Source organism: Podarcis filfolensis, assembly GCF_964270895.1.
Source record: "Podarcis filfolensis genome assembly, chromosome: 5".
Classification (NCBI taxonomy): domain Eukaryota; kingdom Metazoa; phylum Chordata; class Lepidosauria; order Squamata; family Lacertidae; genus Podarcis; species Podarcis filfolensis.
The window spans coordinates 97,802,194-98,005,886 of NC_139608.1; the positions used below are offsets into that span (position 1 = coordinate 97,802,194).

At 42.3% G+C, this 203,693-nt stretch overlaps 2 protein-coding genes across 5 annotated transcripts; both read left to right on the forward strand.

Annotated features, from left to right (window-relative positions):
- Positions 1-16,773: 16,773 nt before the first annotated feature.
- FBLN1 (fibulin 1) lies at positions 16,774-73,376 on the forward strand. 2 transcript variants are annotated; one of them, XM_083615629.1, is made up of 17 exons: positions 16,774-17,555; positions 26,775-26,874; positions 29,819-29,951; positions 31,530-31,698; positions 33,532-33,591; positions 34,407-34,508; positions 37,290-37,421; positions 37,955-38,092; positions 38,319-38,462; positions 39,918-40,046; positions 40,945-41,070; positions 41,892-42,011; positions 42,704-42,835; positions 43,724-43,847; positions 56,420-56,562; positions 57,611-57,742; positions 71,332-73,376. In XM_083615629.1, exons 1-17 carry the CDS (start codon positions 17,489-17,491, stop codon positions 71,469-71,471), a joined length of 2,091 nt encoding a protein of 696 aa, XP_083471755.1. In that variant the 5' UTR covers positions 16,774-17,488; the 3' UTR covers positions 71,472-73,376. The 2 variants fall into 2 exon arrangements, with proteins under 2 accessions (XP_083471755.1, XP_083471756.1); XM_083615630.1 differs by lacking the exons at positions 56,420-56,562; positions 57,611-57,742; positions 71,332-73,376 and adding an exon at positions 49,422-49,886 and having other exon boundaries at positions 16,795-17,555.
- A 16,460-nt stretch (positions 73,377-89,836) lies between these two features.
- Positions 89,837-154,308, forward strand: ATXN10 (ataxin 10). Of its 3 annotated transcripts, none has more exons than XR_014548634.1 (13): positions 89,837-90,038; positions 92,594-92,785; positions 94,134-94,216; positions 110,869-110,965; positions 112,678-112,842; positions 121,733-121,813; positions 124,637-124,784; positions 126,673-126,781; positions 127,873-128,036; positions 140,643-142,155; positions 152,835-152,946; positions 153,212-153,307; positions 153,944-154,308. XR_014548634.1 is itself a non-coding variant. In XM_083615816.1 (11 exons), exons 1-11 carry the CDS (start codon positions 89,869-89,871, stop codon positions 154,132-154,134), a joined length of 1,464 nt encoding a protein of 487 aa, XP_083471942.1. In that variant the 5' UTR covers positions 89,837-89,868; the 3' UTR covers positions 154,135-154,308. The 3 variants fall into 3 exon arrangements, 1 of the variants encoding a protein (XP_083471942.1); XR_014548635.1 differs by having other exon boundaries at positions 152,902-152,946; XM_083615816.1 differs by lacking the exons at positions 152,835-152,946; positions 153,212-153,307 and having other exon boundaries at positions 140,643-140,706.
- The last annotated feature ends 49,385 nt before the right edge of the window (positions 154,309-203,693 follow it).

Consider the following 203,693-nt stretch of genomic DNA (forward strand, 5'->3'; position numbering starts at 1 on the left):
GCACCACTTCAGACGGCAGGTGGAGTGGGAATCACAGTTTTGAATGCTGCTCCTCTACACAAAAAACCACCAAAGAACCCAAACATCTCCCTGAAACCAGGAAACTGACATGGCAGGGGGTGGCTTGCTTAGAACTTGTCTCTTGAGAAGTGAAAAGTTTTGTTTGCCGGGAGCTTTTAATGTGGGAAACATTAAAAATGACATTTCCTACCTTTAGTATGCAATAGTATTGTCATCTTTATTACCCCATTTTGCTCCATGTGTACACCAAGTCACAGTCTCTCAAAGCTATATGATGATGTCGCACAAGATTCAGAGATACATTTCAATGCTGTGGGAAGGAAGTCAGCAAATACGACTCATTAAATATTGGCTTGCATTTGTATTTTGCGGATCTTCAGTCAGTGTTCTTGCTGCCAAAGAGAAGGTTGGATGCATAGATAAGAACAAACAGGCAAACAAAGATAGCAAAAAGGAGCAGGTATGTTATCAACAGAATATATAAGCAATTTACAATGACAATGTCCCGTGGCGGCATCATACACTTTGTAGGGTACAATACTTAGATAATGTTACTGGTGTCTTCACTCTACAAAAAAACAAAAACAAAAAAAAATGCATTTATTAATTTGTTGTGGAAAAGGAACAAAGAGAAGTTTGAGTTAGGAGGACAAAAATAGAAAGTTGAGTTTTGGAGTCTAAGCTAGCAACAATTTTGTGGGGGTGTCCGCCTCTCTCTGGGGATCAAATATGAGGTAGTAGAGCTTTCTGTTGGAGTTTTTGAACTGAGTGCCTCTATCAAAACTCAACTTGTATATTTGTAAATAAATTCAGATTACAAAATACCATAAGTGATTTTCTCAACAAAATCAAGCACAGGCAAGTGTGGCAATCCTGAGCTTCTCACTCACAACAGAAGTCAGAGCAAATGTACAATAACCTCACATCACAAAAGTTTTTCATTTAAATATATGGTATTAAGCCTACCAAATTCAATTATTCAAAAGCAAAAACATTTTCATCCTTTTTCTCCTTCCCTAACAAATGATAGTTTTCCTGTTATACATAGAATCAGAATGGTAGAGCAGGACGGGACCCTGAGGGTCATCTAGTCCAACCCCCTGCACTGCAGGAATCTTGCCCAATGTGGGGCTCAAACCCACAGCCCTGAGATTAAGAGTTTCACGCTCTACTTTTTAGTAAATAGTTGGTATTTCTTCATGTATGTTAGTAGGTTTCCTTTCAATTAAAAAAACTGGTTCCAGAATTAAAACATACACTTATTCTATAATTTGTGGCACAATTGTATGCATATTTGGCTTCTTTCAAAAGCTAGAACACCTATTTGAGCATATTTTCACAGGAGTAATAGAAAATACTCTCTACTCCTGAACTACAAGTGGTATATTAAAATGTGGAATCTCCTGAAATATAGAACTTCTGACTCTGCCTTATGCTGGGTGATGCCATTTGGCTGCAGTTCTCCCAAGGTCTTTCCTAGCTCTGCTACCCAAAATAATCCTTTGAACTGGAGATGCTTGGAATCAAACCTGACATATTTTGCATGTGAGGTATGTGTTACAGTACTGAGCCCAATTGGCCATTTAAAAAAAAATAATGAATTTTTTTATCAGTGCCTCAGCATTGTGACTTACCTTATGCTGTTCACTGGGAAATTTCCATAATCACCTATGATTTTATTTCAGATCTGAAGCCAGCAGCTGGTAGATACTACCATCTCTTTTTCTTCTGTAACTAAACAGATGAAGCTGGAATCAGTGACAGATGTATAAGCCTCACTATTTCACATCCCTTTCATGCTTAGGAGCCTCATTTCCCAAGAGAAAATAAGATTAGTGACTCAGTTCAGAATCCTCCTTTTGTATTAACACTTTGAAAAGGAGGCAAGATGAACTACTTGCCGTTAATTTTTACAGAAGTCCATTATTCTTTTATTCATTGATGTCTCCTCCATGCATTGAGAGGGAGATACAGTTGTTTGGAACAGGGGTGTGAAACCTTCGCCTCTCCAGATTGTCATTGGGCTACAACTCCCATCATCCCTGACCATTGGGCTGGCTGGGACTTCTGGGAGGTGGACATACAACAATAACAACAATAACAACAGGAGAGCCACAGGTTGTCTACCCCAACTTTGGGAGCACTGTAAAATGTCAGAAGCTGAAATCCATTCTTTCCTAATGGAGTGGCACACATTGTTGGCATCTGTCAGTCTTGAGAGACAGTGGGGGTGAAGTCAAGCTGTTGTGTTAGCATCACTGAAGTGCCTTCCCTGGGGCACAAGTCTGGGCAGTGTGTAAGGAGGTCCTGGGCTTCCCAGACGACAAGACCTCATGGCCTCACTGAAGTGGTCCAAAAGAAAGAAGAGCAAGACGTTTGGCACCAGCTGGGCTGCAGGAGTTGCCGGAAGGAGGCAGACAAGGCACCATCCAACCATCTTGAGGACTCAACTCCAGATTTGTGTAGAGTTTAATCCTTAGCCTTTTCTTCTCCTGAAGATATTCCTCAAGACAGCAGAGATTTAGGATGATAGTTTTCCTTCTAGATGGGCTACCTTCCCAGGTGGATGAGTGCTATCTGCCTCTCACTTCCCTCTACAGCACATGCAGAAACTGCCTTCTTGACTTTTGGATCCACTATTGGTCCCATCTGCTCAATCCTCTGGAGGTGTCTTCACATGCAGGGGAAGTCCCTAACTCACCGAGGGTTTGAGACCCATCAGCTACCCTCACCTGCTTTACTTGGCCAGCCAAAGCCATTTGTAGGCTGTGACCGCTGTCGCATGCTGACAGCTTCTAGGAGCTACAGGTGAGAGCCGACTGCAGGGTGGGGACCAAAGGTGGACAAACTATCCCAGAAGGAACAGCACGTGTCACCCACCAGGACTACTGTTGTTGTTGTTTAGTCATTTAGTCGTGTCCGACTCTTCGTGAGCCCATGGACCAGAGCAGGCCAGGCACTCCTGTCTCCCACTGCCTCCCGCAGTTTGGTCAGACTCATGTTTGTGGCTTCGAGAACACTGTCCAACCATCTCGTCCTCTGTCGTCCCCTTCTCCTTGTGCCCTCCATCTTTCCCAGCATCAGGGTCTTTTCCAGGGAGGACTACTCCAGGGAGGGCTACTGCCCCTCCCTTAATACCCCATAGACCCCAGAGGCACATATATATATAATAAGTAACCACACAAAATCTAGAGGTTTGAAACATCATGGCTTGAAAGCTCTGTTAAAGAAAAAAGAAAAAAAAGTCAACCACTCTTAAGTGTAGGAATCTGCACATTGTGATCTAGACAACACTACATAGTGTAGCATGAAATAATGCAAGTGAGTAATAGGCTTGAGAAATCTATTTCCTGAGCCTTATTAGTAATCCAGCCTTTTCACAAAAGGCACCGCAAAAATCCTTCCATATAAAAAACCACAAGAAAATAAGCAGTCTTACATTGTCAGTTTGTAACCCTTTAAAAAATGGCATATCACAAAATTCTGGGTTGATTCACTACCCTTTTTTCCTAGCTTTATCTGCGTTTGGACAGGAAAAGAATGCTCACAAGTAGCTCTGTTTTAGTATCAAAGCAAGGTCTAATTTGATTACCCCATTCTTCTGGGATACGAAAATGCAAAAGAGGATTAAACACATTTTAATCAGCTGGGGGGGGGGCTTTTTCAGCTTGGCCGCATTTCCTAATAGGCAACTTTGAGAGAACAGGGTTACAGCCAAAAGCAGGCGGCGCAACAGATGTGGCTTACTTTTCCATCGTAGGCCACATTCCAGAAACATAAAATCCAGAAGTTTCCACACACCTTTCTCCGCCATCCAGGCAAGAAAGAGGCATTATTATCTGAGTTCAGGAACACATTCCAGACAGAAAGAGGTACTTGAGAAGAGCCTGGAGTCCGGTCTGGTGAAGGATGTGACCTGGGAAGGGTGCTGAGGGCCAGAAAGGCCTGGAGGGCCACATTTGGCCTGGGGGCTAGAGATTCCCCACCCTTGCTCTATGCATGAACATAGGGCCAAAAGAGAAGTTTTGAGGGAAATAGGTTTCCCAACATCATGTTTTCCTTGTAATACTAATATGGGACAGAAGCCAGGGAGATTTGCAGTGGAGACTCAGGGAAAAGATGGGTTGGGGGGAATTGTAGCCTTTCCCGCACTCACCCATTTTCTACAAAAAAAAAAAAAAAAAAAAAAACACAGCCAAAACATCATTTCCAGAGAAGCAAGGGAGACTAAGCACTTCTGTCTCCCTACCTTCCCCACCACCATCACATTCCCAGTTACCTTGGGAAGCATGGGGATGGGACTGTATCATTGTTCAATCTGGCCCAAAGAAGATCCCTTTCTGTGATTTGCTTACCAGGGCACTAAAAGGTTAAGCAATACTGGTTGTACTTTCCATACATTGAGAGTTTGACCATATAGGATGACTGTCTCTCCATAAATACAATTTAAAGCCTAATCCAATGAGTTCTAACACAGGAGTTGAAATCACAGAAAGCATAGTGACATACAGACACATACATGTGCTGCTTCACATTCTGGGTTCATTTTTTGGGGGTGGGGATAACCTCTTTATGTGGTAGAAATGTAATAATTAGTAATGTAGCCTTTTCACTATCTTTTGAATCCCCAAATATCTACCTGTGTTCTTCTTGCTTCTACATGGAATAACATATGAATCTGGCCTTTTGAGTTTGTAAGTAAGGCATTTTAACTTTCTAAATGGTGTGGTCTGTTCATTGCAAGAGGGGAAGAGACGGGAAGCACTGTAAGTGGCTAGAGAATGATATTTAAACAGTCTAACAGTCCCATGATTCTGTGATTTTTAACTGATATGGTCTCTCTCTTGCTAGAGAGTATGTTTAGCCCCATGTTTTAGATCTAGGGATCCAGCCAATTAAGTAATTGATTGATTACTTCACATGAGTGATCTATCTTTATCATTGGATCATTGGCTAGCATTGTCAGTGGCAATAGAGGCAGTTGGGAAGCCCAGAGTGCTGAAGCCCCTCCATCACCACCAGCAGAGCTGAGAGAGGGTCACTTCTGCCTAATTCTAACTCACTGTGGGAGAGCAGATCAGGAGTTCATTTCTCTGTAACATTTTAGGATCACCTTATAGGACAAAGTGCTCTCGGAGGAGCTAAAAATGAGCATCATAGTCTTGCTCCTGCAGAGTTTCCATAGCACTATAACACCTGTCAACTCTGTCACCAGAAATGGAGGTGGAATATAGGAAAAGAAATCCACATGCTACCATCAGTCCTTTGCTAATTTATTTCTGCAGTCCAATTTCCACTTCTTCTTTTCTTTACCAAAAATACAATGGCTTACCATTTCAGTACAGATGACACAAATTAGATAAAGAATACAAAGCAGCAGCAGGCTAAAAGCAAATTAATAGAGACAATATAATATGAAGAGAGGCAAACTAAAACTTTATTCAATGCCTGCCTAGAAGTAGACAACTGTATTGTCTGCCCCCAGCTTCCAGTCAGTGAAACCTAGTCATCATATAGCATTCACATTTTTAAAGTAAATGGTAAAATCATTTAATGCATTAGCACTGACGTAACATAGTTTGCAATCCCAAACGGTGCTCTCATTCTTGGCAAGTTTAATGAAATACTGTTTGGTTTCCATAAACTGCTTGGATTCAGAAGAACTGGGGCTTAGAAAAACAGGATTATGATGTTGTGTCTAGGAGGTGCTATTTATCCCTGAAATGGAGCCACTCTAATGATTTGAATATGCTCTGCTGTCAGGTATCCCATCAGATTAAATCCTGATTATCCCCACTGATGGGAGAACCATGCTGCTATTTTTTTGTATGAGAAGTCCAAGGAACTAATGCAGTGGCTCCATTCTAGTTAAACTTTGCTGCATGCGGCAATTAGTGGCCTCAGAATTCAGTGAGAACCAGATATAATTGCAGTGCATGACATCAGTTAAGTGGATGGATCTAATTTGCTGGATTGGGACCAGAATATATCAATTCAGCCATTTTTTATTTCTGCAGTTGATGCTAAAACTAACTGTTTATGTATATAAAGAGGGTGTCTGTGGTTTTGCTGAACTAAATGTTTCCACTCCAACAGTTTCACATATTTTCCAAACCTATGTTGCAGTCCAACTATTCTCCTCATTCCAAACTTCTGATAACAGAGAGATTTTTTCCCTAGATTAAAATTGAAGCATACTCTTAATACCTGGGGGGGGGGGGGGGGAGCCCAGAGCAGGCTCCTAGGAGAGAGCAAGTAATTCTACTACATATCTGCAACCAATGCAGAAAAGGGGCAGAATTACCTGCTCCCAGCAGGGATTAACTGAGGTGGAGGAGAGAAAGGTTGGAGCAGGGAGTCATGCAGAGATGTAGCAGGAAGCCTCCATCATAGGTGGGTACTTCGGGCTCACAGAGTTCAAATGCACACAACATACACAATGGAAATAACTGTGCTATTGTCAATTCTCGTTCCATTCAACATACAATGTTGATGTATGTAAATAGCATCGCTTTATCTCAGATATGAGTTTAAAATTGTAAGGAAGAGTTGGAGGGTGAAGAGAAAAACAGCAGAAAAATATACTGGAGAATTTCTGCCCCCTTTCTAACAGTGCTTTTAATGCTGATATATGCAAAGCTGCAGCTGTTTGTTGTTAATGTATTTATTTCTACCCCACCTTTTTCCCTGGTTGGACTCAAGGTGGCTTATAGATAATAAAAAACGTTGCAAAAACATAGAAGAAACAACAATTAAAAAACAATTAAACATTGATAGAATTAAAACTACTGTATATACATATAAGTACTTAATTCGTTTCAGAGGTCCGTTCTTAACCTGAAACTGTTCTTAACCTGAAGCACCACTTTAGCTAATGGGGCCTCCTGCTGCTGGCGCGCCGCCGGAGCACGATTTCTGTTCTCATCCTGAAGCAAAGTTCTTAAGCTGAAGCACTATTTCTGGGTTAGCGGAGTCTGTAACCTGAAGCGTATGTAACCTGAGGTACCACTGTAAGTTTAAAACATACAAATAATTACAATAAAAACAGCACGGCACCTGCCCTTTCATTAAAAGCAGTCAGTTCCCCAAAACCTGCTTCAGACCACTGTTTGCAATGCAGTTCATAGTAGCTGGAAGCTAGGAAGAGCAGACAAGCCCGTATTTCTCTTGATGATGTAGATAGGAATCCTTCCAGCCTCCGCACAGGGAGGGCCTCTAAGACTTTTTGGCTCAGTCCTTTAAGAATGTTCTGGCCAGCTGAGTTCTTCTCATATTAACATAACCTTGAAAATTCCATGGCTTTTAGGAAGCAACTGGTCAAATTCTATTGACTACAAATTATAACCAGGGGCAAATATTTCCAGACAGCTTTCTGATGTAGTGCCCTGTCAGCTTGCATATGCACCTCTCTCCTACTTTCCGAGATTTAACTTCTAGGGAACCAGGGGAAGGAAAGGAATTAAAACTGTAGCGATTTACAGTAACATGTTTTTAGAAAACCAATTTTCTCAAAACCCACCTGAAAGACAAAACAGGGATAGTGGTCTACCAGGGATAGGTTTAAGAAATTTGGAACTGAGGAACCAGTGCAGAGTATGCCATTACCCTTCTCAAAATGTCCAAGATTTTCTTCAGAGATCTTTGCAACCAGCTCCGTTTGGAGGTATTTGGCATCAGTACGTTTTTATGTTTCTAGAACTGTACCTTGTGCTGCCTTGTGTTGAAAATAATGCTATCCTATTGTATGGTGTAGTGGATTGTAGATGTTCCCTGCTTAAGCTTCCTAGAACTTAATGAGGAAAAAACCCCGACATAGCGTAGATGCAAGAACCAATGCTTATTAAGGGAATGGCATCACTAGTGGAAAGGGATTAAGAGATGGATTAAGAGATGTAAAACACTGTTTAAAAATGAAGATGATCATCTGGGATAGGGATGCAGCACATATAGAATTCTACATCCACACAACTTAGTTCTTTCTCTTTCAGCAAGAGGTAATATTTATTTATTTAAATTTTTATCCACCTTTCATCCCAAGGCCCCAGGGCGGGTGACAGTCATTTAAAATTCTGTATTAAAAACAGTTAAAATGAATGGCAGTCACAGGGATTTATTACACATGCTTAATAAGGCTCTGCCTGGAAGATAAAAAGAAGGGTTGTGTGGAGGCTTAACCAGATGCACCCCTATTTTTCTTTTCCATACAGGGCTGTGCACACTGCAGAGAGGAAGGATGTCACCCAATAACTAAGCTTCTTGTGCCAAGTCCTTGTTTAGGTGGCAAACCTGTGACTGAGCTGTACCACTTCAGACACCAACTAGGGTCTCACATGACTGAATGTTCCTTCATAATAAAAATAAATAAATCCCTGCACATAGAAAAGTAGTTTGTCAGCAGACAAGCGTCTTTCCCCTGATATCGTGTTCTCTGCATGGGGAGAATAGTTTATAGAAAGAAGCGTTCAGTCTTGTGGGCTCCCACCAGACGTCTGGGTTGCCTTCCTCAATAAGAAGCAGCCAGCCTCCTTGAAGCAGGTCAGGGTTGTTTTTCTATAATCTCACCTTTAGCTCCATAGTTATGCCATTGTGTTTAGTATATAACATGTGTATCTGGATTTATATCATATTGGCATATTATTTAAAGGGAAGAGGAATTTAAGTTCTCCCTGAATAATCTTAAACTAGTGCTCCAAAGCAGCATGCATCTCCCCAGCATATTATCCTAGCTTCTTGTTGCCATGCTTTTCAACCCATATCCTGACTAACAAAACATATGGTGAGGATGCTGTAATTGCAACATGCTCCCTCCTTGCCTGGAGTCATTTTTGCAGCAGTGTTTCAAAAGCCTTTGTGAAGGATACCATATGGTTTTCCACACTTCCACGCTGCCTGAAATCTGGCTCTTTTACAACAGACCTGCCAACTAATGTCTATTATTCATGCCTCTGATGAAGTGGAGTTCGTCCACTTATGCCGTAATAAAATAGTTTTTAAGGTGTTGCAAGACTCCTTATTGTTTTTAATAGACATAAAGAAACTCTCAGCAGATTGCATTATTTGGATCTTTTTCAGAGATGGTTGCACATTTAGCAACTTTCCTTCCTGGATCCATTGTGCTGGGTACTCTACCTTCGTCTTCTTCTGGTCACTTATAAGCCTTGCACCTGGGGGACATGTGAATACTCCTAAAACTCTTGGGCATATTTCCTTGTTCAGGCCATGGAGTTTAAGAAGGGTCTGACTTCCTTAGTTCCCATTCCCAAATGCAGAGAGGAAATGCAGTCCTAAGGCTGAAGGGAGCGGGATTAGAAGTCTTTCATTTATAGGTGGATATGTATTGCAATAAAGACAGCCTACTGTGTTAAGCCGTCCCGGTCCCTCCCCCCCCCCCCCGGTCATCCTCATGTCTCTCTGTCCCATATTTGCACTAGTCATGATTACATAAATACATTGGGGTTCTCCCTGCCTGAGCCTGAGCCCCAGGAGCAGGAGGACGAGACAGAATGAGCAGGAAGGTCCCATAGCACAGCAGCATTGGATGAACACATTTTGAACTTGGATAATGGATAAGACCATTAAGTTCAGAGTCTAAAATTACCTAACCATCATTGTATATGTGTAACAAGCAAGTACCTCTGACAGAATGCAGTCTTGTATTTGATATTTATGTATCTATGGTAAAGTTGTGTTGTGTGAATTAACGCGATATTGACTGTAAAAGTGCTTCCATACCCTCCAGTCCTATACAGTGGTACCTCGGGTTACAGACACTTCAGGTTACATACGCTTCAGGTTACAGACTCCGCTAACCCAGAAATAGTACCTCGGGTTAAGAACTTTGCTTCAGGATGAGAACAGAAATCACGTGGCGGCAGCGGGAGGCCCCGTTAGCTAAAATGGTACCTCAGGTTAAGAACAGTTTCAGGTTAAGAACTGACCACCAGAACGAATTAAGATCTTAACCCGAGGCACCACTGTAAATGCATTAATTTAAAAGGCAAAAATTAATTTACATATATTTATTTATTCACTCACTCACTTATGTACAGTACTCCAAAATGGCTTGCAAGCTAACATGCAGACTGGCCTAGTCTTATTTCCAGGGTTGGATGTGTGCTGTGATTCTGAGAGAGTACAGAAAAAGTGCACAGAAATTTGGTATTCTTTGTTATTTTTCCTTGGTTAGGTAATCCTTAATGTCATTTGTATGTATTTAATTCACTTCTCAATCCAAAGTATAAAACACACAGGGTGTTCTTTATATATATTCTTTTCAGCTAAATCAAACGTTAATGTTTTGTCAATCCAGATAATACAAAGGAAACAAGACATAAAATTTACTTGGACATGCAAAATAAAAAATAACAGATGTCTCCGAAAGCCTCAGTAACAAATGCTTTCAGAATGGTGCATGTCTGAGGAATTCTTATGGCACTTTGGATAGTCTTTTTTGTTTTTGCACGCCCCCTCCCCCCGCTTATGCGGTTATCTTTTGATAATAAGAACCAAATGTTGTCTGTGGAAGTGACTGGAAATGACAATCATGATCAGCAGGCCTGGTTCTCCACCCTCTCCTTTGAAAAGCAAATGTACAGGGCATAATTTAAATTGTTTCAAAATGCAGCAACCCTTGCATGTGCTTGCCTCTTTAATCTCTGCAGACAGTGCCGGAGAGGGAACCCCAAACAATGATTTGAATAATGACTGGTTCCCTGTGTCTTGGCCTGAGGGGAAAGGGGGCTGCGTCAGCCATGTTCAAGGCTGAAAGGCCTGTCCGAGAGACTGTGTTAATTTGTGTAATGATTTCTTACTACGTTTGTACCCCAGCTTTCAGACTGATACAGGCTCACATGCAACATGTTTAATGTGATTATTAAGAATTTCCTTGTTGATGTGATGCTTATGTGGAAAGGAAATGGTTTCCAGCTTGAGGGAAAGTGCCGTGTGTGGAGAGGGAGGCGTGAGGGGTGGGCCAGAAATTCCAGGTTTCAGGAAGAAGAGCTGAGGGACTTAAGGGGAAGCAAAGAAGAAGAAGAAGAAGAAGAAGAGGAGGAGGAAAGATGCATGTGTGGATCTACAACACAAGCACAATTTCTCAGGAGACTTCCTGCCGAAGTTGTGATACAATTTCCCCGAACACAGCCAACTTGACTGGCTGAAATGGAGGGCCAGAGAGCACCTCAGTCCCCTTTGGGCTGAGCGCCTCAGCGCCACCACCTGCTCAGCATCCTCATGTTCATGCGCTGCTTCTTGGTTGAACTGAAACTGCCCTGCAGGAGAGCCAGAGAAATGTGGGGGGCGGGGGAGCGCTGAAGGGAATTAGAAAGAGAGATGAATGGTTCATATCTCTTAAAATAATAAAGTGGGAAGAGAAAGGAACAGGATAAGAGAGGGAAACTAGTGGTTGTTTTGCAGGGGGAATGGATTTAAAAGGAGGGATTAAATAAAGTTTGAGGGTGGAAGTTAAGTGTGAAAGAAGACAGAAGAAATGGCAGAAGAGGAGCAAAAACAGCTTGAGAGACGTGGGGGAAGGGAAAGATATAAAATGAAAAGCTGTATTCTTTTGAGGCTCTGGAGCAGCAAATTCCTCTTAAAATGGAGAGCTGAGTCACAGGGCTTCCAGAGTGAATATATGTATTTAACTTGGAGAAAGCTGAGCTGCAGAACTCCTCGCTACAAGAAAACTGCTCTGGCAAATAATTTAGCAATTTCAAAAGAGGAAATCTAATTTCCAAACTAGCTTCATTTGGCTCAGTATAGGCAGGCTGTGCGAACTAGGACTTGTAACTTCCATTAAGAATTCTTTTTTTAATCTGTGCCTTCTGCCCCTGAGAGGAACACCAAGTCTTTTGAATGCCCCACTGTGCCCCCAACATAGCAGTGCATCACTGGTGCTGGGGAAGAATTAAAAAGAAGGCCCAATCATTTGTTTGCTAGAAACGGGGGGGGGGGGGGGACCCTGAAAGGATTCCCTTCAGCCCCGTGGGGGGGGTCCCAGTAAGGGCTCTGGGCTGTAACGTGCTCACGCAGGGCCTTCTAGCCAGGCCTCCCTAAATGGTAGGTTATCATATCCTAAATTACATATTTTAACATTAAACTTCTTCTTTTTAAGCCTCTCTCCTCACGTGTTCCCAATTATAGACTGTTCTGCTTTTCATATATTTACAGCAGCATTTATTAAGTCTTTTTTCCTCCAAAAAACGTCTGGGAAATGTATTAACAGAAGAAATCCAACTGCTGTATTAGGTTTTAAGCTGGTGTCAATAATTCATAGTGTAACAGCTGAAAAGCAGATCTTTTCTCAATGTGAAGTATTTTAAAAGCCTATTTATAGCGTGATTGAACTCAAGTCTATTTTTAAAAACGCTGTTTTTCAAAGCAAATTATTAAGTTGTGTGTGTATACAAAATGACATAAATATTCTTATTTCAAGGATCATATGTCCTTTAAATAGAGGGAGATTGGGCGGCTACCCCGCACTCATTCTGGCTCACTCTCAGAATGAACGCTCAGTTTTCCTTGCACCCAGAAACAGGAGGATGAGGAGATACTGCCCTTCCCAGCCTTCTACCCAGCTTGGCACGGCCTTGGATTTGGCAGTTCCACCTATTTGAAATGCCCTGCAATTCTGCATAAATTTGCATACAAATTAAGCATTAGTTCTGATTTAAATACATACTTATTTTGGATGATGCATGCACACATCACAGTAGGCACCATCTTAGAAAAGGCATTCTCTGTTGTGTGATGAGAGATAATGCATCTTTCAAGACGTTTTGTTTTGAACTAAAAATTATTTATATTTTTTTATTTTTAAAAATATAAATACTCAGTAATTAATCAGCAGCTCCTTTTCTGTTGACCAATTTTTAAATCAATTTTTCTTTATATCTTTTTTTCTCTATGGTTTTCAAACTCTGTTCTTTTTCGTTAGCTCTTTCTACATTTATGTTCTGTGACGGATGGAAGATGAAAGGCCCTCCGTGAGAGGCAGAGAGGATCCCCAGGGTGGGAGGCTGGGGGAAGAGGGAGAAGCCCCCAGGTGAGAGCTGGGTTGGCTTACGCACTTCCCTTTGTGTGGACTAAGAGTAGAGAGAGAGGGCTTTGTATTTCCTCCTTTCCTTCCTTCCTTCCTTCTTTCCTTCTTTCCTTTCTTTCTTTCTTTCTCTCTCTCTTCTTCATCTTATTCCTCATTTTCTTTTCTTTTTATGCTCTTCCTTTTCCCCCACCTGTTTTACTTTTATTGTATTCTAAAACTTTTAATAAAAATTGATTATAAAAATATCAATCAATATCAACCTAATTTATTGACCTAATAAGAATATTTCCTGGCTGCCTATAAAAGTAAAAGGTAAGGTACCCCGGATGGTTAAGTCCAGTCAAACTTGACTATGGAGTGCAGTGCTCATCTCGCTTTCACGCCAAGGGAGCCAGCATTTGTCTGCAGACAGCTTTCTGGGTCATGTGGCCAGCAGGACAAAACTACTTCTGGTGCAGTGGGACACTGTGAAGGAAGCCAGAGCTCACGGAAACTCCATTTACCTTCCCACCACAGTGCTACCTGTTTATCTACTTGCACTTTGTGCTTTCGAACTGCTAGGTTGGCAGGACCTGGGACAGAGCAACAGGAGCTCACTCCGCCACACAGATTTGAACTGGCAACCTTATAGTTGGCAAGCCCGAGAGGCTCGTGATTTAGACCACAGCGCCACCCACGTCCCATTGGCTGCCTATATGTCCCTGTATTCGCTGAACTGGACCTGTACAAATGGGAAATCAGTGTATTTGCCGAAAAATAAGAAGGGTAGACGTTGCAATCATTGGCGGATTACAGTGGTAGCTCGGGTTATGAAGCGTTTGTAACCCGAGGTACCACTGTACTGTCTCAGGCCAGTCCCCTGTAGATAAGTCCTGCACTGGATTTTATTATATTTTTTAGTTGTATCCAGAGCAATCTTATTTTTATTGTTAGCACTCAGGTGCCTGGAACCAGAATGGAATAAGACTAAATATAAACAAAAGTGATCAGTGACCAGAAGTATGAGGCTACCAGCTCCCCGGTGGTAGGTTTATCTGGGAAATTATTCACTGCAAATTCCTTACACAGATACTTACTGGAAATGACGCCTGACTCCCACCTCAAACAATTGCACTCCATATTTCCTGTAGTGTATAAGTTCCCAATTACGAGATAAATCAGCCAATCAAATGTGGATGGAAGGAAAAATGGTTTTAATCATACGCTTGAAAAAGTGTAGTCTCCCTTTATGGTTGTCAAATCTCAATAGCATCAGACCCTGGTACTCAAAGTGAAGGCATCTGGGTAACAGGAGGTGGTTGCCGGCAGATGGTGGGCCTAGGGACAGCTGGGCCTAGGGTTGGAGCCAAGGGACAGCTGGAAGAGGCCCGGGATGCCACCTGCAGATCAGAGGTCAGAGCCTGGCTATGCTTGGTGGCTTAGCAGAAGAACCAAACCAAGCAGAACTGTCTGACTTTGCGTTCTGGCACATCACCCCAAGGTTTTACACTTCATTTTTGAGACCTGCAAAAGAAGGCTTAAGCCCTAAAACTGTGCACTACATGCAGTAGTAATCAATAAAATCATTTCAAAACATTTTCTTTCACAACACATGCAAAAAGTTATTAGAAGCTCTTTATGAAGAGAGCTTTCATACAAAACATTGCAATATATAGCACATACTCTAAGTTGCACATGAAGCAAAGGTGCTAATATTGGAAGCAAACAGAGTAAAGGCAACAGGGAACGAATTTCCATTATGTCACCATCCTGACTGCAGGTTTGTTTTAGTTTTGCTCTGCGACAGTTCAATTTTACCTCCAAATAGTTTGGCTTCAGATAAAGCCAGCAACCGCCTGGAGTACAGATGCTCTGTGAAGATTTGGGTTGAGATGGGAAGAAGCATATTTGTTTTGCTCCTTAGTTAAAAAACCCCGAAATACTCACTTTTGTACTATTTTTATTTGTGAAGTGTGGCACCAGACAAACAAACTCCCAAGACTTGGGTTTGCTTGGACTGGAAATGTCAGAGGTTTGGCTTGCTTCTCAGGATTTCCAGGGCAAGGCGTTAAATTTCAGGATGCGCAGAGGACTATTTTCAGAAGTCTCATTTGCAGACTATCCTAAAAGTTAGCCTCCTTCCCTTTTCTCGTCGTATTGTTCCAGTCTCACTTGCCTTTTCTCTTAGAGGAAATTGAGACAGATGCCAATAAGGTCTAATAAATATATTTTGAAAACTTGTGAGAAGGAGGGCAAGAATCCTGTTCTGAAGACAGCAAGTCGTCAAGAGATGACTGGCTCCATTCGTTTTGTCTGGCATTGCCCTTGAGTTTTCAAGCTCTGCTCCTTGAGCCTCAGGAACCTGGCATTGAGGAAATATGCAAATGTGTATGCAGATATGCCAATGCATGTGTGCATCATCCAAGCTGCCCAAAAAGGCACAGTGGCCAGGGTAACGGGGGCGGGGGGCGGGTGGGCTGGAGCCTACACCATGAGAAGGAGGGCAGACAAGTGAAACAGCTAGCTTAGCACCTCCTTCCTTGGTCCTCACTACTGCTACCAAGTGGGTATCTCTGTATTTCCTTTCTGCCTCCACTAAATAACCCTTTAACCCAGGGGTAGGCAACCTAAGGCCCGTGGGCCAGATGCGGCCCAATTGCCTTCTAAATCTGGCCCATGGACGGTCTGGGAATCAGCGTGTTTTTACATGAGTAGAATGTGTGCTTTTATTTAAAATACATCTCTGGGTTATTTGTCAGCCTGCCTGGTGTTTTTACATGAGTAGAATGTGTGCTTTTATTTAAAATGCATCTCTGGGTTATTTGTGGGGCATAGGAATTCATTCATTCCCCCCCCCCCAATATAGTCCGGCCCACCACATGGTCTGAGGGATGGTGGACCCGCCCATGGCTGAAAACGGTTGCTGACCCCTGGTTTAACCTTTGGAACTCATTTCCTGTCCCAGGCAACTCTCTATGCTGTGCAATGTGGTAAGCCAGTGCCAGATTTAGAAGGCACCAAGCCGAGGGGGTGCAATATTGAGAAGATCCATACTTGTGAAGATCTATTTGGGGGCACCTTGCGCAAGGTGTCATTTTACAAAAAATTACCAGATTCCACTCCTGTGATAATGAAATAATAATAGGGGGGAAACAATAGAAGGCAGTTATCAGTTGCTAACAGCACCCATATTAATTGGACTGTCCATGGACCAGCAGAGGCAGGTGGTCCCCTCCAGGCATTGCTTGGAATCAGCCCACAGCTGGACACAGAATGCTGGGCGAGATGGTCTGATCAGATGGCAGTTCATAGAGCCTGAACAAACCATCCAGATGGGCAGGGTGTAAGTAATGAGGATAATAATCATATCTTAGAGTTCCAACTAAACCATTAAACGAATTAACTACAATACTTTGGGGCTCACTGGCTGAAGATTAAATGTGGATGTAGAACAGTCCAGTTTTGTAAGTCATTGCCTGCTGGTCACCTGGGATGATTGCTAGAGTTCTGTGTAAATGGCACTCTTAGAGGAATGGGGTGGGGGTGACCTGCAAGCCTAGGAAGCAACTCCTCTCTTCAAAGAGGACCGAGCACTATCTGCTCTTATTGAAATAACATTTGACCCTCAGTTAATCTAATCCCCACACAAACAGCGCAGCCGGAGGGAGGCTGACGGGCTCCGGGCAGATCCTCCTTTGGACCAAAGATCACTCTGCATCTTGTTTGGATAAGATAAAAACGAGATACCATTTAAACGAGTGTGCTGCAATTGGAGAATTTTTGCATTGCTTCCTTTGCCTCCTTTTTTCAGCTCCAGATTTTCTCTCAGTCATTAAGACATATACATTCAGGACAGTCTGTAGAAAGAACGGAGACTTTTAAACTTTCCACTGAGCGGCCAGGAAGCGGCCTTGACTTTTTCCGGCATCCCACTTTTTTGTTTATGTGGGATTTTGCTTGCGCTGAAGGTATTTCGAGAATTCCCTTTCTGTTTGGAGGAGGAAACCTGAACCAAACAGTCTTGGCCACGAGGTTGTTTCCCAAAGTTCCTAAGTTGGTGGAGAGAGAGACTCTGTAATAAGAAGAAAACCGGGGGGGCGGGGGGGGGGAGAAGGACCACCCCTGGGTCCAGCAGAGGACTTTTAAAAGGCCCCGCCTCCAGGCTGTGTTTCGCCTTAAACGTCTGCAAGCGGGATAATTGAAAGGAAGGCAGGAAGGCGGCAAATTAGCTCCTCACGCAGTTACTTTGTGGCGGGTAATCCTCGCAGGCTCCTTCCTTCTCGACCCGCCCTGAGTGGCGAGGAGGACTTTAGCCGAGCTAGGAGCAAGACAGTCAACTCAAACTCAAACAGAGGGCGAGGGAGGGAGCGAGCCAGAGTGAAGCCCCTGCCTGCGGCTGCTGCGCTCTCCTTCCCGGGACCCTTCCTGCCGCTTCCGCGCCGCGCACTGATGGAGAATCTGCGCAGGATCCGGCTGCTCCTTGTTCTGGCTTCGGTGCCTTTGTGCGGCGCGCAAGGTAAGCAAACAGCTGCAATGCTGCAAAATGTTTGAATTGCAGGGCGAGGACGAGGAGGAGAAGACCGGCTGCCTCCCCCCTCGCCCGCCACGGGCTGGGAAAGCCAAGATTTGACCCGGGGCAAAAGAGTCTCGTGGAAAGTGTGTGTGTGTTTTGGGGGTGTCTTCTACTCTTTGAGCCTGGCTGGGGACTGAAGCCCCTCGAGTTGGCGTGCAGGTTACTCGTTTCTTGCAACTAAACTAAAGCGCCCTAATCTGCCCCATTCTGAGTGTAGTTGATTTCGACGAGACTGAAGTTACTTTTCCTTGAGCTTATTTTACGATACCCAATACTTGGAAATTTCGACATTCAGAAACATTTTCACGAAAGGAGAAAGGAGGAGACAAATTCATTTCGGAAGCCAGCTCTTGCTCACTTATGTGGTGCCGCTTACTTCCGAGTAAATAGGCATATCGATAAATGATAAATCTGTAAGGTGTAACATTATTTATAAGTTAAGCATAAGAGATGCTTTTGCCTTTGCCTTTCTGGTCAAACCATCCATGCTCCGAGTGTGGATGTGAGCAGGGCTTTTTTTCAAGCCAGAACTCTCTGGAACTCAGGTCCTGCCCCCTCAGGTGGGCATTCAGGGTGAGTTCTGGCACCTCTTTTTCTTGAAAAATAGCACTGGATGTGACCCTAGTGTAAACCAGAGATTCCTCATAAATGCCCTGTTAAACAGATACCCAGTTTACGCCATCAGGGCATGGTGCACATTCAGTGTTATCTGTGTGGTGGAAGAAGGAAGAGTCTGGCCCTGTTAAATGTATGAAGGTTTAGATGTTGATCTGTATGCTCTGCCTTGGGGAAACCTGTGGCCCTCCAGATGCTCCTCTCATCCCATGTCATTCGCCCTGCTGGCTGAGGAGAGCTGGAGTCCAGCAGCATCTGAGGAGCCACAGGTTCTCAATCCCTTCTGATGTGTAAGGGGGGAAGCATTTTTCTGGAGGAAACTGTGATTCCGTTAAGATTAAAAACACGAGTAGATTCTCAAGGGGGCTTGCAGCAGGTTATAACAACTCAGAAAAAACCCTCCGCATGTACATGCGACACATACGTGGCCCAGCACCCAAATTCTTCTGGCTGATGTTTGTGGCTAGAGAATGTCTCCCTCTGCATTCCCAGAGCTATGGGCAGGTGGAGCTGTGTGCTCTGTCTGACAGGGCTGGGGAGGCAAAGTTCCTTGCAGCTGCTCTCCCCTGGTTGATGGCTGGGAACAGGCTGGTCTTCCCTTTGCCAGAATGTTCTTCCTGGGAGGCCTGGGCTGCCAGCCTACCAGGGCCTCTTGAGCCACTGTTGGATCATTAGAATATTTTAATTTAATGAGATTAAAATGACCCTTTATTAGGACCAACCCCCCAAAAATTCTGGTGTGGGGTGTAAGCTTCCAAGTTCACCAGGTCGATTTTCAAGTTAGATGTTGCCATAGTGTCTGCACATAGGAGAGGAAATGTGGGGTGGCCACTTTGGCCAGGCGTACCACTCGTGTGCAATCCTCAGTGTGGACCCAAATGCCACCCCTGAGCCAGACTAGGATAATAGAACTGTAGAGTCAGAAGGGACCCTGAGGGTCATCTAGTCCAACCCCCTGCACTACACTGCAGTGTGTAGTGTAGTTGGGTATTAGAGTTGGCCTCTGGGAGGTCTACATTCACATTTGAAGCTAACTGGCTGGTCTTGGGCAATCAGTCTAATCCACAGAGGTGTTGTGAAGATAACCTAGGAAGGACCCAGGTAAGATTAATGCTACTTACTGTTTATGTTATTATGCACCTGAAAGGCTCAAATAAGTTTCTTTTTCAGTAATCCTTACTCTTGTGAGGTGGGCCAGCGCTATTTTCCCTGTGTTTCCAGTGCAGTGGTTGAGAGATAGCAAAGTCACCTTGCAAGTTCATGACTGAGATGACATTTCAACTTAAGACTTTCAGGTCACATTGCTAACTAATGACTAGATATCTAGCAGTTCGAAAGCAGACCAGCGAGAGTAGAAAAATAAGTAGCACTGTGGCAGGAAGGTAGATGGCATTTCCATGCGCTCTGGCTTCCGTCACGGTGTCCCGTTGCACCAGAAGCGGTTTAGTCATGCTGGCTACATGACCTGGAAAGCTGTCTGCAGACAAATGCCTGCTCCCTCGGCCTGAAAGCAGAGATGAGGGCCACACCCCATATTCAAAGCATTTACAAAGCACCTTTGTCGTTTGAGGAATTCCAAAGTTATCATCATCTTGTTCTTTTTTTTTTAATAATTTTTATTAACTGGCCAATCACATCAGATTAAATCACATCACATAAATTCCGAATTACAAAGCCAAATTTTAAATTTTGTTGGGGGGACCCATACTTCAAGATCCGAAGGGGAATTCTGATCATCTTCTTAATACTGCGTTAATGTCCAAATCAGTCCAGACAAAGTTCATAATTCTATCCCATCTTATCTTGCTGTTTCCACATCACATCTTGTTCATATAATTTCTCTTTTTTTCTTTATGATCTCTTCTGATAGTCTCCTTAAGCCGATAAACACCAATAGTAATAATAATCCTGTGTGAATTTTCCATTCTTCCAATCCTCAAATCAAGATGGTTTCCATATATCATCTCCTTCATAGATAACATCGCTCTTTCCATCATAATCTTGCAAAACTGTCGCTCTTAAGTCCCACTGAGGAGTTTAATCCACAATATATAAACAGCTTGTTTCTCTCTTTCTCCTCCCAGACTCAAGACCTCTGACAGAGCTTCCCAATATGGCGATGGCGTTTTTAACTGTGTTATTTCAAAGCTCTTATACCTTCCAGGCTCTTCTTGGAACATGCTTTGGTTCGAAAGTTTATCTCCACACAGCCTTAAATCCACAGCTTAAGTCCTTAAAACGACATTTCTGACTCTTAAGGGGAGGGGATTCTTGTTTAATCACATAAGAAAAGAAAGGAAAGTTTTTCCCCCCCTCCCCCATCAGTCATTTGCCGTACTGTGTCTTAGCGTATCTTCTCATGTTTTATTCTTGTCTTGTTTTATCAGAGATCTCTTCTGTTAGCAGTCTTTACTCCCCCTTCTTCCTTGAAGTATGTGCAATTCGTCTTGTCCAAATTGTTTCTTTTGAAGTTCTTGCAACTAGTGGCGCGAATCAGGGACGGCGTCCAGGAGTGCCGAAATCCCACAGGAGGGCTTTGTGCCTAGTGCCCCCATCCCCACAAATTTGGGGGTGGTATAGGGCACAGCAGGCAAGGGCCGTCCCTCCCACCATCCTGGGGGGGGGTTAAGGAGGCTAATTACCCCCATCATAGCCTCCAAATTACCTCGTGTGGGTCGGAGAGATGTTATTGTCAGCCATCTTCCGATGCGCCCCCTAGTGGCCCCCTTATCATCATCTTGTTCTGACAACCCTGGCAGATAGGTTAATAATTCCAACTTTACAAGCGGACCCCTGAGACTGATCATGAGGGTTTCAGTCAAGAGTGAATCATCCAGTACGTAAAACAGCCAGCTTAGTAATATAGCCAAGTAACCATCTGGAAATGTGTGCAGTGGGGTTAATGGGTGAGCTTATGGTTTGTAACAGGAAAAAGATCACAGCAACCTTGTGCAGTTGTGTTTTTGGAGGCTATGATTTGTTCCTGCTTTTGGGTTGGAGCTCATAAAGGCCTTTCCCATCCTGCCAGTCTAAACATTTTTTTTAAAGAAGATATTTATTAAGATTTTCCATTTTATACAAACAAAGAAAAAAAGGAAAAAATTAAAAAGAAAAAATATTAAAAACACATAAATTTCATAACTTATTTTTCAATAACATATTTCCCTGACCTCCTCATGCCTCCCCTTCTTGTATTCCAGTTCAAATTGTTCATCCAGCAAATCCTTATCTCATAGCATTACAGATAAAAGCCTTGATTTCTATCCATCTTCTTAAATTATTGTAACTTATACTTTTACTTATATACAAAAAAAAAACTATTTTTTCATATTCTTTTATACCATTTCAGCTGATAACCCCTTAATTTCGATCCAACATCACTCAATATTCCTTAATATTACAATATTTTTGCAAATAGTCTTTAAATTTCTTCCATTCTTCTTCTGCCGATTCTTCTCCCTGGTCACGGATTCTGCCAGTCAATTCTGCCAATCCCATAAAGTCAATCAATTTCGTCTGCCATTCTTCCAGAGTGGGTAGATCTTGCGTCTTCCAATACTTTGCGATGAGTATTCTTGCTGCTGTTGTAGCATACATAAAGAAAGTTCTATCCTTTTTTAACACCAATTGGCCGACCATGCCCAAGAGAAAGGCCTCTGGTTTCTTCACAAAGGTATATTTAAATACCTTTTTCAATTCATTATAAATCATTTCCCAGAAAGCCTTAATCCTAGGGCACGTCCACCAAAGGTGAAAAAATGTACCTTCATTTTCTTTACATTTCCAACATTTATTATCGGGCAAATATTGGGAGATTTTGGAACAAGAAGGTGACAAATTGAAATTGCAGAGTTTTGAGAAACTAAAAGATAAAGTGCGAGACTGGCTTCATTATTTTCAGATAATGGAGGCTTACAATTTGGACAAGAAAATTGGCTTCCAGGTGGAAAAATCCAAACTAGAAACAGAACTTTTAGAACCCAAAACTAAGATACTATCAAGAATGTATAACTTGCTGTTGAAATGGAATACCCAGGATGAAACGGTTAAATCTGCTATGATTAAATGGGCACAAGATGTTGGACATAACATTACGTTTGCTGACTGGGAACAGTTGTGGACCACAGGTATGAAATTTATGGCATGTAATGCCTTAAGAGAAAATATTATGAAAATGAAATATAGGTGGTACATGACCCCAGTCAAGCTTGCAAAAATTTACCATTTGCCCGATAATAAATGTTGGAAATGCAGTCTAAACATTTTTAGACCTTGTCTCTCTTCCAGCTCTACAAGTCTGTGATTCTCTAGATATAGATCTCCATACATATAGTACTCTGAAGGAGAAAAGGAACTGTCTCAACAGGGATGTGCCCACCCACTCCTAACTTCTGTGCCCTCAGAAGTTTGAAGGGGCAGCTGATGGGTAGACTCTCCATGCAATCGGGAACCCTGAGGGTTATAGGCATACATTTGTATGACTGTAGGCTTTCATTTCAGGCATTGTGCTGTGTGCATAGCTGTTGAGGCTGCTCCGGTGGGTGTTGTCCTGCTTCCACGCACTTGCTATCTCTGTGTGCTGGTGAGGTGAAGTGTGGGGGCAGGATGAGTAAATGGCGCTAATGTAATCCCAGGTTTTCTTCTCCGCTGGTACTGTCAAATGGCACAGTCCATTAGGGCATATCATTTTAGGGGGTAAAATTTATTTTTTGCAAATTTATTCAGTGAGGGGGTATTTAAAATATGTTTTGAGTGTGAGGAATTCAAATCCAATATTATTTTTGTGATTGGACAATATTTAGCTTGGTAAGTCTGAATTTGATGAAGAAACATATAAACTGCTTTTGGAAAACCAACTAATATTAATTTTACCTTCTGAAAATGTTAAAAAGTAAAGGGTAAATGGACCCCTGACCATTAGGTCCAGTCGTGGCCGACTCTGGGGTTGCGGCGCTCATCTCGCTTTATTGGCCGAGGGAGCTGCTCTACAGCTTCCGGGTCATGTGGCCAGCATGACTAAGCCGCTTTTGGCAAACCAGAGCAGCGCACGGAAACGCCATTTACCTTCCTGCCGGAGCAGTACCTATTTATCTACTTGCACTTTGACGTGCTTTCAAACTGCTAGGTTGGCAGGAGCAGGAACTGAACAACGGGAGCTCACCCCGTCACAGGGATTCAAACCGCTGAACTTCTGATCGGCAAGTCCTAGGCTCTGTGGTTTAACCCACAGCGCCACCTGCATCTCTCTGAAAATGTTAGGTGATGCTTAATAATAATAATAATAATAATAATAATAATATACAAGAACTTGGCAATCATTTTAAATGATTTCTGTGCAATTTTATGTATATTTTACTTACAAAACAAAGTTATATTAATTTAACCAAAATATCTTTTGCATTCCCAAGCCGTTACAACTTTTTAGCATCCCTCAATTTTCAGAATTTGAAAGTTGAAGAGTTCATCACACCGTGTGACAGTTTAATTTGCAATTTTTAAATTGAAGGGACTAGTATTGAGGATGTCATAGTAACTACCACATATAAGCCAACAAGTTCATGGATCTAATAAAGGCATTACTTTCTCACCTGAAGATGGTTTAATAATGTGTGGGGTGTGTGGTAGGTGGGCAAACCACAGATTTGCTCATCTGATGGAGCATCACCTTCCTCATTTGCTACATTTACATTGTGCTTCTCAGGTGGTCAGGAAATGTCAGCAGAGAAGCACAAGACTAGGGGCGAATTGCCCACCACTAAGCAGATTATGTTCTGAATGTTTTGGAAGTTCACTGTCATGGACTGGCTGGATGCTGAGGAGTGGTGGGAGGCGACAGCTGAGGAACCTCCAGGAGAATTCCCACGAGATGAAGGCTCAAGGTCTGGGGATTGGTAGTAGTAGGATGATGAATGGTGAGAGGGAGAAGACTGGGAGGAGAAGGTATCAGAAGGTGAAAAGGTAACAGGGTTTAGTGAGCAGGAAGAGTCTGTGGCAGAGAGCAGTCCAGAATCGGAGGCAGAATCAGAGGCTCAAGAGGAGAGGGGCCAAGAGGCAGAGATGAGTCTGGCTGGTGAAGAAGCCAGGGGGTCTCCCCCTCCTGCTGTGACCTGACCTCCTCCCACCTGGTCTCTCAGAACCAGAAGGGGTATGAAGAGGGTGAAGCAAAAACAAACAAGGCGGCAAAGTCTCAGGTTGCTTGGGAAGGACCCGGGGGAGGAGAAGACTTAGGGAACTGTGGGAAGGTGGGGACCTTCAGTCCCCACAACGGCTCATAGGGGCACAATCTACTGGGATGAGTTGCTGTGCTCACTAGGCCTGGCCTCCTGAGTTGACCATGTTTCTTTGACTAAAGAGTTAACTTGTGATTTATTGCCAACCTGCTCCTGACATTCAGCATGAAATAGATGTGTTATCTGCATGCTTGCTCTCTGTTCAGTGCACTCAGTATGGCAGTAGATGCTTGGGTTGCTGTATTTTGAAGACACATTTGCCGACTTCTTTTAACTATGGATCACTATGATGACTCTCATTTTACATATCCATGAAAAAGAGGATGTGTCCTGGAAAAAGAGGACATATGGCAACCCTACTAGATGCAAGATTGTATCATGCACTATTGGGGGTCATTGCAACCACAAATTTTATCTGGCGACCCAGGCTGGCTCAAGTATGTGAACCCCGGTAGCATGAGAAAGGCCCCCAGTTTGTTTGATATATATTTATAATATATGGGGCTTTGTTGGATATGTCTACAGTGGTACCTCGGTTTAAGAACAGTCCTGTTTACAAACGATTCAGTTTACAAACTCCTCAAAACTGGAAGTAGTGTCCTGGTTTGTGAACTTTACCTCGGTCTAAGAACGAAAGCTGAACGGTGGAAGGGCACCGGCGGCGGGAGGCCTCATTAGGGAAAGTGTGCCTCGGTTTAAGAACGGTTTCGGTTTAAGAACGGACTTCCGGAACCGATTAAGTTTGTAAACCGAGGTACCACTGTATATGATAAGGGGCTAATTCTTCTGCAGTATTAGTGTCTGCTTTTTTCTTAAGGCTAGACTTTTCTCTCAGCCAAGATTGTAAATTCAGGTCATCTGATCAGTTTCAACATTTTACACACAACAAAAACTGTCAAGCGCAGCTTGACATAAGATTTGCACCAGAATATTCATAATTTTGGAATGGGATGAAAGAAGGAAGACGGCTGTTGCAATGCCTACTTACTGACACACCTTGCGTACTGCACACTTTGGAGTTACTTGAAGCTCCAATCCAGGCATGTCCAAAGTCTGTTTTGGGGGCCTAATCCAGCTCGCCAGTCGGTTTAATCTGTTAAAATCCTAAAAACAACTGTCAACAACTTTGGTTGGTCCTCATGGCCCTTCACTTCATCAAATCTGGCCCTGTTTGAAAAATGTTTGGACACCACTGTGTCTAATCCAATGTCATTGAAATTCTTTCAGCTGGAGTTTTGGCCAGCCTAGACAGTGATTTGAACCAGTTGTAAGACTGCAATAATTTTTTAAAAATAACAATTAGAGTGACTCGTTTATTAGTTCTAATGTTCCTGCTGTGTAGTGAACTTTTGTGCATGAAATATTAAGTATGTCTGTAATCCTGTTGCTCATTAACTGTGTTTATTTTGCTAAACCTGGCCGTTGTCCACAAATAATCTGAAGTCCAAATAACTAAGATTGCAATGTGCGCACAGTTAGGCTGCTTAAATGTCACAGTGTTCAGGATTGCAGTCTGTTCAGTTTAGTTCTTTTTGGTATTCTTTTTCCTTTTGATGTATTTGTCAGCTGTATAGTTAATTTCTTTTTCTTTGTAATTTTAAATTCCTTAATTTCCCACATGTGTTCTGTCTTTTCACTTCTGCATTTTTCATTTAAAAATAGTTTTTAATTCATCTTGATTTCATAAGATTTTACTGTTGTGTTAGGGTGCTTCTTCCACATCCTTACTCCAACTGGATTATTTCAATCTAAGAGCAGTAACAGCATTTTTATGATTATATCTCAGATATACAGTTGAAAGCAGTTTAAAAGAGGATCACTGAGACATTTTTCTTCATTCATTAGGTCACTCAAGAAAGCTGGTTGGCAGTAGGTTCAGGTTTGGCTCCCTGGTATACTCCAGAGTTTAGGGCAAGGAAACAAGCTGGGAGAGAACTTAAATGCAAGTGGGAGAAAGGTCTGGCTGAATGCAACCGAACACTGGCGAGGGCTCATCGTCGAACCTTCGTAGTGTCAGTGAAGGCAGCAAAGGTGGCATACTTTGCTGCCTCCATTGCACCCTCATTATGTCATCCGGCGGAGGAAGTGGGGTGCGGTGGCTGCGGTCCGCCCCAGGCATCATCCTTGAGGGGGGGTTGACATCGCAGCTCCGCCCCCCCGGGATGCTCACCACTCGCCCCGCCCCTGGGTGCACAGCATGTGTGCCACTCTGGGTGCCAGAGCAGCTAGCTCCGCCTCTGCAGGGAGGGTGGACAGATGATTCCTCAATGTCATTTCCTGAGTGCTTCTAAAACACAATTGTTTTTTCTTTCTGCAGAAACTTCAGTGGAGAGCTGCTGCTCACAGGGATATGAATGGGCAAGTCAGAAGAGAGACTGTAGTTCTCTGCCATCACATCCTGATTCCAAAGATTGCAGGTATTCTTCAAAGCAGCTTGCTTGCTTGTTGTTATAGCAAGAGATAGACTACTCCTCTGGGATAAAGCATTGGCCTTGAAAGCCCAGTGTCCTAAGTTTTCTCTTCACTGCTACTGTAGGGTCCCATTTCGAACACTGACCTGGGACTTCTTCCCATGATAGTAGTCTTTAGTGGAAAAATGGGGGCCTCCTGCCCAATCTATAAACAGCACTCTGAAAAGAACCTTTTTGGGGAAAATATTTGTTGTCTTGCTTTTCAGATTTGTAATTGTAGATGTCCTGGCTTGATTTCTTTTTAAGAATGGAAAGAATGTGTTTTGCAATCCTGTCTGCTAGTACTTGGTGAATTTTTGCATTTATATTGGCATTGAATACGGCCTCCTACACAAAGTGGTTGACAGATAAAACTTAACTTGATTTGAAGTTGCTTGAATAACAATAAAAATTTAAAAAGATGAAACATACACAGGGGTCAGGAAAAGGGGAAATCCTGTTGAGAAATCAAATTGAGGAATGCAGCCTGGCTCCTCTTGCTGCCTCAAGTCACATGGCCCTGGCACCATATGGATGGCATTGCAGTATTTTGTCCCCTGGTGGGTAGTCATACTTCGTTAAATATTATTATTACTTGAACTGTGTTTTATATTTTTAAGATTTTTTACTTTTTAAGGTCACTTTGTACATAGTCAACATGGTGTATAACTGTTTTAACTAAGAATGTGTGATCTTGGGGCTGCATGGACCCTCATTTTCAGGATCTTTCAGCCTAAAAATCACGCAAACCCAGTTGCTGTGCCTTTGGGCTCTGCATTCAGGGCTCCATGTCACTCATGTATTTTGATGTAATGTGGAGGGAGTTCACTCCTCCACTCCACATATGAGATTGCCACCAGCACACGGGTTTCGCCTGGGCCTAGGTCATTACAACTGCTACTCCTTTAACGTCACATAATGGGTATGTTTGTTGCCAGAGCCGTAGCTGAGTGATCTTGCGCCCCTGGCAGAACTGTCCAGATTGCACCCCCTTGCCATGGACAAATTAGCTCTTCTTTCCGCCTCTCCTCCAACCCCCCCATTCAATTCACCCTCTATTTAAAACCATTTCTTATGAGGCAATAATCAATATTTATGGACATATTTTTAAGCCAATTTTGCCCCCCCCCATTGCCTGTGCCCCTGGCAGGGGCCCACCTCACCACCCCCTAGCCGAGGTGGTATATTTGTGACTTGACTGTACCACTTGTACAAATTGAAGCTGAGGTCCACTGAGAATGCGTGTTCCTCTGTGCAACCTGCCCCCCCCCCATTAAAATCCCTCTGGGGATGAAAAATTGGCACGTCAGAGAGAAACTTGAGCTAGAATAGGTTTACTGCCTTACACAGAATTAGGCTGATATTGCTTACACGTACCCTGTAAACACCCTGTTCAAATTGATTTCCATAAATGAGTTTGTTGAAAAGAGCAGCAGGTCCCTCCTTTTGTATTTAATGTTGAAATGCTAAATACCAGCTTAGCAAGTTCCTTATTTAACCACAATGTTCTCTGGAAAATGATGGAAGTGAGAAGGTGAGGGACTCCCCTCCCAAGCACTTGAAACTAGATTGGTGCTAGAAGAATTCCCCCCCCCCCCTTAAGTTATAGCCTGCACTTTGAATGGTTTTTATGGAAATGAATGAAAGGGAAATAAGAGCAGTCCTGATGCAGTTAGGAAATTCATGCTGTTTTTAAGCACTCACCCTCTGGAGGGGATAGCAGAAGACATGAAAGAGTTCTGGAGCTACAGTTCATTTAATGAACAGGAACTCAGGCTTTCTCTGCTAATTGTAAATCTGATGAAGAGGTGAAGTAAAAGCCCACAATTCTGTTTCTTTAAAGATCTCTTGATTGGCTTTATTCATTGGACAAAGTCTTACTTTTTTAAAAAAGTATGTTGTTAGTATTGAGAGGGTTGGGAAAGAGAGGTATGCCCTGTCCAAGAATTGTACCCAACTAAGCTGTACTCTGAGTAGACCAATGCACTTAGTTTGTCAAGTCATTGCTTTCAGTAGGTCTGTTCTACATGTGACTTAGCTGGATATAATACATAATATTTAACTACAGATTATGTTGCTTGGTGTTATGTATGTATCTAAACCAGGAAGAGCCAATGTGAAGTTCTTCAGGTGTTGTTGGACTACAATTCCCATCATCCATAGCTAGCATAGCCAATGGTCATGGATGATCAAAGCTGTAGTCCAAGAACATTTGGAGGGTGTCACACCGGCTAATCTTAATTAAACTAAAACCAAACTTTATCGACAAACCAGGTTGTGTAGCTGGTTTGGTGCAGATGTATGGTTTCCTGAGCTCTTAACCAAGATTAAGAAATCAGGACACGACTCAGGCTCATGTATCCTTCTGCCCTGCTCTCTTGTGAACCCCCACTCCCCACTTCTCTTGCCCACACTAAGCTGCCCTAAGTGGAATACTAACCATACTTGGCTGAAAGCAGATGTCAAATTCTAATTTAGAACTATGGTTTTTTCATCAACAACATCTTCAGGGCAGTTTCCCTACCTTTCCATACTTTGCTTTTAAACTCTCAGTAAAGCCTAACTAAATATAGATTTCACTGGCCCAGTTCACACGTAACACCAAGCCAAACCACAATTTAGCAACCTCTTCAAGCGGAAATCATGACCACTTTGTTCTTCCTCTGGTCTTGCTATTGTTGTGATGCTGCAAGCTAAACTATGGTTTGGGCTTAGTGCGTTGTCTGAACTTGGACTCGTGGTTTGTCTCCTCCAGACAAACCATAAGCCATTAGAAAGAAGCCTTGGCTACAGCTTGTGGAGATGCTGAGATTTTGGCTTGAGACAAATATTACCATACAAGCCTTTATGTGCTTGGCCTCAGACACACCCACCTCCCCCCCCCCCCCCCATTCTTGTTACTTACTTGTAGCATAGCTCAGGAACAATGCTGCCTCAATCAACTGGAAGAGCTGCATTGCACAGCAGGAATAGCGATTGCCAGCAAGCATGAAGACTGTGATTCCAATGAAGGCAATACTACCTGTGAAGACAAAGTCATTAAGGTGAGATTTCAGAGTTGCCATTATTTGATATCAACCGTTTGCCTTGAATTAAGGCTCAGAATTTAACCTCTTAGGCACAGCATTGTATTCAAGCCTCCTGGAGTCTAGATTTCCACAGAGTTTCTGGAACATGGCATTCTGGGAATCATATCAGCTCTCAGTAAGAAGACTGGTAGGAGGAGGCAGCTTGCCCTTTATTATATTATACCTATATTATATTATATTATGTTTAATATATTATTATTTATATTTATTCCCCTATAGTGTGTAGCATCTAGGTTGGGTGTGCCCTAAGGCACCCGGCCAGTACCCCACATTAGATGAATGGTGTGTTCTAAAACATTGTAATTCTTAAGTTTTCCTATATACTTCCGCCTACAACATTGTTTAAGTCAACAAGCAAGAGCCCTCTTGTGGCAACTCCTTAACGTACCGTTAGCACAATGTTTGCTTCTCAACACTGCTGGTGTTTGCTAATTGTCAATATCACCCGTTGTTGAGATTACAAAGCTTTATGCTGCTCTTTCTTATACTGGAACTAAATATTATGGCTGATGTGTGGCAGCTACCCAAAATAACCTTCCCTGTGTCTCCTCTGTCCCAGAATTGGTTCTAGGATGTGAAATAGATTAATGCACCAACCTGGGTGAAACTAAGCAGGTCTGAATCTGGTCAGGAGCCAGATGGGAGACTACTTTGGTGCCCATCACAGAACAAAGGCAAGATTTAAATGTAATAAATGAAAATAATTGGGATCCTCAGCACATCGAGAGTTTCCCCTGTAGTGAGACGCACCAGCTGGTGGTGAAGGTGGGGAAAATCTCGTTGCATTGACATCTCAGCATGAGTTGAGTATCCATGGATGTTGAGGGAGGTTACAGGAGTGGTAAAGGGCTGCTGTTATTTCAGTGCTTCGTCCGAGCCTAACCTACAACTTGTCCACCAGCCACAGCCATCTTTGGGGGTGGGGATAGCACAGCTGGATACAGCCGACAGGCATACTAGTCATTTATATTATTTATCTCTACTGTCCATCAAAATGGGATTTGCCATTTCTCCCCTATTGTGTTTATATGAAGATTTATTTTTTTTAAGTCATAGTTAAGATCTGTTCTTGTATATGTATTAAGTGGGCATCAAAGAAGCAAAAATAATGTATGGAGTATGAGAGCAAAAATATTCTGGAGGGAACCACTGGACTGAGAGCAACATATAGGTCTTTGGTAATGTATGTAATATGCCACAGGTTGACTTTTGGTTGTTTGTGAAATATATGTTGGGAAATGTAATACAAATTATTCTTATTATATTACATTACATAACAGCTCCTTTCAATTTCCCCAAAGACCCCCCAAAATACATTATGAGAACTTATATCCATATAGAAATATTTTAAAAATAAATACATGATGTGATGAACACCAGGGGAGGGGAGGAGGACTGAGGGAAAGAGGAGAGGACATGGTTTAGAGTAGCATCCAACCTGAGGGGCCACTGTGCTGCAAAAAGGAACCTGAATGTGGCTGCTAATACAATACTATAAAGCTCATTGATAATGTCTATATTGCGTTTTGGCAGAAATGTTGTTATTGCTGCTTTATGGGGAAGGTGGCCCAAAAGCAAGGGAACAGCTGTGAGCAGAGCCTCCTGATGGGATACCAGTGTGGTTTGGTCTTCCGAGCCTGCTGTGTTGAGGGGCAAGAAAACTCTGACACATTAATTGTTGATGATCCTAACAAAGAACTAGGTAAGTTACACACCCCCCCCAGCACAACTTTATTTTTGAAATACGTAGAGGGGAATTGTTTCAGATTTAGTTCAGTTTAGAACTAATGAGATTTAATGAGATTGTGGTAGGAATTCACCATGTGCAGAAATGGTTGATGTCTCAGAGCTGGGGTTTTGAAGTTGTCTACCTTCAGGGAACACCTTCCAAATCAGCTTGTCTTGCTTGGGCATTTCCACATATCCTCTGTGCATTGCAAGGGTTTTAGGGGCAGATCCTGGTCTAGTTTACACACCTGAGTATATACTTAGCTCACGTGAAGGAGTGGCCAGTTATGAGGCTTCATCATTGCCTCACTTTCTGCTGATGCACACACCAAAGAGAAGATGGTGTTGGGGGCTCCAGCATCACCCCTGAACAGTGCATTGAAAGCTACTGCCCTAGAAGAGCCATTCTTGTAAAACTCAGTGCAATGCGCAATGGACCTTATGAGGGAGGTATGTATCCATAGCTACCCAATGACATTGTGGATGGGTACATACCAAGACCACAGTCACCACTTCCTTCTTCATGGATAACCTCACCAAGGGAAGGGCTTTCACATGCATGCCAAGTAAGCACATCACCCTTGTGAACACATCTAGAATCAATTAGCTTGAAAGCAGCATGTTGAAAATGAGCACGAATGATTCTGGGTTAAGAAAAAATACATTTTCTGCAAACAGGTTCATGTCGACACAGCCTTAGTGGGCAGCAAACTGCCACTTCTGTGGTTGCTCTATGAAATATCTGTGTGTCCCTAAACAACACCTTCAAAAGTTGCTTGATCAGGTTGCTGCTGTTGGTGTGGTTCACAACTGCACAAGGCATCGGTCAGTGTTTTGTTTCTCTCTCTGCCAATAGCTGGAGTTTCAGTGTGCTACAGCGATGCTGAAAGAAGTAAAAAAAGCTCCCCTTTTATCTAAATCTTTAACAACTCCATGTTCTAGGTAATCCTTAACCATTATGAGGCTTGCATTGCCATGTGGCATCCCAATCTCCTGCCCTTAAATCTCATGGAATGCCAGAGAAACAAAAAGAACATGAAGTGCTAGTGGTCAAAGTTACCTCACAAAATATTGTTTTTGTTACTGTTTTGTTACTCTCCTTGCCTGGCCTACAGACACTTAATTCAGAACCGTTCTGTCCATTTGTGAGAAAGGAGCATACAGAGTGGAAAAAACAAAACAAAACAAATCTATTTTTTAAACATTATAACTCAAATAACTCTGTTACCAAATAACTCTGTTGATGTTCAACAATACTTACTGGGTCTGCTTTTGGAGTCATTTTAACTTCAGTTGCATCTGCAAATATTTAGAAGCAACCTGTGTGGCTGAGGTTCATGGCAATTCTCAGTCAAGGACCTGTTAGATGACCCCTTGTCCTTGTTTAATTCTCAGTCAAAGACCTTTAGACAACGCCTTTCCTGAGACGGCATGTAATGAGTTAGCCTCAGCATCTAAAAATCTAGGCCAGACAGCAGTTGAGGAACTAACAACCACGTTTACAAAACTCTGGATGGAATAGGACTATAGATAACATTCTCACTCTGAGGCAGATTTGGCCTAAATCCAACTATCTTGGGAGGTACCCTTGAAAAGCATCTCTACGAGAAAATGTCTGGCAGGAGTCACTGTGTGGTAATTGACCTGTTACAAATGGTCATATAAACCTCAGATTTAAAACAGAGTCATAAACAAGACTTCGTACATCAAGATCCATTCTAAATAACAGGACAAAGGGCCATTTTATTTTAGCAGGCTTGACCTTTCTGTCTCACTCTCCTAATGTTTGGCTTTTTTCTCCCTCGAGATGCAGCATCACCAGTGGAAGTTGATAATGAGGATCATTACCTTAATGACCGCTGCAGAGGTAATTTACTAATTTGGGGGCAGGGCTGAGAGAGAGAAGCTGTTTGTCAGACCAGCTTGTGAGTTTGTGACTGAATCTGTTCAGGGGCCTCCTGGCTCACTGAGAAACCACTACAATCATAGAATTGTAGAGTTGAAGGGACCACAAGGGTCATCTAGTCTAACCCCTGCAATGCAGAAATCTTTTGCCCAACATGGGGCCCGAACCCATGAGCCTGAGATTAGGGGTGTCTTGCTTTATTGACTGAGCCACCCCAGCTCTACTGCATTTGTCCATATTGCACAGTTTGCTCCTAATACTAATGTCACTCTTAAGCCTTTAGTCAGGCACCCTGTAAAATTAATATTGTCTACCATTTTTTGGTTGAGTGGGCTGTGTAGAAGGCACATTACAAGTCCTCCACAGCAGCTTAGCTCTGTTTTGTTGGCAATGCATGCAGACTGCTAGCTATAGTCAGTGTTGCCATTTCATGTGCACTGCATTGCAGGGGTTGGACTAGATGATCCTTGGTGTCCCAACTCTACAATTCTATGAATTCATGAATGATGGCAACCATCCCATTCACAGATCCCTCTTTCCATTTTGGGCTTACCTTGACTGAACAATGCAAATTTAGGATACACATAATAGTGGAAACAAAAGAGTATTCTGTTCTGGTTTTGAACCACTAATTTGTAGTTAATTGTTTGTTTTCTCCAAAAGAAATTAAGGAAGATACAATACTGTTAAAGGGCAAATGCTTGACGCTGGTCTTTGGGTTTCTTAATGATGAACTTTAAAAAGAACTAGCTGTCTTCTGCTGTTGTCCTTCTCAGGAGGCGGCCCTTGCACCCAGCAATGCAGGGACTCCGGCTCCAGTGTTCTCTGCTCTTGCTTCATGGGCTACCAGCTTCAGCCTGATGGCTTCACTTGCGAAGGTAAAGAAAGGTTGCCGTTTGCTTTTCTTTTATAGTTTTGTCCTTTATTTAGAGAAATAACTCTGGCTATGTGTGTCCTGCTGCTCAAGTACTCAAAGTAAGCTTGCGGAGTAAATCAAGAGAGGAACAGAACATAAGAGTGAGTTTGTGCACACATCATATCCCTGTGTTTAGGGCAGCACTAAAGCCTTGTTCCTGGTGAAGCAGAAAGCCTGTATATCTCAGCGATACCACTTCAGTATGCAGGTGTGCACTTGCTCCACTGAGTGCTCCTTCATAAAAGAGCAATCGTGCACACTCTTGCACATAGAAAACTTGCTGGGAAAGTGATGCTGCAACACTTCTTCCTGCCATTTAGTTTTCTATATGCAGCAGTGTGTGTGTGTGTGTGTGTGTGTGTGTGTGTCATGCAAAATACTCTCCTACTGCCTGTTCATCCCAGCTACAGGTTATTAGATCAGTAAGAGTACGGCCCACGAAGGGCTTTAGATGTTGCAGGGAAGAACAGACAGTGCAGTTGCCTTATGCATCCTCTCTCTCCCTAAAGCCATTAGGTTTGAAGTCATGGCTTTAGAGAGAGAGTTTGGAGCTGCACAGGGACCTCCTGTTACTTCAAGGAGGATTCTTTCCATGCTGCATTTCTTGCAGCCCAGCTTCCTCCAAGGAACTTGGTTTTTTGAAAATAGGGAACCAGTGACTGGTCCAAGGTAGCTCAGTAATAGTCGTAGCTGAGTAAGGATTTTTTTTTTTAATAATAGTATTTATTGAAGTTTTAAGTTTACAAAAAGAAAAAAGAGGAAACACCAAATTAAACAATAGCAAAACAACACATCACAATAAAAAACAGAAAAATAGAAACAATTAAGAAAAAAAGAAAAAAACCCAAATCGAACCTTCCCATAACTTGTCTTTCATTTGCTTGTTTCCCTGACCTCCTCACACCTCCCTTTTTTGTATTCTAAGTCAATTATCCATTTCAGCAAATCCTTTCCCTCTCTTCAAATTTTTATCCTGAAAATTTATCTTGATCTTAATATAAGTTTACTTTCCCTCCTTTCACCAATTAACAGTCTATTTTTCTTAAATCTTTGTTACATTTTTGCTAAAATCACATAGATTCATTCCAACATCATTCTAACATTCATTAATTTTACAGTGTTTCTGTAAATAGTCTTTAAATTTCTTCCAACCTTCCTCCACCGACTCTTCTCCCTGGTCTCGGATTCTGCCAGTCATTTCCGCCAGTTCCATATAGTCTATCACCTTCATCTGCCATTCTTCCAGAGTGGGTAGATCTTGTGTCTTCCAATACTTTGCAATAAGTATTCTTGCTGCTGTTGTGGCATACATAAAGTTCTGTCCTTCTTTGGCACCAATTGGCCGACCATGCCCAGGAGAAAGGCCTCTGGTTTCTTCAGAAAGGTATATTTAAATACCTTTTTCATTTCATTATAGATCATCTCCCAGAAAGCCTTAATCCTTGGGCATGTCAACCAAAGGTACCAAGGATTTGAACCCAGGTCTCCTAAATTTCCACCTATTACACTAAGAAGTGGAGAATACTGCCCAGGATAGGAATGACGTGCACACACACAACACATACAGTGAAGAATCAGCTACTGGCCCCTTTTCTTCATCCCTTATTTGTCTCGCCTTATATCTCTGTGTAGAAGCTAATTTCCCCTGCTCCTTTCGGTGTCATGCAGCTTTCTCTGGCTGCGGCTGCAGCTGCAGGAGCTTTCAGAATTTCTCATGGCTTGCCTGCTCTCACGTGGCAAATGTAACATGTGACCAAGCTGCTAAATCCCTGAAAGCTAACATGGCATAGGATTAGCTGAATAGGAGGCTATTATATGCACTGGGGGTGCAGGGTGTCAGGACTGCAGCAAACATGAATTGAAATGGATCAGAAAAATCTTTGGCACTAGGGACAGAAAGAATATTACATCATCATCATCATCATCATCCCATCTTTTCCCTAGACCCGGGACTCAAGGCATCTTACAAAAACTGAATCAACATGGATAAAACACCAAAAGCTAAAAACATATATAAGATAATTGTTTAAGAGCTAATTAAACTATTATTACATACTGGGTGTAACTGAGTTCTGTTATATGCACTGGGTCTTTTGCAGTTGACTAATGAGATGCAGATTTTTCAACTGAATAGGAGGAAATAGGCAACCTGCACATTTATGAAATGATAAGAGGGATAAAAGAATAAACTTTTAGTTAAGATTGAGTTCAGAAAAACTGTGGCTCAGTTATTTGTTGGTTAGCTTTCTTAGCTCTGGGAAAGCAGAAATCATTATGCTGTGCATTTTCTTGCTCCGACCGCTGCCACCAGCGCCACCAGCGCCACCAGCAGCAGCCAGGGCTGTGCAGCGCATGCAGGCAGCAGGGAATCCACAGGATGGGATGTTGTGGCATGAGGTGTATTTTGCTGAGGATTAGCAGCAGTGCGTGGAATTTGATTCTTTTCCTCTGAAGAAACTGCCATGAGATTGGCAGGAGGTCAGCAGAGCTGGGGAAACTGGAGGGACATAAAGTGTATCTAACCAAAAAGGAGAAGAATGACTCTCTTCGTCAAGTTTAGTTTTGCTTTCCTTCCCTCTTTCTTTTATGAATATTACATGAGAAATAAGTTTTTGTTACTTTGAGAGTCTAAGGATACACACTGCTTACTTCCTGAACACCAGCGAGCATTCTCTGACTTCCTGATGGTCGTATGGTATGGCAAAGTTGCCGTTTCACATATTTCCCCCTTGATTATTTCTAGATATGAATGAATGCCTTACCAACCCTTGTGCCATTGGACAAATTTGTATCAATACAGCAGGATCTTTCCGCTGTCAGCGGGAGACCAGCTGTGGGACTGGTTATGAACTGACGGAGAACAACCTTTGCAAAGGTATGTTTCAGACTTCTCACAAGAGAGATAGATGGTTGCTGTAGTTCTTAGCCGCTCCTAATGTATCCTGTTCTCTTGAAATTTGCTGTGTTAGGTCCAGTTCACACATAATGCAGGAAGCTTGTTTGCCAAATGTACACTAGTGTTTGCTGTAGTGTGTGCTACAAAGTGGGACACCTTTTCTCATGCTGGGCTCTGAAATTAGAAGCCCACCCAGCTGAGGTGAAAATGAATTTGGGGAGCATTTTCAGAGTAGCGTAGGCAGGATAAGCCCTCCCACTGTTAGACCTTATAAGTGTAGCCCTTTGCCAGCTTGATTCCTGTTATAGTGACTAATGCGGCTTTGGCACCACATGTTTGCTGCTATAGCACCTAGTTCTACCTTAATCCTGCAGTGTGGTTATACCTTTAGAATAATAATTAAAAAACCCACATTTGGTCTGATTTGCTTAAATGTTGCTTGTGTCTGAAGCATGACAAGATGGCTCTGCAAGACCTTACGCTAACAAATTCTTTCTTTTGTGATGTACCAGATATTGACGAGTGTGAGACTGATACTCATAACTGCCTCCCCGATTTTATCTGTCAGAATACTCCAGGATCCTTCCGTTGCCGACCCAAGCAACAGTGCAGGAGCGGCTTTATACAAGATGCACTGGGCAATTGTATTGGTAAGGCATGTTGCGCCTGAAAGCCAGTACCATTGAACTGGGTGTCATTCCTGAGAGGCTAGCTGCTGTTACAGCTGCCCCACTATTGCCACTGGGAAATTTCCTCCGTTTATGCTGCCCCTGCCTATGCTTTGCCTTTTCAAGGGAGCATGCTCAGTTAAGCTTTTAAGGTTGGTGTTCTGCTCTTAAAAGTTTCCCTTTTAATTTAATGTTTGTACTGTTGTAGATATCAATGAATGCTTGAGTGCGAATGCACCTTGTCCTGCTGGACAGACTTGCATCAACACGGATGGGTCTTACGCTTGCCAGAGGAATGTGCCAAACTGTGGGCGAGGCTACCATCTAAACGAAGAAGGCACAAGATGTGTAGGTTGGTACAAAGGGTCCATTTAATCCTGCATCCTTCCTCCTGGAGAGATGCCCCTGGAGAGGTCAGGCATGGTGACAGCCACCCCTGCCGTTGGTGCTCCCGGGTATATTGCCTCTGGACACAGAAGCTCAGGTCCGCTGTTGATGGACCTGTTCACAAACAGCAACCTAAGCCAGAAGCCACTACTGCAACCTGTGGGTGTTGCATGAAAAAGTACCTAAATGTCCATTACATGAAGAAGTGATGTTCACACCCTCCTTTTTGTTTTGTTTCCTTTTAAAAATTGCCGTATTTTAGAATAGAGCTGAGCCACAACAAGTCTTTTTAATGTCATTTTCACTTCTGCTATTTTCCAAGAGATTTTTTTGCTAAAAAATCTTGAGTGCTATATAACATTCCTAAATAAATATTTAGGACCCCAAAGGCAGTTTTTTAAAACTCTAAGGAGCTGTGTAATACTTACCCGAGTGATTGCCCCACAGGGCAGAGCTCAAAGAAGCTTCGGAACCATGGGAGCAAAAGTGCTGTGAAATACAGGGCCACCCAGACAGAGCAGGGCTCCATGGCATGTGCTGTCTCTCTCAGCCCAAGTGTTATTAGTGGCCGTGCACCGATCCCCAGCCCTGCCTACAATTATTAGGCTGGAAGCGCTGCCTAAGCTTTGGTTCTGTTTTCTTGGAGAGTTTCCAGCCCAAGGATTGCATAGTCCCCCTTGATCCTCAGGTTTCTCTGAGCAGTACTCAGTGGACCCATGGATCAGGTATTAGACAGATCTTTGGAGTCTTGAAAATCTGGAATCTTAAGAATAAGCTTTTTCATTGCAGTTTGCATGGCCTTGTCTGCCTGTAGTGCCCAGGACTTGGACAAAACGCAGAGAAAGGCTTTGAATTTTTTTACAGGTTTGCTTGACTGTTCAACAAAAGCTTCTTGGGTGTACTCACTTCAACATAAATGGAAATTTTGCTGGAGTCTGCTGCATTATAGAATGTTTCCTTGGGTGTGTAATCAACATTAATATTTGCAAAGGAATCAACACAGTAAAGCAATAAAATCTCAAGTTACGATAGCTCACAACAGATCAAGAACAGTCCCAAAATCTAAAAGTTATTTCTAGCAGCCGCTTAACATTCCAAAGACCAAAAGACCTCCATGTGTTTTTGCAGATCATTTTAAAAAGGATAGAGAACTGGTCAAGGCAGCATTTGTCAGCAAAGATTCCCCTAGGTGGCATGGCAGCATCAAGAATGCCCTAGGCCACATAAACACCCACTGTGCTCCAAGGACACTCTTGCCATGACTGGTCTATGTACGGTTGTGAGATGAGTTGGGAAACCCATGCACTCCATGTGCAAACCTGTGTGTAGGTTCTCTGAACCAGAGCCCTTTGGTTTTTTCTTACTTTGTCATGTTATGCTTTCACCTCCAATTGTTTTTCTAACCCTTCTGTATTACAAGATGTGGACGAGTGTTTGCCCCCGAATCAGCCTTGTGGAGAGGGCCACACTTGTGCCAATTCCCCTGGAAGCTACCGCTGTGAATGCCGAGCTGGCTACTATTTTGAGGGAATCAGTAGAACCTGCGCTGGTAAGTGACAGGACATGCATCGGCTCACGCCCTTCCTTTAGTTCAGCCATCTAACCCTTAAAAAAAAAGATAAATCAGTAGTATTTTGCTTTATTTGGGTATTCCTATGCCACACTTCACCACGAAGTCACAGGAAGGCATACACCACATTAAAACACACCACTACATGTTTCTAAGAACAGTTGAAATAGCATTACAAAGTAAACAACAGCATAAACAAAAATAACAGAAATAACATAGAATAGCAATGGAGACAACGCCATCACCATCAACAACGACAATACATTTTATTATTTATACCCCACCCATCTGGCTGGGTTTCCTCAGCCACTCTGGGCAGCTTACAGCACATATAAAACATAGTAAAACATCAAACATTAAAAACCTCCTGATGCAGGGCTGCCTTCAGATGTCTTCTAATAGTTGTGTAGCTCTTTATGTCCTTGACATCTGATGGGAGGGTGTTCCACAGGGAGGACGCCACACTGCCGAGAAGGCCCTCTGCCTGGTTCCTTGTAACTTCACTTCTCGCAGTGAGGGAACCAGCAGAAGACGCTTGGAGCTAGATCTCTGTGTTCAGTGGGGGTGGAGACGCTCCTTCAGGTATACTGGGCTGAGGCTGTTTAGGGCTTCAAAGGTCAGCACCAATGCTTTGAAATGTGCTCGGAAACATACTGGGAGCCAGTGAGGATCCTGGCTCTGATATTAGGATACAACTTTTCAGCAGCTACCACGCTGACTTGCTACAATATGAATTGGGTCTAAGATAGAATAATGTGCTCAAGCCAAAGTTATAGTGAAGTGTGAATCATTCAGAAATTGACCAAAATGTTTTTGAGAACTCTCTGATTTATATGCTTTTCTTGAAATCTTCAGAATGACATGTTTATTTCTGTAGATATAAATGAATGCCGACGATACCCTGGTCACCTATGTGCTCACAAATGTGAAAACACTGCTGGCTCTTATTACTGCAGCTGCACGATGGGCTTCAAACTTTCAACTGACGGGCGGTCATGTGAAGGTAACATTGACAGTGCAATCGTATCCTTGCCTACCCCAAAGCACATTCCACTGGGTTCAGTAGAGCTTACTCCTGGGCATGCGTACAGCAGGGTTTCCCAAATGTCTGAGTTTATTGGTCTCTTCATGAGGTTATCAGCAACCCCAATCCAAATTCTTAGGAATGTAGATAAAGTTAAGTCAAGAAATATTGATATATAATCAACATTTATTATTAGTCAGTCACCATTACTAGGAATCATAAAATACAAAATGTAAGGGATACTGTTGGATTGTGGAATAACCTTATTAAATACAGAAGTTCCTCACTGTTAAAGGATGCGCACTCTGTACATGCCCACGCCCTTTATTTCTGAGGCTCATAGTTTCTAATTAATTTTATCACACTGTATCTTGTAAGCTACTTTTCCCACCCTTTCCTCCCTTTTGACCCCTAACTCTTTATTCACCCCCCTGCACAGCCTCATTGACCTCAGGGGATTAATACTGACCACCTTGGGAAATTCTGGTGTGGTGTATAGAATTGCAGCCCTATAGCGTGAGTGTGAAGGAATGGTTAGACTATCAGGCCAGGACTGGAGAGACCTGGATTCAAGCAATGAATCTCGCTTAGCCATGAAGCTCACTGGATGACCTTGGGCCAATCACTGGATCTCAGACTAGCCTACCTCCCAGGTTTGTTGTGAGGATAAAAATGGATGAGCCATTTTGTGGTGTCTTGAACTCCTTGGATGAAAGCCAGGATATGAAAGGACAAATAAGGTTGCTGACAAATAAGGTAAAAAATATTGCTTTGCATTAATGTATTTTTGTTGGTTTCAGACTTGAATGAGTGTGAAAGTAATCCCTGCAGCCAGGAGTGTGCTAATGTATATGGTTCTTATCAGTGCTACTGTCGTCGGGGCTACCAGCTGAGTGACATAGATGGCATCACCTGTGAAGGTGGGTAGCAATCATTATGCACACGGCTCATATTAACTTATGGAAGCTGCACTGTTCTAATGAAGACCATTGGTCCATCTATCCCAATGAGACTGGCAGCAGCTCCCCAAGGGTTCAGGCAGGGGAGTCTTCTGTGGAGGCCTCACTCCCTCACGTGGGCACTTGAAGAACATAGGAAGAGTCATGCTGGATCAGGCCATAGGCCCCTCTAGTCCAACATCCTGCTGTCATAGTGACCAGCCAGATGCCATGGGAAGCCTGCAAGCAGGTCTACAAGACCAGAACATCCCTCTCCCGAATTTGGGATACTCAGCAGCTGGTACTGAGAGGCATACTGCCTCTGACACGGGAGAGAGAACCTATCTGCCAGGGCCAGTAGTCATGGATTTGTCTGATTCTCTTTTAAAGCCATCCAGTAATGGGAGTGAATTCCAGTTTCTGCTATTCTTCCAGAAGCGTTCTCCTAGAAACTGCTGAAGCTTGCTGAATTGATTACCTTGGAATTTTGAGGGGAGCGGGGATCAGGACTGTTTCCATGGAAGTCTAAGATCCAATTTACCCATCATTTAGTTAGGTGAAATGTAATGTGTACTCAAGCGTTATATCATCCATTCTGTAGAGGCGTAAGAGTTGAGCAACAAGGCAGTAAACAGTCTCTCGTGTACTTGCTAATTGGTGAATATGCTTTTCAGATATTGATGAATGTGCCTTGCCCACTGGAGGACATATCTGTGCCTATCGATGCATTAATGTTCCGGGGAGTTTTCAGTGTACTTGCCCCTCCTCCGGTTACAAAGTGGCCCCCAATGCACGAAACTGTCAAGGTATGTTTAAAGCATAATGATGTGCAAGTGTGACATTCATAGGAAAGAAGCTTGTGGTCTAGAGAAGGCAGAATTCTTTTGTCATGTTCTGTTACAAAGAAAGAACTTCTTGATTGAATGCATTTGACAACGCATTTGACAAATCATTCCCAAAGTTCATTCTCTAAATGCTTCTTCACTGGCCTTCTGAATTCAGAAATTTCTTGTCTTCTTCTTAAGGGTATATCAAAACTGGCAGGGTTTTTTTGTGTATGACTAATGCACAATGTTGTTATAACGATGAGAAGCCTGGTGCAGTTCAGCTTGAGATCTGTCCCTCTTTGGAGGGAGCGGGTTACAGATGTTAAATAGCACAACAAATCTAAGATGTTTGTATTATCCCTGTTGTGTAGGGTTTCCATATCCAGACAGAAAAGTTGTTGAGGGGGGAAAATGCTGTTTTTGAGCTATTTTTAAGGAAAAGCGGCACTGTTGACATAGGCTGCCATACGTTCAGATTTCCCCCAACATTTCCCCGATTTCCTCCTGGATGCTGCTACTAGCTGCAGTATTCCACATATGTCTGGGGAAATCTGTATGACGTAGGGCAACCCTACCGTTGTGGATGATCACTGCAGAATAATTTCAGACTGCTGACCACCCTGCTTGTATTTCTTTTTCTTTCCCCCTCCACACTCACCTATATTTAAACTGGCAACTAAAGAGAGCCTTTCATGCATCTAGTCTATGGAAGTTTATGCCCTATCTCTCCGATAGGCTAGCTTTCTAGGTGGAGGGTTGTCCAATCTTGTGTGAAGTAGTCCAGCTGAGGCACAGAGCAAACTTCATCATTGCCAAATCTATACTCCCACAATAAGCATCCTCTGTCCTCCTCTCCTGCTTTTACAGATATTGATGAGTGTGTTACAGAAACACATAGTTGCTCATACAATGAGACCTGCTTTAATATTCAGGGTGGTTTTCGCTGCCTTTCCCTGGAATGCCCAGAAAATTATCGCAAATCTGGAGATACGTAAGTACATTTCTTTCTTTCATTAGGCAGCCTGTACTAGTACCCAGCCGCCACCACCGCCACCACCATCATCATCAAAGTGAGGAAAGAAAGAAAAGAAAAAATGCAAATAAAACTAAAAATACAATAAGAAAAAAGATATAATGTAATACACTGAATATAAACAATTACACTTCCATACATAATTATATAGATACATAAGTAATGTTATTGTCCTAAAATATATATGATTATTAATCATCTACTATATTCTGTATAAACTCATTCCAAATATCAATATATTCATCCAAACAAAGTCTGCATCTATAAGCAATCTGTTCATATGTTGTGAGTGTTGTCATGTTGTCAGTCCTTTGGATAAGGGGATCATATCGCTATTCTTCCAGGCACTTCTACATGGCAGTTTATCTGCTCATACATGGCTAATTTTGCACAACACCCACATGGCACAGTCCACATCAAAATGATATACCATATTATTGGCCATAGTTAGGGCACGTAGAATCCATTTTCATTGTCTGATTGTTACAATACAATAGGCATCTCATTCAGAAAAATGCACGAGGAGGCTGAATTCTATATGTATACTGCTTTAAGAAATAAATTACATGTATCAGATGCAGCCCAACAGCAATATCTGCAGCTACAATGTCTTGTAATAGCCTTGTTTGGACCGGTGGCTTTCTCAGCTTCTGAGACACCAGAGATATTTGAACAATTGAACAAACTTTTTGAAACTAAAAAACAGTGATCACTGGAACAGAAATTTGTTACTAACAAATAAGTTTGATATGAAGACTTTAAGAAATGATTAGAATAACGAATTGGGTTTTCCAATATTACCTAGACAATGTGAAAGTGTTTTAGCTTCTGTAGCAAAGGTATTGATGGATCTTAAATTACGACTTATACAACAGTGCTAGTACCAAACCTGACCAACTAAGCCACACAATGAGCACCCTCCCTTTATGTTCCCATCGATGAATGACACTCTGTCGTGGTAGTGAATTCTGTAGCTTAACAACATGCTTCTTAAATTGAGATAAAATTGCAATCCTGGGTCATAGACTGGCATGAGAAACAATGGATATGAAGATGACATATGTAGTCCATCTGTTATACCCACCGAAGTAAGCTTTTGCCAGTATAATATACTTGTCTGGTTGTAGCTGCCTGCTTCTAAACATTTAATTCAAAAGCTGTTTGCTAAGAAAAGGTTAACAATGATGGGTATTGAGAGAGTTTAAAGTAAGCAAGGCATGGGAGTGATACACAAACCCTTCATTTCTTGCCCACTAGGAAAACCCTGGGACTGGATATGTATAGAATGCACTCAGATTTATTCAATGAGCTCTGCCAGTTGTGTGGTGCAGTTCACTGAGTGAAGGCGTGCAGCAAGTTGAGGTGGAATGCCCAATGTCAAGCAAATAACTAGAAAGTTACTGCACTGCACAAAGCCCTAAACCACTGGATCCAAAGTCCCCGTGGATCCCCTGAGGGGCCTGATCCATGTGCCTGATCCATGTGCCTTTCACCTAAGCCAACCTGGAGCTGGCATAGTGAAAGCAATGCAAACTAAGGTTACCAGACGTCCCTGTTTCCTGGGGACAGTCCCTGGATTTACAAATCAGTCCCCTGACAAAATCCATGGATTTAGTAGGAAGTAAAGTGTCCCCGGATTCATTGAAAAAAAATCTGGTAACCTTAATGCAAACGCATGTTCTAATCTTCCACCCTGGCTAATGCAAGCCTGCAGGGCTTTCAGGGGGGCTCCGTATTCACCCCTCTCTCACCTGAATTTCATAGGCTTTGCCTAGGCTCTCAGTGCAGAGACGCCAGCTGGCGAGGACAACTGGGGGCAAGGCCTGAGGCGGAGCTGAATGGAGAGGCTGCGCAGCTTCAATGGCCAGCAGCAGCTCCTCCTCTGCCTCCTGGAGCCCCCACTGGGGGGAGGCTGCTTTGACCCTCCTGCCCCTCCACAGTAGGGGGGGAGGAGCTGGCCTCTGGAGCCGCACTGTGCTTCGCGTCTGCATTTTTGGACATAGGCCCCCCGACCCCACCTCCAAAATATTTGGGGGACCCAAAAGGGCTCTGCCCCCAGGAGCTAGCGCCCCTGCTCCAGTAACTTACTCACACACCTCAGTGTGACTGGCCAAGTCATGCCATGGTTGAGGGGAAGAAGGCATTCAGTTTGAGACAAGAAAGACACTGAGAGCAGCAGCAGTCAGGGATGCTGAGAGGCCAATTACGAATGCTGTAGGAATGCCTGACCAAAGGAGGGCAGCCCTTGATGTGTGCGTGTGACTGGAGCAGGGGGCAGCAGCACTAATACTTTTGCTTCCTTCTGCACCACCTAAAATGTCAGGAGAAGCATGTGGGGGTTTGGGTGTGTGTGTGGAAAATTTGTGGAACTTGCCTGCCATTTCCGATTACTATGGTTGTAGGGAGACAAATGAGGTAAGTTTATTTAAAGATGACTTTGGCACTGTGGTCTAAACCACTGAGCCTCTTGGGCTTGCCGATCAGAAGGTCAGCGGTTTGAATCCTCGCTAAGGGGTGGGTGAGCTCCCATTGCTCGGTCCCTGCTCCTGCCCACCTAGCAGTTCGAAAGCACGTCAAAGTGCAAGCAGATAAATAGGTACTGCTCTGGTGGGAAGGTAAACGGCGTTTCCGTGCGCTCTGGTTTCTGTCACGGTGTCCCGCAGCACCAGAAGCAGTTTAGTCATGCTGGCCACACAACCTGGAAAGCTGTCTGTGGACAAACGCCGTCTCCCTCGGCCTGAAAGTGAGATGAGCACTGCAACCCCAGTCGCCTTTGACTGGACTTAACCATCCAGGGGTCTCTTATCTTTACCTTACCTTTTATACTATTTTCTGTTCCTCATAAGACTTCAAGGTACTTAAAACACCAGGCTCTCAGTGGATTGCCATTCAAACACTGACACAGCTCACAAACGATAAACTTCAACAGTGCTAAATTTGTGCTCTCTCCAAAGAACAAGGAATTTTGCATTTTTGGTTAATTTTTGTTCTTTATAAATGACCCAATATTTAACATTAAAAAAAAAGAACATTCATGCTCTGTGGCTTGGAATCAAGCCAAGTATAGTCATTGATTGTGCGGTGGGGGGGAGGGAGTGTTTTTGTGTTTTTTTAAACCAACCCCAAATGGTAAGCTAAATGATCAGAAATGAAACCCAAGAGTTTTTTTTTTTTTTGCACTAACATTTATTTTTCAGGTTTCTGTGACTAACACTACAACTCAAGGCTGACGAGGTTGCAAAGAGCTCTTTAGAGCTATTCATAGCTGTCAACGTTTCCCTTTTTTAAAGGAAAATTCCCTTATTCTGAATAGGATTCCTCGCAAGAAAAGGGAAAAGTTGACAGCTATGGAATTACAGTGGTACCTCGGGTTACATATGCTTCAGGTTACAGACTCTGCTAACCCAGAAATATTACCTCGGGTTAAGAACTTTGCTTCAGGATGAGAACAGAAATTGTGCTCCGGCGGTGTGGCAGCAGCAGGAGGCCCCATTAGCTAAAGTGGTGCTTCAGGTTAAGAACAGTTTCAGGTTAAGAATGGACCTCCAGAATGAATTAAGTACTTAACCCGAGGTACCACTGTATTGTGATGCATGAAATCCTATCCTGCCTTTTTAGCTCAGCATTTGTTTCCCCCTCTTGGAAAACATCTAGTGACACCTACAGACAACCCATGGAATAGCAGCATGCTAGCAGCATCCCTAGGAGAATGTTGTGGGTTTGGACTCACCTCAGGCGCTTTAGTGTGCTGGGCCCCCCAGTATTGAGGTTACATGTCCCCACGGCACACTTCACCTCTGCCCATGCAAGCCAGAGGCCAGATTGGTCTTTCAGTGCTAGCTGCTTATAGTCATTATGGTGGACGACCTAGGCCTGAACTTTGGTCTTTGAAACCAGCAGTATCTGCCAGATCTCTTTGTGGCTACAGGATGGAACCATTAGCACACATTTAAGTAAACCCACAATGAAGTGTGTGGTGAATATACGGGGAACCAAACAATAAGATAAGGAGATTGATGATTTCTAAACAATTCTAATTCGCCACAGGCAAATCTGCTTCCAACAATATATTTCAGAATCAGCAGAATTTCATTCTACATTTCCCACTATTTTTGCTTTCCAGCATTATTCTAAATCACAGGAAAAGGACAGCATGGGGCGTATTTAGAAATATGGTATGGGGATTCCCAGAAGCATCTGCATTGCATGGTCCCATCACCAAAGTCTGACTACACGGGCAAAGGAAGAGAGGAGATTTGTTTAAAAGCAGAATCATTTGAGCTATTTCACAGTTGCAGTGAGGATTACTGCCCATTACTCTGGGAGTTAATCACTATATACGGGGGGGGGGGGGTAGGGGGTGGGGGGGGGAGAGGTGGACAGAAGCTGCCCCATAAGCTATACATTTTATAGTTGTGTTTTTAAAAATTGTATCATGTTCTCGCAATGCTGTCAAGGCAGTTTTATTTTCCCAAAAATATTGCCCAATCTTAGGCCTCCATAAGCAGTACACCATTTGACCTGGAAGAAAGCCCTCTCTTTCATTCTATGGCCTGATTCTCATTGGAGTGGCAAACAGGATTTGTGGCCATACAGCTTCAGAATGCACGACTGAATGTTCCTGTATGCAGAAAAAAAGAGAAATTCCTTCACATACAAATCTAGCATGTGAGGGGGGATGATAGATAGCCTATAACACTAAGCTTTGGTGTCTAGCTTTATATGCAGATTGATTTGTTATTTTTTTATTGGGAAGCTGAGATTCAAGTATGTCTGACATGCTACACCCCAGACCCAGGTTGATTCCCGCAAGTAGAATTAAGTGCGTAGGGCTAGTCAGCAGTTGCTCTGTGGTGAGGAAAAGACATCAGTCTTCCAGGTAATTCACTATGTAATATAATATTTGTATCTGTTTCCTGAAAGTGAGAGTGTGGCTGCAGATGTGGGGAGACCTGCACCCATGCTTCATCCTTGGGGGCATGGGCATAGCCAAGGGGGGGGCAGGAAGGGGCAGCTGCCCCCCCAAATTAATTAAAATATATAGCTAACTGAAGTTCTGCACCCCTAACAAAAGGTCTGCTCCCCCCAACAAAAGGCCTGCCCCCCCTAACAAAAATCCTGGCTACGCCCATGCTTGGGGGTTTCCCGGACTGAAGACTCTTTTGCTTTTTTCCAAATACCTGATAAGACATACTCTCGATTTACCTGTGGAATGAAGGAAAGGGGGCTGCAGTCAAGGAACATGGAACACCCCACTTCAGAACACATTGAGATGGGAGGGGTTCTGCATACCCCAACGAGGGATTTTCAAAGTTAGCCTGGAGCCAATGGACTTTGGCTCGCTCTGCCCTGCTTATTAGGCTGTGCCAGCTCTGCTGCGTAAAACTCTGCCACTGAGCTATGATTCCTCCTTCGTTTCATGGGCCAGTAGGTTACAAGTCAAGATACGCTTGGCTTCTCTGCTTTCCTTTCCTTTCCTCCTTATGGAATGGTTGCTAATCCTCCTCCCTTGTCTTTTCACTTTTCTTGCAGTCGTTGCGACCGCTTGCCTTGTCACGAAAATATGGAATGCCAGAGCCTGCCCTTGAGAATAACTTCTTATCACCTCTCTTTTCCTACCAACATTCAAGTTCCCATTGACATTTTCCGCATGGGCCCCACCAGTGCTGTCCCGGGGGATAAAATTCAGCTCTCCATCATCAGCGGGAATGAGGAGGGCTTTTTCACCACAAAAAAAGTCAGCAGCCACAGCCACGTGGTGTCAATGCAGAAGCCGATCACAGAGCCCAGAGATCTTCTTCTGACGATTCAGATGCAGCTCTTCCGCCACGGAACTGTCACCACCTTCATAGCCAAGCTGTTTGTCTTTGTCTCTGCGCAGCTTTGATTCCTTGCATGCTGGCACCCCTTGCAGTTTCTCCCCCGCTCCCTTTCTCTCTTTTTTGACACTGGTTCCCTTCTTACCATTTAAAAAAATAAAGTTTGAGTGGTAAATCACTTCCTGCATGCTGTGCATTTGCATTTTATTTGTCACCACTCATTTTGCCATAGCATTTTAAACATTCCAGTTTTCCTGTTTACTTCTCATTTTGATGAGCTCTGCCTATACGTCAGCTTTTGCTGATAGATGCTGAAGACAGGGATAGGCAGCAAGCAGTTGGGGTGGCGTCAGGGGTGGGGGGCAGATCCTGCGTGCCCAACTCCCTGCACATCCCCTTTTAGTGGGGCACTTTAGCTGCTTTCTGCTGTAACAGCCAAGCCACAAGCAAAGGGCTATTTCATTCTCCACCAGCAGCGTAGTCTGGTTTTCTGGCACATGTGTGCCAGGGGGGTGGGGCAGGGGGTATGGGTGGGTGAACGGAGTCCGCCACGCCGGGTGAGGCAAAGCGAGGGTGAGACCAGGACTGAACTGTGCATGACTTGCATCCTTCTCACACTGCCCTGCCAGCCCTGCACCGCTTTGGGAGGCTGGGATCGCAGTCATTCGGATCAGATTCCAGCCTTGCAAAGCGCTGCAGGGCTGGCAGGATGGCAAGAGGAGCCAAATGCGCAGTGCCCCCTTAAAAAGGTGCCTGGGTCCATTGCCCTGGCAGCCCCCCCACTTTGCCCCTGTTCTCCATGCCCCCATGGGAAAAGCAACTATTCTCTTGTATTTAACCACTTCAGCACCAACGAAGACATAGGCAAAGAGCTCTTAGCCACCCTGTTCCTCAGCCAGTTTCCCAAGAGACAGACAAAGGAGATTGAGTAGCTAGGGCATGGGGGGGCTTGCATGCTCTCTTTCTCTCTCTGTGTGTGTAAACTTTACCAGTGTCTCATCCTGGGTGGGAGGATGCCAGTTGGCAAATCCAGCATTGCTGACCTTTCAGTCTTTACTAAGCTGAAAATGAGTTGTTGACTTTGACTGTAAGTCAGGACTGGAGAAGTTCAGAAGTGTGTGTCATTTCTAGATTGAGTGGACTTGTTAAGCGCACCCCATAAATAACAATTAGGGATCTATTTTCACAGAAAGAATCAGGTGTGGGAACTATAGTTAAAATGCCGTAGGGCAATCCAGAGTTCATCATGGCTCATACAGGAGTGTTAAAGGCTTCCACGGACTTTTGTTCTGTATGAAGTAACTGGGCTTTCTCTGCTGCCCCAGTTACACTCTTGGGGGCAGCCGATGAGCCTGATCTTCACAGAGACTATTCGGGTGCTTGGTGAACTCTCCCAAAGTAGTCAAAATCTGTTCCTGAATTTTTTTAAGTCCCCTTTAAATCCTATGGCTGACATTGCCTAAGGTGAAATGCTAAAGTCTGATTGGAATCCACCTTCAAGCAGAACATATCGTTTCCTATTTATAATTACCACAACATAAGGAAAAAACTATGCAGAAGCTTTGTTGGAATCAAAGTGATTCATGCAGGGCACAGGTGTGACGGTAAACTTTCCTGAATATTCTGCACATTTCTTAAGAGAACTTTTTTGCCAGGGATAACGCACCCAGCTTTTATCATTTATGCATAATATTTAACTTACTGGCAATTCTTGGACCTTTTGCACACCTCGCTATGCCCCATCAAATGTAACCATTCATCTAGCAAGTGCTTCAAAGCATGTCCAATGGGTTGGCACTGTTCGATTTATGTCTGCACACATCCAAATCCACTAATGTTTTAGGACTTGTAGTAGTATTTGCATGGCATTCTGTTAAGGAGGTCTGATGTACAGAGCACAAGTTCTTGGCACATCCTTAAAGGGGGATGTTTTCCATATTTCCACAGGCTAGATCCTACAAAATTATGTGCACTATGGTCAGGATATCCCATGTGCCAAAGAAATCAAAGCTATATAGTGAGAGAGAACATCATGTAGTTCAATGACATATACTCTTTGAATGATGTTAACTGGACTGCAGTTTTTGAGTTTTCACCATACTGCCCTGAAAACCTTTCAGTTATAAATGCTATTGTTAAACAATTCCCATTAACTTTAGTACATCCTGTATGTATCTCCAGGCTGCTTTGACAGAGCCATGTAGATGTCTCAGCTAAATTCAAACACTTCTGTTACTTGGGCCAAATCAGGACCGTACATTAAACTGGACATCTTCAGTGTGGACCAAGAGGACTACTTCGGCCAAAGTTCGGAAGAAAAGTTCTATCAAAGTATCCTGAAAAGTATTGAAAAGCATAAGAGAATGAAGTTGGATGTACATCTCTGTGAAGTGCATCCACAATTCAGAGGAGAGCAGACCTCTCAGCACAATTCAGAGGAGAGCAGAAATGACCACTTTGCAAATGCTACATAATGTTTATTCTCCACTTAATCCTTCAGTGTGGCGGCACCTGCACTGTGAAACTCTCTGCTAATTGATCTTAAGCAGGTGCCTTCACTGTATTTCCCCGCCCCCCCCCAGCACTTGGCAGAATTTTTGTTTGTTTAGGCAAGTCTACCCAGACATGCAAATTTGGCATGTATTTTAATGTGTAGTTTTTTTTCCATAATTTTATTTTTTACTTCTATATTTTGAAATATTTTAGGTCAGCTTGTTTTCAACATATGAGTTGACTGATAATTTTTAAGTATATTTCATATAAACTGCTTAGAGGTTTTGATGATTAAGTAGCATATAAATCCTGTTAAATAAATATTACATATCTATGTGCATCACAGAGACTCTGCCCTCTGATCCCGTGAGCAGCCAGAAACATGCCAGGGAGGTAAACTGCTGCCTCAGCACCAGCCTGGCTGCTTCTGTTTCTCTTCTGTTCCAGCTCCCACCTTGCTGGCAACGGTCCAGAGAGCGGCTGCGAATCATAGACAGGATTGCAAGCCAAAGAGTTTGGGTGGAAGAAAAAAGAGGGGGGCTTGCCTGGCCTCGTTCTTGTGCTGCTTCTGCTTCACTGTTGCTGCCTGCTGCCCTTTGCTTCCCACCATATTTATGGGATTTCATGGGATGCATATGTTGTATGATGCCAGATAATCCTCAGGCACATGGCACCACATCTCACAAACTCTCAATATTCTCTCCCTCCTTCCCTTTCCCCCCCTCTCTCACACACCCTAAATAATTCCTCTCCGCCTACTTTTTTAGTTGTATGCATAAACATTTTTAGCCATTGCAACAGATGCATCTGCAAACATGTCTAGCATACTTGTCAGGCAGCCAGAGCTGGCCAAAGCTCATTGGTGACTGCACAGTCCTTTGCAAATACAGGCCCTTTAGCTCCAAGGACAATGTGCATCCATGGATATGTGGTCACAGGTTCATTGCGCGGTCAACTGTACACGATGCCTCAGCAAGCCAGTAGCAAAAACTAAAGCTTAGATTGGCTTCAAAATCTTTAAACGAAGCCTTATTTGAGCTACAAAATGAGGAACGCAAGACTTTGGCCCAGTGCCTTGCAAAATTCTGCTGCATTCTAGTATATTACTGAGTGCATATATTAATCTAGTTGCCTTTAAAAACATACTGCAGTCCAGATTAAATCATATTAGATGGATAATTCTATGTTGCATCTAACTGGAACATTTAAATAGACATAATTATATAGCACCATTGGGGGGCCTGTCTGGATGAGAATGAAAACATGATTCCTTGCTTGAAAGATTTAACAAATTAAATGGAAAAGATACCCCCCCCCAAAGTAGCAAGCAGAAGTTTAGAACAGGAAAGAAAAATATTGGAATGTGCCATGTTCCAAAATAGAAAATATTAAAATCAAGATTGGACCATGCTTTAGAGGAAGAAGCACAAGGCCCATTTGTACATTGCTGGAGTAGAAGAAGAAGCCTGTCTGCATAACTGGATCTCATCTGTAAGGAGGTGCCAAGTGGCTGAGGTGTGTGAAGTGGTTCCTTATTATTTTAATTGTCATTTTGCAGTTTGTTTTAAAATGCTTTCATGCCATATTCCACTTGGGGAAGGCAGCATAGAAGTCTCTTAAGCAATCCTCACGGGGAGAATCTTTTCTCCTTCTCTAAAAATAGCAGGTAATCCAAAGAAGCTGAATATATAGGAAAAATCAAGGCAAACAAAGGGAGCCCCCCCCTGCCCAGTGCATGGACTGGAATGTGCTGCCACTGATTTAAAAGGGAGGGAGACAGAAGCATGGAGTAAAGCCTATCTGCGGCTGCGCTGGAGGCAGGGGGCCTCCAATTGGTGTGGAACATGTGAGGACATTCATGTACAGTGAATGTTATGAACTTAATTTGTTCTGGAGGTCCGTTCTTAACCTGAAACTGTTCTTAATGAGAGGTGTGCTTTTGCTAATGGGGCCTCTTGCTGCTGCTGCTGCGCCACTGGCACATGATTTCCGTTCTCATCCTGGGGCAAAGTTCTCACCTTGAGGTAACTCTTCCAGATTAGCGGAGTTTGTAACGTGAAGTGTTTGTAACCTGAGGCGTTTGTAACTCGAGGTACCACTGTATTGCAAATGGGTTTTGCACAGGCATCTGGCTTGGCCGCTGTGAGACCAGGATGCCGGACTAAAGGGGCCATTGCCTGATCCAGCAGCCAGGCTCTTACGTTCTTACGTGCTTACACCAGGCCTGGCCAGCGCAGAGGCTGAAGATTGCCTGCATACAGGGGCTGATGTGGCATATCCTTTTCCCTTTCTGGTCCAAAAGGAAGGGCTAAAGTTAGCAGCCTCATACGCTACACCATTTCACTAGCTTGGGCTCTGGCTTCTCCACACGAGGCTCCCTCAACCCTTGTTTCTTCCATATAGTGATGCTGCATACCCTCCAACACTCCTCAGATGAAAAGAGGGACATTTCTCCCTCCCTCCCTCCCACTGACCCGCCTCAACCCCCCCATTGTTTGTGCCCCCCTGCAGAGCATTTCCACCACCACTACGGCAACGGTTTTATTTTATTCTTTGGTAAATTTACAAAAAAGAAAAACACACACTAATAAATACATTTTAGAAAGGGGCAAAATTAGGTGCAGATGCACAAAGCATTTTTTTAAGCAAGACTCCTTGTGCTCTGCTCCCCCTTACTCCCTGCCCTCTGCCTGCAGCAGCTTCTCCCGTCCTCCTCTCCCGCTTTCCAGCAGATGCCCAAGGGAGAGGAAACAGTCACATCCTGGGATTAAATCAAAAGCCAGGATGGCTTTTGTAATTCCAGAACACTTGGAGGGTATGGTACTGCCACCTTCTATTTGTTTCTTGCAAACCCAGTTCAAGCTATACTGGATTTATTTATTTTTGGCTGCCAACTGGATTTGGCTTGTTCAGATCTGAGCAAGTGTTGAGCAGTTGACTGCAAAACTTGCTCAATATAGCATAAAACCGTTGGGGGGGTTGGGAGTGGATGTGCCTTGAATTCAGTTTAAAAATTGTTAATGAGAATCCACCCTAAGTAGTTTTTTGGACAAATTGGCTTTAGGTTATGGATGAATAATGCTGGCAACATTTAAAAAAAGATCTGTTCTGATGGTGCGGGTGTGGGAATGGAAATTTAAATGAAATGGTTGCATATTAGTCATGCAGCCAATCCATTCTTCTTGGCTCCCTGCTAACACCTGCTCAGTTGTAATATTCTTATGCTACCCACAACATTACCTGGAAAGAGTTCAACTTGTATACAAAGGAGTTAGATAAAATCTGCAACTAAAACCCCAGAGCAACCTCAGAAGCCCCCACCCCTTCCCGGTAAAAGCACAATTTCATTTCACATCTTCAGCTTGTTTCCAACTCCAACCTTTCCCCCAAACTTTAGTTATGGATCCTTTGAAGAAATTATTGCTTCCTGCTGGTATTCAGCCATGACCATTTTTTTCAGCTTCAATAAATAACAAGATGCTATCTTACTCTCATCTTGCCCCTGGTCCAAGGATGACTGTTGCCAAGTCCAAAACACTGAAACTGTTCTGAGCAGAAAAAGTAGGAAAATTGTTTCAGTCGATTTTTGTTTTTGTTCCATAATTAGACAGTTCTATACATAGCTTTATTCTATTTATATTTTATAGTTCACCTTCTCCCAAGGGATCAGGGAGTTATGATAGCATAAAGTGTCAAAAGAGTTCCCAGTCCAAAAACTCATTACTTGAACATAGCAAAGCCGATCACCTCTCCCTTGGTCTTCACCAAACTGCAGATCTTCATAAACCGTCCAGTCCTACTGGTGGAAGTTGCCAACTTCAGATTTCAAAAATTCTGCTACGCAGGCAGGACAAAGGTGGGGCCCACATCAGGTCAAAGCCTGGATTCTGGTGCAGGGTGAAGCTGTCCAGGTGGTCATTGGACTTGACTGTCCAGGGCAATTTCTTTAAACAATTTTTGTGACTTGTAGCTTTTCTGACCCAGTGGTAGTTGGATCTACCCAAGTTGCCTTTAGAATTAGTCCAGTGTAAGATGGATGCCCGAAACACAGATCAAACCCCAGAGGCTAGGAAAAATATACATACGCGTAGTATTTCACAGTGAGATCAGGATCTAAAATAAGAATTTCCATCTTTACTGCACCTTGCTTGTTTGATCTTTGCAATGCGACACAACTGAATTTATGTTCCATATTTGTCTTTCCCTTCTCTTCCTCAGAGTCAGACATGAGAAGACAGATACTGTTCGCTGCATTAAGTCCTGCCGACCGAATGACGTCAACTGCATGTTAGATCCAGTTCACACCATTTCCCACACAGTCATTTCACTGCCCACATTCAGGGATTTCACGAGGCCTGAAGGTAAACGCTTTTCCTCACTCTGCAGAAGTAGCCTATGGTATAAACATCCCAGAAGCTCCACCTACAGAAAGAATTGCTAAGAGCCGAACGCATAGCAAGGCTGAGAAGGTCTTGTCATCTGGGCAGCCCAGGACCTCCAGACCCATTGCTAGGTCCCCGTCCCCCCCAATGTCCACGCTGCTGGAACGTAGCACAGCAGTCATATAGCAGGGGACCTATGCCTAAATTGCTTCCTTTTATGGTTTTATTTTATTTCAGGCATTAATATACTGTACTCCTTTTCAGGCCAACTTCAAAAAGCGATTTACATAATATTATTACAATAAGTATCAATGAAATGGAAAAATGTTGTTGTAGTTGTTCAAAAAATGAAGTTGTTGTTTTACAAAAAACACAATAAAATTGAAAAGACAATGAAGAGGCTGTAATGGCTTTTTCTCTCCTCCCCTCAGGGCAAGATGGTTCTGCAGAGTTGCAGATGATGGGAGGGAAGGAATTAATTAACACACCTGTGCAGGTTCTAGGCCAGGGGTAGGCAACCTAAGGCCCGGGGGCCGGATGTGGCCCAATCACCTTCTCAGTCCAGCCCACGGATGGTCCGGGAATCAGCATGTTTTTACATGAGTAGAATGTGTGCTTTTATTTAAAATGCACCTCTGGGTTATTTGTGGGGTGTAGGATTTCGTTCATTCCCCCCCAAAAAATATAGTCCGGCTCCCCTCAAGGTTTGAGGGACGGTGGAGCGACCCACGGCTGAAAAAGGTTGCTGAGCCCTGTTCCAGGCTGCAGGATGAGGGTCTGTCATTCCAGGGTCTTAGTACTCCTCTTGCAGTATTAAGTCACTGGCAAATGGAGCTCCTGCCCTTCCACCCCAGCAAGACTTTTCAGTAAGTCTCATGAAGGAGAAGACAACCTGAAGTATAATCTTGCTTTCTTATTTCTCTGCTTTAACTTTTCTGATTTGCAATTGCTGAACAGGTTGCACTGCACTGATTTAAATGTTTAATTGTTGCCATTTTTAGCTTACTTCCGGTATCTTTCCCCTCAGAGATTATTTTCCTTCGTGCCATCACGCCAGCATACCCAGGCAACCAGGCAGACATCATATTTGACATCACCGAAGGAAATCTGCGGGATTCCTTTGACATCATCAAGCGCTACATGGATGGCATCACTGTGGGTGAGGAAAAAGTTCTCCTATTATTATTGAATTCAAGGAAATAATCAATAAACATTGGCTTATTGCATCCTTTATTAATTTTTATTTATTTATACATTATATACACCTAGCCTTTAGGGTTACAAATCCTACAAGGCATCTTACAAGCAAATTAAAGAAATAAAAATGAAATCACAATATCAAATCAAATGATACTTTTTGCCTCCCCTGTTTGAAAAACAACGATATTTTTCTGTTCAGTGCCACCAAGTGAATGTATGGAGTACACAGGCAAAGCTGAAGAAGCTCAAGCATGTGTATCTCTTTCCTAAATTGTCGTAATATTGTTACCGAACAAAAACAACACAAGAAGCTGCATGTTGATCTGCAATTCTCTAGAGAAGGAAAACCTGTCCTGTGGCTGTCTAGATGTTGCCACGATAAACCTCCAATCACTTCTGTTCATTGGTCATCCAGCCTGAGGATGATGGTGGGGTTAGCTATTGAGAAGCAATTGTATTTTAATTTGTATTTTTATGCTGTGTGTGTATATATATATATATATATATATATATATATATATATATATATGTGTGTGTGTGTGTGTGTGTGTGTATTCTTAATTAATTGTGTATACCACACTTCAGTCATAGATCTCAGGGCGGTCCACAGCATAAAAATACAAGATAAACACACAAAACACACAATAAAGACAAGAACGAGAATGAAACAGTAACCCTCCCTAAGAGGCTTCAGTGTAAGTGATGCACATATCTGCTGAATGTGACTATTCCTACTAACGTTGTCGCTGCTGCTGCTGCTGGTATCTGGGCAGACCAGGCTGCTATTTTGTGCACATTGCAAGAGTTGGACTAGTTATCTTGGTGATGGTCACATAACAAGAGTCCTTCTGTATTTTTGCTTTGAACTTATATGGATAGTAGTTTCTTAAATAAATATTGCTAGAAGCTGCACTGGGGTGAAATAGCTGGCACACACAACATAGACAGGCACCTTTTGTAGCTCAGCCTGAAGGTGGCGCTGTTGGCTTTCCTGTCTTGTAGCAACCCAAATCCTTGTAACATAAATCTAGGTTTATTTCATAATTTATCGAGCAGAAATGTGAGGCTGCATGCCAAGAGGCAACATGTTAATGCAGGCTTATAAGCTCCCACGTCTTAAACAGAGTTTGTTGATGAAAATGACAGTTAAATAACTGGAGGGTTGTTTTGTGTTTACGATGAAGATTATGTAAAAATGGTGGACGGGGTTCTTTGCTTTCCTTGTTTATATGCTACTGGCCTGCTTTTTGCTGTGATGGGTGGGGCTCTTTATTGTATTGTGGTCAATGGAAGGACTTGAGGGTGCTCCTGGAGAAGAAGGTATTTCTCTCTGTGACCTGAACGTTGTCTCTCCTCGCAGCATCTCTGTCAGGCTTCCCTCTCTTCACCAAGAGCACCCACAAGGCCAGGGCCTTAGCTTTCCCCACAGAAGTGAATGGCAACCATTCGCTTAAACAGGATAAAAAGGGCTCCACTCAGATGCCAATCCCTGCGCTTTGCCATCCCAAACCTTTGAAAACCAGGCCTGCTGTTATCTGCATGGCTTTGCAGAGCAGCTGGTGGCCCTCCAGGCTCAGGAACTGGAGCCCAACATCTGGAGGGGCACCAGGTTGGGCAACACTGGGCTACGGCTTGAGACTTTTAGATACTGTTTAAAAATTGCCCCACGTTTCTGTCCAAAATTTGACATCCACAGTAGCTGATAACAAATGGAATAAAGCAGACAGAAAAACTATAGTAAGGATCGAAGGACCAATTTCTCCAAAACTCCCCTGAGCTGCCAGCCAGGAAAAGAAGCAAAGATGTCAGTAGCTGTCCTCCTTCCCTGGGAGGTACAATGGAGGTGCAGCTAGAGACTGAAAAAGCACTTTCACGCATGGCTGTCTGGCAAATTTCAGTCAGCAGCAGGAGAAGATGATCAGATCTCTGATGCTGAGGGCAAGAGAAGCACGTGGCATGGGAAGAGGCAGCTCTTACATCTTGAGTAGTTCTTTTTATCTGCATTAACCACTATAAATGGCACCCAAGGCACCTGCACAAGTTGAAAATAAACAGCTCCTTCAGGTGACCTGTTTACTGAGCCTTTATCCTGATTTTATGCAGCAGTTATACAATGCCTGCTCTTTGTTGAACATCCATTCCAATTGATTTGTTGGGAGATTATACATTTTCCCATCAACCAATCATTTCCCCACACATTTTAATGCATTTCCTCCTCACTTTCCTAACTGTGAAAGGTGGTGGTGTACCCTCCCCCAGTGGATTGCTGCACCAGAGTGCTTTAATCCACTTTAATTGCACAAACTGATATTGTCCAGAATGCAACTGAATCCTTCCTGAAAACCAGTACAGTGGTACCTCAGGTTAAGTACTTAATTCGTTCTGGAGGTCCGTACTTAACCTGAAACTGTTCTTAACCTGAAGCACCACTTTAGCTAATGGGGCCTCCTGCTGCCGTCACGGCACGATTTCTGTTCTCATCCTGAAGCAAAGTTCTTAACCTGAAGCACTATTTCTGGGTTAGCGGAGTCTGTAACCTGAAGTGTATGTAACCCGAGGTACCACTATAACCACCTCCAGGGGAACCTTGTACTTAAGAGTTACTAAAAGCCAACAATAAAAAGCAGCAGCCCGTTGAGTGAAAAATGCCCCACAAGCCAGATCAGTCCACAGGAAACATCCTTAGAACGCAAATGTCTTCGCCTGATGGCAAAATACTGTTCAAGGGCGGCTGCAGGGGAGCAGGAGAGATTGGTTTCCTTGGGGAGTGCATTCCACGATGCGGATGCCACTTTGAAGAATGGCCACTCTGTGCCCTCCTCACGGAGCTCCCCTGGTTGAAAGAGGGGAAACAAAGAGGAGCTTTGTAAGCACAGATGACTATCATACCATTGGTTTACAATATATACCGATATGTAAACAGACATTTCAGGTTCTGTCTCATTGCTTTCTGCTGTATGAGGATCACTCTTTGGTATTTTTGCTTAAATGGCTCAATCTCTTCGCCTGACAAGCTCCCCTTCCCGCTGGGGTTGCCAGGTCTCCCAAGCTCTGATGGTTAAAGTTCTGGAGCCTAACTAGGGAAGAAGGGGGTGCAACACAGCAAATGGCCAGAGATATCGTCTTTGGGATCAGTGGGCAAAACCCCACCACATTTGGGGGCTCAGGGCAGAGCCTGATGGATAGGGAACACCTATACAACTATGGTTGGCAAAATTATCTGTCTGGCCCCCCCCATATTCTAAGCTTTGGCACAGAAAACAGTTTCTGGGGCTGAGCCCTGGTGAATTTTGGCTGTGATTTATCTGTGCCCTCAAAATTTAGCTCACTTTAGCCTAGGCTGGTGATGGTCACAATATACATGCTGTACCAGGCTGGGAAAGAACTAGACATGCAGGATTCTCCTGCTGATTTCTAAGCTTGGGTTCCGAGACCTGGCTGGCCCCTTTGCAAAGAGCCCCAAAGTTTAGCAGTTCATTCTGCAAGATATTCCTTGTAGCCTTAAATCACGGCTGAACTAGGGGAAAGGGTAAACAGAAGTAAAGCCTCAGCTTGTTCTCCTTAAGCCTTTTTACAGACTTTCTGCTACATACCTTTTTGTTTTGTTTAGTTCCGCCCCCCCCCCTCGTACCTTTTAACCAGCTGTCAATGAAGAATTCGTTTTCAGCTTGTACAAAAAGGTCCTATTAAAGCCTGGGGTATTAGAGAGCACTATGCAGCTTTTTCCCTCTGCTCTGTGTTGGGGTTCCGTAATACCACCTGTGTTCAGGCAGGGCATTCAACTGCAGGATGTTTTCTCTCCTTTTCCTCCCCCCCCCCCGGCCCCAACCAGGCACTTACACACTTACGTTTGGTTAATGGAAAATGAAACTTTTGCCCTTGAACATTGCTGTTAGTAGGAAACTTTTTCTGAAACCAACACCGTCAGGATATTATGATGGGGCTCACATTCGAAGACTGGCCCTATAGCAGGCATATGGTTGGGTAATCACAGGCTTTCAATCTACTTTCTGTCTGACGGCATTTAATTTCTAGAAAAAGGAGACGTCAGGTGTGTTTCGGAACCCCTTTTCCCCAGCAATCAAACTCCAGGGCTCTTCCTGCTTCCTCTGATCCTGCCTCTTTTCACTGGGAAAACCTGCTTTTTACCACTGAATTGGATCGACGCTTGCTCCGATTCAGCGGTCAAGTGTGGCCATTCCCAGGGAAAAGAGGTGGAGCAAAAAGGAAAACCACTCTGACCCATGCCTAGAAAGCAGGGGACATAGTGGTAAACCTCTCAAACTTGTGCTTTTTAGTGTAGACAAACAAATCCAAAATTGTATTAGGAGAGCATTTATCGAAAGCAAGAGGAGACAGTGGCGAGTCAATGGTCCTCTGCATCCACGGCCATCTGGTTTTGTGCCTTACTGTTCCAGGGCTCAGTTTAGGCACTAAAAACAGATACTGGAACTGTGCCCTGATGTGCTCTGGCATAAATTAGGCCCTGCAATTAGCCTTATGAAAGCATAGCAAAATAATTATTCCTCTCTTCATCTGCATAGCCAGAACTGTGCGCAGGTATTAATTCTGCAGAGAAGGCACAGAATAGAGAGTGGGATGCTGAATTGAAGCTGAGTCAAAGGGCTTCTTCTCACATAGCAGGCAGAGGAGGCTTGCTTTGTGTCCAAGGGCTTTTCCCCCTTGCCCTGAGCTTTCCCCACAATGCACCACTTTTTACCACCGAATTGGAGCAAATGTCAGTTGAGGATTTCCACAGATTCCCGTTTGCTCTGATTCCGCTTTAAAGACTGGAAAACTCTGGAGCAAAAAAGGGGTGCTTGGAAGGGGAGCTTTAACTAGCAGAGCAGGCCTGGAAAGAGCAGAGCAAAGCTAAGTGTGACTAAGACCAAACTGGGGGCAAGATGATGTAGAAGCCCCCTTTCCTAGTCTTATTCTTGGAATTTGGTCAGGAATTAGAATGCACAGCAGCTGAAAAGGATTCGTTCTTCAGAAATTCTGCTTAAAATAGCAGCTCTCATCTCTAGGTAATGATGGATGGATTGTGCAATGGCTTCTGGGCCCAATCCTCTGAATTAGCCCTTTATTTTCCCTGGTAAATTGAATCACGCAGACGTGGCCTGGTGTGTGCCATGGTGCGGCTTATAGTCAAGAAATGGTCAAGGAGTGGCACTTGCCACAGCCTTGGTGACATGACTATGCTATTCAGTTATGAACAGGATCCTGCTCTCTCTCCCCCTCCACTCCCTCTCTTTGTGTCTCCCCTGAAACTAGAATTTGGGGCTACCCAGCTATATTGATTGGCAGTGGAATTAGGTAAAAATAAGCACTTCTTTACACAACACATGATTAGTTTGGATGGTCCACAGTTGTAAGATGTGGCAGTGGTGATGAGGTTCTTTAAAAAGGATAGGTCTATCAATGGATATTAGCTATGACAGATGAAACCTCCATGTTCAGAGGTAGTAGAGCTGAATACACTGACAAAAAGATGTGGGTGTTGCCTTTATGCCTTTCCTGTAAACTTCTGAAATAGTCAACCTGACCACCGTTCGAAAAACAACACTGGACTAGATGGGCCTTTGGCCAGTCCAGCAGTTTTTATGTTCCCATGTACTTACCAAAGCTGAAATGGCGCTAAATAATGTGCAGCAAGGGTGTGTCCCCATAATTATTTGCAAATTTGCAAATTTGTTTGTCTTTAAGGTGCCACAAGATTCTTTGCAATACGTGCAGTGTGGTTTGAACTCTCCAAATTCCATATTCAGCGTAAGGCTAATGTTCCATCAGCACAAGGGTTTTTCTTGTGCTGTGTAATTTTCTCCCTCTCTCCTCTCCCCACGTGCCCCCTTAATCTGTTCTTGGGGTTCCCCCCACCCTCCAGAGCAGATTTAGAGATGGTGGGGGGGCAGGAGGAGGGGAAGTCCTGTTGCACTAGTGGGAATCCTTGCACTGGCTTCCACTAGCAGTATGATTCAGTTGAATATGGCCCAACACATTTTTATTAAGTATGTCCCAATTAGTGCAACCAAACTAACCAAAGCAAAATATTTCATGGTATGGTGAAGAAAATTAGTAAATCCAGAAAGCTGAGTGAGACATGAATACAAACACAAATGTTGCATTAAGAGCGTTGTCCCATCTAATTGACATGGACTGTGTGTGCTAAGATGTCAGAGTCCACTTTTGGCACAAGAAGGAAACAGGAGTCCGCAACCTCAACTGATGCAATTGGCAGGTAACATTTAGCCTTTTGGTTGGCCAGTCTTTCCAGAATAGGTCCCTGGCTCCTGCTTTTGTATAGTTCAAGTGATCTGCTTGCTTCACTTCAGATCTAGTGGCCTCGGGGATCCTGTGCTGGATTCCAGGTCTAGATTCTGGGACGATGCTCTGCAGCTCCGCATATTGCCAGCTCAGGAGTATTTGCGAGGAATGAGTTAAACAACAGAATGGCTCTTTTAAGTTTAAGATGCAAGGTTATTAGCAAACTGGCTAAGTGATACAAAATACAAGCAGAAACCAGACATGAAGGTGAACTGCCTGAGGGGCTGACATATTTTGAAGGCGGGCAAGAGGGAGGGAAATGTAATTATATCTTACAGCAACATAAATGAGCCAAAAGAATACCTTCAGCATCTGTCTGCAGTACCAGAAATCCCGATGAGGAGAAGCGTTAGAAGACAAACAATGCTAAGTTTAAAACCAGCGCCCTCCTGGCACTTGCAATGAGCAATGTTAGATAATCTCTATATTTTCCCCATTCTTTTTGGAATTTTTGTTTAGATCATCCCCTAATTGTATCTGTCATTTTGGCCAATTCAAGGTAATAAAATAATTTATCTTGCCTCTCTTTTTTTGTTGGTACTATCTCTTTTTTCCAATTAAGATTCTCGCTACTGATGTTGCATACAGGAATATTCTCTTATTTTCACTTGCAATGTTGGAGTCTAATATGCCCAGCGGAAAAGCTTCTGTCTCTCTTTTTTTTATAAAGGTTTGTTTAAATATTTTCTTCCGCTTATCATATACCATATCCCAGAAGCTCTTAATTTTATTACAGGTCCACCACATGTGTAGCAGCGTCCCCTCTGCTTGATTACACCTCCAACACATTTTGGATTTTGTTTTATACATCTTGAATATTTTGCTAGGTGTTATGTACCATCTATAAAACATCTTTAGAAAAATTTCCTTTATGGCTCCTGCTTCCCTTCTTTGCCACCTTCTGCAAGGCCAAATTTTATTTTCTCTTTTTGTGCAAGAGCACAAAAAGAGCTACTTTAAAAATAGAAACATCATGGATGTGCCTCCAGCAACAGCCAGTGAGAAAAGGAAGGCTGTATCCTTTCCCTTTGGCTAATGAAAACCAAATGGAAGTAGTGGTTTCGGTAGCAGGCTGTGTGGCAGGAAAGCATCACCACACATGGAAGAAAACTCCACACCTACACCACATGCAGCGTGCAATTTTGTATTGACTTTTCTGCCCTTATTCAATTATTCACGGATTGGGATAATTCAGATTTATCAGAGAGGAATTGCGGCTGTCACTTGAATGAGGAGGATTTCATGAGAAGGATATTTAAGAATAAGCATAGAAGAGACACAGGAAGCTTCAGCTCCACATTAAACTTCAGTGTGGATGAGCCCAAAGTTATTAGCCAAGAAAACCAACAACCTTTATATCAAGCTCAGCAGAAAATGCCCAGTTCTCTCACTCTCTTGCCTCCCACTTTTGGTTCTGGCCCCTCACTGTGTGACCTGACATGTGTGCCTCACTCCCACAGTCTAGTCCAATCTTTGGGAGAAGTGGGTTTGTTGCACGAGACCTCCCAGTCACCAATTTGTCAGTGTGTGATTGCCTCCACGCAAAGAGAGTGATGGTTTGGAAGGGCCTTGTGACTGACCTCAGACCAGAAGTGTGGCAGAGTGAGCCTTCAAACTGTGAGCCCTGGTCTCCCCTGTTTATCGAATATTTTTGCCAGGGTTGGTTCTTGAAGACCAGGTCATTCTCCAGGCACTAGGATGATGGTGTTTGTCATGCTTGCCTTGAAGAGAGTCTTACAAGCCCTTGAGATTCACATGACTGTATCAGGAAATCTTGGCACCTTCACGAAGCAAGAGTTACTCACTGAGCTTTGTAACATTTGTATACCAGAGTTCCAGTGCAGTGTTGTCAAGTTCCACTGATGTGCCTCCTCAGATGAGGCTGCATGCTGGGCCCAAGGGCCTTTGCCTTGCCCTGTTGCAGGTAGAGTGGCAGGCTGTGTCTGAATAAAGGCAGGTCTGATCCTGCTGCTCTCTCAGCATGGTTGACAGATGCAGCATCCCAGCCTGGAATGTACCTGTTGACAGGAGAGCGATGTTGTCCTTCTTGCTTTGACACAGCAACTGACATAGCACAGAAAGTGAAACTTCAGTGCATGTAACTGTAGTTGTTATTTTAGCCTTAGTTCTTGCATTTCCCCCGCTCCCAGGATGGCTAGCTACCCATAAAACACAACAGTTAAAACGGTGCTGAAAATCGCAACAAAAACCCAACATTTTCACCCCCCCAAAATGGGACTTCAGTGCTCATCAGCAGGGTTGTGCCCAAGCACTGGACCTTTGGCACTGGACCTTTGCCAAGTGTCAGAGTGCCGGAATGAAAGGCTTTCTGGCGCTCAGCAGTCGGATGCACCGGAGCTCTGGTGAGACCCTGCTGGCTTGCACCACAACAAAAAACGGGAAATCCCAGGATGCAAACAGAAGCTGGGATTGGCTTCTGTGATTCCCGGATGTCCCCCTTAAAACAGGACAGTTGAGGGGTATGTAATACAGCCCCACACAACACAGTAATCAAAGGCATAAAGTAATCAGTGCTGCAGTTGGCTCAATAGGACAGGGGTGTGGAAGCAAATTGTCTCCCCTATCGCTGTGGGTCAAAACTCAGAGAAGGGTGGGGTTATCCAACTATCAATCACCTGACGGTGATGTCCGGTGACCCTTTTTCACCTCTATGGTTTGAAATCAAACTATGTGGGGAAATGTGCAGCTTGCAAAATGCTTTGAAAGAACCAAGTGCCAGCTGATACTTGGGTCTTGTGGAGCACTTTGCAAGAGGCTTTGCAAGACCCAGTGATCAGGTGAAGGTCAGCTGGGGTGTGGTATGGGCCAAAAATGGCCTTATGGGCCAAATGAGGAGGCCTGAGGGGCTCCATTAGGCCAGAGGTCCCCCCCTTCAGTAAGGCCACTCTATGATCTGAAGGCCTGTGCAAATAAATAGGTTTTTAGCTGTCACTTGAATGAAAATCAGTTTGGGGCCACCAGATCTGTACAGGGAGGGAATTCTGCAGACGGTGCTGCCCCTGAGAATGCCCTACAGGGCTCCCCATCAGATCTGAGAACCTGGGTTGACAGGTGAGAGACGCCACCACATAAAGTACTTTGGGTCTAAGCTCTTCAAGTCATTATGTACCTTGAATTGGGCCTTGATAAAGAGACCAATCTTGTCACTGGAAGTCCATGTGGCCTCACTGGGAGGAGGGCCTATGCCCAGTTTCAGATTTAGATGGAGGTAGCTTGGCTACAGTAATCCAGTCTCTGAGAACTTCCCGGTTGTATTTCTGAGATGCCCTCCACATTGGACTTCTCTTGAAGAGCGCTACAAGGACACTGCCCATTTGCTGCTTGGGGCAGCAAGGTGGCATTGCATGACCCCAATTGGCAGAGTATTGCACTGGCTGCCAGTGGGCTACCAGGACTCTTTAACCTCTTTAACTTGTCCCCAGTGTTGATGCTATAACAGAGGTTCACATCTTCAAAATCTCTGCTGAGCTGAACATTTTGGTACAGAGTTGCTTCTTTCAGTTATTGGAATCCAACAGTGGCATTTAATTTAGAAAGACATGTAGAGTTTAAGGAAAGATTATTTGATATATATTCCATTTCCCAGTTCATACTAGTGGTGGGGTTTTTTTTGGGGGGGGGTGATCTGATTTTTGCTGACCTTTCAGCCTTTGTGTAGTTTCAAACAAAGCCCTGACGAAAAATGAGTTGCTATTCTACTAGGACTCCAAATCTGCATCCAAAATGTATGCTAGGCAGCCATGTCTCTTCCAGCTTGACCCGCCTCCACTCCAGTATCCTGAATATTGCAATAAGCAAGATGTCAGGCAGGAGAGGATAATAGGGTAACAAGAGCAGAGGAGGAATAGACAGGAGAAGCCATGGCTGCTTCATCTCTGACTGGATCAAGGAGGGATCCAACCTTGCCTACTGACCAGGGTATATGCAGAGTGAGAAAGAAATTGTCTGGATTAAATGATTGCATCCTATGGATTCACGTGTCATAGGTTAGAAGCTAATGCCAAAGAGAGAACGCGCTTCCATAGCCAGGGCTGTATTCCAGGGAGATTCCCTAATCCTCCACCCCCATCTCAGTTCCTGCCAATACCAGTCAATTTTATAAGAGAGGGGAATCCGTCCAAGGAAATGAATCTTATGTGTAACATTTTAGGGACTGGGGGGGGGGGGAAGGATGCTTAAAAAGAGAGGTGTGTTTATGGAATATGGCAAGCAAAATGAATGTGGTGAAAAGTCTGCTATTTCTCAGCATGCTGAAGATATTAGTCAGTATTTAAGTAGGACAAAACTCTAAGGTCATCACGGCATTCAGAAAAAAGGGTGCTGACAGCTGGCATAAGCAAACGTTTATCTCTCCCATCAGATCCTAAGCCAATGTGTTCTTAGGGAATTGGTAGGAGACTGCTTCTGGAATGCCATACACGCTGCCGAGCTCTCCACTTTTGAAACATGACCTCAACTAAGATCTAAATGGGACACATATCAAATAATCCTTCCTTAAACTGTACGTTTCCTTCCAAATTAAATGCCACTGTTGGATTCTAATAACTGAAAGAAGCAATTCTATACCAAAATGTTCAGCTCAGCAGGGGTTTTGAATATGTGACCCTTCCTTATTCTGTATTTTGCACTTTCAGAAACTGACAGTGTAGGAGACAGTCAGCCATGTGTTCTGTTCATGGCGGAGGGCAGCAGACTGCAGGGAGAGAAGCAGAAGATGCTGTCAGGCAACCACAGGCCAGAGCCCTGTTAGTATTGGGGGTTTTCATAGCAGAAAGCAGTTTGAAAGGCAGATTATATGCAACTATATATAAAATAGTCACCGAACAATATATATGACCAGCCAGCAATAAATATCCACTGGGCAGCTTACAAACAATATTTAAATTTCTTTTTATTATTAAACTCAACAATCAGTAAGACAGCACCTGCAACCCCCTGTTGCAGCTTCTGGTAAATGGATTTTGTGGGGGGTTTTCTTCTTAAATTATTTCAAAAATCTGTTTATCCCAACTTAACAATGAAAGGAAAGGAACATTGGTGTTCATTGTGGCAATCAAAGCTTCTCTGAAGCTACAGTCTTTTTCCAAGTTTAGTTGCTTGTTTCCATTGTGAACAGTATATTTTCTACAGAGGAAGGCACCAGGGGTGGCCTATCCTGTTTTGGCACCTGAGATCAAATGGTAAGGTGCCCCCACCATGGCGTGCTTACCAGGACTGTGCAGAGGTGGCTTCCAGGTTCTGGAAGTAGGGCTCCCCCCTTGTGTGTGTGTGGGGGGGGAAGAGGCACCCATGCCACTGCCAGAAAAGTGAGATGTGAGAAAAGACAGCAGCAGCAAAATCTTGTGCAGAGTCCTGTGAGATCTCGCAAGAGCTCTTTAGGATCTCATGAGATTTTGCGGGGCTCTTGCAAGATCTTGCCAGAACCTGCTGCTGCTTCTCCAGTGATGGCGGATGGGGGCCTGTTGGGGGTGTGTGCTCCATTGAGATTCTGCTGCCTGAGGGAGGTGCTTCAATCTGCCTCATGGGAGGGCTGGCCTTGAAAAACACAAACCTTGAAATGTGCAACAAGTGGGTGAGGTAAGAGCTTTCCCACTCCAATATCTCTCTGCTCCAGTGGGAAGGTAAACGGCGTTTCCGTGCGCTGCTCTGGTTCGCTGGCCAATAGTATGTCAGCTCCCTCTGCCAATAAAGCAAGATGAGCGCCGCAACCCCAGAGTCATCCCCAACTGGACCTAATGGTCAGGGGTCCCTTTACCTTTAAGAGTTGAGTACCATTAATGCATCTTTCAGATTCACTACAGTTTTCATAATAAATGTTTAAAGATTTATTGATAGCTAGAAATGCCACCCAAGTTTGAGAAAGTGACATACTCTGGAGCCAAGAGGGAAATGGTTTGAGGGCATTACAAGCAAACAAAAATCTTCTGCTACACTGTCCGTGGAACTTTTCATCACTTGTGGTAGTGGAGAGCAAACCTTTTTGTATAAGGAAGAAAACAGAGCCCATCAATGTCCCTATGTGCTTAAGAAAAAAACAAAAACAGTGTCTTTAATACTTTCTCAACCTCTGAGCCGCTCACTTTGTGTTCAGCTTCCATGAGATAGACACGTTTCTGGATTTGGTTAATTTGGTTATTCTGAAACACCATGTATGTAGTATATAAAGGGGAAAATTTTAAATGTTAATGCTTTTTCATTGTTATTTCCATTATTTATATATTGATTTACTGCATGGCGCTTTACAAAGCAAACAAAACAAAGTGAAGTGCAAAAGAGGCCTCTGCCCTGATTAGCCTACAGCCAAAAGTCTGCCACCAGGAGAGTCAGGAAAGGAACTAACCATGCTCTTCAGAAGGTCCCCTGCTCCTGCAGCTACATCTACTTAGGCCTTATTCTGCTGGAGATGAGGACCAGCAAAGCTCGCCCAAAGGCACCATGGAAGAGGAAGGTTTTAGCCTGGGGTGTGAAGGGCGAGAAGCCACCTCCCAGGTGTTCTCAGAGGCATTGTGAACACATCTGCAAATGGCTCTTTGTTTGCAGCATATTCAGTCCACCCTTCTCTTTAGAAACTACATTCATGGTGGCATTTTTCTCCATAGTGTCTTCTAAACTTCCTTGCTGCCACAGCTTCTTGTCTTCACCACCTGGAGCAGGGCATCAATGAATTGATCTTCATAACTGTGTCATTTCATGTGGTTGGGAGCAGTGCTTAAGATCCTCTGGTCCCAAATTACTTTAAAATAAAAGCCAGTCCTCTGAAACAGACTGCTAAAACAGCAGAGCACCTCTCCTGAAGGCCCCATTCTTCCTGTCAACAGCCTGGTAGTCGCATTGTAGGCAAACTGAAGTTTTCAAACTTGCCTCCAAAGGTAGGTTTTTGTACAGAATATTACAGGAATCTAACCTGAAGGGGTTCCTGCACTGCAGGGGATTGGACTAGATGACCCTTGGTGGTCCCTCCCAACACTACTCTTCTATAATTCTGCGACCAGGGCATGCATGATGACTATGGCCTGTTGCACAGCCTGGGAGATAGGCTGGAAGCTTGTGACACTCCATAACCCAAAGGCCACAGAATGGAATAGCCACATCCCCTGTGGGAAATGACCTGACCAGAAGGACTAAGGTCATTACTCAGTATGGCAGAGCTGAGCCCAGTTGTATTTGTGGCACTAATTCTTCTTCCTCCTCCTCAACCCACAGGTGTGGTTCGCCAGGTGAAACCCATCATTGGCCCCTTCCATGCTACCTTGAAGCTGGAGATGAACTACGTCATTGGAGGGGTTGTCTCACACCGCAACGTTGTCAACGTGCACATCTTTGTTTCGGAGTACTGGTTCTGATCCGCCTCACCACCTGGGTGGAAGCAGGAGAGCTCCCAAGTGAAACTCTACCACAAACTCATAGAAATGTTATGCACACCTTTTGGGTCAGGGAGGGGTGAGACAGGGGTTGGGAGTGAGACCAAATAGCTTTCTTTTCAAGTAACATTTCTGGTTTATAGTTTAATTAAAGGACCAATAGCAAACTATCTAAAATAGAAGTAGGATGGAGCAATAACCTTTGAGTCTGATCTAGCTGGATTGTATATACAAATAAATAGTGTGTCCAGCTCCCTGTCCTTCTATGGGGTTTTAAATTCTGTTTTGCTGAGGTCTTTTAGTCAGGGTGCTGCATGCAAGATTTTGCAGGATCAGAGCCTTGCCTGCCCTCACCCTCCCTACTTCCACCTTCTTGAATGCCTTGCCTGGCTATCAAATTAATTTTTTTCATTGTAAAAATCCAGAAATCACCTCTGATGAATTTGGGGCATAACCAGGGCTTTTGTTCAGCTCAGTTCTGGCACCAATGCCGTTATAAGAGAACAAGGGAGGTGCTTTTTGTGAGTTCTGGCACCTCTTCTTTTAGGAAAATAGCACTGGGCATAACTGACCTCAAAAATGACCCCCCACCACACATATTCCACATATATTCTCTTGCAATGAGTGGGGGGTGGGTGGGTGGAGTTCTCTAGTGCTTCAAAATAGGTGTGTATTTTGGGGTTTTTTTATCTGAAAGTTTCATTAAAAGGCATTAGCATCAGGTAGGCCCCAACTAAAGTAAATGGTAGAAAAATAAACACTGTATATGCCAAGGTATTGAGGGGCTAAATGACCCCAGTATTGGGGAAAATGTCACTTAACCTGATGTGAAATCAGCTGCTAAGAGAAGGATGTGCTCATGATTCATTGTCTTGGATCCAAACTCCAAATGGCACTTTGGGTTTCCCCCCAAACAGCAACCTCTCATGTCACAATGCAGTCTGCTTTTTAAACAGAGGAGAGTTTCAAAAGCAGTCTGTGATATGAGAGCCTGCTGCTTAAAGCAAAAAAAGAAGAAGAAGAAGAAGAAGAAGAAGAAGAAGAAGAAGAAGAAGAAGAAGAAAGTGCAACAGGAACAAGCAATAATCTTTTTTGAGCTTGCCTAAGGTAGGGCTGCAGGCCTTTTCTCCATCTTCTTTTAGCTGTGCATCATGAAGGTTTAGAACTGAAGGGGGAAATGTGTGAATTTGGTACTCCTTAATCTGCAAGATCCCCAAAGGCATTAACAACTCAAGGCATTGCAGATCCCAGATACTACTCTAGAGTTACACCTCTTAGGCTAGAAAAGGAGGGGGCCCTTCCAGAGTGGGGGGCCCTGACCGCTGTCCAGGGATGGCAGGTTCTGACTCCCATCCTGTAGACTAAACTACTTTTAGTGGCTTTTGAGATCCCCATTTCTTTGGTGACAAACTAGAATGAAATCAACAGTGCAGTGGAACCAAGTAATTCGAAACCTTTATGCCATGATCCAGCAGCAGAGATATGTACATAGAAACAGTACGTACCTATTGTGGATACATACTAGATTGGGATTGGTGTTTTAGAAGCTAAAATTATTTTTAAAATTAGTCATGGTGAAGGGCCCAATTCAGTTGCAGTGATGGGCTGCAGAACAGCTGGTTGCTCCAGATGTGGGTGGACATCACATTGAGGCACATCCCAAAGAGTCCTCCCACTAGGGCTCAGGTGAGCATGGATTTAGGCCACCATTATGCACACAGGAGGGCTTCTTGCTGGGTTGGAGCAATCGTGTATGAGGCTTCTTATGTATCATACTGAAGTATGACCCAGTAATGTAATGAAACTCAATAAATGAGTGTTGTTTGTATCTATAGTTTCTCTCAACCATGTATCGTTTTTAGGAAAATAAACTTTTTCTTTTTTTAACAGTTGTTCATCCAAGTTCCCTTAATTTTGACAATATAACTGAATATTCACAATGTGCATTATAAGGAATAAGCAGTCAAGAGTTAAGGGGTATGTGTGTGTGTGTGTGTGAGAGAGAGAGAGAGAGAGAGAGAGAGGGAGAGAGAAACAGAAGTGAGGGGGAGAATTAAAATGGAAGTTAGTGTTAAGACTCATTAGTGGAACCTCTGAAGATTGCCATCCATCCATGGTCTATTGGTCTGACCAGGCAGATGTGGAGAAGTAGGTGCAGAGCAGTGTTTCTCAAACTTGGGCCCTTAGCTGTTGTTAGACTACAAATCCCATCATCCCTAGCTAGCAAGTCCAGTAGTCAAGGATGATGGGAGTTGTAGTTCAACAACAGCTGAGGGCCCAAGTTTGAAAAATACTGGTACTAGTGCAGAGAATGTCCTTGGCAGGGAGCAGCCTGAGAGGGAGGATGGGGACCCTACTTCTTTTCCTGTAGATACTAGAGAAGGGGAGGCAGTTCCACTGTTCCCCGTTCTGCCCATTTTGTGGAGTGGAAATATCCCCTAGCAACAGGGGAGGCTGGACAGCTAGAGTAGGAGGAGCCAGCTGGGCTGACCTCCATTCCGTCGCCAAGATGGTACCACCTCTGGTCGTTGGGAACAAACACCCCCCCCCCAAGGCTGCCCCTCCAAGCAAACCAATCTTGTGAGGAGAGTCTTGCAAGTGAGCAAGCCGCATCTTTCTTATAAAAGCTTTAGAGGACACTGAAGCTAGAAGTATATCTTATGACCATGCTGGGACAGTGAGGGTGTACATACAGAGCATTGCTTGCTAGATTGAAGTGTACAGAGCATTATCTGCTTGCATGGAATTTCTGGGGTTCCTGAAGCTCATGTTCACACGTGCCAGAATTTCAAGGCAATGCTTGCTTCTACAGTAGCCAGCTTTTTTTATATATAAAAAAGAAAATACATCCTATGCTCAGGTCACCGGTGAACCAAATGAAGATAATTCCCAGCTACTTGAGATACGTATTAACCTAGATCTACTATTTCTTTAGATTTTATTTAAATTAAAAAAATATTCAAAAGCAAATGAACAGTTTAATGTATAGCAGAAGGGCTGTGCTTATTTTTAATTAACAGGACTTGGAAAACCTTATTCCTGAGATCCTAGAGAGGTCTCTCTCCCCCCCCCCCCAGTATCTTGTTCCATTAGCATTTCTTAATTGCAGTTTACATGCTGACTTATTTATTTTAATATGTGTATTTACTTAATTAGGATAGAGATTTGTAACATTTTGGGATCACTCCCAATCAATTACCGTAATGTACACCATCCTCTCCCACTTCCTTCTTTTCTAACCAAATAATACATAATGGAAAAGGGCCTTGAAAACAGCATGTTCCTGGGAAGTAACATACTTTTAAAAATATTATTTTACAGTTACAAGCAGTTTTGTTCTGATGTCCTAAGAAGATAGGCTGATCTAAATTTTTAAACATTTACTGTACTTGCTTGTGCCCATGTATTGTGCCAGAAAGTAAATTAGATTATTTAAAAATGCTTAGAAGGGTAAAATATTCATCTGTTTTAAGTCCATCTTTGATTTAAAGTACAGTAATGGCAAATTCCCCAAAGATATAATAAGATTATTTGTAGTTGTTATTTATAAATGCCAGTAATTTGAGTGGGTCTAATGGGGGAACTCGTATCCATGAATTTCTCCATGGCATTTAACCCACTATTTTGGTCACTGCAATTTCAGCTTGTTTTTCTGTTAACATGATGCTCTATATTGTTCTGTCAAAATTCTCTGTTGGTCAGGCCTCCTTTAAATGAAGGCACCACAGTAGCACAACCCGAACTACTGGATGCCACAGCATAAAGCAGAAATAGGCAATGCACTAATGCACCTAGTGCAAGATGACTATAATGTCACAACCCTGTTCCAGCTAGGGGCCATAAGAGGACAGACATAAGCATGAAGACATCTGTAGGGCCATAACTGGAAGAGGAATATAGTGGTACCTCGGGTTAAGTACTTAATTCGTTCCGGAGGTCTGTTCTTAACCTGAAACTGTTCTTAACCTGAAGCACCACTTTAGCTAATGGGGCCTCCCATTGTAGTCCAACTCCCTGCAGTGCAGGAATCTCAACACACAGGGCCCCCCCTCTATTCTTGCATTGCAGGGGCTGGACTGCATGACCCCCGGGTCCCTTCCAACTCTAAGATTCTATGATTCTAGATACCTTTGGCTCTTTTCAACAACTCATCTCTACAAATTGGCTACAGCTCACCACTCTTTTAATTTTGTTAGGGGACAGAGAAATGATCTGTAGGAGATTTAGTTTTAAAAAGACCCCAGAAAATTCATTCCGATCTTATTCCATATTGTGAGGAAGTTACCCCATCAGCGACCTTTCAGAGACGTATTGGGGTACTGCATAGCTTGGCAATGACTTTTATCTTCATAGTATCAGGAAACCACTGGGTAAGGGATGGGTGAAAGGTCAGTGGTTAAAGGTAGGACCAGAGGAAGCACATGAGCGCTCTAGCTGCCAGGATCCAGAGGCATGCAAGTTCTAGCCCCACAGGTGTGTTTGTGTGAAACTGAGGGGGAACCTTATCTGAGGACAAAGCCTCCAGCAATCTCTATGTGAGCACAAAGCCTCATCCCCTCATGTGCCAAATGGCGCCACAGAAAAGGAGCATCTTCAGCAGCTGCCCACTTTGGGATGCTTTGTTTCTTAACACATTCGTTGCCCACTTTGTGACATTTAGTGTGTGGTAGTTAAGCAGAAAATGATTAACTTGCATTCGTGGTTCTGATCCTGGTGTCTCTCTCTCTCTCTCTCTCTCTCTCTCACACACACACACACACACACACAGCCTTTATTGAATGGGCACTGAGGTTGTAAAGGTGAGAATTTGCTCCTCATTCCTTTAAGCCTTCTGCACAAGGCACAAACTGGGCTGTGCTAGAAAATTTCTCAGATGGACACCTTAGCCTTTCTTAAGCCGGCTGAAGTTCCCAAGGCCAGATTAAAACCTCTAAGCACTTAAAAGATGTTGGTGCCCCCATATATATCTAATTCAAAATATAAACATTAATAAACCATAAAATCAAATTTTATTTTTTGAAATAAAAAAAAACCTTCAGTAAGATGGAAAATAATGTTTATTTTCCTATACTTCCACTTTATTTATATTTGGATAACAAAAATAAAACAAAGCTAGTATCTAAAAAGAAGAAAAAGGGGGGAAAGGAAAGAGGGAGGGGAGAAACAGCCCCCCAAACCCAAAATTTTATATTCTATCAACCTTCTGTCTTAATCTTCCACATCTTCCCAGCTCCTACCTGGGACAGGCTCCCATCATTCTCAGCCTGAGAAAAAGCACTCTATTCTGTCTCTCACACAGATCTCTCTTATCAATCTTGTCTCTATATGAATCTTCATATCACATCTTTCATATCATACTTATAAGTAATATTATTTATTATTAATTTAGATTTATTTATATCCTGCTTTTTAAACTGCAAAGTCTTTCATCGGATCCTCAAAACGAATCTTACATAACACATTTGTTTCTATATTTAGTAGGGATGAGGCATTCAGCCTGCCTTGTTACATGGTTGTTCTGTTGGGATTTTTAATATACAGTTGTACCCTGGATCTCAAATGTCTTGGCTCCCAAACAAATCGGCTCCTGAATGATTGAAACCCAGAAGTGATTTTCGATCGATTTTTGGAAACCGAATGTCCGGCACAGCTTCCTGCAGCCAATTGGAAGCCGTACTTTGGTTTCTGAACGTTTTGGAAGTCAAACAGACTTTCAGAACGGATTCCGTTTGACTTCCAAAGTATGACTGTACTTCAGTTGAGAAAATGAACACTCAGCTGAGCAATTTGTGACAATTAATGTTAAAAATCTGGCAATTAATTTTTTTTGTGGCACCTCCCCCCTCCCTTATTTTGCTTAGTGGTTAACCCAGCTCTGTGGGAACACCTCTTCTGGATTCCTCTTTCTTTTGTACTTCTGAAGGCCCCAAGAGCTACAAACAACACAGGATATACCTAATCTTAGTCTATCTGAGATTGTGGCCTTCAGATTTGAATCCAGCTCTGTGAAGCCCCCCCCCCCCCCCCCCGTTTGGCCTCCAAAGATTAAGGGTGTCACGGTCCGGTCTACGGGCGATCAAAGTCCCAGCTGAGGACGTCAGGACCGGGGGCAAGATGGCAGGGTGGGAGCAGGAACGAGAGTCCAGAAGCCAGGGATCAAAGGGACAGGAAGCAGGGAGTAACGAAGTCAAGGGTCCGAGGGTCGAGAAGCAAGGAGTCACAAAGCCGAGGTCCGAGGATCAGGAAGCAAGAAGCAAGTCAGGAAACGTGTTGCTGTGGCAAAGAGCCACAGGGAAATGCTGACCTTATATCCCTTCCCAGCTCTTGCCACCAAGTGCAGTGAGTTACCAAGCGGCCTCACCTGTGCAGCCGTGCCTTGCCTCTCCAGAACAAACTCAGGAAGGCCCCAGTTCTGCAAAGCCCTACTGGTCACAGGGCCTGGCTCCTGCACGCACTCCTGACAAAGAGTATTAACTTATCATGGCTGTGTTCCTTCATCTACCAGAAAAGGTCTTTCAGTTTAATCAATGCTGCAGATGCCCTGATAGTTGCTGGTGTCCCACAGCTGGGCGTCCTGGCTTGGGATGTTTCTTTTTGTGAATGACAACACTGCTACTTATGTACTGTAGACAAATGTGTTCCTCACCCTTTCATTCATTGATCCAGCCTATGAGCTATGACTCAAGACATATGATCTCAGAGACTCATCATACTCCATTGGTCAAATGTGGAACAATTGGTAGATTTCCCCGCCCTATCACTGACCTCAGGGCTTATCTGAAAGACCACCCTGTCCTCGGATAAGGGGTGACTTCAAATTACATATTGCAGTTGAATTGTTTTGTGACTGCCAGAGTTTGGGGGCAGAAGCAGAAATAATGATAAAAAGGCATCAGTGTAATGGATATCTTCATAACTCCATAACTGCAGTTTAGGCTTTGGAAATTACCGATATGTGCTTTAAGGAAGGCTAACCAGAAAGTATTAGATGGTGTCTTAACTGTTGCCAGCTGTGTAGCATTTAGAAATTAGAATGGAATGTTTTGCCATTCCTATGTGGCGAAATGCTGGCCCTGAATATTTGATAAGCCCTCCAAATCTACAGTGTCTTTCACTGAATGTGCATAATTTTTGTTCAGGTAAAGATGACAATGGAACTTACAATAATTATTCCTTTCCACTTGATGCTCCAAATGCTTACAGTGAAATGTTAAATATCAGTGAAGGAAGAAACCTAGTGCGCAGAAACAATGGCACTGAAAGGGCAGAAACCAGCAGCTCAGCCTTGGCCCAAAGGTGAAAGTATTCAAGAAATGATGCTCCAGATGAGAAAGCAAATAAAGAAAAGATGGACAATTTTCCGACAGAGAGGAGGGGGAAATGAGGGGCAAGGCTTAATCTCAAGGTTTAAAAGCAACAATAATAGACAAACCAAGGAGAGTCATAAAGATCCTGCCAAATTGTTTTGGAATGAGGAAAGTGAATTCCACATATAAACGACACTCTTCTGCATGTACCACAAATAAGTTCATGTGCAGCAAAGTATGCACAAAACAAGTACAGCCTAGTTTCATGATCCATGCACACTGCACACCTCCCATGGGGCATGTCTGGACTTCTTCAAATTTATTATCGTTATTATTTCAATATAGAATCATAGAGTTGAGTCACCTAGTTCAACTCACTGCAATGCAGGAATCTCAACCTGTGTTGGTCCCCCATCCATATTCCACCCCTCCCGAAGGTGCCAAACTATTACTGTTAAAAACATTTCTGTCTCATATTTATGCTGCCTAGACTAACACTCAAAGTGGCGACCACAAGTTATAAACCAATAAAATCTAGAGCCAGAAGAAAAAAGAGAGATGTTGGGGGACAGCAATCCATCAATCAACTATGACCATGAGTAAATTAACTCCTCCAAATGTTTTAACTAATGGAGGTTCTGGGAGTGAAACTCCAGGTAAACCTTAACTGCAAGGTTTCAAGGTATAACCCACCTACACAGCAGAACCATTAATCAGTACTTTAGTACTGTCACGGACTGCAAAGTAATCACTGCCAATTTATCCTTTCAGCACCAACAAACTGTCATCATCATTTTATATTTTGGGGGCCCTGAGGCATTTGCAACATTGGCCAATAATGACTCATACTGTATCACCACCCCTAGTTACAGTTGTTTATTAGAAACCAATAGGCAGGAATGTACTGTTCAACTATGGAGAGGCCATAGATGGAAAGAAAAGCAAACCTATTTGGGGGATGGAAAAACAAGGATTTGCAGAGTGTGTTTGAGTTATCTAGATTAATGGCAAATGGTGACTGATGTATTGGCCTGTATAGTAACATGTATTCTTTCTTTCAGGTCTCCCACTAATTGCACAAGTTGGTGGATCATTTTGGACAATCCTTCCTGACTTTGGCCTAGAACTAGATTATGGTTTATCTCCCCCACTCCTCAGAGGCTAAGATTGACAGGTGGACAGAGCTGCCCACCTGCCAATCACCAGACGTCAGGTGACCTATTCTGCCTTCAGATGTGGTATCTTGCCCATGGTTTAATAGCTCCATAGAAGAAGACATTTCAGCTGCTGTAGCTTGAATGACAAGCATTAGTGTTTGTGCAGTGTTTTACTGATCTGTAAGTAGTAGTAGTAGTAATGGGATGAGGGTGGCACTGTGGTCTAAACCACCGAGCCTCTTGGGCTTGCTGATCGGCAGGTCGGTGGTTCAAATCCCCTTAACAGGGTGAGCTCCCGTTGCTCTGTCCTAGCTCCTGCCAACCTAGCAGTTTGAAAGCACGTCTGTGTAAGTAGATAAATAGGTACTGCTGTGGTGGGAAGGTAAACAAGCGTTTCTGTGTGCTCTGGTTTCTGTCATGGTGTTCTGTTGCGCCAGAAGCAATTAATCATGCTGGTCACATGACCCAGAAAGCTGTCTGTGGGCAAACGCCAACTCCCTTGGCCTGAAAGCGAGATGAGTGCCACAACCCAATAATCGCCTTGGACTGGACTTAACCATCCACGGGTCCTTTACCTTTACCTTTTACCTAATAATAATAATAATAATAATTTTATTATCTATACCACACGTATCTGGCTAGGTTTCCCTAGCCACTCTGGGTTGCATTAGTGTGGTTGCAATGCACTAATGAAACACTCCAAAAAAAGCACTTTTTTCATATATGCCGGTGCATCAATACGTAGTGCTGCTGCACAAATACATGGGTGCACTGATAAAAATACAGCATGGTAAAAAAATTTCAAGACTATCCCAGTTATGCTGGTATTCATGAGTAGTGGAATTGCTGTTGTACAAAAGGTACAATAAACTGAGTGCAAAGAAGGGAAGATTAGGATCCCTTTCCAAATGTATAGCCATTTTCCCCTCTTGCTTCTGAAAGGGTGAATTAGGTTCACATTTAAAAGCAAATGTCTCTCCAACCCTCAACTAGCTAGTAAGTTTTCAGAAACCACTAGTTTGTTTGGTAGTGTTTTGCTTATCTGCTCCAAAATGACGTGGGGTTGTTTTGAGCCCCAAGAAGGCACTTCTGTGCAAGGACTGAGGTGTATACGAATACTCCAAAGGAAGATTAAGCATGGGAAAATATCTGCAGCCAATGTCAAAAGAGTGACCTGCAAAAGCTGGTTTCTAGCACAAAGATTAGTCCTGCAAGTGAGAATGTATTGCTGCTAAAAAACCAGCTTTATCAGCTTTCTGTCAGCAGCTATCACCAGCGCTTCCTTTCCCAATCAACGTGAGCTGTGACCTCATCATTGCAAAGGTGAAACTGTGACAGGGATTAGAGGCTAATAAAGAGCAACAAGGTAGTGGGACTGAACAAAGATGAGACTGTTGCACAAAACAACTCTTACTCAGAAAGTTACAAGGGAAATGTGAGTAGAAAGGCCATAGGCAACACTGCCCCACCAATGAAACCAAGGTCTCCAATGCATAAAAGCACCCTGCCAACTTTTTTTTTTTAAAGTAGGGTTAGGCTGGCTTTGTGATTTGTGGGTATTCTTCTGGGATTTATTTATTTATTTTATTGTTTATTTTCACCCTGCCTTTCCTACGAAAACCTATAAACAGCAGAGGTTAAACCCACAATCAAAATCAGAAGGCAGTTGAACCAGCTTCCAACAAATTTCCAGTGTTTAACAATAGTAGTCTTCTGAAAAGGAAGAGAAGCCGGGGCAGCTGTTTCAGCAGGGAAGTTTCCTCTCCCCAATCCGCAAACTCCATTGAGCAAGCTGGCTGCTGTGAGTCACACTAAATCAAGCTTCTGGGGGCTCTTCAGTAGAGTTCCATATCAGCAAAAAGAGAGAGATGTTCATTTAAGCTATCGATTTAAATAATTTCCTACTGATTCCTATTTATGCATTTTCTAAACAATGGTGCAAATCTGACCATTAAACAAACTCCTCGCTATACTGCTAAAACTATTTTTCATTTCAGCAAGTAGTCCCAGACTTAGTTATGCATTCTCAGTTTTTTTCATGTTGCTTATTTTATCTGCATATTATTGACTATTATTTTAGAAATGGGGCTAACAGACACAGCAAAGGTGCAGAAACTCTAATAATGGTTGGGCTGTCTTTCCTTATGGTGAAGGAAAAAGGAGAGAGCAGTCAGGGAACCAGCAAAATACACCAGATTTGAGTTTACTGAATGGAAAAAGATGACTCAAAACACTTCCTTGGATACCTACAGCATTCATTATAGTGTTTGGAATGGATTGTTGGTTTAACTTCTTGTGCTGGAAGATTTTCACTCTCGCTGTTATCTTCGGGGGGTTACCCAAACTTATCCACCATCCACAGCTTGTGCGCTATTTTGTTACTTGTAAGGATAATGAGGTACCGCTACAGTAGAGACTTGGCTGTTTTAACTTTTTCCTGATTTTGGTCTCTCCAAGAGGTGGAGCTAGAGGAGTAGATTTCAGCCTCTCCCTAAGGTTCACCCTCCCCCATTTAACACGTTTGCTGTACAGCTTTTAAACCAAGCGGAGATAATCATCAACCCAAAGAGCAATCACTGAAGATAGAAACTTTGTAATTTTGATAAGAGTCATGGTATGCTGCCAGATTTGCACCGATCTTTCTAATAATGCCACACAGCAGCAAATTTTCAAGCCTTTGCAAAATTTGGAGACTTTCTAGTCTGACAGTTTTGGAATTCCTAGAAACAGTTAGTAATTGATTTTCCCATCCCCACAGCTGCACCAAAAACCAGTTTCAGATACACTACTGGGTAGTAATTGATATTGGATTGGAAATATAGGAAAGCCAAAGTAAAAGTAAATTATGCGATCAGATTTCCCTCTCCCTCCAATAAAACTAAAAGTATTGAATCCAGGGGCGGGGGAAAAAGGAAACAGCATTTTGGGAATGGACGGCACAGTTCCCCAGTGTTCTTCATACTCTCCACCTTCTCTTGGGGAGGATCTAGTGTGCGTTCCAGAGCTGGCACAATATCTTTTGGCACCTGAGGTGAAAAACAGAATGGCCCTCTCTTCCTGCTAGGGAAGAAGGGGTGAGTGAAGATCTGCATCAGGAATGGGGGGGGGATAAAGATCTACATTGGGAGCAAGGAGGGGGAGACCAGCAGCACCTCTTATTCACCCTATTCACCTCCTATTCACCCCCTCTTAGAAGGGGCTCTGGGAGGGCTGCCAAGAAGGCGGCAGATCAGACCTCTGTTGTTGCTGCCACCTGGGCAGTGAACATGCATTTCTTGGAGGCTGGATCTGCTGCCCCCGTGGATCCTGACGCCTGAGGCAGTTGCCGCACCTTGCCTCATATGTGCCTCTGTAAGCCAGGGTGTATATAACCACTTGGCAAACTGCTCATGTGTATTATACCATTAAAGGGCAATGAGCACTTTACCTCATGTCAGGAGCAAATGTGTTGTAAAATCATAACCTGTAACCAACCCGGCTGAATGTAAAATTTACATAACTTGGTCTTCTATTGATAATGGAGTTCAGAAGCCAAATGCATTTACATTTTAGCTAGGAGCACTAGCTCATGTATGGCGAATGGTTCTTGGTCCAGGAATTGATCTGGAGAGCCCACCTGTATCTTCACGAACTGCATCTTCACACAGTAATGGAAGAAGCTGCCTGTTACTTCCCAAGACCCTTTCCTCCACACTTGCTGTTAGGCAGAAATTATTAACATTCCCAGGCTTCAACAGACAAGAGAAGTGGATCGCCAACAGGACCCAGGAACAGGGCAGAAGGCGGCACTGACTCCTTCCCCTTCAAACTGGTGCCAGTAGGTTTATTGGACAACATTGTGTTCTGTGCTGTTTCTAAACAAGAAAGGCGCATTTTCTACTCATTTTCGTGTGTACATAAAGTACAAAGTAGTGGAAATAAAAAACAAATCTCTTAAGAGAGTGGAGTACAAACAGCAATCATTTTTTCTAGCTTCACAAAAATTGTCTGTAAGACACTAGGGCTGCAATCCGACACCCACTTATCTAGGAAAAAGCCCCAGAGCCACGGATGCCATTCTAGAGTTTTCTGAAGCATCCAGAAAGCAAGTGTTGGAAGTTAGATATTGTTCAAGGGGGGGGGGAGGAAAAGATCAAAAATGGTCCATTAAAGAGAAGCCAATTCATTATTTCTTCCTTCACAAACAAAGAAAACAAGGAAAAGTGTTCTCAAGAGAAACTGTATGCCTTTCTTTAAGAGGGTGCACTTTAGATCAAGGATAGACTAAAATCTGTATGAAGTTGGAGTTACTAAGGTAACGATGCATTTTTATGAATACCAAAGCAAACAGATGAATAAACCTTGGGTCAATCATTAATTCATATTACTATTTTTTAAACTTTGCTAGAGTGATTTAGGTACCATACTTCCTCTTTATTTGATATTACATATGGTATTATTTGATTTAAAAGCAAACACTTAACACTGACTTTAAATAAACACTGTTGTCTTTCTTCCCATATTACACTTCTTTTGAAATGTTAAGTTACTGATCATAGTGTGTATGTGTTTTAAGCTACAAAAACGGTTTCTGATTCAATAAGGTAAAGAATTGATGATTGAGACGAGGGTTGAAAATGCTAAGCTTTTACCAAAAAAGAAAAGAAAAAGAAAAAAGGCAGTGTATCAAGCACCAGGTCAAAGTAAAAGATTTGGGTAGATAATAATGAAATAGAAAATGCAGAGAATTTGCATTCTTCTGACATTAAATGTGGTTATTAGATCTTTAAAAGCATAATGTGTACTTGGAAAGAAGTTCTTAAGGCTACTATGTTAAGCACATACTTACTGGAGAGTAAGCCCTGTTCAACTCAATAGACTTACTTCTCAGCAAGTTCATATAGGATTGCACTGCATACAACCCTCTCGTGATTTCTAAATACTGTTGGTAAATAACAGATAACTTGAATCTTAACAATTTGTATGTGGTGCATGTTGAAGATCAAAGATATATTCACATGGACCATGATTGTCTTTTGTTAGAGCTGTTAGAATCATTTGTGAATGAGGTGAGGCAGGAAATGTACTAAAGTTACTATGAGAGCGCCATCAAATAGTGGAAAATACAACTTCTTCCTTTTGAGTTTTATTCCACCAAATCCTTTGTTGTTTTGTCTCTACTTATTCACATATTAGCTATGTCTAGTGACTTATTTAAAAGTTCCATAACACCATTTCAGTAAACAGCAAGGCAATGCAAACTCTCAACATTATCATGAACAGTCTTAACAATAAGAACCATTTCCCTACAACTCTGCCTGCCCTCTAACTCAGTTGGTTAGAGTGTGGTGCTGATAACCCCAAGGTTGCAGGTTTGATCCCGTATGGGACAGCTGTATAGCCCTGCATTGCAGGGGGTTGGACTAGATGATCCGCAGGGTCCCTTCCAACTCTACAATTCTATGATTCTAGATCGTTCACAAGAAACACTGATCAAGATCAACCTGGAAGTTGGAGTGAGGTGTTGTTGATATGCTGATGACACCCAACTCTTATCCCTTTCATTAAATTCAGGTGAAGTTATTGACATGGTATTGGTAATGGACTAAATGAATCTTAAATCTGACTGTTGGCGGGTGGTTTGTCTGTCCTGCTTAAAATATAAAAGACAATAGATCCTTAAAAAATAGCGGGATGAGGACAATCGTGTAAAAATACCACAGCTCTATGAAGAAAAGACCTAAAGGGACCTTGGTATCCCCAGTCCTAGTCTAACTCTAATTACTAACACCACACTGGCAGCATTAGCCACTAAAAGCTGGCAGCTGGCAGTCCAGAACAAACCAAATGTTTTTTCCCCCTGAGGTGTGAGGTGAGCATTTCACAACCAGGGTACTGCCAGCTGATTTTAGAAGATTGGATAATTCAGCATCTGAGAAGGTCTGAACCTCCTCAGCAACAAAGACTTACCGCTACAACCAAGAAGACCTGCTGCTTGGCCACTATGTGCTCCTCCTCGGGTGGCAGGAGGGCCCAAAGAGGAAAACCTCAACAATCAGACAGGTTTGTGGGGGCAGGTCCTAAACTGTACAGGGTTTTATGGTTAAAAACATAACTTGAAGTGTGCCCAGAAATAGATGGGAAGATGTTTTAACATTGCTGGGATGTGCTCTGACCAATTCACATGGAGAGAGAATCCATGTTTCAGAGGGGATAATTCTGACCTCCCTCATGTAAAAGCTCCACAATCCTACAGGATATATTTGCCAGTTCCCTGAACAGATTCTTTCAATGAGTAATTAGCTTCAAGCAGCATGAATGGGCTAGTTTTCTATCAAGAGAGTAAATTTTAGCTGACAAATTAGACAGATTCCCTAAGGCAACAGCTATGCATCTTTGCCATCTGCACTTAAAAACATGATTTATAATGGAGTCCTGTTTTCTGGGCACTCCTTTCTTCAGGAATGAAGCCTACACTGCATCTTAGATTTCTAGGTAGGGTGATCATATAATCCTGCATTTTCCATTTCCTTTGGTTTACGCCAGGAGCCAGCAAACTTTTTCAGCAGGGGGCCAGTCCATTGTCCCTCAGACCTTGTGGGGGGCCAGACTATATTTTGAAAAAAGAAAGAAAAAAGGAGTTCCTGTGCCCCACAAATAACCCAGAGATGAATTTTAAATAAAAGCACACATTCTACTCATGTAAAAACATGCTGACCATCCGTGGGCCAGATTTAGAAGGTGATTGGGCCAGACCTGGCCCCCGGGCCTTAGTTTGCCTACTCATGGTTAACACAAAATATAATGGCCACGTTACCCAATTTAACATGCTCTTTTAAGATCCATCAGCATATTCTTGGGGGGGGGATTCCCCCTGCTGATATTTCCTGCTTGTGCATGGATGGTATGGTTTTGGACACAGGAATGTGTCCAACAGAGGGATCACTCAGTTGGTAGAGCATGAGGCTCTTAATCTCAGGGCTGTGGGTTTGAGCCCCATGTTGGGTGAAATATTCCTGCATCGCAGGAGGTTGGACTAGATGATCCTGAGGGTCCCTTCCAACTCTATGATGCTATGTGGAGCCTTGGATATTCCTCTTACCATATATGATGATGAGAAACAGGGTTGGGGGCAAACCTGACTAGAGCTGATGGAAGTCCACAACATCTGGAGGGCTCTGAAGGTGAGGCTGATAGATATGGGAGTGAAGCTAGCATTCAAAAATGCCTGCCTCCCACTCGCCCACCCCATTGCGATCTTGTGTCCTAGAAAAGCAGCCTAGCCTACTTTCTTCTCCCTGTCTCCTTTGCTCAGCACCCTTTCCCTCACTTGCTTGGCATCTAGTTTTGTGTACAACCTTCATTTACTAAAAGAGCAAGATTGTCCTTTTAATTATCTTCTGCGTCCCACTCATGATCTGATCCAGACAGTAACCACAGTCCACAAATTTTCTCCCCTTATTTCCCACTGCAGAGAAACCGCACATCCTACATCCATGCAGCAGCAATCCCATTCTTTTCATACTCACAACACATCAAATCCCACAATAACTCTGCGTCTCACGGCAACTCCTCTTTTTAAAGCCATGCCACAAAAAGAACTGTTTGTGTGTGTTTTGGTAAGAGTGCACTGGGAAGGAGGAATGGGGCTGCTGTCAACTTCTGGGCGTGATCCACTATAAAGTACAGATGGACTAGTTTTCAAATACATTTTATTGTGTAGACGGTTCCCTAATGGAAGTGAAACCCTATCTCCATTGTGAAGATGTACTCTTGCATCAAGCTGGCATGTATGGGGATTAAATGCAGCAAAGTCCCATCCTGGGCCAATGTTTGATCCTTATCGGTCTTTGACAGCAACATGAGCTTTTGGTCTTGTTTACACCTTGGCAACACCTGAATGTCTTCTTGTGTTAATAAAATATGACTGAATTTAATTTTATGGAACGAGTGGGGAGGGCATTTACGATGTGGAAGGGTTTGAGGGAAAGAAGATGGAAAAAGAGCAGGGCGAGGCATGCATATGTGAAAATCCAGTGATGAAGTCATCATGGATTCAAGTTGAAGCAGCAAAGTTATTTTCAGCTTGGGTGCGGGAGCGGCAGCAGTTGTGAAATGTGTAGAATGTAACACACTAGAGAGGTGTGGGTGGGCAGAGCTATGCATAAGAATCGGCAGTACAACCTCATAGCTGTACATGGGGAACTGCCTTATAGTGAGCCACACCGCTGCTCCCCCGGCCCAAGATGGTCCCTGACACTCACCTTTTCCAGCCCTGCTACCCGAAACCATTTTGCCTGGGATGGAACTTGGCACCTTCCTCATCCCAAGTATGTTCTCTGCCATTAAGCTATGCTCCTCTAGGCTGCCCTGTAAGGTAGCGGCTACAAAACCCACAAAGCTCCACACATCTAAAAGGCCAGGGTGGGAGCACAAAGCTCCTCCTGCCATTAGCAGTCCTCACACATCAGGATGATGTATTTCCAGTAATTAAGGCGGCTTAATAGTAAAACACTTTTGGACAAATGCCATATTGACATACTTAGCAAATTTAAGGCTACATCAGTTTTCAAACAGAAAAGAAACAAGTGGCAAACTCAAACAGCTGCCATGGGCGGCAGAATCCCAAGGGGCAACATGGGCCTGCTGGCATTGTGTGGCTGTGGTTTCATGTGAGACCTTGTGAGAGCTCTGACAGATCTCACTGGAAGTCACCGCTGCTGCAAGACTCAGGTAGGCAAGGTTTGGGAGGGGGGCACACTCCCATTTTGTCTCATGCTGCCCCTGACAAGTAGGGCCCTGCAACAAAAAGCTGTCGTGTGGAGGCTCCCAGCCACTCTTCCAATTCAGCTTCCCCCTGGATTTTTGCCCTTTCAAGCCAGTATTTCATGATGAGGATGCTCAGTCTTTAATGGACTCTTTTCTGGGGTTTAAAAAAGAGGGTGGGGTAGGGCGGGCACATATGTGCTCAAGGGTGTTTTAAGAGTGCACAATGAACACTTGTGCTTGAATTGTTTAATTTATCCATTGATGTTCATGGGCAGCCTGGCCTTCCATCCCTCAGTTTCTCAGTGTGAACCACAGTCACCTATGCAGAAGGAGATGGTTCTTTCAAGGTATGTGTGTCCTTCTCTTTGGCCTCTGCATTCAAGCCCATCCTCTACCTATAGGCAGTGTCCTCCCCCCACCTGTAGCCAATACTGTACTCCATTACCCTGAGTTGTTAGAGGGAACTTACAAGGGTTTTCAACCCCATGGCACCTGGTTTCAAAATATATATTTTTTGTGCACCTACAAACCTTAGATTTCAGCAAGACAGCCCATAGCTCATAGGGATGGTGAAGCTCCCTGAGCATAGGAAGAATCAGATTGATATTAGTATTTATGATATCTTACAGTAAATAGTTTTCATAGTTGGGTGGAAATACATGTGCAAATTAAAATAAGCACACCCTGTCATAGGAGAACAGCCACAGAAGGAAATATAAACTGGTTACATGTAAAAACACAGAATACATTTTAAAAACCTTCTTGGCGTTCAAACTCTTGAATTCCTGTTTTTCCTCAGGAGCAGCTATGGAAGAAGGGCTAACTTTGAGAGGAACTCGTCTTCCTCCCTTGCCAGGGAAGTGGCGAGCTGGGCTCCCTCCTGCCCCTTCGGGAGAGTCTCCTGCGGAAGGTCGGGAGCAGGAGGACTGGCGCAGGAGCTGCGCCCCCTTCTCCTTGGGCGCGAGTGGGAGCCGCGTCGCGCGTGTGGAATCAAAAGCTGCGCTGGCTGGGAAGCGAGGCCACGAGGCCCCCGCCTCCCGCGAGAAGCAGGCAGGAAAGGGCGGGGATTCCTCCCTGGCGAGGCCGCGGAGGGCGAGCGGCTCAGGCCCAGGCCTGCCTGGAGCGGCGGCGGCGGCGGGGCGGAGCGAGGCCTCGAGCCGGGCGGCCATGGCGTCTTCGGAGGCGCCGCCCGGGGAAGAAGCAGCAGCAGCGGCGCTGCTGGCCGCCCTGGCCGCGCGGCTGACGGGGAGCGCCGAGCAGGAGGAGCAGGCCGCGGCGCCCGGTCGCCTGGCAACCGTGGGGCAGATCGCGGCCCTCTTTCGCGACCCGGCGGGCAGGTGAGGGCCGCGGGGGGCTGGGGCCGGGCTCCGTCACGTGTGGACGCGCTGCCGCGTGTCTTCCTGCTGGGGCGGGTGTGGTTTTGCCTGCGTCTCGGAGGAGGGACGGGACGAAGCAGGCGTGGGGGGGGCTCGCTTCCTCCTCCTCTAATTCTTCTTGGCGATTTTGTAAGGAAGCCTCCAGAACCTTCAAGTCCCCCGTTTCTCCCTGCAGTTGGGCTTATATCTCTGTCTGTCTAGAAATACAAGGCGTCCAAAGTTCATGCTGCTTCTCTTCGCTCGGCTGGATGCTGTGGCTTTTTGTAGGCGGAAGTTGCTTGGTGGGGTATAAATACTACTACTGCTACCGCTACTAATAACAACAACAGTAGCACTAATATGATTAGTTATACCCCACCCATCTGGCTGCATTCAGCCGCTCTGGGCCGGTTCCAACACGTATGAAAACATAATAAAACGTCAAACATTAATAATAACAATCAGATCCAATACAGAAAAGTCACAATAACTTTAAAATAAGTAACTTATATCAAATAAAGCAATATTCAATAGTCGATTAGAATATAATGGCAAATATTAAAATTAAATATCAGCAAATAATAAACAGTTTCCACTTGGGAATTGCAATAAACAATTACTAAACTGTAATTAATAAAAATCACAATGCATAAAATATCAGAAAACATACAGAACCATGTATTTAAAAATATATCTGAATTTCTTTACAGTGAAAAGTAATAATACGATATAGCTTTATTATTATAATAACAAAGCTACAAATCTTATGTAGAAGATGCTGCTTTTCAGCATCTTGCAGGTTCCGTGTACATTCCTCACCCTAGTTCAGACAGTTTAAGAAGAAGCATACTAAGAACCAGTTCTTTGACTCCAAGCTTTTTCTTTTTTGGTAACATAGTTTTTATTCATTCTCATATTGTAAAGCGTTTAACATTAAAGTGTATGACATGCAACATTTACATAAAATTAAAAATAAAGCAGCAAGAAACACAGAGTTAAATGTTTCTGAGTGTATTAGCAAAATTATGTCAAAGTGTATCTATCAAAATTATTACAATTATTACGGATATGAAATGATGCATAGTAACATGTAATGACCATAACTAACATGTATTTTGTATTAATAACAATTAGAATTTATAGGAAGGGGCAAGGGAGAGGACCAGGGGGAAAAATAAAAGACATGGTAATAAAACTGCTAGCCCATTTGCACATGCCTGCCCAGGTCTTTGGATACTGGGAGCCATGGAAGTGTCCTTACACTGAGGCGGACTGGCTACACGGAGCGGCAGTGGCTCTGCCAGCCCTGCCTGGAGGCTGAACCTGGGACCTTCTGCATGCAGAACAGAAGCTTTGCCCCTGGGCTGTGCCATGCAAGGAGGTGTGTCTGCAGTTCCACTTTAGGAAAATAAGTCTGTGGGAAATACTGAAGTACACATCAGTCCTGGCTTAATCTTTTAAAATTTCACATCTTGTCTTCATTCTGTGGCTCCACAGGAAGGAATGTAGCTCAGTGATAGAGCCAGTTCTGCATGGAACTTCAGTCCTGTTATCTCCAGGTAGTGCTAAGAAAAATTCCTCTCTGAAACGTTGGAGAGTTCCTGTCTTCCCTTGGGTAATCCTGAGCTAGCTGGATCAGTGGTCTGAAGTCAGCTCCTTATATTCCAGTTCAGGCATCCATCGTCCCCAGAGCTGCTGTGTTTCAGCAAGATGGTTTCATCATATCCTAAGGCAAGCGATGCAGCCACCTTGGTGAAGCTAAGCAGGTCTGGGTGTAGTCAAAGCCTGATGGGATACTGCCTAGAAGCTCTACTTAACTTGAAAAGTGGGTGTAATAAACAAACAGAATAATTCACCTTTTGACTTGCCCTGGGAACTTAAGTTCAGAATTTAGAATAACTCGCAATTTTTATGAATTCTCTTCACAATTTTATGAAGCTTGTAGAGGCTGGAGAAAATACCTGAGTTCATGGGTAAAGGTAAAGGTAAAGGGACCCCTGACCATTAGGTCCAGTCGTGGCTGACTCTGGGGTTGCGGCGCTCATCTTGCTTTATTGGCCAAGGGAGCCGGCGTACAGCTTCTGGGTCATGTGGCCAGCATGAATAAGCCGCTTCTGGCAAACCAGAGCAGCGCACGGAAACGCCGTTTACCTTCCTGCCGGAGCGGTACCTATTTATCTACTTGCACTTTGACGTGCTTTCGAACTGCTAGGTTGGCAGGAGCAGGGACCGAGCAACAGGAGCTCACCCCGTCGCGGGGATTCGAACCGCCGACCTTCTGATTGGCAAGTCCTAGGCTCTGTGGTTTAACCCACAGCGCCACCCGTGTTCATGGGTACCTATAGTAAATATTTCAAAGCCAGGGTAACCCTTTATTTGCTATATTTTTTCTATCCCTATCAAGTACAAAATATGCAAAACAGCTTGGATTAGCTTTTTAAAAAAATATTGCATGGTACAAATGATATTCTTCTTTCATGTATATTTTTTTAATGTACTGTTGATGCTGTCTACTTTATATTTATTTTTCTTTCCAGGGAAAAAGCATCAGAAAGCCTATTCCAAGATCTCCTGCAAATTTTGAGGAAGGCATCTTATGAAATTGATGTAACCTACAAGCAAAATAATACACTGGAACACACAGATTCATTGTTCTTGTTGGTATCAGAATGTTTCAGATGCCTTCGGAATGCTTGTGTTCAGTGTACCAAGAATCAGAACGTTATGAGGTATGATTATTGCCCCCATACTTGCATAGTTTTTTAAATGTTAAATTACAGTAACTTGTTTCACCCAACTGAGCTCATAGCCGATTTAACTTTTGAAGCAGGCTCTCTTTGAAATACATTTCACTCCTCACTAGTTCACTTCACTTTGCTGTATACTCTTGGCGTTTGAGTGGAAACCTTGTGAGTGAATTGTCCACATTTGTTAAATTGTGTGGCTCAGGCTAACTGACCAGTGTGTAATCATTATATATCTACATATTCTCTGAAAGTAAATTAATCTGCAAGAGAATCAAGGGTGCATGAACACAAGATTTATTCTGACAACTTTTTTCTTTGATTTGCTCTTTTTAAAATACTCGTGAAGTGAGATTTCATAGACTTTATCTTCACCAAGTCTTGTGATTATTTAAGATCTGATTTTTTTTTGTTAGTCTTGCATCTGGATTACTTAATATTTGTTGGCTGCAAGGATGTGCATTTTATTTGCCCCTGAGGTCGGGTGAATTCTGGGGTGTTCTTCATGGGATTTAAAGTGCACTGCAGCAGGGAGCGTTGTGTATCCATGAAGGTTCCCTGCACAGTTGAAAACCCGGATTTTCTAGAATTGTCAGTTGTGCAGGGAGCATTCATGGCTGGACAAGGATCCTCAGTGCAGAAGTGCACTTTAATCATGTGAGGGGTCAGAACAAGTTGTTAGTTATTTTGAATCTTTATGTGACTCTTTATCTCTTGCCAGCTCCTCACCATGAAACCCCCCTCCTGTCTGTTTTCTCTCCTGGTGTGCCTTGCCACCTTAGGACTTTTTATATTCATTCCTTTTCATAATTGCCCAGTATGACCTCCCTTTCCTAGACTTCTCTGGGCCTGTTGTTTTTTAAGCTACAGTATGTTCTTTCCAAGTATTTTTAAAACCATCTTCCTCCCCTTGGCTTTTCTTCCTACTCAGCCCCTTTCTGTCACTCTTACCTTACTCAGTCACAGATAGGTAGCCGTGTTGGTCTGCCATAGTCAAAACAAAAAAAAATTTTTTCCTTCCAGTAGCACCTTAAAGACCAACTAAGTTAGTTCTTGGTATGAGCTTTCGTGTGCATGCACACGAAAGCTCATACCAAGAACTAACTTAGTTGGTCTTTAAGGTGCTACTGGAAGGAAAAAAATTTTTTTTGTTCTTACTCAGTCAATTACTCCTAGGGGAGTTCACCACCACAGAATTTATTTATTACATTACAATATGTATTACAAATTTAGGACTTTATATTATGATACAGCTTTGTATAAAGCACTGGCTTCTCTGCTTTTTTTTTTAATTTCAGAGAATTTTAAATTTAAAACTGTTCTTTTATAACAGAAACCTGGGGCTAATTGAGGCATCTGTACACTTGATCCAATTACTTCACAAATTAGAAACTAACCTGGAGTCATTATTGACAGGTAAGATATTGCGGGGGCTACGTACATAAGCCCACATAGCTACTAACTTACAGACATGTTTACTTGCCTGTGTGCTCACACATACCTAAGAAAAGACAACCCTATTCCAGCTGAACAAAAAGACTTTACATGTCCAGCCTCCATCTCCATGTTGTAGAACTCTTAGAACTGTGGAACTGTCCTGATTTCCCCCCGATGCTCTGTGGCTTTCTTGTACAGTGATACCTCGGGTTAAGAACTTAATTCATTCTGGAGGTCCGTTCTTAACCTGAAACTGTTCTTAACCTGAAGCACCTCTTTAGCTAACGGGGCCTCCTGCTGCCGCCGCACCGCCAGAGCACAATTTCTGTTCTCATCCTGAAGCAAAGGTGCTATTTCTGGGTTAGCAGAGTCTGTAACCTGAAGCGTCTGTAACCTGAAGCGTATGTAACCCGAGGTACCACTGTAACTTGAAGCCATTGGTTTGCGTCCTACCCTTTGGAGCAGGAGAAAACAAGCTTGCTCCATCTTTCATGTGACAGCCCTTAAGATATCTGAAGATGGCTATCGTATCTCCTCTCAGTAGCCTCTTTTCCAGGCTAACCATACCAACTCCCTCAAGGCTTGGTTACCAGACCTTTGATTATCTTGGTTGCCCTCTGCACACATTCCAGCTTGCCAATGTCTTTAAATTGTGGTACCCAGAACTGGACACATTATTGCAGGTGTAGTCTGGCCAAGGCAGACTAGATGATACTTTTACTTCCTTCACTCTGGAGCAGTATGCTCTTTATGAGAGAGAGAGTTATTTCTTTATTCTGTTACAAAGCCAGAACATCTTGCTAGCTAATTGCCACCGTGGCAGTGTAAGGCCTTGGGGTGCTGTTGCACTCCCTCCAAATGCTGTGGGACTGCTAGTTGCTGCCCTCAGGAACTCTGTACAATGAGATCATGCTCTGGGAGTGCCGGCTGACCTCCAGATTAGCATGTTGTGGCACTTATTAGTGCCAGATGTGCTGATGATGGATACTGTTACAGGTCTCTATACCAGCAGACTAAAATCAAAAGACTTTTCTTTGAGAGCAGGTGTTCTTTAATTTTGCAAGCTTGAAACTGAGCGGTATAGCTCAGTGTTAGATAATGTGTTCTGCATGCAGGCAACCCCAAGTTCAATCCCAGTCAAAAGGATGGGGTTAAGGGAAGACATTAACTGTCAAGGTCCCTCAAAGTTGGAGAAGCTGATTTTGTTGTGGTTGCCATATTTATTATATTAAGTGATCATTTTACCCTGTTCAAGGAGGTGCACATCAGCATTCATTAATGAAATATGAAACCTGAGTAAACAGATAAAACAGCAATGGAATTAAATGATAGGTGAAGATAGAATAATTCCAAACTATTTCTCACCAAGAGTTCATGTAATCAAAACAAGGTTTAACTTGATGTGAAAAGACAAGATTAGGTGCCAAGCCAATTCTCTGGAGAGGACACAACCTGGATGTTGACACAGAAAAGGCTTTGTATCTTAGTAGCCACCTTCTGTTATCAGGTTCATACAGAAGAAAGCACCCTGTTTTACTTAAGTGCTTTAGGGCTTTATAGGCCATCACCAGCACTTAAATGAACTTTTCCACAATATTCTAATTTTTCGAGTTTCACCTGTAATTCAAGCATGTCTGAATGTACTCTACCTATATTTAAGTGGCATAATTTGGGACCTGCATTTCTTCTAACCAGGAATAATAATACCTTTATTGTCATTGTACAACTTGTGTACAATGAAATTAAACGAGCCTCCCCCCCAAACACTTAATCTCATTACACTCTCTGTGCTTATCGAACAACACACCACTTCGCAAGTCAATTGCGCTATGTTATTTTCCGTTCAACAGCCTAACAGCCCACGAATAGAAGCTGTTTTTTAGCCTGTTGGTATGGCTGATTATACTTCTATATCTCCTGCCCGAGGGTAGAAGATTAAAGAGGTGATGGCCAGGGTGTGAGTCATCCCTGAGAATTTTTCTTGCTCTCCTAAGGCAACGATTCCTTGCAATGTCATCTAGTGGACTCAAGGGACAGCCCATGATATCATGTGCTGTATCCACCACCCTCTGTACAGACTTTCTGTCCATGTCTGTCAAGCCAGCATACCACACTGTGATACAATATGAAAGGACACTTTCTATTGTGGACTGGTAAAAGGAGTTCATCAATTGTTGTTTAACATTATTCTTTCGCAAGACTCTGAGGAAATGGAGTCTCTGTTGGGAAAGAATACAGTAAAATCTTTTAAGTTAATTATCTTGATGGCTATGTATTTCTCTCTCATCCAGTAACATCTATTTTAAGTTTTTATTGTGGTGTTCATAATGTGGGTAGGAAAGTCCAGAGTGTCCCAACAGTTTGGAATTGGTAATGCACACACTGAAGTGGTATGCCTTATGTGCCTGGCAGATGCTTTTACCACTGCGGCTGACTTGCGGGGAGGAGTTTATTTTTAACGATGTATTAATGAATAAAGCAGCAGAAAAGGAAATACCGTGCAAAGCGCTGTGACTTAAATAACTGCTGTCTAATATCTGGTTAAGTCAAACTGCAATTTGCAATTTGCCATGAGAGCAAGGCATTTTTATATAAGGGAACAGCCAAGTCCCTGCTCTAAAAGTTTTAACCCATTTTGTTTACTGTTCCTGCTTTCATGTTTACTTAGATCTAGCAATCTTAATTTAGAAGCTGTTCAATTAACAGCTTCTATATTATGACCAATTTGCATACGACCAATATGCAATTATATATAATGAAGTTTAAATCATATTTTTTAATATTGTTCTAGAATATTTATTCAGTTAATGGATTGAGTTAGTATTGTTGACTTTGTGAATTGTATTATCATTCTGTACAATTTAAAACCAAACTGTATGTGATGTAAACTGTATCATTACATCCATTAGGCAGGTTATTTTAAAAAAGAAAATTGCATCAGCTGAGGAGGAAGCTGGTAATTAACCAGTTTGTAGCAAGTATGAAAGGGGAATATAATCGTTTTTCCCCCTGCTGCATTCCTGAGGAAAATCCCTTTTCTAATACAGTGGTACCTCGGGTTAAGTACCGTATTTTTTGCACCACAACACTCACTTTTTTCCTCCTAGAAAGTAAGGGGAAATGTCTGTGTGTGTTATGGAGGGAATGCCTACGGGTGGCATGCCTACGGATTTTCCTCCTCTAAAAATTACGTGCGTGTTATGGTCGGGTGCGTGTTATAGAGCGAAAAATACGGTACTTAATTCGTTCTGGAGGTCTGTTCTTAACCTGAAACTGTTCTTAACCTGAAGCACCACTTTAGCTAATGGGGCCTCCAGCTGCCGCCGCACCGCCGCTGCACGATTTCTGTTCTCACCCTGAAGCAAAGTTCTTAACCCGAGGTACTATTTCTGGGTTAGCGGCATCTGTAACCTGAAGCGTATGTAATCTGAAGCGTATGTAACCCGAGGTACCACTGTACTAATAATTATATTGTGAGAAAATCCCCCATTTGCACCTGTTAAATACCCCAAGATAAATTTCATTTTTTTGCAATTAACGCGGGTGGCGCTGTGGGTAAAACCTCAGCGCCTAGGACTTGCTGATCGTAAGGTCGGCAGTTCGAATCCCCGCGGCGGGGTGAGCTCCCGCCGTTTGGTCCCAGCTCCTGCCCACCTAGCAGTTCGAAAGCACCCCTAAGTGCAAGTAGATAAATAGGGACCGCTACCTAGCGGGAAGGTAAACGGCATTTCCGTGTGCTGCGCTGGTGCTGGCTCCCCAGAGCAGCTTCGTGACGCTGGCCACGTGACCCGGAAGTGTCTTCGGACGGCGCCGGCTCCCGGCCTGTTGAGCGACATGAGCGCGCAACCCTAGAGTCGGTCACGACTGGCCCGTACGGGCAGGGGTACCTTTACCTTTACCTTTTTATTACTCTTTTAATTCTCTTAATTTTTATTTTGAAATTGGGATTTCCTTTTGCAAGTTTCACAATATAGTTAGACTGTAATATTCACAACAGAGTGAATATTCTATTCCACTCACCCAGAAACCTCTGCATTTGGGATCCTAAGGTGTACTGACCACCCTTCAATAGAAAGGCCTCCCTCGGAAGGTGGTGGACTCTCCTTCATTGGAGGTTTTTAAACTGAGGTTGGATGACCACCTGTCAGGGATCATTTAGCTCTGATTGCTATATTGCAGGGGGTTGGACTAGATGACCCTTCCAACTCTACAAGTCTATTACATATCCCTCTAAGACAGCATTGCTGGCCATGCTGGTGGAAGTGGTATTGGCGGAACCCAGGACTTTGGTTCTGTGTGACTTCAGTGTCTATGCCAAGGCCTCTTCCATGACAGCTTTGGAGCTATCACAGCTCATCAGTGGCCCAACCCACAGGGCAGGACAGATTTAGCCTGGGTTGTGTGGCCCTACAATCGATGGGATTCAAACAAGCTAGACCACTTCCTGGTGAGGTTTGGTCTCATGGTGATTATCTCCCCATGCAGGGGTTCAGGACCTATTCAGATGGTCCATCCCAGAGACTTATGGAATCTAATGGAGAGAACTGGCAATGGTACTGAGGCCCTTGTCTTCCCCTATAACAGTGAAATGTGTAGGGCTATCCACACTTTCTCTCCTGAGTGCCCTCTCCACTGTTGTGGAGCTTGAAACACACCTTGGTGCTCTAGGGAGCTATGAGTTATGAAGCAAGATGAACAATGGCTACAGCGCTCTTGGCACAAACCCCATTGCAAAGGTGACCCAACACACCTTAGAGTACACAATAATGCATACTATGTTGCAATGAGGGGCAAAAAAGGGCTATTTTGTCTCTGCCATTGCATCCTGAAATAGACATCCAGTAGATGACATACCGTCTCAACCCTTGCCTCTCATAGCTAATTATAGCTTGTTAGGTGTGCTTGTGTGTGTGATTGGTTATGTACTGTATATGTGTAAAAGTTCTGAACCAGTGCCTGGATGCAGCAATGGGCTTGGTGAGGGCTAATAAACTGAAGCTGAATCCCTGAAAGACTCAAACCCTGTTGGTAAGCATCTGGAAACTTGGGTCAAGTACCATCTCTGGATGGGGTTGATCCATCATTGTCATTGGAAAGCCTAGCATCCTCAGTGGCTAGGAAATTCTTTAACCAGCTTTGCCTTGTGTGCCAGCTGCCTTTCCTGGACTGAGATAATCTGGCCATGGAGCTTTCTGCCCTGGTAACCTCAAGGCTAGACTAATGTGCCAAATGCAGGGCTGTCCTAGAGATTAATCTGGAAGCTGCACTTGGTGGATGTTACGTTGCTCTGTGCAATGACTTAACACCAACAAGCTACACCATTGTTAAACTTTTGCTCTGGTTGCCAATAAGCTACTCAGCTAAGTTTAAGGTTATGGTATTGGCATACGGAGCCCTGAACAGCCCAGAACCTGATTATCTGAGATATACCTGATTATAATATAATATAATATAATATAATATAATATACCTGACTGTCTGCTCTGGTCTGCTGTGTGTGTTTTTTTTAAATACCATGTGCATCAGTGGGCCTGTTGTTTGTTACTCACCACTGAACATTTAGTTGTATAGTCCCCTTTCTGCCCCTTAATATTTTAGACAAACACCAAATTGGTATATTCTTGGACGCTTATTGAACAGATCTTCCCAGACTAAGACTAGACAGTATTTTATCTCCACACAATGTTTTTTCAGTTACATAGTTGTGCTTGTGTTTTGTAGCTGTAATTATATTTTACTGTATTTTGTATAGTTGTTGTTTTAAGGGAATCACTTAGATATTTTGGTTTGAAGTGACAAATAAATAAAACAGTAATGACTATGATGCTAATCTGTGCTGACTTTTCTTTAATTACATAAGAAAAATAGCTCAAAAGCTACTTATTTACATCTTTGCTTTGTCTTTCTGCACTTCCAGGACAGGGAATTGAGGCCAGTATTTTGCTACTGTGGTTGAAGCAGAAGCTGTAATTACATTGTCAGAATAATATTTGTAGCACTGTATTACTTTCTCAAAATAATTGCAGGCATATGACAAATACATTACACTCATCAAAATTTTATGTAAACACATACACAAGTTTTTATTTGACTTATTGATGGTGTGTGTGAGTTTCATGCCTTGCTATCTGTTGACCAGCCAACCAAACAAGCAAAAAGCAATCTTCGTGGCCTTTTAACTGTTAACACTATAAATATCTGCTGTAAAATAAACTGTCACTTCTACTGTGGGCAATATTTGTTCTGTCGTACTTTATGCTATGCAACTCTCATATCATGCTTTGAAGTGAGACATTTAATCTTTTTGTTCCTGGGATGTTATTGGATGAATTTGCTCTTGAAACAATTATTAAATTGACAATTTTTTAAATATGAGAGTTGAAAGTGGTCTTTAGGGCTCATAGGGTCCTAAAAACTTGGTTGTCTTGTAAGCAAATGAACCAACAACAGCAAGAAGACCTGAAAGCAAAAGCAGGCTTTTGCATAAACGATTCATGACAGGTGCACGTGGTTCCCACAGAAATGGCTTGATGTGTCCTTTGATGTCGATAAAGGTAATTTGCAGCTTTAAGCTGATTTCACTTATGCTAAAATAAATAAGTGGAAAGAGCTTTCTGAACTCTTGCTTACTGGCCTTTGGGAAGACCATGTGAGGGCCCTGCGATGCTCCCAGAGCCCTTTCACATCCTTTCCAGAGATTGGTAAGCAGCCCTGTCTGTCTCACTGGGCTTGGGGAGTGTATTCTCAGGTGGAGGCATCATTCTACACAAACCTGGGTGTTGTAGATTTTACCTGTTGGCCTTGAGTGTGAAATTCACTATACGATTCAATTTTTCATTGCAAAATGAATATTTTAGCTGATTTAATTTCTAATTGCCTTATCTTATATAATAAGATGCAACATAAAAAGAGTACTGGTTACATTATAAAACTAATTCAAAATAGATTTTTAAAAATACATTAGTAGTTTTAAAACAGCTAGTAGGGAGGACCACAAACTTTTTTCCTGTTAAGTAAACATTGCTATTTCTGTTTAATTATTCAGAATATTTATATCCCACTTTTCCCTGAATATTGCTCATGCTGGCTAACAATAAAAATGAAATTCATAAACTTAGCAAAAGGACCCCATAGTAATAAGATACATATCGCACAGGCTGGTAGTTTTTTGGTCCAGCTTGCTGGGGTCTGCAGTGTGGCACCCGTAGATATCCTGGCACCCTCAGGTGGTCCCCTGCCCCTCCCAATTTTTAAATTTGACTTAAACAAGCTTTGCAGGTTTGCTTATTTGGTCAGGAGTGCCTGTTTTTATTTGGACAGAGAAGGTGATAAATCACCAGTTTTCCTTCTGAAAAATCAGTATGATATGGTGCTCACAACAATTTCTTCGATTTCCAAATGTGGTCCTGGGCTCAAAAAGATTGGGAACCCTGTTCTAATATTCTCAGTTGTGCTTTCTTCTGTTCAGAGTGCAATACAATAAAATGCAGTATAAGAAATAAAAGAAGCAATAAAGATACGCTAGCTCAGTGGGAGAACACATGCTGTCCATGCAGAAAGTCCAGGTTCAATCCCTGGCACCTCCAGCTGAGAAGCAAAATAAACAAGGAGAAAAGAGCGTTCAGGTAGCAGATGATATGAGACATCCCTGCCTGAGTCAGGAGCAGGGGTGCCAACTTGAATAATTTTTTGGGGTGGGAGCCAAGTAAGCCCTGTCTTGCACACACTGTTTGAATGGCCATGCCCATCAGCTGGGGGGCAGCACCCTCAAATTTTTTTGGGGGGGGCAAATACCCCACGGCCCCTAGGAGTTGGCTCCTTACACCAGAGTAAACAATAAAGGGCTCAATGACGATTAGTCTGACTACGAACTCCTCCTCCGCCTTCCTTCCTGTTGCTTGCTATCCTGTCATGGAAGTGGAGTTCTGGGCCTATTTGTGTCAACAAAACAGCCTGCCTTTTAAAAAGTATAGTTCCCAACTCCAGGGATGCAATCTTGGGGTTTGATAAGCAAAGCTAGGATCCCTCATTTTCACAGAAGACTGACATTCTTTGAAATTAAATGAAGCAGCCGGTCCATCCAGACATCTCTATAAATCTAAGTGTGCAACATCTGCTACATCCTGTGAACTGGCAGGTCATATGGTCATGTAATACAGCAGCTGGACACTATGAATAACTCATGGTGGGTGGCCGGTCAGCCCTGTTCACTCTTTTTCTCGGTTACCGAGTGTGGTTGAAGTTCAGGTTAAGACTCAGACCATTCATTTTCTGCTGATTTTATGCAATTGCTCTTTGAAGGGATACTGTTGCCTGATTATATGCTTAAATGAAGGGCTAATCCCAGGACTGTGTTTGCTATGAGGTATCTGAAATGAGAACACTTGTTCTTTAGCAGAAAGATTAACTGTTGTTCTAATGCATCAGGGACTGGTGAAGCCTAAAGGAACTTCAAGCAATCAATAATGTTTAATTTATTAACTACAATTTAGTCCCTCAGTTCCTCAAAGTAATTATACTTGCAGGCCCTGGGGCACTAAAAAGGAACAGAGGTAAGGAAATTTCTGCATTGGTTTTTAGACCACAGAATGAATCAAACTGCCTTCGGTCCCTGTAAACAGAGGCCTTTAAAAACAAAGGGCCATATCATATGTGACCTTAAATGCAGATTTACATTTAACTTGTAGGTTTAAAATCCAAAAAGTATCAGCTGTTAGCGCCAATAAGAGAATGCAGAAACAACCTTCAGAGGACAAATTTGTCTTAGTAGCTCAGATGGGGAGAAAAGAGTTAACCTCCCACATGCCTGCTGCAACCCTGATAATTATCAGCACACCCCTTACCACTATTTGCATGTTTTAAAACTTGCATTTAACACCAGGTGTCCTACACCCTCTCCAGTTTTTGTATTCTCAGGGGTTGCTGTCATCTCCAAACTGTGGGCTTGGGCTGGCAATATATTCTGCCTTAAATTGGCCCTCTCACAAGTTATCCAACTTCGTAAGAAGGCTGGTGCCATTTTGCATTGTTGCACAGCTCAGAAAAGCATGGCGTACAAGTGTGCAAGTGCATTAAAAATCCAAAATTAAAGTTTACCATTAAATTACGGAATCTCTCTAACAACTTGAAAATACTATTTTATTCTTTGCCTACAGTTTCATTCACAGAAAAAAAGTTTTGTATTACCTTGCTTAAATCCTTGTAGAGTGGGGGGGGGGGGTCATTTAAACCTGAAGAGTAAAATCAACTGTAAATTAGAAATCAGGGATGGACTGAAAAGAAGCTTTTCTCCTTCAAATAGAGGAAACCATCTAGCCTGTGAAAGACTGCTTCCAAGGCTGAGAAGACAGACTTCTGATTCAAATTCCAGAGGAAGTGACATCGTCTGGTGGTCTTCCCATCATTTGTTGTAGACCCAGGGGTAGCTTAACCTGTGGCCCTCTAGATGTTAATGGCCTAAAGCTCCCACCATGGCTGGGCTGATGGAAGTTGGACCCCAACAACCTATGGAGGGTCAAAGGTTGCTCATCCCTGCTTTAAACAAACAAGTGTGATTTCTCTGTGTGCCATGTTCTCCCATGGGAATATGTAGGTCATGTGACTGCCATGACTTGTAGAATTGCAGCCTTTTAAAAAGGTCCAGTGTGATCATGCAGAATTTAGAGGTCATGTGTTTACTTCCTATGTGGAAGAACCAGTTATTACCAGTTACTACCTGGTTTTGTATGCACATCCCTCCCAGGTTGCAAGCCTGCCAGCCGTCAGCTCTATATGATTGCTCTTTGATATTTGGGATCTATAATAGGCATAGGCCTTCTTTTTGTGCAATTCAGATGAAATCTAGCCTTAACTTTTAAGTGGTTTGTGGCTGAATTCAATCAAATTTTGATGTAAGATGAACTTGTGGCCAATGAATATTCCTTTTGCTGTTCAGATGGCCACATAGCCTGATATAAATTGGTGTCCTAAATTGTAGCATATTGTGCTAAAAATCCTTTAAGCCTGAGATCCACTATGACCTAGCATTTGTGAATCTTAAGCTGCAGACTCCTTGATCAGGGTACATATCCTTCTTTGGTAATTTTCTAAGAAAGGAATATAGAGAAAATTATTCTCCTCTTGGAAGCAAAGTGGAAAGCTGAAGTTACTATTCTTCATACTTCACTGGCAATAAAACGGGGGCATGTTCTACGTTTCAGCAAATACAGAACAGTAAGGCCTTTAAATTGTGTGTAAAATGATCTATTGCCGTGGTCGCCAACCTTTCTGAACACATTAGCAATCTGGAGAAACTCTTGTGGTCACCAAGCATATACCACAACCTGTTCTTTGTATTGCCTACAGTAGGATCCTCCTTTCAAGCCCAGTTTCATCAGAGTGAGGGGAGAAGACCCTGTGGTGCCAGGGAAGGCTTCTGCAGGCACCTCCTTGGTAACCTCTATTCTGGTGTTCTAAAACTAAGTTGCAGTGACCATACACATCAAGTACACATTTTGTTCTACCTAGATTACCCTAGACTAGCTATCCCAAGCAAGTTTTGTTTTTGTATTCTTTCTTTGTGGTGAGGTGGAAGCAAACTGGATGGCCAAGAAGATCTGTCCCAATGGATCATCCAGAAATAAGAAATAGCCTTCTGGCACCTTAAAGATTTAACAAAAAATTATTTTAGCATAAGCTTTCATTGTCTGGAGTCCATTTCATTGCATGCAAGTGGACAAAGCTTCTGCCACAATAAATTTGTTAGATTTTAAAGTGCCACAAAACTCTTTGTCAACAGACTAACACAGCTGCACCTCTGGAAATACTCTTAGAAAACCTGAAGTTAGGTTGTGACACATAAGGGCTGGGAATATACTGTATTAAACTGTCTTGAGGTATATATAATTCTTGTTAACGCTATATCTGCATGGGCCAGAATGCCTTTGCTACTCAAAGACCAAGTCACACACAGCTATTGTCTGCTGCTAACAGTTGGATTGCTGGCAAATTAAATATGTATTACCTTGGTAAGACAAACCTGAACATGCTTGCCCTGTGTTTTGCTTTGGGGAATTGAAAACTTCCTCAAGAAATGGCTCAATTTTGGGTAGGTTTTATTAGGAGCAGCTCGTATGGAAGAGTCTGCCATGACATCTTATTCCCTGTGGTGTGTTGCTGCATCACTTTGTGTCCTTGGATATTAGAAAGGGAAGTATTAGAAGGAATGCTCCCTGAGTGCCAGGCTACACATTCTGTAAGGATAGAGATGAACCCTGGTTTCTTAAAGGTAAAGGTAAAGGGACCCCTGACTATTAGGTCTAGTCGTGGCCAACTCTGGGGTTGCGGTGCTCATCTCGCTTTAGTGGCCAAGGGAGCTTCCAGGTCATGCATACAGCTTCTGGGTCATGTGGCCAGCATGACTAAGCCACTTCTGGCGAACCAGAGCAGCGCACGGAAACGCCGTTTACCTTCCCACTGGAGCGGTACCTATTTATCTACTTGCACTTTGACGTGCTTTCGAACTGCTAGGTGCAAGGAACAATTGCTTATTTCTATGGATGTCCTGCAACGAAGTAAGGAATAGCCTGCCATGGTATCTAGTGCCAAGAGTTTAAATTTAGAAACAATGTCTTGCTTTTTATTTATTTTCTTCAGGTCTGGGGGAATTGAAATAGGCTTCTATTATCACACACTGATTCCATTTATATATATATATTTGTTTAAAAGGACTGAAACAGAATGTCAGCCTCTTATGGGAGTTGGCGGGGCAATGCAGCTAGGGATTGTCAATTTCAATTCCTCTCAGGTGAGAGCCTGAGCGGGAGTTTGTGTAGGTAGAGGGTGGGCCCATGAGGAGGAGAGCTGGGAGTGAGAGTTAACGCGGGACACAAGCAGGGGGTGGGGTGGGGCCAGGGGGTGATGTTGTGGTGACGGAAAGGGGTCTGACTTAAAGATTGAAAGGGGGCCAGAGAGCCGGACGTTTCCTTTCCCTCTTGTATTCATTTCCGGTATTGGAGCTCAGCTGGGGAGAAAAAGGAGTCATTTAAGTGTCAGGATCATGTATGAATCAGTCCCAGGGCAAGTTTGCAGGGAGGTAGGATACCGGAGGGATTAAGCTTCAGCACCCATTTGCTTCAAAAATGCTTTATAATTGATTTTAAAAACAAGGATTGCTGCTCACAGCTTGGTTTAGCTGGAGGGATTTGCCGCTAGAGGGGGCTGTAATACATTCTTTGACAACTGGTTAGACAAGATTGTGACCTTTGCCCAGAGATGTCCCCAGAGCCACAACTCGGCCACAGTTTCTTGATGTCTAAACTGGCCAAGCACACATGGGTCTTTAAATCCATTCAGTCTTAAGTTAAAATCGGTGTCTCTCTATCTATATAATGTGAACTGGAGGATTTATTCCCATCCTGCTTCTCCCCCCACCCCAAAAGCTGGAGTGCAAAGCTGTGACTTTTTTTGGCGTTTGAAACATTTGTCTTTCTATGCTTGTTTTATAAGTCAAGAGTAAAAATGATCTTACTGTTGCACTATTTCATGATGCTTTTGACTCATTAGCCAAGTATCTGAAATCCTAGTAATAATTATAGATTCTTAACATCAGTCTTCCATTTGAGATGAATCTTAATTTATATCACAGAATAATAGAATCATCATACCTTTCAAATTTTAAAAGCATGATGGTTATGTTTTGGTGATATTTAACTTCACTTAGAATTTTGGAGTTGATCCATCCACATAATGATTTGATTTTTGTGAAGTTGTAAGCTATTTTGTAAGGGACACGGGTGGCACTGTGGGTTGAACCACAGAGCCTAGGACTTACTGATCAGTAGGTCAGTGGTTCGAATCCCCATGACGGGGTGAGCTCCCGTTGTTTGGTCCCTGCTCCTGCCAACCTAGCAGTTCGAAAGCACATCAAAGTGCAAGTATATCAATAGGTACCGCTCCGGCGGGAAGGTAAACGGCGTTTCCGTGCGCTGCTCTGGTTCGCCAGAAGCGGCTTAGCCATGCTGGCCACATGACCTGGAAGCTGTACGCCGGCTCCCTCGGCCAATAAAGCAAGATAAGCGCCGCAACCCCAGAGTCGGTCACGACTGGACCTAATGATCAGGGGTCCCTTTACCTTTAAGCTATTTTTAAGTATGTGGAATTGCCTAGTTTTTTAGGGTGGGAGGTAAGGGGGTGTTAAAAGAAAAAAAAATGCAGGCTAAAATATGATTGGGAACAAAATACAGTTGAGCAAAGAAGAATAAACAGAACTTTAAGACTTGATTGAGAACTGATAGTTCTTGGTTAAGGATAAAACCGACATAGCAGTTAAATGATGTGCTGTGGACTCTTGGCTCAAGAGACTCTGGATTACTTAATTTTGCTAAAAGTAAGCATAACTTTAGAGAGGGCATAAGTGGGAAAAGTCTAAAGGCAAAACTTACTAATTTCTGCAATGGAACTCGATGCAGACATGTCATTCAAGTTTTTGTTCATACTTGTATCTCTTATCTCTTCCCACTCCCTTTTGTTTCAAAGCACTCAGTAAAATGTACTAATAGGTTATCATAATGCAGCAATAGGCTGTCAGCGTTTAAGATCTATCTCATATAATTTTGATTTCTTATAGTTACGATAATTGTTGTAGATTCCTGCAGGTGTATGTATGTATGTATGTTGTGGTTTCTGTATGTAGAAGCATTTGCTCACATAGGTCTCCTGTTACCTTTGCCTTTCTCTTTCTTCTTATCACTTCTCCTAGCATTGACATTTAAATTGTAAGCTTCTTGAGACGGAGTTGTTTTGATTCTCTTACATGAGTGCTATGTACAGTGTTGGTTCCATGTCCCCTTTTGTATAAAGGTAGGCAACATTATGCTAATTTAAACAGTTTTCCTTAAATCTTTGAGATTTGAAGAAAAATCAGTTTTAAAAAGTTAAGAAAGTAAAAGTCAGAGGTTGCTTTGTGCCTAACCCCAAGTGACCTTACTTCAAGTTCTCTTTCTGTGTGTTCCAAAGGAGCAATGTTCCCAGGCCCTTCTCGCAACTTTGGTTGCCAGCTGGCTCCGTCCCTTTCAAGCGGATACTCCTTTGCTATTTCCAGGGCCTGGCAAAGGACGCTTCCATTTGCAATGGGCTGCCTTTTAGTAATATCTGTTTAACTATAGTTTAATATGTAATAGTATGTTTATAAGCCAGCCTGTAAACAACTGAAGAAATTGAGAACTTGTAAGTCTTGCCCAGAGTGTCCTGTATGCTAATGTTTAGACTTTTATAGACTGGAATTCTTTTATTATTCTTATTTAAATTTACTGGCCACCTTCTTTTGGAGTCCTAGCTACAAACTTGACTAATATTTCATTGAAAATCAATAGTTTTCTTTAACTGAAAATAATCCTGGGGTGAAGATTTACATAGCTTGCATTACTAGCATACTTGATGCATTTACATTAACGTACAAAAATTGGCTTTTACGATATCGCTGCTGAAGCAGACATACGATAAAAGGGAATGGGTGTGAGTGCCTGTGGAATTTGAAGGGAGCGGCTTATATTTGGGTATTGTCTTTTTTTCTCCCCCCCCCTTGAATTTTAAAGGTGTGGCTAATATTCGGGTGCGGCTTATATTCGGGCCAATATGGTAAGAAAGCAAAATACTCTGGCTTCAGTCTTCTGGAAGGGAGATTTTAGGGTGTTGTGTTCCCTGACTGCAAATTGCAGTGGTTTGCCAAGCTGCCTAAAAATAAAGTTAGTAGTGAGTGACTTCAACATTTCCCCTTTGAAATATTGCTATTTTACACCCTACAGCCTGCAATAATATTTTTTCCTCCATTAGATTGTATTTTTGCTCCATAGTCGCTCCTGTTTACTTCTTTGAGTCACTATAAAATGTAACTTTTCTGTTACATGACAGGTTGAAAAATACTTTAAGTACTTGAGGCAAAGCAGACAAAAATAGTGGTAAAAGTTAAAGTACATTGATCCTGATGTTGCCCCTGCAGAACTCCAGGGAAATAATCTTTGCATTTCTACCAGGTTCCTTTCCAGCCAGAGTGCAGTAGCAAGCGAATGTTGTACAGTGAACAAAGTACCGCAACCTGGTTTTGAATTTTGAACAAGATATTTATTAAGGGAAATCTGCAATCATTAGGCATATGCAGAAAATGAAACTGTCTAGTATTATTTTATTTTATAGATGGGAAAAAGGAGTTTCATTTACATGCTCTCAAAGGCTTTGTCTCCGCAGCATGCCTGTAGTGCCACAGGGGCACGCTGGCATGTTAGATTGTTTTGAAGTGTAACAGTTGGATTCATTCTGCAGTGCCAATTAATCCTCCCCCTTTGCCATGCTAAAATTTAAAATGGAGTTGTTTATGCATCAGCTTTATTCTGTATAGAAGACCATATATGTAACAAAGCTCTATTTTTTATTTATTTTTTGAACCCCTTTTCACCCCTCTCTGCAAAGTTCTCCTTCCCTCCCAGTTGCAGTGGGGACAGTCTTGTGACTGCCTTCAGTATCCTCTAGCAGTGGTGGTGAGCCTATGGCACGCGTGCCAGGGATGGCACTCAGAGCGCTCTCTGTGGGCACGCGCACAGTCGCCTCGCTGTGCTGGAGGTGGGAGGAAGAGGAGGGCTCACGCACACGGCCACAGCCTGCAGCCCTAGTGCCGTAGCTTCCGTGCTAGGGGTAGGGGAGGAGTGAGGAGGAGGGAAGGGCTGGGTTAGGGTAAGGAGAGGGGGGTGTCGCCGCTGTGGAAGCAGCGGCCTCCCCTGACAAAGGGAGGTGACTTGAGTGCAAAAAAACTAACAACCCCAAGACAGGAGGGGACCAAGCAGCACTGAGACGGCCATTTTGCACCTGCAAGGCTGCAAAATGCTGCTTGTCCTTCACCCCCCAGAGGTGTGCTCACCTGGCAGGGAATCCACTCCTTTCCCATTTATGCTGTAAGAATTATAAGTCTGTATTCTTGCATTTCGTGTCCCTGTGATATCACTGCTAGTATCTCTCTCTCTCTAACTTTATAGCCATGTGCCCGCCTCCTTCAGATAACATTCCATGCATCTGATTAGGTGGACCTGAGTCCATTAAAGCTTATAAAATGATCAATTTGTTAGTCTTTCAGGTGCCAGAAGACTTTGCTGTAACAGACTAACATAGTCACCATTCTAAATAGGTCATCAGGGGTCAGCAAACTTTTTCAGCAGGGGGCCGGTCCACTGTCCCTCAGACCTTGTGGGGCCGGACTGTATTTTGGGAATTTTTTTTTTTAACGAATTCCTATGCCCCACAAATAACCCAGAGATGCATTTTAAATAAAAGGACTCATTCTGCTCATGCAAAAACACGCTGATTACTGGACCGTCCAGGGGCCGGATTTAGAAGGTGATTGGGCCGGACCAGCCCCATGGTGTAGATCTAGTAATTTGTGAATATGTAGCAAGCTTGTAGATTGTGAAGATGTTAATCCTATACCTTTTTCCTCAGAGTAAGTCTCCTAGATTTAAATTGCAATTAGTTCCAACCACATGTGCATAGCTTTGCAACACTAATGTGCTGCTGGACTAGATTATTGTGGCTTTCTTTGGATAGCTTTGATATGTTGTAAGGCGCTTTGACTGGGTGATTAAATGTTTCTCTCTTTTCCCCTTCAGCTTTTCGCTGTAGCCTCCAGTTTCTTGGAAACATTGCAGCTGGAAACAAAGCTTCTCAGCACAGGATTTGGACTCTTGCTTTCCCTTCGCTTTTCTTGTAAGCATCTTGTCCCGCCCATCAACAAATGAAATATTATATGGTTATATTTTAAGTTACCTTATTTACCATCCCTAAAATGTGTTTTTGGAGAATGAGAGAGTAGTACTTTATTTGTGTATGCTAATCACAGGAATCAGGTTAACTGGAAAAAAACTCTTGTTCTAAATTTGACCATAGATTGGGTTGGTTTTTGACATAGAGCGCAAGATCACCAGTAGGCTTAATATGTTTAACGTTTTGTGCCAAATCATATGCCGGTAGGTACAATGGGTTTTAATTCATTAATGCTTGGCTAAATACAAGTTTATCTTGACCAAAATATCACAGTTTACATACAAAAATTCAGTTATGAATTTAGAACAGGATCTTGAAATTCTTTACAGCTAGGTTTTAATAGGACTGCTATGAATTTCAAGAAAACCTGGTCAGTTGATTAATTGTTGATTAAAGCTGCATAAATTTGGGTATTAATCGCATATGAATAACTCAGTATATAAATAACTTTACTTGCTTTTAGATGATTTACAAATTCCTGATGGCAGCATTTTAGATAACACATTTCCTTTTGCATGTGAGAGAAGAATAAATGGTTATATTAATATTGCACTGGCCAACTCATTTTTTGTCAGTTATAGTATTAAAATGGTTACATTTTTTAAAAAAATTGCTGCCTGATATTAATTTGGGGCCTACTTTTAGTTAATTAATTGGTTGGAGTAACTTTGATTAAATAAATGTTGCAACCCCACTTTTTAGTCTCACGTCACCTCTAAGAGGAAATGCTAAATTCAAATAAATTGTTCCAGACATGTATAGTAGTTTTTGAAACCTTAAACTCCTTTCTCAATGAAAAACTAATGACTTTGTATTACACTGTTTAGAATTCGCAAACTACTTTTTAAATTGCCCATTGCAACATTGTCATGAGGCAACAAAGTTTTTGAACAAAGTTTGACAGAGTTTGGGGGATTTAAATAGAAAAATCTCCATTTAAAAATCTCTACTTGGCCACAACTCTAACCTGCTTCCGAAAACTGTGAGGGCAAGGTAGCAAACAATGAAGTAAAAAACACTGTACACAGCATCACAATTTAAACATTTCTAGTTACCATTCCATTCATATAAACATAAGCGCTTAACTTTGTATGAATTCCCTCTCTGTTTCCAAAGAGTGTCAAAGCAATTGGTGTTAAAAGGATGACATAATAATACAGCTTCAGTGCTTGCTTGCTTCAGTAGCAATTCTTAGATTAGCAGAACCAGACAGGAACCAATCCTGACCTTTCTAGTTTCAGGTAAATTTTTGGATGGATGGATGTGTGGGTGAAAACCCTTCTCTATAAACAGGCCTTTGGCTGATTTACATTCTATGGCTTTTTAAATGTGTTTGTGGGAGTGGGGTTATTGGTTTGTTTTCTTTGTTTTTGTTTTATTAAGTATTTTGTCTTCTTATTTTGTATTTTTATGTTGTGAACCACCCTGTGATATGGTATTTTATTGATTGATTGATTGATTGCATTACACATTGAGGGATTAATTGGGGATATCCATTAGAATAAAATAACCCCCAAATTCCCTTCCAACATTCTTAGATTCAGTAAATACCCATCACCGTTTGAAGAGTTGGGTGCATTACACATTGGCTGTTGGTACATAGCCTAAACAATCCAGAACAATAAATATTCCTGCTTTTCCATTTTGTTTTTGAGGAATTGCTTGAATCATCAAGATGAGAAAACGGTTGCCTATTGCTGTATGGTTCTTTTCACTTGTCTTAACCCTGAGAGGACAAGAGAACTACAGGAAGAAAGCAACTTGAACATTGCCCTTGCTGTTCTGCAGGCATCCAGGAAGTACCCGGAATCGGAATGGACGTCTGTAAAGCTCTCCTTTTTCCCAATACATTGCCTTAAGTCTTTGATAGTTGTCTTTTCTCAGATGAGATGTGCAGCTTGTGTTTAACTTCTTTTAGTAAATACATTGTAATAACTTAATATTGATTTTAATTCTAAGAGAACTTAACAATATGTAAACTTTATATTGGCCCAAAATAAGGCTGGGATTGAAAGAACTGAATGCCCAATGGTGCTCCATAGTCTCTGGTAGAAGTCACATGTTTCTAACAAGCTGGGCCATAATTACAATAATTTCACACTCTTCATCTCTTGCTACAAGTTGTTGTGGGAGGAAGGAGAATGTGATAAACCCTTTTGGATGTGCAGGTTGTTGGGCTTTTTTAAAGAATCATAGAATCATAGAATCATAGAGTTGGAAGAGACCACAAGGGCCATCGAGTCCAACCCCCTGCCAAGCAGGAAACACCATCAGAGCACTCCTGACATATGGTTGTCAAGCCTCTGCTTAAAGACCTCCAAAGAAGGAGACTCCACCACACTCCTTGGCAGCAAATTCCACTGTCGAACAGCTCTTACTGTCAGGAAGTTCTTCCTAATATTTAGGTGGAATCTTCTTTCTTGTAGTTTGGATCCATTGCTCCGTGTCCGCTTCTCTGGAGCAGCAGAAAACAACCTTTCTCCCTCCTCTATGTGACATCCTTTTATATATTTGAACATGGCTATCATATCACCCCTTAACCTCCTCTTCTCCAGGCTAAACATGCCCAGCTCCCTTAGCCGTTCCTCATAAGGCATCGTTTCCAGGCCTTTGACCATTTTGGTTGCCCTCCTCTGGACACGTTCCAGTTTGTCAGTGTCCTTCTTGAACTGTGGTGCCCAGAACTGGACACAGTACTCCAGGTGAGGTCTGACCAGAGCAGAATACAGTGGCACTATTACTTCCCTTGATCTAGATGCTATACTCCTATTGATGCAGCCCAGAATTGCATTGGCTTTTTTTTAGCTGCCGCGTTTTTGCATGTCTGCAGGGCTTTTTGGACTCTAAAATAAATGCCACTTGCAGATAGGGATGGTGAGAAATTTGAAACTCTCTTATTCACACTTTTTGAACTAATACATGAAGTGAAAAACAATTCTCATTTGAATTCACACTTATTTGTGCCTCCTTGAACGACGCAATGAGGAATGAGTATCCAGACTGCTTTCTGTCTGTCAGAAACAATAAAGCGGAAAGTGAGGCGAGTGCTGTGCCCGCCTTGAGCTCCTTGCCGCTTACGGTGTTAGGACCCTGAACACGAGATTCATCACCATCATTCCTTTTGATGAATTTTGTTGTATGTCCAGTTAGTAAACTGCTATAATAAATCCTGTTCAGGGAGAGGAGGACCTAATGGACATTGATCCCAGCTGAGTGATGGAGATGGTTCTGGGAGGAGATGAGGGAAAAAGCAATATCTAAAATGGAAAGTTTATTTTACTCTGTATCTGAAGAAGCCATTACAGAATCAGTAAGATTCCTTAGGGCATTGGAGTTATCCTATTCCAGAGCTTGTATTGTTGGGAAGAATAACAGAGGTAGATTTTCAGCAACTTGACACAAGTGGAGTTTGGTACTGGTTGTGATAGCTAGATTTTGCTGTGAGAAAGAAGCTTTGGAATAATTTTGTAAATAAATGCAAATACTTATATACATATTTTTTAATTTATATGCCACCCCTCTGACTGGGTTTCCCCAGCCACTCTGGGTGGCTCCCAACAGAATATTAAAAACACAATAAAACATCAAACATTAAAAACCTCCCTGTACAGGGCACCAGGCACATTTTGTGCCTAAAGATTCTCCATTTGCGAGCACCTCAAAAAGTCTGGGTGCCATTTTTTGTGTCAGGTTGACACTCAATGACTACTGAAATGTAGGTGCATTGAAGCCTTGTACAGTAGTGTATGTTAAGGATAGACAATATGGTAAGGAGTTTAATAATAAAGAGTAGAGTGTTTTGAAAACTGAAGTATGGTACCAATATTTTTATTGTAAACACCAAATTAACGTAAACATTTATTTATAATTTCTGCTAAAATGTGATATTCACAATGTGTCATTTATGTGAATTGCATATTAGTTCATGTTTATCAAAATGATAAATAAAAAGTGTTGCTGAACCCTCCTGTGGCAACTAGCCATTCTCTTTTGGGGCCCACAACCCAGGTCCCAGAAGCCATTTGGCTCCTAGCTTTTCTACCCCAGTTTCTAACACTGACTGCTTTCAGATGTTATCTAAAAGTCAGGCAGTTGTTTATTTCCTTGACATCTCATGGGAGGGCGCCACTACCGAGAAGGCCCTCTGCCTGGTTCCCTGTAACCTCACTTCTCGCAATGAGGGAGCTGCCAGAAGGCCCTCAGCGCTGGACCTCAATGTCCGGGCAGAACGATGGGGGAGGAGACGCTCCTTCAGATATACTGGACTGACGCCGTTTAGGGCTTTAAAGGTCAGCACCAGCACTTTGAATTGTGCTCAGAAACAGATATTTTGATTATTAAAAAGCCTTCTGTCTCTGAGATTCTTCTCAAAGAATTAGCCATGGTTTTATATATTTAAACGTGAAAGGCAAGATACCATATTTACTTTGATATACTGTGGGGGTTGCCTTAGTTTCAAATTTATTAGCATATTTAGTTGTTGCCCCCCAAAAAACCCCCCCAGTATACTCATTTTTGTTTTCTTAGAGGCATTTCCCTCCCTAAATGATGACTGATATACTCTATATACAGAAATAGTATATGCTGTTGTTTTAAGTGAGGGAATTATTTTTTCTAGCACAGTAGTGGCCTTAAAAAGGGGGGGATGGGACATTTTATTAATGTTGAAGGGGTGTGTGTGTGTGTGTGTATCTAGCTTTCTTCAGTTGTTGTTTTTCATCTAAACCAAGTTGAACCCCCTTCCCATCTACCAGAAATATACACTGCTTAAACTGAGCATCTTGGCCTCACTAGATATGGTAACCTGGATTTCTTCAGGTGCAGAATTGTACTGTCTGAGATAGGTTATACAGGTTCCTTTTTAAACCACAAAGCAATTTAACTTGGTCTCCTTAGAAGTTAGCCTGGCCAAGGGGTCTTGGGACTCAGTAGATCTTTAAGAGTCATACTTGGCAACTCACTGTGGCAGAAATGTGGGCTTAGGGATGTGAGCAAATAGGATGCTGTCCACTTGGCTGTACCCTGTATTATGTGCAACCTGGGGTAGCTTACTTGCAAGTAGATTGGTCAGAGACAAAAGGTTTTCCATATATAAATGTTCCTGAAGCAATTCACAATATATCCGGTTAAAAGGACCTCAGGTATTAGGGGTGGAGAAAGCATCTAGCTGAAATCTTGGATAGCCGCTAGATAGTAAAGGGGATAGTTTTGTGCTAAATACACCAATGGGTGGTTAATTATAAGGCAGCTTGTCTAATCCTTATATTGTAATGATTAGCACAGGCCATAATAATAATAAAAAAATAGAGCAAGGATCTTGTGTGGATGTATTGCATTGCTGACTGAGAGTGTGAGTTCTGTGCAATACATACTGTGCCAAATCGTAGATATATATATATATATATATATAGTGTGTGTGTGTGTGTGTGTGTGTGTGTGTATATATATATATATATATATATATATATATATATATATATCCGTCGTCTTCTACCCTGTTTATTATCCCAGTCCTGTAATCATTATTGTGGTTATCTACTCATATGTTTTCTTGGGTAGAGGGAGAGGAGATAGCAGAAATAAGATGGGAATGTCATGAACTGCAGTGTAAACTGATCCAACTGCTTCTCTGAGTTGCATTTCTTCCTTCCCTCCCCCTCCCCCTTTTACGTATAAAAAAACACTTCTTTACACGCAAGCAGATGAAAAGTCATGCCTTAGGCACTGGAAAATTTAAAAGTCTTCAAGAAGTTAGATAATTTTTTTCTATTTTGGTTTGCTCTAATCAACAGCAGAGAAGAGCCTTGTGTCTTTTGAAAGCTACCGCCTGTAAAAGGGAAAAGAAACAACTTTGGACACCATATGTTATCTATTTTAAACATTGAACCTGCAAACACATACTGTATATCTGGGATAGGGAAAAGTGCTTCAAAGATGCATTATAATTTATCCAGTATATGTTATAAAAGCTAATTTAGAAAAACTATGGATATTCAATTACAGACTAGATTTAAAACAAAAAAAAAATTTTCTTTCCAGTAGCACCTTAAAGACCAACTAAGTTAGTTCTTGGTATGAGCTTTCGTGTGCATGCACACTTCGTCAGATACACACTAGAGACTAGATTTAGGACTGGTGCTCCATTAAGGAAGGGTTCGTCAATGAGCTTCAATCAGCTACATTTGTCATATTAAAATTACTGATTTGAAGAAAAAGCATTATTTGTCTTTAGATAATTTTAGAACAAGCATTCCCTCCTGAGCACCCAAGGAGAGCCTGCTAGATCAAGCCAATGGCCCGCCTGGTCCAGCATCCTGGTCTCACAGGGCCAAGCAGATGCCTGCGCTCTGCCTCTACGCAGGACCTGAGTGTGCCCTCCCTTGTGGTCTTCAGAGGCAGACTGGCTCTGACAAGGGAGGTCCTAGTGCACGGCCCTCATGGCTAGTAGGAGACGCGAAGCCTGCCAGAAGGGCGCTTCCCCACTCGTGATTCCCAGCAATGGTCTTCAGAGGCATCTCACCTCTGATATGGGAAGTACCGTAATACACAACCACTGTAGTGGTAACCACTGATAGCCTAAACCTCCATGAATCTGTCTGACCCCTTTTCAAGCCATGCTGGTTGGGGGCCATCACTACATTTTGTGGCGGCAAATTCCATAGTACAGTGTGTGAAGAAGTGCTTCCCTTTCCCCATTTTGAATCTTCCAACATTCTGTTTCATCGAATGTCCCCAAATTCTAGTATTATAAGAGTGGGAGAAAAGTTTTCTCGGTCTAGTTTCTCCACACCATGCATAATTTCTATCATATCTCTTCTTACTCACCTTCTCTCTCAACCGGTAAGCCCCAACACTGTAACCTTTCCTTGATCATTTTGGTTTACTTTTTCTACATCTTTTCCAGTTTTGAAATACCCCTTTTGAGGTGAGGAAACAAGAACTTTATTCCAAGTGTGTTTATACATGCGAAGTCCAGAAAAAAGCAGAATTCTTTGGGGAGGAACCATTTTTATCTGTTGATATAGTTGTGGTGGAGGAGAGGATAATGGGGGAGAAGAAACTAAACTGTGCCCTTCTTCGTATTTGTTCTTAACTGGAATAAGCATATATATACAGTGGTACCTCGGGATGCGAACGGGATCCGTTCTGGAGCCCCGTTCACATCCCAAACGGAACGTAAGATGCGACAGCACATCTACATGTGCACGGGGTGCGTTTCGCCGCTTCCATGCATGCGCCTGACGTCATTTTGAGCGTCTGCGCATGCTCGAGCGGCAAAACCTGAAAGTAATGCGCTCTGTTACTTCCGGGTTGCTGCGGAGCGCAACCCGAAAGCGCTCAACCTGAAGCACATTCAACTCGAGGTATGACTGTATAGCTGATTCTGTACCTCTCTTCTACAAGTTTAAAGACCAGAAAATAGCGTTATCCTTCCCCACTTCGTAGATACTTCAAGCTTGTGGAGCTAATCATGAATGGAAAGCCAGTAGTTGAGACCAGAAGCTGTGAGGAAGAGTTTGAAAAGGGAGTCATGGAATTGTATAATCATTATGCTAGAATATGTAAAGTATTCTCTAGCTGTGTGTAAAAATATTTTTCAGCCCTCTTACGGGTTGAAAATCCTTCCTTTCTAACTTAGGGATAGTTTTATTTTTTCCTCTACAAAATTGTGAGCTCTCCAAAAGACCAAATTTGTTTTTAATTCCTGGAAAGTTGGAGTTTCCTCATGTTACAGGTTCCAAGTGCAAGTGAGGGTTTGATAGCTATTTCTCACTGGAAAAAATGTTCTTTAATTGTAGCGTTGCAACAGATACTTGACATCTGTAGAAGCAATGCTGGTATTCTACAAGAACTCTTTTAATAGTTTTCTCTCAAAGCCATGACTATATTTGACTTTTGAATGGGAATTGTGACTAATATAATCACAAACACCATGTGGAAATGATTTTTGTGCTGAAGCTGGGCAAAGCACATCTAATGGTCCTATTCTCAGCATTGAAGCTGGGCCACATTGCATAATATAAACACAATGCCTTTGTGGGTGGGGCTACAAGTGGATCTGGCCGTTTGGAGTGTCAGGGGACATACTTTGCACACTATGAGGATGCTGCTGAAAAGGCATATTCCCTTGGTGAATTTGCCTACTCTCATCTGCAATATTTAGGAGCACTTACGCCATGTTGTGAAGTCATTCTGTGAGTTTTCATGTCTCATTCCTTATCATAGGCTGGTGGAGAGAAGAAAAACTCAGAATGCAATGGTGTCATTGCATAGGGCAAGCGTTATGGGCGATGACATTTTTGGTGGTACCCCCATTTTGCATTTAATGTGTAATTTGGTTGTGATTCTGTTTGTTTTCCAACCCCCTTCCTTAATCAGTCAGATTTATTACTTGTAAAAGGTGTAATTTTGCTTCTTAAGGAAATGCAACTATTTTGGTTTGAGATGAAATAATCCTATAATCTGGTAAATCTTCCCTTCTCCTGTTTATAGCAAAATCATAGCACATGACTTGAATGGAGCTCATGCTCATGTAAATATATATAGGATTGCATCCTTAGTGTTCTATCTTTCTCAAAAACCAAGTGCCTAGTTGGTTACCTGGTCACCTAAAATTCACAGTCAGCAGCTAAAAAAAAATTATGATTGTTTTTTCCATCTTTGTCCAAGACTGAATCCTGAAGGTTTCAAATGTTTTTACAACACTCCTTGTTACGCAGCAGTGCATGATCCATTGGACAAAGGGGTGCATGTGGAAAGAACATTAGATTGGGAATCTCCATTTTTGTAGTTTAGGAAAATCTACAGAGGAATTTGCCTACTTCCGTTATCAAAGATGTCCTGGCTTGCGTGGGACAGGGAATTTAATCCAACTATTTGTGTGCATATGAAACTCAGTATCGTAATTGAGTTATCTATTTAGCATGTTTAACCTATTGTCTTCTGGACATTTACAAATGATTGTATTCTTGTTTCTCCCATTTACTTTATATTACGTTTAAGTCTGCCTGAACAATATCCAATTCATTTATTTTATTTTATTTTTTAAAAAATATCACTTACTATTTAATCTTCTTAAACTGGGGTCAAGGCGCAATGGACCAATTTCTGAAGTGTTGCCAGCCAGGACAGAAAGCGGGGCGGGGGGGGGGGAGCATTTGTTATATTTTGCAATGCTACCACTAAGCCAGCATACTTGAGGGGTCTGAGGACTGGGCCACTTGGTGGAATGCATGGTGTTTTGAATCGGACAGAACTGAAGCTTTGGCAACCCATTCCACCTGGATATGCCCTGTTTCAGGACCTTTTGCTCTCTACTGCTGGTGATAGCTTCCACCTGACTGGATGAAGTTGTGCCTCTCCTGTGGCAGCCACCCACCCTAAGCTGGTGAAGATGAGGATGATGATTTTATACCCTGCCCATCTGGCTGGGTTTCCCCAGCCACTCTGGGCGGCTTCCAACACCTATGAAAACAAAATAAAACATCACACATTAAAAACTTCCCGATACAGTGCTGCCTTCAGATATCTTCTAAAAGTTGTGTAGTTCTTTATCTCCTTGACTTTTGATGGGAGGGCGTTCCACAGGGAGGGCACCACTACCGAGAAGGCCCTCTGCCTGGTTCCTTGTAACTTCACTTCTCACAGGGAGGGAACCGCCAGGAGACCCTTGGGGGTGGATGATGGGGGTGAAGACCCTCCTTCAGGTATACTGGGCTGAGGCTGTTAAGGGGTTTAAAGGTCAGCACCAAGACTTTGAATTGTGCTCAGAAATGTCCTGGGAGCCAGTGAATTTCCTTTAGGACCAGTGTTATATGGTCCCGGCAGCCACTTGCAGTCACCAGTTCTGGATTAGTTGTAGTTTCTGAGTCACCTTCAAAGGTAGCCCTATATAGAGCGCATTGCAATAGTCCAAGCAGAAGATAACCAAAACACGTACCACTCTGGTGAGACAGTCTGCAGGCAGGTACGGTCTTAGCCAGATGGAGCTAGTAGACAGCTACCCCGGACACAGAATTGACCTATGCCTTCATGAACAGCTAGGAGTCTAAAATGACTCCCAGGCTGCACACATGGTCCTTCATGAATTTAGAAGGTTAGGGATTGCAGTAGCAATTAGCAAATATATTTATAGGCTAGAATTTATAATGAGATTGCCTGTGACACATGTCCAGGGCTGGATTTAGGTTTGATGAGGCCCTAAGCAACTGAAGGTAATGGGGCCCTTTATATGTCCAGCTGTCCTTTGTCAACAACAAATTTTCACTGTTTTTTGTGTTGAATATATGCTATATGGTAATTTATGGACCTAATAGCTATCTAAAGCCATTTGCATATAACAAAATATGTCTTTTATCAAAGTAATTGTTGAACTTATCTTATATTTTGGAAATGTACATCTAGTTTTCCCCCCTTAAAATTTTTTTGGGGGGCCCAAGAGAGTGGGGTCCTAAGCTACAGCTTGTTTAGCTTATACATAAATCCGGCACTGCACATGTCCATGGTTGCAAAGAAAAAAATAGTTAAATTTGTTGTTTTTTTGTCGTCTTTTTATAGTTTAGCAGGTACTGATAGAAATGTAACTTGATTAGTGACCAACTATTATAAAAGGCCAGTGTGAACTAACTTTGCACAGTGCAAAGTAGCTAACTTTTGCAGTTTTCCTACAACCAACAACAGTTTGTCCTATTGTTTTTCCTCCTCTTTCAGGTTCTTGATTGTTACCAACCATTTGCTGAAGTGCCCCGAGTTGGTCAAAGCCATGTATGCCAAACTGAGCAATCAAGAAAGGTAACCCCAAAAACCAATGTGGGTTTCAGCATTTAGCATTCCATATAGAGTATCCTGTTCACATGATTTGAAAAAAGAAGAAGTGTGGTTTCATAGTTGGCACACAATCTCTAAATACATGTTTCTATGTCAGTAATGGTTTTAAATTGGTTGGTTAACATTACAATTTAGCCACAACTGGCAGGGATTTAGATAGGGGTTGCAGAATCCAGGTTGGCGCCCTTACTCTGTAAGAAATGCACACACAGAAAGAGAAAATGAAGGCAAGATTTCATGCTTATGCCTTGATTTCATAAGTGCACCGCACCCTGTTGTATTTTATGGCTCAACTTATACAGCCATTTAATAGCTATTTGAAAAAAACAGATTTGCACCAAATAACTTTAGATATGCTTCACTACCTTGCAAAGGAAGTGCACAATGAATGCGACAATGCATTTGTGCCGTGTTCTTTTATATCGCAATCTGCACAAACATGCACATGAATTCTGTGTATGGAAAAGAGCAAGTGTGCTACTCTTCAAAAAGGAAATGGGTGGGGTAGAAGTCGCACATTATATAAAGTGAGGTAAGAATCTACAATATACATATTTTTAACACAATCAGGCAGGCCTCATTAAAAAAAACATAAGGAGATGTGGGCCAGCAACTGGCTGCACCACTATTTAGTGAACAGGAACCTGAAAGCCGGTTTAGGTTAGATTAGCACCCTGTGGATGGGATTTTTTTCTGGGGAGTGGACAACGTACGATGATCTATTCTGCATTCCTAACCCCACTTACATGGGAGTTAGCCCTATTGATTAGACATAGTTAGGATTACAGTCTTAAGTGAGTATGTTTTTTACTCAACTAGTTTTTACTGATTTTGAATCTGAAGCAAAAGCTGAGCTTTTAACTTGGCTTGAGGCCTGCCCTTACCATTTAGTTTATATGCTGCACTTAACCTTAAGTCGAACCTGTGGTAAACTTCCAGTGAGGTTTTTAGACGTGTAAGTTACTCTTTAGTTTTAAGATGTCCGTTTCATACCCTAAATTTGAAACTGAACTACGGTTGTAGTTGCGGTTTGCTGCAGTCCCCCAAGGCTGCCCTGCTAGAGTTAGAGCAGGAAAAAAAGGTTCAACAGACTTCTCACCCCTAGGATGCCACTCCTGAGCTATAATTTTTACAGGGTTTAGATTAAGCTCCTGCCGCCCATTGCCTTTCCCCTTATTACAGGGGAACAAGTTGTACTTTAAGAAAATACATGAATAAATGGTTGGTAAACACAGTACTTGCCCTTTCCATCCCCAACCCTCTGACTTGCTTGTTACCTTGACAGCTTGTTCCTGGGCCCTAGACTTCACATCAGCTTCGTAAGGAACAAGCAAAGCTGTCAGTTATCACTTTTCACTGTTGGTGCTAGCAGCAGAACTGTCAGCAATAGCAGGCAAAAGAAATCAAGCAGTGTATACATTTTATGAAACAAACAAACAAACAAATAACAACATAAACAGTTGCCAGGGGGCTCCCTCACACAGAGCGTGCCACTTCTGGCCACAGCCCTAGCAGCCAGAACGCAGTAGAAGGGGCAGTGGAGTGGCCTCCTCCTGCGTTTCTAGCTTGACATTTTCTTTTCTTTTTACTAGTCTGCTTTTTACTCCCAAGAGGGGCTGGCAAAGAAGGGACCAAGTAATCTGTCCAACCTCTAAAAGCCCCTCATATAAGAAATAGCAGAGAATTTCATTTTACAGGCTAGTAAGTTTTAAGACTTGGGATATAGTTTGGGAATCAGGATTCGTCTCAAGGGAGCATCTTATTAATTGAACAATAATTGGACAATTTAAATTGGGCTGGGGGTTGTTAACATTTTGTAACACAAGAATTGGGAAGACTGTAACCTAGGCAGTTGACTCCTTGTGAAGTTAAAGGAGTATATTCATGTATCTTTTCAAACTGTACTGCCTTTTAAATTTGGAAAAAATGAGGGTTATCGTTTGGGGAAAAGATTTTGGAACTTCTTCAGAGAGGTAGGGCCGAAAATATAGGAGCCAAAAAGCACTTTTCTGCCAATACATCATTGAAAGAGACCTAATTTAAGATACTCTAGATAATATGTGACACATCAAAGAATGAATATATGGAATGGATATGTTTGGATGCTTGAAATGCGGAATGGTGGATGCAGACTTATATGTTATGAAGATGACCCACAGTTCAAAATGATTGGGCTCAAGTAATAAGGTTCAGTTTGCAAATTGACATACTAACAATGGTTCTAAATTGTATAATGAATGTACCAAAGAAACCTGATAGTTAATCTTTTGCTAGTGGCCAGCATAATGCTTGTTCAATACTGACAAAAATTGTCAGCTCATTCTACTGGAGCAGCAGACTCCAGCCTGGTGCCCTGTTTTGGAACACAACTTTCATCTGCCCCAGCCAGCATTTCCAGGGGTCAAGGATTATGGGAGTTGTAGTCTTAAACAAGAAAGAAAAACAAAAAATGGGTCATTTCCTGAATTTAATAAAAGAAATGTATCACACATCTGGTATAGACTGAAGGATAAACTGAGTGAATATTACCTCTTACTTCAGTTTAATTGTTGTAAACCACTCTGATTTTTTTAAAAAAAATGAGTAGTGGTATATAAACATTTTTATAACTAGGTAAGTAAAAATCATACTTAAGGTGCGGACTGGAATTTCTTTGGTCAGAGACTCCATGAGGCATCAGGGGATCTGTGGTGGCCTAGCAACTGTGGTCTAATTTAAATATATTGATTGTGCCCTCCATTTGGTATACTTCAATGTAAATAAGCAAGGCTTGCATTTTTATTCTAGGGCTTCATTTTTAGAATTGATACAGTCCGAAATTGGTGAAAACAATGCAGTTATCAGTGCAGAAACAGCCAAATTTCTTGTAAGTTGTTTCAAGGAGAAATGTCAAGCCGTGCTCATATTGGCTTTTGCAGCAAATGATGATGATGAGGTAAGTACATTTTTATCTGATGTTGTAAACCTGATGAAACATGATCTGATCTAGAGCTCTGTGGCTCTCATTTGCATTTACCAGTTCAGCTCACTACAGAGAGTTACTCCGTACATGTCCTCTAAGACATTATTGATAGGAAAGCAGACATTTAAAGATCAAATGTTAATCTGCATCCATGGATTTTTCTGCTGTCTTGAAACAAATAGGGATGTTCTGTGGGTGGGCAAACAGCGCATGAGCCAATTTATGAGATCGTGGTGATTGAGTCTGTAGTATCAAGTGCATGAAATATCAGAGATGTTTGGATATGCATGTCCCAGTAATAACTTGTAATATTGCCACACAGTTGATATATTAGCTGATACAGTTCATCCTAATACTTGTGGCTAGATCACATTGAAAATTACTTGTACTCTCTTAGGCTACAAATGGGGGATTCCTTTGTTTGAATTCTTCCCTGTGGGAAGGAAAATAGCCTTCTGATTTGAACAAAATGTCAAGGAGAAGGCTGGAAACCATATCTCTTTCTGAAATCTAGTTCTTTATAGATATTTGGAAAGGAGGAAAATATACAATCATACCATCTTCTCAAATGGATATAATCCAGGAACAGATTGATCTGCTGTTTCTGTTAACTAGTTTGTTCATGCAGTTTAGAAAATCCTGGATTTATGATGACCTTTATCCAAACATTAACACTTCTCTATCTTATGGACTGGATTTTCAGTTGCAATTCCTGTCTTATTCAGGAAAGCCATAATATAACAGACGGCTCTGCCGCTGTAGCCCATAATTATCGCTTTCTAGTCTTAAATTTTATATAATCTGTTTTCTGCATATGATGATTTGCAATTACCACAGTTGGTACAGATCAATCCAGCTGCAGTTAGACAATTCCAAGCAACAGCTCTCAGGTTGAATAAATAATACACAAATGACAATAATTTCCCTTTCTATCTAATCACAAATACTGCACATTATTTCAAATGAATATTTATTGAACTTTAATGTAAATATAATTACTTTGCCACAAACTATTTAATTCTGTTGCAGAACAATCTTATATTGAAACTAATGTAGCTAGAGACTTTCTATATTTCTTTATTTCAAGTTTGTGTTTAGTTTTTAGAGTATCACCCTTGCAGCAGTATTTCTGTTCTTGATTATGTATTTGTGATTCTGAGGTTGATTGGATATTTGTAGTACAATATGCTCATTTGTATTTGACTATGTTGCAAGGCTTTTGAATTAGAAAAAAATATTGTTTTTGTCTGTTTATGTATTTGTTATATGTTTTGTTGTTGTTATAAAAACCTTTAATAAAAAATCATTAAAAAAAAAAAGAATTAGAAAAAAATCAGTACAGTGGTACCTCGGATTAAGAACTTAATTCGTTCTGGAGGTCTGTTCTTAACCTGAAACTGTTCTTAACTTGAAGCACCACTTTAGCTAATGGGGCCTCCCACTGCCGTGATTTCTGTTCTCATTCTGAAGCAAAGTTCTTAACCCGAGGTAATATTTCTGGGTTAGCGGAGTCTGTAACCTGAAACATATGTAACCTGCAGCGTATATAACCCGAGGCACCACTATACCAAAGAAGGTTGTAAAAAAATCAGCACAAGGGTAATAATATTTCAGTGCCAAAAAAACCTGAATTCTGCAGTCTGTACAAAACATGCAGTTTTGTTTGTTTTGAATAATCATGCATTTATACTACATTGGGACAAGGAACTGTGTTTGCAAGTAAAGCTTACCCCATGACCATGTGCAATATCCTCTAATACCATCTGGCAATTTCAGTAGGCATTTGCTGCCATAGGTGCTAGAAATTTACTTCTTAAGTAGGTGAAAGCTGAGATTTCAAACTGTTGCCTGTTTTTCATAGGAAGCACTAGTCACGATTCGGCTTGTTGATGTTCTTTGTGAAATGACATCAAACTCTGGACATCTGGAATGTCTGCAGGCTTGCCCTGATTTGCTTGAGGTGACTGTCAGTAAGTAAGAAGCACACACATTTTTTAAAATGTAATAATCTAAGGAGTAATGCTTTGTATTCTACTTGAAAGTAGGTTTTATAAGGAACACTTGACAGTTGTGACCAATAACTTAAAAATAGGAAGCAGAAAATTGATAGCATGTCTTCCAATATCTATATTTGGATGAAAAAGGTATTCAAAGGTTTGCTAAAGGATTAGCTAACCATCAGGTAAAACATCAGGTATAAGTTTTGGTGCTATATATGTTTATTCCAAGATATTGTGTATCTTGTATTAAAAAAATTACATATATGAACCAATTTTCACACACTACTTTCTGCATGCCTTTATTCTTCACATTGTACAGAATGTGTGAAACAGAATTGAAACTTGAATGCTCCTGTGAAGTAATTTGGTAGTAAATGTTATAATACCTTGGTGTTATGGCAGCAGTTGGAGCTGGAGAGGAGCACAGCCAGAACTTTTCAGCAGCGTGCACTAGAGTTGGTTCACATTAAATTGTAGTTTGTTTTTAACTCTGATTCTATGTGACATGTGAACTAGGCTTATGAATTAAAGGACTCTGTTTGACTTCTTATCTATTGTACCAGAGCAGAGGACTAAACAATAATTTCTAAAGTTGCACACTGAGCAATATTTGCTACTTTTGGTGCAAAAGAGTTTACCAGTGAGCTTAGAGATCAATAAGTACTTTTATGAATTTTCACCCAAATAGCCCTGCTGACTAATTAAACATAGGATAGCATAGAACACTGAAACCATATGTTAATGTTGAGGGTTCCCGAACATTCTTAGCCAGCAAGTTTTAAAGTATTTATGCAGCATATTTAAATATGCTGCAAAATACATTCAACTTGATGCTTGAAATGTTGGCTAACTTCAGGAAACTGCAGTAATATGACTCATTATACTAGCCTTAATTGAACCAGTGCATTTAGAACATGAGTTAGAATGTCACATACAGGAACCTGATCTTGAACAGGAATATTTTGTCTAATGCATTTACTATGAAGTAAAACAAAACTTAAGTATCATGGGCATTATAAAGATAATTTTTTTAAAAAAAGATAATTATTTTCTCTGTTTAGAAACTTTGCAGCTTACACATCTTGCTGGGAAGCAGAGCACAAACATCTTCACAGTGACTCATTCTGGGCAAGAACAAAGCTGTCATCCAGCTGTGGGGTTTAAGTCGCATCTAATTCGTTTGATTGGAAATTTATGTTACAAGAATAAGGCTAACCAAGACAAGGTAAGAAAAGCTAAAGACTGTAAGCAATTTGTTGTGCAGTTCATAGTACAAAAAGACATTTATATCTTAGAAATTTTGCAAAAAAAAGTCTCAAGTGGGTAATAAATATGGTATGCTGCAAGGGTGCTTTAAGTCAGTTGTAATATTTAAAATCACTTCCATTAATTCCTGGTGTTTCATGTAGGACTGCATGTATATGCTAAAAATACCAAATTTCTACTTATTATAGGGAGGGTAATCGCTCTGACTGTGCCCCCTGCCCCTCTGCTGACTTTTGAGATTTCATGAGGCAGTGTCTGCAAACTTTCAAGCATAGCTTCAGAGCTGTAGGAGCTAATACTTTTGAAAACAAACATTGAAACTAATTTCAAGAAACTAATTCTGCACTAAATATAAGCCACCATTTATTTTTTATTCTCCAAGGCAAATTGGGATGGAGATGATTCATCACATATCTTTTAAAATAGATTTGATCTGTCAGCAAACTCAGCCTCCATTGGGAACAGGGGTAGCATTTAGTGACTCAAATTCCCCATAGTTCAAAGGTGGGTTTATAAGCCACTGACTAGTTGATGCTTGAGAAATCTTCAGCTTGTCCTATCTCAGTTCATTAAGCAAAGAGGTGCACAGACCTTTTGCCCACACACACAGTCCCTTTCCTCTTCCCTTTGTGACTTGCAGCAATTAAACAAGGAAGGCTCTTATTAACATATTTCCTTGTTTCATCTGAATTGGGAAACTGATTACCAGATTTGGAACAAGCCAAGGTGTTACACCACCATTTTTAGAAAGTATTTAATTGTCCCAAACTGGTAGCCAGAGTTTCCTGCTTTAGATAAAATGGGAAACTATAAACTGTATATTTATTTCCTGCTTTAATTGCCTCTTACATGAATAATGGAGTGAAGGGGCTGTTTGTGCAAGAAAAATGATTGTGCATATCCTGGCTTAATAGGCTGAAATATTATCTGACCTGCGGCAGTGTCATTTTCCATTTCACTATATAGAAAAATTATTGCCATTGTGTAGGTGTTACAGCATTTAATACATTTATAGACCAATGAAAATAGCTCACTGAGCTGAAATAAGTGCTTTTTACAATGGTTTTTCACTTCTTGTTGACAACTTGTGTGAGGTTGTTTTTGGTGAGGTTTGTTTCTTCATAGTTTGCCTTGGGGAAGAATAGTCAAGTTTGAAATACTTGGAATTTTGTTTGGCAATAAAAAACAGGTTTTTTTCTTACTGTGAATTTCAGTCCCCATTCCTGATAGGGATGACTCCCCCTACTGGAGACAGGGAATCTTCAGCTTGCAATGTCCCCTCTAGAGGGGAGGTCTCATCCCATCTCTCCAGGCAGAGTAGCAGAGCAGAATAACACCTCAGCCCTCAAGCAGCTGCCCATACGCCAGCCCCACTGCTGGAGCACAGGACACTCAGACACAAAACATGTGGTTAGACAGCAATGCAAAAGTTAATGTCCCAGAACTCCTCCCCATATCAATCTACAAATCAACCACAGCAGCCAATAAAGTCAAAAAATTATGCAATGCGTAGAACCAGAGGAAGATAGAGGAGGGTGGAATGACACCCCCCCAATTACGATATATGTAGGTCTGCCTCTGAAGACAGTTAATTCAATGGCCAGGTTGCTCCCCAGGGCAAGCCAATGGCACAGGGTACCAATTAGTTTCCGGACCCAATTCAAAGTGCTGGTTTTGACCTATAAAGCCTTAAATGGCTCAGGACCACAATACCTTAAGGGGCATGAGGTTCATACCTCTGTATAAACCTACTTGGACCCTTGGATCATCCTCTGAGGCTCTTCTTTGTGTGCCTCCTCTACAGGAGGTCCGAAGCAATCCTGGGAATTTTTTTGAACTAAGGAAGGCCTCAGAATCAGGGGGGTTTCCCCCTTACTCATGCTCACCTGCTCTGGCAAAGAACCTGGAGAATCACCAAAGGCAGCTTGCCCGGAATCTCCAAATGCATAGATCTCCTCTGTGCCAACATCGCAAGGAGAAAGGCTGCCCTGCAGAGGCGCAGTCATCCTGTGCACAGACGCAGAGAAAAGGTGGGGAAAGCAATGCGACTGAGCACACTGCAGCAGCTGCTCAAACTCCCAGTTAGCACTGGGACCCAAAGGTGCAGGGATAATGCAGCCAGTCGAAACTGCTAGACCAACAGGTGCAGCAATCACGTCTCTAGGAGCTGCTGGGGCCATCCCAGAAACGCTGAGTTGCTGAAACAAAATGGCGTTCCTGCTTTTCTTAGAAAGAGGCAGGAAACGCAAGCTCCTGGCCCTGTGTCGCCTCTGTGGACTCCTCCTGTGCCTGCCTGGCAGTCCATTCAGAATCCAGCCGCTCCCTACAGTCTCCCCAGAGAACAGGGTGGGGGAGGAAAACGAAGAGAATGAAGTAGAAATGAATAAGCTGGGGGAGGCAGACAACAGGAAAACAGAGTGAAAAAACTCACTCAGAAAGATGATATAGCAAACAGGACGAAGGAGAGGACTAGACAAAGGGGAAATCCACACAAAACAAGCACTCAGGCAAGTGTTTGTCTTCACACACAGAGAGAGACACAAAGGCCCAGCCATCACTTGAGCAGGCAGGGTCACTGGGAGAGAAGGGGGTTGACTCCTCCCCTCTGGAGAGGACCTTGCAAACTAAATACCCTGCCTGTCTCCAGTAGGGGGAATCCTCCTCTATCAGGAATAGAAGCATCCCCCTCCGTCTGATGAACATTCTTGGCACCTTCTGCCTTACATATATGCTGGCTTTATTCTAAGGTCTTACAAGAAATGGCATGCAGTCAGTGGCTAAGTGGCTGTGCCAAGATATCCCCCTGCCCTGATCCACCATGGGAGTTGCCCGTGTGATGTGCACAAGCCACATTTTCTGTGTTTTTATCCATTGCTGCTATGTGGGAGCAAATCACAAGGAAGCAGTTTTGTGGCAGCATATATAGCAATATTAATGTGTAAATTGGTCCAAAGCTGTGTGTGTTTTAAAAAGTCTGAATACAGAATGGATGTAAGAAAAAAACTTGGATTTTTAACCAACTAATACTTGCTTAAAAGATTCATTTGTAATTGTGAGACTAGAGAATTGGTGAGTTTTAATAAGGACAGATCTTTCGACAACTTTTAATATGTTTGAAGGGGAATCTTGCTGAATTAACAGTGATACTTTGTAGGTGAAGAGGGGATTGCTGTACAATGTCTCCATTCTTATTCAGGAAGATGCAGGGGGTTGTGATGGACACATGGCCAATTGTAAAACAAGCTGTCCAGCTAGATTTCAGTTCTCTTGCCTCATTTAATTTCTGGATGTATAAGTACTGAGGAAACTAAAGGCTGAACAAATGTTGATTTAAATTGAAACTTTTAGAGAGTGGAGTCTCAAAGACATGAAGAAAATGGGCATAATTATACTGATAATGTTGTTATAGGATCTTTTAATTTGCCAGTGGGGTTTGTATTTGCCTGGAGTAATTGTTCTCAAAATCAACCTATGAAAGGGGGGGGGGGGGAGAGGTGAAACTATGAAATCCTCTTGGATTACCTCATACAGTACTAACAATTCTTAAGTGAAAGGTTGAACTGTCAAACACACCCTGTAAATAATTTCTGTAATCACCACCACCACCATCATTATCTTCATCATCATCACAGTAAAATCCACTTCAGCCCTCATTCTGTAAGGGTGACTTATGTGTGTAAGCATACAGATACAAATGTTTATCCCTGGTCCCTTTGCATAGGCTCACCTGGGTCCCTCTGAACAGGTCAGGTGTGCCTTTTTGGAAATACCCATTCCCATCCATGTCCGCTAGTAGCACACAACTGTAGCAGGATCAGGAGTGATTTTCTTTTTTGTTTCTATTGCCTAATTAAGGAATCAGTGAAACCTATCACTGAAGGAACTGCTTCCCCACATGGGGTTTGCTAGCTAATGCTTTGCACGCACAGAATGATATGTTGTGGAGCAACAGGGTCTTCCTCAATGTTCAGAAATGTGTCGAATGATCTTCACCTTGATTTAGATGTCTCATGGCTGGGTGGTGGAGGAAGGCCATGATAGGGACAGCATTGTACATATAAGAAGTGTTTCAGGCAAGGGTTTTTTTTCAACTGGAACTCACTAGAACTCAGTTCCTGCACCTATCAGGTGGGTGCCATTGCCATTCTCAGAGAATGAGGGAGGCATTCATGTTCAGTTCCTCTTTTTCTAGAAAAATAGCACTGATTTCAGGCATATTTCCAGCAAAGATGTGTGCAAGAGGTCACTTGGGCCATAGGGAAGAGGAGGATTGCAGTCCCAGATAAACTGGTGGTTTTTCTTTTGGTCCATTTTTGATTGGCATCCACAAACTGGGTTTAATCAGTAGAGGAGGAGGATGCTGAACGTAGTCTGCAAACACTGTATCCCTCTTGGCACCAGGGCTAGGTAGATCTGGATGTACATCTCTTGTCTCAGATGTTGTGGAGGATGCAGCACACTGCAGTCATGGTAGGGTCTTCCTCTCCTCTTTCAGAACAGGTGACAAGATTTCCATTCCCCCTACCCACCCCCAATCCCTGCTACCACCATCCATAAAGAGCCTTCTGCACCTTTTAAGGGGGAAATGCTGTGCCTCTGATCTCACAATGATCTCAAGCGTAATGGTTTCCAGTGGAATGAGCCCACACATTCTACTGTTAATCATCAAATGTTAAGAAAGAAATGTTTGTATGAACCCATAGGGCCCACATCTTAGGGCAGTATTTTTCTTTTTCTAGACCAACAGTTTGGTGGATGTGGCAGAAAGGAAACACAACCAAAAAGTGAAACGGTTTTTAAGAAGTGAAATATTTTTAAAGGTTTCCATTAAATCAGTTTCTAGATTAGTTAGGGCAAGTAATTGGTAGAAATGTACTGTTTCTTTCTCTGATGTGAAAAATCAGTGCTGTTTCACACACCGCAGGGTTTTATTGTTTTGGTTTTTGCTAGGCTGCCAGGTTTCTAGAGAAAGCAAACACACCATGAAACCTGGGTAGCTTTAACTTTGACATTAAAAAGTGGCATATAATCTAGTGATAGTTTGCTTCATGTGTTGCCCTGTTCAGAAACGCTTGAGGCTCCAGTCATCTCTATACTGTAATGCTTAAGTACTACAACATTGCATACCTTGGTTATTGTATATTCTTTGTTGTAAATATATAGATTTCATAGATGCATAAATCACAAAAGTAAGTTACCGGTTTATACAAAAATATTAAACATATTAAAGCCTGTCCAATATGTATATGCTACTTAAGTAAGATCCATTCAGTTGAACAGCTTGGAGGACCAAGAAGCTATTTCCCTTCATATAGTTCAGGTCTCTCTTTTTTTGGTCCTCCTTTATAAAAACGATGGAAATGTAAAAGCAGTGCAAAAATTACTAAAGTTGCAGTCCATTAGGTTTTTTTATGAAAGGTTAACATCCAGCTGTCAAATAAGAGATATTTTCAGCAATGACACTGCAGTGTGTGTGTGTGTGTGTGTGTGTGGATCACTTGTGGAAACTGTAATAAAGTCCAATCATAATTGCAATAGGATGTAGGGTGTGTCATTCTGGGAAGTTGCCACTACTTGGGTGGTTGTGGTGCTGAGATCTCTGCTTCAGTCTGCAAGTGAATCTTGGGAATTGCAACCTCAGCATGAGATCAGCAGAGAGAGAGAGAGAGAGAGAGAGAAATCTTCTATTACATACACTCCTTACAAAGACCACTTCAACTTTTCTTATCTCAACGCTATTTTAAACAAATTAAGTAAGGTGTCTGTACTGTTGATTGCATAAGTTGACCTGATTCTTATCTAAGGCACTTAAGTACTGTATGTGCTAAACACTAAAATTAAAACTAAAGGGCAGTTGACCCTTCAAAGTTAGACATTCTTTTCTCAAATATTTTATATAGAATTATATTGTTCTGCTTTATAAGTAATGATTTTTCTACATTGGAAATCTTTTTGACTCCGTAGAATAATTATCATGTATAACAGAGAGTTCTTAGAAACTATGCTACTCAAGTTTAGGTTCAGCATAATTCTGCTCTATATTTAAAGAACACTTTAAAGACCCTTCCCCTCTGCAGGGAGGTGGGACCGATTCGGATGGTCCGCCCCCGCCACTTAATGGATCCAAATGGTTTCCAGAGAGTGGTAGGGGATGCTTTATCCCATGTTGATGGCCTTTCAGCTGATTCCCTGGTGGCCCGCTGGAATGTGGAGTTAACCAGGGCCATTGACTGTCTGGCTTCAAAGCGCCCTCTCCGATTGCATGGGGCCCGGCAGCCCCGTGGTTTTCCACGGATCTGAGGGCAATGAAACAATCACTGAGATGGCTAGAGCGTCAGTGGCAGATAACTCATTCTGAAGCTGACCGGACACGGGTTAGAGCTCAATGTCGAGCCTACAAAGTGGCGGTAGCGACAGCGAAAAACACTTTCTTCACCGCCTCTATTGCATCTGCAGAAAACAGCAGCAGGAGATTATTTCAGGTGGTTCACAATTTAGCGGAACCACCTACTACTACATCCTGCAGTGATTTTGAAAAAACTTTTTGCAGATAAAAGTCGCTCAGATTCGGGAAGAGGTAGACTCCACCGTGGGAGCAGGGCTGGGGTGGGAGAGTGCTAGAGTCCTGTCTAGTCAAGTTACGTGGGATCAGTTACAATCTGTTACCTCCAAGGATGTGGACAGGCTGCTTGGACGAGTGAAACCAACCACCTGTCTCCTTGATCCTTGCCCATCCTGGCTAATAAAAGCTAGCCGGGAAGGGCTGGGCAATGAGCTTCGCAGGGTGGTGAATGCTTCTCTCTGTGAGGGAGCCTTCCCAGACCCACTGAAAGCGGCGGTTGTCAAACCGCTTCTTAAAAAACCATCTTTAGATTTGGCCAATATGGCCAACTATCTCCCAGACTCAAATCTTCCATTCTTGGGCAAGGTGATTGAGTGGGTGATTGCTGAACAACTCCAGGCACACCTGGAAGAAGCGGACCATTTGGATCCCTTCCAGTCGGGATTCAGGCCTCATCATGGGACTGAAACTGCCTTGGTCGCACTGGTCGATGATCTCTGGCAGGCTAGGGACAAAGGTGAGAGCTGTTTCCTAGTTCTGCTGGATCTCTCAGCGGCCTTTGACACCATCAACCAAAACATCCTCCTGGACTGTCTTGAGGAGCTGGGAGCTTGGGGCACTGTTATACCGTGGTTCCGCTCCTTCCTCCTGGGCCATGTTCAGAAAGTGGTGGTGGGGGATGAGTGTTCAGACCCCTGGGCTCTCACTTGTGGGGTGCCTCTGTCCTCTCCCCCATGCTTTTCAACATCTATATGCAACCGCTGGGAGAGATCATCAGGGGGTTTGGGCTGGGTGTTAATCAGTATGCGGATGACACCCAGCTCTACCTCTCTTTCAAATCAGAACCAGTGAAGGTGGTGAAGGTCCTGTGTGAGTGTCTGGAGGCGGTTGGAGGATAGATGGCAGCTAACAGATTGAGGTTGAATCCTGACAAACAGAAGTACTGTTTTTGGGGGACAGGAGGCGTGCGGGTGTGGAGGACTCCCTGGTCCTGAATGGGGTAACTGTGCCCCTGAAGGACCAGGTGTGCAGCCTGGGAGTCATTCTGGACTCACAGCTGTCCATGGAGGCGCAGGTCAGTTCTGTGTCCAGGGCAGCTGTTTATCAGCTCCATCTGGTACGCAGGCTGAGACCCTATCTACCCGTGGACTGTCTCGCCAGAGTGGTGCATGCTCTGGTTATCTCTCACTTGGACTACTGCAGTGCGCTCTATGTGGGGCTACCTTTGAAGGTGACCCGGAAACTACAACTAATCCAGAATGCAGCAGCTAGACTGGTGACTAGGAGTGGCTGCCGAGACCACGTAACACCAGTCTTGAAAGACCGACATTGGCTCCCAGTACGTTTCCGAGCACAATTCAAAGTGTTTGTGCTGACCTTTAAAGCCCTAAACAGCCTTGGTCTAGTATATCTGAAGGAGTGTCTCCACCCCCATCATTCTTCCCGGACACTGAGGTCCCGTGCCGAGGGCCTTCTGGCGGTTCCCTCGCTGCGAGAAGCCAAGTTACAGGGAACCAGGCAGAGGGCCTTCTCGGTAGTGGCACCCGCCCTGTGGAACGCCCTCCCACCAGATGTCAAAGAGAAAAACAACTATCTGACTTTTAGAAGACATCTGAAGGCAGCCCTGTTTAGGGAAGCTTTTAATGTTTAATAGACTATTGTATTTTAATATTTTGTTGGAAGCCGCCCAGAGTGTCTGGGGCGGGGTATAAATAATAAATTATTATTATTATTATTATTATTATTATTATTATTATTATTATTAGAATGGTAGATTCTTACATTCTCATTACAAAACATTTGAAGCTGTGTGAAGAGCAAGTTCTTTTTTCAAATACGAAAATTAAATATGAAATGATGTAAACAAAATAATACAAAACTGTAAGGTGCATATAGTTCAAGAGCACATCTTTTTTCCTGTGTTTATGAATGCAGCCTGAGAAGTCACTTCTCCAGTCTCTTATTGCCAACATTACAGATGATAATGCTGACTCCCCCCCAAAAAATTGAAATGTATTTTTAATGCATGAATGTATGTAACTCATTGTATTATTTTTCATAGTATAAGAAATAAGAGTTATTCCACACAGTGAAATATTATTCAGGTAGGTCTAGCTGTAACCAACAGCTGCTTTCCCCAGCTAACAGGACAGTATCTTATCCCTGCTGAACCTCAGTCCTTTAGTGGCTTAGATAACTGGAAGGCCAACACGTGCTTTGTGTCAGGGTTTGCTACCCAGTAAGCTGTGCTGCCCCCCTGATTTCCAGGGTTCATGTTCAGTTACTGTGCTCAGTAATAATGCTCATCACAGTCGTCTCAGATGGGGTTGGTAGTGTTTATGCAGCCAGTAAGCTCAAGCTAGTTTTCTAAATCCACACAAGTAAATTACGCTTTCAAAAATGCTTTTTCAAAGAATGAATGAGAGCAATGCGAGAGCAAGATTAGATGTGATGTTAATTAGGTAAATGCGGTTAACATGCACATTTTCATATGCAATAGTAGCAACCAAAAGGAAGACTAAGCAACCATATAAGCATCCTTGAGCTCCTTGATGAAAGGACAAGCAAGGTAAAAAGAAGAAGAGAGAAATTATGAATTATGCTGAAGTACATGAATAAAAATCAATAAAAATACATAGCTAACTGAGGTTCTCCCCCCCCCACAAAAACAATCCTGGCTATGCCAATGCTGAAGTAGTAGAGGGGAAGATGGGCAGTAGACTGAGATTAAGGAATGGGGGAAGTTAGTAATAAGAAAAAGAAGGGTGTCCTCAATATTCTCAATGAGTGTGAACTCATTTTCTAGCTTTGTTTTGAGTGTATTGAGCTCTGTTTAACTTAATGACATGCGAATATTTTACATAAATACAGTCAGCTTAAATTTCAGTGAGATATCTGATGTAAGACATTAATACAATTGTGTCAGTAGACAGCCACTTTTATTGAATAACACTTTAAATATATATAGACTTCGCAGGGAAAAGGTCAAAATTCTCATTACATTTGCAGGAGGGAAAAAGTTTTCCCCTCATATGTATATATTTAAATGTTTAATAGTGTCAGTAGAGCAACACAATTTTTAAGTATGGTAGAGGCAATGATCATAGTTTTGCTTTCAATGGGTGGGCATGGGGCTTCCTGGTGCGGCTGGGAAAGAATCTCTGCTACTTACGCCATCCATCTCGTATGGGACGTATATGTCACATCAGAGCCTTTGCCATTCCAGCATATGTATGCCCTGGGAAAAAGAGCCACAAGTATTTCAGCAGTTTTGCAGGATGTGGTAGCTTCCAATAATAGACTTGTTTGCCACAAGCCACAGTGCCATATATTATAAGCCAACATGCCTGTACCCTAAGCTCTGAGATATTTAAACAGCAGGGAATAAATGCCCCATCTTTCTTTGGGTTAGACATGAATTTGCACCTTGCCTTTGTGTGGGGACAATATCCCACATATAAAGCTAATAACAGCAGGTTTCCCATCTCTAAAGTCTAACCGGCTGACTGGAAGCTGCTGTGGCTCATTGGACGTCCAGGCTGGTTCACTTGGCATCAAAAACTGGAACTGAAGTTAGAGCAGGGACTTCTGTCTTTGCAAAGTCCCTCCACCCCAAGCCCTCAGTTACAAGATCAGACAACATTTGCAACAGGGATATAGCACAACACCTGTTTGTGGGGTCCTGCTTGTCCATGTGACAGGCTTCAAGAGGGAAGCCACAGTTTATAGTTGTCTTTGTAAACCCAGGGCAGAAATCCTACAATTTTTGTCTCTTAAAGACACTTTTGTTTGTACACAGTTGTGTGCATGTACAAGTGTGCCAACAAAAACAAGGCTTACCATTGCCTTCTTCCTTGTGCAAATGCTAAAAGGGGATTTGTTTTTTAATCAAAAGGAGCAAGGCAGTGTAAGCCCCTGATCCTTTCTCCAAGACACTACTGTCTCTTTGCAGGTGAGCGGTGCTTCATATATGTTGGGTGAGGCAGGTATTTCCCTCTGGCGCCGGGCTTGGGAGGGGGCTGGGCTCCCTCTTGCCCAGGCCTCCTTTCCTCTCTCTCTAGTTTGGCACGATGCGCGACTGACCAAGGCCTGAGTCAAGCAGGGAAGCCCAAGGCTGAGAGAGAGGTGCCTGCAGAAGGTCACCCAGTGAGGGCACGGATGAAGTGAAATTTAATGGAGGATTCTGGATTGGGAACTAATTCTCTAAACCACTGTAATATGTAGTGTGATTGGAAATGGGAATGGGGCGGGGAATAGTAGCTATGAGTGATATGTATATTGTGGGAGGCATTTAATGACAGCCCTGCCCTGCCCCAACCTGTGGTGGGGAGGTATTGTTTTGGTTCATGATTAAGTAATAATAAGGGACGTGGGTGGCGCTGTTTCGAGCTGTTTCGAGCCTACGCAACCAGCAAGCCGCTTGGGGTTGCTGATCGGAAGGTCGGCAGTACGAATCTGTGTGACAGGGTGAGCTCCCGTTGCTCTGCCCCAGCTCCTGCCAACCTAGCAGTTTGAAAGCACACCAGTGCAAGCAGATAAATAAGTACCGTTCCGCGGGAAGGTAAACAGCCTTTCCGTGCGCTGCTCTGGTTCGACCTTCTTTGGAGGTCTTTAAGCAGAGGCTTGACAACCATATGTCAGGAGTGCTCTGATGGTGTTTCCTGCTTGGCAGGGGGTTGGACCCGATGGCCCTTGTGGTCTCTTCCAACTCTATGATTCTATGATTCTATGATTCTACATCACCCAGAAAGGGAAGCGAACAAACGTCGGCTCCGTCTGCCAGTAAAGCGAGATGAGCGCCACAATCCCAGAGTCGTTTGCGTCTGAACTTAACTGTCAGGGGTCCCTTTACCTTTACCTTAAAATAATAATAATGATAATAATAATAATAATAATAATAATAATAATAATAATAATAATAAAGCCATTTCACAGTAGTGAGGGTTGGGAATGGCCTTTGTTTTTTATATTAAAACTGACAGCACTGCAGATCACATGCTGAATCCTTAGACCTGTTATATGTAAATGAAACAAACCCTTGTAGTGTTCACTTATCATTGTTGCCCAACTCTCCATTAGAAATTGACTTACTTCTGATGTATACTTTCTGGAATGAAAACTGTCTGAGTTGGTAATTATTGTGTCAAAGAGAGCTTTGCACCTAGAGTTGGCATGCCTAGGCATATCCAAATGTTGTAAAAGTATATTGCTATACTTTCGTTGTAGGAGACTAGTTTAAATAGTGTATTGTGATGTTTTGGGTAGTTGCAAGTTTGGTTTTAATTGTGCATGCATTGAGATTGTTTAATCTGAAATTGAGTGATTATTTAATTTCTGAATCGCTTAATATATATAAAAAATCTCTTAAGCACTATATAGAGATAAATAAATAGGCTACAATAAAAGAACTGTTGGAATTAAAATATTTTCTAGAGTGTGTATGGCAGGGGTTTGCAACAAATATGATACTTATTCCAATTCAGATTTGGCCATTTCAAAAGCAGCTTGAGTTGGCTTAGAACACTTGAGAGGCCACCACATCAGAACCCCTTCAGAAGGGGTTTGCTTAATACATGCTGTGGTAATTTTGCTATCAACGCAAGGATTTTGGCTTGGCAAACAGAACGACCCTTCTCTCTCCCCCCCGCCTTCTCCTGTGCTCTGTTCTGGGGGTTCTCCAACCTCCCCAAGCCAGGGGAGGAGAGAAACACCATTTTGTTCGTGGAAGTCCTTGCATGGGATTCCACTAACAGAACTCATTAACTGAATCTGGCCTAAAGTATAGATGTAACACCTTGCCAAACCTGCTTCACATCATTAGTTTTAAATATTGGATTGTGGCCAATTATTAGGCATTGTGTTTGAATACATACATCATAGTTAACCATGGTTCTCACTGCATAAATATATACAAAACCTATCCATTTAGGAATGGGTTATGTTTGTGTATTTTTGCCCACCTAGGAGAAATATTTTATAAAATATTTTTTTATTTTCTTACAGGTTTATGATCTAGATGGCATCCCGTTGATCCTGGATAACTGCAGCATTGATGACAATAATCCTTGTATCCTTTCAATAACTTTCTAAATTAATAAATAATTACTCCTTCTGACGTAATTTGAGCTGGAGGTGGGGTTGTAGATGTGGATGCTTTGGGGATAACGTGTGTTGTCCTTGTGCCTCAAAGTATCTTAAAACTCCCGTCTAGAGAAAACATTACTTCAGTTGTAAAGACTTCAGAGAGACATAGCACAGTCCTAGCCCACTTCCCCTCAATTGGTGGCTTGTGGGTCGGTGGTCAGTAAGAAGCAACAGCCAGTTCAATGTAGCATCAAAACAGGGTGTTGCAGAGCACTGGTAGCTTGGGATCCAAAATCCCATAGAAGCGTCCGCTCCTTGGGTCATTCAGCCATTCCCAGAGCTACAAACAAACAAAGAGCAAGGAAACTTCCCTTCAATCCTGGCTGTTGTGAGTTGGCAGGGTTTGGAATGTAGTGGTGTCCCTGCCACTCCAATCCAATGGGACCGTGGCGTAGAATTATTCTGCCCAAAGGGCAATTCTATACATAACAACTCAAAAGAAAGTCCCATTGAATCCAGTGGAACCTTTGTGGGAGTGTATATAGAATAAGCATTGGCCTATTTTAACTTCCTCCGGATTCTATCCCAGGTTGTCAGAGTTGACCGCTGACTCTAGTGTTCTGGTATACTCATTTGTTAACCTTTTACCACCAGTACTAAACCTACATTATAATTTCTACTGCCTATTTTAGGAAAAATTATAGCTTGCCTCAGAAAAGGGTTATTGTCATATTTATTTTAATTTTTAATTTTTAACACAAAAAGAATAATTACACTTTTATTAAAAGGCCATCAGTTTTCATTTTGCATAACATATTTTAAATCTTTTTCTGCGTGTTTTTTGGCTGTCTATGTTGTACTGTATTATGAGATCAGAATATCATAAAATACTATGCAAACAAGTTTGAGGGGGTAAAACACAAAACACTGAGGCTGCTTTTTTTTGACTGGAGTAGCAAATTGACAGAGAGGTTTAAATCTTTTAACTAAATACAAAAATGGCCTCTTTTGAAGTGGAGAAACTACATTATTTTTAGTCTTAAAACAAATGGGCCTGGTTGAACATTATCTCGTGTTCTCTAACTTTCTGAATATCCCAGAATCATTGTTGTCACTTTAGATTACGGATTGTAATGGAATCTAACCAAATTTGGTCATTGTAGCTCGTCTTGAAGCTTTTGCTTCAGCTGACATCTGACCAGTCAGCTGAAATGAACAGGTAGATGAGTTAGTAAGCAGCTCATCAGTTTTACATACCTTATTAAATCTGACCAGTGGAAAAAATATTTTCAACTCGTATATCTGGTATTATCTGATGAAAGAACAATAGATATTTCTGTTGTTAGGACTGGTGGAGAAATTCCAGTGGAACCACCACTAAGAAAGATGGCTGTTGGTTATTAAACTTTGTTAAAGGAGGTTGTTTTTGAAAGTGAGTATGCAGTAAATAATCTGCCTTGTAAATATTGTGTGTAATATTTAATTATTATGACTAGCCAGTAAAGCCCTCAGCCTAGCATCCATTGTATTCTTCAAAATGATATCACAAAAATTTAGGTTTAATCCCAGAATAAAAGGGAAGGGAAAATTAACAGTAAGAGACAATCATGGGCATGAAAGAAATGGAGGAAATAAGCAAAATCATCCTGAGAAATCTCATGAGTCTTATTGACTTCCTTCAGAATTCTTCGGTTGTTCATCTGAATGCTCCACTTGAAATTTATCCCAAATGTTGCTTAAAGTGAAATCCGGGGACTACTCAGAAGTGAGTTTTTTCAAAATTCTTACGCAGTTCCTTGAAAAATCTTCAACTTTTTACATATGAGAGTTCCCAAAATTTGTTTTGGGTTTAGCTCCGGATAGAATTCTTGTGGCAACTTTAGAGAGGTTTAACTGCTCTTCAGATGCTACAAGGATGGAGAATACTTTGTGGTATTGGTTACATAGTGTAGTACTACCAGTATGGCTTGTGAATAAATTCTAATGATGGAATAAAAGGAGAAGCACCATCTTTGTATGAATTAGAATATTATTTCTTATCTTTGCCTTTCTCACACATGCATATACATATACGTATATGTATGCACCCACACACTTTTGTTAATATTTAACATTTCAAACGGATTCATAGTCCTACATCATTGTGAATTCTGTTATTGCAATATATGCTGTAGATACCGAATATTTTTTCTATGGGTAGCTTCTTTCAGATGCCCAACAGGCCTCAGCCAGAAATCCGTCTTTAGTGCAGGCAGCAACCATTTTGCATGCATTCAGTTGGAGGGGTCAGGGTGGAACGGGCTTATGCCTTACCACTGACGTTTGCAATAACCTGGAACGCAGGCCCTTGCAAACGGGGGGTTGCCTGTACCGCCAGTCCCATGCTATGGAACCCTCTTCCAGCAGAGATACGGCAGGCTTTTCTTGACTTCCAGATGTCTCTTGAATCCTTTTTTTTTTCTTCTGACAGGCCTATGCAGTTGTTTAAAACCTTTTGACTAGCCTGTCATTTTATTTCTATTTTTCATGGTTTTTATATTTTATTATACACATATTGTTGTACACCACCTTGATTTTTTGTTGTTGAGAGGGTAGTGTATATAAATGCATTTATAAATAAGTAATGACAAATCTCCCAGCTTTCTACATATGGCAGCAATTGAGGCTAGTGGCTAAACTATCCAACTTTCTGACCAAAGGCACTGAGCTGAATTCAGTTTGGATACTATGAGGGCCACAAATTATATGAATTTGCCTCAGAGTGCAAAGGAAGTTTTCAGTTGAGTTAGAAAGTGAGCCCTACTCTCCTGCAGTGCAGTGTTTATTCCACCAGTTCATCCCAGTCTGTCTGTTAAATGTTGGTAAAACTTTAAATGCAATGCATTTTTAAAAAATTTCATTTATGTTGCAACCAGCTTCCTCCCAAATGGATTACCTCTTCTAAAAAGAAAACTCCCCACATTAGAAGGGAGAAACAGGGGCCATTTACTGTAGAGTAGTCCCATAGGAGTCCCTGGAACGACTTTAGAGCAGATAATTACAGGAGTGTAGTCTGAGTGATCTTGTATTCAGTTCTTGTGTTAGGTAGAGAGAAAAGGTTCTGATGATAATATGCCATTTAACGTTTGATGAAAATAAGTGGCTCTTTGACTCCAAAGACCTTTATAGTGAAGCTTCTGTGTTATGTTAACATCAGCTTGGCAAGTACTCTTGCGACCAAAATGTCGGTAATATTTGAAGAGGAAAAAGCAGGGCTGCCTTTCTGGGTGATCATTCAACTGGCTACTTAGGAGACAAAATTGGCATTGTTTGTGAAAGGAAAACCTGTGGTTTCTCTTATGCTCTCCTATTGCAATGGCGGTGGTTGATCCACACATACAGACCCTTTAGTTTGGATAAAATACTGAAAATATAAATGCGAGCTAATTTTTACATATACCCATTTGAAGAACATTTTCTGTCATTATATTCAGTCTGACAGTCATCTCAGAGGTAGATTCAAAATACTTTTGACCTCATGGCAACGGTTAGTATAATTGTGGTTTATGAAACCTCAGGTTAAATCTAGGAGAAATCAAGTTGCTATGGTCTATAACAATGGCAGTTTGTTTTGTGTCATGCCAGGAAAGACTTTCTTGGGGAAACCGATGAGCATTTCATATTTAAAAGTGTAGCTTGAGACGGGCCTCATGCTGTGAAAACAATCCATGCTGCTGAGGAGAGCAAAAAACAGGGATGTGATTAAGTTCTGAAGGAGTGAACTATAGTAGCTGCCACAAAACAGACAACTAATAGAATACAGTAGCTTTAAAATGGTGATCAAATATGAATTACAAGTACTTTTATTTGACAACAGCTATGTTTTCATAGATTTGTACCCATTGGGGGAAAAATATTCATTTGTTTATATTGTTTCTTACAAATTATAATGTAAATAACAAAAATAATACATTTGATGTAATATAGTGCATCTGCAAGACACAAACTGGCTCTTTGCTGAGGAAGGGAAAATAAATGGGGATAGTTTTAGCTTTCACATTGGGATTTTAAGCCAAGCATGCACAGTTTTCAACTCTCGAAACCAAACATAGTACGCACCAGCCCCACCAGGGGCTTATGAAACCTTTTCTGTTTGCTGCCTATCTGGGATTGCAAAAGCAGCAGTGTTGCTAAGCCCCTGGCAAGCCACAATTCACTTCTATGGGCTGCATTTGGTTTGTGGGTTGGAAACCTAGTAGGCTTGTTCATAACTTAGTTGAGAACCATTCTAGTATTAATTCTTCGAATATTTGAGTACCATTGTGGTTCCCCCACCCAGAAAGTATTTTGCTGCCCCCCCCAGTCCCCCAATAAAAAAATTAATTAAAAATGCTTTTACTGACTGCTCCGATAGATGTCTAACTGAGATACTGTGAAGCCAAAAGCTTTTTGTGCTCCCCCAAATGTGCCCATTCTTTTTAAGAAGTTGTTGTTGTTGTTTTTATTTTTAACAATGTGTAAAAAAAAAAGAAAAAAGAAAAAGCTAATGGTATGCAGCCCCCAGAGAGATAGCTAAGGCCCTTGGCCCAGAAATGGTTGGTCACATATATTTTAAGGAATGTTTTGGCTGGTTAATATTTTTTTTTAACTGCTTGATTCATCAAATACAACTAATTTTATGTAAATGTATGAAATAGCATGCTAATAATTATACATTAACAATATTATTTGAAATTAACTGTGCTTTCACCCAATCTATCTGTAATTAAACAATATCATTTCATTTGTTTTAATAATTAAGGTCAACAAATGCCAGAGGGGCCAATTGATTTACTACTTGCTAATGTTTATTTCTACCTCCAAAACATATATAGATTCACTTCATTCTCTCATTCCATTAAGATATAAACAAACTCTCATTTTAGGTAAAAGTATTAGCACTTTGTCTACCTTTCCCTGGCCCTGATTATGTTTGACATTTCTTTCTTTTTAAAAATATAGTTTTCTTAATTTCCAATACAGTGGTACCTCGGGATGCGAATGGGATCCGTTCCGGAGCCCCGTTCGCATCCCGAATGGAACGCAAGACACGACGGCACGTGCACAGGTCACGTTTTGCTGCTACCACGCATGCACGTGATGTCATTTTGAGCGTCTGCGCATGCGCGAGCAGCAAAACCCAGAAGTAACGCACTCCGTTACTTCCGGGTTGCCACGGAGCGCAACTCGAACGCGCTCAACCCGAAGCGCATTCAACTTGAGGTATGACTGTATATGACAATTACAAAAAAACAAGAAAAAATACAAAAACAAAATTCCAACTCTCCCACCTCCAGGACTGACCAAAGTCCAGTCTGCGATTTGGGTAGCTGCCATTCTTCAGGGTTATCAGTAAAGTATTTTTTAAATGGATGCCGTATTTCAACAAAATCATCTACATCATTTGTATTATACAATGCATGTAATTTCTTTCTTAATTTTTTTCTGATACAGCAGTAGACCATATATTCTGTCTTCAACGAGAGATACACAGATGTTCCAATTCTGTGTCACTAGTAGGCATGCGACAGAAAAATAGTTCTGTAACACAAAGGTCAGATTTCCCTTATTTAAAAAATAGTTAAGAATCCCAAACTTGTGGCACATTTTGTAAACACCCATTATTATAGATTCTTTCCAAGATATCGGGACTGTTGCCATTCTTAGAATGCTGTTAAACAACCTGCCCATATGGGGATCAATGTTTCAGAAAAAAATTCTTATAAAAGATACCTGGCAGAACATCTATACCATGTTTGCCATTTCTTGATATTGAATTACTTGTTATTTTTTATTTGTATATTTGCATACTTTCATAACATTGGTGTGTATTGTAGTGCTAAAATTGAAGGAATTGTGAGAACCTACAATTTATTTTAATAAAACCCTACACTATCATTAAAAGAAAAGCCCTCTTAATATTTTCATTTCTTTTACTATCACCTGCCCTAATGGTAAAGCTGGTGCCCCCACACTCATTGCTTTGGAACCAAAACGGGAGCACTGAGAAGCAAGGTGAGAGCACCAAGATTTTCAGAAATACAAAAAGTGAATCCCCACATCCTGCAACAGCCAAATGTGGACAGAGCCTGCTGGTTGTAACCCTGGCACTTAAGGAATGCTCCATGTTAGTTGGAAAGGGGAAACGGGTGGAGAGGGAATTGATTTGTGTGAATCCCTAACACTGTGGTTCTCAAAAGGTGCACCACCACCGCCACACTGGGGCAACAGGAGAGGATGTGGCAGGAAGATTCAGGGACAATCAAAGAAAAATTAAAGCATTTCAGTGCAGTGTAGTATAGTATTGTATCAAAATGTGTTTTATTTATTTGCGGAGTGTGGATAGATATATTTTCAAAATGAGAGCAAGAGCATGTGCTGTTCTTCTACTGTTCTCCGTGACCTGTTGTTGTGAACAGGAATTGTTCTTAGGTAGCTTCCTAGATGCCCCATGATCATATTCTAAGGCAGCTGTGTTCTGTGTTTTGTTTTCCAATGTATATCTTATCAATTAAAAATTCATTGTGGCACGAGCAGATTTTTATTCTGAAAGTGTGGCCCAAAGGAAAAAGTTTGAAATCCACGGTCCTAACAGGTCACGGCTGGCTGGCTGTAACAGGGAGTGAGGAATCGTCAGCCACGTTTAGCTGTAGGTCCCACTAGAACCGAAATATTGTTTGTTAAGAATTTTTGCACAACTGGCATGTTTATGTAGGTGGTAGAGAGTGTTGATGGCAGATAAATAAATTAAAGTGACATTTCACAACTCTGCATATTTCTGGATAAAGCAACTGAGTGTAAAATGCATTGTTGCATGTTGTATCACATTCAGTTATTCTGATTCCATGGATTTTCATGACAGTGTTTAAACACTGACAATTAATTGCATATGTTCCCATCTGGAGATAGATATATAATAACTCTTAAAACTGAATATCTTAGGCATGGAATGCTTTTGGCTTTACATTGTCCAAGAGTGTGATTTTTTCTTCTTCTCCTTTTTTAAACCCAAAGGATTTTTAGTTGCATATAAATTATAGGTTTCTATTAAAAACGTCACTTAAAAATATGGGCAGCCTCTGTAGCAAGAATGTATGTGCCACATACAAGCTAGCATTATACATTTGAATTTGGTGCCTGCTTTTATTTTACAAAAAGTTTTATTTTCTAAAAGTAGACATTTATAAATTGACAGACTTTCAAAGAAAGCCTAATAGGTGCCTTACTTGTGAGCTTTAAAATACGGTAATTGTCCTAAGGTGTAATAATGAAACTCCTTCCATTTTTTTTTTAAATAATAATCACAAGTCACTGCTTTGAGCTGACATTCTGCTTTTTAAGCACATGATATAAGAGCGCCTGCCTTAGGAGATTGCGCTTCTTAGGCACTGCCTTAGGTGAAGATTAAAAGCCTTAAAAACACTAAGGTGTTCCAAAGCACTTTAAAATGTAATGTGCCCCCCATCTCCAATTGTACCAACTTTCAGGTTGCATTTGTGTCCCCTCCTTTACCTGTTTATATTCAATACACTTGTGGCAGCTCTACATAACTAGGATTCTGCCAAATGCTGTCGTTGTACCCACCTTGTAGTTCGGTGACTCTGTGATTCGAGGCAAAATGGGATTTTTTTTTTGCTGTGGAATAAAAAAAGGAGAGAAAGAACAAGGAAACCAGGGAGGCCAACCTGCTGATTTCTGAGTTTTGGGGAGGTATAAGTTTGGGGTAGTTATTTAGTGGTGAGGCAAAAGCACTCTGTGCACGCTTGGAAGTACTTCTCTCCCTAGGCTGAGTTCTTGTGAGGTCACAACACATAATTAAGTCATAGGGAGGAAAAGACAAAGACTGGAGGGGGGAGTTGTAGCAATAACAGGCACAAGCTTTTATTGGGTGAAAAATTCCTGGAAGACGGAAAATAAATGGGTTATGTGGAGATCTACTCCATGTGCACTTTGGCTGTCATTTGCTTGCAGTGGAGGTCAGTTCAGTGCCTAATTCCTTTATTTTTAAAGAGCTGGGGCTTTAATCTGTGTGGGAGACGGGCATTGCTCTGTCAGCTTTTCTTCTTAATTTTCCATGTCTGGGGAGGGTACATTCTCATTTATCAATATGCCTTCGCACTCTTCAGCCACAAAATGGAGCCCATGTCCTCTAAATAGGGATTGAGCAGTCTAATTCTGCAACAGTTTCGGTTTCACTGGTGCTCAGAGGTCTGTCCTGTTCTCTCTCTCTCTCTCTCTCTCTCTCTCTCTCTCTCTCTCTCTCTGTGTGTGTGTGTGTGTGTGTGTGTGTTTAAAGAACACATTAAAACTCCACCTTCAAATTGTATGGTTTTTATACACATTTTTATATAAAATTTGCATTTTTCGATTATTTTCAATGCATTTCCCCATTAAATTATGCATTTTGTGCATTATGTTTACATAAAATGTGGATTTCTGTACACACTTAGTAAACACTGAAACCACATCACAAAATCTGGCAGACTGCGAAGTTGTATTCTGATCTTTAGGCAAGTTCCGGCTTGTTGCATTGGGCCAGTCTGCAGTTTAAAGCAGGCCTAACTAATTCCTTCTCCCTCCCTCCCTCTAAAGGAGTTGTGGATGTAAGAGTTGTGACTCTGTCCAACTGGCCATGTTGTGTGGCTAAGTCTCAATTCACCTTCATCACCTGTAGCCATTTGCTTGCATAAACTTTCAGTTCCTGTTTCAACAGGAGCATTTATTATTGTTGTTGCCCAGTAGGCCACAGCCATTGGGGTGCTGGACTCTGCCCCTGCCCCACCCACTTATAAAAGTGCCCTGGGGGGTAGGGGATGCCATACACCCCCTCACTGGTGGTGGTATCAGGTGCTGGGTTGAGCTGTTTTTAGGACTTCCTTAACCCTTGCAATATTATGAAGATTTCATTTGCCTTCACAGATGTATGCAATCGGCTCATGTTGACTGGACGTTACATCAGCCCTGCTGAGTGTGAAACTAATGGGCAAATGAATGTCCCCAAATTTGTGCTCGCTAAGGAAAACAGGGCGGGGCAGCATTTGTAGGACAAAATCAGTGGAAGGGCGTGGAAGCTTGATCCTAACGGCACCCACTGGTTCTCCTAGGTTACTTTAAGTCATAGAGCTGGAAGGGACCCCAGGGGTCATCTGGCCCAACCCCCTGCAAGGCAGAAATCTCAATGAGATCATACCTGGCAAGGTGCCCATCCAAGCTGTGCTTCTAAACCGCCAAGGAAGGAGAGCCCACTACTTCTCATGGGAACCTGTGCTACTATCAAGCAGCTATTACTGTCAGAAGGTTCTTCCTGGTTTTTTGTGGAAATCTCCTTTCTTATACAGTGGTACCTTGGGTTAAGAACTTAATTTGTTCTGGAGGTCCGTTCTTAACCTGAATCTGTTCTTAACCTGAAGCACCACTTTAGCTAATGGGGCCTCCTGCTGCCACCGCGCTGCTGGAGCACGAATTCTGTTCTCATCTTGAAGCAAAGTTCTTAACCCGAGGTACTATTTCTGGGTTAGCGGAGTCTGTAACCTTAAGCATATGTAACCTGAAGCGTCTGTAACCCGAGGTACCACTGTAGTTCCATTGGTTCAGGTCCTACACTCTGGAGCAGGAAAAAACGAGCAGTCCTTGGAGTCCAGCTGTGAGAAAAATGATTTGGGGAGCATTTCAAGGGGAACAGCAGGCAATTAACCACCCTCTGCCAGTCTACACTTTTTTACTGGAGCCAAACTGTATCTCACACTTTTTAAATTAAAGGTATAGTTAACACCAGCTCTTATTTTAAAGGAAGAGTGGCCATGTGGGGGCATTGGTTAAGTTTTCCACCAACCCCCTCCCTGGGTGCTATTTGTGCTCTAAGATCCTGCAGTGTGAACATTGAAGAGCACAAAATTTTCAGTGGGAAACTAGCACAAGATCTCAATCTGGATGGGGGAACTGCATGGTTGCCTGATAAGCTGCAGTTCTTTTGGAAAACACAAACACTTGCACGTGCGTGTGCACACAGGAGCTCTCTTTTTTCAACTGAGTGTTTAGGAAAGTGGTATCTTTAGTGCTTTATAGGCTGAGATTGGGAATGCAATGGAAGGGTTGTGCAAAATCTGAGAGAAAATCTAATTGAAATCAGTAAGACTTGGCATCAAGTAAATATTCATAGGATTTTACTGTGAAATATGTAAAATTGTAATTGAAGACACAGAACTGAACTAATTTAGGGGGGGGGCTTTCCTATATTTTTTCATAGGAGATCCTTGTCATATGATTAACAAGATTCTGCATGCTGCAGTGCTATGCATTTGTATGGTTTTCTAGAAATGTAAAGCAAACCTGCAAAATTGGGTTTACTGTGATTGCTGTGTTTTGTTTTATTTTGTGAGGTTTGGCAACAAATGGACTCATGCTCCTATTTGTAGTAACTATGGAAACTTCAGAAGCACTCTCTTTCTAAGGCTGATTATACAATAAAGTGCTTAAAGTGTTGGTCGGATTATGGACTTCAGAATATGTTCAATTTTCTATCTGTCTTTTGGGTAAGAACAAGAGGGTAATGTGAATATTAATTGGGGACTCGCTTTAATCTCTCGTGACACTTAAGTCTGTATAGGTCTGCACCCAGCCATCCAGAAGTCTCAGGCTCACTCAGCATGTTAAGAGCAATCATACATATTCATGACTCTCCATTGCGAGAGTGCACTAGGGAAGGAGAGAGCTGTGAGCAGGCTACAGCACACAAACCTTCCCCCAAGCCGGCAATATACTGGTAGTAGGAAAAGGGGGATATGACAAACACAGAAGCCATGTGACACTTTATAATTTATATCATGGATTTGTTTTGTTTATAGCACTTGTATTGTTCAATCACACTCTACAGCAGTATACTTTAACTGTAATTTAATTTTAAGATCTCTGCCCTTGCAAATGTTTGAAGACTTAATTAGCAGGCCACTTCATGAAGCTGATGTTCTCTACATGGTGGTCTTTTTTAAAAAAATAAAAGTTTATTGGCATAAACACATACAGAATACACTAAACTTGAAAATGCTCTGTTAAAACAATAACCTGCTTTTTCCAACCCTTTGTTTAGTTACTAAGAGCCCCTGTTCAGGGCCCCAATGCACTGACATAGGCATGTCCATCAAGAAGTGCCTCCATGTGTCTGCCATACTGCTGGTGGCATTTCTGCTAGTGTTTCAGGACAGGGCAGAACTGGGCTGGTTAGGGATCTGCTGCCATTGTGATGGCAACAAGTCTGATCCATCCCTTCTTCATGGCTCCTGCCCTTCCACCCCAGCCAATATGTGCGGTGGGACTGTGGATGGGACAGTGGCTCCATCGCTCTATTAAGCCCTGCTGCTGCAAGTCTGGGTCACTCTCTTATAATTAAAACTATAGTATTTGGTACTCATGTTTATATTGTGGGTGCAATAAACCCTTTTGGATTGTCCTAACATGGCAAATATCCTCAATGGTCTAATTTTTCATACTAAAAGCAGTCAATTGTACATTGCAACGAGCTTTTAAAGAAACAACTTCCTAGCATTCTTTCTTCCAGAAAGCTATACTCAAGTCAATCAGATGCTAATAATGTGCTGCTGAGTGTCATGTGACCATAATTAGAATCTGTGACACTTGGAGATCCCATTGATCACTTTCCATTTTTGCCAAGTTGACAATATGGTACAGCTCTCTGAAAAGGTCTTCATGTTCTCTGTGCTAGTAGTGAATAAAATCGGTGGAGCTCTGCTTCAAATCTGTTCTTGGATTAACATATTGCCAAAATAGCATTAGCTTGGGTAAACTAGCACTGTGTTACTTTCCACTGCCAGACTACATGGCTGTCTTTGTTTCCCTCCTCTGCATTATATCCATCTACTTATCTTTCCTCATTTCATTAATTAGGACAAATCTCTGGTCATAAACAGTTGTGTTTCATGCTTTGGTCTGAGGTTGTTAGAGGGAATTCACAATAAAAATTAGTAGTCTAGTATACTCAAAGATCCAACTTCAAACTAGGCTTTTCTTGTTTATTAAATTTACATGGGATACACAGCAGTGGTCCATGTTGACCAATACTCCTCCATACTTTTCTAGTCTTCACTCTTTTGACTGGTATTTTTGCCACACCCAGACTCCAGACAGCTCTGCTTATGCCCTGCAGGTGAATGGCCATGTGGAACTTAGCAAGAAACTATGAAGGATATGAGTAAATTATGCACAGCTTTCTCTTGTATGTGAAGCTACATGTAGCAAATAATTGGTGCCCTGCAGGCATTTTGTTCTTGCATGGAGAGTTGGAATTCCTTGTCTCCTCTGTAGGTGTTTTTGAGAGCAATTACATTTTGTGACATAACACCTTGCTTGCAGCATTTAAGCAAATAGTTTTAATGGAATGCTCAGGATGTAGTTTATTGATGATGATGGAAATTATTAAACCGGGATCTAACATTTGCCTGAAACTTTGCTTGAAGGGAGACCACCATGAAAGAGGAATGGATCATTGCAGGCTATCCTAGCTCTAAGTGTCTTTCCAAAACCAGTAGTTATAGTTTGGTGACTTTAAAAAGGTAATTCGTTTTTCATTTTGCAGAAGCAACACATGTCAAGAAATAACTTAAATATTATAAACAAAGTACAACCAATAATGCTAAAATATAAGTATACATGATAGAACATATTAAAATATGGAAAATATGCTTGCAGGCTTCCCATTGCCATCTTATTCGCCACTGGGAACAGAGTTCCGGACTAGTTGGGCCTTTGGCATGACCTAACAGGCTATGTTTATGTTTATGCTATTAAAAATATAAGGGGGGGGGAGATTTTGGTCTGGATGCATTTTTCTTACACCTAATTTCCTGCATTAAACCTTCTTCCATACTAGGTTCATGTTGAATATTTTGGTCACACATTTGATTTTAACTATAATTCTGTACATAGTCATGAGGGCTTCTACTTTGTCCTTCATAGCAGTGGCATACACGTAGCTGAGTACAGGACCATGGCCTGTTTTTCGGATATCTGTGAACTGACATTCCCTTAACACAGACTTTTGGGTGGTTAAAGTGACTTTTGTAAATGACAATATGGATTTAATCAGTCTGTTTAATTTATTGAAATACAAGTATTTGTAACATGTGCCGCATAATATATACATAAACTGGAAATGAACATGGGATAAATTCCTTAACTCTTTTCAACAGTTGTAAGCCAGTGGGCAGTATATACAATTCGCAACCTCACGGAACAGAATGAAAGAAACCAAGAACTCATTGCACGGATGGAGCAGCAGGGACTGGCTGACAATTCTGTCCTGGAGAAGATGGGATTGAAAGTTGAGAAACAAGATCAGAAGTTGATTTTGAGATCCAGTGGAAAGACACCACATCTATAAGCAACTGCAGTGTGAATGGTTTTCATCTGTTTTGCTCTGGATACGATACCAATGTAGTATAAAATAGACTCTCAACCAGATTGTTGGCATTATTTCTTACCAAAATCAAAGGTTAATTTTAAACCTTCCTAGACTGTATAAAATGTTAGTACCAAATAAACTGCAAATCCCAAATTATGAATACCTGGCTGATAATTTGTTCACTCTTTTGTTCCATTAATTAAAAGTATAATGTATCTACCAAACTAATTCACAGCTGCTAGATGTCTGGAAGCGGTTGGAGGATGGATGGTGGCTAACAGATTGAGGTTGCATCCAGACATGACAGAAGTACTTCTTTGGGGAACATGGTGTGGGTGGGTATGGGGGACTCCCTGCTCATAGCTGTCCATGGAGGTGCAGGTCAATTCTGTGTCCAGGGCAGCTGTCTACCAGCTCCATCTGGTACACAGCCTGAGACCCTACCTGCCTGCAGACTGTCTCACCAGAGTGGTACATGCTCTGGTTATCTCCCGCTTGGACTACTGCAATGTGCTCTACATGGGGCTACCTTTGAAGGTGACCAGGAAACTGCAATTAATCCAGAACGTGGCAGCTAGACTGGTGACTGGGAGTTGCTGCCAAGACCATATAACACCAGTCCTAAAGGATCTTCACTGGCTCCCAGTATGTTTCCGAGCACAATTCAAAGTGTTGGTACTGACCTATAAAGCCCTAAACAGTCTCAGTCCAGTGTACCTGAAGGAGCGTCTCCACCTCCAACATTCAGCCCGGACACTCAGGTCCACTTCCAAGGGTCTTCTGGTGAGAAGTGAAGTTACAAGGAACCAGGCAGAGGGCCTTCTCGGCAGTGTGGCATCCTCCCTGTGAAACGCCTTCCCATCAGATGCCAAGGAGATGAACTACACAACTCGTAGAAGACATCTGAAGGCAGGCTTGTATCAGGAGGTTTTTAAAGTTTGACACCCCCCCCCTATATTTTGCTAGAAGCCACCCAGAGTGTCTGGGGAAATCCCGCCAGATGGGTGGGGTATAAACAATATTATTAGTATTCATATTATTTGTATTAGTATTTTCATCTAAAGCTGCAAAAAAGGAAGCTTACCTCCAAGTGTATGAAAAGGTGGGAGATGAATATGTCTGCCTGCAATAATGCATTTCCCCCCTTGTGTAAACACAACATATCAGACTCTTAATCACTCATGAATTTTCTGTCCTCACTTTCGGTGAACATGAGAAGCCATCTTCTGAGGAATTACTGAAATATGCCCTCATACATTGCAACCATTAGAATTGTTTGTCGCTCTTTTTTATTTATTACAAATATCAATTAATCATTGCAGAAAACTGATACACTACTTACACATCAGAGTTCTTCTGTAATTTACCATTTGCAAAATGAATTAAAAAATGCAGAAGCTGTTGCAGCAGCAGGTGTTAGGTTTAACTGTCACAGGGCTTGTCTCTGTTTCTAGAGAACTGGATGTTTGTTTGAATTTTATTTGTTCCCTTGGTAAGTCAGCCCACTTACCCTTTTATTATTATTTTGCTTCTCATGAGCTTTTTCTAAACTCTGGAAGACTTAAGAGGTAGTTTCTCACTGTGATTAATTCTAGCAATTTCTTTTCACCCCGTGCCTTCCCTAAACATTGACAAAACTCATTTCCAGTTAATTAATTCAAGAGAGGCTGAAGAATGGAAAGCTGCCTTTCTATTTTGGATACCATTCTGTATTGTTGTTGAACTCTGCCACTGTGGAATGTGGCGTGAATGAGATGGGTGGGAGAGAGACAGTGGTCAATTAACTCCCTGTGCCCCAAATTCATTTTCTCAGGTAAAAACAAAAACCAGAACAAATTAATTCTTAATATTTTTAATACGCTTCTTTCAGTTTCCAAACTTTGGGCTGTGTTCCAAAAATGTGTATTATTTTAAGATAAGGTACTGCAGCTTCCCTCACATAATAACGTGGTTTGCCTTAAGTTGGAATAATCAAACACATGTTATTAACACTGACCATCTTCTCTCTCACGCATACCCACCCCAATAAAGCAGAAAAGGAATGTGATTTAATGAATACACAAGCAATATATTCCCTTTTTTAAAATGGAACACATGGGAGAAGGAAGTTCAGCTAAGTATTTGGCATAGATGAAATATTTGAATCACACAATTCCAGGGGTGATTTCCCCCCATGATCAGCAGCACAGCTTCATAGCGGCAGTAACATCTAACTAGGCACAAATCTGTTGACAGGCACTTCTTTCAAGTGATGTGAGCATGCTGGGGGGGGGGGGAATCTGCCATGCATTTAGCATTTCAATTGTGCTTAAACAAAAAACATAATTCCAATGAGAAATTGGACTACTTTTGTATAAACTACTTCCATTTCATTGGGGCATCTCTGTAAGTAATCCATACTTTTGTTGTGGTTGTCATCATGGGAAATAAAAGTACAGCTGTAAGAAAATAAAATCTCAAATTATGCATAAGAACTCGTGCTCTGGTAAAATAAAATTGTTCATAACTTTATTCTTTAATGTTTCTTTTCATCCCTTTAAATATTTATTTTAGTTTTAGTGGAGAATGTGAAAAAAGACAGTATTACAGATTCAACTGGAATTTTGAAACTTCAGCATTGTAATCTTATGTGTACCTGAGGCTATAACTGTGTTGAGACTTACTTCTGAGTAGACAGGCAAAGTGTTGCACTGTAGATATTTGCAACTGATAGTTAATATTTAAAGCATGTTTCTGGAAAATGGTTGCTGGAAGGAAAATGCAGTTTAGAATGACAGTAAAAATTGTGTGCAACAAGTATACCCAGATGGCACGCAATATTTTTAAAAATGCGTTCTGCTTTTCCTCCTTTGTGTCAGTGGCTGCAATTGAAGAGTGTCGACTTGTGGGCTCTGCACATGCCCATAGAATCAGGAAGCATAGAACCTGGAGGAACCCCGGGATTATCTAGTCCATAAATAAGAGGCTAGGAAGAACAAATGGATAGAGAAGCATTTTCTCCTTTGTTTGTTTGTTGAAAATATGTAACGGGTAAAATTTTAGTTCTAAGTAGAAAATGCAAGACTTTTACAGTGGAAAACATGCTGATTACTGTATTGAGGTTGATCAGCTCTTGATTTTTCAGGATGGATTAATTCTTTTGAGCACAACAGCTTCCCTGTCCTCCTTCCGTGGTCTTGTGTTTTCTGAGGGGTGTGCTTTGCAGGCTTGAGGATGCCTTAACAAGATTGAAAGGAAAGAGAGTAGTCAGATCAAGGCTTGTGGCAATCTTGCTAAACAAAAGAGATCAGTTATCTCCCCCTTTTCTTTAAAAGCAAGTGAGGATTTGGGTTTTCATGATAATGGGTAACTGAATCCTAGCAGAAAGTGTGTGCTATCTTTTACAAAAATCAGAAAGGTATGAATCCATTATTTAATTGAATTGTACACTGTGCCTTTTGGTAACTGTTGACTTGCTGTGGGCTTTAAAAAAATGCCATTATAAAGAAATATTTCTAAATTATTTCCCTTCACTAACAATTATTCTTTAAAAGCAAAATCAGTCTGAAGCTGACTGAAAACTGGTTTTGTTTTGTTTTGAAATATATTAAATATTCCTTAAAATGCTTCAGAATGCTTCTAATTTGGTCATTCTGGCATGGTAGGTTCCACAATATAAATGCAACTTACATGAAATTCAATATTTGGATCAAAATGGAAGATTGTAAATTCAGAATTTCATGAAGCACAATAAATGCAAAACATCTTGGGGCAAAATAAGATGAACAGTCTCTGCAGTGCTGTCCAAGGTTCTGATAAAATGCTTCTCTGAAGAGTATTTTTGTCCTTGAAAGGCTTAAAATATTAGAAAATCTTTGGGGAAAACAATGGAGTTTTTTTGTTTGCTTTTTTGCAGTTTCTTCACATTATGACACAATGGTATTGCATATCTGTTTTGGTCAGCACTTTATTGGCATTACCTGTAAAAATTTCTATCAGACATTCAATTTACCAAAGCTTTCTTTAGGTGGCTGCGGCTTTAATTAAAATTGCTTATACAGAAGGATAATTTCCTCTTTTCCCCACATTAAATTTAAAACTAAAAAGAACTTTTGGCCTCCCACCCCCCAAGGTATGAACTTTTAAAAAGTCAAACTCACTTTAGAATGCTGACATGATCTTCAGGGTTTTTCTTTATACTGAGAGTCCAACATTTGTATTGAACTTTTCCACGGATCTTTAGGAACTCTTATCAAAACAAGGTAAAACAACATTTTCAAGTTTACTGACATGCAATATCAGGCAAACGATTGTTAAAGAGGAAATAAAAACAAACACACATTTCCCCCACACTTACTTCTCCTTCCTCTGTTTCTCCTCTGCGAATTTCACGCTGCAAGTTCTTAGGAGCAAGGAGCTGTGCTCTTGTACTCTACAGCACTAGGCACATAGATGACATTGTGTATTTATTATCTCAGTTTCAACTGTGAGCCCAAAGGGACTTTTCAACGCGACAGCAAAAATGCATATCAATATATCAGCATGCTAACAGTCTAATGCTAATTCATTTCAAAGCATAATGCAACAATCCAAATAGTTTATTTTGATAATTGGGTATTTTAACATTTTTAATTCATTATAAAACAAGCGGAATCAAATGTATCAGAGTCCTAGGACAAGGTTGGGTGGTGGTGCAATCATCAAAAATATGTCACCTTGATACTTGAGAGTCTATGGAAACATATATAAATTTGCCTGATGGCATAGGGCAAGTTCTTTTTACCTTTTTATTTTATTGCCAAATATATTACAGATCAGTTCTCTCCATATTTTTCCACGAACAACAAAAGATGTTCCGTGCTCTTAAGCTACAGACATGCATAGAGTTATTTAACCATGAAATCTAGATCATTTCGGTTAAAAAAGTAAACACGTTTGTTCTCTCCATGAAACTCCCCCCCCATCTGTTCTGGGGGTTCCCAACTCTTCAGAGCATATTCAGAGAGCCTGGGGGCACACAGGTAGGGGAGAGGGGGGAAGTCCTGCAAATGTTGGATACAAGCCTGTGGATGGGGAAGTTTAAGTTTTACTCAGAGTAGACCTAGTAAAATGAATGGATCCAACTTAGTTGTGTTTTTTTAATTTCAGTGGGTTGATTCTGAGCAAAATTAGCTGAATAGCACCACTGACTCTTAATTCCATGTTGGGCCAACATGAAACTGTTCTGCCAAATATTCTAATACATTTCCTGATATTTTGTTTTCTGCTCTGCAGCAGATAAAGGACAGCAAAGCTACTTCCATTATTATGAACGCTAAATTGGTGTGCTAAATGAGTCATACCAAACTGGAGTTGGACAACTGTGGCAAAACTTCCTTTTCAGTAGTAGTAATTGGCGTACCAGCCTAACCTGAGGTTACCCCCTCACCACCACAATAAACCTGATCCTTCCACTGAATTAATTAATAAACACTGTTAGTACTAACAGACATTAGCCTCCTAAAGCTAAGCATTCTTAGGTCTCATTGATTTCAGTGGCCAAGGCTTAAGCAAATACTTAACTTCCCATTGGTATCACGAGAATCTGACAAAGCTTGCCTTAGGCTAGATTCCACTCAACCTTTGTGTGGGTCTCTGCCTGATACATATTTATTGCAGATGTGTGTTGTATCCTTTCACTCTAGAGTAGACTTCATGCAGCAGTCCGTGGGTTAAAACTCGTATTTTGACACAAGAACAAGCTCTCATTTAGATATTTTCTCTCTCCCCTCCACCCCCTGTTTGGGATCTTAGGCTTTCTAGTTGAGCTTTTGTGGAGGCTGCAAAACAGGTGCTCGCTCTACAGAGAACCTTATTCTGTAGTTTCGACTGGAGCTAGTGGCCTTCTGAACTCCCCTTTGCTACCTCCTTCCCCCTCAATAATTTTTTATGAATGATAGCTTTTCAACACCCTGGGAAAAGCTTGTTGGGAAAAGCAGCTCTTCACAGGGTGCAGTCAAATCCTACACATTTCATCAAGGGGATCTTATGAAAGGAGTAATACTGTGTGCTTACAGGTATGACGTATTCTTGGGGCCCATCGCCTCCCCCCTCCTCTTCTTCTTTTATGAACACTTCTAAATATGTTCCTTTTTATTATTATTAATTCCAATCGGCTGGCTAGTTCTTTCTGTCTCTGCATGTGCTTCTCAATTAAAGTCTTGTTTGTTTAAAAACTTGAGGCTTGTTTAGCAGATCCCCTGGGGAGATTGCAGGAATAGGTGACAAAATAGAAACCCCAGAATCCAGAGGGCTGCATTGACAAGTCTGTTCTTTGGTTAGCAAAGGGCAGTGACACCTCTGAGAGGAAGTCTGGAATGCTTTGACAAGCCCTGAGCACTCCTGGTTACTGGTCCCAGCCTGTCTTTTCTCTCTCTCTTTGCTGTAGTGGACATGTGTCTCTTTGTCTCTTTTGCCTTGTCCTTAAAAAGAAAAAAGTCGCATCTTAGAACCTTCTTGAATTATGTGTAGCAGAAAAAGACCCAACCCACCATGAAGTGCTGTGGGGGCATTTTGCTTCACAAACTGATCCACTCTCCTCACAAAGAAGTCAGACTTTGTATTAAATATGGTGCCATGAAGCAGTAAGTACTTCAGAATTATGGAACGGAGGCCTTTGGGCCCAAGGTGGAAATTGCACGAAGAAGGGAAATGATGATGATGATTTTATTATATTGAATTTATATACCACTCTTCATCAGAAGATCGCTGGGCGGTTTGCATCAAACAACACAAAAATACATACCATAACAACAAACAAAAGCAATAACACTCCCCCCACAGTTTAAAAGGCCATAGATCATTTAATTAGTCAAAGGCCTGGGAGAAGGGGAATGTTTTTGCCTGGTGCCTAAATATATGTAATGAAGGCACCAGGGGAAATGTTTCAAGAATGTATTTAGTTGTTAATTACAATAATTTGAAACAACAATACCAATTACAAATGATTGAAACTAGCAAAACAGTTAGCCAACGTGAAAACTAAGATTTAGAAGGTATTGGGAAATAGAAATGTCTTCACCTGGTGCAGAAAAACACCATAGTCTCCATTAGGCAAGCCTCTCTGGGGTGACCATTTTAAAGCCTGGGTGCCACAACTGAAAAGACCCTGTGCCTAGGCAATACCTGGTAGGTGAAACCTAGAGATGGGCCTCTAAGGATTATATTAATCCTTAGAGGGAAAGGTTCACATGGGAGAAGGTGGTTCTTTAAAGTCCCAAAATGTTTGGGCATGAAAGGTGAGCTAGTAATTTCAGCTGTGCTCAGAAACTTCTTCGAGACTGGTGAAATGTGTTCCGGTTGACCAGGCCCAGTCAGTATCTACTCAGGGTCCAGATAAATGGTTTTGTGTTGAATCTAGACTCCAGGGCCCCCATTCCTGGCTTACACTTGTAAACAAAGGTGCTTCTTATTACATTGATTCTAATCCACTTTAGAATCTGATTCGGAAGACGATTACTTGGAAGTAAGCCCTGTGGAGGCTTTTCTGAAAGCACCAAGATTATTAGCAATTAGTTCAAATTATAGCTGCTATCTAAGATACTTCCAATGATCAACCTATTGGCACAGAGTACACGGAGTCAAACTTGGATTGGTCAAGGAATGGTTCTGGGTTTGTTCAGTTAAGATATGTTCAAAAATGGAGGAGTACAAAGAAACATATGTAATAGCATAAATACAAACAGCTTGTGTGGCCCCCTCCTCTGATGTTTTGGCCTCATTGCCTTGGCCTGAATAGAACTTGTATGTGTACTTTATGTGTACTTTAAAAGCAACTTCCTCTTTTGAAAAAGACTACATTAGATATCTTGGAATACCCATGTTTGACTATAAGAAAGGTTAACAAATCTTGTTGCCCAAAACTTTGTTAAGGTGCTTCTGATAATTTTTATATTTTATTCTGTTAAATTTATATCCCACCCTTTCTCCAAAAGGGAGACAACAGCAGCAAACACACAATGGGTGAAAAAAAGTAAAACATCTAAAAACAATCTCAGTACAGATGCAAACTGGGAAAGATCTCGACTTAAAAGGCTTGTTGGTAGAGAAAGGTCTTTTGCAAGCAAATAAGCTCCAAACCCCAATAGAGACAATACCTGACTAATATGTATGGTGTATTGGTTCAAGTGTTTGACGAGGGCCTGGGAAACTAGGGTTCAAATTCCCTGGCATGAAACTCACTGGGTGACCTTGGGCAGTCACTGCCTCTCAGCCTAACCATTAGGGAGGAATAGAACCACGTATGTCACCTTGAGTTCCTTTGAGGAAAGGTGATATATACATGCAGTAAATAAACAAGTAAATAAATATCCAAAGGGGGGGGGCGGATTCCAAAGGGTAGTTGCCACAGGTCTAAAGGTCTGATTCCTATATTGTGCAGAATGCACCTCCTGATTAAGATGGTATCTGCCAGAGGCTCTCACCTAAAGATTATTGTGGCTCATTAAGAATATTTTAAAAATATTTTATGGTGAATAGATCTCTAATACAAGATGTTTTTGTTCTGTTTTTAATACCCTGAAGACAATGGGAATACAAATAACACCTTAAAGTATTTGGATGCGCCACAGCATCTGATCTGTGATTGGCACTGATCTGGGGCATGTTAAAAAATAGCTTTAGACCTTTTTAATGGCCATGCTGCTGAAATTCCAGGTTGTCACTGCTCAGACAGTTCAACAATGAGTTAGGCTCAGGAGTTGTACAAAAATCCCTGCTGCTATCTAACCAGCAGCAATCTGCTGTGGTTCACCTTTCTTCTCCTTCGCTGAATAGGTTTACTGTGTTTGGCTGTAGGAACAGAGCTAATAATAAGCTGTAATGGTCCAACTTTGTTTGCTGCACTCATTAAGCTTCTCAGCGAGATCTTGATAATATGTCAGATTTTGTACCACAAAGACAATGTTGATTGTAAGAGCTTTCAATACATTACAAGGCATTTTGCTGCCTATATTCTGCCCTATTTTCCTAATGCTGCAGACTTTGTTGCCAAAATCACCATTCTTTTTTTAAAAGGTGATAGAACAGACTGCAGAAATTGTCGAGGCATCTCTTTATTATTAGCTGCAGCCAGCAAAATTCTTGCAAGGATCTTAGCAAACTGTTTCCTAACTATATCTGAGGCTACCCTTCCTGAATCCCAAAATGGTTTTTGACCTTCTAGGGCGAAAGTGGGTATAATTTTCACTGCTCAACAGCTTCAAGAAAAATGCAGAGAGAGAAACCAACCTCTTTATATGGCATTTATTGACCTGACCAAGGCTCTCAAAACTGTAAATTGCACTGCTCTGCGAACTGTCCTTCTGAAAATTGGCTTCCCAGATAAATTTGTGAACATCCTTTGGCTCCTGCACAATAATATGGCAGTAACAATTGCGGATAACAATGGCTCTCAAAGTGAACCATTCACAATAGGATCAGGCATTAAACAGGGTTGTGTTATCGCTCCAACTCTATGTATTATCTTCATTTCCATGAGCCTACACATTGTTGAAGGGAAACTCCCCACCGGAGTAGAAATCATGTATCGAACAGATGGAAAGCTCTTCAGTCTGAGAAGGCTGAAAGCAAAGAGTAAGGTTACCGTAACTTCCGTCATAGAGCTTCAGTATGCTGATGACAATGTAGTGTGTGCACACTCAAAGGATGACCTCCAAACAATCCTAAACATCTTTGCAGAAGCTTACAAAAATCTTGGCCTATCACTCAACATCCAAAAAACCAAAGTACTGCACCAACAAGCACAAAACAACCCCTCTGTAGCACCACAAATCCAACTTAAAGGTGTACTGGAAAAAGCAAAGATCACCAGTGTCTAAGCAATGATTCTTCACCATCAACTTCATTTGACTGGTCATGGTGTTTGGATGCCTGATTATCGTCTTCCAAAGCAACTACTCTATTCTCAAGAATGCAAAGCGAAATACCGGTGGACAACAAAATAACTTTAAAGATGCTCTCAAGGCAAATCTTTAAAAAATGTAGTAGAAATATTGATAACTTGGAAACACTGGTCTACGAGTGCTCCATTTGGAGAACAGCCTTTACCAAAGGTGTCATGGACTTTGAAGAAGCACAAACTCAGGGCCAAAAGGAGAAATGAGCTCAGAGGAAGGCACATTTGGCAAACCCTCACCATGATCAACTCCTGGCCGGAAACCTATGTCCCCACTGTGGAAGGACGTGTGGATCCAGATTGGCCTCCACTGTCACTTATGGACTCACTGCTAAGACCGTGTTCATGGAAGACAATCTTACTTGGCTATGAGTGATCACCAAAGAAGAAAGAGAAGAAGAGGCAGATGAATTAAATGAAAAAGTGCAAGAGTAGACCTCAGCCCAATTTAAAAGCTTAGCAACTTAAAAACTAGACTGTAAGTTACAAAAAGGTACAAAAAGTCTGCTGAGATCTCCTCTTTCTCCCAGATTTTTTTTGATGAGCTTGTGAAGTTGTTGTGTAAGTTCAATTCCACCCACTTTGAAGACTTCGGCAGGTATCCCATCAGGTTCGCTGGCTTTGTTGTTTTTCATTTGGTTAACAGCTGTACATAACTCTCCCAGATTTAGAGATACTGCAAGCTCACCTCTAATTTGTTTTTGTGGGATTTGTGAGAGGATCTCAGCAGCTATGGGGGAGTTGCAGTTAAGGAGATGCCAGTAATATTCTTTCCAGCAATGCAATAGCTTCTCTATCTTTTACAGTGGTACCTTGGTTCCCAAACTTAATCCATTCCAGAAGTCCATTCCAAAACCAAGGCACGTTTTCCCATAGAAAATAATGCAAAACAGATTCATCCATTCCAGACTTTCAAAAACAACCCCTAAAACAGTAATTTAAAATGAATTTTACTATCTAACAAGACAATTGATCCATAAAATGAAAGGAATAATCAATGTACTGTACTATAAAACAAATAAGACAGTACTGTAGATGATAAAAATTTAACTTAATTTTTTTTTTACCTGCAATGATGATAGTCATTGTTTGGATGGGGGGCTTTTATCCATTTCCACAGACACACAATCAATCAATCAATCAATCAATCAGTAGCTCAGCTGGGTTCCAGTCACGAAAACAAGTCACAAAAATGAAGTCACAAGCCAGAGTCCCATAAAACGAAGAGCAAGCCACAGTCACAAAACCGAAAAAGTCACACAAACAAAAACACAAAAAATAGCAAAGACAAAAGCACCAAATATCACATTAGAACACTGCAATGAAAGCTCAGGAGCACATTTGGTTTCCAAAGCAAAGTTTGCAAACCGGAACACTGACTTCCGGGTTTGCAGTGTTCGATTTCCAAGTTGTTCAGGAACTAAGCTGTTCGAAAACCATGGTACCACTGTAAAAGTGTGGCACTAACTACTGAGCATATGCCATGATTTTTGGCCCATTAATGACATGAGCGTTGGCTAAGTGCTGGATCTCTTGAGCTTTTTTTTTTCTTTTTTATCCCCCAGGAGTTCTTTATTTCTCTGGTTCTTCTTTGAACCTCAGCCTTAGTGTTGGAATAGGTTTTTTTCCTTAGTGGCGCAGTTTCGATCTCTGCCAGATCTGAAAGGCCTTCCTTTTCTTGTCGCTAATGCCTTCAATCTCACTGTATTCTCATCAAACCAGTCCTGGTGCTTCTTGGTTTGGTATCCAGTAGTTTGTTCGGAAGCTGCAATAATGGATGTTTCTAGCTTGGTCCCGTGTTCCTCGATGTTATCAGGGAATTCTAAAAGCAGGTGGTCCTTAAGAGTCACTTGGAAGCAATCCTGCTTTATGGGATCTTGAAGGGCTTGCGTGTTCATTCTGCGCCTTGGTTTCCTTCCTTGAAACCTGTGTTGAGATATAATAATTTATTTAAGGATAACTATGAAAAATGTTGGATGGAAGTGAAAAAGGATTTAGAAATATGGTCAAATCTGAAGTTATCATTGCTAGGCCGAATTGCTGCAATAAAAATGAATGTACTGCCAAGGATGCTGTTTTTGTTTCAAACATTGCAAATTTTGGATAAAATGGATTGCTTCAAGAAGTGGCAGAGAGATATTTCTAGATTTGTCTGGCAGGGCAAGAAGCCTCGAATAAAATTTAAGATATTAACCGATGCTAAAGAAAGAGGTGGATTTGCCCTGCCAGACCTTAAGCTTTATTATGAATCAGCCGCGTTTTGCTGGCTGAGAGAATGGCTGCTTCTTGAAAGCACTGACGTGCTGGACCTAGAAGGTTTTAACAATGTATTTGGGTGGCATGCATATTTGTGGTATGATAAGGTCAAAGCACATAAAGCGTTTTAAAACCATATTGTCAGAAAAGCACTGTTTAATGTCTGGATAAGATATAAGGACTTGCTTGAAAATAAAACCCCAAGGTGGTTGTCACCAATGGAAGCGAAGGCTCAGAAAAAGCTCAATATGGAGGCCAATTGGCCGAAATATTGGGAAATTTTGGAACAAGAGGGAGATAGATTAAAACTGCAGAGTTTTGAAAAACTAAAAAATAGAGTGCGAGATTGGCTCCATTATTACCAAATAATGGAGGCGTATAATTTGGATAAAAAAATTGGCTTCCAGGTGGAAAAATCAAAATTGGAAACAGAACTGTTAGATCCCAAAACTAAGAACTTGTCAAGAATGTATAACTTGCTGTTGAAATGGAACACTCGGGATGAAACGGTGAAATCAACTATGATTAAATGGGCACAAGATGTAGGACATAATATTATGATGGCTGACTGGGAACAGTTATGGACCACAGGTATGAAGTTCACGGCATGTAATGCCTTAAGAGAGAATATAATGAAAATGATTTACAGGTGGTACATGACACCAGTCAAGCTTGCAAAAATTTATCACTTGCCCGATAATAAATGTTGGAAATGTAAAGAGACTGAAGGTACATTTTTTCACCTTTGGTGGACGTGCCCAAGGATTAAGACATTCTGGGAGATGATTTATAATGAAATGAAAAAGGTATTTAAATATACCTTCCTGAAGAAACCAGAGGCCTTTCTCCTGGGCATGGTCGGCCAATTGGTGCCAAAGAAGGATAGAACTTTCTTTATGTATGCTACAACAGCAGCAAGCATACTTATTGCAAAGTACTGGAAGACACAAGATCTACCCACCCGGGAAGAATGGCAGATGAAGGTGATGGACTACATGGAATTGGCAGAAATGACCGGCAGAATCCGAGACCAGGGAGAAGAGTCGGTGGAAGAAGATTGGAAGAAATTTAAAGTTTATTTACAGAAACATTGTAAAATTAAGGAATGTTAGACGGATGTTGGAATGAAGTTATGTGGTTTTAGCAGAAATGTTATAAAGGATTAAGAAAAAACAGACTGTTAATAGGTGAAAAGAGGGAAAGTAAAGTCATATTATATTAAGATAAGGACAAAAATTGGAAAAGATGGAAAGGATTTGCTGAAATAGTTAACTGAACTAGAATACAAAAAAGGGAGGTGTGAGGAGGTCAAGGAAACAAGTGAATGAAAGATAAGTTATGGGAAGGTTTGATGTGTTTTTTTAATTGTGTTTATTTTTCTGTTTGTTTTTTCTTTTTCTTTTTTTTCTCTTTTTTATTATTGTGATATGTTGTTTTGTTTTTGTTTAATATGGTGTTTTTTATTTTTTCCTTTTTGTAACCTTTAAAACTTTAATAAATATTATAAAAAAGAGATATAATATCGATAGCCATCATGTAACGTATTAATTGGTGACCTGTCCAGCAGTCGTTTATGCTCGTCATAGCTCTGCTAAGGAGGACATCATGGCGATGTTTGGCTTGGTTTATTCTTGCACTTTTCTTTTAATTCATCTGCACACTTAAATCAGGATATGCTATTTCCTGTCCTCTCTTTTGTGTTGCATGGGGGACCTGATTCACATACAGTATCCTGGGTCCAGAAAATAATAGAATCATAGAATGTAAGTGACCCTGAGGATCATTTAGTCGAACACCCTACAAGGCAGGAATATGCAGCCATCCCATATGGGGATCAAACCTGTGACCTTGACATTATCAGCACCACGCTCTAACCAACTGAGCTACCCAACTGGTACCATAGTAGAGAATGAATGAACAAGGTATTAGTTAAGGATAAAATTGCACTGAGGAACATTAGTTTGGTTCTGAGCAAAGACAACTGAATTATGTGAAGATTTCTGCTATGATGTCTCACAGTTAATTTGACAGCCATCAAATTGCACCAGGTGGCCAGGATATAAAACGACCATGTCAGAATGGAAGCCCGAATGGAACGCTTCTTTCTGATGTGCAGTTTTCTCACTGACCTCCTTACATGCCTCATGGAATGGCACAGTCCAGCAACAACTGCACTGTATTGCTCTGCTTTTAATGTACCCTGGTGTCCTGAGCACACCCAGCCCCCCAGCCCCAAGGAGGACACAAAATTGGAAGTTTAGTTCTTTGCTGCCAAAGCACTCCATTACACCAGCTCCTGAGGTGCAAGAATCACATGCAACACTCCTGCAAGTGAGCTAGCTGGGCACCTCCTTCTTCAGACTTGTGCTCTGACCCCAGACAGTTGGAGCCAGAGCATGACCACGCCCCTTTCAGCATACTTAAACTCCTTCTGGTGTGGTGCATGCAAGCAACCAGGGACTTTTTCTGTGCAGCATCTCCAGCTGCTCTTGTCACTTTAAGCTCCTCCTTGTTCTTGGAGACAGTGGGAGAGAGGATGGAGGAGATTCTAAAGACTGGACTCTCTCTGGGACTGTCTCTTCCCCGCCTGTGCCTTCCTGCATCTCTTCCTCTGCCTGTTCCCTCATCTCTGACTGCCTGGCCTCTTCCTCTTTCCTCTGCCTCAGGGTGGTCAGAACCCCACAAATCACTGGCCCCAGATCCTCCTCCTGCCCCCTGCCTCCTCTGCCCCCCCGGACTCCTGCCTGTCCCTGACATCTGGTCTTCAGGGTGGGGCTAGCCATGATTACTTCCCAGTGGCATTACATATCCAGTCTCCAAAAATAAATTATTATTTTCAGTCTGGAGGACTGCCTGTCACATGGTTGCTATTGAAAAACATTTTATGACTGCAAAACTTGGTTCCTGGAGAACACATGGCTTTCCTCTGCCAGACGGAAAGTTCCTTCTGGTGGTTACACCAAAGTTGTTTCATACTCCTACGGACACCACAACTTTTTGGGTATGGGAGAAGATGATGGAACCCAGATTGGAGGAGCGAAAGGGATGAGTTTGGACATGTTGGGGGTATTTTTTGGGTGTTTTGTGTCCCTGAATTTCAATGAATGTCTTTAAGACTCAAGACATGTTTCCAATAAAGTGGTTTGGGTATTCTTTTGTTTTTGTTCCACATGTTTGTGTTGTTTAGTTTGTCTTTGTTTATGCTGAAGCTAAGTTAGGGTGACCAGATATTTTTCTTTTCAAAATGCCTTCTGCAATTTCCCTCATGACATTGTGGGGAATGCCAGAAGGCTTTACCAGCTGGAAATGTAGGTCATGCTGGGGACAGGAGTTTCTCAAGGGCGTAGGCAAGTCTGGGTAAAGAGGAGGAGGAAGATGTGGAACCTGCTGTGGAGGCCAGGTTGGAGATGCTGGTTGGTTCACTTTCTGACCTTCCCATGGCCTTTCTTTTGTCTCCCAGACACTGCATTTATTACTTAATTTTGCACATTTACCCTTCTGTTTAAGTCCATGCAAAACAGCAGTAGCAGCAGCAGTGATACATGCCGGTTCTGAATCTATCATGGATGTGGCAGTTTACATACCAAGTCTACAGGAATTCCTAAATGCACTTTCCACATTCATCTGCCATATTGCAAGGGCCTCCCAGAGGCCTGGTGGTGTGGTTACAATCCACACGATCCAGCATTCCCACACTGGAGGAGCATTTCAACATGAAGCCCAAAGCACAGGGCTGCAAATTTCAGTGGCAGCCTTGAAGAAGATAGCTTGTCCACCCAAACAGGGCCAAAGAGCAAATTGCCTGTTGCTACCAAGTGAAAGGAGAGGAGAAATAGAAGTTCAGACCCAAGTTTCCCATCTCCAAAACCAACATCAGGCTGCCTCTGCTCAGCTGTGAAGCTCATGGGATGGCACTGGGCACGTTGCTGTCTCTGTACCTGACACCAGGGTGGCGTAATGGTTTGACTATGACATGGGAGACCAGGATTCAAATCCCCACTGAGCCATGAAACTCAGCTTGGGCAGCCACCATCTCTTCGCCTAACCTACCTCACAGGGTTGTTGTGAGGATGAAATGGGGAGGAGAAGAATCATGTATACTACCTTGTGCTCCCTGGAAGAAAAAGGTGGCATTTTTTCATCTCCGCCAAGCTAAGCAGTTGGCCCTGACCTAGCCACTGTGATCCACGCGACGGTCACCTCCAGACTGGATTATTGTAACTCGCTCTACGTGGGGCTGCCCTTGAGACTGACCCAGAAACTCCAGCGGGTGCAGAATGCCGCAGCGAGACTCCTTACGGGGTCTTCGCTGCGAGATCACATTCATCCGGTGCTATACCAGCTGCACTGGCTCCCGGTGGAGTACAGGATCAGGTTTAAGGTGCTGGTTTTGACCTTTAAAGCCCTATGCGGCCTAGGACCCTCGTACCTACGGGACCGCCTCTCCTGGTATGTCCCACAGAGGAACTTACGGTCTTCAAATAAAAACATCTTGAAGGTCCCAGGCCACAGAGAGGTTAGGCTGGCCTCAACTAGAGCCAGGGCTTTTTCGGCTGCGGCTCCAACCTGGTGGAACGCTCTGTCACAAGAGACAAGGGCCCTGCAGGACTTGACATCTTTCCACAGGGCCTGCAAGACAGAGCTGTTCCACCAGGCCTTTGGTCAGGGCGCAGCCTGACTCCCTCCTTTGGCAATCTTTACAAAACTTTAGTTTATGGTTGTCATCAATTTTGATTTTAATTAATTTTTATAATGTTTTTATAATGTTGCACTATTTTAGTGTTGTTAGCCGCCCTGAGCCCGGCTTCGGCTGGGGAGGGCGGGATATAAATAAAATTTATTATTATTATTATTATTATTATTATTATTATTATTATTATTATTATATAAATGTAACAACAACAACAACAACAACAACAACAACAACAACAACAACTGAATGGTGAAGAGGTATTTCAAACAAAAGATTGGGCTGAGAGTATTGTGTTGGATCCACAGCCAGTTAGCAATTATTTTAAGTTAGCATAACAGTTCTATTGAAATTAATAGCTAGCTTCCCACTGACAAAAATGTAACTAGCTTGCTCTGGCCCCAACTTATTGTTATTCCCCTGGCAAATTGCCATATTGTGGCTAGAGTTTCTATCCCCAGTTTGCTGCCTGCTATTCTAGGATTGGTTTTGTTTGTTTGTTTACATAGAGGAACATTTTTAAAAAAACGATTTCCCTATTTGCAATCTGAAGTGGTAACAATCCATTCTACACACATGGGACCATCTAATTTCCATCTCCTTCTGCTGTTGGAAACTGGAGGTGAGAGCTAACACCTGTGGCAGTTAACAATATGCTATTTGGACACAGTGGGTGGTGTTCAGCTAAGTTTTACTTAGACTAGAGTCATCAAAATTTGTGGACCTAACTTAGGCTAATATAAGTAAGGCACCACCCTTTCTGTCCCACATCAAACAATTTTTAAGTTCCATTTATTATTATCATGAAATATTTTCATGATGTACTTAATCACTGAAATCAAACCAATAAGACTTAAGAATGCTTAGCTTTCACTGGATGATGCCCATAGTTTACTATGGTAGCCTCTAACTATAAAGATACTCATGCAATAGTTTGTAAAAGATATACAACACATTACTTCATCCCAAGCCTTTGTAACGTTCACCCAAGAGGCAATAGGTTTTCATCTGTGAAACTACAAATAATGAAAGTTATAATTCCAACCGATGCATGGGGGCAGAAAATGTGACAAATCTCAGCCCATTGTAGAGTGGGTATCTCAGGATAAACTACATCACATCTTTGGCATGGCAAACACCACAATTACACAGGAATTTGCTGTTATCTTCCATCCAGGTATGCAGAGGGCATAGATTGAAATCTAAGCTCTGCAAAAAGCCTGTCTGAATGGGGGGAAATGTAAGTTCCTTAAGTATTGGGATCTATTGTTCTCCTTTTAAAGCAAGCCATACCATCTGGAGAAATGTGTAGCTTTAATGAAGTTCATAGAATTATATAATTGTATAGTTGGAAGGAATCCAAAGGGATCCAAAGGTCATCTAGTCCACCCACTGCAATGCAGAAATCATAGATTTATATCTATGATTTACTGCATAGAGGGGGTGGGGTGGGGTGGGGGTCGCCCTAGGGCTCAACGGAGCCTTCTGCTGCCTTTCTGTTTCCTTGGTCGGCCAACAGAAGAAGCAGGAAAGCAATGGCTGAAGAGGGAGATGGAAGGAAAGAGTTAGGCTGAATCATGTTTGTTTGTGTGTTTAAAAATCTCACTTGTAAAAGCATTCTGCCCTCACAAACGAGTGTACAAGACTTTAAAACATGAAAATACAATGACAAAACACCTGCACACAACAGCCAAGCAGCAAGTGAATTTTTCCCCAAATACAGCACAATTCAGCCAAATGTAGACTCACATAAACATGTATTAAGAGGGTTTTTTAAGCACCCCGTGCTAATCATTTCCTATATACTCAGTCAGGGGTGCCAACTTGAATTAAATATTGGGGGGACCCTGGTAAGCCCCACCCCACATAATTGTTCACATGACGCAGTGCACACACAACATTAGAAGGGCAATGTCCACCAACTTTTTTGGGGGTAGCCCCTTTTAATATTTTATTGGCGGGGCTGAAGGCCCCTTGGCCCCTGGGAGTTGGCTCCTACGTGCACTGTAGTGCCCACTTGGATCCGGACCAGAACACAGATTGTGCCCCAGTGGCATAGGATGGGTTGCCAGCGTCTAGGGCTGCATGGAGGGGGTGGGTTTGGAGGGAGGGAAATGGACAGAGTATGCATACTACCCCCCCAAAAAACCCTCACAACAATATGTATGGTTAAACCCAATATTTAAGAAATTATGGACCATAGGAACATGCAACTTTGGCCACATCATGCAGCAATTGACATTTTTCTCCCTCAGGAGAAATGCTGAGAGGAGTGTCATCTTTTAGGAGCCCAGCCAGTGCGCCTCAGAGTTATCATTTTTATCATTTGAGGCTGCTGGTTCGTTTCTCCAGATGTGCCATCTGGCACATTAAGCAATTCTTTTCTTAGAAAAAGAACCTACGGTTTTGCCATGTAATGCAAAACACCAATGGAATCACTACACAAGCAAAATGCCAGTAATGGTATAGCGGTTCAGCCACAAACGATGGCATGCTAATTTGTTTGATTTTTTCCCAGTGTGTCATCTGTAGTACTAGATTTTCTACCCAGGTTGTGGAGTTCATCATTTGGCAACAAATCTTAAAAGTACACTTTCCTACTTTTTGCGTTACAGCTAAGGATATTGATAATGATGTGCTAATGATTCAGTTTCAGGATTCTGTCCACAAATAACGGCGACTACAGTGGTACCCCAGGTTACAAACACCTCGGGATACAGACTCCCCTAACCCAGAAGTAGTACCTTGGATTAAGAACTTTACCTCAGGATCAGAACAGAAATCGTGTGGCGGCACGGCGGCAGCGGGAGGCCCCATTAGCTAAAGTTTCAGGTTAAGAACGGACCTCTGGAATGAATTAAGTTTGTAACCAGAGGTACCACTGTACATTTTTCAGATTAGGAATTTGCTTCATTTTGTTTGCTTCCTTAGTGTTTCATCCCAGATGTATCCCTTCCTAGTTTTAGCAAATGCTCTCAGCTGATGTGATGCCATGTAGTGAGACCCAACAGGTCTGGACGATGCCCAACAGGGCCTCACATGATCTGCAAGTGTGCATCTTGGAACAAGATACAGAAACCTACAGCATGTGGAACAGATTTTCAAGCCAATGTGGAAATTGCTGTTGAAAGAAAGTATGGGAAATCAATGTTCTAAAACAGGGGTCGGCAAACTAAGGCCCGCGGGCCGGATCAGGCCCAATTGCCTTCAGGATCCGGCCCGCGGACTGTCTGTGGATCGGTGTGGGGATTCTGTTCGTTTGGGCTGCACCATTCCCCCCCCCGTGCCATTCCATTCCCCCCCCCCACACACCGCAGTGGCGCCTCTTCCCTCCCTCCTCCTGGCTTCTCCCCGCCCTGCCTAGAAGAGGAAGGGGGCTGTGCTGAGCTGGCTGAGCGCCACTTTACACAGCCTCTCTCCGGAGCCGGCACTTTTGCACAGCTCATCTACCCCCCGCCACCCCCCTGGTGCTCCTGTGGGCCAGAGAGTGGAGCAGACGAGCTCACTCTGCCTACCCATGAGAAGCAGCAGCAGCGGTGGTGGTGGCAGCCTCTGGGAAGGTAAGCACAGTGGCTGGGGCTGGGGGGTGGGGGGTGGGGGGTGGGGAGGAGGACTACTTGCCCCTCTCTCCTCTTCTTCCAGGCCCCACCCGGGCTTCTCTGGCCCACCACTTCTTCTTCTTCTTCTTCTTACTCGTAGCCGAGTAAGATTGTCTTCCATAAACACGGTTTAAAAAATGAGTCTGTAAGTGACTGTGGAGGCCAATTCTGGATCCACACATCCTTCCACAGTGGGGACATTGGTTTCCAGGCGGGAGTTGATCACGGTGTGGATTTGCAAGGCGTGCCTCCCTCTTAGCATGTTTCTCCCTTGTGTCCTGAGTTTGAGTGTCTTCAAAGCCCATGACACCTTTGGCAAAGGTTCTTCTCCAATTGGAGCTCTTGCAGGCCACTGTTTCCCAGTTGTCATACTATATTTTTTTAGATTTGCCTTGAGACAATCTTTACACCTCTTTTGTTGACCACCAGCATTATGCTTTCCATTTTTAAGTTCGGAATAGAGTAGTTGCTTTGGAAGACGATAATCAGGCATCTGCACAACATGATCCGTTCAACAAAGTTGATGTTGAAGAATCATTGCTTCAACACTGGTGATCTTTGCTTCTTCCAGTATGCTGATACTAGTTCGCCTGTCTTCCCAAGTGATGTGTAAAACTTTTTGAAGACACCGTTGATGGAATCTTTTGAGGAGTTGGAGATGGCGTTTATAAGTGGTCCATGTTTCACAAGCATATAGTAAATTTGGTAGTACAATAGCTTTGTAAACAAGCAGTTTGGTTTCCCTGTGAATGTCCCACTCCTCAAACACTCTTCAACCGGGAGAAAGCCACATTGCAGAGCTCAAGCGATGCTGGATTTCGGCATCAGTGTTGGCCCTTGTGGAAAGATAACTGCCTAGGTAGGAGAACCGATTGACATTTTCCAGCGTTACACCATTGAGTTGAATTTGTGGCACTGCAGAGGGATTATTTTGCACTTGCTGGTGCAGCACTTTGGTTTTTTGGATGTTGAGTGATAGGCCAAGCTTTTTGTAAGCTTCTGCAAAGATATTTAGGATGGTGTGGAGGTCATCCTCTGAGCGTGCACACACTACGTTGTCATCAGCATACTGAAGCTCTATGACGGAAGTTACGGTAACCTTACTCTTTGCTTTCAGCCTTCTCAGATTGAAGAGCTTTCCATCTGTTCGATATATGAGAGAAGAAAGGGAAGCTCCCCGATGAGGGGCCTGCCCCTGTCTGTGTAAGACAAGGATTAAGATCCACCTTTGAGAGAGGGCTTTGGGTTTTCGTCTCTCTTTCTTTTTTCTCTTTTGTTTTATTTTTATTTAGATGACTTTTTGTTGTATCGCATGATGAAAAGTTTCAATAAAATCTGTTGGGGTTGGGGGAAGAGCTCTTACCAAAAGAAAAAAGGGGGGAAACAAACTAGATGGTGCAATCTGCAAAGCACCTTCATGGAAAACAGGTGTGTAGAAGCCAAAATTTCTGCTTCACTGGTGTATCCATGGCTCCCTCCAGTTTGATTAGCTCTGCTGCTATGTGTTAATAATGCTGGGGTGTGGCAATGAGGTATTTGTATTTATTGAGCTGCTTTCTGTTTTCCCATGAATTAATGGCACACAGAAGGGTGGGAGTGAGCGAGTGTGAACTCTCTCTCAGTCTCCATTATCTCATCCCAAGAGTATGGCTATGCCCATGTCTGAAACCCCAGGAGGTGAGGGACAAACACTTCATTATTTTCTCTTTGGGCCTCAAGGGTTATCAAAAAACACCAAAAAGTTCTGAAAGGAGATTAAGCCCTGTTCTTTTTCAGGCCTCCTCTGTGGAGTGAACCAAAGAGCCACTGCTGTGTCCCTTTTAATAGCAGAGAAATCAAGGACAACAGTGAGAAAATGGGGATTATGGCATACCAGAGTTCCAAGAGGAAAAAGGCACCACCATGATTGCTTACTCCCAAGAATGTAGTTGTCACAGGTCTTGCTATGCTGGTTAGCTTGTGTGGGAACAGTTCTGTTCTGTAAATTGTTAAATTTTACATGTGGACATGCTGGACATTCATTTTATTAATTGACTTTCTACCTGGAACCATTATGCATTAGTTGGCAAGAAATCTGTGCTGGTGGTGGATGGCAAATTGCCCTGTTAACACTGAACACAGAAGAGATACAAATTTATTAAGAATTATGGCTGAGTTGGCCACCCTTTTTGGTTGCCCAGCACTGGTTTTAAATACATAGTACTTAGTTGAAATGAACCTGGTGGTGGTTTCATGAGAAACTTCATCGGAATTCAAGGAGGCTGCATTCACTGACTGAGGGAAGGATTTTGAAAAGACTAAGAAATTATTGTTGTGAATTTATATAGCACAATCAGTGTGCATATTGCTTTATAGAACAGAAGACAACAGGTCTTTGTTCCAAGGAATTTACCATCTAAACCAGGCTTCCTCAACCACGGCCCTCCAGATGTTTTGAGACTACAGTTCCCATCATCCCTGACCACTCGTCCTGCTAGCTAGGGATCATGGAAGTTGTAGGCCAAAACATCTGGAGATCTGAGGTTGAGGATGCCTGGTCTAAACCATGACAAAGGGGAAACAGAGGCAGGGGTAGCAATCTGTTGTTCTTTCAGTTGCATACAGCTAGGTTGTGTTATACACTAAGGCATGGAATGAGGTAGTTGTGCCAAAGGTGATTTTTGAGAAGGGATGAAGTAAGAGAGGTGTCATCATGCTGGGAGGCAGTTCCAAGTATAGAGGAGAGAGTGTGGAGTCTTTTAAGGGAACAGGAGATCTTCCCATAATAGAAGCTGATGGAGGGGAGGAATGAAGAGCTGTGTGGAGAGATGGGGAGGGAAGGCCATGGCCAGGGTTGAAGGTGAGGCTAGGGTTGAAGGTGGCCCTAGGACTCTATAGTGGACAGGAAGTATGGGGATTTTGTGAGGGTGGTGAATCATTTCTGCAGTACAGTGAGGGATAGACATGATGAATCCCAGGTGAGACACTGGAAACTGCAAGAGAAAATTGCAGTTGTCTAAATGAGAGATGCCCAAGGCTTGAAGATGACAGAGAAGAATGGCCATGTGATTTCAGTACTGTAAAAGGAGAAGTAGCATAACCGAATAATAAAAATACATTGACACAACATATCTGCAAAGAAAGTGACCTGTATTTCTATATGTTTCCCCCCTCCAAGGAAAGTGTTTCATTCTGCTGTACATCGTTCTCTCAAATGGCAAGGTCTGGTCGTGCTTCACTCTGCCCGGGATGAGTCTGTGTGTTCAATGAATCTTTAGAGGCTTCAGATGTTACAGCAGAACGTGGACGATGGCTGCGCAGCTGACTTGGGCATTTTCTTCCTCTGTTTCTACTACAGCATATTGTTAAAGGAGGACCGTGCACATCTTTCCTATAGCAGTTGTCTCTCATTTATAAAGTTTTTCTTCCCCTTTATTGTTTAGCAAATGCCTGTGAAAATGTCTCTTGGCATCCCCTTTTGGATCTTTGGGCCAGTTAACTTGAGTAGTTATGAATATTCAGTTCAGCTCTGGTGATGAATGAAACCTCTCAAAGCAAGAATTAAGGTAAAAGACAGTGGGAGAAGACTTGTGAAAAACATCCTAATGAACTGATTTGAGCATGCGGCTAAATTTGATTAGACACTTTTGTCCAAAGACACCCGGAGGTGTGACCTCACTAGATATTGATTCACATAAGCCAACTTGGCTGTCACTGTACAACCTCTTTTGGAATTGCTTTCTGCCTGGGTGAATGGAAACAATGCATATCCACCACAGTAGTTCTACCACAGTCGGTCTCATTTCCTCCACATGATATACAGAGTTGTGTCTCATTTGTTGCCTTTATTTATTAATAAAGGCCAATTGAAATCCATCCAGTTGGGCTGAAACAATCCTCTACTATTTGGCGTGGGGGTGGCAGTTGGCATTTCTACAATCTTAAACTGCTTAGCATTTGATCTCTGTAACAGCGTTTCCTGGAAAACAACATTTCTGCCATGCATCTAGTGCATAAATTGAATTGGGAAGAGGGTTTCTAGGAAACCAAAGCAATTTGGGAAATCATATAAAGTGAGGGAGGTGAGAATAGGCAAAAGGTGGCGGGGGGGGGGGATCCTGATCTCAGGCGAATGTGAAAGCAAGTTGGAGACTTCGTTCTAATAAAAGGTTTGAATAATTCATTTGAAGTTGTGGGCATGTGTTTTGCCTCCTCCATCTGGAGGTTGAGCTTAATGGGACACTTCCTGATTTGCCACACTACTTTGCCATGATATTTGATCTAGCAAACTGTAGTTTGAGCAAACCAAACCAGATTTCCAAACACAATTCCATCCTGGTAAGAAATTTTCATTTGCAGGATTGCTCAAACCACAGTTTAGTGGGGCAGGTGTCATGGAAAGCTGGTTTGACAAACCAGGAAGCAACAAGGGAAGAGCACACACACTCATTCTCCATGCTTTCAACCATGGCTGAGGATAGAACATAGCAGCCACAATACTAACTATATATTGTAAACCTGCTGGTCAGTTTGTAAGCTGGAAAATTGTGAAATTACAATGTATCTACTGGGCAAAATTCTTCAAATTCTACCTTGTAATTCCCTTTGGCTTCCAGTGATTGGATCTAAACAAAATTAGATAGAAGCATGTTGCATGTCACACAGAACTGACATCAGTTTCCTTTCCCAAATTCTCCACAGCAAATTTGGTGTTGAACATTATTCAGATGCTCTCTAAACAAGTATCTTTGCATAATAGTCAGAAAATATTTTATATCTGTCTGAAATATCTTATACTGACTTTTGATACTTGATACTTGGCAGTATTTGATAGCTGGCATGGAATGATATTTGATTTACAGCATTTGTCATGCAATGATATTTAGCATCTTACGGCTTGCATCATAATGATGATTGCTTTGGCTATCACAAAATGCTGGCAAGTCTAGAGGCCAGAAAATGAGATTTCTGAGGGAAAGTTTCATATAGCTTGGCAACATGTAGAAATTGCCTGCCCATTGACAGTGTTTACAAATACTAATTTAATTTCCAACAGCAAAGGTTTCCCCCCTCAAAATATAATTTACTTCTCTCTTCGTCCATCCCTTCTCCATTTTTGTGGCAGGGAATTTCAGAAAACACTAAACCAATCTAGACTGCTCTTTCCCAAATGGTCACAAGGTGGTTGACATATTTGAAGAAGTCATAAATACATGATATGAAACACTGAAACAGCAAGTGCTAAAGGAATAATGATATAAGCAAACTGGCCATGGTTCCAGCAATTGCATCCTTCCATGATGCCTGTGTTCCATATCACAGGTCCTTTACAGGAAAACCCCAGCAGAAGAGGCATTCCTTTGCCAGTCTTCTAAAGGAAGGCAATAGAAGAGCAAGATATTACTTTATTTAGAGAGATCCATGCATCAAACCTGGTGGAGGGGAATTCAATTTTTTTTTTTTTAAATTGTTCTTAACTTTCAGCTCATTGAATCTCTAAAAAGCAAGTAACCTTAGGCTGCAATCCTATGCACACTAAACTAGGAATATGTACCACTGAACTTCTGAGTAAATATGAATAATGATTGGGTTGCCAATCTCTAAAGCCCCTTCCCATGCATCTTGCATGTGTAAAGAAGAATGAAGATGCCTGGAGATTCTCATAGCTGCGACTTGTAAATGCCACCCCCCCCCCCGTTTCCTTTGTACTTAGGCTGTGAAGACAAGCAGTGGTTATTCAATAGCCTCTGAGATAAAGAATTTGGCCTTTAAAAGGTCACTCTCACTAGTTTTGGCCAGGAAAACGCTTCCACTTTTTGAGGCAGTTGCTGGGAAGTGCAAGCAGGGAGGGAGGGGCTGTGGCCCCCTGTCCTGCTTGCAGGCTCCTCCGTGGGGCATTTGATTGGCCATTCTGAGTACAGGATGCTGGACCAGATGGGCCTTGGGCCTCATCCAGGTGGGCTCTTCTTATGTTCAGGTTAATTTAAGCAACGCATACCGAGGCAATTATTAAAAAACCCTTCCCAGAATTGTAGATGGTTACACTGTCTCCAGTGGCCTCCACACAGTTCTAGTCCTTGCACATGGAAGCCAGTTTTCTTTGTGTTCTTGTTTGCATAGGGCAGGAAAGTGGCTTTGCTTGGAGAGCTGGAAGGTGCCAGAGAAGTGGAGAGAGAAGCAGGGCTGCCATTCTTTCTTACTTCTTACACCGTTTACAGTCAGCGGGCAGACAGGCATGTGCATGGTTACAGGCGCTCGGTTTATTATTTTTCTTTTAAAACATACTATCCTTTTTCTACAGTAAAATGGTGCTTGTTGCAAAGTAAAGTGTTTAGCAGCAGGGCAGCAGGAGTCAGACTATTGTATTCCTGTAATGGTGGTGCTACGGTTCAAAGTGAGTTTAAAGAGCAAAACTGCACATGTTCAGAGTATTTTTAAAGAAAAAAAATCAGGATTGGCAAACTATTTGTTGTTTCACACATGAAGTAAAAGTAGTCCTAGTGGCATATTAGAAAAAACCCAAAATTCATATATATAATAGACCAAGCACTTATTGCATGCCTTGTTTGAAAGTCTGCTACATCCAGCCCACCTTGTTCCTTAAGACTCTTAACAGATGCAGACTTATGGCCAACCTCTCACTGGCGTTGTCTGGAGTCCAGCCCAGCCTTTCTGAACCTTGGGTCACCAGATGTTGTTGGACTACAACTCCCATCACCCCTAGCCAGCATGGCCAGTGATCAGGGGTGATGGGAATTATAGTTCAAGAACACCCGGGACGCCTCAGCAGGGAGATATAAGGGAAATAATAACACAGAAAAGAAGGCAGGGATCTTAATTTTCAGCCCCTCACTCTATAGGTCAGGTGTGGGGAAACTTTGGCCCTCCATAAGTTGCAGAACTACCACTCCCATCCTCCTTGGCCATTAGCCATAATTTCTGGGGCCGATGGGAGTTGTAGACGTAGGCCCCAAATACCTGAAAGACCAAATCATTCTTTGCAGACCCTCGGGGGGGGGGGGTAGGTTTAGCAAAGGAGGCCACTTGCTGTCTCCTCTGCCCTCAGAGAGGGTACGGCAGGATGTCATGAACTGGTTGGATGCAGAGGATTGGTGGGAGAAAGCAGCTGGGGAACCGGCAAGAGAAGAAGGCTCAGAGCCATGGGAAGTGGTGGTGGAACAACAATGAGTTGTCAGAGGGGAAGAGGGAGAAGACTGGGATGAAGAGGTGTCAGAAGCTGAAGAGGTAACAGGGCTTAGTGACATGGGAGAGTCTGTGGCAGAGAGAAGCACATAATCGGAGGCAGAAGCTGAAGCAGGAGCGCGGGAGAAATAGGTCACCCAGAGAGGATGTAAGTGGCAGGTCAAGAGGAGATGTCAAACAGGGTGACCAAACAGCAGAAGCAAATGTCCAAATCACTTATGTTGCACCAGCGAAAAGTATTTTACAATGGAACCCCGATAAAAGAATTACATTTATACAGGTGAAAGTTACATTTCTTGTAGAATGAAGGACATTCCAGTGATGAAAATAAAACAAGAAGATGATATACTCATTTCTCTACTCAAACAGCTACAAACATTTTGAAACAAAAAGCTCCTCAAATATACTAAAAAATCAAAGCAATTTCATTTCTCAGGAAGGTGTCAGACCTTGTGTGAGTGAAGTCAAAAGAATGGTACAAACGAAGTCCCATAAGTCAGATGATATTTTATGGATCAGCTTTGCAGATGTTCTCTGGTCTCAATCCTCCCTCAAGCTTGGAGGAATACACAGGTGGAGGAATATTCACCTGGGAGGCTGTCATTTACCATTCCAAGGCCTTCCAGGTCAGAAAACATTGCTTTGCCAGATTCCTCTGACTCAGAAGAACCACTCCCAGTGCAGCCCCCATCACCTCCATGGGTGCAATGGCTCTTTATTAGTACAGGCATCTCCTTGGGGGTGGGAGCCAATTGCAGGACCACACCAGCCAGCCTTCAAAAGGCCTTTGCACTCCTGGGAAAGACCTTGATGTTGGGAAAGATGTTGGGAAATGATGTTGGCACAAGGAGAAGGGGACGATAGAGGGCGAGATGGTTGGACAGTGTTCTCGAAGCTATCAGCATGAGTTTGACCAAACTGCGGGAGGCAGTGGAAGACAGAAGTGCCTGGCGTGCTCTGGTCCAGGGGGTCACGAAGAGGCGGACACGACTAAGTGACTAAACAAAAAGAAGGGCAACAGTTCTTGGGTGGGTAAGAAGGCACCACCAGTGCCCTGTCCAGGGTTCTGAAATGACCCTGCCTTGCCTTATATGACCCTCTTGTTTCAGATTCACCTATGAGCCTTGGGTTGTGACAGGGCAGGGCAGGACACAGGGACTTGGAAAATGCACCCAGACATTTGCAGGAAGCAAATTTGGGGTTTATATGTTGATACATGGGGGTGCAAATCATTATAAGGTTGGGGAGATGAATCGCTCCCTAACTCTTCTGGAATATTGGTGAAGAACAGCCAGTAAATAGAAGCATTTCAAGCAGTTAAAAGTCATTTGGAGGTAGAGAAGGGTGAGACAAAAAAGGAGGACATGGAGGAAATGGGGGGGGGGACAATAGAGAGCTTTCAGTTGTTTATGGTGTCATGATTTGCAGTTAGTTAGGATCACTAAGTAACAGGGATTATTGGTAAATAAGACTTCTGTTGTCACCATTCCCCCAATAAATACAGTTTTTGAATGATGAGGAAGGGGAGAGGCCTTTAATTAAACCCACAAGCCCCTCCTTTGATGTTTCCCAATCTTAGCCAAATGACAACCCCTTCTAGACTTTTGAAAAAAACAGCTGGGGACCCTGGCATCACTGAAGTCAAGGGGATGGACCTGAATAATTACTTTCCACACCTCTTGCAGGTTTGGAAGTCTTATTCCCCCTATGAAGCCATCTCACGTTCTTTGTTGATGTTTGGAATTCCAATTTATGTGACAGAAAGGTGTCAGCCACATTACAAGAGCTGGTCATGAAAAGTCTGCTGGGAGGCAGGGTTGGCAGGCGATGAGAGGGGAGATCATTCAGATATGCTTGCACTGATAGAGCAATCTCCTCAGCGCTAATTTGAATTCCACCATTAGTGTCAAATCAGTGGTGTGTCACAGAGCTGATCCTATTTGCTCCAAAAACTATTTTCAAAAATCTTTGAACGTTCAAGTATTTTTCAAGCGTTAGATTCCTATATTCCCTGTGATATGACCTGGCCACGTTGTGCAGTTGCCTGTCCTCTCCTGCAGCAACCCATAAATGAGAAAACACACAAGTTGATGATGTCACAACAAGGGCATGTTTTCCCACAAGTTATCGGACAGGAGGGCAAATGTGGAAGCTGCTTTCTGCTGTTGTTCTGTGTTGATTACACAGTCCAATCCCAGAATAAAAGTGAGAAGGTGCATCTCCCTGCTCCCACGCAGAGATTTAATTTGTAGAGATTTAGACTAGAGTTGAGGAAGAGGCTGAATGGCACCTCCAGCAAACAAGCACTAGAAACATTTTTAAAAGGCATCTGTAAAAAGAGGACAGTGATTTAGCAGAGAGGGAGTGTTCCTGGTAAATGGAAACTATTGGAGCATATGAAGACTAGAGTTAGAGTGGGAAAGGATTCATGCAAGAGGACTGGGGGGCTAAGTAACTTGCTCACAAATTGAAACGGCCTTTCTGCTGGTGAAGGAGTGATTCAAAGTCGACACAATAGAAGAAAGGGAAAGGAACGCCAGGACTTGCCTGAGAACTCATCCGTAGGCCTGTGCTGAAAGATCTTATTCTGATGGAGGCTAAATCGTGCCGACTTTGCCAGTAAAAGCTATTCCACCAGTGTGTAGAGGGCTTATTGCTGCATTCACCATGGCCCCACACAGCTCCGCAATGAAGTCATTCTGTAGCCTGATTAAAACAACATCTTCTAATTCTCTTTTTGTTGTAATTTACAATCTCTTTCCTTTGGCTGAACCTGCTGGCCATCCTGGAGGTGAACAAAGAGAATGTGCTAAAGTTGCCAATTCAAGGGCTTGGTGTCGGAGGAAAGCTTTTGTTTCCCCAGGGTGTATTTATTTGGGAGACAGTTCATAAAGCCCTACAGAGCCTTGTAAATCTCCAGTTAAGTGCCTGATCTGTGTCCCCAGTTCTCCAAATCCTGTAGCAAAGTAACTTAATTGTAATTTACTCCAAGATCTCAGGTTGGTTTCGGCCTCACTTCAAAAGATAAAATTGCATCACCCCGGACGATTTCTTTTTAAAGACTTGAATAGTGGGTTTTTTTGTTTTTGTTTTTAAAAGAGCATACACTAAAGAAATATAAAACACAAACCAGACAGAGAATGTATTCTCATCTCAAAGAAAACAAAAGCATACAGTTAAATCAGTTATATGAAGTATTCTACTTAATCACTGAAACTGCAATATGCCAGCCCCACAACCTTACATGAAAAACCTCTTATTGATTGCAGAGCTTTGAGAAATTAAAAGACAAGGTGCGAGATTGGCTGCATTATTTTCAAATAAGAGAGGCCTATAATTTGGATAAAAAAATAGGTTCCCAGGTGGAAAAATCAAAATTGGAAACTGAATTGTTAGAACCCAAAACTAAAACACTTTCAAGAATGTATAACTTGCTGCTAAAATGGAACACGCAGGATGAAACAGTTAAATCTGCTATGATTAAATGGGCACAAGATGTTGGTCATAACATTATGTTTGCTGACTGGGAACAGTTGTGGACCACAGGTATGAAATTTACGGCATGTAATGCCCTAAGAGAGAATATTATGAAAATGATATACAGGTGGTACATGACACCAGTCAAGCTTGCAAAAATCTATCATTTGCCCGATAATAAATGTTGGAAGTGTAAAGAAAATGAAGGAACATTCTTTCACCTTTGGTGGACGTGCCCAAAGATTAAGGCTTTCTGGGAGATGATTTATAACGAAATGAAAAAAGTATTTAAATATACATTCCTTAAGAAGCCAGAGGCCTTTCTCTTGGGCATGGTCGGCCAATTGGTGCCAAAGAAGGACAGAACTTTCTTTATGTATGCAACAACAGCAGCAAGAATTCTCATCGCAAAGTATTGGAAGACACAAGAGCTACCCACCCTGGAAGAGTGGCAGATGAAGCTGATGGACTATATGGAATTGGCGGAAATGACTGGCAGAATCCGAGACCTGGGAGAAGAGTTGGTGGAAGAAGACTGGAAGAAATTTAAAGACTATCTTTGGAAATACTGTAAAATTAATGAATGTTAAAATTATGCTTGGATTGGTAATAAGTGGTAACTAGTGATAAAAGCTAATAAGATTATGTAAAAAAAAATGTATTGATAAATGGTTGAAAATATTGGGGTATAATATGTTATGACACAAAGTTAAGATATTTGAAAAAGGGTAAGAATTTGCTGAATTAAGTATGTAAATGGGAACACAAAAGGGGGGAGGTGTGAGGAGGTCAAGGATACAAGCATATGACTTTGAGGATATTGAGAAAAATGGATTTGTTTTATCTTTTTAATTTCTTTTTTTTCTTCTTAATTAGCTGTTTTTCGTGTGTTTTGTGCGTTTTCCTTTTTGTATTGTCTATTTTTATCTGTGGTTTTTATTTTTTTATTCTGTAAATTTTTACTTTTTTCTTTTGTAAAACTCTAATAAAAATTTATTTAAAAAAGAAAAAAGAAAAACCTCTTATTGAATAACAGTTATTTTAACCTAATTGTTCTTCATTCTGATATTTGTGTACTGCCCAATAGCAATTTTTTCCTGGGAAGTTTACAAAGAAAACCTTTAGACACAAAAAGCAGCACAAACCCAGAAACACCAAGTAGCATTTGCACGGTTGCACCCCCCCCATCTCTGAGTGATGTGCGATTCCAGGGGCTCCAGGCACTTACCTGGTTCAGTTTCTTTGGAATGAGATCCTGATGCCTTTATGATATGCAGTTTATTTACACATACAGTCGTATCTTGGTTTTTGAACAGCTTCATTCTTGAACTTTTTGGCTCCTGAATGCCACAAACAGTGACTGTTCCAGTCTGTGAACTGTTTTTGGAAGCTGAACATCCGACAGGGCTTCAACGGCTTCTGATTGGCTGCAGGACCTTCCTGCAGCCAATCAAAAGCTGTGCTTTGGTTTCTGAACATTTTGGAAGTTGAACGGACTTCCGGAACGGATTCCATTCGACTTCCAAGGTACGACTGTATATATAACCTGAGCCTGCGATGGAGGAGCTCACACAGCTTTAAGGATCTTGCTTCTCCCATAGTCACAGGCTTGGCTTCCAGCAGAAATCAGGCATGGTTTTTCCCCGCCTGCTTCCGGCTTCCGGCTTCTGGCTTCCGGCTTCTTGCTCGCACAACTCAACTCCCAGCTCAGGACAATAAAATGATCTTCATCTGGTGCGGCAAAGACCACATTGTGAACACTAGGCAAGCCTCTCTGTGGAGGCCATTCCACAATCAGGGCTCCACCCCCCAAAACCCCCCAAACTTATACCCCATCCATTTGGCCAGGCCTCCCCAGCCACTCTGGGCAGCTTCCAACAGGGTATTAAAAACACAATAAAACATGAAACATATACAAATGTTTGCACAAAGTAATTTATACATGTATACGTTTATAATTTATACATTTGATATACTCTTTCCCCTAATATATGACTATTTGGATACATCATTTGGTTAAAGAACTGCATAGCAAGAGTCAGAGAAATGCAAATTTAGGAGGATAACTATGTTTTGGGTCATGCATTATTTAGTGCTGATTAGATAGGGTAGCATTAAAATGTGAACCAAACCAACTTTCTGTCCCTAGCAGAGAGTAGACTACGGTTACCAGATTTTTTTTCAATGAATCCAGGGACACTTTTCAACTTCCTATTAAATAGATGGATTTTGTCAGGGGACTGATTTGCAAATCCGGGGACTGTCCCTGGGAAATGGGGAAATCTGGTAACCTTGTTGTTGTTTAGTCGTTTAGTCGTGTCTGACTCTTCGTGACCCCATGGACCAGAGCACGCCAGGCACTCCTGGTAACCTTAGGGTAGACCAAAGTGGGAGATGGTTGCTTCTTAGGTCCCTTCTCCCAAGCTGCTTAGGGCTTGAAATGTTAATACCAACACTGTTGATTAGGCCAAAATGTCACCCTTTCTAATTTAGCTATCAAGGTTTATTTTGAATAGACTGTTTTGAAACTGAAAGAATACCTGCTGATTTCTAGCTGGAAGCTTCCACAATTTTTGCTACTGTTAAAATGTTGTTATTGCATGGGATAAGGAGGGAGCCAGAAAGGACAGCATCCTGTCAGCACAGACAGGAGCATTTTTCTGCGTGGTGGTTGTGGTGGTGGAGCTTTATTGGAACTAACCCTGGAGTGCAGCAACTTGAAACCTGGAAGGCCCACTGTGATGATCAAATTGCCAGACACTTTGTACATAAAATTGCTCATATCCATGCCAACTTGGATGCTGTTTTGACACTGCTGGAGATAGTCATTGCCAATGCACTGTCTGGTCTTATTGTTAAAGATTTATTTCAGCTTGTGTTGCCTGGGGATAGGGACAAGCTGACAGGAGCAATGAGGCCTGTCACCTGCCCTTTGTGAACACTGAAGGGTCACTGAAGTTTATACAAAATAAGGTAAGGGCACTTAGCCTCCAGGAACAGGAGGAATTTCCTCTAAACAAATTAACCCTCTTGCCACTTTATTTATTAACAAATGGGTTTTGTCTTTGCATTTCAAAAACCAAGCTAAAGGTCAAATTTAAAATATAAATTTCAAAAATGGAACATTTGCTTTCAAAATTTGGTAAAATTGGATATGTGTGCCCAGTCTCAAATATTCATTTCAGCTCTAACTCCTGTATTCAGAGATACAGAAAAGGGTTTTATCATTTATGCTTATAGCATGGATCAGGGAAGAGGCCCACTGATAATTCAATTTAATCAGAACCATTTTACTTCTATAGCCAAGTTATTGGTGGGGTTTTGAGGGATTTGTTTGTTGCTGCTGCAAAGCTTTTGAAAACTAAACTAGGGTGCAGGATGGAAATCCTTGAGGATGGCTCTTCCCACAGTCAGTCCTGCAGCCTTTCCCTCCGATGACTGGCTAATGATGTCATCCGTTGTTATTTCCCTTCTTCTGCGCACGATTCTCCCTGGTCTGTCTTCAGTGCAACATCTCCCTGTTGCCTTTGGATTTGATTTGTGTTTTCATTGGCCAGAACTTGTAAACTTGAAAATATAAAGCTATTTCAGGCAAAAGTTCTCTATCCCCCCACCTCAGTGTTTTTTCACGGTCTACAGCCACACCCCTGACCTTTTCCTCCAGCCATTCTATTAAACAAACAAGCAGAAGAAATGTGTTATTTCCGCCTCTGACTGTAGTTAACAAGTGCTTTAGAGAGACTGATAGTGATTACAGCGGTACCTCGGGTTAAGTACTTAATTCGTTCTGGAGGTCCGTACTTAATCTGAAACTGTTCTTAACCTGAAGCACCACTTTAGCTAATGGGGCCTCCTGCTGCTGCCGTGCCACCGGAGCACGATTTCTGTTCTCATCCTGAAGCAAAGTTCTTAACGTGAAGGACTATTTCTGGATTAGTGGAGTCTGTAACCTGAAGCGTATGTAACCCGAGGTATCACTGTACTGGACAAAATGGAAAGAAAGCTCCAATGATTACAAAAAGGGCACAAAAAGAAATTTCAGGAAGCCAAAGCAGTCTTATTTACAGTGTCAACACCTTCAATCAGGATGTTTGATTCCAACCAGAATAAGTGTTTCCTGCCCTGCCAAGACTTCTTCAGGCCTCCATAGCACAGAACTCCTAGAATGATGGCAGGAACCAAAGTGCTCCATGAGCGGAGAATCTAATGCCACTGAATGGGTGTAATAGTTTGGCTAGTCAAGTTTCGTGAGACCAGGTTTGGTTATTCCCCCTCAACTGTTCAGTCTGAATGACAACCTTCACATCAACTGCATTTGTATATGCAGCGTCCCCTCCCAAGACGGCACACAACACCTGTCACCAGGATAATAATAAACCATGATTTCAGCCCAAGCCTGCTTAATCCATTCACATAAAAGTTTGGCCTCACATTTATTTATTTATTTACTTATTTTGCTCTCCCTACCTGTTCTCCCAGCGGAGACCCCTCCTAGCCAGGATGCAGCACTTGGAATAGTATATAGCCTTTAAAATAACTATCCTGCAACACTTTTGTTCAGAGTGCTTGCAAGATCTAATGGGATTATAGTGTTGGGTGATCTGGTGATGAATGCAGAATGATTCACTTTGTCTTTTCCATCTTGGGAAAGTTCTCCCACTCACCATACTACAAAATTTACATGGCAATTGAACAGGCTGCCTCTGTCTGCATGGATATTTGAGTGCATAATTGGAGACCAAAGCTTAATACACAATTAGCAATAGGTTCTCAACTGGAATGAGAACAACTTTGCAATCATGATATTACAGGGCAGTTGCACGTTTTGATGTGGTCTTGGTATAACAACATGCAAAAACGAGATGGCATCATTATGTCCAGCTGAAACAGATTTCAGTGAATCTAAGTCCCCTGACACACACACACACACACACACACACAGAGAGAGATTTCTCCCCCCTCAAAAAAATAAATAAATAGCTTTTTACCACCATTTGAATTCTCTGAAATGCATTATAGGCAAATATGAAAAATGAACTGCCATTAATTAGCACAATATAAGTAGTTTCAGCAAGAATTCCCCCCCCAAAAAAATACATTTTGTGCTGTGCAATATTCCTCCTTCAGCCATGTTGCCTCTCTTGCACAACATCAATGTTTACTCAAGACTGGTGCCTCTTCATCGTCCTTGCCAACAGAGCCACTCAGCTGCTGCAGATGAGGCTTTCACTTTACTCAGAAAAGACCCATTAAAAGTAATGAACATGCCCTCCTCCAGTCTGCAGGGACCTCACCTGTTCTCCTGGAATCCATCTTTGCCTCCAGACAGTGGCAGCCCCGGGGGGTAGGTGGAGGGGGGCACAGAAGGGGCAAAATATATTTCTAGGTGGGAGAAATATGTTAAGATCTCAGAGAGTATATATTAATGACAGGAGTGGGGGAGCAAGTGAATTTCACATGCCTTGTGTGAAGAAGTAGTTTCATTCTGAATTGCAGATCCATTTCTAGTGTTATGAGAAAGGGAGAATAAATTGTCTACACCTACATTGCACACACCAGTCATTATTTTACAGGAATGCAGTCAAAGACAACAGCAGAGCAACCACTTCACACTCCCCCAGCTTTCCTTGAGTGTGGGGAGAGCGTCTTTTAGACTCTAGAAAGGAAGAGTGTGTCCCTTGGCAAGTTTAACACATATCCAAGCCTCTAGATGTTAAACATAAAGTTGCCAATAAGGAAGCCGGATTAGATATCTTTATCCCCTGGGTGTTAATATCCCCAAGTTACTGCCAAAGACAGTGAACTAAATGATGAAACTATCTACCCTTTTCACCCTTTCCTGCTAAGGGTCTAGCATTCTGAGAGGGGGAGATGCCTCGCCCTTACTACAATGAGGCAGCTGTCCAAGCATAATATTCCAAGATGAGTTCCTGCAGAGGGATGTTGGGTTTTGTGGTGGGGAAAAGCTGGCAGCCATGGACTGTGATCTGTAAAAATCGTCCTTTTGCGTCTTTCCTTCTTGGCAGGCTCCCACAACTCACCCACTACTGTGTACAGTAAAAGATGCAGTATCAACTCTGCTTTTTGAAAGGCAGAGGCAAGTTTTTAGCAGGGTTTGAGAGGAGGGTGGGGGAATGAAATTACTTACTGTGATTCTTGATGTATTTTACTTTACTTTACTTTTACAGCCTCCTGCACATGCTGGGGGGGACATAGCTGCCCTATAAATGGTACCACAAATGTGCTAGACTTTTCTTCCCTGGCCTGTGTTACCTCAGAGTCCATGCATCCTGTATGTCTTCAGCTAGGAGTACATTAAAGGCAAAGAGAGGTTTGTGTGTGTGTGTGTGTGTGTGTGTGTGTGTGTGTGTGTGTGAACACGCACGCATGTACATGTACAAAATATTGCCGCAATTCTTAAACTATACATACTATTCCTTTCTAATATGGGGCATAGAACAGCTCATGGTTAACTCATTGGGCCAATGCAAACATCCCATTTGCACTGGGAGAGCTGCTTTGCCTTTGCCCAGCCCCCAGAGGCTTCAGTAACGACTGGAAACAAGCACCCTGGGAGCAGACAGGTTGCTGGGCTTACTTCCTGTGCTACCATAAATCACCAGTGTGGAACCATCTGTTCTTACTTGTCCATGCAGAGCTCATTTACTCATCCTACTAGAATGAAGTAGGATAAGCCATGCCGAAACAGTCCTCACTGCAGAGATGTCCTTTGAATCAGTCTTTTGCTGTCCTGTTTAGGACGTATTTCTTTTTTATATGTTTTATTACTGGAAGTTTTACAAAGCATACAGAACAGAAGCCAATACATCAAATTCCTCACAATGACCCTGATTATACAGCGCCTGAAACTGTAACTGCAGTACAACCTCTTCCTTTTAGGAAATCAAAGCCAAAGACCATGTTTCCGTTGGGACCACTTGCGGTTAACAAGCAAAGGCCTTTTTACTGGAGGTTCCTTACAAGAGGGATTTTATGTCTCCCTCATACTGATGCTCAGTCATCAGAAGGTACCTCTCAAACTGTAGGAATCCTCTCTACAGGGCAAGAACACCAGTCCTCAGCCAGCCAAAATCTTAGCCAAACAGTTGGGTTATGGCACACCAGCAATCTTCCATTCTCTAAGTGCATTTGGAGGGACAGGGAGACATAAATATATCAAAGAGCACTTATTTAATAGAAGCCGCCACACTGCAAACCACAAAGCCCACTGAGCTACATCCAAAGATCTTAGCTCTTCATCAAGCACCACAACAGTCATTCCGTATTGCAGCAGCAAAGAGATTGCATTCATCGGAGACAGGTGCTAAGGAAAGAGTTTTGTTTCTGCAACTCAACTCTTGCAAATTCTTGGTCAGGTGTTTTTTTTTTTATGTTGCATCAAACAGTGACAATATTTTGATGGAACATAAAAAAAACCTGACCAAGAACTTGCAAGAGTTGAGCTGCCAGTTCAGCCCTGAAAAACTTCAGACAGTTCTAGTCCCATGCCTCTTGCTCTCTGACAGGTTCACATAGGTTGGCAGGACTGCAGCAAGAGTGTTTGGCTGAAATGCACATAGGATTCTGACCCTTAAGGGGAGCGGTCATAGTTAAGAGGTAGAACAAGTAGTTTATATGTGGACAGTTCTTGGCATCTCCAACCAAGAGATCTTAGGAATCAAGGATGGGAAAGACCTGTGACTGAGAGAACCTGCGGAACCACTGTCACTTTCACTATACCAGAGGTACTAATCTTTTGGAGCCAGTGGGCACTTTTGGAATTTTGTGTCGTGGGCACCCATCACAAATACCAAAGGACTAATCAACACTAAACACTGTAACAGGCAATGAGACACAGAACAGGGGTTTTTTTTTGGGGGGGGAGGGGGTTGTTAGTGCAGTTTGCCAATCATTTGTGATTCCTTTTTCAGTCAGCAGAGTCACCCAGAAAGTCTTTCAGAATCTTCTTCCTCAATTTGGATCATCTATTGGTGAACTCCCATGTGGGTATAAGCACCTCATCCATTCCAGTTCTTAAAGTATTTATTGTACAGTTAACAGTACAGCTTATATAACTACTGGTCTAAGAAAAACAAGGTAAACTATATACAGAAAATCATTCCTCCCTTATGCTCTTCAGCCATCTGGACAGAGCGACTGCTTCCACACCAATCACACTTCTCTCCTCCAGAGTCTGCCTTCTAAAGAAGCCTGTTGCTAAGGGCAACCCTGTTGCTGGGGGAGATCTGTTGCTAGCGGCAAACTTGTTGCTATGGGCAAAACTTTTCAAGGATCATTTCAAGCCCATGTTTACACTAAACTAACTTATCTCAAATGAGTAGAGTTCCAAGTCTAAACACTTTAACTGACAATGGCTCATAGAACTTTTTTTTTGGGGGGGGGTGTCATCACCACTCCTTAACCAAAACTCTATTCTGGTTGTCAATGATGGCAAATCTTAATCACGGGGGCAGGGAAGTAAAGTCACACTTGTTTGTTAATGAAGTCATTGATGCTTATGCAAGATCTTCTGAGGAGACTCTGCTGACCATTCCAGGACCAGCGATTGTCACTTGGTTGCAGTGCAGAAGTGGGCCTTCTTGCTGTTGACAGCCCTCGCCCTCTGGAAAGTCCTCCCTTTAATAGTTTGTGAGGCTGAGATAGTAATGACTTTTACGTGCCTCTTAAAAGCCTGTTTTAACCAAGCTCTCTGGGACTCTCCCTCTTAACTTCTGAATCCTCAGTTTTTATACGTGGCTCAGTTTTAGGGCCTTTCCACACTTTCTATTTATAGTGGTATAGTTGCTGTTCGATCCACTTTTCAGAGTGAATTTGTAGCTAATAGTCTGCACCTTTGGTCACATATGGCTGTTATTAGAAAGCAAGTGCAGGATTTTCCTTTCCACACTAATGGTGGGCTGTGCCCGAATGGAGAAAATTTCTGTGGCTGTAGTTACACCCTTTATGTACCCTTCTGTTCCTCCAGCCCACAAATGTCGGTGTTATGAGCATGCGCCTGAGGATATCTCTTTCATGACTTTCCTCTTCTTCCTTTTTGGTTTTTAATGCCTAATATTCAGGAGTTCTGATATTATAGCAGTATAGGGAATTAGCAGAGGAACTGCCTGCCTGCCTGAGCTATGGTGAACCTGGTTATTGTGGCGAAATTTCATCTGCAGCTAATAACTGCTGTTGTGGGCAGTATTTTGACTCAGACCCATTGTCTCTCCTATGAACTGAGCCTGCAAGCTATAAAAATTATATTAAAAATTATATTATTCATTATATAGAATACATATAACAAAGTAAACCTTTTATAGGACAGCTCTCCTCCAATATTGTGGTATTAACTGGGATCATAGCCTAGTCTGTTCTAGTATCCTTTTTTAAAAATAGAAGGTTGGGGTTGGACCTCTCCTTTCTCTAATACTGCAGGATGAGCACTTTGGGTGAAGAATGTTGGCCTGTTCTTCTTTTAGTGATGCAAGGCAGGATTTTCTCTTTTTATACTATTGCAGGTTAAAAACTTTCGGTAAATAATTTTGTTTCATACTTTTTCATCACTATCTTTTTATTTACAATTTGCAAATACTTTGGGACACTTTATGTAGCAAGTGATTAATGCATATATTAAATATATAAATAATTAGTCAGTGCTGCACCATAAGCCTACTTAGGCAGGGCTAAACTTGAGAATATGCAGGACATCTAGTCAGAATTGCCACTGGTCCAAGGCTCAAGGCGTTTTGCAGAAAAGGGCTGTAGAACATCAAATACCACCCCTGCTGGAAGAAAGACAAGATATCGATCAGAAGTAGGCGGGTGCAGGAGACAGAAGGGAAACGTTTGGACCAAAGCAGGAGGTTCTAAAATAGACGCAGGGAAGCATTCATCACTAGGTTCAGTAAGGTCAGAGGGGATCCTTGGAACGTCTTGGAAGAGAGCCATGCTTGATTGAGCCTGGAGAGGATAGCCCAGCCTCCCGCCCTAGCTTCTCTTCTTTGGATCGGACACCATGGGAGCTGAGTATTTAAATTGAGTTGATTAATCACATAGAAATCTTTTGATTGGTGGAATTGGTGCCTCTGATTAATTAGGGGGCAGATTAAAAATAACATAAACCGGGACTTCCAAAAGCAGCAGATGATAGGAGAAGCATTCTGCACTCTCTCACAGATGTGGGCAGGTATGCCTCTTTTAAGATAGTGCCTATGCTAACAATATACGTGTGCTACCTTCCAACTGGAAAGGAAGGATACTTTCATCTTCAGAGCTACTGCTTTTATTTATATCCGTAGAAAAGCAGATTTCATCAACAAATATGCAGCAACCTCCCCACCCCTTCTCACAAGGTTGGAACTTGGAGAATGAAATTGCTGGGCAGTGAATTCAGGATAGATGAAAGAAAACCCAGCACACCCTTAAATACGTAATTCCCTGCTACAGGCTGGTGGTCATTAGGCTGGATTGCTTTCTAGAAAAATGAAGCGTTAGTCATATTCCTGGAGGGGGAGAGGGCTGTGAATTGCTATTATCCATGATAGTTAAATAGAACCTCCATGTTCAGAGGTATTAGACCTCTGACTATGAATTACTGGGGAGTAAACAGAAGGGAAGATCTGTTGACTTTGTGACCCACTTGTAAGCATCCTGGAAGCAGCTGGGTAAGCACTGCTCAAAACTGAATGCTGGAGGAGATGGACTGTTCGCCTGATCCAGCCAAGCTATTCTAATGTTCTTATGACTCATAATTGTCTGTCTCTATTTGCCTATTCAGGGGTTTTGTCCACCACTTGTTAATGCATTCAGCATTCCCTTGTGTAAATAGATGTAAACATTTCAAAGCAGGGTCAGTCTTCTTTTCCCCTCTGCATTCAGAGACGGTGCCAGGAGTTTGGATATGGCATGAGATCACACAAGAGCCCACTTGCTATGGATGGGTAGCAATGAGGTTAGCCCTATGGTGTGCCTAGATGTCTTCCAAGCCCTGATTAGTCATATGGACACACTGCAAACCCCATCTTTAAAACTGAGCCTTGCTTTTAAATCAAGTCACTCTGTGGTGGAAGCCACAGTTGCAACTGAGATTCTGCTGATACTGTGTTAAGTTGGCTCCTCATGAAAGCAGAGAGGAGGTGAGGGGGAGGGAGATGGAAAGAGGGGTGGGCAAGGAAGAAGAGATATTAAGGAGAGGGGAGAATATGGAAAATAAGTCTTAAATAGGATTTAATGAGATGTAACAGGGATGGGCAAAATGTGGATCTATTACCACACTTGTACACTCTCTCTCTCTCTCTCTCTCTCTCTCCCCCCTAAATGTTACTCCTAAGCAATTAAAAAAAGTGAATGGACAAGTCCCTTTCAATACATATACTATGAAAACTCAACCTTCTCCAGCCCCAGCCTGGCACTGGGGGAATATGGGCTGGAAACACAGGCAGCTGCTTTAACTGAGTCAAACCAGTGGTCCACTGAGCTCTGTACTGTCTGCACTGGCTGGCAGGAGTCTCTGATAATAAAACCTGGGCCCTTCTTCATGCAGAGCAGATGCTCCACCACAGAGAGGACAGGGGCACAGCTGTGCCAGCTGTGGGGCAACAAGCTGCAGGACGAGCAGGGGCAGGGTGGAAATGGGTGGAAGAGGAGGAGGGGCAGGGTGAGACCCTAACTTGTTCTAACTGTATTAAGGAGAGAATCATGCCCACCTGAGGGGGGAGGGGACAAGTCCTACATACTATATACCCATTCAGGACCATGGCTGCCAGCTGACATATCCCCCCCCCCCCGCCCTGCACATTCTATATTTTTGTCTCACATTGAGGATCAGATAGTTTGTCAAATAAGGAATGCTGAGCATGAGGGATTTTAAAACATTTCCTCCACTGATCTCACAACCGTGCCTTCCACCTAATGTGCCAAAGCGAATGTTTTTCATTTTTTCCATTTTAGTATTGTAAACGCGAGGGCTGATTCATCAGATGTACTTTTTCTATAGGAAGCAGACCCTGGCATGCTCTGGTTACATCCAGACTAAACTATTGCAACGTGCTCCCTGCAGGGCTTGAGAATCAAGGTCACTTTCTCTTGATTTCCAATTTTTCCATTCTGAAGTTCAGTTCACCGCATTTCCACTTGAGTTTGTGAATTAAAAAAAATATCTTGAAAATTTACCAGAATTTTACTGTGCATTGTTCTTAATGTATACGTTTGAATGCATTTTTGCCTAATATAATGTGCTTTTCATTTTTTATGAGTATGTATATGCTAATGCATACTTTCCTCTAACACACACATTTTTGTCCATAGTTTTGGTTGGAAATTTGGAGGCATGAGAATTTTGAAGAATAGCTGTGCTTTGGTGACTTAGCTACACTTTGCATTAAACTTAGCTCTTGATTTCTCAGCCCCATTTAAAGTGCTGGTGGTGACCATTAAAACCCCTACATTTTGGGACCAAGCTATTTGACAGACTCTCTTAGAGTTGTATTTGGTTGACAGACACTAGAGAAAGGGCCTGCTCAGTGGTGGGTTCAGATTTATGGAACTTCCTTCCCGAGGAGGAATACAGGGCCCCCTATTTTGCCAGTTGTAATCAATCCACGATTTCAAAAACATGTGTCGTGATGTGGCTTAATTTCTAAACATGAGATATAGAATCCAATCTTGTCTGAAAATCTTACTTGGACCCTTTTTTCAGGGAGGAGGCAATGGTGCTCTGCACATGTGTAAATGACACACTTTCCTAAATCAAGTCCTATTGTGTGGAAACAGCAAAGTTAAAAATGGAAGCCCTACTGAGTTAAAATTTCACCAGCTGCCACTGCCCTAAGCAGGTGCCAATGGATCCATGATGTAGTTCAACTGGTGAAGTTAAGCAGGTGTTGTCCTGGATGGGAGGCTACGTGGGGATAATAAGTGAGGCACAATCCAGTCTTGGAGTTACAGTAAGGGTGGATCCCAAACCTGACATGTTTGAAAACTACTGGTTAAAAATAATAATATTGCTTCCTGCTGTTCCAGGGATCAAGATGCCAGATGATATTTTGCTGCAACTGACTATGGCTTTAATGAAGAGGAACTGCTTTGTCTAATCAAAAGAGAGAGAAAGCATATATTTAAAAGCCCCAAAACATTTCCATTTAATGACGCACATGGGCAGCACATTTTAAGTGGCTAAACTTCCTCAGCAAACAGCCACGGTGCACCTGTGCCACAGCTGGATCTAATCTGTGGAGGACTGTACTTTAGAAGCCATTGCCGGATTTCAGGCTGGAAACAAAATAATGCCCCACCCAGGCATATTCCAATCCGCAAACTACTTTAACATTTCAGAGGGGAAAGAACAATCCTATTCTGTGGGTTAAAGAAATCCATAGAAGATTTATGTGTTGCTGGGGATTTCTGTGAAATTCTGACCGGGGGAGTCGGGGAAAGAGCAGGATCACACATCCGGACTTGAAAGAAAGAAAAGACTGGAGAGAGCAGCAGAAGAGGAGGAGTCTTATAAAGGTCAGTAGCATTTTAAGGAATTAGGATTTGGAGAAAGGGCAGTGAAGCATCTCTGTTGACTACATCCTCCAGACCCACAAGCTGAACATGCAGCAACCATGGCAAAGGAACCATATCAAAGACTGCTCTATGGATTTGTCTGGATGGATACCCTGCCCTCTCAAAAGCTAGAGACTTGGTTATCATTTGGGCAAAAGAGAGTTTTGGACCAGGTGGGGTTGTTCCTCAGAAGCACAGATATATTTCTGGCCAGCTTCTACAGTGCACAATGGTTGAGTTCAGCAAAATGGAAAACAACCATTTTTCTGCTATGTGAATGAGCCTGTATTTGTAGTGGGCTCACACGTTGCCCCCCCCATCTTTCATGGTCATGAGAAGAAAATGAGAAACTTTCACTCTCGGCTAAGACAAATTGCAGTTCTCAAAGACATCTCACTAACTAGGGAATGTTTTGAATATAAAACCAGGGGGTATTATTACCATTAAAATTCATTACTCATCCTTTACCCTAAGGTCACAGGGTCAGTTGCAACATTAAAATACAATATTAAAAATAGTTTAAAACAACTTACAATCACAAAGATAAGATGGGTCCTAAAAATATATACCTTAAGTGTCAAAAACCAGTATAAAGAGCTGCATTTTCAGCATTTGCGGTAAGCTATAAGAATGAAGGAGTTCCAAAACTTTTGGGCTTCCACAGAGAATGCCTTCTCTCAGGGCTGCATTCTCCCTGTCTCTTTGCATTCAGATTTGGATTTCGCCTGCTCCTTTGGATTTGCACCCTGCATTTCACTTGCATTCTGATGAAGCCTTTGAGAAATGCAACTAGTAAAGTGTAAAGCTTGGTTTTCAGAATTTTTGCCAGCTAGCAACCAATCTCCATTGCTTCCTTTGCAAAATGTCGCCTCTGGGTTTTGCCTCAGCACTGGCCTTAAGCTCCTCTGAAGGGCAGCATCAAATAGTCACACCATAAACCTCTCTCCCAAGGTCATTTCTAGCTCTCTATAATTCACTGAAGCCCATTTCTTAATGGCCTCTTTACATATATGAATTCATATTGTAATAGCCATTGGCTACAAGCAATATTGCTCAACATGACTCTTAATGGCCTGAAGCAATTCCGCCTACGATGTTCCCACTTCCCTATGTATGGCTCCTTCCAAGTGAGATACTTTCAGGCATGTGAAACAAAGCTTGCAGCTCCAAGGAGGAGATGCATTTCGGTTGAACTGCCTGAAAATTTAGGTTCAAGTATGGAAGTGCAGAAAAGCGGCCTTTCCTCTTAATGGGAGGAGTGTATGCAGCAAAACTTTGCTATCTGCCCTGTGAACTTGTTGAAGACTGGGGTGTAAATCCATTCTTGCCCTGCTGTGAGGGCTGAAGATGGCTCCCTGCAAGGCCCTGTTCTACCTGGCCTAGGGGGCAGGGACCAGACTCACCCTGCTCAACATAAGAGACTCCTGGGAGGCCAGAGGGACGTTGCCCTCGTGTGAGTGCTGAAGAGCCCAGACTCACTGGAACAAGCTCTGGGGTTGGGGCAAATGTTGAAAATGCTTTTAAATATTTATAAATGTTTTTAAATAGTTTTTAATCTGTGGCATTTTAAAGTTTGGGTTTTTTGTTTTGCTCTGTTGGGTGGGATAAATATTTAGTTGGGGCTGGGGATTAGTTTAATTTTAGTATGTTGTTGTTGTTTTAATTAGTTTCTACTGTTTTATTGGTTTATTGTATAGCTTGTATTCTGTTCTGAAGGGGAGAGGGTCAGGGCTGTCTGGGAGTGGGCCCCAGCCAAAGGAATGGCTGGGGCAGGTTCCACAGGGGGGGATTCTTTGGGACGGCTAACCCTTCATTGTTTGAAGACTATCCCTGCCAATGGGTCTGGTCTTGACCAGAAGGATAGCAGAATCACCAAGGGAGCTCCCCCATGACCTTAAGGTGCTGCTGTGCAATGCCAGGTCAACGATTCATAATATCTCTGCCATCCATGACTTGATCGTGGATGGAGGACTTGACCTGGCATGTGTAACAGAGACTTGGTTAGATGAAGCAGATGGACCTGTTCTTGCCACTGTTTGTCCACCAGGTTTCTGTTACGCAACCAAGGTCATATAGGTGGGGAGGGGTGGCGACAGTGATTTTTAGGAAGTTATTAGCTTACACCAGGCATCCTATTGGGAAGACCCAGTTCTCTGAGTGCATGTTCTGGAAATTGGGCAATAGGGGCAGTGCAAGTTTCCTTTTGGTGTTCCGACCTCCCTGCTGCACCAAGGATTCCCTGCCTGAGCTGCTTCAGGTCATGGCAGATGTTCTCCTGGAGACACCTAGTTTGGTTGTCCTTGGATATTTTAACATCCATGCCAACAAGACCTTACAAGGGGCCGCTCAGGACTTGTGGAAAGCATGGCCTCCAAAAGGCTTTCCCTGAATAAGTTTGGCTCAACTCATACTCACAAACACGCCTTAGACCTAGTGTTCACCTCTATGGACATGGGTGATAATAATAATAATAATTTTTTATTATTTATACTCCGCCCTCCCCAGCCAAGACCAGGCTCAGGGCAACTAACAACCAATAATAAAAACAAGTTGATTAAAATACAATTTAAAAGATACAACATTAAAACATTAGGATGTAGCCTCTTCACCTGACACTAAGTAAAAGTGAAAGAAAAGAAGTGCCATGGTCGGATCATTTCCTGATGCAACTAAGTATGCGGATGATACCCAGCTCTACCTCTCTTTTAAATCGGAACCGGTGAAGGTGGCGAAGGTGGCGAAGGTCCTGTGTGAGTGTCTGGAGGTGGTTGGAGATGGATGGTGGCTAACAGTTTGAGTTTAATTCCTGACAAGACAGAAGTACTGTTTTGAGGGAACAGGGGGCAGGCAGGTGTGGAGGACTCCCTGGTTCTGAATGGGGTAACTGTGCCCCTGAAAGACCAGGTACACAGCCTGGGAATCATTTTGGACTCACAGCTGTCCATGGAGGTGCAGGTTAATTCTGTGTCTAGGGCAGCTGTTTAACAGCTCTATATGGCACGCAGGCTGAGACCCTACCTGCCCGCCGACTGTCTCGCCAGAGTGGTGCATGCTCTAGTTATCTCCCGCTTGGACTACTGCAATGCGCTCTGTGTGGGGCTACCTTTGAAGGTGACCTGGAAACAGCAATTAATCCAGAATGCAGCAGCTAGACTGGTGACTAGGAGTGGCCACCGAGATCATATAACACCAGTCCTGAAAGACCTACATTGGCTCCCAGTATGTTTCCGAGCACAATTCAAAGTGTTGGTGCTGACCTTTAAAGCCCTAAACAGCCTCAGTCCTGTATACCTGAAGGAGCGTCTCCACCCCCCATTGTTCAGCCTGGACACTGAGGTCCGCCTCTGAGGGTCTTCTGGTGGTTCCCTCACTGAGAGAAGTGAGGTTACAGGGAACCAGACAGAGGGCCTTCTCGGTAGTGGCACCTGCCCTGTGGAATGCCCTCTCATCAGATGTCAAGGAAATGAACAACTATCTGACTTTTAGAAAACATCTGAAGACAGCCCTGTTTAGGGAAGTTTTTAATGTTTCATGTTTTATCGTGTTTTTTTATATTCAAGCCACCAAGAGTGGCTGGGGAAACCCAGCCAGATGGGTGGAGTATAAATAAATAATAATTATCATTATTATCATGATTATCATGATTATGAAAATGAAAATAAATTCCCACCAGGAATTCTGGGGCTACCAGTCGCAATCCAGTCCCTAGGAGGAAAATCCCGAAGCACCTGCAGCTACCACCTCTGGCATTTGTTTTGCCACTCTGCTCATGACGCACACGCTTTTCCTCCTGCCATCTTTCTCTGCTATATCTTAACATCTCTAATGTTTGTACCAGGGATAGGTAACCGGTGGCATTACAGATGTTGATGTACTACAGCTTCCAACAGCCGCCACCACCCTGACCAATGGCAGGAGGCTGAGGAAAGTTGTAATAGGCCAACGAAGCTGGAAGATCCCTGCTTTGTGCTTTACCCAGGGATACTTGGAAAGCAAACTGAGTACCTTTTGATCACAAAGCTCATGATTTTATGCCTTATTTTGCATTTCAATTGTTTTCACTTATTTATTGTAAGCTGGGCAGAAATACCTTATGTTATGGAGCAGCCTACAAATGCTGTAAATAAAATTATAAAATAAAATTTGAAACCGCATTCTCATCATTCTGGGGAAGAACAGCATGCATACCTGGACAGCTGCTCTTGAGCCTTTCTTATTTAAGCTTCTAGACCTTTGATTATTGAACTTTTAAAAGAATGAACTCTACTCAATAAAAGCATAATTACACAGCTATATTTGTTCAGCCAACTTCCCCTGTTGATTTCGCATACCATCCGATTTCCTCATTCTTGGTGTTTAATCTGTCAGATCAGAAACCATGGCTTAATAATAGTTTGTTAGTACAGGATAGACACGCAGAAAGGAGAAATTGGAGTGCCAGTAAAATAGCTTAGTGTAGTAAGTTTAACATTCAATTAACCAGTAAAACACTATAAAGCTACACCCACTGTAATTTCCAGCAGGGAAAGGTTGGTCATGTTATGCTTTCCTAATCACGTTTTTTTTTTTTTGGGGGGGGGGTTAATGACTGGCTGGATGCCAGTGGCAGTCCTATCCTGGGCTAGAGGGATTCTAACAGTGGCCTCCTTCAGGCCAAAATGATAGATGCAGCCAAAATCATTGGCAGATTCCACTGGTTGAAATAGCCAAATAATTCCAATGTACTTGAATTCCTTTAAAAGAGGGAATGTGCTGAAATCCTTCTTAAAAAAGAAAAAAAAAACCCCTCATAATCCATAAAGTCTAGTATGTGTTGCATTGATGCTCTAAAAATAGGGAACCTTTCTGTGTATTTTCTTAGATATTTCTCTAG

Bases quoted from the DNA above. Each gene is read 5' to 3' on its own strand.
- FBLN1 (XM_083615629.1), top strand. From the start codon at position 17,489: ATGGAGAATCTGCGCAGGATCCGGCTGCTCCTTGTTCTGGCTTCGGTG. The intron at 17,556-26,774 runs GTAAGCAAACAG...TTCTTTCTGCAG, and splicing joins GCCTTTGTGCGGCGCGCAAG to AAACTTCAGTGGAGAGCTGC. The intron at 31,699-33,531 runs GTAAGTTACACA...TTCTCCCTCGAG, and splicing joins TGATCCTAACAAAGAACTAG to ATGCAGCATCACCAGTGGAA.
- ATXN10 (XM_083615816.1), top strand. From the start codon at position 89,869: ATGGCGTCTTCGGAGGCGCCGCCCGGGGAAGAAGCAGCAGCAGCGGCG. The intron at 110,966-112,677 runs GTAAGCATCTTG...TTTGTTTTTGAG, and splicing joins GCTTTCCCTTCGCTTTTCTT to GAATTGCTTGAATCATCAAG. The intron at 140,707-153,943 runs GTATCCTTTCAA...TCTTTTCAACAG, and splicing joins CATTGATGACAATAATCCTT to TTGTAAGCCAGTGGGCAGTA.